The sequence below is a fragment of the Camelus ferus genome, chromosome 18, assembly GCF_009834535.1.
Source record: "Camelus ferus isolate YT-003-E chromosome 18, BCGSAC_Cfer_1.0, whole genome shotgun sequence".
Lineage (NCBI taxonomy): Eukaryota > Metazoa > Chordata > Mammalia > Artiodactyla > Camelidae > Camelus > Camelus ferus.
The window spans coordinates 8,036,424-8,312,619 of record NC_045713.1 but is presented as its reverse complement, the minus strand read 5'-3'; the positions used below and the strand labels follow the sequence as shown (position 1 = coordinate 8,312,619).

At 58.3% G+C, this 276,196-nt stretch overlaps 7 protein-coding genes and 1 long non-coding RNA gene across 37 annotated transcripts in view; 4 read left to right on the top strand and 4 right to left on the bottom strand.

Moving 5' to 3' along the window:
* LOC102521260 (arf-GAP with dual PH domain-containing protein 1) overlaps positions 1–18,366 on the top strand; it is a 79,540-nt gene extending 61,174 nt beyond the window's left edge. For all 7 annotated transcript variants that reach the window (XM_032459847.1, XM_032459849.1, XM_032459848.1 and 4 more), the window contains 7 exons: positions 1,486–1,598; positions 2,384–2,530; positions 15,282–15,365; positions 15,566–15,628; positions 16,150–16,221; positions 16,434–16,662; positions 16,743–18,366. In XM_032459847.1, the coding sequence (XP_032315738.1) occupies positions 1,486–1,598; positions 2,384–2,530; positions 15,282–15,365; positions 15,566–15,628; positions 16,150–16,221; positions 16,434–16,662; positions 16,743–16,771 (737 nt within the window). In that variant the 3' untranslated portion in view covers positions 16,772–18,366. The remainder of the gene's footprint in view (positions 1–1,485; positions 1,599–2,383; positions 2,531–15,281; positions 15,366–15,565; positions 15,629–16,149; positions 16,222–16,433; positions 16,663–16,742) is intronic.
* Positions 18,367–18,564: 198 nt separating this feature from the next.
* GET4 (guided entry of tail-anchored proteins factor 4) lies at positions 18,565–33,276 on the bottom strand. 5 transcript variants are annotated; one of them, XM_032459852.1, is made up of 9 exons: positions 33,017–33,276; positions 28,541–28,619; positions 28,226–28,307; positions 27,613–27,762; positions 25,167–25,398; positions 23,893–24,033; positions 23,705–23,780; positions 23,521–23,593; positions 18,565–19,307 (listed from the first exon to the last, which is right to left on the bottom strand). In XM_032459852.1, exons 1-9 carry the CDS (start codon positions 33,169–33,171, stop codon positions 19,222–19,224), a joined length of 1,074 nt encoding a protein of 357 aa, XP_032315743.1. In that variant the 5' UTR covers positions 33,172–33,276; the 3' UTR covers positions 18,565–19,221. The 5 variants fall into 5 exon arrangements, with proteins under 5 accessions (XP_032315743.1, XP_032315744.1, XP_032315746.1 ...); XM_032459853.1 differs by having other exon boundaries at positions 25,260–25,398; positions 33,017–33,263; XM_032459855.1 differs by lacking the exon at positions 33,017–33,276 and adding an exon at positions 31,577–32,884.
* A 662-nt stretch (positions 33,277–33,938) lies between these two features.
* Positions 33,939–76,028, bottom strand: SUN1 (Sad1 and UNC84 domain containing 1). The gene is made up of 25 exons (XM_032461043.1): positions 75,927–76,028; positions 71,462–71,629; positions 64,557–64,615; positions 64,035–64,131; positions 59,142–59,291; positions 57,535–57,701; positions 56,630–56,656; positions 56,338–56,523; positions 54,198–54,248; positions 53,010–53,192; positions 52,541–52,675; positions 51,056–51,154; positions 50,493–50,586; positions 49,949–50,007; positions 49,642–49,787; positions 48,553–48,783; positions 45,989–46,075; positions 44,787–44,830; positions 43,486–43,597; positions 42,103–42,357; positions 41,484–41,568; positions 39,873–39,988; positions 37,806–37,973; positions 36,030–36,122; positions 33,939–35,703 (listed from the first exon to the last, which is right to left on the bottom strand). Exons 4-25 carry the CDS (start codon positions 64,109–64,111, stop codon positions 35,590–35,592), a joined length of 2,679 nt encoding a protein of 892 aa, XP_032316934.1. The 5' UTR covers positions 64,112–64,131; positions 64,557–64,615; positions 71,462–71,629; positions 75,927–76,028; the 3' UTR covers positions 33,939–35,589.
* Positions 76,029–100,023: 23,995 nt separating this feature from the next.
* DNAAF5 (dynein axonemal assembly factor 5) lies at positions 100,024–125,105 on the bottom strand. Its single transcript, XM_032459828.1, is given in 14 exon segments — positions 100,024–100,980; positions 102,243–102,434; positions 106,226–106,382; positions 107,046–107,196; positions 109,576–109,723; positions 111,290–111,458; positions 112,709–112,852; positions 114,391–114,603; positions 115,267–115,499; positions 121,539–121,657; positions 122,028–122,053; positions 122,055–122,153; positions 123,529–123,713; positions 124,459–125,105. Coding segments are annotated over 14 exon segments (2,592 nt in total). The 5' UTR covers positions 125,078–125,105; the 3' UTR covers positions 100,024–100,843.
* A 122-nt stretch (positions 125,106–125,227) lies between these two features.
* PRKAR1B (protein kinase cAMP-dependent type I regulatory subunit beta) lies at positions 125,228–228,346 on the top strand. 14 transcript variants are annotated; one of them, XR_004312602.1, is made up of 14 exons: positions 125,229–125,645; positions 125,856–125,962; positions 130,180–135,650; positions 136,897–137,090; positions 151,699–151,869; positions 152,888–152,979; positions 183,041–183,102; positions 183,566–183,612; positions 191,393–191,551; positions 197,621–197,681; positions 201,171–201,292; positions 215,860–215,941; positions 216,237–216,514; positions 217,281–217,528. XR_004312602.1 is itself a non-coding variant. In XM_032459832.1 (14 exons), the coding sequence occupies exons 5-14, from the start codon at positions 136,914–136,916 to the stop codon at positions 216,407–216,409; spliced, it is 1,146 nt and encodes a 381-aa protein (XP_032315723.1). In that variant the 5' UTR covers positions 125,229–125,645; positions 125,856–125,962; positions 130,180–130,340; positions 132,458–132,568; positions 136,897–136,913; the 3' UTR covers positions 216,410–217,528. The 14 variants fall into 14 exon arrangements, 12 of the variants coding, with proteins under 12 accessions (XP_032315732.1, XP_032315731.1, XP_032315723.1 ...); XM_032459832.1 differs by having other exon boundaries at positions 130,180–130,340; positions 132,458–132,568; positions 216,237–217,528; XM_032459830.1 differs by having other exon boundaries at positions 130,180–130,340; positions 132,458–135,650; positions 216,237–217,528.
* On the top strand, positions 183,866–189,693 carry LOC116657491. Of its 2 annotated transcripts, none has more exons than XM_032459843.1 (5): positions 183,866–184,378; positions 184,487–184,728; positions 187,146–187,230; positions 187,741–187,863; positions 187,953–189,693. In XM_032459843.1, the coding sequence occupies exons 1-5, from the start codon at positions 184,176–184,178 to the stop codon at positions 188,179–188,181; spliced, it is 882 nt and encodes a 293-aa protein (XP_032315734.1). In that variant the 5' UTR covers positions 183,866–184,175; the 3' UTR covers positions 188,182–189,693. The 2 variants fall into 2 exon arrangements, with proteins under 2 accessions (XP_032315734.1, XP_032315733.1); XM_032459842.1 differs by having other exon boundaries at positions 187,950–189,693.
* A 2,504-nt stretch (positions 228,347–230,850) lies between the features above and the next one.
* Positions 230,851–234,500, bottom strand: LOC116657490. The gene is made up of 2 exons (XR_004312601.1): positions 231,244–234,500; positions 230,851–231,160 (listed from the first exon to the last, which is right to left on the bottom strand). It is a non-coding gene; the product is annotated as an uncharacterized LOC116657490 (long non-coding RNA).
* Positions 234,501–234,858: 358 nt separating this feature from the next.
* PDGFA (platelet derived growth factor subunit A) lies at positions 234,859–253,989 on the top strand. 6 transcript variants are annotated; one of them, XM_032459826.1, is made up of 8 exons: positions 234,859–235,002; positions 236,417–236,546; positions 238,023–238,119; positions 242,709–242,813; positions 244,369–244,556; positions 250,283–250,409; positions 250,938–251,006; positions 252,787–253,536. In XM_032459826.1, exons 2-7 carry the CDS (start codon positions 236,484–236,486, stop codon positions 250,991–250,993), a joined length of 636 nt encoding a protein of 211 aa, XP_032315717.1. In that variant the 5' UTR covers positions 234,859–235,002; positions 236,417–236,483; the 3' UTR covers positions 250,994–251,006; positions 252,787–253,536. The 6 variants fall into 6 exon arrangements, 5 of the variants coding, with proteins under 5 accessions (XP_032315717.1, XP_032315716.1, XP_032315714.1 ...); XM_032459825.1 differs by lacking the exon at positions 234,859–235,002 and adding an exon at positions 235,133–235,305 and having other exon boundaries at positions 252,787–253,989; XM_032459823.1 differs by lacking the exon at positions 234,859–235,002 and adding an exon at positions 235,312–235,506 and having other exon boundaries at positions 252,787–253,989.
* The last annotated feature ends 22,207 nt before the right edge of the window (positions 253,990–276,196 follow it).

Genomic DNA, 276,196 nt, shown 5'->3' with positions numbered 1-276,196 from the left:
CGGAGGCTGTCGCTCCAGCCTCCTGCAGGAAAGCTGCACGTTGGGTGGGGTCCAGAGAGGCCGGCCTGACCCAGAGGCAGGCGGACGTCCAGCTTTGCCCTGGGCCAGTGCCCATTTAGTCAGTCAACAACCATTGCAGGTAGGGGCCTCCCTGAGCCTGGGGACATGGTGGGAGCCCGTTCCCTGGTGCACAGGAGGCGCTGTGCCTGCTGGTGCTGTGCGCAGGGGCCCGGGGCATGTCCCTCCACAGGCTCAGGATGCAGGGAACCTCTGAGATGTGGGGGAGGGAAGGGAGAGGCCCATCTGCCACCATCCCCTAAGGATCCAGAGGCGCCAGCTGCCCCCTCCTCGACACCAGGACGCTGCCTTTTTATGGCCATGTGTCTCGAGAGCAGAGAAACAGCCCCTTGTCTCCATGGTGTTGGGCCGGGGCTGCCAGGGCAGCAGAGGGCTGGGCAGGGGTAGCTGCAGGCTTGAGGGTCAGGGCCTAGCAGGGTCGACCGAAGTACCCCAGCCACAGCCCTCAGGGGCTGGGCACAGGCTGCAGAACTGGCGCAGTGCAGGGCACCCCCCGCCGCAGGGACCAGCCCCAGTGGCACCCGCAGGGCTGTTAGCTGCACGAGCAGTGGGCACTGTCCCCAAGGAGAGCGCTGGGCGGTCTCCACGGAGCCCCGGGCCCTGCCCCTGTGGCCCCCAGAACATGCCCAAGGGAGGTGGGGCACCTGGGGGGCACAGCCCAGAGCATGGGGACAGCCCGGCAACGTGGTGTTGAGGGAGCTGGGCCCCAGAGCACATGCGGGGGGCCCTCTGGGTGAGAGGGGCACCGGGCTGGACGCGTCCACTGCCCTCCTTCCTCCTGCCGCAGGGACGGCCGCCCACGGCTCCAGGCGCAGGAGACTGGGCTGTCGCGGTCTGGAGGACCGCGCTCCAGAGGTCAGGGTGCAGCCGGGCTGGCTCCTCAGAGGCTCCGAGGGTCTCCCGGCCGCATCGCCCAGCCCCTGGGGCCCTCTCCACGTTCCCCAGCCCTGGGGGCTCCACAGTGTTTCTGTCGTCCCTTCTCCCTCTGCCCCCTCGTGAGGACCCTTGTGGTGACCTTGGGCCCCTGGACAGTCCACGGTGATCGTCCATCCCCCACCCCTGCAAAGCCCTGGCACCGCCGAAGGTTCTGTGGGCTCGGCGTTGGACACTGGTGGTCATGCAGGTGGTCACAGGGGTGTGTGCTGCCAGGGGCCTGGGGGCCTACACACTGAGAGCCACACTCACGTCCCTGTGTGGGGGCCACACCTGGGAGAGAAGAAAAGAGGGCTTGGGCGCCGCGCGGGGGCGTGGGCAGCAGCGGGTGGCCCAGTGCGGGGGCAGCCCAGGGTCCCCGGCCTCGGCTCAGACTCCCGCTCACATCGCCGGCCTCCTGCAACCTACGGGTCAGCAGGTCCCTGGGGACAGGAGCACCTGCCACACCTTCCATCTGACCATCTCTCCCTACAGGGTACCGAGAAGGCTTCCTCTGGAAGCGCGGCCGGGACAACGGGCAGTTTTTAAGCCGGAAGTTCGTGCTGACGGAACGAGAAGGAGCCCTGAAGTATTTCAACAGGAGTGACGTGAGCTGGGCTCAGGGCAAGGGTGGGTGCCCGTCCTAGGCTGGTGTTCAGGCCTCCCACCCAGGGAGACATCGTCCCCAGACAGCGGCACCGCGTGCTCCACAGCCCCCGTGCCGTCTCCAGAGCCACGCCCCCGCCCAGAACAGCCCACCCACCCCTTGGACACAGTCGCTCCCTGTGACGGTGGGAGATGCTGGGGGAGCAGGTGTGGCGAGCCCTTCCCTAGTGGTCACTCCAGGCCTGAGAGGGACAGAGGGGACTGGCTGAGGTTGGTGGTCACCCCACCCAGCAAGCACATGTCTGGGAGACCCTGGGCTCCCAGGCAGCGTGTGGGGGCCAGCAGGAGGGTCCCAGAGGCCCTGCAGCTGGCCGAGCCCCACTCCTACCCAGACCAGCCCAGGTCAGAAGGTGGCCTGTGACGCAGTAACCATGGCAGCTCCTGGCCCACAGGCTGGCTGCCCGGGCAGAGGCCCCTGCACGGTGGCCTCCCAGCCCCCAGCACAGGGACGCACAGAGGTGGGGCTGGCAGCGCGGGGGAGCAGGAAGAGGGAGGGCCTGGCACTGGGGGCAGACCAGACAGAGGGCAGAGGAGGGGTCTGCCCGCCCTCATGGTCCCCTGGGAGGGGATGCCGTCACCTTAGACTTACCGACCAGAGAGCCCAGGCCCAGAGCAGGTAGGTAACTTGCCCAGAGCCGCACAGGACCGCAGGTCTGCGGCCAGCATCCAGAGCCCACCCTGCCCTCTCCTTGCCTGCCCAGCTCCAAGGCCTGGCCTTGCTTCCCAGGCCAAGGAGCCCAAGGCCATCATGAAGATAGAGCATCTGAACGCCACCTTCCAGCCGGCCAAGATCGGCCACCCGCACGGCCTGCAGGTCACCTACCTGAAGGACAACAGTACCCGCAACATCTTCGTCTACCACGAGGACGGGAAGGTGGGTGTGCGGGCGGTGGGCGGGGCGGGGGCACGGGGCCACTGACACCCCTCCATGGCTGGAGGGGGGCCTCACGGAGAGCAGCGGGCGCAGCGTCCCCCGGCCGGCCTCTCTTCCAGGAGGAGCCCAGGCAGAGCCCCTCAGCCTGTCCTGAGGGCCCTCTGGAGACTCGGGTGTCGGTCCCTCCTCAGGTGCACGATTTGCAAACATCTTCCCCCAGTCTGCAGGTTGCCTTTTCAGTGAATAGTGCCTTTTGACGCATGAAATTTAAAAACGTTCGCCGAAGTCCAATCTGTTTCTTTTTCTTCTGTGTGTGCGCCACTGGTGTTGCACCAAAGAGCTCACGATCAGGTCCAACGCCGTGAGGCGCCTGCCCTGCTTCCGCACGAGAGCTCTGCTACTTCAGGACTCACGTTCAGGTCCCTGATCCTTCCCGAGCTGATTTTCACGTGTGCTGGGGGGGGGGGGCGTGCACTCTTCTGCACGTGGCCTTCCAGTCTTCCCAGCACCGTCTGTGCAAAAGACTGTCCTTTTCCATGAGTGATCTTGGCGCCCTCGTCAAAGGCCATCTGACTGAACACGAAGTTTACTTCCGGGCTCCCTGCTCTGTGCCACTGGCATGTACGTGCGTCTGTCTTTAGGCTGGGACCACGCTGCTTAGGCTCCTGGGGTTTGCGGTCAGAAGTGAATCCCTCGAGTTTTATTCTTCCTTTTCAGGGAGGTTCTGGCTGAGGTTCCGTATGAACTTTGTCAAACGCGCTTTCCGCTTGCGCCGAAGTGCTCGTGCTGCTTCCCTCCCTCCTGCTTGTGTGGGGTGGTGCGCTGTCAGGGTCCCACGTGCCGAGCCGCCCTCGCACCCCAGGGACGCGGCCGCTCGGCCATGGCGGAGAGCCCTTGCACGTGCGGCCGCGTCCGGTTTGCTGGAACGCCGCCGAGGGCCCTGCGCCACTGTCCGTAAGGCACCTGGCCCGCGGGCGTCTTGTCTTGCACTTTGTCTGGCTCTGATATCAGGGTTACTCTGGGCTCACAAGTGAGTTAGGAAGTGTTCCCTCCTCTTCAGTTTTTGGGAACCTTTGAGGACTGGTGCTGGTTTTCCTTTAAATGTTCGGTAGAACTCACCAGTGAAGCCTGGAGGCCCAGGCTTTGCTCTGTTGACTTTGGATGACTGGCCCAGCCTCCTTACCAGCCGCAGGTCTGCTCCGGCCGTCTGTGTGCTCATGGTCTGTCCTGGGGGTCACCCGGGCTCACCGGCCGCCCAGTCGGCTGCTGCGCCGTTGCTCACAGCCTCTCTTGCGGCCGCTCTGCTTCTGCGGGGCTGGCAGCAGTGCCCTCTCCGTCCTCTTCGACTTCAGCAGCGTGAGCCTCCTTCCCTAGTCCCCGTCACTCACGGGTTGTCAGTTCTCTTCGTCTTTGGAAGAAGGAGCTTTTGGTCACCTTCACCTTCTCCCTTGGCCTTTCCTTCTGTGTTTCGTCCACCTCTGCTCAGACCTTTTCTCCCCCTTCCCTCTAGCTTTGGGTTTACTTCTTCTTTTTCTAGTTACTCGAGCTGGCGAGTCAGGGCTGGTGATCTGACAGCTTTCCTGCACCTCAGAGTCAGCGCTGCGCTTCCCCAGGTTCTGCTTTCGCTGATCCCGCAAGTTTGGCAGGTTGTGTTTCCGTTTTCATGTGTCTCTGAATATTTTCTCATTTCCTTTGTGATTTCTTCTGTTCTGTTGGCTATTTGAGCCCCACGGTTTTGTGAACTTCCCAGTTTTCCTTGGCGATGGTTTCCAGCTTCATCCCGCTGTGACCAGGGAAGACGCTTCGTACGACGTCTGTCTTTTAAAACACTGAGCCCTTCCTTGTGGCCCAGCGTGTAGTCTGTGGGTGAAACGTCGCGCGCGCCCCCGGGAGGGCGCCCTGCTGTCGCTGTCGGGGGCGCGCTGCGCGTGTCGGCCAGGCCTCCTTGCCGCGCTGTGCTCGGTCCTCTGCTTCCGGGCTCGCCTTCTGTCTGGTTGTCCCGCCCGCCGCTGGGGGTGGGGCGCTGAGGTGTCCAGCTGTTGCTCTAGGACCGTCCGTTTTCTCCCAGTCAGTTCTGCCGGTTTTGCTTCATGTATTTGGACGGTCTGTCACCGGGTGTGTGAATATTCACTCATGGTTTATCTTCTTGCCGTGTTAAACCTTTATTAATACGTAACGTTCTTCCTCGTCTCCTGTAAGCCTGCTGAGCGCAAGTCTGTTCTGTCTGAAATTACTATAGCTAGTCTGCTTTTTTTTTTTTTTTTTTTTTTTTTTTACTGTTTGCACGTCTTTTCCCATCCTTTTGCCTTCACCCTGTTTGTGCCTGTGGACCTGAGTGAGTCTCCTGCGGACAGGGTCTAGTGGAGCGAGCGCTTTTATCCGCCCTGCCCGTCTCTCTTGGTTGGAGGGTTGAGGTCACTTGCGTCTATAATAACTGCTGACGAGGAGGGCGGACTCCTGTCCTCGCGCCGTCTGCGTCCTGTCCAGCCTGTAGGACGTTAGCGCTCAGCTCCTGCGTTCCCGCCTTCTTTTCTGTGTGTTTTTTTGGTAGTGAAGTGTTTCCGTTCTTTATCTCCTTCTGTGTATGTTCTGTCACTATTGTTGTGGTTACCATGGGGGCTGCATTTAACGTATTAAGTTACAACTTCCTAAACTGAACATATGGCAGATTTTAAGTACTATTTTTTTCAATAACATACAAAATTCTACGACTTTGCAGCCCCAGCCCCACTCCTTCCGGTGGCTGATGTCACAAAATTCATCTTCGTACAACACGTGCTCCAGAACACAGACTGCTGATTACTTTAAGTGCGCTGTCTCCTAAAGTGTGTAAAAAAACAGGGTCTGGCATCCCAGCCCCAAGTGACAATGACACTTTGACGGTAACTTTTTCTTTGAAAGTGTTAGTCTGGCAAATCACGCAGGTAACAAGAAGTAGCTAGAGCCATGGTTCCGATAGCACCCGCTTTCGTCACTGCCCGTGTACCGACTGCTGCTGAGATCCCGGCTTCTCCGCGGGGCTCCGAGGCGCTGTCTAGCGTCCGTTCGTGGCGCCTGCAGGACCCCCGGGAGCACTTCCTGCAGGACAGGCCCAGGTCATGAGCTCCCTCGGCTCCTGGAAGTCGAGGCGTGTCTCCACTGCCCTCTCACTTCTGAAGCGCAGTTTGGCGTGGATGCTGGATCTTTTGTTGACAGTTTTTTCCTTTGAGCACTTTGAAAGTATTGGCCGCCTGTCTTGTGCCTCCAAGGCTGCCTATGAGAAATCTGCTCATCCCCATTTGAGGGTCCCCGTGTATGACGAATCGTTCCTCTCTCGCTGCTTCCGAGGTTCTGTATCTTTGGAGAGCTTGGTCACATGTCTCAGACCGGGCCTCCTGCTTGCTCTATCCTACCTGTGTCTTTGTATGCATGCCTGTCCCCAGATCTGGAAAGTTTTCAACCATGTTTCTTCTTCTTTTTAAACGGAGGTGCAGGGGATGAACGCAGGACCCGGTGCGCACTCGGCCCGCCCTGCCGCGGAGCTGTGCCCCCCGCTCAGCCGTACTTCTCGGAACGTTCTTGCTGCCCCTTTCCCTGCCTTCCCCACTTCCGGGGCTCCCACAGTGCACATGCTGGTCGGCTTCATGGTGTCCCACGGGCCCCTGAGGCCCTGCTCCCTTCTCTTCGGTCTTTTCTCTGTTCCTCAGCCTTGGTAATTCGCATTTTCTTACCTTCAAGTTCACTGAGTCTTCCTCCTGCTCATACCCGCCTTTGAGTCGCTGTCGTGAAGTTTTCACTGATCATACCTCAGGTCCCAGAACTTCCCTTAGGGTTCTTTTTAGATTTTCTGTCTCTTTGCTGTTATCTCCACCTGTTCATGCCCTTTGTTGACTTCTTCCACATATACTTTTAGCTCTTCGAGCATCTTTAAGGCCGATGTTTTAAAGTCTTTATCAAGTGTATCTGCCATCACGTCTTTCCACAGGCGGATTCGGATGATTTATTTCCGGTCTTCCTGTGTGCCTTGTGATTTTTTTTTGAACACTGGACATCTGAACATGGTTACGTGGTAACTCTGGAACCAGATGTGCCCCCTCCCCCAGGGGTTGCCTTTGCTGCTGCTGTTGTTGTGTTGGCTTCCTCTTTTCTTTTTCTTTCTTCCTTCCTTTCTCCCTTTTTCTTCTTTCTTTCCCTTCATTCACTCACTCATTCACTCATTGCTGTTGACTGTGCTGAGGATCAACGTGAAATGGAAACTTACTTTCTGCTCACCTCTGTGCTGAGCCTCTCCCAGGTCGTGTGTGGTCACCTCCTAACTTCCTCTGCACATGCAGTTGTTTCTGAATGTCCTAGTCCTTAATGTCTGGCTCCCAGAGGGAAAAGCAAAAAGGAGGGAACGAGGGTGCTGGCCTCTTGAATCTCTGGGAAGCCCCTGAGCTGCAGCAATGCCCCCCACCCCGCTGAGCTGTGATCAGAGCACAGATCCCTGATGTGTGGCACACAGGGTCCTTTTGGCTCAGCCTGACTCCTGCAGAGTTTAAGTTGCTCCGGGAATGGCCGCACAGCTGCCTGTCCTGGGCGTGGGGCTGGAGGGGCTGGAGCTGCATCTGTGCTTGGAGCTGAAACTGACTGAAATAAACCACAATTTACTCTCCACATCTTCCCCTCCAAGTTGCAAGACTTCAACAGACTTCAGAATTCCAAGATGGTTACAGCTGGCAGATTCTGCCAGTGCCAGTGTTTCCCAGGCACGAGGCAGGTTCCTGGTGCTTCCTGCCCCACCACCTTCCCACAGTCCTCTTTTCAGCTTTTTTTTTTTAGGGGGGTTACTGTTGTTTTGGGGGGATAAACAAAGTTTATTCTAGGAAGAGCAACTCACTGAGAGAAACCCATTTAAACATTTACGTATATGTCCTGTTCAGTGTTTCTAAGGAGAGTTTAGAGCTACAGCTTTTTAAACTCACACTGTTGTCAAAGGAATAAGCCAGCCACAAAATAAGAACCAGCAGAATGCGGTAACCCAGTCATAAAGGGCAGTCAGAGGTGCTCACACGTATTTAAGGACTCAGTCATCTGAGTTGTAAGTCATAAGTAGTTCATCTGTGTCCTTTTTTAAAAGATTCCGCTTATAAGTGCTGTCATATGGTGTTTGTCTTTCTCTTTCTGGCTTCACTTCACTTAGAAGGACGATCTCCAGGTCCATCCATGTTGCTGCAAATGGCATTATTTTACTCTTTTCATGGCTGAGTAGTACTCCACTGTATAAATATACCACATCTTCTCTATCCAGTCGTCTGTTGATGGATATTTGGGCTGTTTCCACGTCTTGGCTACTGTAAATAGTGCTGCTGTGAACATTGGGGTGCAGGCGTCTTTTTGAATTATGTTTTTCTCAAGGTATATGCCCAGGAGTGGGCTTGCTGAATCATATAGTAAGGCTGCTTTTAGTTTCTTTGGGAACCTCCATACTGTCCTCACAGTGGCTGCACCAAACTGCATTCCCACCAGCAGTGCAGGAGGGCTCCCTGTTCTCCACGGCCTCCCCAGCATTTGTCATTTGTAGACTTTTGAATGCTGGCCATTCTGACTGGTGTGAGGTGGCATCTCATTGTGGCTTTGATTTGCATTTCTCTGACAATCAGTGATGTTGAGCATCTTTCCATGTGCTTGTTTGCCGTCTGTCTGCCTTCTTTGGAGAGACGTCTGTTTTGGTCTTCCGCCCATTTTTTGATTGGGTTGCTTGTTCTTTTGATATTAAGGTGTATGAGCTGTTTGTATATTTTGGAAATTAGTCCCTTGTTGGTCATGTCATTTGCAAATCTTTTCTCACATTCTGTAGGTTGTCTTTTTGTTTTGTTGATAGATCCTTAGCTGTGTGAAAGCCTCTAAGTTCAATAAGATCCCATTTGTTTACTTTTGCTTTTGTGTCCACGACTCCAGGAGCTGGTTCAAAAAATGCATTGCTGTGCTTTATGTCCAAGAGTGCGCTGCCTGTGTTTTCCTCCAGGGTTTTATACTCTCTGGTCTTAATTTAAGTCTTTAATCCATTTGGAGTTTGTATCTGCAGATGGTGTTGGAGGATGTTCTAATCTCAGTCTTCTACAGGTGGCCGTCCAGCTGTCCCCGCACCACTTCTTGAAGAGCCTGTCTTTCTCCATTGTGTGTTCCTGCCTCCTTTGTCATGGATTGCCCACAAGTGCATGGGTTTATCTCTGGACTCTATCCTGTTCCATTGATCTGTGTGTCTGTTTTTGTGCCAGTACCGTACTGTTTTGATGACTGCAGCTTTGTGGTAAAGTCTGAAGTCGGGAAGCGTGATTCCCCAGCTCCGTTCTTCGTTTCCAAGATTGTTTCGGCTGTTGGGGTCCTCCGTGCTCCCATGCGAATTCTGACACTTTTTGCGCCAGCTCTGCGAAGAACGCCGTTGGTGATTTGACTGGGAGCACGTTGAGTCTCTGCGTCGCCTTGGGCAGGGCGGCCACTTTAACAGCGCTGACTCTGCCAGTGCAGGAACACGGCATGCACGTTGCTCGCTTGTTTATGCATCTTCGGTTTCTGTCATCGAGCCTTGCGGTTTCAGAGCACAGGGCTTTTGCCGTTTCGGGTAGGTTTGCTCTCCGGTACTTTGTTCTTTTTGGCGGGATGATGAATGGTGGTGTTTCCTTAATTTCTTTTTCTTCTGTTTTGTTGTTAGTGTATAGAAATGCAGCCGGCTTCTGTATATCAATTTTGTGTCCTGCAGCTTTACCAAATTCATTGTTGAGCTCCAGTAGTTTTCTGGTCACTTCTTTAGGGTTTTCTATGCACAGTATCATGTCATCTGCAAAGAGTGACAGTTTCACTTCTTTGTTTCCCGTTTGGATTCCTTTGTTTCTGTTTCTCCTCTGACTGCTGCGGCCAGGACTTCCAGACTGTGTTGGATAGAAGTGGCAAGAGCGCCGCCCTCATCCTGCTCCTGACCTGAGCGGGAGGCCTTCAGTCTCTCCCCGCGAAGCAGGGCGTGCGCTGCGGGCCTGTCGCGTGTGGCCTTTCCTGTGTTGACGTATGTTCCCTCTGTGCCCAGTGTCTAGACAGGTTTTATCATAAATGGATGTCGAATTTTACCAAAAGCTTCTAATGCATCTGTTGAGATGATCATACGATTTTTAATCTTCAATTAATTAATGTGTGTATCACATTGATTAATTTGCGGATACTGAAAACTCCCTGCAACCCGGGAGAAACCCCACGTGATATTGGTGTGTGATCCTTGTAATGCACTGTTGGAGCCGAATTGCTAGTATTTTGTTGAGGATTTTTGCATCTATATTCGTAAGTGATATTGGCCTGTAATTTTCTTTTTTTGTGTTATCTTCGTCTCGTTTTGGTATCAGGTGATGGTGGCCTCAGAATGATTTTGGAAGTGTTCCTTCCTCTGCAGTTTTCGGAATAGTTGCAGGAGGGTAGGCGCTAACACCTCCCTGAGTGCTCGGTGGAGCGTGCCTGTGACGCCGTCGGGCCCTGGGCTTGACCGCTGGGGGCTCTAACTACTGATCCGCCCCGGTGCTGGCGGCTGGCCCTGTGCACGCTGTCTGCTGCTGCTTCATGGGGCAGGCCTGGCACGTTGTACCTTTCTAAGAAACCGTCCATTCCTTCCACGTTGTCCCTTTTGTTGGCGTGCAGTTGCTCGTAGTAGCCTCTTATGACCCCTTGTATTTCTTTGGTGTCGTAACTTCTTTTCGCTTCTGGTCTTGTTAATTTGGCCTCTCCCATTTTTTCTTGATGAGTCTGACTAAAGGTCTATCAGTTTCGTTTATCTTTTCAAAGAACCAGCTTTTAGTTTCATTGATCTTTTCTATTTTTTTTAATCTCTATTTTATTTATTTCTGCTCTAATCTTTATGATTTCTCTCCCGCTACTAACTTTGAGTTTTGTTTGTTCTTTCTCCAGCTGCTTTAGGTGTAAGGTTAGGTTGTTTACCTGAGATTTTCCTTTCCTGAGGTAGGCTTGTGTCGCTGTAAACTTCCCTCTGAGAACGGCTTCTGCTGTGTCCCAGAGGTCTGGGATCACTGTGCTTGCGTTTTCATTTGTCTCAAAGTACTTTCTGATTTCCTCAGTGATCCACTGGTTGCTTAGTCTCCACGTGTTTGCAGTTTTTGCAGTTTTTCTAGTAGTTGATTTCTGACCTTATAGTACTGTGGTCTGAAAAGATGCTCAGAACAATTTCAATTTTCTTAAATTTACCGAGGCTTGCTTTGTGGGCCAGCATGTGGTCTATTCCGGACAATGCTCTGTGCACACTTGAGAAGAAGGTGTGTTCTGTTGCTTCCGGACAGGATGCTCTACAGACATCATCAGTCAAGTCCGTCTGCTCTAGTGTTTCCTTACTGGCTTTCTGTCCGGGTGACCTGTCCATTGACGGAAGTGGGGTGCTAGGGTCCCCACTATTTTTGTTATTGTCAATTTCCCCTTTTATGTCTGTTAACAGTCGCCTTATGTATTGAGGTGCTCCTAGGTTGGGTGCATATTTATTTACACTTGTTACGCCTTCTTCTTGGATTGGCCCCTTGAGCATTATGTAGTGTCCTTCTTTGTCTCTTGTAACAGGCTTTATTTTAAAATCTACTTTGTCTGATGTAAGTATTGCTACTCCAGCTTTCTTCTCGTTTCTGTGTGCATGGAATATCATTTTCCATACCCTTATTTTCAGCCTGCAGGTGTCTCTAGCTGTGAGGTGGGTCTCGTAGACAGTGCATATATGGGTCTTGTTTTCATATCCATTCAGCCGGTCTGTGCCTTTTGGTTGGAGTGTTTAATCCATTTACATTTAAGGTAATTTTTGATATGTATGTTCTCATTGCCTTTTGCTAATTGTTTTGTAGTTTTTTTTTTTTTCTCTTTCTTCTTTTTGTTCTCTTTTCTTGCGGTTTGATGACTAGAGAAGGTCCTTTAACATTTGTTGTAAGGCTGGTTTGGTGGTGCTGAATTCTTTTAGCTTTTGCTTGTCTGTGAAGCTTTTGATCTCTCCGTCAGGTCTGAACGAGAGCCTTGCTGGACAGAGTGTTCTTGGTTGTAAGCTTCCCCCTCTCATCACTTTAAATATTTCGTGCCCCTCCCTTGTGGCCTGCAGAGTTTCTGCTGAAAAGTCAGCCGATAACCTCAATGGGAGTTCCCTAGTATGTCATTCGTTGCTTTTCTCTTGCTAATTTCAAAATTTTCTCCTTATCTTCCATTTTTGTCAATTTGATCACTGTGTGCCTCGGTGTGTTCCTCTTTGAGTCGATCCCGATTCCGTGTGGAACTCTGCACTTCCTGGACTTGGGTGACTGTTTCCTTCCCCAAGTTGGGGAAGTTTTCAGTTACTGTCTCTTCAAAAATTTTTCTCTCTCTCTTCTCTTTCTGGGACACCTGTAATGCAAATATTAGTGTGCTTCATGTTGTCCCAGAGTTCTCTTACACTATGCTCATTTCTTTTCATTCTTCTTTATTATGTTCTGCAGTGGTGATTTCCACTAATCTGTCTTCTAGCTCACTGATCCGTTCTTCCGCCTCATTTAATCTATTCTTGTTCCTTCTAGTGTGTTGTTCATTTCAGTGATTTTATTCTTCAGCTCTGGGTATTCTTTATGTTTTCCAACTGTTTGCTAAAAACTTCGCTCTGTGCATCTGTATTCCTCTTGAGTTCTCTGATCGTCATCACCATCATTACTTTAAACTCTTTCTCGGATAAATTGCCTATCTCCTAATCACTTATTTCTTCTTCTGGGATTTTGTCTTGTGCCTTGGCCTGGGAGATACTCCTCTGCTGCCTCATGTTGTCTGTCTTTCTATTTGTATCTTTAGGTAGGTTAGTTAACGTTTCTCGATCTTGGAGAGGTGGCCCTCTGGGAGACGTCCTGTGCGTCTCAGCAGTGCACTCCTCTCTTGTCACCCAAGGGTCAGGGTCCAGCCAGTCCCAGGATAGAGTGTGGCCTGTGTGTGTGGATTCTTTCCACAGGCTTTAGGATTGTTGTTCTCTTATTTCTGGCATCTGCCCCTGGTGGGTGAGACTGGACTAGAGGCTTAGGCAGGGTTCCTGGCAGGAAGAGCCAGGGTCTGCCCACTCTGTCCTGGACCTCTGGTGGATAGGACCATGTTATTCTGCTGATGGGTGGGGCTGTGTGTCCACCCTGTACGTTGTTTGGCCTGAGGGTTCCCCACAGGCTGTTGGCTTGGGCTGGGTCTTGATGCTAATGAGCCGGTCAAGATGTCAGCCTCCAGGAAAGCTCATGTAGATGAACACTCCTGGAATGTTTGCCACCAACTTTTATGTCCCCTGGGTGAGCCGCAGCCGTCCCCTACCTCCCCAGGAGACCCTCCAAAAGCAGCAGGTAGGCCCGGCTCAGGTTGCTACGGAATCACTGCCTGTGCCCTTGGACCTGGCGCACACAAGATTCTGTGTACGCTTCCCAAGAGAATGAAGTCTGTTTCCCCCAGTCCCATGGGGCTCCTGGAGCTAAGCCCCACTGGCCTACAAAACCAGATGTCCTGGGGTCTCCTCCTCCCAGTGCCGGAGCCCCGGGCTGGGGAGCCTGACATGGGGCTCAGAACTGTCACTCCTGTGGGAGGGCCTCTGCACCTTAATTATTCTTCAGCTTGTGGGTCGCCCACCTGGGGGTTATGGGACCCGGTTATATTGTGAGCACGCCCCTCCTGCCGTCCTGCTGTGGGTCCCTCTTTGTTTCCAGTTGAAGACGGATCTTTGCTAAGTTTCGGTCTCTTTTCAGTGGTTGTCTGCAGTCAGCTGTGGTTCTGTTGTAGTTGCAAGGGGATGCGAGCTCGTGGTCCTACAAGGGTTGGTGTTTCAACCAATTCTCCCGCTCAGAGCCCCTCCCACTTCCAGGGGAGCGCAGACTGTGCCTCCCTAAGCCCTGGGGGTCATCAGTACACACAGCGACATCTCAGCTTCCCTCTGTGACCTCAGGCTTAGCGGCCAGGATCGCAGCTCCCAGCACTCTGACTCTCCCCGTCTTGGGGGTAGGCCTTCCTGTAGCAACCATTCCCTTATGTGGAACGAACAGGTTTGGGAGGGGACCTGGCTCAACCATGTGAGCAGGGCTGCAGTTTTACCCAGAAGCCCCTACCCTCACTTTCCCTGAGGGGAGACTGAACTCAGGTAAGGCAGAGGGCAGGAGCTGGGAGCCCAGGGGCTCTGTGCATGTGCAGCAGATGCTGTCCTAGCCCGAGTCCCCAGCGGCCCTCCATCCCCCCTGCTCCATGCCAGGCCCTGCGCTAGCCACAGCTGAGCCTGTTGGACAGGGCTGTGCCTTGGTGGGCGAGTGTGGGGTGTGGCCAGCTGTGTGGAGTGCTGGGCTATGAGAACTAGGAACATCCCAAGGGGTGGACACATTCTGGGAGAAAGGAAGGAACGTGCAAAGGCCCTGTGGTGGGAAAAAAAACAGGTCATGTCTGAGACGCTGATGAGGAGGAGGGAAGCAGAAAAGGGAAGGGTCGGGGACAGCCGGGGATGGTCCTGCTCTGACCAGAGACGGTATGTCCTTCCAGCTGTGCAGTGGGCAGTGGGCAGTGGGGGGAGGGTGCCCTGCCTAACCGGACTTCCAGAGGATCCCTCCAGCCGCCTGGTTTCAGTGATTCAAGGTAGGGCCTGAGCAGTGCTAGCAACCAGGCAGGCAGGGACCCAAGGGGCTAGGTGCATTGGGCTGAGGTTCCTGGCAGGGATCAGGGTAGAGGTCCCAGCCTGATCTATGTGGGCCGGGGATCCTGTGGGTCACAGCGGGAGGACAGAGCAGGGGCGCTGCAGCCGGGCCTGCCTTGTGGTGGGCAGAGCCGGGGTCAGAGGAGGGACCGGGATGAAGGCAGGACTGGCTGAGGGTGGTGCCCACCGAGTGGCCCTGGGGATCAGGGAGGAGCAGTCTACCCAGTGCACAGCTGACCCCATGGAGGCTCTGGCCAGGTGCTGGGAGAGGCCCCAGCTTGGAAGGGCCTGAGAGTGGAGGCACTGGGGAGCCTGTGAGGGGAGGAGAGGTGTGTAGGGGTCACTGGGATGGAGATCCCGGCAGCCAGGAGAGGTGGGAACCCTGGGTGAGGATGGGGCCTTGCCAGCGGCAGAGGGTGGGTAGTTACAGGGGCTGTGGGAGTGGGCCGACCCCAGGTCAGGCACTGGGCCAGGAGGGAAGGGTGGGGGCGGGCAGCAACACATAGGGGCCGAGGGCAGCACCTGGGGCCGCTTCTGCCTCTGGCATTCAGCCCAACCCACTCCCGTCCCGTGTCCAGCCAGGAGCCTGGGTCTGCCCTCTGCCCTCCCTTCCCTCCCTGGGGGCAGGGGAGGTGGCGGCCTGGGTGGGTTTAAAACAGGCGAGCCTCCTTCTAGGCAAGACGTCAGGTCATAAAGATAGCCGAATGGCAGAAAAGCCTGGCCAGCGCCCAAAGCAGCATCAGGGTCTGGGGGCAGCTGCACAACAGCCCAAGGCCTGCTGGCCCCTGCCTGCCCAGAGATGGCTGTCTGTGGTGTGGCCTGCTCCCTGACTGCATGGGCATCGGCCAGGCTGGGACAAGGTCCACGGCATGGTGTCTGGCCAGGCTGGTGCCCCTGCAGTGGCGCCTTCCCTGACCTTCCAGGCTGCCCTGGGGGCCCTCCCTGAGCAGGCCTGAGCCCCACCTGCCTGTTTCCACAGCAGCCCGCAGCCAGCTGGGCACATGGTGGGGACAGGCCTGAGTGGGGCCAGGGAGCTGCGGGATGGGGTGAGTCTGGAGGGGCCTGTGGCCACCGCCCACACCCAGCCTCTGCCCCCAGGAGATTGTGGACTGGTTCAACGCGCTCCGGGCCGCACGCTTCCACTACTTGCAGGTGGCCTTCCCCGGGGCCAGCGATGCGGATGTGAGTGGCTGTGCTGCCTTCAACCTCGGGTGGGGGTGCACGGCGGGTGGTGGGCTGACCAAGGGCCCACGTGGACCCCCCGGAGATCCCTGCCAGTGACTGGCCTGTGGGCCCTGGAGACCACGGTGCCCCTGCTGTGTGCCTGAGTCGGGGGTGGCCAGGGAGGGGTGGCCTGGGGGCTGAGCCAGGTTCTGCCCTAGCTGGTGCCGAAGCTCTCCAGAAACTACCTTCAGGAAGGCTACATGGAGAAGACGGGGCCCAAGGTGAGTCTGAGCTGGAGCCCTGGGTGCCGAGGCCTCCCTCCAAGAGTCACGTCTTGGTCACCTGGGGCCGGGATGGGGGTCAACAGTGCCAGGTGAGGCCTCAACTTGCCCCCAAAATGTCCTGTAAGCGCAGAGGCTCCCCTGACCTGGGCCACCTCCCAGCCCTGCCTCCTGCCCTCCCCGCTCACAGCTCTCTGCACCCTCGGGCCAGAGCCAGCTCAGCCCAACCCTGCCGTGGAGGGGGGGGGGTGAAGGGGGACACAGGAGACTTGGATCCCAGGATGTAGGTGGCCCACAGCCTAGCCCAGACTCCGTAGGCACGTGGACAGGGCCCACGGAAGGAGCTGGGTGGGGGGGGGGCTGGGGGGGGGGGCAAGAGCATTGAGGCAGGAGGAGCAGTAGGTGCGAGGACCTTGTGTACAGCCGGCCCCCAGCAGGTATCAGCCAGTGAGGATGGGTGGGTGGACGAACTGGCGGCCTCGCCCTCCTGGTGGTGACCGCCCGGCACCCTCGCCCCACAGCAGACAGAAGGCTTCCGGAAGCGCTGGTTCACCATGGATGACCGGAGGCTCATGTACTTCAAAGACCCCCTGGTAAGGACGGCAGTGGTCTCAAATCTGCTGGGGCTGCGCAGGGCTGTCTGGCAGGGCCCCCCACAGGGTGGCTGTGCCCCCCCCCCCCGGGTTACCCACAGAACCGAGAAGAGCTGACTGGCCGACGTTTGCTGGACACACGCCGCGGGTGGCTGGCCACGCTGCTGAGGGAGGGGGCTGGTGCCCCCCACTCAGCCTGGTGCCCGCTGCAGGACGCCTTCGCCCGTGGGGAGGTCTTCATCGGCAGCAGGGAGAGTGGCTACACGGTGCTCGATGGGCTCCCGCCATCCACCCAGGGCCACCACTGGCCACACGGCATCACCATCGTCACGCCCGAGCGCAGGTTCCTGCTGGCCTGCGAGACGGAGTCAGAGCAGCGTGCGTGGATGGAGGCACTCCGGACGGTGGTGGACCGGCCCATGCTGCCCCAGGAGTACGCAGGTGAGGTGCGGGGCGGCCTGGGGCCTGAGCCTGACGACCTGCAGGGCCGGGCCCAGGCTGGACACCTGTCCCTTTTCCAGTGGAAGCCCACTTCAAACATAAACCCTAGCGAGAGATGGCCGAGGGAGCCCGAGGATGCGGACTCACTGGATGTGGCTGGTGAGGAGGCAGCAGCCGGTGAAGGAGCGAGCCCCTGGCGCGGCCAGGTGGGGCCTGAGCTTTCGCCACTAGGACCTGTTTCCCTGGAACCCCACTGCGGGCCGGCCCGGACTGACCTCTGACCCCATTCTGCTGCTGCCCCCCGATGTGACGCCCACTCCCTCCCTGCCCGCTGGCTCACTGTTCCTGAGGCCCCAGCCTGGCCCCCAGAGGCCCCTGCCCGCCTGAGCACCAGGAAGCCGGGCTGTGGGGACAGCGGGCCGGCCCGCATGCCCCCCCATCCTGCCCCGTGTCCCCGCCTCCCCCCCAACAAGTATTTATTGAGCACTTGCTGTGTCAGTCGTGGGGTCCTGGGGGCTAGAGTGGAGGACATGGGCCTCGTCCTCAAGAAGCCAACCAGCGTGTGCGTGTGGGTCCTGGAGCTGACCTGCTGGCCTGCCCTCAGTCCCGGAACCCTGGGGGGATGGAGGCCCTGTGTGCTGCTGGCTAGTGCTCACTGCCACCGAGCCTCTCCCGGGTGCCGTCCCTGAAGAACATACTTACGGGAGAAGTGGAGGACGTGCACAGGGTCCCATCACCCCAGGAAGCCAGAGGAGTTGGGGGAAACGGGATCACCTGCTGGGTTATCTGGGTGGTGTCCTGCCTGGCCAAGACAGCCCTCCAGGGGAGCCCTGGACCAGCTGTTGGACCAGGAGAGGGTCCCTGAGGCAGGACATCCCCCCTCCATGTCACATCCAGGAATAAAGTTGGGGCTCTGGGCCCACGGCCTCTGAGATGTGCTAGGAAAGGGCCTCCCCCCAACCCCGGAGTGGGGCACCTGAGGGCCTTGGGGAGGTGCCCTTCCTCCAAGCCCTCGTCTCCCTCCACATCCGAGCAGCACCCACAGCTCAGACCCATCACAAACCTGGAATCTGGGCAGGGGGTGGCGGGGCGCACAAGGTGCCTCTCCTTGCAGGGGCACCCCAGCCCACCCATCTCAGCCCTGCCCCTGCTAAGGCTGCCAGGGCAGGGGCCCCAAAATGGTTGGGCTGTGAGTGAGGACAGCCACAGGGTGCCCTGCACAGCCGTGGGGTCACCCAGGGCCCTGGTCCACCCCCTCAAAGACCCTGCCTGCCCCGGCAAGTGCATCCCCCCTGGGAGAGCCTTTCCTGCAGAACCCAGGTCCCCCATCCGCCCTCACTGACCCATCTTCCAGATGCGGCAACTAGAGCCTCAGAGACAGGGATCATCCTGGGACACGAGAGAAAACCGCAGGCCCCTAGCCTACCCGCTTGGGTGGGGCTGGGCGTCTGTGTGCGAACTTGAGGGGGTGTGTGTGTGTGTGTGTGTGTGTGTGTGCACACCCACGCGCTGTACCCAGAAAACCAACACCTTAACATTCCGGAAGGAAACAGAACAACGTGCACCGCCATCCGACCAGCGGGAGGACATCTCGACCAAGGCGGGGGCGGCGCAGGGACCAGGCGGTGCATCCACAGCTGCACACACAGCCCCTGGGCCCATCAGCAGGTCTGGGTTCCCCAGACACAGACACACACACAGACACACACAGACACACACAGACACACACACACACACACACACACTGCACAGTCTGCATCTAAAATCACAACGCCCTCCCAACACTGGCTCCCGGCCGCCCAGCAGGGCCACGCTGGGCAGACCTGGACACACTGGCGCGGTGCCCGTGGCTCAGACAGCCCGACCCTGGCGGCTCCCTCAGAAAGGACCAGCGCAGAGAAGCGCAGTATAAAGGATTTATTTAAACTCAACAATGAACACAAGCCTTCCTTTAAATCCCGTTTTTACAGTAAATAAAACCGCGCACTCCCTTCCCATGCATGATCACTGGGTATTAATCTACAACTCTCATTTTAATTGTGAAAAAATAAAGTGTTTCCCTTTTCGTAGTCAGTCATCCTGGGAGCGTCTGGCACAGCACAGGTGAGAAAGGACACCTCTGCCCGTTCCTGGACTGCTCGTTAGGTTAAAACTGCAAACGTCAGGTCAAGGGAATCGATCACCTGAAGGAAATAAATATTGCCTCCCGAAGGCGGACAGTTCGCAGCCTCCTGACCAGACGCCGTTTTGGGGTCTGGCCCCCGCGAGCTCCAGGGCCGGGGGCCAGGCCCCCTCGCCCCCCGCACGCTGTGTGCATCGGGGATGGGCTCTCCCAAAGCAGACCAGACACGGCTGGGAAGGTGGCGGCACGGCCAGGCCTGTGCTTTATTGGGGGTCATGTCAAGGTACACGGCGTCGGCCCAGCCAGCGCGCCCGGCCGGCCCCACGACCGCCGGGCAGCCCCGCGACCCCATGCTGGAGCCCGGCTGGGGCCCGGGTCCGGGACTTGGCTCGGAACCGCGCCCGCTGGGTCCAGGCACGTCCGCCAGGTCCACGGGGTCAGTCGAGCTCGATGGGGCTGCTGTCGTCCTGGCTGTCCTCGCCCTCCTGCTCCGAGGAGCCCATGAGGCTGCTCAGAAGGTTCCCTGGAAGGAGGCGCCGTGGGGTCACAGCTGTGCTGCACCAGCAGCCCCCGAACCCCAGTTTCCCATGGTGCCACGTTCAGGGCTGACCAGACGGCGGCAGTGGGCCCAGGACCCCCACCGCCAGCTTCCCTCCAACGGAAACGCTCAGGATGCCACTGGCGCCTTAGCAGGGAGAGACCCAGCTGCCTGTGGAGGGGACGCCGTGCAGCCACCAGGAGGTCCGGGGCTGTCAGGGAAGTGGCGCTGGGGGACCACGTTGCCCGGGGGCCGGGGGGTAGCCCACGCGCACGCTAGCTCTCCACGGGACACACCTCAGTCGGACGGGCCAAGGGTCAAAGGCGACCCAGCAGAGTTACCTGCTGTCCCCTGTGGGGACGCTCTTTTTCACTCACCTAACTTCAATCCAAAGAACAACTATTGTGCCAAGACAAAAATCCAAGTGCAAGGAGTGCCCCCAACCAAGGCACAAGGAGCAGTAAACGCAGCAGGCGGCGCCCTCCGGCGTGAAGCCTTCCCTGACGCGCAACTAGCACCAGCCCAATCCGCGCCTCGCGGCTCGGGAACCTCTCGAAGGGGCGGGGCGGTCAGGCCCGACGTGAACACGGTGACCTGACGCTTCAACCCGATTCTCAGACACACTGAAGCGTCACTGCAGTTCTGGGTGGACACACGGACAGACGCTGTAGAGGCGCGGACGTGAGGCCTTAGGACACGGGGTCGCTGGGGCAGGGGTCACGGAGCCAGAGCTCGGAGAAAGGGCGTGCCCCCAACACCGTCCGCTAGGGCTCCAGACACAGTTCACGGCGGCAGAGGCCGCCGTGCGCTCTGGGGAGAGAGCTCCGGGAGAGGCTGGGCCACGGGGGAACTCTGCGCAGACCACCCTTGATGGCAGACGAGGACACGCGCTCCCCCTCCCTCCCTGCCCCTGAGGGCCGCGGAGGCGGGCCACCCGGGCAGGGACGGGACGCACACGGAACACTGTGACCAAGCCCAGGGGACAGGCCCCACGGAGCCCGCGCTGCGCCACCCGCAGCAGCCCCAGAGCCCAGGACGAGAGGCGGCAGCACAGTGCATGTGGACGAGCGTCTGTGTGTCTGCAGAGCCCCCCCAGGAGGGAGTGAGGACACCAGGAGACAAAGCAGGGCTGTGAGACAGGCTTATCCACCCCCGATCAAGTGCAAAACTTAAGGATTACCAAGACCACCTCTAAGTGAAAGAGGGTCCTGGCCCTGCCCCCGCGGAGGGCCGCAGTTCACACACAACGCAAGGGGCGCTGGAGGCCCGAGGCTGCACCCTCGGACGGCAGGACCCGGGGCAGGGGGCCTGGCCCTGGAAGGCGGGGCCAGAGACCTGGCCCCCAGCACCTACCAGGTTAAAGCACAAAGGAACACACACTCTGAACAGGCCTACAGCGAGTGAGGGAACCAGACCGGTCACCAAAGTCCCCGGGCCGCGTGGCCTGGCTGCTGACGCAACGAAACCCGTCCTGCCCATCCTTCTCAGCCGTCCCCAAACTGAAGAGCAGGGGACACCTCCCGACTCACCCATGAGGTCAGTGTAGCCCTGACACCAAAGCCAGAGAAGAGACACTGCGAGGACTGGAAACCACACGCCAGTGCCCGTTACGGACACCGAGGCGAGAAGACTCCACACAACCCCAGCAGCCAGCTCGGCAGCACACGTTCACAGGATGAAGGAAAGCCCAGCCAGCGCCCACCTGATGCCGAAGACGCATCTGACAAAACCAAGCATCTTCCACAAAAGCGCCCGGCAAGAAAGACCAGAAGGCAACCCTCTTGCGCTGTGACGTGAGAGGAGCCGCACGTGAGCAGCCCAGGACACACCTCACGCTCGGAGGTGAGAGCCGGCGGCTTCTAGTCTGAGGTCGGGAGCGAGGCGAGGATGCTGCTCCCTCCGCTCCCGGCACCGTGGCGGCTGACCCTCGAACAGCACGGGTTTGAACCGCGTGGGGGTCAGCACCCTGAGCCCTGCCCTGTCCAAGGGCGGGCACCCTGGGGGGTCCAGGCAGAGAATTAGGCAAGAAAAAGACATCAAAGGACTCCAATTGGAAAGAAAGCAGCAAAAAATCGTCTTTTTGCAGATGGTATGATTTCCATGTAAAAACTCCTAAAGAGTCTGCAAAATAACTTAGAGACAGTTCCACTTACAACAGCATCAGAAGGAGTACTTGGTACTTGGCTCAGCCGAGGAGGTGGAAGACTTGGACAACGGACACTAGAAAACAACGCTGCAAGAAGTTAAAGACGTAAACAGATACAAACACAAACACACCCCACGTTTGTGGACGAAAAGACCTCATACTGTTAAAATGTCGATACTGCCCAAAATGATCTACAGGCTGAATGAATTCTCAAGCCCCCAAAACATTCCTTCACGGAAACAGAAACCCCCCAAACTTCATCTGCAATCTCAAGGGACTCAAGGAGCCAAAACAATCTTGAAAAAGAACAGAGGTGGAAGTCTCGCAATTTCTGACGTCAAAACTTCCTACAAAGCCACTGTCGTGCGGTCCTGGCGCAGCAACAGACAAGGACGGGGAGCAGCCACTCCCCTAGGCACAGACGGTCAAACATCTCTGACCGGGGCCCCCACCCACTCAACAGTGGTGCTGGGACCACTGGACACCACACACCTGAGAACGACGCCGGATCCCTACACAGGTAACATGCCAAGCAGGTCATTAAGGACCTGGACGGGGGGCCTAGAACGTGAAAACTCCTGAAGGAAGACAGAGGGCAAGAGCTTCGTGGTTTCTGGGAAAGGACACCGAAGCACAACTCGGACTCAGTGACTGCCTTAAGGTCTTGTGCATCGAAAGACCCTCAGAAAGTAGAAGGGCCTCGAGGGAGGGGAGGGAGGAGCCGGCTAAGGACCCCACAGCCCTGAGACGGCGGGTGCTCTGTCCAGTCCCACAGGACAGACACCAAGACTGAGCCCAGGCCACCGACTCCAGGGGATAAGGACGTGTCCCCGTGGTGGGCCCACAATAAACACACCACCTGGTGGGGACGCGACAATGGGGAGCCTCCGCCCCGGGGCAGGGGGCATTCATGCGCAAGGTCTGTACCTTCCTCTTAATGTTGCTGTGAACCTAACACTGCTTAAAAACAAAAATAAAGACTCAAAAAAAAAAAAAAAAAAAAAAAGGCAACCCACAGAGCAGGAGAAGACGTTTGCAAACCATGTATCTGATCAGGGATTAACATCCAGTACAGAGAACCTGTAATACCACCAACCTGATTCAAAGTCAGGCAGGCGACTTGGACAGACACACGCACACGTGGCCATGAGCCCATGAGAAGATGCCCCATGTGACTGGTCACCGGGGAGATCATCAAGTCAGGACCGGCAGGGCGGGGACAGCGCCTCACACTGGGTCAGAAACAGCCAACAGCCAGTGCCGGCAAGACTGTGGAGGAACCGCAGCCCTCAGGCCCCGTGGGCAGAGCGTGGACTGGAGCAGCCACGACGGGAAGACGGTGTGGCGGTTCCTCAGAAAACTAAACAGAACTACGGTGGCTCCAACAGTTCTGCCTCCGTGTGTCCCCTGAAGACAGAAAGCAAGGCCTTGAAGAGGTGACGTGTATACATCCACGTCCACAGCTGCCAGAGCGCAGGCGGCCCAGTGCCTTTCAACGGGGGGTGGACGACACAGTGTGGTCCACCCATGCACTGGAGTGGGATTCAGCCTGAGAAAGAAGGAATCGGACGCCTGCTACCGTGTGGCTGAACCCTGGTGTGAAACAAGCCAGACCCAAAAAGACAAAAACTGTGACTTCACTTATGTGAGGTCCCTGGAGGAGTCAGAGTCACAGACAGAAAGCAGACGGGGGTGTGGCAGGGGTCAGGGGATTCAGAGTCAGTTTAGTGGGGACAGACCCTCACTTTGGGAAGACGAGAAAGTTCTAGAGATCTTTTGCACAACAGCGCTGCAGTTAACACAACTGTGCTGTGCGCTGAAAAATGGTTACAATGGTAAATTGTATGTCAGGTGAATTTTAGCACAATTAAAAAAAAACCTGGTTTTGATCCTGTGGCCAATGGAGAGGGACCTCGGGGACAGATATTCATCCAGGACTAACAGGGCCCTCTGGCTCTGCTTGGGAGACCCTGCTGGGGAAGGGGCTGGAGCTGCAACCCGCCTGCTGGGCCCCGACCCGCTCCCAGCCGCCCCGCTGCCCTGGCCCCTTACCCAACAAGCCTCCGTAGGAAGACGTCTGCTTGGGGGGCACGCCAAAGAAGAGCTGTCCTATCCTGTCGAGGTACTGCGGGCAGAGCGGGCACGGGACACTGAGCCGGCCGCCTGCCCGCAAGGTCACCCCACCGCCCCTCCAGGGCGGCCTGGGGTCCCAGTGCCCAGCCCGCCAGCCCCTCACCTCGTTGTACATGGGGTCCCGCCGGAGAGACGGCTGATACTGCTCGCACAGCACCGTGAAGACTGTCAGCTTCCCCCTGAAACAGGACGGCCGGGCGGCTGGTCCCTCTCCAGACCAAGGAGAGCGAGTGGGACAGGAAACCACGCCCCCGGACCCGCACCCCACCCCCAACGCGCCCACGCACTCACCCATCTACGGCCAGCAGCAGGAACCAGATGAAGTTGAGCAGGGGCTGCACGAACGGAGGGCCGTTCTCGATGGACGGGTGTTTCTGTGTGTACGTCGTGAACACCACAGACGCGCTGCTTTTGTTTTTCAAACACAGAAACCTATAAATGAGAGCAGGGCTGTGAGTGGGAAGAAAGGGTCTCCGCACACATTGCCGCCCCACCAGTAGCCTGATGCCCTCTCCTAGGCCAGTGCCCATGTGGCCTTGCTCACTGAGGCCTCCAGCCAGGCCCTGTACGTGGACCCACGGCCCAGTGAGTGGGCACCTCGGGGTGTCCATGATTTTCAGGTGGGGAGAACCATGCTCAGGAAGGTGACGTGTACACGGTCAGCAGAGCCGTGATGCAGCGGGGTTCCCTGAAACCACACACCTGTCTGCACCTGCCCATGTGAGTACAGCAGGCCCGGGGCCAGGGCCACGAGGCCCGCCAGAGGACGTCCTCTCAGCCAGGGCCTCACTGCGGGGCGGGCCCTTGGGGAAGAGGGACGCACAGGAAAGGGCTGGGTGATCCTGCAGGCAGGGCCAAGTCCAGTCCCGAGGAAACACTGAGCCCAGAGACCAAAGGCAGGGTCAGCGAATCCTGGGTTTTAAAATGTTTCGTTTTCAAAGTCACAGATGTCAGCAACAAGTGACAGAGTTCAGAAGCCCTGACCTGCTGTAAACTCACAACACACACACACCGCTCCTGGCCCAGCACCTTGCCAGCAGATCAAGTGCTTCTCTGAGAGGAAATAAACACACTGATAAACACGCGCTGACTGTCTGCTAGGAGTCAGGCCCAAGGTCGCCTGAGTGGGCGCCCGGCCAGGGGAGCCCAACAGGGACCCTCACTTGCCACCTCTTCCAAAAAGATGAACTGGAAAGAAAACGGGGGTGGCAGCCTACCTAGAACTGGGGGGCGGGGAGCGGGCGGGACCACACCCCACATCGCCCTGCGGGTGCCTGGAACACCTGGGAAGACCAACAGCCTTGGACCTCCACCCCCGGTACCGCAGGAAGCTGACTACTTGAGTCCTGACACTCAAACCCCCTAAACAGGAGAGACCCTGGGGGAGACGGAAAACCCACGGCAACAGAACACTGATCTGTAACATAGAAAGTGCCTCCACTGCTCTGTGATTTCACAGGTCAGCCCAAGAGGTGAGGGGACTGTCTGCTGTGCCCAGAGATTGGCAGTGGGGTTGGGCTGGGTGACATGGGTGGGACCCCGGGTGACTTCGGAGTCTTCCTCACGTGCGGCTCAGCCCGGAGAGCGCCCGGCTCAGAGGCCATCCCCGGGCCCCAGGCGGCCACGCGAGCCAGGGCAGGACAGCAAAGGGCACGTACTGCAGGACGGCCTGGGCCACGAACATGTCCACCTCGCTGCGGAAGCCCCTGGAGGTGGCGTACTCCACCAGCATGTTGGCGCAGCCTTCTCCGTCGCTGGAGTGCAGGAAGTGGTACCGGGACTCACAGTAGTTCTGCTCTACAGAGGGAAAGGGGACCCGTGAGCGCCCACCCCCATCCCGCTGCTCCCAACCCTCCTCCTAGACACCCGGTGGGGGGGGGGCAGGTCCCTGGGTGCAGCTGAGCCCCTGCCAACGCTCACACGAGCTGAACCCTAAGAAACAGCCCTGAACAGGCCCAGTGACCCACACAAACAGTGCTGTCGGCCGAATTTGGAAGGTGCCTCCAAGCTCAGAGCAGCAGCCGGGACCAGCCCAAGACCCCGCCGCCCACTGACGCACCCCAGCCTGCTCCTCTTCTCCACTCTGACGGGCCCTACACTTCACCCAGCACTGTGCCAATTGCCTGCTCCTCCAGAGAGAGAGGTGCCCCTGGGCTGGGTCTGGTGATGCCGGTGCAGAGAAGGCTCCTGGTCCGGATGAAGGACTGCACGTCCCCTTGGGACCAGGACCAAAGTCCCCCGAGGCCTGAGAGCCCTGCCTTGGGTGGGCACATAGCTCTTCGACATCGCCACACTGGACCTCTGCCTCCACTGAGCCGCCAGCAGACGCTACACTGTCCCCAGTCCAAGTGGGGTCACCCAGCAGCTGATCAAGAAGGTGGCATGAGGCCCTGAGGCAGAACCTGCCTCCTGAGAGTGGGGCGTGTGCAGGGAGGAGGCCGCAGGACCGTGGGCAGCCAGGGAACCCGCCTCCGCTGATGTTCTTCTGTCCCAGGGTTTTCACTCTACACCGGCTCCTAAACTACAAGTGGGTCCTAAATGCCTGTTTTTAACGAGGTGACCAAACCCCCAACCTCCCCGTTTCTAGTAAACAACTTGGGCTGTGAACCTGGGCCCTGCCCAACATGCCAGCCCTCCTCGCCACCCAGCTCTCACCCAGCGTGACCCGACCCTCACTCCGGACATGCCCAGTGCCTACAGACGAGTCAGCCATCTCAGCTGGGGGTGCTGCTGGCCTCCAGCTGTGGGGCCCGGAGACACTGTTGGCTCCCCACAGCACAAGAGGGACCCCACTCTAGGGCAGGCCACCCCCAGGTCCTCAGATGTGCCAGCTCCTTCCAGGCCACCTCCTCACAGCTGCGCACAAGCCTCGCTGGCTGCACCACTCGCTCCCGGGCTGAGGCACCACCGTCCTGACCCCTGGTCCCACCTCTGCACGGGCACTCCTGCCAGCTGGGCAAGGTGGCCCTTCTTGCCCCTAGATCACGGCACCAGCCCGGCCCCACCCTAGGCCAGACCCTCAAACGCACCCTCACTGGGTGTCAGCTCCCAGCCCCGTGCACTGCCTTCAGGAAATGTGTTCTCTGCTTGGTTGGTTTGTTCCTTTTTCCTCCCTCCCTCCAACCCCCAAGAACGACCCTTTGGTTTCCAAGCATCCACATGACAGAGAAAGTCAGACAAGCAAGCAGGCCCCTACAGCCCTGGAGGCTCTTGCACGAGACCCCGTGGGCAGCGGGGCCCTGAGCCGCTGGGGCAGTTCTCCCGGGGGGGGGGGGGGCCCAGGACCCGGGGCCCCTGCACTCACACGGGCCCGCGGGCCCACCCTGTCACGGGGACAGGAGGGGAACGGCACCTGGCAGACGGCCCTCAGCGCAGCCTTCCACGTGCTCTGTGGGCCTCAAGCATGTTAACACGCCTGCATCTTCAACTTCAAATGTTTCACGTTCCACGTATGGGACCTTAACATCCCCGGCCCCGCGCGGCCTCTGGGCAGCTCTGCCGCGAACTCTGCTTCACAGCACTGGGCACCAGTCCCGCCAGCTCCGGTCCCCGGTCAGTCCCACGCAGCATCCCTCACAGGCCAGGCCAGAGTAATACCAGCACACTGGCCCCGCTGGCCGCCCGCCCCTGGACACGGCTGTTTGCTAACAGACCTCATTTACAAAGCCCGCCCACACTGGTGTCCAGAACGACAGACCTGCCGAAGTCCCACAGTGTGACTTGCCAGGCTGTGCCCACAGTCACCTTCCCTCCACCTGACCCCACCCCAGTGACGCCCAGTGAGGACAGAGCGCAGTGTCCACCTGCACAGTGGGCCCAGGCTCATAGGCCAACGGCATAGATGAGCCCCCAGGAGTGCAGAACTGCCAACGGCCGTGTTCTGGCCGCTCCCCACTGCCCCATGCCGCGGGCAGGACCCCACACCGCACGGATGGAGCAGGCCCCGCACAAGCTCACTTGCAAGACAAGTGCTAGGAGAAAGAGAACCCCAGCCCTCCGGCACAGGCCTACCTTTCCACAGGGTGAGGGCCAGCAGCTGGTGCAGCCGGGGGTGGCCCAGCTTCCCGGACCCCCCGCTGGACCACTTCAGGGCTCGCGACACGAACGCCACTCGCTCCGGGGAGTTGGGATCCATCAAACTAAACAGCTTCGCCAGACTTTCTGAAACCCACACAGAGACCTTACCTGAGGAAACCCATGACTACCTCAGTTTCCCACTGCACATCTTACGCAAATTAACTGTTTCACTTTGAAAGGAAGCTGAGAAGCAGCTGGCATGGTGGTGGCATCCCAGGGCCACCCCCAACTGACCTCACTGTAGCACCAGCCTCAAGGCTGAGCCCCTGTGGGGCGGCAGGCGAGGGGGTGGGCTGTGCTGGGAGCTGGCCCCAGCGGGCAGAGCCCTGGAGGGGGGGCCCTCCTCTGCCTCTCCATCCGGCAGCTCACAGGAAGGGCTCACCACTTGGGGCAGGCCGGGTCTCTGAGACCACGTGGCGGCCACCTTGCCTTGGCGGAGTGGACAGCACGGTGGCTCCTCTGTGTGTGGGGTGGGGGGCGGAGGGGAAGGGGGTCGCCATGCGGGAGCAGCTGCAAAACCACCTTGGGCACTGGACGAAGGGCTCACCCAGCAGCTCGTCAGCCACCTCGACTTCCGCCTTCTCCAGCGACTCTAAGACCAGCATGGACAAATCCGAGGCACTGTTTTGCTGTAAATGTAGAAAAGCACAGAGTCAGAAGCAAGGCTTTGGCCCGTTTTTGGAAAACACGGTGAAGCTGGGCAACTGCTCTGGTTCCAGGCAGAAACTGGGGACCAGCTGAAGCTAAGAAACCACTCTGAGTACCGAGGCCTTGTAGCCTTAAGACCCCGGCATGGGCCCACGCCCACCCGGCCCCTCCCCGGACGGCCCCACCGGGCCGGGCCCAGGCTGGGAAGACCCACCTGGCCGTGGCTGAAGAACAGCAGGGCTCCCGAGCACATGAGCTCTCGGGCCTCGGCGGGCTTGCTCTGCGACATGTACCTGCGACAGGGGAGGGGCAGTGCCGGTCAGGCCACACAGACGGCCTCCAGGACCAGGACGGCCTGCTGAGCACACCCACCAGCTGTACCAGTCAGACACCACAGGCCGAGCGTGTGAGCAGACAGGGACGTGCACGACGCCAGCCCCCGCGCACGCACACCTCCGGGTTTGGTTCTGAGGGCCGCCTTGCCCCCAGGGGTCTGTGCGGGCTCCGCACGGCAGTGCCCTGGCCTGGCTCTCTCTGCCTGGCCCCACTGCAGCACTGCGTCCCGTGACGGGGCATGGGGGGCCCTGTCTCTGCCCAAATGGTCCAGGTAGCACCTCCCTGGAGCAGGTCAGGGGTTTTCAGCAGAAAAGCCAGCCAGGAGCTGGGTGACAGACCGGGCCCCGGTGAAGGGGCAGGGAGCCCCCAGGGCAGCGCTGGTGTCCTGCCATGCCCCGGGCAGCCCTCTTACCTCCACCCTGCACCACTTCCCACCTTGAGCACGTTTCTCAGCGAGCACAGAGCAGCCAGAGGCCGGCCTGGTACCACACACACGACAAGACAGAAGGGATGGTCCGCCCACCACAAACCAGACGCTGAGGGAAGCAGTGCAAGGCGGGTGCGGCGGAGCCTTGGCATGGGCGGTGCTGGGACGCTGACCTCACTGGCTACACTTGTCTCTTGATGAGCAGGCAGGAAACAGAACCGGCCAGTCAGACCTGCACATCCTGGGCCTGACAAGTCAAGACATACACTTTGGAAAGCAGCCCCGTAGCCCCTCTGAGACACAAGGAACCTGGAGGCGGCCAGAAGGCAGGGTCTGGGTCATCTGTCCAGCGGGCCTGAAGGTCAGGCAGGAATAACCACAGAAAGGTCTTCTCTTCAAAAGACTTAGGGACCAGAGCCCCCAGGAGAACACAGCCCCCTTCCAGGCAGCACCCAGTGGAGTCCAGCTACTGACACGGGGGTGGGAGCAGAAGAAACCTGTACCCCAGAAAGAAACCTGCAGCAACCCAGGGAGCAGCAGCCCCGTGCACGGCCACCCGCAGCCCACGTCTCAGCCGGGTCCAGTCCTGCCAGGAGCTGCCCGCGGGTGCCCTGCAAAAACTAGTCCTCCCGCTGCCACCCACCCAGACACAGGACCCAAGTGACAGTCACTCCAGCAGGTCTCTGCTTATGACGGGACGGGGCCCTCCCTGGGCTCCTCTGTCTGAGGCCCAGCAAGAGGGAGCCACTGACAAGTCTGAGGAGGATAAAGGAGTCCCCAGAAGGCAGACAGACCTAGTTCGTGGGGAAACGTCTGCAGCACACGCCCCCGCAGCTCCTGCCTCAATGGACACGGGAGCCTGCGTTGGGGGCAGGGGGATGGCCCACAGTCTCCTAAGCTGAAACTGCCGGCCACGGATCAAGGACGCTGAAAACCACAAGACGGCGGAGAGCAGCACCAGAGACCTTCACTGCACCGCACAGCGCTGGGAGCGGGAAGGGGCTTGGTTTCTCGGAGCCCAAACAGGCAAGAGGTGCCTGCCAAGACCTTGGTGGCGCCCAGAGCAGCCAGAGCGCCCGCAGCCCTGGCCTCTGCTCGTTCAGGTCGGAGACCCCAGCCCACAGCAGACCCCCGGGGGTTCCACAGCTTTCCCACACAGCATTCATTGCATCTGCGCAATCATTCATTTTGCTCTTAAAAAAAAAAAAAAACCAGAACACAGAAATGAAAGCATTAACACTAACGATGAAAACGTGGGTGTCAAATGGAGCAACAGGCACGCGTCTCCCTAAGCCCTGCCCCACCCCAGGCCCTCCTACCACGTGTGAGAACACGTGTCTTAAGTCTCCCTCTTAAGAAAAACCTTCAATTTAAGAGGCAAAACGTCAGCAACCAACATAAGTCTCAGGAAGGCCCCTCTCCGTCAAATGGGTGGGGCAGAGGCCCCTGAGGGAAAGCAAAACAGCGATGGGCCATTGCACAGCAGGGCAGTCGCAGCAGCCTGGGAAGCCTCTGGGCCTGGAACCCGGCCCCCTCGTCCTGGTTGAGAGCTCTGAGCAGACACGCCAGCGCCCACTGCCACCCGGCCTTTCAGGAGACGCAGCCCGGCCTCCAGCTGACCCGCCAGACCAGCTGTGCGCCCCTCCTGTGCACACACCCATGAAAGTCCAGTCTCCTGGGCGGCCCGATTCCTTCCCCTCCTCCTTAGACTGCTGTGGGGAATAGCGAAAGGGGATTAAAACAGCACAAATCGGTGAATTTGCCCAACAGGTGAATCCAATAGGTGAAAAAACTGTGGTCCGCCCACACAATGGAACACCACTCAGCAATAAAAATGATACACACATGGGTGAACTTCCAAATACTCACGCTGAGGGAATTCCAACGATCAGGTAAAGAGAGCCTGCGCTATGCCTCACCACACACAAAATCGCACCTACTGTGACAGGTCAGTGTGTGCCTGGGGGTGAAGGGGGAAAGACTCACCCACAAAGGCAGACGAGAGCCTTAGGGCAGTGGATACCTTCAGTACCCTGACTGGTGATGATTTCTCCAGTGGATACACACATCAAAACTCATCGAATTGTACATTTTATGTAAACACTTAAAAACACACCTTCATCTACAAAAAGGTGTGACAAAGTTAGTACCACGCCGGAGGTGTTGACTTCTCAGGGAGCTGCGACCTGTGCAGGGCTCTGGACAGGGCTGCACTCGCAGTCTGAACGAGGCCGGGACCCTGGAGGGACAGCGACAACTCCAGGCCGTTTCAGGGAGGCCCCCAGAAGGCCACAACTGCTGGCGTGACAGTCCACCGTGATCCCCAAATGACCTGGGAAGAAGCCAAGGCTCAGAGAGGTTCAACCAGGTGCCCTGGGCCATGGAGCAGAGGAGGAAAGCAAGCCCAGGTCCGGGCCAGGCGGGTGGAGAGCCAGGGGTTCACCACTGCCCACATCACCACAAGTGCACCTGGGCGCAGGCACTCGCCTCTTTAAAGCTGATCCAGGATCGTGTTCGTGGTCCAGCATGACTGCAGAGCTGGCTCAGAGCAACCGACGCCCTGTTTATTTTGGGAAGCTCCAGTCTTGCTGATTAATCACTGGGGCAAATATTTATAAACAAATCCCCAAGATCAGCAAGTGCCAGGGCAAATCTTGAGCGCTGCAAAGCTCGGCATCGCACAGCTGACTGGCTAAGCTGCCGGGTGTAGGCTGCACGTTAGACTTTAGAAGCCCCCTGTGTCTTTCTTTGGCTTGTCGCTTGAAGAACAGTCAACCCACCGTACTGGGCCACGGAGTCCCAACACAGTCTGGGGCACAAGGCTATGTCTAAACCAAACTGTGACCAAACCAGAAAGTGCTGCCAGAGATCCCAGCTTGACTCAACTTGCTATTTAAAGAAGAATTTCAGATCTAGGCCTACATTGTGTAAGGCAGGCCTGACTGCTCTTAAATATCATAGCAAAGCATTTACTGTTTTGCAGCAGTTTAGAAAGAAAAAGCACTCCACAAAACAGATTAAATCCTCTAAAATCATCTTTAAATCCTAACAAACGGCCCAATTGTTTTCTGGCAGGAAACGTGAAGGTCGAAGGCATGTACCTAACCCACAGGAGCGCCCCGCACACGCAAAAAAAGCCTGCAACTACAGTAGAATCTGCACGGCAGCAGAAGCGTGGTGATAACCTGCAGCCCAAAAGAAAACTAACAGGCCGGGCGCTCTGAAAACCCCCAGAACCACGATAAAACACGGCTTTCTTTAACCCAGTGCATCAAGCGTCACTGCAAACCCGGAGGATCCCCGAGGGCCGCGCCCGCACCCGGCCACCGTGCGGGGCTCGCCGCATTTCGAGGGCTCGGCGGCCGCACGTGGCCAGCGGGCAGCGCAGCGACAACACAAACACCGGGTTTACAGAAACGGCGGGCGTAGTGACAAACACCGACGCGGTGAGCAGGCGACCACAGCGAGAGACCAGGTCCGCAGCCTCGCGGCCGATTCCGGACGCAGGGCCCTGAGGCTCGGGGCGGGGGCTTCAAACCCAAGGGCGCCGTGGCCGCGCCGGGAGGTGGCGGTCGGCCCGGGCAGGGAGCGGGGTCGCGAGCCGGAGCCTGGGGTCTCGGTCAGGGCTCTGGGTCGGGGTCCGGGGTTCTGCGCCCGGTGCTCGGGTCGGGACCAGGCCTAGAGTCTGGGTCAGGACTCAGGGCCCAGAGTAGTGGCCCGGGGGTGGGTCCTGGGCCGGGGTCTTCCTCCGTGCCGCAGCCCTCCCACGGCCGCCGGCCCCGACCGCCTCGGCGACGGGCAGCGGCGCGGACCAATGGGGGCGCGGGGAGGCGCGGCGCGGCCAATGGGAGGCAGCCAGGGGCGGGGCGCCGGGCTCGGCGGCCGGGCGGAAAGCCCTGGAAGGCGGCGGCCGCGGCGCGGCGGTACCTGAAGAAGAGGGTCCGGTACATCTGGTGCGCCTCGTAGTAGTCGCCCTTCTCGACGCTGGCGCGCAGCTTGCCCTCCACGCGCTGGACGCCGCCGCGATTGCGGGCGCCGTTCCGGGCGCTCTCCTGCTCGGCCATCGCCGCCGCCGCCGCCATCGGGCCGGCGCTCCGCGCAGGGCTGACGCTGTCGCAGGCGCGGTCGGCAGCGCCTCTCGGCTTCCGTCCCGGCGACCGCCCGATGCCCTCTACGGTGGCCCGCGAGGAGCCGCGCGTTGCCGGGGGCGGGGCTAGACACCCACGTGACCTCGGGGCGGGGCTGCGGAGGGCGACGGCCGGGCGGGGCCGAGAACGGCCACGTGACTGCGGGGCGGGGCGGGGCGGGGCTAGGGCCAGAATGGCGGCGGGGAGGCTGCCGCTCCGGTCCCGGGGCGCGCCCGGGTGGACGACTGCGACTGTCGCTGCGGCCGGGCCTGCGGTCGTTGAAACTAGGCTCTTCCGTAAAAGCCGTGCTTCCAGCCCTCAGCGGGCTCGCCGGCGGGAAGCCGGGGGCAGCTTCCCGGACTCCGGTGCTAGGGGCGGCGCTCGGCCCCGGCGTCCGGGACCGAACAGCCGCGGTCCGCGCGTAGGTGGTTCTTGCGAGAGCCGGCGAGACACGTCCGCGCGCGGGGGCGCGCACGAGGGGCGTCGGCTGGGACGCGCTTTGCTCCGGGTCTGGCGCGCGGACAAGGTCGGCGCCGGCGGGCGGCCGTGCGGCACGCGGCGGTGGGCGGGGGACGATCCCGACGCCGCCCTGGAATTTCTGGAAGAGGCGACCCCGGCCCCAGCCCGAGGGGACCTGCCTCCCGGAGACCCCGCGACTGGGCAGAGAGAAAGCAAGCTGAGGAAAAAATACACTGTTTATTACTCACTTGAAATGTCACATGTGCTTTTAAAAATTAAAACTCTTTATTTAAACATTTCAATAGCATCTTATCAACTTGGTGGCAGCAACAGAAGCACTACCAAAGACAAGTATTTTGAAAAGCGTTTACAAAAATACATCGCACAAAGTCCTAGCCTGCATCTTTAAAAATAAATTAATATTCAAAATATTTCCACCCCAACTCCCAAATTTAGTTTTTTATATAGGAAATTTTAATTTATATATTTATCCTGTAATATATGAAACATCTGTGTACATTTTACCCAACTTAACTGCATAGGCATGAGTTCCAAATCTAACAAGAGAAAAAATGCTACTTTATGTATTTCTGTATATTTGAGGACTGTTGTGCAATATACATAAAACTCCTCAGAAAACCAGTCAGCACCATCATTTTATCTTTTTCTGAAAATACATGTATGGTACACCAAAAAACTCTTAAACCAGTAAAACTTAAATAATTTTTAAGGTAAAACATCTGTAACACTTCAAGTGCCTTGCAGATATCTCATTTATAAAGTCTGCTCAGTAAAATATTCTAAGTATTAAATATTAATTATAACCAAAACATGTCTCACAGGAATTAAGAGAGTGGCCCACAGTAGCAGTAACCCGAGGCCTGCCCCACCCAGCGCCAGGACAAGGTGCTGCTGGAAAGATGTAATCGTCACACAGAGTGGTTTCATGAATTTGCCACACTGGACAATCTCCTTTGATAACGTTACACCAGTGGAATAAAAACATAAGCCTCTGAAAGATTTAGATCATGTTAGTGTTTGCTTTTCAGCAAAATTCAAAACAGAACCTGAAAACATCCAGGAGAGAGAATTTCTTGGTTCCTATTCATAGTGTGAAGTGAAAGCCGCAGGGGAAGTCGGCTGGGATGAGCCCAGGGGAGACCTGAGAATCTGTTCACACACTTGTTTGGATCCAGGCCAGCCCCCTTCCGAGCAGACCCCCTTCAGCCTGCAACAAGCAAGGCTCCAGGATTCCTGGCTGGTTAAGGCAGGCCAAGTCCTGACAGAAGAGCCTCCTCAGGAGGAGGAGCAGACTGAGCAGAAGCCCATAGGTTCTGTATTTCCCCACCTGGCGACTTAAAATAACTACTGGTGCTGAACTGGGGGCAATCTCACCCCAGAGAAAGGGGGCTCAGAGCTCTGAACTTTGGTGACCTTGTTCTTCCCTGAAAGAGACGTGCTGGGCTGAACAGATAAACACCATCTGCCCCAGGAGTCCTTGTAAAGGGCCAGTGAAAGGCCGGCCATCACAGCTTCAAGAACACTTCCAACCTCTTAACTTCTGCTTTGTTCCTGATGTCAAGCAAATACAAATATAAAGAGCTTTATGTTCACAAACAAATCCCCCACCCCCCAAAAGCAAGTGTCTTTGCGAACCATACATTCAAATAAATTTCCAGAGGTCACCTGCAATGACGGGCCCCCGCACGCCCGGCACGCAGCATGCAGTGTTTCCTGTGGACAGAAGAGGGAGCGGGGGGTCAGAGCAGTGATCACGTCCATGTCCGTGCCCTGCCAGCAGCCAGCAGCATTTAATGAAGGGTAACGCTGTCCTGCCGGCGCCGGCATCCACAGAGGGTCCCAGTGTTCCAGGCCGTCCCAGTATATACAGGTGTACGAGCGCGGGCATGCTCTTTACTTGATAGGTTCTCCATGGACTCTGAACCGATAAAGACACGTGTATTCAGGATGGCCCCAATTAGAAAAAATCCGAAGTTCCACTATCTGGAAAGCTCCTTCAGGTCTTTTCTGAAATCGAAGTGGGGAAAAAAATCATACTCACTTCACGTTAACACCCCCAAGCCCAATCACGTCCCAGCTGTGACATCCGACTCAAGTAGCCAAGCTGGAGGTGGAGGTTTTCAACATGAACTACATCATCTTTCATACACAGAACTCAGAAAGCTGAGGCTTCCTTACGTCTGACACTTTTATAAAAGCCCAATATACACTACAGAGACCCTTTCAGGAACAGAGAGGCCAGGAAGCGCAGACCAGGTCCTCGGAGGCTGGGCCTCAGGCACCGTGGGAAGTCCCGTTAGCCTCACCGCGTCCTGGCGGCGCGAGGTCCTTACCGGGGCGGGGAACGTCTGCAGGGACTCCCCGTCTTGGTCGTAGGTAAACTGCCCCAGGAGCTGCCCATCCTCTTGATACTCACTTTCTAACCCCTGAAACGAAAGCACACAGCCTCTAAGTACAGGGACACGCCCATGAGCCACCTGGGACCACGGACGTGGGGAAAGGGCCCCTCCGGTACAGCAGGGGCGCCGGGCATCCTGCCGAGGGCTCTGCGCAGACACAGCCCCAAGTGCACGAGGCGGGCGCCGCTGCTCCCAGGACACCAGAGGAACACCGAGGCTGAAAGAGGGCCCACGGGCAGGTGGCGGAGAAGTGACTGTCCTGACTGCGCAGATCTCATCACCCATGTGGCCCCCTGTGCCCTCCCGCTCCCAATTGGAGAACCAGGTCCCCGATGAGCAGGTCAGCAGCATACAGGGCCCAGAGAAGGTCAACTCACACAGACAGAGGGTAGAAGGAAGGGGCCAGGACCGGGGAGAGTCAGCGTTTAACGGGTCAGTCTCAGTCTAGGAAGATGGAAGGTCCTGGAGATGGTGGCAGTGACGGCCACAGCAGTGTAAACGTGCCTCGTGCCCTGAGCTGCGCACCTCAGCATGGTTAAGGTGGTGCATTCATGTCGTACGTCTTACCACAACAAACAAGTAACAGCAGGAAATACAGGTGCCACCTGAATGCCTCATGACGGGAAAGGGCTCTCCAGGCACACAGGTGCCTTGGGAGAAATGACAGGCTGTGAGCAGGTGTGAGCAAATGCACAGTGAAGCCTGACGCGAAGTGGGCCTGTAGCAGAATTACACCTGACTACTATCCTTGTGTTAAAAAGCTCAAATACTCATAAGGAAACTAAGATCCCAAAAGATAAAAGAATAGAAACAAAACTAGAACATACAAAAAAAGGAAACACGCATTTAGACACAAAGAAATGTGGAGTAAGATGAGATTTTTCATCCGTCCGTCAGCAGAGGTGTTAGAGAGGACGCAAAGGAACTACAAGAAGCTGCAGGTAGGGGTGCCAGTGGCACAGGGGTCAGTGGCCCTAAAAGTGCTCAGCCCTCTTGCTACCCTGGGGACAGCGACAGCACCTCAGCGCCGAGCCTCAGGACGGAGCTGAAGGTGTGAAGGCGCTGCACTTGTCCTGCAGAGTGGGGCCGAGGCGTCAGCAGCAGCAGGACCGGCCAAGTGCACAAGGGTCAGTGACACAGCAGTCCCTTCCGCTGCCGTGTGGGAGGAACGGGTGAAGGGGCCAAGTGTCCGGTGATGGACGGTGACCCCTCTACTGGACAGATGTCAGGACGACCTGTCTGCACACCTGATGTTGGTGAAGTTCATTACCAGGGAGAAATGTGCACGGCAAGCTCATTTTTTTAAGGCAGGAAATGAAGTTTTACGGACAGTGTTGGCCAAGTGCACTCCTCAGGGGAAATGCCACAGCATCAACGTGGCGTCCACGGGGCCGGGGTCCCGGTGTGCTCCCCTCCCTCACTTTCCGGTCCACTCGGCCTCACGCTGCATCAGAACTGCCCTCACAGCGATCAGACGCAAGAGGTGAGGCCGAGCCCTCCAGGCTGTCGGGCTGTGCTCGAAACCACACAGGTTTGTAAGTCACCTCCTGGGAAAGTCTCCACGGTCACCTGCTCCTCAGAGCGTTAAGGGCAGGGAGGCTGGGAGACGGCACAGGCCACACACGCACGTCACGGGCCCTCACGGGGTGCGTCTCGGGGAGCCTCCCAGAGCGGGCAGGGCTCCCCGCGGGCCGGGGACGAGGCACTCACGTAGACCGCAAAGTCCTTGGGGGCGCTGGTGATGTTGCCCGTGGGCGACAGGGTCTTCGGGATGTGCTCCAGGGTGAAGGCGGTCGGGCGGACCCGCATGGACAGCCTCACCACAAGGTACCCCTGGGAGCCTCGGAACGCCCAGCAGTTCCCTGGGTAGATGTCAGGCTGGGGGAAAGCAGACACGCACACTTAGCTGAACTCTTCACCACTCAAAACGCAGCAGTGATAGGAAAATTGGTTAATATTGAGAGAAAGACAGAAGAAATTCTGCTAGCAAGAAACCATCATAAGCAAACCAGAAGACAAAGTTGGGAAAGGCACCTGTGACTTAATCCCAAAGGGTACCCACTGTCCACAGGGCCAGGCGAACTGTCTGAGCATTGGCCAGGACCTTACAGAACAAGGTGCCACACACACCCCTCAAAGAAAAACAGCTCTGAGCGGTCCTCGGACACAGGGAAGATGCTCCACCTCGTGAAGCAACAAGGAAAACACAACTGGCAGAGACCCACCTGACTGACGGGAGCCCCGAACCTGGCGACACCTGCGGGCGCAGCCGTGGACACTCCCACACTCAACCCCCACCTTGGAGCCAGAGCCAGCAACACCCGGGAGAATGGCCTGTGCCCCTGCCCGGGACCCCGGCCCCCACCATGCTGGCAGAGCACACGGCACAGCAGGAGCTCCCCACCCCACCAGAATGTCCACCCGCAACAGAGGTACCATGATCCTGTGCCAGGGCCTGGTCAGATGGGCCGTGGGGCCGCTGTGAGGGACCGTAGCGTGACCCCAGTGCCAGCGGTGGGCGGGCAGGGATGTGCACAGAGCTGGGGGGCGCCCGGGCTCAGTCCTGGTGGTCCCCGCCCAGGAACCCACCTGCGGCCTCTGTGCAAAGGGCTCTGGCCCTATGGCCAAGCTCCCTCTGCCCGCAGAGCTTGCACGTGAGCCTCCCTTGTAGGGGGCCGGTCCTCCATCTGCCGCTCCTAGATTTTTCACAGACTCTGCTAGGAGCCCGTCTGTCACTCAGCCTATGATGGTTGGGGTCCTCGTTCCCAGCATCCCCCCCGTCAGGTGTCTGCGTGGCCCTGAGCAGGCCTGCCTCCCACGCTCCCACCCACACCCGCCCCACACCTAGAGTGCGGCCAACTCCTTCCTCATCTCCAGACCCAGTCTGCACAGCAGGGACATCCTGGGACGTGGGGACTCTCGGGATGTCTGACCTAGGTCACGGCGAGGGGCGCAACTGGCATAGCTGAGGCCACAGTGTGAAGGTGTTCCAGCAGCCGTGCTGACCCACCTGTGCTTCCAGACGCCAGGCCACGCAGTCTGCCCAGCGCTGACCATGGAGGGAGAGCCACGCAGTGCCCCCTGCGGACGCCTGCCTGGGCCGCCAAGGACAAGACAGGTACTGGGGCAGGGGCCGGACCAGAGGCCCTGGAGCGCCAGGCGCACCGACACTGACTGAAAGCTGCACCTAGTCACAGATCCTCTCGCCTGGGCTGGCGCTCGCCATGTGAGAGGCAGCGACCACGTGGACCTTCCACGTAAAAAGAGTGACCGCAATTTCTTCAAAACACGTCATTAGGAGAAGGCCGCGTTTTAGCACTGGGGTAAAATGAATGGATCTGAGCCCTGAAGTCCCCGTGCTCCTGCCCTCTGCGGTGGCCAGAGCAGCAGGGCCCGCTGGAGACACAGGGGCTCAGGCCCCGTCAACCCGGCGGGTAGGAGCTCGGCAAACACAGGTCACAAAGGGAGGGGTCTTCTTGCGACGCCACCCGTGCCCCTACCCTATTCTACTTCCTTAAAACCACAGCACACAACCAGGTCTCGAAGCCATGGCACGCCCTGCAGCCGACAGGGAGCACCCGCAGACAAGGCAGGGGAGGCCCCACACCAGACAGGACGCGTGGTCTCACTGGCGCTAAGCTCCAACACGAGGACTACCTGGCGGCGTCGAGCGGGTGCGGGCTGCTTCCCAGGCTGTCGAGCCCACACCTGGGAGGTGCGCCCTGGGTGTGTCTTGCTCCCCAGCTGGCTGAGGACACACGCCACCCGGCCGCTCACCTGGATCACGACGCGGGGGGACTGGGACAGGTACCAGAGCGGGATGCCGAACAGGCTGATGAGCGCCGTCCTGGTCTCGTACGTCTCCGAACAGCGAGTACTCAAGATGCTGCCGCCTGCAAGAGGCGGCGAGATCCGTTTCAGCACGGACGCCACCACAGCGGAAGCAGCGCCACTGCCCACCCCAGGGGTTCATCGGAAACACTCTGAAGGGTCTCAAGTTTCTAACCTGCCCAAAGGCCCTCCTACCCTAAGACCAACTCCATTCCTGGCTTCACCTTCCCCACGTTCCGCGTTACAGTCTGCAGCCGCCACCGCAGGACACGCTTTGCACTGACTGCAAACCGGAAACTCCGCCACGGGTTCCCCACCTGCTACTACACAGCAGTGACTCTGAACGAGCGTGGGTCACATCTTCAGCTAAGAACAAGGCACCCGCCAGGCACCAGCCACCAGCAGGTGGGCTTTCAGAGGCCGGCCCAACTGTCAGGGCAGCTCCCAGCTGCCGGGCGGGTGCAAGTGTCTGCTCACTGCCAGGCTCGGGGCTGCCGCTTCCAGTGACAGAAATGTCCAGAGTTGGACGGCAGGGACTGCTGTCCCGCGTGATGCACCGAAGCCCGCTGAGCTGTGCACTTTAAAGTGGTGACGTTTACGCCATGAGAACTATTAGGAAGTCCAGTTTGCCCTGCAACAGGGAGCAGGCGGACGGGACACTGGTGCCAAAGCAGCCCACAAGCCAGAAAACGGACACGGAAGCGAGTAACTCAGTGGGAACTCCTGAAAGCTCGTCCTAGGACGCGGCGGTCCCTCACTCTGGCCGTCCAGCACGGCCCCTGAGAACACCTACAAGACCCAGTCCCAGGCCCCAGGACGCTCCTGAGAATGGGGGAGGGGGCTGGCCAGGTGGGAACTTACAAAAAAGCAGCATGACTTTGGTCCAACTCATCAACAGGCCAGAACTTCTGAACCACTGAACTATCTTTAAAATAGTCTATTCTCGTTCTAAAAATGTTTCTCTTTAAATACAGTGACTCACTTTTTTAAACTTACAATGAAACTACAAGAGGCCAGAAAACTCTACTTTTTTGGATACTAAAAACCACAAGGGTATGTGTGACTTCAAGGTCTGACGGCCCCATTTCTGAATGGGAAAGTCAGTAGGTTTCAGTCGCCTGCTGCACCCTGTGTGGAGCAGTGGTTTTCAAACAGGTCTCTGGGACACAGGAAGAAAATCCTCAAAGCCGTGTCTACCCTCACTGCGCTCATTCTGCACAGCTGTCTCTCTCGTGCTGTTTTACGGAGCACGGACAGGACATGTCAAGAGAAGAGGAGAAGGCAGGGGTTATACCAGGAGGGCAAGAACTGGAGACGTGGAGAAGGTCAGAACTCAGAAGAACCCAAAAGCTACTGAAATGCCCCTAAATGGGGACTTCACTGACACGCGCCATCAGCCCCCCGGCTGGTGCGCTCAGCTTAGCCACCAGCCCTTTGAAACAGAACACGAGGGACTCACCGAGGAGAAAGCTCTCTCTCAGAAGTTTAGGAGTTCTAACAGGGTGGCTACCGCTGGGCCCCTCAGGTTGACTTCTCGCTGGCAGGGCCCGTACTTACCCCCAGACTCCAGGGCAAAGTCCACCATGCCGGTCTTGTCCTGGGAATACAGCTTCAAGGCGTTGTCCACGATGGCGCGTGCTTGCTGGGTGGAGGGAGTGCCCACGAGGACCGACGCCGCGGCGGCATCAGAAATAAGACTTACGCGTTAATCACAGAAACAGATGCCAGACGCTTCTCCTAAGAACTATGTCCCGCCAACTCGACCTGGGGCCTGATCGGCCAGACTCAGTCCCGCACTAGACTGTGGGTCCATCAGAAGGGGCGGGGACGCCCAGAGCCTTTCCACCCAGGCTCAGAAACAGGCACAGAGCCCTCCAAGCCTGAACTCCGCGAGCCAGAGAAGTGGACACGGCGGGCCGACAGTCAGAGAGTCACTCAGACTGTGTCATGGGGACTCTGTGTAAACTCCAGATGGTACGTGGCCACCCAGGCAGGAAAGATCCTTGGGACAAGAACAGTAGTGAAGCACAGAGTACTCCTGAGACAGACTGATGGCAGCAGCTGGCACGCGCATCCCTTGTGCCGCGCGAGGCGCCGCGCCCTTCCGCGAGGGCCAGCCCCCAGGAGCCCGCCCTCAGAGACCAGAACGCCACGGCCTCTCTTGTGACCCACTCACCGCTTCTGTTATTCCAGGAATGCCTGCCTCGTTCACAGCAGACACCACCGCCTCAGAAGTGGGCATCTGCTTCATCACGGAGACGTGGTGGGTGATGTTCCTCAGGATCTGCAGCTCTAACTCCCGCAGTAAAACCTGCAGGTCATCCTTGCTTACAAATCGAGAAGAAAACTTCTGGAGCAGCTGTTCAAGAGAGCCATCCTGCTGGTCACCCGAAAACAGGAGCCTGACCGTTTCTCGGACTTGGGCGTCCACCTAGGAAATCACGAGTGAGTGTGGCATGAATCTGCCGTCGAAGCAAAATCATCGTGACTCTTCACCCTGTCACCCTAGGTCCGCCGGGAGACTCAGCCCCTCAAAACCATGGCATAAATGGGACACAACTCCCTCCTCCGCGCAGACCTTGAGAGCCCTCACAGAAGCCGGAGCAGGTTCCCGAGGATGGGCAGAGAAGCCAGCGCCCTGTGTGCCCACAGGGCTGCAGGAAGAAGGGCCCTGGCCGCCAACACCCGAAAGGAGACGTTCCGCAGGCGGCATCATTACACACGATGACGTGTGTGACCACCACTCTGCCTCAGAGACCAGGATGGGGAGGAAAGGCCCTGGGTGTCCCATGGTGCCACTCCCGGGACCCCTGCGCCCACCTGCACTGGGGCTGCCGCCCCTGCATCAGCAGTCCCGAGTGTGGCTGCTCATTTTACAGACTGTGTATCTCTGTGACTCGTGACTATTCTGAGGTCTTCCCCCAAAGACTGCAGGCACCCCACTCCCCCACCGGCACTGGTGCAACTGTCATCACTTGAGGACCGAGGAACCGTCATTCATCTAACCTCAAACCTGACTGGGGAGATGTCCCCGCCCGCTCCACCCCGACAGCGCTGCCTCCTGGGAGCCCAGACCCCAAGGCGGGGCCACGTGCACCTTGCCACCTGCCTCTGACTTAGCACGTTTGCCATTCAAACACTGGCTTTTTCATTTCCATGCAGCTCTAACTGTCCAGGTCTCCTAGTCTGCATGAGGACACATGGGCTGGAAGCAGTGTCTGTGAGCTGGGTGTGAGACACAGCTGCAGCCAAGTCTGGTGGTGAGAAGGCACAGCTGCCCAGGGAGAGGCTCGCCTTGGCCGCTGGAGCGCGAAGGACCGACGCGCACTCGTGTCCACGTCCCACGTCACTGGAATGGGGGATGTCGAGGAGCTGGATTTTTAATTATTTTCTCTTAAGTGTTAAAAGACTTCAAACACAGTAAACTACAGCTTTTAAAGAAAGTTGAAGTTAACGTAAACGTAGGCCGTCAACCCGAGTGTTCCTTCTATTTTCTGTGATAAAACAAAATGTGAAACCTGAGGAAACGTACGTTCCACATACGGCGCCCACCTTCTCACAGCTGTTGCCTGTGCACTGCAGCCCGGCAGTCAGGTCCTGACTTCAGACGGCCCAGCTCCTGCTCCAGGTGCCGGACCAGGGCAAGGAGGCGCTGGGCCTCGTCCATCCCGCTGCGAAGGGGGAGACGGGTCAATTGCCGGCAGCAGCACATGCAGGACAAACCGCCCACGCTCCCAGGCAGGTCAGCTGAAACCCAGCAGCCTGCCCACGGTGGCAGGGAAGCGCCGCCATTTCAGGTCAGAACCTGGAGGTTCTCTCCCCCGTCAGTGTCCGCGTGCACACGCGCACACGCACCCCAGCCCAGGCAGGAGGCCCAGCACGCTCAGCGGTGCTGGGGGGGCACACCAAACTATTTAAGACTTAAAGCTTATGCCTAGCTCCTTAAATTTCTGAAAAAGACTTCAAAAGTGAGACAGTATTTATTGATAATCATTTTAAAGTTAAATATGAACTTTTCACGTTACTGGAAGAGAAACTAAACTAAAAATGTATGGCTTCAGGGTTTTAATCATTCTATGTTAATGTATGTATGTTATGAACCATCACAACATGTTTGTTTAGACGTAGGTACAGTCATTCAGAGGCCGACAGTCCATGTCTCAGGAGAGCTCACTCCAGGACACACATGGAGGGCCAGCCTCATGGATCAGAACACCTTTCTCCTGCACCGAAGGCTGTGCAGGGAAGTACCGAAGTTATCCCCGTCCTCGCAGAAGGACAGGTGGGGTCTAAGAGCCGCAGAAACACACGGGCCCAGCGACAGGAGGACGCGGCTTAGAGTACAGCCCCATCAATTACGGGAGCAACGGAGGGTGAGGGTGTCCTGTCCTGACGAAGGGGTGCAGAGGGCCCGGATGGTAAAGCCAAGGGCGTGAGAGGGACAGCCGCCCTGTGGCTCTGAAGTAAAGGAGGCTCCAAGCTGCCAGGGCAGTCCGGGGGAGCGGACACATGTGTGGAGGAGAGGGGACCTGGGTGTGAGGACCAAATGCCACCACCCTTAGGCCGCTGAGAGATGGGGCTGCGTCCACTGGAGAGGCTGCTGAGTGGGGCCCGCTCTACGCTGGGACATGAGCTCGTCCGGCCCTTGGACCCCTGTAGACCCGTCCAGGCAGCGAGTCTCTCCAGGCACAGCCAGGGTGACTGCATGGGGTGACGGCAACAAGCCCCCAGGCCCCCTCCACCCTCAGGTGCACCAGAGAGGGTCTCTGAGAGGTGAGCGTGCCTGCCCGCCACAGCCCGCCAAGCCAGGTGCACACGGCGGCCAAAAGGGGGACACGAATTCATCTGAATTTCCCCTACCTCACTGTCCTCAGAGTGGTCTCTTCTAACTCCTTCTGGATGGCCTAAAGGGTGGCAGAAACAGTCTGTTTAAACACACAAGTTACACACTAACTTTCCATGAAACCATACACTTGACACACAGATACATAAATGAAAACGCACACGCGTATCTGAGATTTTCTTCCCCCTTAACTCAAAGTCCAGACCTGCCTGCTGACTGGCGAGGGATGTCTATTTTTCAAAGCAAACTCTTAAAAGAAGTACACCACGTGCTCAGAGAGGTGCACAAATCACAGCGAGCGGCTTCGTGGGCTTCCGGTTAAGCTGCCCCCGGACCCAGCACGCAGGCTGAGGAGAGCGGCACCGCCACCTCTGGGAGTGTCTTCTAAACGCGGAAGGACGAGGGAAAGAAAAGGGCCCGTTTACGCGAGCAGCAGGACTTTCTAAGACAGCAGCTTGCAGTTGGGGTGGGTTAGCTGGTCCGCTCGTCAGGCTGAGCCTCGACGGCGCCCAGGGCAGCGGGGGCCCCGGGCAGGTCCAGGCAGGACACCTGCTTCCTCCTCGGCCCCCTCCCCTCCACAACCAGGAAACGTCTGGTCAGCAAATGGACTGCACCCGTGGACACCGCCAGCGTCAGCAATGCGGCAGCTGATCCTGAGCCCCCCGAGGGCTGCGTGTCTCCCCTGAGGCCAGCCAGCAGGCACGTCCCCACCGGCCCCGGCCCCGCCGCGACACCCAGAACCCACTCCGGCACCCACGGCCCACACCTGGGTGCCTCCCTCCACTGCCACCAACGCTGGACCTCAACAGCCCCTCCAACCAGAAAACCGGTCTGCCAGAAGGCTCACACCCCTCTGCCGACAAGGTCACAGTGGTGGAGACTGTGAGATATCCAAGAGACTTGGGGACCCCAGAATCTGGAGACCTGGCCTCCTGTTTTCAAAGCCTGGCCCGGCCCCACGCCTGGACTCAGGCCCCTCTTAAAAAGACAACGGAAACCAGTGGGCTGCAGAAACTCTAACGCTAAAGCTCTGGAGCGGGGCTGCCCAGGGAAAGGCCACCGGGGGGGGGGGGGTGTTTTCTTCAGCTTTACGAAGGACGGCGGCAAATACCTACAGAAGCACCCGAAGGCGAGTGGGGCCACGAAGACAGTGACTGGGCGACGACGACGGAGGAAACCACGTTGCTGGGGTTACAACTAAAAGGTGGAGAGTGGGTACCTCAGAGTTTTCTGTCAGTTCCCCGAGAACATCTTCCAAGCGGGAGATGCGCGATCCATGTTCTTGGTGAGCAGCCACGCATTCCATCTTGAAGAGGAAAACGAACGAATGGAAAAGAAAGTTAAGCAACACATCAAACCCAAACCCGGCCAATCAGGCAAGTCAGTTCCACACGGAGTGCCCAAAAGTGAGGGGCTGTCTGCTCACAAGTGGGCACAGCGTCCTGGAGGTGACGCCCGTGTCTTCACCTGAGAGCCCAAAGGCTGCGCTAAAACAAAACGCCCCAACAGCGCTCGTTACACGAGAGCGCAGACTCGGAAGCAGTGACGACGGGGGAGGCGCTGGCAGGAGAGGAGCCATCACCACCTGCTCGGCAAACACCCACCGGGCACCCCTGAAGCCGGGACCTGAAGGGCAGCGCGCTGACTCCGCCCCAGCACGCGCATCCAGAGGGGACTGCGTTTCCTCAACACAAGAGACTCTGAAAACTGTCCTCTGTCCAACAGTCCCACCCACTTCTTCAGCTGTCAGGGTGGGAGGGCGGCCCCTGGGCTACGCCAGTGTCAGGACAAACTGGCCCACATGAAGGCCACATGTGCCACTGAGCACGGGAGACATGGCTGGGGCAACAGAGAAACTAAATTTTATTTTGTTTTAATTAATTTAAATGTACACAGCCACATGCAGCTGGTGGCAAGTCCCTGAGACAAGGCAAATACGTGAGGCAGACACATGCCAGGATCCCGGGGGCGGCCAGCAGACGGCCAGTAACCAGGTGGTCAGGCTTCTTAATAAGAAGACCTGGGCTCCGCCCGGTGGGACAGACCACCGCCACTACCATGCCGCTCTCGGGGGCGCCGGGGACAGCGCGGGAAGAATGGGCGAGTCTGCACTAAGCAGATCCAACTAAGAACCTGACTTTAAAACGAGCCCGCGCTGCACGAAGTCTGGCTTGTAAACCGCTAGACAACTGACCCTCGTTTCCTCTGAACCAGAGTCTGGCTTCCTTCGTGAGGGCGGGCAGCTCAGCCATCACTGAAGGCGGCAGCTGTGCCGCGGTCACATCTACGAGGCTTTCCTTGTCCGTGGCAGCCCGGGCGGTGAGACGCGGACCGCTGCCCCGGCGGCGCTCACCCAGGCGCGGCATCCTGCCTACAGGGACACGCAGCCAGCGACCTGCCACCTGGAGGTTCCGGCTGTTCCGCCCTGACCTGGCATCTGTGGAGAGCACTGGCTTCAGCCCCTCTGCTGCCCTGCCTCACCTGCCAGCCACCCGCAGGGGCGGCCGGTCTTGCTCCGCCCCCGACCGCACAGCTGCCCACGGCCGCCAGGAACGTGCAGGCACCACCGCATGAACGCTCTACCTGAAATCACCTCAGTCTGACAACTAAGAAACTGAGAACAAGCAGCTGTGCAGGACTCGGTGCCAGAGGCCTGGGGTCCTGAGCGAGTGCTGCAGGGCGACCCGGGGTGCACGAAGCAGGCAGGGCCCACCCTGGGACCCTGGGTCCGGTCAGCATGTCGCAGGGGCCAAACCACGATCAACAGAACAGTCAATCAGCACACACTCATTTTTGCCCCTAACAGGTGAGAGAACACAGCAAATTAAATAAGCAGCAAGCAGCTCATCGGTGGCAAATGCTGGTACTGCCACAGGCAAATCAGGGGCGGGGGCCACGCTGGGCCAGGGCAGGAACCTGGGCAGGGAGCAGCCCCATGAGGGACATGCGCCCCAAGACCAGCTGGGGGGTCACCAGAGAAGCCTGGCTGTGGGGGGCCGCTGACAGAGCAGAGTCAGGCCCGCTCAGGAGCACAGCGGGGCCATGGCCGGCTGGAGGCTGACCGCGCAGCAGACGGATGCATCACCAGTGACCAGGGACCGAGGGTCACGCTGGGACTGAGGTGGGGACAGCTGGGTGGGCAGTAGGCTCTTTGCTGAGGTAAGAGACACCAGGGACAAGCCTCTGCTGAGACAAGGGACGAGACCCACTTTGAAGACTTCAGTCTGAAGTATCCACATTAAGTGACTTTGGAACGCAAGAAAACAGACATCAGTTTTGAGGAAAACAGGCTGACAACCCTTTCCTCGACAAACCAGGCCAACAGGACAGCCACACATAGGCTTGCAGTTCCGTAAGAGTGGCAGCTGCTCTTTAACTATTTCACACTCTCAAGATACTTTACATCACAGATCCGAACCTTTCAAATGAACGTTGGTAGGAAATCTAATCACTCCTGACACCCTTGGTAAAACTTCACCGCATTACGTATAATCCATTCACCAGTTAGAGTGCAGGCTAGAGACACTTCGTCTGTCTGGCTACAGCCGACCTCACTCCTGGCCGTCACCCTCCGTGCCTCTACCCGCCCCAGTCCTCCCGCCCTCCCGGCCCCTCGGTGCCCCCTCCACTGCCGGCGTCAGACGTGGCACCTCCTCTGGGGGCGTCCACAGCCCCACGGCTTCTGGCACTGCCTCCGTGCACCACACCACTTCTCACCGCAGTGTCCTCCCGTCCCTCGTGCCCCAAAGGAAAACAAAGCGCCTGAAAGCTGCCTGGCATTACCTTGGAGCCCGACAGTCCAGCCTCCTCTAAACGCCGCCCCACCACACTCTGAACCAGGGACAGGAGCCCTTCAGCACTGACGTCCATCTGGTCTACCCGCGCCTGCAGCTTCTGAAGCGAAGCTGTCAGTTCTCGAAGCTTCTGGTCATGGCTGTGACATTGTCCAGACACAGAGGCCGTCTGCCTTTCTGCTTCATTCACCCGATGCCAGTGGAAAGCCTCGTCACCAACCTGAACAGCAAGGAATTCCAAAGGCAATGCAAATGAGAAGTTAAATCTGGCTTCAAGTAACCGTAAGTACAGGGTTGGTCAAAACTACAAAACAGAGCATCACAGAAAAACGTCCACCACGACACACACACGCGCGAAGGGCAAGTACGTGAAAATGTTCATCAGCGGTCTTCCTTCTGTGGCAGACTAGGGGCATTTTTATTTTCTTCTTTGCACTTCCTATATTTTCCAAAGTAATGAAAACTATTACTTTTCAATTAAAACTAACTGGATAATGAGGTTGCTTAAAACACAAGCAGATTCGTTTCGCTGGGCTTTGCAGACGCGCGTCTGTCACAAACGGAAGGTCTCCGGCCGCCCCGCGCCGAGCAGGGCCGTTGGGGCCATTTTTCCAGCAGCGTCTGCTCGCTCCGTGCCCCTGGGTCACTTTCTGGTAACACTTGCAGGATCTCAAACCCTCCATCACCAGAAAGACTACGACTCGCTAAAGGCTCAGATGACGGTTAGCGCTTTTAAGCAGTAGGTATTTTTAATTAAGGTCTGTCCATTGTTTCTTAGACACAAAGCTATCGCCCCCTTGGCAGTGGAAGCCTACATGCTCTGCCCCAGGAAACCAGAGTCTGTGGGGCTCACTTTACTGGGGTGCTCTGAAGCTGGACCCACGACGCTGCTGTGCCTCTAGGCATTACCTGAACTATTTCAGAACATTTAAGGAGCTATTACACATGCTTATTCGACATTTTAAAATATTTTCTGAAACAAGGTGCCCGACTGAACTACCCTGTCCACAAGCAGCAGCAACTCACGCTGAAGAATTCAGGTTTGCAAAGCCAGGCCGAGAGCTCCCTAACTGATTACCTCCAGGGGCTGCTGCAGATGAGCAGTATCGGGTGTGAGCACGTGGCTGGGGCCGTCCACCCTCTGCGTCCGGTACACGTGTGTCCAGTTTAGCACAGGCAGGAGAGAAAGGAGGTCACCACGGCCCCGCAAGGAAATTCCTGCACCTTGAAAGAGAGGGGCGATAATGCGAGCACGCACGCACTGCTGTTCAAAAAACGTACATAAGTGCTCAGTTCTCTCGCTGGTTTACTAACATCTGTTTTACTAATATACGTGTGTGTGTACACAGCAACCATCTAAAGTAGCAAAGCCAAATTTTACCTACCTAGTAAGAGCAGCAGAGGAATGAGCAAGATTAAAAACTTGCAAATATTTCGAAGGCACCTAAGAAGAAAAAGAAAAATATTTAGCTGGGAAAAAGTAAACGGCAGGCTTCACCATCCTATCTCCAAATAATTTTATACCAAATGCCCCCTTCTCCATCCTAAATGGAATCCAGTCCGAGCAACACAGGCAGCGGCTCCTACGAGGTGTGTGCCTATCGGGGAACCTGCCCACAATGCGGTGACCCGGGCCCACGAGGCCCCTGCTGGTGGGAAGCACCTGGAGCGAGCAGGAGCCGAAGGTCAGGTAAAGTGCTGACCACACCCTCCCAGCTGGGTGATCCCGGACAAGTCACTTAACCTCTGCACACTTCTGTTTCCTTCAAGGATGACACCTGCCTCTCCTTTCTCACAGGAGGGGTTTGGAAAAGTAAGCAAGATGAAAGCACCTTGCAAAATGTAAAATGGTTAAATCAAACGATCCCTGCAGCTAGCACAAAACCAGCTCTGTAAGGCAGCAAGCTGACCCCGTGTCAGTCTCCTCACCTTGTAAGAAGAAACACATTCAGCCAAGAAACCAAAGTAACAAGCTGGTACCATCCGATCCCAAGCCACCAGAGTGCTTCCGAGGCCGCCTTCCCTGAAAGAGAAGACAGCGCGCAGTCTAAGGCAGTGTTCGTAGGACAACCAAGCTCCTGACGGGCTTTTCTGTGGAGGCTGAGCTACAGGCACAAGGAAACGGCTGAAAGATACTCTGAAAGTATACTAAGATGAAATCAGGGACGAGGAGTGTTAAGATGACGCTCAGCTGTCCCAGCAGGAATAGCTACACACGCACGCAAGGGACATACACGAGGCACCAAGCAGGATGCACGCCGATCAGGGCACAAGACGAGACAAAGGAGGAAGCACAGCCCGTGTGATCTCGAGCACGGTGCAGTCCAGCGTTAGCACATCGAAGTGATGAAGACTGAAACGCATTACAGCAAGGATCAAAGCACACAAACCAAAAATGAGAGTTTCACCTGGTGAGGTAAACGATACATTGCAAGTGCTTAACTGCCAAGACCTGCAGAGCGAGCGCTAACATGGAAAGCCCAAATAACCACCTGGAGCAACCACCGCCAACCAGAGCGCCGACAACACCGTCCTCGACACACACAAGCCCACAGCTTCAACCCCTTGCAGCGTCCGCACCAAGAAGTGGCCTGTGACAGAGAAGATGGGGGGGAACACGTTCACATGCCAGCCCCATGGCTACAACACGGGGCCCACCGCCTGCATTTGTTTCACCAAAATTCCCTCGTGTTGTAGTTGAGAGTCTCTTCTCGAGAAAAACAACAATAAACCATCTTAAGCCCAAGCACGAAGCTGAAACTAACTTACAAAAGCCCTGTCCTGGGTTTGAGTGGTTTTCACTCACTTCTGCCTGCATGTGCGTAAACGAAACACAGGCGTTTCTGACAGACCCACAGGGGTGGTGGCTGCAGGTTGTGTGGGGAAACGAGGCAGGAGTTTAGAGCAAATGGAATGTGGGGGGAGGGTGCTGCTCGGCCTAGACACAGGCTCAACACGCACGAGGTCCTGGGCTCAATCCCCAGTATCTCCTCTAAAAATAAATAAACCTGACTACCTCCCTCAACCCCCACCCACCAAAACAATCAGGCAAGTGGAATCCCACAGACATCAGCAACGAGCATGCCCCGGGCGAGACAACGATTACTCCAACACCAACACGGAAATCGTGCTGAAGGCTAAAACTCCCCGTGAGAGAGCATTCTGGAGCCATACCCGCAGCAGCACTGGCTGACAGAATAAAATACGACAAACTTAGACCCCAAGTCACACAGATGGTAAAGCAGAAACCTGCTCATGAAATCAATGTTTCACTTTTTCAAGAGTAACAGCTGAAACTTACACATGTATGTGAGCATTTGTGTATAATGAACTATAAACTAATTCCAACATGACTGATGTGCAAAGAAATTCGGTTTAAGGGCATGTTTTAAAAAAATCTGTTGTTTTGTGTTTGTTCATTAACAGTTAAGCAATTAATTTTGAAGTTCAGCTTAGGGGGAAAAATGCGTAAAAAGGCACCCCTTTCCCAAGAAGCTCACAGAAACAACTGGAAAACATCTCAGTTGGGGTGCGGCCCCTGCCGCAGGGCTCGGGGCAGGGGTCCCAGCCTCTCCTCAACCTTTCAGTTCACCTCACAGAAGTCACTCTCCCTACGTTTAATTTATAGTCAGTTCATTTATAGAGAAGCTTTTCAAAAGAGAGATTCTCCATGGTTTAAACCCAGGTTATTGTTTTCCTGTTTGCTTTTAATGGGCACTTGAGTTCCAAACACAAACAAGGAACAGGCGCGCTGGTGAGAACAGGCCGGACACAGAGCGGAGAAGCAGCGAGAACCCGCGCGGCCTTGGGGGGACAGGGCCCTGCAGCCACAGGAGCGACCTCTGCTCCATCACCGCCCGCTGGGCAGATGCGTGCCCACCCGTTCATCTGAACCGGGCAAAGCAGCGGCGGTCTGAAAGGACAAGGAAACTCAACCACAAAACCCCGGCCCAGACCCCGGCGGCAGCCATACTCACACAGCGACGCCCCGGGCACCCGCAGGCGGCCGTCCTCGCTGCGGCGCAGGCTCCCATGGGCTCTCCCGCCAGATCCTGGAACGACCTGCGACAGCGAGGAGGCATGAGGGCCATGGCGCGGGCGGTGGGCGGCGGCTCCAGGCCGGCCACGCGCTACCAGAGCACCTGCTCTGAACCATCACTGTTCTACATACCATTCAAACACATTTTTTGCTTTTAAAAGGTAGTAAGAATAAAAAAAGATGAGTGCATTAACTTTTTACTTAAAAAGCAACTTTAAAAATGTTTACACACTGACAGACTTTAGAAAACTCCAGAATTACACCCGGACAGAGACCCACAGAAAGCAGCAGAGAAAGGCCGTGAAGACGGAGCAGGGAGGTGGGCGCAGCGCCAAGCTGGGGAAAGAGTGTCTTCTCCACCCTGAGAGTGCTGTTTGGTGGAAAAAGAGGAAAAAAGTATTTAATACCTTTTGATTCATGGCTTTCTGACTCAGGATCTTTTGATTCATAACTTTTCAATTTGTAATTTTCTGATTCATAATTGAGCTTCATTAAAACCACTTGGAAAAGTTGAACTAAGAATGAAGAAAAAGATGACGAGGAGGACTTGGCCAGCCACAAAATCCTGTCCACGCAGAGAGAGGCACCGCCTAGCAAGAAACCGTGGACACAGTTATTTCTCCCCCAAAGCCCATACCTCCTCCCTGACAGGTCAGGCAGACAAATCACCCATTTCGGGCACCAACTTGCTGAGTGGTTCACACCACACCAGAGACACCAACTTGGGAAGAGCCGCGGTGACCAGCGGCAGCACGGCCTGAGGGGCAGAGCCGTCAACATTCTCTCTCGTGGGATTGTTCCAGAAAATACCCCATTTGCGATCACTTCACCCGACGCTATTTACACATACACAACATTCCGAGGCTGTCCAGCAGCCTCCCTCACCCAACCTGCGGCCCAGCAGTTCCGCCCCCTCCCCACCTTGGGGAAGGGCTATTGGCTGAGAGCCTTCATGAGGGCGTCCGCTCCCGCGTTTGCCCAGGGGACCAGGGACACAGAAACAGGAACAAGACCGCTGAGGGGGCAGCTAAACCACAGAGCACTTGTACCAGGAACACCTGGCAGCCCTCTGCCCTGACTCATCAGGGCCCGGGCTTTGGGGGAGACAGAGTGACCCCCGCACTTCCCCCTGTGACCCCGAAGTGCATATGCTGAGTCTACAAGCCACGGTTGCTAGAAGCTTTTGTTCTTCAACAAAAGTTCCTTTAAATGGCAGACAAAGAATCAGGCTTGTTTCTACAGCTGATTCCAGCAGGCGGGCTGGGGGGCTGTCTGCCTTCTCAGACGCAGCCCGGCCCGGCAAGCCTGGTCAGCCCGGTGAGGCAGAACAGGGCTCGAGGCTGGCGGGGACGGGGCGTCTCAGGCAGAACGGCTGGAAACACATCAATTAGAGCTTTTCTTACTCCAAATAGCCTGAGGAAAGAGTAGGTGTTCAGTGAAGGGGAGCTCTGCCCTGGGCAGCAGCCCCCGGGGTCAGGGCCAACCCTGTGCTCCCGCCCTCGCACCCCCGTGTCCTCCTCGGTGGTGTGAACCGTGCACAGAGGTTGGTAAAAGTAGAAAAAATTTAAGAAGAGGTAACACATGGTCTGTCTCACCGACAATCAAGACACCAAAACCCCATTTTTCACTCGTTATATCGGCAACGCCTTAAAAAAGGAGAAACAGAAAGGGTTAGTGGGAGCACACAGAGCAGAGGAGGACAGCCCCGGGCGGTCTGGGGAAGCCGAATGAAGAATCTCTTTCAACTGAAACTGTACATAATCTCTCGTTTCAGCAGTGGTAACTATTTATTTAGAAGCTGCTGGGTGGAAAGTTTATACACACATTTAACCGCTGACCGTGGCTTCCCCAGGAGAGCGTGCTCACAAGGCGCTCCTCCCTCAGGCGCCGCTGCCTCGGTCTCACAGCCGCCCCCCATCCGCCTCGGCGGCTCCCCGCGCCTGCCCATCCACACCTGCCCCACCAGGCAGCAGGCACGTAGTCCTTACTTCTCTGAAGACTGGGATCAATAAGCTAAACCCTGCTCTGTGCCCCCAAGACCACTGACAACTTTTCAAAGGAACGACCTATCTTTCCTGAGTCAGCTGACACCGTCTGGATCGGAAGCCTGGGTCCTCCTGCGCCATCAGCCTGGAGGCTGGGGGCAGTGAGGCACTGTCGTACGGGGGAGGGGTCCCCAACCTCACCGCTTCTCACCCAGACTCCAGTCCTCCTGGGAGAGCGGGGTCTGCTCTCGGCATCTGCTTTGTTGAGGACTGTTGGATGTCCCAAGGAAAACGCGTGGAAGCTTTTTAAACCCTCTTTGATGTGGACCAGAAAATCACATTTCGTCAAGAAGAATGCTCAACCTGAACCTCAAAGGTGCAGACTAGGCAGCCACACAGCCAGGGGGAGGCGAAGCTCATCCTGCACCCAGCCTGCCTTTCCCAGAGATCTGTGCAAGCACCAAACGTGTGCAGGGAAACACACCCAAAGAAATCTTGCTTTTAAAAGTGTACAAATAGCAGAACCTGAATGTCCAACTAGACACTGATTAAATAAATTTATATACAACCAAAACCGCAGTATTAGACAGGCAACTAATCTAATAGAAAGAATGAAGTTAATCTCAACTAACATATAAAAGGAAAAAAGCTGCAAAACCCTGCGCGCACCATGACAGCAGTTAAGGGAAGATGGGGACCAGCTCTGCATTTCCTAGGTCCACAAAATCGAGATTCAGCGGCATCTAAATGCCAACAGGACAGCACCCGTGACTTGCATGATACGACCCCCACCTCACTTGAGAGCAGGAGAGCCCACAGGGGACCATCAGGATTAGCTGCAGGTCCCTCTGGAAGGGAAACCAGACTGGACAGGGGACTTAACTTATCTGTGCTACTTAAAGGTTTTACAGTGAGAATGTAAGTACAAACAAAAGGAAAGAAAATGCGGGGTGGGAATTAGCCTTTGACTATGAAAAGCTCCACGTATTCTGAGTAAACACTTTTGTATAACAAAGTCACACAGTGCGACCCCATGGTGCGACAGAAAGCCCGGCGGCAGGTTACGGGAGAGTTTAATCTTCTTCCTCGCACATCTCGGTGATTTTCCAAAGTTCTCTGATAAATGTTTTACTCAAGTAATCAGAAATGTTTTTTAAAGGTAATAAATGAGTGCTGGCTCGACAGGTCACTATCACAATCTAAAAGAGCAGGGAAGTGATAATAAAAGCCCCGAGCAGATAAAAACACAACTTGTTTTCTCCTCGAAAACACTCCAGACCAATTTAAGGAAAGTGGGACAAATTTCCAGAACGACCAGCACAGCCACACTTTTCCCCAGAAGACACACCAACAGCCCCATGTGCCTGGCCCCGGCCCCCTCGCTGTCACAACAAAGGGCGGCTGGGCAGTGACCCCAGCACGCAGGGCCTGTGCAGCTCTGAGAAGGCACGGATGCCCCTGAAGGTGCGCGCAGCACAGCGGGTTCCTTTTCCCTGTGAGGTTCCTCCCCTCCCTCCGAATTTACACTCACACAATTCCAGACTCCTGGGCACCACCACGCAAAGTGCAAGTTGAAGGAGGGATAAAACTAATTTTTGGTGCATTTCTTAAACCTTTAAAGCATCACTTTGAGGTCAAGTTTATAGGAGAAACAGTGCAGACACTGAGGCCTGTAACACCAGGTATGTAAGAAGAAAAGGATACATGTGGACACACAATTTTTTCTAACGTCTATAAGAGTCCAACTTACGCTTCTGATTCCTGTCCCTCGAGTAAATCCTCGAGGATGGGCCGCGGGCCGCGGCGCAGGCAGTGAGCGAGGCCTGGCGCTCGGAGAGGAGGCTGCAGTCACTGCAGGTGTAGCCGTTGCTCCCGGCCGCCCCCGCCGGCCCTGCTGCCATGGCGCCATTTCCCTGAAGGAGAGCTTTACTCCCGCCTGAAGTTTTCAAAAAGCAGACGGACCTGATGATTACAATCTGCAGACACCTAACTGAAACTTCCACCTTGAAAATGCAGGGACGAAACAGGACCAAAATGATTACCTTTAAGATCTCCATCGTCGTCAAGACCTGAAAAACACACATACGTATTTTTGCTGTTCAGCTCAAATTATCAAAACAGAACAAAACACACACAGCCGTGAAGGTCACAGCGGCTAACAAAAATCAGCATCACGGCACCAGTCGAGGTTCATTTCCTACAAGGCCTGGAACAGAAATGTCTCCAGATACGTGCAGATACTTGCAGTTCCAGGTGAAAGCACGTCTCTGGAGAAAATACACACACGCGCATGCACGTGTGCGGAGAGCAGGCAGAAACCTCACCACCAGCTTCCCTCACTGCCTGGGAACTGCTCTTCCAGCGAGCGAAACAGAACATGAGTCCAATGCTCCCCAGACTCACACATAAAACTTCTGGAACTAATCTGGACCTTGGATCTCCCCCAGAAAGGCCAACGTGAACATCGAGTGGACACAGGCAAGCAGCTCTGCGTCCCCACCAACGCCTCGGCTCCCTGCGGCCACCACGTCAGCTGCGAGGACCGGGGCCACCCTGCCACTGCTGCAGTCAAGTCAGGCCACAAGCCACATCAATTCCTAGTGTCAATTTGTCTACACGGGATGCTTTCCAATAGGTCAAAAGTACCACATCTGCTTGCTGCTTAGAGACGCCTGAACCTGAGATCACGCCGGTGAACTTCCCAGCGACTTTGCGTCAACACCCCTCAGAGGCCACGCAGCCAGAAAACCAGGCCGCGCCGACCACCTGCCGTTCCACATCGCAACAGGGGACCGGCAGCTGGGAGCAGCTTCCCTGCTTCCTACCTGAGTCAGGAGGAAAGCCTCCCCCTCCAGGGACTTCTCCCCACAGTGAGGGCAGAGGGACAGCCCGGCCATGACCTCCCTTCTTCCCAGAACCACCCGAGAAGTTACTGAGAGCAACTCACCCCAGAAGTGGTCCACTTGGGTCTGCTCACGGATCAGGGACTCATCCAGCACGGGCGGCCGTACCCCGCTAGAGAAGCCCTGGCCAGTAGCCGAGGCCAGGGCCTTCCTGGAGGCGTGGTGTATGCTCAGCACCGGCTTGTTCGCACTCCGGCGCTGCCTTGCAGTCCTACAAGAAAGGAGTGAGAAGCAAGTTCACAGCCCGTCTCGCCAGCACAGTTGACTACATTTCACTGACACAAGCCTTTGCCTGAGAATAGCATGTCCTTTCTGCTGCAGTGAAGCGTCTATAAACCTAAATAAGGGATTGTTAGGCTGGGCTCCAGGAGCTCCTTCTAAAATTACATATTATACAGAGTAGTTTTCAGATACTTGGGTCCCAAGACCCCAAAACGGTTCAAACTTACAATAACTGGAAAATAAAAATGACCTAAATTTAAAAATTACGGTTTATAAATTTAGCCCCACCCATCCTTAAATGAGCGCGTGCACACACCCACCCCGCACTGTCTCAGCTGCTAGGGAAGGCGGACCTGCGACACGCACAACAAGGAGAGGCCTGCTCCTTTGTAACCTGACCCATTTATGCACCAAATCCACACAAACGATGATGACAGAGCCCTGGGAGACGGTCGCCTGAGACTCCCCGCACCGAGGCAGGCAGGACAGAAGGGCAGACAGAAGACCCGCCCTCCAGGGAGCAAGTAGTGGGCGAAAAGCAGGGAACAGAGACATGAAGCCCCAGGTGCCTCGCCCCAGGGGACAGAAAACCAGCCCGTGACAGCTGGGGGCCCCAGAGTGCGCCACTCAGCTGCTCGTCAGGAACCTTCGGAGCTGGATTGTCCAAGGCTGAGGTCAAAGAGCCTCACTCTCGAACGCAACCCTGCAGGTGATCACAGTGTGTGTGGTGCATGCGTGAACCGTGCCTGGGGAGGCACCGCTACCAATGCCAGCGCCCAGCCTGGCCTGAAGTCAGTGTCCCCACCTGTCTCACTGGCCACCATCCCGTTCCTGAGACCACAGCTCAGGCTGGAAACACATCATTCTTAGCTGTGACTTTTTATCTCTGAATGTCAGAGATCTTGCTCACTCTTGCTCCTTCCTGGGGACAAACAGGGGATGAGGACATGGAGACTTCAGAAATCAAGTGAACAGGACAGCCACAGATACAAGTTAACAGCTGAACCTCACGCATGCTCTGTCAGTTCACAAAGACTTAAACAAGCAGACGCAAAGCATTAACGGAGACCATCTGCAGCGAGATGTGAAGCGAGACTCCGTGCATCCACGCTGCTAGGGCAGCTCGGGGCCTGCCATGAGGATGAGCTGTGGACACTGGCCCTGTGTGTGCAGCTGTGTCCACGTGACAGGTGGCCGCGGCCCTCTGCAGTTTCCGTGAGCAGAGAACGTGGAAACTGTCAACACCAGATCCGCGCACGTCCCAACCCCGGTCTCCATCTTCATTCACAGCAAAGCTGTGACTTTCCATGTGACTGCGTGTGCACCTACATATCCTCAGGTTCCAGAGTGCCGCCCTGACCGGGCGGAGAGCCTGAGTGTTAGGTTCCCTATGCTGGAGTGTCAGTGGCAGGGACGGCAGCACGCTCACCTGGCCCCTTTGTCCGCGGCCAGGCTGTCCTCTGTGGCATGTGCTGTGGTGAGCAGGCGCAAACTGCGGCGTGACATTCTTGGAGAATCAAATACAGGATCCAATTTGTGCTCCATCTCGAAATCCAGAGCATCAGAAGAATAACTTGAACTAGAAGGAAAAAACCTTCAGAGATAAAACACTGCTTCCAGCCCACTTTTAAAACAAACTGAAGACATAATGAACAGAACATGCAATCTATTGTAATTTTTAAAAACAGCCATCACCACCGAAGCTTTCCTACAGACTAAAAGCAAGCTGGCCCCACCCACAATGACACTCTGGACACCGGCTCTGAGCACAGCACCTATGAAAGGGCTGCCCAGCATCCTGTCTAGAGCTGGCCCAGGGCTGCGTGAGGACTCACTCAACTCACAAGAATCCCCACCGACGCAGGCACCAGGTCAACATCATTAAAAGTCAGCCATTTACTTGCAGACATTGGCTGACACAGCAGTTCAGGAGACAGGGACCACCCGTGACCCTCAGTCCGCTCCCCAGCGAGCTGATGAATGACCCGACGGCAGGAGAAAAGGAAAAACAAGTGGGGGAACCACCACCACTGCTCTGCGCCCGCCTCGCCACAGAGCCAGAGACAAGCCGCCTGGCCGCCTCCATGCGGTTATCTTACCCTGAACACGCACCCCTCCGAGCTGTCAGCAAGCTCCCCTCATCAGGAAACAGCAGTCAGAACCCGTCTCGCAGCTCCAGGGGCAGGGGCCACCCACACAGCACCCCTCACTCAAGCCGTGAAGGACACCGCCCAGAGGTGCACCCCCTGCCCAGCGGGGGAGAGGGAGGGAGAGGCCACAGGCGCCGTGGGGAGGAGGTGGTGAGGGGGGATCGGGCGGCAGCCAGACTCCACCTGCGGTACGGGGTCAGGGGAGCGGCCATGGAGGGGCAGCCCGGGGCAGGAGGGGCCCCCGGGGCTCCTGGCGTCTCTGCAGGAGGTGGGGGTGTGTGGCGTGAGCCAGGAATATCTTAGGAAAGTGAGTGGGCTTAGGAACTTTTCTGCTTTTTATTTTACATTATAAAAATATTTTCAGTATCAAATTCATTATAAACTTATTAGATCTGACACTTAAAATGGTTAAATCAAACCAACAGTAAATTAATACAAATAGCTTCAAGCTGTCACACCCATCTGAAACATCACAAGTAACTTGAAGGAAAGTGTTCTTAACTTTAGAGGCTGGAGCAGGGGCCTCCGTGAATAAACAGTGAGGACACTGAGTTCAAGGCCAAGTGTGGACCAAGCCCCGCCCCACCTCCCTCCTAATCTGGGTTAGGGTTAGAGGACAGGCACTGACAAGCCCTGAACGTCCAGAGAGGACAGTGCAGTGCAGCTCTGCTGGCCGCTGTCCATGCCGAGCCGGGTGTGTCTCGGAGAGGCCATTGAGAAGACACGCTGGCCAGTGCCGGGAACACGTCAGCACCACCGCAGTGGAGACGGGGCCCTGGCTTCCCAACATGACTGGGATGCCTCCGCCACCAGAGGGTGTTCCCGTACCTGTCAGTCTGGTCAGAAGGGGCCCCGGGACACAGCCAATCTGCTGCTCTCCAGAGACGCCCACTCATGGGGCGGAGAGGCAAATGGGCCCATGTGTGCCGTGTGGGGCGAGGCCGTCAGAATACAAAGATCTAGACGCTCACAGGGACAGGGAGACCGCCAAGATGTGCTGTTAAATGGAAAAAGCAATACTCCAGCATCACCCTGTTCGTGTTAAAGAAAAGAAACTGTAAAATGAAGCCATGTCCGACACACACAGATGCATAAAAGCACAGGAGACACCAGGAAGGTTCTCTCCAAACCGGTGGCCATCATCTGCCCTGGGGCTGAAATGAGGAGGGCCACGGGCACCTGCACCCTGAGCTGCACAGTGCTCAGCGCCCAGGGGAGACCAGCAGCATCCACGGGGAGGGGCGCGGACCTGACTGTGCTCCTTCCAGTGTGACCAGAGCCTCTGTCTGCATCTCATGCAATTTTAATTGAAAGAGTGAAAAAAAAAACTGCCTCAGGTGAAAGCCAGAAAAAGACGTGGACGGCGGGCAGCAACAAGCCATTAAGCAGAGCCCGGGCGGCCAGTGCTGGGTCCGGGGACACACTCGAGGAGTTGCCCGGTCCCTGGGGGCAGGCGTGCGGGCAAGCAAGTCATGCACAGTGGCAGTCCTACGCGTCTGACCAAACCCCCATGGTTCAGAGCACCACTGATCTGAGCAGAGGCCCAGCCCCGGCCCTCTGACGTCCTGGCCGCCACCACCCGTCCTCCGGGACCTCTGGCCGCAGTCGTCCTGCCTCACCGGGATCCCTGCTCTGCTGACCGCCACAGCCTCCCCCGGCTGCCCTCCCCTGCCCCGCTGGCCTTCGGTCCCAGCGGCCGGGCGACATTCTCAGCGGAGGAGCCCGACTGCTCTTCCTGTGCGGCTCTGGACAGCAGCTCCTGGGGTGAGGTCACCTCCTCTGTGCCCAGCCCAGCACGCCTGGCTGCCTGGCAAAGTAGGTGACAGTCCCGTCCCAGACTCTCTACTCCTCGCTTCCGTCACCACCCCCACCCCTCAGGCCCTCGACACCTGGTATTCTAGCTAGTTGTTCTTAAAAATGTCATTCTCCTTCAGAGACTTGGTTCAAAACAGCCCACCGGTGTGGCAGACCAAGTGCCACAAACTGCTGAAGCCGCGGGAGAGGCAGAGGGGCTCTTCACGATTCTCCAAGCTTCCTCGCCATCTGACGCTGTCCACAGTGCAAAGACACTTCAGTGAGAGAAACGGAAGGACCGGGCTGCTCAAGGACCCGCTGCGTGTTTACTGGAATTGCTGAGAATGAAGACCAGGGCGGTCAACCAGGGCGCAGAGTGACCAGAAACGTGGGCGAGGGGCCCACCCAGGTAGCAGTGAGACCAGCGGCTCAAAGCAGGGAGTTCATTAGTAAGGGGAAGGTCTGGGGGGACAACGGAGGGAGGCGGACACACTCAGCTGGGCCAGGAGGCCCGAGGGCTGCAGGGAGAGGGCCACAGGGAAGCCCAGACTCCGGGACGACAAGGTTCCCCTGGAGCTGGACGCCAGAGAGAGGCCTCAAAGAAGAGGCAGGGTGTAGAGATGCAGGAGGACAGAGCAAGGGCAGGTCTGTCTCTGGACACTGCTGGGCAAGGCCTGCGGCTGAGAATGAAGGCACTGGTCTGCAGCCCAACACCCCACCTCTAGGCTTGGCCTCCTGCAGCTGGAACTCCGGGCTGCACACAGCCCTCGAGCTTCCTGCGTCTCCCTGGGCTCTGTGGGCCCCAGTGCCCCAGCCCCTGTGGGGCTTTCGTGATCCTATCAGGACACGCTGATGACCAGACCGGACCTGGCAGCCACATCTCATCTAAGCCTCTAAGTCTCATGGGCTCTCCTGGTACCTAGTCCCCAACCTCCCCTCTTCGTGCCTCGATCCAGCTGCCCGACCCAGAGTGTGAATGTCACCATGCCTCCTCCCTCACCCTCGCTTCCACAGGACTCCCAAATGACCCCCGGAATCCCTGCCCTGGTCGGGCCCACCGCGGCATACCTAAGTGCCGCCAACAATCCCTGAACAGCACCCGCCCCGTTCTCCACACCACAGCAGACACCTGAGCGCAGACCTGGGCACGCTACTCCTTGCTTAAAACCCTTCACTGGTTTCCCACTGCCCTCAACTACAGTCTGGCTTCCCAGCGCAGCCCCGACTTCCCGTCTCCCCACCCCAGCCTGCCCGCGCGCCTGTGGGGAGAGCTGCTGAAACTGACGCAGCTGCCTTCCCACCGAGAGGCCCAGACAGATGCAGCAAAACCTACATCTCGCATGGCTTGTAAAAGCTGAAAGTAAATTACCAAGAATTATCATTATTTTTTTTATGCTCCACAATACAGAATAAGGAATAGTTGTACTTGAGTTGGCCCACTCACTCTGTTCTAAACTACTACAGGGCTTTTTAACAAAAGCAGAGTGTGTTACTATGGAATGTGTGACACGGTCTAAAATTGTGAATAAAAATAGATCATCAAATGTGAGATTTGACCAACACTGTTAAAAAGTTTCTTTCTACCTAATTACCTCCCCACCAAAAAAACTTTCTTTCTTAAAATGCCTTTCAAATTTCTTTAGGTTTCAATTACGTTTTTACCCTTCAGAAGACAGGCCACTGATAAAGCAGGTACCAGCGTTTTCCCTGTGCTCTCTGAGCGTCTTGCCGGGAGCAAAGGTTTCCACCAGCCCGGCCGCGCTCTCCCCTGTGGGGCTGGCCCACGGCTTTGTAACGCTGAAGCTTCACGTCAGCCGCCCTGCTCGGGGACGAGGAAGGCAGAGAGCAAGTCGACCACTCCCGAGGCGCAAAGCCTTCGCGCCCGCCCCCCCCCCCCCCCCCGGGATATAAATGAGAGCAGGAGACGCAGCGCCGGGCCTGACAGCAGCGGCGTTCTTTACACCTTGGGCTTCCTCGAAACCCTGTTCACGCCGCCTCCGCTCAGAGGCAAGTCCTCTCCAGGTTACTTCTGCTAACTTTAAAATACTCCACCATTAACCTAAATCGCAAAACCCTAACACTAACCCTAACCACACGGATGTATTCTTGAGACCACAGCCACCTGGGTGGAGTCTAAAACAGTAATTCATTTGCAATGAATCACCACTGAGTCATCAGAAACGTACAGTTTTCAAAACCACCTCACAATTTCCACTGCCAGTTTAGCAGTTTTGTAAAGCCATAGCATTTGGTCAAGTTCACGGATATTTCCACTTTCAACCCAGAATAGTGGCTGCAAGCACCAGCAAGCTCCCACTAACTCGCGGCAGTCAGGAGCACACACAGGCAAGCCCGCGCTGACACGCACGCGTGCTCACCTGAGTGCATACGTGTAGCCGGTGTTCTCGGGCACACACTGCGGAGGGGCGTACGTGTGGAGCCGAGAGAAGTCCATGGTCACCGTCTCAGCTCATACTGCAGGAGGCGGGAAAGCAATGCAGGCGGTTAGAGGTGGAGCACACAACGTTGGGTCAGCCCAGCACACACCCTGCCTGCCTAAGATGTCAGTGCCAACACCTGCTCAGACACCACCAGGAGAGCGGTTGTTCGCTTTGTTCTGTTTTACTTTTTAAGCAAGGGAGATGAGTCTTCTCATGGTTCAGGTCTGGAACATGGCTTTTATACTTAGTGCCCTAAAGTGATAAATCTACAGAAGCAACAAGGGGAAATCCTCAGCAAGACTGACACAAAACTATGAAAACTGGGGCAGTTTCCAAAGAATACCGGAAGTACTCAGACCCCTTTTTAGAATGTAGTTTCAAATTCCTGAAGGCGCCACACGTTCTTATTCTCCTAAAGTAAGCTTTACTGTTTTTAAGGACGACAGAACTGACTCTTACCCCAGGCCCCAAGCACTCCCGCACCTTCCCAGACAGCGGCGCTTCTCAGAGTCAGGAAGCTGCAGGGGGAGTAACAGATAAGCTTAAGCACTGCATATACTTTTACTTTTCCCCAAAGGAAAACACAGATTATTTTTAAACTAAAAAGTTTTGAGCATATTGTTTTTCAGGTTGTCATCTAGACTTCTTTGGAATGACTCAAACTTTCCTCTGGCTAAAAATAGTCACACACACTCAGAAACAAAACAAAACAAAACAAAAGAAAAACAAAAAACCACACCCTCGTAGGAATGTGAATCATAGTCTGTTGTTGAGAAATCAAGGAAGATAAACGTAAAAATAAAGACTAACTTGGACAAAAAACATTTAGGTATAAACGACTTCTATAAACAAAGCCAAAAGTACGTAAGTTCACCCCATAGTCTTTGAAACAGTCCAAATATTCTTTTAAAAATTAGGTACCCACAGAAATAAAGACCACCATTCACAGATAAAAACTGTAGTGTGTGCCCACTAATTTCACAACCGCCAGCTCTTCTCAGAACCTGGCCCACAGCCCAGGGAGGAGTGCAAGTCATTCTCCTAATATACACTTAAACCTCTTTCTCCAGGTAAAATGATCTATTTAACCCATGTATCTGTCCAGTACCTGCTCACTCTGCCTACTCTAAGCAGGTCCACCGCGCAGACACTGAGGAACGGAGCCAGCCTGCGGTCTGCGCCCGCACAGGCACCCGGCGCCCAGCCACCTCCAGCTCAGCCAGGGCCCCCGGAGAGCCAGGGCCACGCCCTGGCAGCAGTGTAACAATGGCTCTGACTGCGCTGAGGCGTAGCCACGACTCACCAAGCAACCGTAACAGTATCAATGCCCCATTGCTGCCCTCAGCCTCAAGGGTGCAGAGCCAATTCTTGAAATTCCCTATTACCTACTGGCTAACAAGACCCAAACTTCCTGATTTCATTCCCAAAGTGAGCTTTCACTTTAATGTTTCATTACACCTGCGTTGCTGACCATTATTCAAACCCAGACTAAAGCTGTTCTAACTGCTGCTGATTTCTACCAACTTCTCTACAACCGGCATTCAGTTGGTCCTCAGTGAGCTCAGTATTTCTTGGATCGGTTTACAGTGTTATAAACAAGCGAGTGGCAGGTGCCAGAAAGCCAAGTCCTGCAGGGAGCAATGAATTCACACGTCGTGACTGGCCATGGAGACGCAGAGCACGCTGTGTGGGTGGGTGGGTGGGGGGGTGCAGCGCTACTGACAAGGCCACTGAAAGGGTCAGAGGTGTAGAGGGAGCCGTGAGGGCCCGTGAGGAACTGTGCCAGGACTCACAGCCTTTTTATTTTAAAGTTACATCAATATGTTCTCACACTTTACCTAAGAGAAAGAGACTGGTTAATTTCAAACGCATAACAAATGGTGTTTTCAAAAGCCATCAGAGGTGCAGGACCAGCGACACCCACACAGTCCGACCTGATGCCTCCCATCAAGGAGACACAGAGCCGGGCCATCCTACCCTGGTCGGGTCTAATGTAGGCCTTATGCCACAATTTAGAAAGAGATCTAACTCCTTGTTTCTGACATAAAAGAAGTGCAGCTACTGGCCATCCGTCCAACTTCCTATCAAGGCCAAGACCACAGCAGAGGGGCATGGAAAACCTACAGGCGACAGCACAGAGGCACAAGCTGAGTGACAGGCTCAGCAGCAGGTTTCTGGTTAAATGTGTTACGACAGGAGCTACAAACGGACTGCAGGGCCCAAACGCAGCACACCGAGAGCACCAGCCTGGGTGCGCACAGCTCAGCACCCGGGCCGCGCAGCCGCAGGGGAAAGGCGGGAGGGCGGCGGAGGGAGGCCCGGGGTCTCAGCCGAGCAGCTACTACAGCGAGGAGAGCAGTGATCACACACCCTCTTTTCTGCTCATTCTGACTGTGCTTCAGTGACCACGTGAGTGTCACGTCTGCTCTCCAGTCAAACACACCTGCGTATAAAGCTACACGCAGAATCCGGTCCCTGCTTAATCAGACCCCGGGCCCAGGGAAATGCCATTCTGGCCATGACTTGCTCCACAGCCCAGAAAATCCCTGTCCAAGCAGACCCCCCAAAGCAGCAGTGGCTGCAGAGGCCACGGCCAGCTCGATGCAGAAAGAGGGGTACCAGGGCCCCCGCAGGGGCGCACCCCACCAGCACTCACTTGGCCGTTTGTCTCCACACCAGCCTTCTCCTCAAACGATCCTGCTCTCTTTCTTTCTCCCTCAAAAGACCATGATATCAATTCAGAATAGTTTAAAATTAACCTTTAGTTCCTTTCATAAGTGTGAAAATTAGATAAAATTACAGGGTAAAATAAAATGAAATAACGTAAAAGAAAGTTAAGTGAAATGATGCACGTAGGCAGGGCCTGACGCATGACAAACACCCAGAAGCCAGCATTTATTATTTGAGGGAAAATCTTATACAGCCAATGATTTACATTTTTTTTAAGGAACAAACTTTTTTCCTTCTGACTTAACAATCTCTGAGATGGAAGATCCACTTGTCCCTGACCTAAATAAAAGACAAAGTCCGCTGGGAGCTCTGACTGCTCCACCTTGGAGCCGACAGGTTAGTAGGCCAGCTCCAGCCTCTCTCAGAAGCTGATCAGAGCACCGAACAGCAAAAGTGCAGTTTCAAGACAAGTTCTAAGTTCTACTGACAACCAACACAAGCACTTAGCACTTTCAACATGCTGCTCCATCTCCACTGACATCACTGCTAATTAAAGCCCACACGTAACTCTAGAGCCTCCTCCTTACCACACGGCCTGAAGCAGCCTCAGCCTGTGACTCAAGGGAGATCGGGTTCGCATTCATACTCTGAATAGCATGGAGAGAAAAAGTGAAAAATGGACTGAAGACGTTTTCAGTGGCATCAGAAAATCCTGGAAAGAATCTGTGTGTTTACAAAGAGATGCCCTGTCCAGGCCCCACTGTCCTCATTTCTCTAGTCCCTTCCAGGCCGCTCCTCTCCCCAGGTGTCACGACTGGTATGACCTCCTCACGGGCCCCACTCCTCCTGAGCACCCTGGACCACAGAAGGGGGAGGCTGCACAAAGGAGTGGGACTCACAGTGAGCCCCCAGGCCAGTCAGCCCAGCAGACAGGCATGAGGGGATCTGTGGTGCTCAAGAGAGTCTTCCCTTGTCTCCGGAAGAGTGCTTTTCAGGGTGGACAGCTTTTGATTTTGAGCTGCCCATCCTAACGGGGAAAAAGCCCTCACCTCAGGAGACGGCAGGCCAAGAGTGACAGCTTCAAGTGGAAGAGGAAGCTCTGCCTATCAACTACCCAAAGTGTCTCCCTGTCACCCGCTCTTACCAGTGGCTAAGAACGTGAGCCAGCGAGCATAGGCGAGAGGAGAGGTCTTCTGTTTAGGCTGCAAACTTTGGTTTCAAACCTAAGAGTGTAAATTCGTATCTTTACAGACATGCAGATCCCAGCAGGGTTTTAAAATCAGAGCTGAGGTTCTTCTTAAGTTACCCTTTGTTCTCCTCTGATACCCTTTACCTTGCCCCGTACACACTACATGTAATATTCCCATCACGCCCTAGAAACGAAGTCCAAAGCTCAGGTTTTGTTCTTGAATACTTTGGTCAAACACAGATTTTGGCTCCACCACCACATATAACTTGAATCTCAACTATTTAGAAAGTCTGTACTAATTCTGTGACGACCTAGAAAACACGCCTAGAAAGTATCAATGATGACAAGTCACAAAGGCTTGGAAACAGCTCGAAGCAAATGGCAAAACCACAGCAACAGCATAAAAGCGCTAACGGTTCTCAAGTAAAATCAGCACACGGGATCTTCTTAGGAAATGCTACCAGTGGTAAGGAAAAACCAGAAAAGGCAGACTTTGAGGTCGGCCAGTAGCATTGCTTCTCTCCACATAAACACAAGGTATCATGCAGGGGAAACCACTTTCATTAGACAAGCATAAGACAATTGGAATTTGCTCCAAAAGCACTGTGTTTACAAAGATAAGATAAGCAAGTTACAGACCCAGCTTTCTAGTAACCAGGGGAGTCACTGAAGACATGGGAGCCGGAGCCGGAACAGAAACGGCCGCACAGCTTCCCCACAGACGCCTCATCGGCCCCGTCCAAGTGGCACTCCACCCTGGAAGTGACCACAGAACCTGCAGCCCGTCTGCAGAAAGAACAGCAGTTCGAGGGGGCAGTGACAGGCAGCGCCCTCCTCCTGCTCTGGGCACAGCTCCAGACACGGCCATCTGCCACTGGTGCTGTCTCCATCTCCGAGGGGCGCTCTGGGCTGGCAACAGGCAGTCCCTCAAGCCCTCCCCCGCCCTGACACACATGCAGGCGAACCCCACCCTCACCACTCCTCTATCGCCCAGGGCTGGCTTCGCAAGGCCCTGCGCAATCAGGTGTTCCACCGTCACGTGTGCCGTGGAGAAGAGCCTGGAAACTAAAATCCAGAAGTGCACCGTAAAATGTAGTGCTTAATCTTAACATAACTACTCTGCTCAGACTTAATCCTATTAAAACTAGATAATGCAGAGACTTAAAAAAGTTATTTTTCTGAACAGATTAAAAAAAATCATAAATTGGGTTAGAAATGACTGTTTTCCAAAGATCACATTCAACGTAATTACTTCTACAACACAACAAACTGGAATCGGTATCACATATCTTTTCATTTTAAGGAAGCAAATCACTGTTAATTTACGAAAAGCTATGATTTACAATGATAATCTTTAAAAGTGATAATTATTTAAACAAGAGAATCAGAAACAAATGACTACAACCTAAAAATATTTGAAAGGGCTTTATAGAGTGCTACATGTATTATATATATACTTGAATATGTTTTTTAAATTTCTGGAAAAATACGACAGTAAACTTAATGGTAAATTACAAGAAGGGGACGCCTACTTTTCACTTACTCCCTTTGTTACTACTCAAAGCAGTTTTTAAAGAGTAAATCTAGCTCATAATTTAAACAGCCCAGCAATTATTATTTTCAAAACAAAATTGGTCTTCGTTTGTGAAGCAGCCTCGACCCTGGCTCCTCCACCACTTACTCTGCTGTAAGAACTGTGGCACCACTGCAGGGCACACGCGGTCCCACCCCAGGGCGCAGCTACAGGATTTCATCAGTTAAGACACCTAGCCTGCCCAGCGCCGCCTGGCACGAGGCGGAAACACTCAACAAGACCCAGCTGTCATCAGCAGCAACTCTGTCCGGACAGTTTCTAGCCACGATCCAATGAGTCTTTCCTCTCTTTGGAAATGATGCAACAGGAGGAGATGCAGGCTAGGAGGGTCTTTTTATTATTAGACATCATCAAGCACACTAGCTGAGCCTTAAGGCAAACGCCTCCTTCTGCGTGAAGGTGCCTTATTGCATGCTTCATCTCCCAGCGCTTCGGTCAGAGCCACGTTTCCCCTCCGTGATGTTAATCAGTGTTCCGAGGTCAGACCATGTACTGTCATGGTAAAGGGCCTTTCTTCGTAGAACACAGAAAGTATCAACGACATAGTTTTATCATTTGCTTCAAACCTAGAACACGCCGAATTTCCTTACAACCAGCGCTGTTAGAAGAACGCTACCTCCCCTGGCAAGAGCTCAGGTACCAAGCGGCCGGGCCGGCGGTGACTCCGGGCTCCCCCCGACACTGGAAGCGTCCGACACCTCAGGGCCACTCTGACAGGCACACGGTTCCTGTGCTCCTTCCTCGTCTCAGATGCCCTCCTGGTTTCTCAGTCCCCACTCCTTGGTCTCATTCCACCCCAATCACTCCCAGATAACCTCTCCCCTTCCTCAGGATACGGCTGAGATACCACCTCCACGAAGCTCTCCTGGATCCCCCAAACCCCCATATCCACGTTAGGTGCCAACTGTACTGCTCCCGGGCATTCACCACTTAACAGAAATGGTAATATTTATTGACTAATGAGCCTTCCTCTCCATCTAGACCATGAATTCTCTGAGGGCAGGAGCTACCCTGCCCTGCAGAACCAACAAGCGGCTTGCAGGTGCCCAGAGAAGTGGGAGAACCCACTGCTATCATGTTGTGTTGCCATTAAGCTGAAAACAGTCCTGAGCTGCCCTCGCCCTGATCTGCTCCGTGTCCGACCATACCATGGAAAACTGCGCCCCCTATGCCAGACAGATTCGGGAAGAGCAGGAAGGGTCACGGGCATCTGGTCTCCTCCCCTTCTCCTCATGGATCTGAAGCACTTCTGACGTTTCCTTACCTAATCAGAACAGTGTGGTCAGCTCTGTCTTATTTCCCACTATAGCTGGGAATGATAACTAGAAACAGCAGTCCCAGGACTTTATTTCTACTATGAACATAAACACTTAATCCACACCATTTCTCCACCACCCTTTTAAGGCTCTGCCCTCCCAGATGGGAAGCACCAGGCTAAAAGTGAGTGCTTCCCAGTACTGAAAAGGTTGTCTGTAGCATAAACAGTTAGGGAAGAAATCTTTAAATTGATCTTGTTTTCCATATTCTAGACATAGCTCCCACCTTCCAATAATACTGATTACAGATGAGACAAGTGAGCACAGCAACGAAGACCAAGGCCAAAAGGCAAAGCACCGCTTTGTCTTCAGGCCACACAGGCCCCTGGGAGAGCCCCTCAGGTTCCACCGGGAACCTCCCATCTACACCTGATTACTTTCAGGCTACTGAAGTCTGCGCTTTTATTCTGCGCAAGTGTCTAATACCATCTGTCACACAGTCCTTATTTCCTAAACTAAAATTGACAGCCAGTGACCGCACAAGACTAAATGAAAAACAAAGCATCCAACTAGCAGCCTGATTACAGATTAAAATTCAAACTGCAAAACCAACTAACGAATTACACAAATCACTTAACGAAGCAGAGTCACTTACAGTATGTGATTACAATAAACAGCACGTTACAAACAAGCAACGTCATGGTCTGCATTTTCCATCTGTCATCCTAAGTTTCTTGTGGCCCAAAGGAAGTAAACAGTTTCAAACGCAGCTCCACAGTCTCGTCTCCTACACGTGGGAACCCAACAGGGTCAGCTGTCCAAACTAGCAATGAGTCCAAATTTAAAAAAAAAGAGAAAGAAAACGATGGTTACCATCAACAAAACACTACCGCAACCCTCCTGCAGGCGGCACCGAGCCCCACACCCACTGAAACAGTCCCAGCGACACCACCTGTGCTGGTGCCACCCCTATCTTGTTCCCACCTGTCCTGCAAACCCCGGTGTGGGTGCTCGACTCTGACGTGTTCAGGACCACTCAGCCTGAATCAGCACTGGATGCCAAGAAATGCCCTGCGATCCCTGGGCTCTCACCTCACCGTGCAATATTCAGGTAAGGCCAGGTGTTGCAACGCTGCAAGATGGCTTCACCCTGTGTTACCACCTCTACCAGAAGTGCCCAGCATTCACTGAAAAGGATTAAAAAAAACAGTAGCAAGGAAGTCGGAAACTAGAAAGTAAGGTGGATGAATGAAAACTGACTTAGACTAGAAAAAGCCTAACCATAAGCTTGCATGAGGAATACTGAAATAGCCCAGTTTCCATTGTGGAATCCCCAAAAGCTTGTGATAGTGACACCTGTGTATTTGGAAGTGAGAGTGTATAATGGAACCAAAATACAGGATAAATCGAATGATCAAAGTCTCTTTAAGAAGCAGTTAGGCAAAACCATGTGATCATCTCAACTGGTAGCAGGAGAAAAACCTGTCAAAATCCATCACTTTCATGACAAAAACATTCAGCAAGCTAGGAATAGGAGAGAACTTCCACAACCTGACAAGGGGCATTTACTAAAACTCACAGCTAACACCACAGTCAACCTGTGAAAGACTGAACACCTTCCCTGAAGATCAGCAAGAAGACACGGACATCGCTTTCACCACTGCTATTTAAGGCCGCACTGGAACTCTAATCAGAGCCATTAGGACAAGAGGAAGAAACAGATGGCATCCAAACCTGGAAAAGAAGAAGTAAAACTACTTCTATTCACAAACATGATCCCATACATTAAGAAATCCTACAAAATTCCAAAAAATTATTAGAATAAACAAACTCCACAAAGTTGCAGTATATAAGATCAACACACAAAAATGAGTTGTATTTCTATTTAGTAGCAGTAAACAATCTAAAAATGCCACTAAGAAAACAATTCCTCGTATGACTGACTATTATGCTGTACACCCCAAACTGACACAACACTACAAACCAACTACACATCAATGAAAAACAAGGAAAAAAGGAGAACAATTCCTCTTACAATCGCATCAAAAAGAACAACAAACTGAGGACAAAGTTAACTAAGAAAGTACAAGACTGGTACACTGAAAACATTGCTGAAAGAAATTAAAGAAGACATAAATAAACGGGAAATCATCCCCGTTCACATGCTGGAAAATTTAATATTAACATGGCAATACTCCCCTACCCAAGCTGTAAATTTAATGCAATCTCTATCAAAATCCCGATGGCGTTTTTTTTTTTTTTTTTGCAAACAGAGTAAAGCTAACCCTTTTAATTCATATGGAAATGCAATGGATACCATACAGCCAAAAACAATCCTGAAAAAGAACAACTTCGGAGGACTCACACTTTCCAATTTCAAAACTTATTTACTACAGAATAAGGACAGACACACAAACCAGCAAGACAAAATTGAGAGTCCAGAGATAAACCCATACATTTAAGGTCAACTCATTTTCTGAAAGGACACCAAGACTAATCAATACAGAAAGAACAGTCTCTTCAACAAGTGGTGCTGGGATATCTGGACATCCACGTGCGGAAGGATCAAGTTAGACCCTTACCTCACACCACACAAAAAATTTACTCAAAATGGATTAAAGGCCTAAACCTAAGAGCTAAAGCTATAAAACCCTTAGATAAAACACAGAGGTAATCTTCATGACCCTGGATTTGACAGCTGTTTCTCAGATGACATCAAAAGCACAAGCAACAAAGGAGAATACCGATAAATCTGGCTTTGTCAAAATTAAACCTTTTGTGCATCAAAGGACACTATCACGGAGTGAAGAGCCAGCCCAAAGAATGAAAGAAGGTACATGCAAATCACATCTGATAAGGGTCTAGTGTTCAGAAAATACAAAACACTCTTACAGTGCAACAAAAAGACAAAAAACCCAATTAGAAAACGGGCAAAGGACTGGAATGGACACGTCTCCAAAGAAGATACTCAAATGGCCAAAAGACCATGAGAAGATGCTCAACATCACCAGTCATTTAAAAATGCAAATCAAAATCAACACAAGACACGGCCTCCCAGTCACTAGGATGGCCACAACAGCAAAACAGAAAGTAAGTGTTGGAGAGGGTGCGGAGAAACTGGAGCCCTTGCACACCACTGGTGGGAATGTAAAATGATGCAGCTACTGCGGAAAAAAGTTTGGTGGCTCCTCTATAAGTTAAATATAGAGTTACCACGTGACCCAGCAATTCCACTCCTGATTATACACTCCAACAATGAAAACAGATGCTCAAACAAGAATGTGTACACAGATATTCACAGCAGCAGTACTAATAATAGGCAAAAAATAGAAACCCTGATGTTGAATGGACAAGCAAATTGTGATATATTCATATAATAAATTATCCAGCCATAACACAGAATGGAAGTTCTGACACATGCCACAACATGGATGAACCTTAAATACATTATGCTCAGTGAAGAAGCCAAAAGAGGCCACATATTGTATGAATCCATTTACATATAAAATCCAGAAAAGGCAAATTCCTAGAAACAGAAAGCAGATTAGTGGCTGCCAGAGGCTGGGAGCAGTGGACTATGGGGGTGACTACTAACAAGTACCCGTTTCCATTTAAGGTGATAAAAAACCCTCTGCAACTGGATGGCAGCGACGGTTGTGCAGCACTGAGAAGAATGTACTTAAAGCCAACGACCTACACAGGTAAAAAACACAAATTCTATGTTGTGTGTTCCACCACAATAAAAAGAAGCACACGGCCACCGTGCATGGATGCCCTGCCTGCCCTCCCCCAAAGACTGGAGCATCAAACCAAGGGTTCTCAAGGGGAACAGGTGAGTTCCAGGATGCCTCCCTGAAAAGGGGGATAAGGGAGCTTTTCCTGACTGATTTGCGAAGGCCACATCCATACTCTTCTACCCAACTTCTCAAATGAGGCAGGAGACTGGAAAGCCCTTCTTTGGGAATCTAAAAGGCCCAATAAAAGGATCTAAGGACAATGACACTGAGTGTCCCTGTAGGAATCCCAGCCCGTCCTATCAGCCAACAGTGACAGCAGCCACGCAGGTGCACAGAACCTGCAAAGCACTGGGCAGGGCCCCACTCTCAGACAAACGCGTTCAACCAGAATCACCTGACGTCTCAGGAAAGGCAGGCTCAAGGGGGCAAAAAATGAGGCTATGGAGGGAGAATGCGATGATGCTACTGCATTTACGAAATAACATGTTACTAAGTTTCAGATGGAAAAAAAACCCCATCACCAAAAGCGCTCTGGGAAATTTAAAATATGACGGCCAAAAAGAAATGCTGAACAAGTGAGTTAGAAGAAAAGATTGAGAAAGCTCCTAGAAAGTCGAACAGAGAGACGAAGATGAAAGAACACAAAACCGGCCCAAGAGATCCAATGCTCAAAAGATAGTAATTCCAGAACACACAGAAAAAAAGAAAACTAAGAAAAGAGAAAATAAAAAGGTAGCTGTCAAAGAAAATAAACTGAGAAAATTCCCCAGAACCAACCCCCGAACCATCCGAGTTTACAGACTTGGAGCAGCTATGAAGTGCCCAACGAAAAGCACGCAAACGACCAGGCCCGCGCCCGCCTCGGAGCTCGGACGCGGGGCGAGGGGACAGGCTGCGCCGGGAGCCCGCGAGCGCTCGGGGCGGCAGGCCCGGCCGCGGCGTCGGCGGCCTCCACCCGCGAGGACGGCGGGGTCGGAGGGAGGCGCGCCGCCACCGTGACGTCTGCGGACCCAGCCCGCGACCCCCACCGCCGCCCGCGACCCCGGGCACGCGAGCCGCGCCCTCGCGGGCGGGACAGCGCCGTCCTGGGGCCGCGCGGCTGGGGGCGGGGGGCCGCGCCGGGGCCGCGGAGGGGGCGTCGGGCGCTGAAGAGGGGTGGGTGGGGCTGGGGGGGAGGAGGGCCCGCCGGCGCCGGAGCGGGGACGCCGGGCTGAGGAGGGGGAGCGGGGGCGGGGGGCCGGGGGCCGAGGAGCCGCCGCGACCGTTGGCGGCCCGGGAGGAGCCCGCGGCTCGGCCGGTCCCTGCCCCGCCGGCCGTGAGGGTCGCCCAGGCCCCGGCCCCGCCTCACCGCGACCCACGCCCCGACCCGCGGCAGGAGCTCACCTGCCTCGCGCCGCCGCCGCCGCCGCCACCGCTGCCCCAGGCCTCGGCCGCACCGCCCAGGCCCGAGAGACCGTGCCTCCGCCAGCCAATCGTGCACCGCGTCTGGGGCCGGGGGCGGGAGCAACGCGGACGTCCACCAATTCCGAGCGCGCCACTTGAAACTCCTCGGCCAATGCGAAGGCGGCCTACGTAGGGGCCCAGCCAATCGCGAACTGAGGCCGAGCCGCGGGGCGGGAGAAGTGGGCGTGACTCCGAGGCGGCGAGCGGCGGGAGGGGGCGGGGCAGGAGGGCGGGAAGGAAGGCCTGGGGTGGAGAGGACCCGCGTCTCGCCGAGGGTCCTCGTCTGGAGGAAGACCCCCCCCCCGACTCGCCGGCAGCAGCCAGGCCACCCCGCGCCGGTCCGGCCTCGTGGCCAACCTCCCGGTCTCCACCGTCCCTGCACCGCCCCTGTCCGCTCCCACCTTACCCCCGTACCTGTGCGGCCCGAGCGCCGCCCACGTCCCAGGTGTGCGCGCTGGGCCGCAGGTGCGCCCCTCCCGCGCATGGCAGAGCAGGCCCGGGCTCCCCCCGCGTCCGCTGTCGCCGGTCCTGCGGCCGCCCAGGAGCCTGCCGATTTCACCTGCGCCTTCCTGGCCCGCAGGCTCCTCCACCCACGAACCACACAGGTCACCACAGGCCGCTCTTGTGTGGGGTTTTGAAGTGTCTGAGCCCTGCCCTTTACTACCTTACCGAGTTTCATAACTGTCCTGGCCAGGTAGATAGAGAAGCTATTATTATCCTACTTTACAAAAGAGGAAACGGCTCCAACAGGTCAGAGGGCGGGTGCGGTCTGGGAGGAGGCAAAAGAGTCCAAATCGAGCCTTTTCTTACAACCTGTTCCTTCCAGCGTGACATGCTGCAGCGTCGGAAAAAGACTTCCACCGGTGCAAACAAGCAAACAAAGCAGTTGCAAGGGCCATTTTAATGAAAGCATGTTCATTAACGGCTACGGCAGGGGGCTAATGCAACGTTAGCTCGTTAGCTCGCTGTCTGTGTGGATGTGCAACCATCAGCTTTTCTTCGCTTTTACACTCACAGCCCGTGGGCCGTGTCGAGGTGAGCTTGAGGAAGTGTCATCCGTGGGATAAATTTTACAGACGTCACTTCATAAGCGGGGTGGGTGTTGGACCGGAGAAGTGGCAGAGAGAGGAGCGAAGGCTGTGTGTTTTCAGCGCTGCCTGGGCGCGTGGGGTGGATTGAGGGGAATGAGGATCCCCTAGAAGTACGTCTAGGATTAAGCCTAAACCTTCCTTGTCTACAGTAGCTACTGGCCACGTGTAACTATTGACCACTGGAAATGTGGTCGGCCCGAATTGAGATGCTGTGCATTATAAAATACACAGAATTTTGAAGACCAAGTATGAAAAAGAAGGTAAAATATCTCATTAATATTTTGAAATGTTGCTTGTGTGTTAATAAGTTGTAACATTTTGGATATGCTGGTTAAATAAAATATATTATGAAAGTAATTTCATCTGTTTCTTTCCACATTTGTAATGAAGCTACTAGACAGTGTCAGATTTCAGAAAGTGGACAGCGGTGCAGACGTTAGCAAACTCATGTGCCACAAGGCCACAGGACACAAGATTCCAGCGGGGCTCAGGGGACCCCCAGTAGGTGTCAGATAATGAAAGGGAGTCTACAAAATCCTGAGAGGCCTAACAGATAAAACCCCACCCACCCGGTTTTAGAGGAACAGCAGAGGGTGACAGGCAGTCTCGGGAAAGGCCTGGGAAAGCCTTTGAGAGCAGAAGCCCCTGTTTCCATGCCAAGACGTGGTGGTGCCCCGGCAAGGCCGTGGCCCCAGCCCTCTCAAACCACTTAAGCCCCACCTGCTCCCACCCCAGCTCGGGATTCCAACCACCACTTTGGCCCCCAGGCCTGGGAGTGGGAACCAGAGGATAGGGTTATAAATGTTCCTGGCAAAAACCCCCAGCACAACCGGCGCTTAGAACACTCACCAGAAAAGAGAAAACAGGCGTCCAGGATGCCCTGAGGGAAGGAGAAGCAGCTGACAGCAGGGCTGAGCGGCCACCCCACCTGCATGTCCAGCGCACTTCGTGGCGTGAGGAAACTCAGGCCCCCATCCTCTGTCTCCTCCACCTGCCACGTGGGGGAGTGCACGGGCCCAGCACAGACCCACTGGTGCCGGCTCAGGAGAGGCCCCCAAGTTCTTCGCTGGGGGGACCTACATCTGCCCTGACTGCCTTCCACCTAGTATGTGTTGGCGTCACCTGGATTCCACTGGTCTGTACTGGTCTGCACCAGTGGGTTGGTTTGAATGAATCCACCTGGCACCGTCGCTACTCAAGGCCCTTCAGCAGACACCAGAGACCTGGAGAGCACCTCGCCTGCTCCTCGGGAGGGGACCCGTCTGTGGGCCATGGCAGGGCCACGGGACCCCTCCCCCCCACCCCAGCTCCCCTCAAGCCGCCTCCTCTCTCCCTCTGGCTGCGGGCCTCCTACTCCACAGGGTCTTCCCCACTTGCCTGGCCCACCTGTGCCCCGTATTTCACCCCAGCGCGCTCACCTGGACAGCTTCCTGGGCGCTTGCTCCCAGTCTTTTCTTCTACTGGGCCCGCACTAATGTAACATGTCTATCGGATGCCTCCCATGTGCCAGGTACTTAGTAGGTGCTAGGAGCCACCACTGAAAATCAGACTCACTGCCCACCCAACACCCAAGTTCCTGTGGGAAGAGCCAGGCAGGGACAGACACGTGTGCTTGTGTGTGTCTGGTGTTTACAGCATGAGAATTCACTATTCAAGAAAGCAAAACAGGTGGAAATTCTGGTTTCTAGATGGGGAAAAAAAAAGTCTTCAAGTGACAGCTAGTCAGGGCGAGACGATCACAGTGTTGGGAACTTGACCCTGAAATCTGATGTCTTACAGGGTTAAATTATGAGAGGGACAGACATCTCCAAGGACAAGGCTAGTTCTCCCTGAGAAAGAAAACAGCCCTCATAGTGTCATGTATGTGCAGAGACCAGGGCATGAAACGTACTCAGGAGATGACAAATGTAGATAGTGTATGATTCCAAGTATGTACAGACACCTACACACACACACACACACACACACACACACACACACACACACACACACACACACGGCACAGAGAAATATTACCAGTGATTCTTCCCAAGTGGGGGCATCGTAGGTTGTTTTCCTTTTCTTATTTGACTTTGCATTTTGCACAAAATACTGAGAAATTTTTAGTTTAGAATCTTAAAGTATAGATAATGTTAAACTGTATTACTACAGTAATATGCATCTTGACTCCAGCATTCAAAATTAACTACTATTATTTTGTCATGTTTTCTCATTGAAATTTTATTTTTTAAAGAAAAATCCTTTCAGAGAAATAAAACTACATTCCAGATGAATGAAAACCTGAATGAAAGGAACACTATGATGTCTGAAGGAGACAGTGGAGGAGGCTCTCTATTTCCCGGGGGTGGATGAGGGGAGGGAGGATTTCTTAAAACGAACCTCAGAAGCCCAGACCTTATGTCGAAACACTGATGGATCTGATTAAGTTAATAGGAAAGATGCCTGTTCAACAGAAGTTACCACGAACAAGCCAGCAGACAGATGACAGGTCAGAAGACATCTGCCATCTTGGAAACAGACAAGGAGTTCCTGATTAGGGCAGACAAGAAACTCCTGCAAATCAATGAGAAAAAGACAGGAGCACAATAGGAAAATGGGCAAAGGAGGGGAACAGGCAACCCACAGAAAAAGAAGCCTGAATGTGGGACAAGAATGTAAGAAGTATATAAACACAAAACACACAAGCTCATTAGCAATCAGAGAAATGCGAATTCAAGTGCCTCCATGACACTTCGTCCCCATCAGATTGGCAACAGTAGGACAGTGGATGATGGCAAGTGCTGGCAGGAACACAGAGGACACAGGGACACTTGTGCCCCATGACCTCACAAACCTGCCCCCAAGCCCAATGTAGGTGGGCCTCCTCCAATCCGTTGAAGCCTGAATGGAATAAAACGTTGAGTAAGAAAGAATTCTCTCTTTGCCTGACTGCTTCCAGCTGGGACATCGATCTCCCCCGCCTGCGAACTCAGAGTCTGACCGGAGCCCCGCTAGCTCCCCTGGGTCTCCAGCTTGCTGGCTGCACATCTCGGATTCCTCAGCCTCTGTAATCGTGTGAATCAGTTGCTTATAATATATAGATATACAGTTATATAGATATACAGTTTACATGTATATATCGTGTTGGTTGTTAACCTGAAACAGTAAAACAGCCAGTTATTTTACCAGCAAAATGGGGTTATTTGAGAGCAGCAAAGCACCACAGTTTGGGACGTATAACCACGTCAAACTACGGGTAAGACCAGTAAAGCAAAGGGGAGGAGGCTCTTCCACAGAGGAGACGGGGTTTGGAGGTGCTGTTATGCACAAAGAATCCACTGGAGGAAACTGGGAGTTGAAGTGAAGAGGCTTTACGCTGGCCGAGTTGCGGCAGTCTCTCATTGGCTGAGCTGTTGCTGGGCGAGGAGAAAGCCTGTCTTCCTCCTGCTGTGTAGCAGAGTTGTATCACTTCCTGCCAGAGATGCAAGGTACTCCCTTCCCGTGGGGATCTGTACTGACACGGAGGGGTACACCTGTGAGAGCTCCCGGTTCTGGCCCGCTGACTCCATTTAAGCGAGGTTTCCCTTTATTGCCACAAAGTAAATGAGTAAACACACCCCAGCCGTGCTACACGTTTTGTAAGGACACTCACAACTAGACCAGACACGCAATAGGCTGCCTGTGGGGAAGGGGAGGGCAAGGAGCGGGAAATGCTACAGGACAGTACATCAACAAACCGAGGAGAAGTCGGCTCTGATCCGGTGCCAGCGAGAAGTACACTTTGTTTTTCTTTCTTGGTGTTCTATTTTTTGGAGTTTTTAAAATCTTTTTTTAGGGGGGCCCATTAGGTTTGTTTGTTTGGGAGGTACTGGGGATTGAACTTAGGAGCTCGTGCCTGCCAAGCAGGCACCCTACCACTGAGCTACACCCTCCCCCAAGAAGCACACTTAACTCCACCTCCTGTACACATTGGGGAGGAGAGGGGAGAGAGGAAGAAAACATCACACAGACAGATGACACACAAATAGGTGAAGGTAGATGCCAGACTGACAGATGATAGAGCTAAATCTCTCTCTTGCCTCCTCAGCCCGCAATGTCTGCTCCCAGCCAGGGAGCTGGTGGGCAGCTTTCCAGCCCCGCCTTATCCTCTTGCACATGAGCAGGGATCCAAGGATGCACAGTGTTACAGTCCCACGCAGCTCCGCTCCCAGCTTTTCCCCTCACATTAGCTTTTGAGATCCAGCCCCACAAGACAGATGAATCTATTTCATTGCTTGCATCGGCTAGGTCACGCTCGGTAATAAGAACAGACTAAGTCTGACGCAGCCATTCTCATTCTGACGGACTTTCAGACTCCCTCCTGGTTCCTGTCGTGGACAGCACCGCCGTAAACATCCGAGGATGTGTCTTCCGGGCAGCAGCTCCTGCAGAGCACCACCCAGAACTGGCATGTCTCCATCACAGAGACTGCACGTCACCAATTTCAGATAAACACAAATTATAATAAATCTTTGACTTAATGTTTTATATTGACATTATTTTATAATATATTTTAAATTTTCTCTCTTTTTAAAAAATGGAGGTACTAGGGATTGAACCCAGGACTTCATGCATGCTAAGCATGTGCTCTACCTCTGAGCTATAGCCTCCCCCCTAAAGTTTTCTTTTTAAAACATAATGAAATATTTATTATGTACACAAACAGTATACGTATATATCACATAGACCTCTGCATGGGTCATGTAGATACATTGGGCTAAATTTACTTACGTACCACATAAATGGGCCAAACTAATTTACTTACTTACGACTAAAATGCTGAAGAGTTCATGAAGAAGAACACAACAGATTTAAATCAAGGCAGAAAAGCAACATACTCAAACTTTCTCTACCATTTTCTCATGCTTTGGAACTAAAAATAGTTTTTCAAAATGAGTAACCTCATATCACTTTAAAAAAAAAAGCAAAGTGATTCCATTTGGCAGTGCCTCAATCCCATGGGCGTGGAGTAAAACGATGATGGAAAATTCCAAATTGGCTATTTTCCCAAAAAGGCTCAGTGGGAAGAGCGTGGACTGGAGGGGCAGACGGGCCTGGTCTCGCCCCCCGAGCCCGCCGGCCGCAGCTGCGCGACGCTGACCACGTCGCTCCCCGCGGGAAGCTCTGGGAGCCTGGCTCCGGCCCTGGGCGGCGGCCGCCCTCCCACAGCCGAGCGGGACCCCGTCCTCTGGGTGTTCCTGCCCACGTTGATCCTCTCACCTGTTCAGGGATCCGCAAACTCTGTAAAAGCGCCAGAGGATGGTGGTTTTAGACTTTGCAGGCCATGCGGTCGCAGCACAAGTGCAGCCACGGCTGTTCCCTGAGAGGAAGAGCGTGGCTGGGTCGCAATAAAACTTTATTCACACAAACAGCAGGCGGGCCAGGCTGGGGGCCAGGCACGCAGACCCTGCACTGGTTGCTTGGCGCTCGCTTGTCTCTGGTTTGGGGCTCTGACCACTCGCTCCACAGAGTGCCCGGTCTCTGTGTGGACGGTTCTTTGGGTGTAGACATTTCTCTCCAGGATGGTTTAGACACATGAATTGAGGGTTATGAGTTTCTTTCTAGAGTATTAGCTATCATAGCCTTGACACTGTTAAAACCTCGAATTCCATCTGTTGTTTAAACAGTCAGGTCTACTTTGGGGAAGGAGTCTGACCGACGGTCGAATGAGCTCTGCACCCAGAGCCCACTACCTGGGCTTCTCGCTTGAGAAAAGGGACAGTCAAGCACGAGGACCTGCCTCCTCAGTGTTGGCCTCATCCCCTCCCGCTAGAGGGCCTCCCTCAAAAGCACACGCTGACGGAGGAGAAGAGGGGCAGGCAGGGCTGGGCTGCATGCCTGGGTGGCCCCCAGAGCACAGCCTGGTCTGTGTCGCTCCGCCTGGGGACGCACAGCCGCTGGATGCAGGTGACACGCTGCCCCTCCCATCCTGGTGTCTGTCCCCAAGCCCTCTGTCTTGTCACCACTGCATCACAGTTGGGGACCCTGGCAGGAGGCCAGCAGCCTGGCTGGAGGGGACCTGGGGGCAGGTCCCCAGGTCAGGGCAGCATGCTCACTTCAAGGCCAGGGATGCAGACCCAGGGCAGAGGATGCCGTGTGGCTCCTGCACCTGGTGGCACCTCTTCCCTGTGAGCTCATGTGGCTGGATTGGCAGCAGGTTCTGCCTTTCAGCTGTAAACAGAACCAGACCCCTGAGAGAGAGGTGGCTGGGAAACCCGAGCCAGGCTTGTGCATCGAGACGAAGGCGCTAGCAAGACATCGGAAGGCAGGGCGGGTGGGGCCCAGCGGAGGAGAGTTATCCCGAGCCGCACCCCAACTTGACTTCTCCGCTCGCCGGTTCTCAGCCTTGATTGCTTCTGGTTCCTCCCTTTAAGGGTGAGGAGCCCCCATGGAGGAAAGTATCCTGCTGCTGTGGGGGTGCCCCCCTCGACCAGCCACGCTGCCTCCTGGGTCCTGAGTGGCTTCAGGGAGCGTGACTGCAGGGAGTTGTGAGGGACACGGCAGGGTGGCGACAACCCCTGCTCAGGCCAGCATGTCCACAGTCCAGAATCCAACCAACCACGTGGGGATGGGCTTCCCTGTCGGCGAGGCTCCATCTCTGTTTACTCCCCCTCCTCAACCCCGAAGCAGAAGCAGAGTCGGAAGCTGTGAGGGCTGCCAGATGGCTGAGTTGGCGGAGCTCAGACAGGCTCAGGGGAGGGTCCCTGGAGGAGTCAGAGTCACAGGGACAGAAAGTAGAGGGTGGGTGTCCGGGGCTGGGGGAGGGGAGTTAGGGTTCAGTGGGGATGAGCCTCAGTTTGGGAAGATGGAAAGTTCTGGAGACAGAGGGGTGACGGATGGGTGACGGCTGCACAACATGGCGAATGTACTTAAATCCCCTGAACTGGGCACTTTAAAAATTGTTAAAATGGCAAATTTTAGCACAGTTTTGTGGGCCACCTGGAAAGCAGCCCCAACCCCCCTTCCTTCCATGGATGAAACCTTCCCTCTGATGATAAAATCCACCTGCTTGGGGGCCTTAATCTGCTCTTAGGAAAAAGGGCAGCTTGAAGAGTGACCAGGAGCCTGGTGGGTGAGAAGGAAGGCCCCCTACTCCCTGTATGGGCGGGAGGAGCACGGATGCAGGTGCTGGGCCAAGGCCCCCAACATGGCGACAGTGACACCCAGGAGTCCAGGCCGGGGTCCACGCAACCAGAACCACAAGTGCAGATTCTGCTCCCCGGGGCCTCTCTTCCCTCTGCAGCCCCGCCCCCATTCCCACCCTTGTCCTTGACCCCTGGAGACCACTAACCTGCCCTCTGTTTCTAAAATTTTGTCATTTCAAAGTGTTGTAAAAGTGGAATCATACTGTATGTAACCTTTTGAGGCTGGTTTTTCAAACTCGGCAAACTTCCCTGGCGAATCGCCCAAGTTGCTGTGCATCAGTGTCTCCGTCATTTCCGATGTAAGGCTTTAAAGAGAGGCTGCAAGCACAGGAGGGCTGATCAAGTGGGTTGTGATGTCCGCCTTTCCGTCTGCGGTTCACTAGGGTCTCTAACCCCTCAGAGCCCCTGGCAATCCCTCTCTGAGCTTCGGGAGACCCTTCTCTCGCCCAGCGGAAAGCGGGACGCAGTCAAGTGCACAGTTCACGCTGACTCAGCTCTGTTCTTGGCAAGACGCCAACGCGCACTCCAGCCTCGGTCCACACAATGGTGACTTTCTGGCGGGATCGGGCCTTCAGACTTGTGAGAACTCGCTCCCTCTCCCCAGACGACCGTCCACCTGGGGCTGCATGTGCAGCACGTGGGCGGCCAGCTGTTTACACATCAGGTCCTTTGCATCTGTAAGTTTATCACGTAGGCTCCCGTGTCTCAGACGTCCGTTTTTCAACACTCCGAACATATGGAAGTCACCATGTGTCAAACCTGTCTTCCCCAGGGACGTGGTTTAAAAGCTCAGAGGTAACTGCGACTGGAGATCGAAGGTGGATTTCAAAGAAGTTAGAGTTTTAGTAAAGGAATGAGAAAGTCCTGTTAAGCTCTGCTGCCCTTTCCTGGTGACGTTCTTTTAGTTCTGAAGCAGGTTTATTCTGAGTTTTCTGGTTTTTACTCCTGTATCAGTTGCTGTCACAACCCACCTGGAAACCTAACAGCTCAGGTGCAGTCAGTTCACCCTCTTGTTGCTTCTTCGAAGATCCTCAGAAAGCACACACACCTGGATTTTTCAGGAATCTCCGTCTCCATTCTCAACCTCGAGGTAGCTCCGGGTTAGAGAAGGACGCTCCTCTCGTTCCCCACTTTGAACCACGAGGATTCACGGCAGCCCGGCATGTCACCACGCTTCTAGGGCTGGCGACGAGACCCCTGCAGGAAGCTTCGCAGAGGCTTTCTCCTCCCGTTCCTTTTATTTCTAATTCTTATTTTTTCTTAATTGAAGTGTAGTTGATTTACAATGTGTTTCAGGTGTACAGCAAAGCGATTCAGTGATGCATTTACATACTATATATTTTTTTCTTTTCACAATCTTTTCCATTACATGTTATTTCAAGAAACTGAGTATAGTTCCCTCTGCTCCACAGTAGTACCTTGTCTCCTTCCATTTCTAAAAAGTCAGAAATCTTAAGGAGTGAAAGGTGACCCAAACTTTCCCGGCGAAAACCCCAGTATCTCGGGTGAGCAGGGCTCACTGTGCTGGCAGGGTGTGTGCCGGGCTGGAGGACACTCAGCAGGTAAGATCTTTATCTTTGGTCACAAGAGAGAACCGGCTGCATCGAGTTTGCCAGAACTTACCTCTGCATCGACACCAAAGCCACAGGTGGATGAGCACAGTCATTTCCTCTTCAGACAAGGTCTCGACAATCTTTGTTTTATGTTTTCTGCAGTCTTATTAGAAGCTCCGCAGACATTGAGAAGATGATTAGAAACTCCTTTCTTCCACTCAAAGCAGCAAAGAGCTGCAGGAGCACTGCTCTGTGGCTGGGAGGGGGTGTCACCTTGGGAAACAGTCCACGTGCCATCGCGAGAGATCTGACGGCCGCCCCTACACTCTCTTATCAAAACCTGAGTTCTGGCCTTGAGTGAGCAAATGTCACTTTATTCAGCTGAGAAGGTGACGGAGGGACAGTGCGTCCCCGAGCTACCCAGTGACCGGGGTTTGCGACAGAACATCTGTGGCTTCTGGGAGACAAGAAGTTGTGGCTGGTTTAGAAGGACTTTCCTGGCACCTGCCATCACCCCCCCACCCCCTCCCCACGCCCGCCCTCACCCCCCCACCCCCTCCCCACGCCCACCCTCACCCCCAACCCCTCCCCATGCCCGCCCTCCCCCTCACCAACCCCTGCCCACGCCTGCCCTCCCCCCCTCCCCACACCTGCCCTCACCCCCTCACCCTGGTCCCCAGTTCTCTTATGCACGCTGTGCAGGACGCTGTTGGGGTTGCTAACCCCCCTCATCCAGATGTGTGTGTCCTTCCATGGCAAGTAGCATTCCTTCATCCTCCTCTTCCTGGACGTCTGGATCACTGTGGGGCTGGTATTGTCAACGTCCTCCTTTTCATGATTTGGACTCTTAGAAACAAGGTCACCATCTTCAGCAGGTGAAAAATTAAGCCCTGCCGTTCATGTATAACTGAAACATTGTGCTCTACACTGGAATTTGACACAACATTGTAAAATGACTATAACTCAATAAAAAAAGTTTAAAAAAAAAAAGAAAGAAAAATCAAGCCGTGCCATCTCCGCACAAAGCACAACAGAGAATCCACAGGTAAAGCTAAGAACGCGTCGTGCACATCTCGGCAGTGCAACAGCAGAGGACCCATTACTGAGGGCCAGGGATCGTGGTCTCGCCATCAGGGCAGGACTGTGGAAGCAGACGGTCCAGGCCCCAGCCGTCAGGCACTGAAAACTGCGGGCACACAGACGTGGTGTACTTTCCCAACTTCCACACCTGCCAGGACACCCGGCACTGTTCGCATCCCCTGTGGGTTTCCTGGGACTCGGGACTCGCAGAGGCGGAACCGGGCGGTCCCGAGTAAACCAGGATGGTGACAGTCCTGCTCATCGGCATGGAGATGTGCTGCGTGGGTGAAACAGGCATCAGATTTTGAAGACTTGGTGTGAAGAATATAATATATCTCAATTTCATACTGAAGTGAAATAACTTATATATAGTGGGTGAAATAAGATATATTGTCCACCTGAGTCTCCCCTGTTTCTTTCCAGTCTCTAATGTAGCCGTCAGAAACGCTCAGGTTCCACACGTGTTGGCTCCTGTTTCTGCCAGACCCGGTGTACAGACTTCAAGCTCCCAGAGACGGGGTGGGGTCTGCTTGGCCATCACCAAACCATCAGAAGGATTAGACTCTGGATTACTGGTTTGCATGGACACTCGCTCGTGTGAAAACGTTATGTACAGAAATATTTTTTTTAAAAAAACAAAGAGTTCAGGTCAGCTTGTGTCCCAACAAGTGCGGCTTATTTGTCAGCGAGAGGGCACCACCACCTCAGCCATCTGCTGGACCTCCAGCCCCTGGTCCCTGCAGAGAAACCTGCCGGGAGTGACTGACGACGGCTTGAGGCGAGAAGCCCCATAAAAAGACCGGCAGGACCCCCAGGCAGGGCCGCTGCTCTCCTGCCAGCACCGTCCGGCTCCCTGGCCCAGCAGCTCTATCTCACTTTTTGCCTCTGAAACTGCTTACTTCTAGGAAAGTGGAACTTACCCCTAAAATTCTATTGGTTCCCAGAGCTAACTTCTGATTGGTCCATTTGTAGTACTTCATTTGCATGGGGCTCACTCCTGATTGGTTATTTCTCTCCCTCCTGATTGGTCCATTTCTACAAAGCTTGTTCCTAATTAGTCAACTTTTGTGATACCTTATTTGCATATGATGTTGCGAAGTGTTAACTGGCAGCCTATAAAAGCCTGTGTAAGCCTACAGACGGAGTCCAGAGCTTGGAGTGTTAAGTCCTCTGTGTGTGCTCCTGTAATAAACCTGAGTTCTCCAGCCCTCCGAGTGCTGCTTGGTCTCTCGCCCGGATCCAGGCTGCTGTCACAACTGAGCTGCACACCGATCCGTAACACTGAGCTGTAACACACTTTTCTGCAACAGGCTCACTCACGCTGCTGGTAGCTGTGCACCAGCCTCTCCAGCCGTGTGACACAGAGACCTGCCACATGGGCCGTGTGACACAGAGAAACCTGTATGCTTGCTCAGTCCGCGAGCCCAGGGCCTGGCAGGGCCAGCTGCCAAGAGGTCAGCCCGGCCTCCGGCTGTGACCCGCGTGGCTGTCCCTCACTCCCTGTTCAAAGGACCTTGGTGATGTGAACTACCTCAGAGAGACTGGCTGTGTGTCCCTGACACAGAGGATTGACGGGTCGTTCTGGAGAGGCCTCAGTAAACGGCTGGTCCATGTGGCTAAGTGATGTTCCCATAGAGTGTGCAATGCTAACTCTTCTCGGCAGTCTCCAGAGCCCGGCGCCCCCCACAATGAGCCGCTCTTTCCGCAGTGGCCGAGCCGTCCAGCTGCCAGCAGCACCTGTGCAGTCCTCCCCTCCGGGAAGGTGCCCAGAGAGCTGTTAGCCCGAAGCTGGACCATCACGGTTGTTTGCTGTATGGTTTTGGTCTTAAACAAAAGGAACAGTAACAGTGGATGTTTCCCGAGCACTGTGTGGCCCAGGACAGCTGTTACTGAACAGAAGTCCGTGTGTCCAGCGCTCCATGAGGCCACAGAGAAGCGGCGGTGTGTGGAGCAGGGAAAGAGTTACTGCAGGGCTAGGCAAGGAGGACAGGTGGCTTGTGCTCAAAGGCCCGAGCTCCCCATGGTTTTTGGGGAGAAGTTTTGTAGGAAAATGTGGACTTAGGGCTGCTGGTGTGTGACTTCCTTCTGATTGGCTGGTGGGGAGGTAACCGGGCAGGGCTCCAGGAATCTGTGCTCAGCCTGAAGTCACCACCCTCCACCCGGGGTGAGGGCTCAGTTCCTGCAGAGGAACCAGGACCTGCCCCAGGCTGCACTGTTTCCTGACTGGTCCTCCCTGGTCTCTGCCTCCCTCCCTTCCCTGAACAGCAACTGTCTGAATCTGCCCTGGGAACTCGGGGAAGGCCAAGGAAGCTGCCTGATGTCTATTTCCCACCAATAAGAAACAGGGGCTGGGAAAGGATTTGTACCAGAGAGGACCCCACCAGGTCCTGCTCTTGTTTCACAGCCCCAGGCGACGAGGCTGCTGTGGTGGAGAGATGGCCGGTCCAAGCCAGCCCTGCAGGGAAGCACTGGTCTAACACCTGAAAACCCAGAACCAGGCTGGCTCCAAGTGACTCCACTGGCCGGGGGCTCGGCCACTGAGCAGACCGCCACACTTGTCACCCCATGTAGAAAATACAAGACAGTGTTTTAGAAAATCTCCAACCCCCACAGGTCTCTTCAGTCCCACCCACCTCTGAACGTCTGCTCCGGCACCTTCTCTGTCCACGTGTGCATCTCCTGGCTGTGGCCGCCGTACACGCTGTCCTGTCTGCTCCTCCGGCTCCACGCCCGTGGAGGTCCCCATCCCCACAGACAGAGCCAGGGCCTCGGTGTGGGAGAGGAGCTGAGCATGGCCAGTTCCTTCTCTTCTCGCCTGAGGCTGGGGGACGGGGTTGGGGGCAGGAGGAGGGGCATCAGCAGAGGAGAGAATTCTGCACGTGGGGAGGGAGGGGAGCATCCAGAATAGGCACGGGGGCCGGGAGGGGTCTGTCCTGAGGTCGCAGAGGCTCAGACCCGCAGGCTGGGCGTGGGCTGGCACTGCGGGATTACCTGGAGCTCAGGCTGAACAACTGCTCCCGCCTGCACCCAGGTCACAGAGGAGCTGGCAGCTGGCTCTGCCCCCTGGTCCAACAGCCGGCTCTCTCTTGTCCAAAGAAGTCAAGCAAACGGCGTGGGAGGGCTTCTAGAGCAGGTCTGGGATCTCCGAGAGGTTCCTTCCTTGGTCTGGCTCCTGGGAGGGTCTCCAACGGCCCCTCCCAGGAAACGCAGCCAGACACCTAGTCAACTCCCCCCTGGGGACAGGGTACTCCTGCCAACCTTTCTATGTGGGAGAGAGGCCTGCCAAGGGGACTGAACTACAGGGAAAATCCAGTGAGTTCTGACCACGTCAGGTGACACGAAAGATTCGACACAGGCAGGACTCCCACACGTTTCTGGTGGGAGTGCCAGATGGTACAACTACTTTGGGAAACGAGGCAGCCATTTACTGTGTAATTCAACATACAATGCCAGGTGATCCAGCGGGTCCACCCTTGGGTGTTTGCCCAGGCGAAATGGAAACCTGTCCACATGGAGACTTGTACACGAATGTTTGTAGCAGCATCATTCAAAACCGAACTGGAAACCCCAAATGTCCCGCAACTGATGCAATGAGAGAATAACTGTCATATATCCGTGCAATGGACTCCGACTCAGCAATAAGATGGAGCGAACAACTGAGACATGAAGAAACGCGGACAAGCACAGAAACACTGCTGCTGCACGGCAATCCAGAAATGGCGCTCTAACCAGAGCAGCACGAAGCAGGTCAGCGGCTGCCCAGGGCCCGGTGTGGAGTGGGGTTTGACTGGGGAGGGCGCCGGGAAGCGTCCGGGGCTAGGGGGAATGTTCTGCATCTTACACAGCTGTACATACTTGTCAAAACTCAGCAAAACACACACTAAAAATGGAATCATTTCATTGCACATAAATTAAATCTCCAAAAAGTCTGTTTAATGAAACAGAGACTTAAAAAGTAAAAGGTAGAAATAAAAAGGTCAATAGAAAACTTAGACAATATAGCCAAATAAGTCTCTCAGGACATAGAAAAGAGGACCCAACAAGAAAAGGAGGAGGAAGGAGAGAAGAAAACAGGTGAGAAACTGCAGGGCTGGCTGGGGATCTGTCCATGGTGCTCAACCTCACGGACACAGAAGGTTCAGAATCAAGGAAGAGAAAACAAAGTAAGTTTGTGAAAACAAAAAGATCGTATAAAATGGAAGGGCCCCTCAAGCACAGAGAAGGGTGAATGAAGAAAAAGATCCCCATCTAGACGTGTTACTGTGAAATTTCAGATTATGAGGAATAAAGAAAAGGTCTTAAAAGCATCTAGAGATACAACTTGTGATTCCTCCAGAATGGCCATCAAACTGCCCCAGCAATTTAATAACAGAGCTGTGCCTTCCACATTCTGAGGACAAATCCAGGATCTAGAAGGGCAGTGCCCAGCTACGAGGGCAAACCGAAGGCCTTCGTAGACACGCAAAGACATCGCTTCCCAAGGGTGTGCCTATCATGTCTTCGGCACACGCGGAGGGAAACCAGGAACGGAGTGTGGGACCAGTGGGCCGGGGCCGGGCTGGAGGGTGGTGGACAATGTCCGCTGGGCCAGACGGCAGCGGGCCAGGACAGCAAAGGGGCCAGGGCTCTGAAGCAGACAATTCCAGGGGGAAAAGCTGGCCTTCTGGGCTCCTACAATCTACAAGCAAATCAATCTACAAGCAAAGCATGACAAAGTCAGTATTTTCAACCCGTTCTAACGATCAAGAGCAACCTTGACCATGTTCAAGCACAAGTCTAGGTGACGTTGGCTGGGGGTGGTGGTGGGGGGGAGAGGCAGAGGACAGACGGGGTCCCTACTTTCCGCGGTGGGAAAGAACAGCGACGCCATCCGAAGCTGCTGGGACAGGACACAGAGGGTTAGGCACTGTGTACTGTTTCATGCTACACGGGCACACGAGGAAAACCTAAGAGTAACAGGATTATATTAAATGGAGGTGGGAGGAGACGTGGAGGCATAGGAGATACCCTCTCTACCCTCCTCACCGGATGTGGTCCTGAAGCTCTGACTTTTGCTATCTGTCCAAACCCCCCTCCACCCTCCCCTAGCTCACCCATCAGCAACCTGACCTGGCCTCCTCGCTGTTCCTCCAACTTGCCAAGTTTGTCTCTGCTCAGGGCATTTGTGCCCGCCAAGCCAATACAGACAGGCTGGGGCTGCTGAGATTCCACAAAGGGGTGTCCACCTGAGCCTGTCACTAGCCTGCTCCTTTCTGAGACTCAAGAGTCAGCCTCGTTGCTGAAGGTCCCCTGCTCAACCAGCCCGAGGGAGGTGAATTCACCCTAGCGCACTTGTATTTTGCAAAATAATGTAGGGGTTTCCTGCGTACTCTTTGGTTTCTCCTAATGATGCTATGAACATCAAAGCAGGAAATCACTTCTGGCGCAATACTGTCCTAGTGCATTTGGGTTGGTGTAATGAAACAACACAGGCTGGCGTCTAACAGACATCCGTTTCTCACAGTTCTGGAGGCTGGAAGTCCAAAACCAAGGCATCAGCGGATCTGGTGCCTGGGGAAAGCCCACTGCCTGGCTCACAGGTGGCCAAATTCTGTGTCCTCACTGTGGTGGACGGGACAAGCCAGCTCTCTGCAGTCTCTCTTACTAGGGCACTGATCCCATTCACGAGGGTTCCACCCACATGACCCAGTCACCTCCCAAGGCTCCCAACTCCAAATGCCATCACACTGGGGATTAGATTTCAACGTACGAATTTTGGGGGACACAAATGTTCAGCCTGTATCAAACACCAGTCAACTAAACTACAGACTTTATTCAGAGTTCATGTTTTCCCACTAATATCTTCTTCCTGGTGCTGGTCAGCCTAGAATCCCACATTGCATTCAGTTGTCACATCCCCTTAGACTCCTCCAAACTGGGACAGTGCCTCAGAATCTCCTTATCGTTCAGGAGCTTGGCATTTTTTAAGGACACTCCTCTGTTGTGTTGTAGGATGTCCTTGTTCGGGTTTGTCTGAGGTTGTCCAATGATTAGACTGAGGCTGTGCCTTTTTGGCAAGAGAACCACAGGAGTGACAATGAGTCTTTCTCATGGCATCGTGTCAGGGGCACACGCTGTTCTTACACCTTAACCACTTGGTCAAGGTGTTTGGGTCAAGTTCCTCCACTACACAGTCACTATTTGTCCCCTTGGAATTGATAAATATCTTGAGGGAGATACCAGAAGCAACAAAATAATCTGTCTCAAAACTCTTGCCCACTCATCTCAGAACCCATCAGCAGACCTTGTTTTCGACAATCATTGCTGTAGTGTTTGCCTGATGTTGATTTTCTGTTTCCCTCATTCCTATTAAACCTATTGGAATATTTCTGTAAGAGGGCTGCCCTTCTTTCCCCACTTATCTGTTTTCTCTGTATCACTATGAACTCATGGATATTTATGCTTTTCTCTAAGTCACAATACAATAGTATTTTTATTTTGTAAAGTTTGCTTTATTTATTTATTTTCAATTTTGGGGGGAAGGTAATTAGGTTTATTCATGTATTTTAATGGCGGTACTGGGGATTGAACACAGGACCTTGGGTGCATGCCAAGCACACACTCCACCACCAAGCTACACCCTCCCCTCTATAGTATTATTATTAATTTTGCTGCTCATACTGAGACAGGAAGGGGGCAAGGCACAGCCATCCAAGGAATGCCACAGCAATTAACATCAAAATGGTGAAAGATTCAACCCCCAGTAGGCCTTGAGGCTCAAGATGATGAGAGATTTAACTTCTAGCAGAGCTTGAGCTCCATTATGCGCCCATTGTAATATAGCAGCATGGTGAATAACATGCCCACAGGCGCCATGGCAGTCCCAAGGCTAGCCACAAAAGGTCAGAGTGGGAAAAGGCCAACTTCCTGGGAACCCCAGCCCCTTCCCCAGGCTAGTTACACTGGTCCTTTCATTTATTACCATATGAAGCCACTGAGCCCATAAAGACTGGCAACAGCTTGCCTCCCAGACGCCGCCCTCTCTCTCCCTTTGGAGATGGCCCACACTCTGTCTGTGGAGTGTGTACCTATTTTTACTATAATCTTAGCACCCAACCCCTATACCTTGTGGGTGGCCTTTCTCTTGCGCGTCAACGTATCTTTCTAAATAAATCTACCTTTACTCAGCCGTGGCTCGCTCTTGAATTCTTTCCTGGGCGAAGCCAAGGACCCACACTTGGCGGGGCACGTCCCAGGGGCTCAACCGAAACCTGGGACACGGCCCTCCTCATGCCCCACATCTGTTTTTCCTGCATCAATACTGTTTCAGCTTTGGCCATTAGGAGCTCCTTCAGGTTGGCTCCTGAGTCCCGTCTACACGCCTCATTGTTTTTTGGAGCAATTCCTTACTGTCTAGCAGCACAGAAAATTCCAGGCTCATCTCCTATTTCTCCCTGCCCTAGCCCTGGAACCAGCCACTTCTTTAAGACGCCCGTTTACACGCATTGGCTGGCCTGGGGCACTTTCTACAGCAGGCACGAGGGAAGGGAAGGAGGGCGCGGCGAGGAGGGGCACTCCCGCCCTCCTCTCCCACCCCTGGTCTCGGAGAAGGGTTCTCCCCGTTCCCCACTCCTCCCTGCAGGAAGGATGCTGCTTACAGCACGCAGGGTGGCCTCTTTGTGCCAGGCCTGCCGGGCGGTGTTGGGGTGCAGAGCCGGTACCGGGGTGCACGGCGGGCCTCAGGGCATCACCGGAGGAGGGGTGACTCGTCGCCAGCGGCAGGGGCTGCATTTTATGAGCACAGCTCCCCTCCCTCCCCACTCGCGGGCACCGGTCCCTCCCGTCTTCGGAGAGAGAAGGACGGAGGGAGGGGAGCCCAGCCAGGGGAAGGGGCGCTGGCTCCCGCGGCCCGGAGGCCTCCTTGCTCAGACACACGCTCAGCTATGACACGCGGGTTCCGCCCGGGTCGGTACTTGTCTCTGTTTCCATTCGGATGCAATCTGTTTTGCAAGTAAGAGAAGGCGCCGCTCAACGGGCTTAAGCAAAACAGGTGTCAGTGACTCCGCTGAAAAGACTGGATGGCCCGCGGGCCCACGTGACGACGGCTCTGGCTCCGTTTCTCGCCCGGAGAACAGCGACACTGTCGTGCGCGGACAGGCCACTCACGGCCGGAAGCGCGGCGGCTCGCGTCGGGGCGGGAGGGGGAGCCGCGGGCCGCGGCCACGTGACCCGAGCCCACCAGTCAGGCCCGCCAGGCGCGCACCGCCGCGGGCGCTTCTGCGCATGCCCGCCCCGACTGGCGCGACCCGGGCGCGCGGGCGGCTGGGAGGGCGGCTGGCCGGGCCGGCTCGGGCGTGGGCGCGCCTCGCTTTCGCGGCCGGGCGGACCGGGGGAGGCAGCCGGCAGCTCGGAGACGGGGAGGCCGCGCCAGGAGCGGTCCCCAACGAGGGCGCCCGCCGGGCCCGCGGACGCGGACGACAGGCGCGGCGCCAGCCGCTGGCCGCGCCGAGAGCCGCGCTTCCTGTTCGCGCGACGGCAGGCGGCGTCTGCCGTCCGGGGAGGCCGCGCGCCGGCCGTGCGGGCGGGAGCGGACGGAGCAGCCGCCTGCGGGGCGGGGCGGCCGGCGTCCGAGGAGCCGCGGCGCCGCGCCGCGGGGAGACGCGGGCCCCGCTCCGTGGTTTTGCCGTCAGTGCCGCCAGGCGCTCGGAGCGGTGTGTGCGTGAGGCGGCGCCCTGGTCCCAGCGCGTTAGTAACGCGGGCGGTTCAGGCCGGAGCGCGTCCACGCGCTGTGGTGCTGCCGCCGCGACCGAGGCCGCGTCGCAGGAGGAGCGAAGCCCCCGCAGGAGGGTCGTTCCGGCGGGTGGCGCAGAGCGGCGGCGCCGACGTGTGTGCTGTATCAGACCCAGCGCGACTGGCCCTGAGGTTGGACGTGCCGGCGTAAATGCCTGGGGACCCCGGGAGCCGGGGGCGGCGCCCGCCCGCTGCCCTCCCCCCGCCCCGCCCCGCCCCGGCTGCATCGCCGTGTTCACCCCTTGTCTTCACTCTCAGCCTCTGCCCAAACCGCCACTCACTCCTGAGCAGTGGAAGTAGGAAGGGAGTAACGTGGAGTCCTAGAGGGTAAAAGAGCCAGCAGCTGGGCCAGGAGGAGAGCGCCTCGGCTCCTGCGTAGGATCTTCGACTTCGGTTACCATCTGTTGCCAGCCGACAACGGGCGCTACTTTGCCTCTTCAAATTGCGCTTTCCAAGGCTAAGAAAACCCTGCGCAGACGCCTGAGGACAGACGAGAAGGTGTCTTGCCTTTCGGACGGGTTCCAGGCCTCGGTGTCCCAGCCAGCTCCTGAAGCCACCATTTGCTTACAGGAAAGAGGCTTTCACCCTGGGGGGGTGGGGTCAAGGTCAAGGGCGTGCTTAGGTCAAAGGAGAGAGGCTGAGTGGGTAATTTGTGAGTGGAGGCCACAGCCTGCCTTCTGAGATACTAATTAATTGTTGCCTGTACAGCACTGTCTGTGACCTCTAAAAATGCGTCTAAAATCAGGAATGATTCGAGTCTGGAAAATAGAAAACAAACCCATAGCCCCTCCGCCCCCCACCACCCTGAGTCGCATCCAGTCATTTATTCTCTTGTCTGACATCACGTAAGCAATGCCTGGGGGTCTGTCGCTGGCTGTTTAGAGAATCCTGGAATGTGGGGGCATATCAGGAAGAAAGATTTCTCTTTGGAGAAAATTTAATCTTCCAGTTTAGTCGTAAGGCGACTGGTAGTCGAGAGGCCAGCCTTCGGTGAGGCGACACCACTCTCCCTACTCTTGCCTGGAGGAGTCTTAGCTTTTGCCTTCCAAACTCCATCAGTGATTGTTTTTTTATGTTTTGATACTTTGAATTATGGAAAAGTTCACACAAAATTCATAGCAGGCCCCTAAATATCTGTGACTGATTCAGTGATGAAAAAAGAACCCGTGGAACAGCTTGCCTGTTCTAGAAGTGCACGTAGAAGGACTCGTATGGTATGCCCTCTGACTGTCTGGCCTCCTTCATTCAGCCTGGTGTCAGAGCCGCCCCCGCTGCAGTGCGGTGCCCTATTGTGTGTGTACTGCAGATTTGTCCATTCATAATTGCTGATGGACATGTGGGTTATGTCCAGTTTAGCACTGAATAAAGCTGCTGTGAACACTTGGATACGAGTCTCTGCATTGTCATTTCTCCACAAGACGACCTGTTGGTAAAACTTTTGCTCTGACACCCTGAGCATCCCTCCCTGGAACGGGGCTCCGGTTGCATAGAAGAAACAGGTGTGCTCACTTAGGTGCCAAGACCATCACCCCGTGTCAGTCGGGCTCCTGACTTGAGAATTAGTCTCAGCTGAGTTGTTACTGACCAGGTGGTATGTGCACAAGGAAGTCGGTTCAGAGGTACCAAAAGGCACAGCCTGACTTCCCACTCTGGCCCCTCAGTCACACAGGTCCCCCCCTCCAGAGGCCACCGCTCTGACCAGTTGCTTTTGTAATCTAGAAATATTTCATGCATACAAAAGCAAATAGGCCGCTCCCTCTGTCCTCCTTTGATACATGGTGCGTTCTGCACACAGTTCAGTGCTCCTTGTTGTCTCACCGTTGTTACCTTAATTTAGAGACCATTCCTTACCAGCACGTTTAGGGCCGTCCTTGGCTGTTGAAAGGGGGTGTTTCATCTTCCACCAGCCAACTACCCTACGACCTTGTATTTTCATTTACGGTTACGGAAAGGAGATTTTAAAAGGAAGTAAAACTTCTCTTTGAACCACAGCATGGGTAGGGGCAAATAGAGAAATTGTCTTTATGAAAATAACTTTGAGCTTCTTAAATTCAGGAAATGAAACCTTGGGTTGTGCAAAAATTTCCTAGATACCGCACTGAAATCACAATCCATAAAAGAACAAATTGAAAGACTTTTTCAAAGCTGAAAATCTTATTCAAAAGACATTGTTAAAAGAACGAACAGATAAGCACCAGCATGAGAAAAGATTTGCAAATTATATATATGATAAAGGACTTGTACCCAGAATATATGAAGATTTCTTAATATTCAGTTAGAAAACAGCCCCATTAAAAAGGTGGTCAAGAGAGTTTTAAGATATTTCACCAAATGAAGGTATACAGATGGCAAATAAGCACATGGAAAGACGCTCAATATCATTAGACATTAGGGAAATACAAATTGAAGTCATACTGAGATAGATTACCACCATGTGCCCAGTAGAATGGCCAAAACTAGAAAGACTGGTGTATCAAATGTTGGCAAAAATGGGAGGAATTGGAACATAAAATGGTACCACCATTTTGGCAGTTTTTAAAAAACATACGTCTACTGTAATGGCCATTCCACTCCCAGATACGTACCCAAGAGGGATGAAAACATACGTCCATACAAAGACTTGTGCGTGAATGTTCTAGGAAGCTTTGTAACAGCCATGAACCCAGGAACATCCAAATTGTGGTTATGTCCATACAGTGGCATAGGACCCACCAAGAGAGGGATGAACTACTGATGGGCACGGCCACGTGGATGAATCTCAATTTTGCTGACGGAAGGGAGAGAAGAAAAAGTACATATTGCATAAATTCATATATATGTAATTCAAAAAGTGCAAGCTACTGTGTAGTGACTAAAAGCAGGTCAGTGTTGCCTGAGCATGTGGTGGTGGAAGGGGCGCGGGGTGGGGAGCAGGAGGGTGGAACTGCAAAGGGGCAGGAGAGAACCTTGGGGTGTGATGGGGGCTTCTCTAACTTGACTGTGGCAGTTTCACAGATGTATACGTGTGTTGAAACTTACCAAATTGCCCACTTTTTAGTATCAGCAGTTAATTGTAGGTATAAACGCATACCTCAATAAAGCAGTTAAAAATAACAATGAATGGATGAAGCAGGGACTACAAACACGTATCGGATGGGACCTGGTGGTTTTGCCCCGAGCCTTCCACTGCAGAGCGCTGCAAACCTGCCCGTACGTGTCACAAAGCTCAGAGCAGTTTTATTCATAATAGTCTCAAACCACACAACCCAGGCGCCCATCAGCAGGTGAAGGGTAACAGAAGAGTATTTGTGGCAGAGACCGTGGTTCACGAAACTTAAATAGTTACTATCTGGCCCTAGAGATTGCTGACCCCTGAACTAATGAATAAAGAATCAACCTCAAAATCTTTATGCTGTCTGAGAAAAGCCGGACATGTAAGACCACATATCATCTGGTGCCATTTATGTGAAGTGTGTAGAACACACAAAACTTCAGAGGCAGAGCAGGTCAGTGGGCGCCTGGTTTCGGGCGATGGAAATGCTCCCTAAAGTCGTCAAAACTCACCCGACTGCAAAGCGTGGGTGAATTTTACAGTGTGTAAATTATACCTCGATGATGCTGTGAACTTCAGGGACTGCATTTTACACACCCCTCTTCCCCGCCACCTGGCACGTGGTGGTTAAACTCCAGAAATGTCTGCTGACCGGACTAACTGCAGAGCTCACAAGCATCTCAGAGACAAGTGGAGAGGGGCCTCCTGCTCCTCAGGCGTCCAGGCTGCTGGCCCTGCAGGGGCGGAGTTCTCGTCTTTCTCTGAACACACACACCTGTTAACCTTGCGCCGGGCGCGCCGACTCACCACGGTGCTGCCTCCGAGTGTTTCCCTTAACGATGGACAGAAACTCAAGGCCACCGTCGATGTGCCCACAGCAGGGCAGCTGCGGGGCTGCTGGGCTGGACGGAGCTGGGGCGGCACCGACCCACCTGCCTCGCACAACAGGCAAGGGGGAGAGTGGAGCAGGGCAGGAGGTGTTGAACACGTGTTGTGCTCCCAGCCGAGCTCTCTGCCACCTACTTTCGGTTCCTGTGACACTTGGTGGCGGGGCCTGGGCTGCGGTGACCTGGCCCGGGGTGCGGATTCAGTTCCCAGCCCGTCTCCAGGCCGGTCCCCTGCCCTCTCCCACCGTGAGCCCCTTGGGAGCCCGGCCACGCGCTGCCCTGACCCGTGGAGCTCCCGCCACCTGGCGTCCAGAGCGGGCACTGCAATGAGCTGTGGGAGCCCCTGGGTCCTGAGGCCTGAATTCTCCAGGCTGGGACCACTGGGACGATAAATCTAAGTGAAAATGAGTCATTCCTAAAGTCTCCATGAATTACCAGAACACACCATGACAGGCAAACAAAATAATTATAATAAATATTTTAATTACATTCTCAAATACCAAAGCATAAATGTTAATATTTGATTTTTGGAAAATACACATAGCATTTTCTTCCTTGTGTTAACACAAATATTTGGCTATGGAAATAATACTCACTTAAAATGAAACCTTTCAGGCACTTGGGTGTAGAAAGTTCAAGAGAATAAAATACAACTTTACTGCTGCTTACAAGAGAGCAACCAAAACTATGCCTGATTAAATGCCCTACTTTTAGAGTCAGCAACACTGACCTAAGAAAAAACACTGTGACCAAGTACATCCACGGAGCATCGCAAGTTCCAGTGTATCTTAAACGGGAAAGGCTTCACCGATAATAGTTCTTAAGATCTCAAGCTCTTTTCAGTCTGTTCACTGAGATACTAAGTTTTAGTAGACAGAACCCAAAGAAAGAACATTTCTTTTTAATCACTTTGGCTCTTTCCTTTTTAAGTAGTCAAGAACTTTCTTGGTGGGCATTTAAGCAAGAAAGAAGCAACGGTCCCTGAACCCAGTGGAGCACGCAGCCCGGGCTGCCCGTGTGAGTAGCTGACAGTCTGAAGTCAGCTGTCGATTTCTGGCAGACCTCTCAATGAATTGTATGAATTAGACGTAAAAATACAAAGCCACTCAGTGAAAATTATTTCAGAAACTGCTGGGTTTGAAGCACTGTCCCAGGAGACACTGGGTGCGCTGTGCAGGGAATCCCTCTTGCTGTCGCGCCTGAGTGTCCCCGGCCATTATTACGAGACTTGAAGGCCACACGTCCCGGTGCAGGTCAGGATGAGGGCTCCGTGCCGGGCTCGGTCACGGAGCGGGCGGCAGGGTCTGCAGGTGCTGCAGCAGCTGCTCACAGTAGGTCGGGGAGCGATGCTTGTGGAGCACCGCCTCCGTCTCTCGCACCAGGAGGTTGGGGAACAGGGCGCTGCCTGCTTTGAGGGCCTCTGGAAAACAGGAAGACAGCTTCACATGCCAGAAAGAAATAGTAAGCCAACCCTACCTTCACATCAAAGTCACAACAGCTGAGAACGGAGCAGAATGCAGGGCCGCGGAATCTGGGGGCACGCATCACGACGGGGGGCCGTTCTCCCAGACGACACCACGGTGCTTGACGTGTTCGCGCCCGCAGCAGTGTGTCCGACTAGCGCAGCAAGACTGACAGCTGCGAGACGGAAGACCCGTGGTGGTGGTGGGGGGCACCATCAGCCCTTGGGTACCCAGACGCCGCCTCCTCCACCAGGCGCAGAACACACCCTCTCCCACGCTCCCAAGGACAGTCACCACAGCAGACCCGGATCAGGGCCATAAAACACACTTTGCAAATTAAAAAAGGGAGAAATCACACAGATGACGATGGAATTAAACTGGAAATCAGTCGCAGAGACAACTGGAGAATCCCCAAATAGCTGAGGTTAAACAACACAGTTCTAAGCAGCACAAAGCTCAAAGAAAAAATCTCAAGAGAAACTAAAAAATATTTTGAACTACAAGAAAACGAAAACACGACCTCTCAAAATGCGTGGAATGCAGTGAAAAGCAGTGTTTACAGGAAACCCGCAGCACTGAATGCGAACACCAGAAAACCAACCATCCCATCTCCCCCCTAGGGAGTGAGAGGAAGAAGAGCAGACTCCTCTGAGCTGGATGCTAACAGACTTTGACACTGAGAACAAAACTGTCTGCATTAGGAAGTCGTGCGGGAGGGACACAGAGACTCACATGGAAGCAGTGTGACCACCTGCTGGCTTCACAGTCTACACCCAAGTCACCTTTAGGCGACTCCCACTGGTCCAGTCGGGGTGCGCCCTGGGAGACCACCGCGTTAAAATACTCACTTTTCCAAGGACACGCCCATGTGGCTGTTTATTTTTCCTACTTTGCCCAGACGCCCGACAGCTCAGAGCGACGCGGGCAGAGGCACGACCCCGGCTGCCCCATCAGCTCACGCACGAGGGCCGCGAAGACGCAGAGTGCCACGCTTCCAGTCGTTTTGTTTTGGAAAATACATCTTTCAAACACACACTGCTTATGGTAAAATGTAATGGTTTACTGATACTTTAAACAAATCAGTACGCACCCTAACATTTCCCCAGCTTCAGCTGCTGCTGCGGTAAGTAACCCACGAAGAGCACACGGGCCCAGCACGCGGACCCGAGGGAGCCGCCGGGGCCCGACTCGACCCGGGATGGGAGCCAGCGAGTCTTACCGAGGACTGCGTCCTGCACGGTGCTCTCGGGGTCGTCCAGGTACACCAGGAGCTCCCTGTACAGGTACTGGATGCTGCCCTGGTCGCAGCTCTTCCCGCCCTCCTTCCCGGCCCGCTCCAGCCAGGTCACCAAGGTGGAGGTGGCCGCCAGCCGCACTTCGGTGGAAACGTCATCCAGACGCTTGAGGAGTTCTGAAGGAGCGGGGCAGGAGTGTGAGACGGAGGCTCTCGAGCAGGTATCCCGTCCCTGCCAACCCTGGGGCCCTGGCCGCGCTGGACTCCGAGCAGAGGCGTGCTCGGCTGGCCGAGCGTCTCTGTGCCCGACTTCTGACCTGCAAGGTGGCCCTGGGGACCCCGGCTCCCAGATGCTCAGATTCAGAGCCCACCCACCACGGGGTCTGGGGATAGGGCCGCGAGTCTGGTCACAGGACGGCCACTGGCCAGCTCAGCTGTGTTTCTGCTGAGCCTCTGGGACCAGACGTTCTGCTGCTGAGAACAGAGGAATGGTCTTTTCTGAGGGGCAGAAACGCTCACTGTGAACGTGGAAGATTTTTATCAACATATCCTCTTTCCACAGAACTGATGAGCCATGCTGACCCAGGACTCGGTTGTCCCTCGGAGGCCCATCCAGGCTGAGCTGGCCCATCACTGTGGAGGGCGGCTCTGCTCCCAGCAAGGACGCCCCCACGGGGAGGGCTGTGCTGCACGGGACGCCCCGGCCCTGGCTCCCGGCACACATGCTCCTGAGGCCTGGGCCTTGGGCGGCAGGGGGCAGGGAGGTGAGTAGCCCCAGACAGGCGGACAGGCCAGGGCCGCGGCTCCCGGTTTGCGGGAGTGGGGAGCAGCGGGGTGGCGGCCATGATCCATGCTTTGCAGGTGCTGCTCCAGGAGCGGAAGGTCCGAGCTGACCCCGTGTCCCATGAGCCCGTGGTGCCGCCTTCCCAACAGCCCCTGGCACCTCACGTTTGCACACTTGGTAACTTGTGCGGTTTTTCAAGCCTTGTCACCATTTTTGTTGCACTTGGTGCTGTGAACTGTCTTTTCCGAGGGGCAGAAGCACTCACTGTGATCTCTGATGACACCACAGGAGCTTTTCGGGGTGCCACGACCTGCACCCTATAAGACGACAAACCACCTGTAAACGCTGTCCCAACGGCCCGGCCGGCCGCCCCGCCCCCTCTGTGGGCCCCCATTCCCCGACGACACCGAGATCAGGCCAAGTACCGCTCCCACCGCGGCCTCTCAGGGCTCAAGTGAAAGGCGTCACCGCACGTCTCACGCTTTAGATCAAAAGCTAGAAATAATCACGCCTGGTGACGAAGATGTGTCGAGAGCTGAGCTGGACTGAAAGCTGGCCTCTTCTGATTGCAAGGGGAAGTTCTTGAAGGAAATTACAGCGCTGCCCCATGAACACACGGACGGTAAGAAAGAGAAATGCCTATTGCTGAGGTGGAGACAGCTGGAGTCCGGACGGAGGATGAAACCGGCCACAGCCTTCCCTTCAGCTGACGCTCATCCAGAGCCTGGCCCCAGCTCCCCTCAGTTCTGAGGGCTGAGAGGCGAGGAGGCCGTGGACGGAGAGTCTGAAGCCGGCAGAGGTGGCTGGTTCACGAGGCTGGAGGAGGGAAGCCGAGGTCATGACGTCGGTGCAGGTGGGGCAGCAGGGTCCCCACGTGGTCCAGCTCAGATCATCCATGGGGGCGGCCACACTGAGCACCGGATTTTTAGGGTAGATGAAACAGACTTCTGTTGGAAGATGATGCCACCCAGGACGTTCACAGTCAGAGAGCAGACGCCAATGCCTGGTGTCATAGCTTCAAAGCACGGGCTGACCCGTTTGGGGCTCACGCAGCGGGCGGCTGCCGTCGAGGCTGGGGTGCTGTACCATCCGAACACCCTGGGCCCTTCAGAGCGATGCCAGCTCCACTCTGCCCACGCTCCGTGAATGGGACAGCAGGGTCTGCGTGACAGACACCTACTTAAACACGGTTTACTGAATGTTTTAAGCCCACTGTTGAGACATGCTCACTGACAGGGCCCCGGTGGGGACGGCTGACGTGCCTGGCGTCTCCCACCTGCGGACACAGTGTCTCTCTGCAGCCTGCGGGCCGAGGGGCCGTTCAGGCCTTCCTCCTGCACCTCATGAAGCTCCAGCACCACAGGCGCGATTCCTCTGATGGGTGCGGGCAGAGTCAGCTGCAAACTTCTAGGAAGTACTCACCATTCTGGACGCCATTAAGGACGTGCGTGATTCATGGGAAGAGGTCGGACTGTCACCACTAACGGGGGTTTGGAAGAAGGTGATTCCAGCCCTTTGATGACCTTGAGGGAGGAAGCGGAGGAAGGGACCGCAGACGTGGTGGAACAGCGAGAGCAGCAGAGGCAGGCGTGGAGCCTCAGGACAGCAGGTCACGGATGAGAAGTGTCCTAACGGACAAGCAAGGAGTGAGACGGAGTCCACTCCTGGCGAAGACGTGCTCGAGAAGGACGACAGAGGACTCAGAAAATCACACAGGTGTAGCTGACAGGGCAGCGGCAGGCTGAGAGCCGATTCCAGCCCTGCACAGAACTCCCCGTGGGCGCACAGCTGTCACGTGGCCCGTGTGCTGCAGAGAAACCCTTCGTGAGAGGAGGAGTCCATCGACGCGGCCCACTTCACGCTGTCTTGTGCTGAGAAACCGCCAGCCAGCCCCCCGCCCCAGGCAGACCTCCTCCAGCAAAGATTACACCTCGCTGGAGGCTCCAATGGTGTTACCCTCTTTTAGCAATAAAGCGTCTTCTCATTAAGGCAAATACACGGTTTTCTTAGACACAGGCTCCTGGATGCTGAACGGACGCCAGGGCAGGGTACACATCTCCCTGTGCCGGGGCCCGACTGGTCCGAGCGTCTGTCTGGGAGAACCCGCGGAGGCCCCGCCATGCTTCCCACGACGGGGACGCCCGACTCTTCAGTTCTAACTGGGGCAGAGGGGACGCCATCCTCAGGGTCTGCCCAGTGTCTGGACATTTGTCACCAGAGTCTCCCGGGGTGTCACGGTGTCCCAACAGTTCTCCAGACACGTCTGCAGAAGTCAGGGCTGGTGCCCAAAATAAAGCGGCCCTGTGGAGCCCCTCCATCAGGAAACAAGCCACCTCACACAGAGGACACGTGCTGGGGACAGTGGTCTCGTCACTGTGACGGCCGGCAACTGGCACTGGGGAGGGGGCTGTGGAGATGCCAGCAGGAACCAACACGCTTGCTGCCGTGACACTGAGAACGAGGCAGACCGGGGGCTGCAGGGGCGCCCCCGCTTGGCACCGCACCTCGTGGCTGCGGCGCTGGCGCCCTCCGTCCGCCCCCGCTCCCGGCCGCGCTCAGGGCTCTGGGTCGGCCTGCACGTCCTGGCGCCCCCGCTGCGCCCGGGCTCACACTTCAGGGGCTATTTTCACTTCCTGGAGCCCTTAAAGCTGCCTTTCAGAAACCAGTGAGCGCTGATAGCAGTGAAATACGCAGGTGAGGGTGAGACCCGTGCGGCTACTGCCCATCCCAAGGGGACGCCACCGCAGCCGCGCGCCGCCTGCCCGGAGCCTGCATGGTGGCCCTTCCCCCCCAGGGTCTCACTGGGCCCACCCGCCTCCCCGCCTGCACCTTTGACCCGCAAGCTGCCTTTGGGGCGTTGCTCTTCCCCAAACACACTGGGCCTGGGGCCACCCGCACCGCACGGGGGTGCGCTGGCCGGGTCCCTAGGTTCCCGGGCACGCGTGCTGCAGGCGCACCTGCCCCAGGGCGGGGTCCCTGCCAGCTCCAGGCCTGCGTCCCCAGCGCCCCGGCCCCAATTCTGCTCCACAAGACGCCCGGCTGTTTCTCATGCGACATGACCCATCCAGGGATGCCAACCTGCCACTGCCAGGTCTGCACTTGGTACCAACCTGACCAGTAGCATTTTCTATTTCTCCCATCACACAAACAGAAGCAGGTGATATGGAAACAAGAAAGGTCGTACCAGGATAAATCTTCATGAATTTGTCTGGATCGATCACATCATCAGAGGTTTTTAAAAATGCACTGATGATTCTGCATGAAGTTAACCGAGTCATCTGCGAGTCTTCTTCCAGGGCGGTTAGAATCTGAGGTGTCAGTGTTCCCCGCACTTCCTGCACCTGCAATCAGAAAGCACACGCGCTGCGGGTCACGGCTGCTGCCATCCTGGGGATACAACGGCCATTCGGCCCCTGTGCGTGCTCTGCCCGTGATGGAAGAGACTTGGTTTTGGTGCAAATACGGGGAGTCTGGAGTGCTGCTGGGAACCTTCTCCTTAAGAAGCAGACTTGAACGCTGATTTTAAAATCCAGACAATCTGCACAGAGGTCAGTGGATGCTGCTCGCCAGGTCGCAGTGAGGCACTGACCCTGCCCAGCTTGCTCCGTGCTAGGAGGACAGGGTGTGGTGTCCAGTGAGCCTGGGGGACGTCTTCACTTAGTAAGAGTCGTTTGGGTCCAGGAGGTGGACGCTGGGGGTGTTTAACCACGTGAGGAATGGGCGCAGAGGAAAACCAAAGCTGTGACTGCTCCGCCGTGGCCTCAGCCCTCGTCTAACTGGAGACACGGAGACAGACAATACCAAAAGCCTGCTGTCGGCCTCAAGTTAATAAACCCGTGACAAAGTTCTTTCCTCGTAAAGAGAGATAGTCACCCAAGAAAGTCTGTAGGACCCGTCACGGAGACAAAGGCTTTCCCGCTCTGGTGGCAGGGATGCTCCAGTCCCCCCGTCTGTCTGTCTGGGAGCATCTGTGTCCCTGACACAGGACCCGGGTGAACACCCACCTGCTTGTTGGACAGGATCCCGCTGCTGATAAGCGCCCAGAGGCAGGACACGGCCGCCGTGCGGATGGCTCCCGCCGTCCTGCCCGCGTGCCACTGGAGGTTGGGGATGAAGATGTCCTTGATCACGGTGTCAAGGTAGGCATGGAACTGTCTGGAGCAAAGGCAGGAGAGCACAGGTGAGGGCGCACGCAGACCCTCCAGGGAAGCCCTGCAGTTTGGGAAATGGGCCCAGCAGAGCGAAGAGGCCCAGCGGTGAAGACCGCAGAAGTGACATGCGGGACCCTGAGCAGGAGGGCCCCTGGCTTCCGGGGCGGGGGGCAGCTGGCGGGGCCCCTCTCCTGGGACCAGGGGACCAGAACCCCAGGGCCCAGGGGTGTATTCCAGCCCCCTCCTCACTTTGTGGCCAAGGGGCTTCACCTGTCATTCTCCCTGGATCCAAGAAAAGGGCCGGCAAGTCACCCCACGGGCAGTCACCTGGCAGAGACAGGCTGTGTGGTCCCTCAGACCACGTCCTGCCACTTCAGCAGAAGGCACGGTGGGGCCGCGACCACGGTCCCAGATGCAAGGGAGCAGCAGATGCAGATGCTCCACCAAAGACACTGGGGGCCTTCGTCTTGACTGTGACCAGCCCATTCAAGATGCCGTCAGGACAAATGCGGAGCAGAAAAAAATGGGAATCCCAGCCCTGAGCTGCCCACTGGCCTGGTGGCCCAGCCTGCAGAGCCGCGCTGGAGGCCTGGATTACCCCCGAGGAGGCCCTCACTTTCTGGCCCTCCCCGCCGCCCCCGGCACCCCCGGCTTGCTTCCAGCATCGGCAGAGCCTCCGGCTCTCACGACTCACACACTCAGGATCTCAGTGGGCAGAGCTGCTGCTTCCTGCACTGATTCACGAGGGGGCCCTCTGGGCGGCTCAGCCCACGGCCCAGCGGAGGCAGTCCTCACGACGTGGCCACGAGGCCAGAAGGCCCAGTGCTGGCCATGGGAGGGACAGGCGGGGGCTGCTAACTCCAGTTGGAACCTGTCCCTGCAGCACTGAGATGCCAGGACCAGTGAAGGCCCTGGGCGTCCAGAGAGCAAATCCCACTGCGCCGGAAGGAGGCACCCTGTCCATGGCTGGGCCTCGGGACGTGGGGGCACGTCAGGGCCACAGGCTCCTCCAAAACCACCTGCATCCGGGCTGCGCTCAGTGGTGACACCAGCAGCATTAAAATCCCGCAATTTTCCAACAGGACCCCTTACTCAGAGGAGCTGACACCCCTGGTTCTCAGGCAACTGTGGGAAACAGACTGGGAGGGGCTGGCGAGCACCCCGCAGTGCAGCCTCTAGGGGAGGAGCCGTTGGCGGTCGGGGGCTGCCCTGGGTGCACACGTCTGGGCACCCTGCTGAGGGAGCAGCCCTGCTTCTCCAGGGATGCGTGCTCCACCCGGAGGCGACCTCCAGCACCGGCCCACCCTCACACCGCGGCCCACCCCCTGCCCTCCGTCCAGACGTCTGGGGTGGGAGCCTGGTGACCCTGGTCAGGCCCGGTGTCTGCCCTCAGGCAGGACCCTCAGGCTGCGTGGGGACCTCAGTGCCATGCCCGTCCCCACAGTCAAGGCAGTGTTTCCTGAAGATCAAAACTGAGTTATTTTTCAAAATCTTTCCTGTCTGTAAAACAGCTAATATCTTCACTAAATAATCATAAGCTGAAGTTTTCTCTCCTGATACTGATTTCTTTCCATGAAAAGCCTTCAAGAGCAGTTTCTTTCGGGGACTTGGTCCAGGCATGGAGGCTGCTGCCCAGGGGTCAGCTGTCCTCAGGTAGACACAGCCAGGCAGGGGCTCTGAGGGTAACCGCCCGACCCGGGCTCTCTGCTTGGAGTCTGCCTGCTTGCGGGGTGGCTGCAGGCCCGCCGCAGTACCTCAAGGTCCCTTCCAACCCTGGAAGCTTCTGCTGAAGGCAGGAAATAAAACTTCCTGCAGCAGGACGGGCCAGCTAGACGCCCAAGGGCAGAGATCCGAGGAACATCCAGAGAAGAGAAGTCTGAATGATGACCCTTCATTTCCTGGGAAACTCCAGGATACGTGACAACAAGGCGGGACTTGTGGTAGATCTGCCCCTCTTGGGATGGGCCCCAGACAGCTCACAGCATCGCGCTGGCCGTGTCCCCTTCTGCGGGGACACTGAGCTGATTTAACAAGCAGGGCAGGACCTGCCGGACGGAGCTGTGCCTCCCCTCTCCTGCCGCAGAAGCCCCTCTGCAGAACAGGTTTCCTAAGTTCTAACCTCAACGGTCCTTCAATCAATTCAATCAACTCTCTGTTGGGCTTGAAGGCAGCTGACACATAAACCATTTAACAGGTAACATCTTCGTTCAGTGGGATTTTAACGACCACAGAGTGTGACTTTGATTCGTGTCTCTCCGTGCGGTGCCCCTGCTGCTGTGAGTGACTGTGGCCGCAGGACAGCAGGCCCCTAGCGCCCAGGGGCCTCCTTGGCCTGGCGCAGCGTGGGGGACGGCGCGGGGCTGTGGGGGCAGAGCTGACCTACCCTTGCGAGTCGACCGTCTCCCGGGCTTGCAGCAACACCCCTGTCAGAGTGGAGAAGAGTCTCAGGCGCATGGAGGGGTCTCTGGTCGGCTGGAGGCAGCTCCGGAGGACAGGGACCAGCTGGGGCAGCACCTCCCCAAGAGCAGGGCCTGCAAAACACACAGCAGCCTGGTTCCTGCCCGGCGGGAGGGCGGGAGGAGGGTGAGCTGGGCGCGGCGACACGCACACCCGCGGCCCCGGGAAGGATGCTCTCCGCACAGGATGGTGGCTGCTGCCTCTCTGGATGGGGACGTGACTGGCAAAGAAAAGTGACGAGAACGCTTTAGGCCCCCAGATCGCTCTAGCTGTTCAGTACGTAAACTTCCTTTTCCTTACAATTTTCCCGAATTCTTAACAAAACTAACGTCAAGCAATCTTTCGGCACACGTGAGCTGCTCGGTATTTGCCCCTGAAGTCAGCAGCCACCGTCCTCGTCCCAGCTGGTCCCTGGAGGAAGTGGTGGCCCCCAGAGCCTAGGGGGACCCAGATACGGCGACGCACCTTGGGGTCTGGAGCCTCGCCAGTCGCGACCGGGGTCTGGACCTGAGTCATGCAACGCCCTCCCCGTCGGGCCCTGTGCCGACACCGGACGTTGTGCTCCAGAACTGACCATGGTCCCGCTCACACCCTCCAGGGGATGGCAGTCTGCTCGTTCTGGGAGAAGTTAGAGCCCTATGTCCTTCCAGACGCATCGTCTCGATCTCTGGCATCAAAGCAGGACAAAGACGTGTGGCCAGAGGGCTGCCCGTCCACCTGAAGTCCTGCCGCTGCCAGGTGGTGTGGCCTGCGAGCGGGGGGCGCGGGCGCTTCCGTGCAGCGGGGCTCAGGGTTCCTGCCTCGCAGAGGAGCCGCGAGGACCCTGAGCTGACTCTGCAGGGCAGCTCCAGACGTTTGCTGCTGGCAACCGTCTGGAGTCTTCTGTCCAAACTTGGACACACAGATTTGCTGACACATGACAGAGAACAAGCGTGGATCCACCCCTCCAGGTCTCACAGCACCACGGCCACTGAGACGCACCCCAAAATGGTCCTGGGACCCCCACAACGCTGAGTAATGACTGTGTGACAGGAGTCATGTCCAGAGAGGGGGGAGGGGCAGAGAGTCTGCAGCTAACGAGGAATTAGGGTTTTTACTAAACGTAAGTGAAGAAAAAACTAACTTGCTCAACAAGTTTACAGTCACCTGGGAAGTGGTTTCAGGTAGCAAATCACTGTGTTTCTCTAGTGAAAACCTCAGTGATGTTTTGCAGTGTGGGCTGCGCCTCTGGGACGGGGCCCAGCACCGTCCACTCAGGAGAGGCCGGACGTGGGGGGCCGGGAGCAGCCCGTGACGGGCAGGCACACACCCAGTGCCAGGCTAACGCGGAGGAAGATGTGAAGGCAACAGGCTACAGGGGAGGCCATGAAACCTCTCACCTTCAAGATGTAACGTGGAAACGTGTGCCCGGCCAGACTTTACAGACCTCCGTCACACAGTCTCCAGTATACGTTTTTGGCATTTTTAAAATTAAGGTTTTGCTTCTTAAAACACCCATTCTCCCCAGGCACAAGTGACCACGAGTTACTTTAAAAACCAGGCCCTGGTCTGCGGCTTTCTGGTTGGTGCCAACCTCTGTCTGTGATGGGCCGGCCGCAGCCACCACACGACCAGCACTTGGACCCGATTCAGGGGCTCACCTGAGTGGATGACCACCACGTCGAACTGCAGAAGTTCCGTAGAGTGGATGGTCCAGGCCTGGTGCGAGCCGGCCAGCCACTCCAGAAGAGGGCCTGCGTGCTCGCGGAACAAGTCCAGGCTGCCGTCCATGCTCGCCACCGCCGCCAGCGTGGCCAGGGTCTCCTGCACCTGGGGAGGCAAGCCACAGGCTGGGATGACCAGATCTTGAGGCTGAGACCCCACTGGACACCTGTCCTCGTCACCTGAGGGAGACAGGGCCACTCAGGCCCACAGCAGACGACGCACACAGGGGGCAAGCAGGGGCGAGGGTCGCGGATGGGGGCGTGCCCTGTCCACGCCATCCCGTCTGTGCAGCAAGTCACCACATGGACAAGCGTGCACCCACAGCAGGTCTGCCCGGTTTCTGTAGCCCAGGGGAGTGGGGGCACTGCCTGCTCCTGCAGGGCAGAGGGCTGCATGCCTGCCAGGGCTCGGTCTGCGAGGAAGGGGACCAGGCGGTTTCAGGAAGCGAACAGTCTTAAACCATGTTCACCAAAGAGGAGCCTGTGCCTTACCCTGCCGAGGTCTCCACCCCGCCCAGCCCACCAGTGACAGCAGGTCTGCTTGGGGAGCACAGGGAGCAGGGAGGGGAGACCAGACGGTGCACCAGCGCCACCTTCCAGCCTTCCTCCTTGGGTTTAGAACAGGACGTGCCTGAGCTGCTCTGCAGTTCCCTCTGTAACGACAGATTCCTGTTTTTCTAATATTTCAGGCCCTATGGTGACAGCTGCCTGCTCAGACACGTGCCCTTTGGGAAGGGGGTTTTGAAAGTGAGAAATAAAATGTTGAGAGAGGCCCCAGTGAAGGGAGGGATGGAGGCGGGCAGCCTCCTTGACAGGGAGCAACAGGGCTCCAGTGGACCCGGTGACTCTGTGGGGTGGAGCACGGGGAGAACTGAGTTCTCGGCTTGGGAAGAAGTGTCCGGACACTGGGTCTCCGGACGGTCCCGCAGCCGCGGGGAGTCAGACGTCAGGCTTCGAGCCTGAACACGGCCAGCGAATGGCAAAGATCCTGTGAAGCTGGACGGCAGCTACACGGGGAGTCATGACGTCACCCTCGCCTGACCTCCACTGCAGGTGCGCATTTCTCGCCTCCTCAGATGCACAAGTGTCAGGCGAGCACGGCTCACCTCGGCGGCGGACTCCACGTCCCAGTGGCGTCTTCGCTCTGAGACACTAAGTAACTGGCAGTTGGAGAGAATCTAAAACCCACGTGCCCCCTAAGGCCACGTCGTGGAGGACTTGTCCTGAACATTCTGAATTCTTTCATCTTTGGTGTTGGGTAGGCCTGAGGCTTGGAATTCCGGCGCAGAGACTCATCACGGACGACGGCTACCTTTCCAGGTGCCCCCAGCAAAGCAGGAAGCGCCCCCACCTCACCTTGTCGCCGAGGCCCGTGGCCCCCCACAGCGCCAGGACAGTCACCAGCACCTCCATGAGCTGCAGGCTGGACCCCCGGCAGTCCTCCCTGCTGACGGCCACCACGGACTGCACGCAGAGCAGCAGGGACTCCCCGTAGAGGAGCTGGGAAGAGAGCGGGACGCTGTCAGCCACCTCCCATGCCCCCCTCTCCGGGCCCAGACGAGGCCTTGAGCACAAGGCCCACGGCCAGGGTACCCTCACGAGCAGACGCCAGGCCCGGGTCAGGCGCAGCACACAGAGGGCGTTCTTCCACACAGCAGGGAAAACAACTGGGACTGAGAGTCACGAAATTTACGGTAATTTTCCTGAATGCTTGATGATGTTTTAGTTACGTTTAAAGAAAAGTTTTTGTGTGTTGGCAACACGCACTGCAGAATTCACAAGTGGAAAGACAGGGTACCCTGGACCTGCTCGGAACACCCCCTCTGCCCCCACCCCGCCCGAAAGTCATAGGGAAGGAGTGAGGTGGGAGCCGTGAGAACCCGGGGCCGCGCTGCTGGAGGCTCCCCCTGCTCTTCCCTCTGCTCCGTGCACCTGAGTGTTCCTGAAACTCTCAGCTTTAATAAAAATAAGTAAAATTCTACAAGTCAGAAGATGTCTCCTGATCAACGTGAGGACAAGGTGACACCCTAGTTGGGTCGAGCCAACCTCTCTCTCGCCTCCTGGGCTCCGGCCTCGTCACCCACAGAACAGGGGTGACGGGGCCGGGGCCCAGGAAGGACTCCTCGTGCGCCTACGAACGTCCCCTAACCCGCTGCTCTACCATTTTTCACAAAGAACAGAATCGGTCGGGCAGGTCATGTTTGTGATTCACAGTGATTTACGGATAAGTGAGCACGTGAGTAACTGGAGGAAAGCACTTCAGCTTTTTCACCAAGGAGACCTGAGCCCTGAAGGATGGTGACTGTTTGTCTAGATGATGGACTGTTCTAAATTCTGAATCAGCGCTCAGATTCCATGGCTCACTCGCAAGTGGTACAAATCTCCAAAGTTTAAACAAAAAACTCACCGTGGATCACACCCTGGGCCCGGGGGGTGACTCTGGGTGTCCTGACTCCTGAGAGGCCGCGACTGGTGTTTTGCTCAAACCCTTCCTCCCCGCAGCTCAGTTCTTTCAGGCCTGGACTGGCGGACCTTTTGAGGACCGACTTTGGCTAACTTCTAAGTGCACATCTGTGGAGCTATCACATTCACGGGTGTCGCGGGGACGGCGGGAGAGGTGTACCTGCACCGCGTTCACTGGACGGACAGACGGGTGACAGGACTGCAGCTGCACTCAGGGCAGCGGGAGGGGCCCCTCAGAGCTGCCAACCGTGCTGCCCTCTCTGGGCCCGAGACCACCCAGAGCGCGCCGCCCTCCCCATGGCCGTGCTCTGGCGGCACGTGGCTCCCGGGTGCTCGCAACGCGGCCAGTGTGGCCGAGGACAGCACTCGCACCTTGTTTGATCCCAGTGCAAGCAGCCAGCACGCCTGACAGAGCAGAACCAGGCGGGAGGCACACAGGCCCCCAGACAAGAGACCATCCCTGGTGGGCCCGTGGGGACCACCATCGATGGTCACGTGCACATGGCACCTGGCAGAGACCTCGTCACCACGTCAGCAGGTTAACCCTCCCACCCACCCCCTCCCACACTGCTTACGTTTTCAGACCCTTGGCAGATGTGAGCCTGGGCCAGCTCCGCAGCGATGACCTTCACATGAGGCCGGAGGGCCTCCCTTGGGCAGCCTTGGATGACCGAAGCGAGGACCAGGAGGCCGGAGGGGGAGGGCGACTTTCTCAGTGTCGGCAAGATCAGCTTCAGAAACACCTCTGGGCTGACGAAGGTGCCGATCAGCTGCGCAGACCTCGTGCACTGTGGGAGAGGGCAGGAGACTGAGGGCCGCCAGTGCCCCGCCACGGCCCCAATGTGGCCCCTGAGCTCTCAGCACCGCCTGTCTGCCTCATGGGGCTTCACCGACCAGAAAGAGCCCTGCGCAAAGTCTCTTCTAAGTGGGTGCTCATGGTGCTGGTGAAAAATAGGTGTGTCCCTCACGACCGTCAGAACTTCAGTGAGAAGACGCTCAGGCCACCTGGCCTGTGGGACAGCTGTGTCCGAGTGTCTAGGGGCCGGGGAAAGCCTCGGAACCAGGTGGGGGGGGGGCCCGGCCGCTGGCCTGGACTCCCGTGGGCAGCCCTGCATGCCTGGCCATGTGTGGGTCTCGGAAGCTGTCGCTGCAGGGCTCACAGGGTGGAGGGCCCGTTTATGCTTGGATGCACTCGGCCCCACAAGAACACATGCAGAGCCAATCGCTCGCTCAGGCTTGGAGAGGCCATGATGGCAGTGGAGTTAGTAACCTCCAAGAGCCATTCCTCACGGGCACAGTCTGGGTGAGGCAGGAGCCCAGGGAGAGCCCAGAGGCCCCAGAACATCTGCACCTTATCGTGGGGCGACCCCACGTCTGCTCACATTTGTCCAGGTTCAGACTCAGGCCTGAGAGGGGACTCTAGCCCCTACGTTACAGGGACGGCCACTCACGCTGCTGACCACGGCCCGCTCCTCGTCAGCGCAGGCGTGCTGCAGGGTGCGCAGGACGGGCTCCAGGTGCTGGGTGACGTGGTCCTCCGCGTGGAGCAGCAGCACCACCAGCAGCTGCGCGGACTTCACCCGGGTCCCTGCCACCCAGTCGCCGATGTCGTGACAGATGGCAGGAAGGATCTTGGAGAGGTTTCTGAAGACGAGCTCGCGGCAGCCCAGCCCCGGGCGGCTCCCTGCGGATTAAAGGTGGAGAGTAAACCGTGAAACTAAGACAAAGTCTCAGCGATTCTATTCTATGGAAAGAACACGTTCCTCATTCAGGCATACGTACGTGCTTTACTTTCAGGTCTTAAAACTTCAAAACAACTCTTCAGGCAGAAACGAAGCCATGAAGTGTCACAACTGACTTAAAATTTTCCTACAGCAATCCTGGAGTGAGTGACACACCGTAACTACACGCTTGAAGTGCAGTTTGCTAAGTTCTGACGTGGGTGCACCTGCAGGCCATCTCCACAATCAGGGTAACATCCATCCATCACAGGTTTCCTGTGCTCCGTGCAAAGCCCCCCAGCCCCAGGCGGCCCCCGTCTGCTTCCTGTCACTACAGATGAGCCGCCTCTTCTAGACTTTCTGTGCAAGGGCTGCACAGAACACGCTCACTTCTGTCCAGCTTCTCCTGCAGCATCTGAGACCAGTGGGCTGGGACACTGATTCCTCTTCACCGCCGAGCGGTAGTCCACCGCGTGTACAGCCCAGTCTGCCTGGCTGTCCGCCTGCCAGCAGACACCCGAGTTGGGTCCAATGTGGGCTGTCAGGGACGAGGCTGTGTGGGCGCCGCCCTCGCCTCTCTGGGGCAAGCGCTGAGGAATGCCACGGCCGACCACACGGCAGGCGTGTAACCAACTATTTAAGAAACTGCAGTGCATTTCCCAAGGTGGCTGCACGGTTCCTCACCCACGCCAGCTATGCGTACCAGGTCGCTGGGCGCAGTCTCAAATGGAAACCTCTAGGGGGCGTGGTGGCACCTCCTTGGGCTGGAGCATGTTCTCATGTGCTTATCTGACACCTGTGTGTCCTCAGTGAGGTGTCTTTTCAAACCTTTCCTGCCCTGAACTAAAAAAACCATGTTTTTGTGTCACGGGGTCCTGAGAGTCTGCGTCTGGATACAGGTCTTCACACATGTAACGTGCCAACATCTCCGTCTGTGGCTGGTCGTGTCATCCTCTGAACGTCTCTCCAGCAGCAGCAGTTTTCGTTCTGATCGAAACCGCTGTATCAGCCGTCTCTCGTGGAGTGTTTAACCCAGGTCCACGAGCATCTGGGGTTACTTTTCGTGCGTCAGAGGAGGCTGGATCCAAGCCCCGCCTGCATGTCCAGAGATGCTAGCACTGCCGCTGAGACGTCCTCGCCTGCACTGCCTTTGCACCTGTCAAAACTCAGTGTCCACACGTGTGCGTGTTTCTGGACCCCATTCTGCCCCACTGGCCTGTCCGTCTGTCCTCATGCAGACTCCACGCCGTCCTGGTTACCGCGGTTTTGTGTCTTGAGACCAGGAAGTGCTTGCCCTTCAGCCCTGCTGTTCTTTTCTGGAGTCTGGGCGGCTCTGGGTCCTTTGCATTTCCTTGTGAATCTCAGGTAAGTTTCTCAATTTCTGCAGAAAAGCCTTCGAGGATTTTGATGACAAGACTTTGACCTTAAAAATTCAAAAGAACTCTAAACATTGACGTGAAACCATGATGTATCAGAGTTTAAAGGGTGGCTTAGAGACCCCATTCTGAATTTCTCTTCCTGTTACTTTTCTACTTTTATGGTATACGAGAGATTAAGTTCCAAAAGATTCAAGTTTTGTTGCCTATTTAAGTGAGAGTGCTGTAATTATGTAAAAATATAAACCCCAAAACAATAAATACCATTTTCTTCCTGACACATCTGCTGCGGAAAGTCTCTGAGGTGAGGGACACGTTAACAAAGACATCTGGGGAGGGTCTGCTCACAGGTGGACACACAGCCTGGGAGGTATTCTCAAAGAAATGCTGGCCTCACTGTGGAAGTGGTTCTGAAGCCACTTTCTGAACTTGACTGAGCAGACGAGTGGCGCTCTTCTTGCCCAGGGGCAGCATGCTGGCTCAGAAGCCATGTCGGGCCCGCTGTGTTTCTGTAAAGCAGGCCTCGCTCATGACCGTTGTCTGGGGCTGGGCCGCTGGGGCCTGCAAAGCCCTATTTACTGTCTGGCCTTTCCCAGAAGGTCCGCTTTCCCATGTGGCAGCACTAGACCCAGGAATGAGACATTCAGTTCCTCAATCCCGCTGACGCGTTTCAGGCCGGGAGGGGCGGCTCCGAGGGGCCAGGACCTCTCAGGCTTGAGGGTCCAAGTAGAGACCCTGCTCAGAGCCCAGGGGCGAGGGACTCTCGGCTCTTCTGTGGCTGGCGCAGGAGGGCCTCAGGGAGAACAGGGCCCTTTCTCCCCAGTGCAGACGCCGAGAGCCACAGTCATCAAGACAAACGGCAGGAGATGCCCTCTGGGCTTCCTCAGTTGTGGGAGCCCCTGAGTCCTGCCCTCTGCTCTGGACTAGACGTTCAGAACAGGAAGTCATCCTCTCCAAGGAGAAGGACCAGAACACTTAAAAGAACTAGGACAGAGTGGCACAGCTCAGAGCAGCTGGACACATGGCATAGCGACGGTCCTGACCCCGGCCCCACTGGCGTTCAGGCCCGCAGGGTGATGGTGGTGACATGCTCCTGTCACTGGGCATCCGCCTGCCACACGTGGAGCTCACTGAGCTCGGGGCAGCTGGTCTCCCGGTCCCGGCGGCTCAGCTGTGAGAGGCCACGAGAAGGTGGCCTCATGGCTCAGGCACCGACCAGGACTTGCAGGGACCAGGGGCAGGTCTCCGCCCTTTGCCCTGTTCCTGCGATAGCCCCTCACCGACCCGTGACACCATCCCACCTCAGCTCTGCTGCTCCCAACAACCCTGTTTGAATCCTGAGGTTGTCTCTCCACCCGGCCGAGTGAGGGGGGCCTGCACACCTGCGTGGGCACCAGTGAGCAAAGGTGTGGACACAGCGGGTCGGGAGCACGCGGAGCAGCAGCTGCCGCACAACTGGACTACGGTGGTTTAACCGTAGGCAGAAAGCAGCCCGCAGCAAGTCTGCCTGGTACCGTGTACTCGCAAAGTGGGGCTACAGCCCGGGGGTCCAGCACAGTTCTGGCTGTTTACAAAAGCAGACAGGGGACCAGGGGTACCTTGTCCAGAGGAGATGGAGACCCTGCAGCGTGGGGAGGGGGTGCAGGCACTGCTGGGAGGCCATGTCCCGCGTGACCGTGTTTCCACACGAGAAGAGTGCTGGGTTCAAGTGTGTCACTGGCTTAAGGACGACCACGGCCCCTCCCAGCCCCCCACACAGCCTGGTTTCAGAAGAAGAGCTGGTTCCAGGGCTGTTCCAGGAAACTTGTGCCACGTCTTAGGGCTGAGGACAAACTCCAGTGGGCGGGCTGTGTTTCCGGCCACGCGTGGGAAAGGAGGCCAGGCTCCGACTGGACTCTGGTCCAGGTGACTCAGCCACCGTCCTTACTCAGAGGCACTGCACTCCGGCAGATCTGGTGGGGTGAACTGTGCACCTTCTCAAACCTCGTTGGTTCATAGCTCAGGTTCAGCCACACGAGCTGACCGTCCAACCTTGCAGGTAAGAGAGGACACACCCACCATTGTCTGCTCACCTGCAACTCACTGGGCCGACCCTGTACCAGCGTACCTGTCTCAGGTGCAGGGATGTGTCTGTAGACAAGTCTGCCTTCTCAGAGCAGAAGGCGATGTGAGCAAACTTTCAACGCGGAAACAGCGCCAGGTGAGCTGGAGGCCAGGACCCAGAGGGAGGAGGGTGCTGTGGGGGGCTCTCGGGGGAAAGCAGGAGCTGAGGCCCCAGGACAAGTGGTGGGGGTAGGCCAACACCTGCCAGGACCACCAGGCAGGCACAAGGTGGGGACGTCAAGGGCGGCCCGGCCAAAGAAGCCATGGGACACAGATCTGACAACGCATTGCACCTGGATGTACAACGGATTCTCGACACTCCCCGATAAGAGGACAGCCAGCCAGTCTAAAACGGGGAGCAGAGATGTGAGCAGACATGTAACAAGGGACGTGGACCCACACAGAGGACGCGGGCGCCTGGTGGGGTCTGCGGACGGCAGCTGGAGCAGCGGTCACAGCACAGGACGAGGAGCCCGTCGGAACTCACACGGCTCTGCCTCTGAGGGGGAGCCTACTGGGGTGAGTCCCGTCACAATACAAGCAGCAGCTCATTTGAGCGCTGAGGGCGTCCTGGGGGGGGCGGCAGTGGGCCTGGGCCGGGACAGGAGGGGCCGGACGCCCCAGGGGGGTCAGCAATGGAGCCGGGACGCCCCGGGGGGGGGGTCAGCAATGGAGCCGGGACGCCCCGGGGGGGGGGTCAGCAATGGGGCCGGGATGCCCCGGGGGGGTCAGCAATGGGGCCGGGACGCCCCAGGGAGGGGCCAGCAATATGCCGGCAACAGCGAGGGTTGGGGCGAGACTGACAGGATCCGGCACGTGAATGGTGTGAAAAAGAGAATCTGAAAGCTTATAAAATTCAAATTTTAAAGAAGAAATAATTTCAAAGACAGATGCCAAAAATCTAATGAAACGCGGTGCTTATACCAGTAGCTCCGGTGGCAATTCAGTTCCACGTTTATCCTGCTCTACTTGAGGCGAAGCTCTGCAGGCCACCGCCTTCTCCAAGCCTTGATCATGCACCCACCTGCGTGGTCCTCAGCACACAGCGGGCCCTCACTCTGCCCTCCCCGCTGCCACGCGCGGGGTCTGTGTCCCTCAGTGCCCGTCTCCCAGGCCCTCCTCGCTCTCTGCAGGGTGACCTGTTCAGGATTACCCAACGTCTGCCTGGCCAGGACAGGCCCCCACGCGGCACAAGGATGGTCCTCTGTGCACGATCAGCATCCGAGGGGTTTCCCAGGGACCCCTCGGGTGAAGGGACAGGCAAGGGCGGAGAACAGGACTAGTTAGAGATACACCCTGGACCATATCCAAAGAGAATTACTGTCTCCTAATCGCCAATCGGATCCCAACTGAGATCTGTCACGTGTCAACACGGCCCACAGAAGCCCCAGGCCGGCTTCTCGTCTCCCCAGTGCAGAAGTGAGCCCTGAGCAGCAGAGGAGGGACAACACTCTCACGACGTGACAATCACCCTTCAGAGACCTCCGTCCCCCACGGGCAACGAGAGCGTACTTAACAAAAAAGTCATAAACAAGTATCTTCTCTAAGTTCTACACTTTTGGAAAGGTGCTGCGTACTCAAACTTTACTAAATCAGAAAAAACCCCACTAACAATTACTTTCTCTACTTTTTCCCCTTCACCGTCTGCTGTGGGAGAAGACACTACCAGAGGAGATATGGTCACAAAACAAAGGAAAAAAAAAGACACTGGCCTCACAGGTGACGGCGGGGAGGAGGTCCCTGCTGGCCCCAAACTAAATGGCACCAGGTGCAGACGAGGTGTGCGTGCCTGTCTCAAGCTGACCTTCACCCGGCACCCCCTCCAGGGCCACCATCTGAGCCTGACGTCACCCTGGTCAGGGCTGAGGGGCCAGGGGCACCTTTTCCACGTCTGTCCTCACCAGCAGGCACCTCCTCACCACCTCACTGTGACAAGATACCCGTGGACAGAGCGCAGCAATAAAGGCACCTGGCCGAGTGCAGCTGGAACACACTTCACTCCCACGACAGACTGTGTTTCCAGAACACGAGAGACCACAGGTGTGAGGGGCGGCGGCCCAGGTGGGCATCCCTGAAACTGCAGCTGGGAGAGGACTCAGGAGCTGGGGGGAACAGGTGTGCCCATGGGCACACGCGCACGTATGCACACACATGTGCTGGCGGTCTGGCAGGGAACCATGAGGAGGGGAGGCCGGGAGGTTATGCACAAGATCCTCTCCTGTACCTGTTTGTTCCTTTGGGTTAAGCTTACAGACAAAATTTTTTGTGAAACGACATGGCACCGCCCATTTCCAAAATTTCCACCACCATGACCAGCAGCCGAGTGTCCGCAGCTGAGTGGTTCATGCACCCAGGGAGGCCTGCAGCCTCTTCCCAGCAGAGCTGGCCCCAGGGGGAGAGGAGGAGGCTGGAGCACTGCTAGGGGCTGAGGACAGGCACCCGGCCCCTGCCCACGACTCTGAGGGCACCCTTTCCACAGTGCGGGCTCCAACCCCCCCACCAATGTCCTGACGCTGGACTCACCTGGTGAGGGGTGGTGGGCGGGGGGTGGGCCAGCAAAGTCCAGCTTGTCTTTGAGGTCCTCCTCGTTCTCTGTCTGCCACTGCAGGCCCACCTTCTCCCAGAGGTTGGCCGCCTCACGCCTGCAGCACAACAAAGACTCCATTAGGAGGCTCCCATGGAGGCGGGTGGAGCCCGGAGCAGCTGCTGAGTCTCTCCCGGAGAGAGCCTGCCAGCCGGGCCTCTGCACTGCCCGCCGCTCACCAGCAGTTCTAGAAGGGGCCGACTGCTGTGCGGGAGCCCAAGCAAAGCGCTGTCACCGGACCTCCCAGCACGTGGGAAGAGGGGTGGGGGTGGGGCTTCCCTAAGAGACCGAGCTGCTGTGGGTGGCAAGTCAGGGAAACACCTGGCAAGACACCCGGTGAACCAGAACGCACGCCACAGCGGGCCCAGCACCTGACACAGGGCGTGGGTCCGAGGAAGTGCGGCACCGCGGGCGGCCTCCCCACTTACGCGACTTCAGGTATCTCGTCGTCGAAAGCTGCTCAGCAGCAGCGGGATGAGCTTGTGGAAGAAGGAGTAGCGGTCCCGGAGGCGCAGCAGCCAATCCCCCACCACGCGGGTCACCGCCTGCCGCACCTGCGTGTACAGCAAGGGACCAGCCTTCACGCCGGGCAGAGGCGGCCCACGACGTCACCGGCGGGGCCCCACAGCCGGCTCAGGCGTGCCCCCAGCTCCATGTCCACATCTCAGCCTGGGGACGAAACATTAGGGTCTGGCTGTCTCCAGCCCACATCCTCTGGGCTCAGCTGGACCTTCTGCTAGCCTGAGCCAAATGCCCAGCAGGGCACCAACAATGGAGCAGGTGTGCTGGCCGAGCTCCAACATGCTGAGTCCAACATTCCAGGGCAGACCCCTGCCAATGCCTATGTGGTCACATCCTTGAAGCTTCACTGACTGGGTCAGTGTATTCTCCCAGCTACATAAATCACAGAACCCCATCATCTACATGAAACACAGAGACACAGCAACGCGCAGAGGGGGCCCTGACAGCCAGGGTGACCCCAGGACTACTGAGGGCACCAGCCTGTCTGTGGACAAAGTCTGGTCCGTCCACACTGTGGATATTACTCAGCCTTAAAAAGGAGCAAAGCACGGACTCCTGACACAGACAGATGGGCCTCGGAAACACGAGGCTGAGTGAGAGGCAGTCACGGCAGACCACACGTTGACTCCACTTCCGTGAACCTCGTCAAATCCAGAGACAAAGATCTGCAGTTATCAGAGGCTGCAGGGAGGGGAGGGTGGGGAGGTATCACTTAGTGGTTACCAAACTTCTGTTTGGGATGATAAAAAAAAAGCTTTGCATTGTGGTGATGGTTGTACAACATTGTGAATGTATTTAATACCACCTAACTTTAAAAATAACTAAAATGGCAAATGTTACACGTTTTGCCAAAAGTTTTAGAAATTAAAAATATACCAAAAACATTCAACACTGTACACAGGAAAAATGTACAGTATGTGAATTATAGCTCAAAAAGCTGTTCTAAAAAATAAAAACAAGAAGGCCCAGCATGCCTGTGGTAGGAGGCAGGGCAGTGCTGGAGAGCAGTTTCGGGGGTCACCAGACCGGGGCCCCAAAGGCAGAGGGAACAAACTACCCCAACACGCCCACCCCGGCTGGGTCCTCCTCCCAGGCCTGGTTGGCCAACCTCTGAGGCTTTTCAGCTGGACCGCCTTGTTGGAGCGGCATGTTGCAGATGCGCTGCACCCAGTTTGGATTTTCTTCCTAAGAGGAAACAGTCCTCTTTCACTTTCCTTGGGATTAGAAACAAGAAGGTATTAAGATGACTCAGCCCTCCCCTCATTTCTCAAAGACGTGAAACAGGACTGCTCTGTGCCTGGGAGGGAGGAAAGGCCACTGGTGTCACGGGTAGTATCTTTAAAACAAAAGTGAGAGTCACAAACAGCTCAGTGGCGTGCTTCCGGTGGAGAATGCCCTGCCCGCTACCTGGGGGACGTTGTCAAAGAGCCGCTGAGCAAAGTGAGGAAGCACATCATCCACTGACTTCCCGCTGCCAAACTGGACGACCGTGCCTGTGGCCTCGATGACGGCCACTCGCACCTTCCAGTGCTGGTGGGAGATGCTCTGCATCAGGGGACCGACCAAAGACTCCGACTGCATGTGGAAGTGGTCTGTGGGGCAGGGAGACCACCAGTTACCAGCGGAGCCCACGCGCCTCAACTGTGCCCAGCTTGGTTCAGCGAGCCAAGCACAGCTCTGCATGCTGGCGCTGGCACCGGCACTGGGAGAAGCGACCCAAACAGCACCTCCCTGACTCAGAGGCTGCAGGGACCAAAGGGAAAAGGCGAGGGCTTAACCCCATCTCAGCTGACAGGAGCTGTGAGGGGGCATCCCGGCCTGGAGACTCCTGCATGGCCCGGCGTCCAGGTCAGCCCGCAGCCAGACACCCAGCCCTACTGCTGGAAGCTGGACCTGCACCGCTTTAGTTTAAGCAGAGCCACCCCACTTGTAAGGTCCTCACGGAAAGTCGACCGGAGCGCCTGGTTCTGCAGTTCCGGACTCAGTTCTACCGCTGTTCCAGATCCTTAAGAACCGCTATTTCAATGACACTTTGGGCGAGTTCTTTCACCCCCTGGGTTTTCAGATCAAGACTGGCTCTTGGCTCACTACTGCCCAGTGCGATGGGGAGCCAACGGACAGGTCCCTCGCGTCGGAGCGGACAGGGCAGAAGGGACGGTGCTGAGACAGGGAGATGCTTCCAGCGTGAGACAGTCCTTCACTCAACAGTGAGCCCCCACTACGGGCAGGCACTGCGCTACGCGCTGGGAGACAGCGAACACGGTCCGAGGCGGGTGTGGGGAGGGGGCTCGGGGACTAGGGGACTAGGGACGGGAACCAGGAACGAGGAGCAGGCACCTGGCGTGGCGCGCGCCAGGGCGGCGGCGCAGTCGCAGCTCTCGCGGCGCACGGCGGCGAAGGGGTCGAGCAGCGTGCAGCGCAGTACGCGCACCGCGTCGTCCAGGTGGGGCGCGAGCGCGGAGCCGCCCAGGCGCACGGCCAGGCCGAGCAGCTCCACGAGCGCCAGGCGCAGCTCCTCGCAGGCCTCGGGCGGTGGGCGGCGCGCGGGCTCGGGGCCGGCCAGGCGCGCGGCGAGCGCGGGCAGCAGGCGCGGGAGGGCGTCGCGGGGCCGCGCGGCGCGCCGCAGGCCCAGGCCCAGCAGGTGCACGGCCAGTGCGCGGCAGCCCTCGGCCGGGTCGGCCAGGCAGCGCAGCAGGCGCGGCAGCAGCAGGCGCGCCCAGGGGCCCTGGAAGGCGGCGGCCGCGGCGGCGGGGTCGGCGTCGGGCGCCTCGGGCCGTGCCGCCTCCAGCGCGCGCTCTAGCGCCTCCAGCGCGCGCCGCCGGCCCAGCTTGCTGTCGGCCTCCAGCCCGGGCAGCAGGCGGCTCAGGGCGCGGCTCAGCTCCGCCGCCTCGGCCGTTTCGGCCGCCTCCGCCGGGCCCGGGGGCGCCGCGGCCTCCGCCGCCACCAGCGCCGCCATCTTCCTCGCGTTACCAGTCACTAGGGGAGACCGGCGCTTTTACGACGGCCACGGCGCGGATTACGGCGCGTCTTCCGGTCGGCTCCGCGCGCAACTTTATTAGCAGCTCGCGGGGCGGACAGGTCAGGGCGGAGGGGTTGGGGGCGGGGCCGGGGGACGCGAGCGGCGCGGAGGCGGGAGCGACAGGAGAGCGGCTGAGAGGACCCGAGGGGACTCGTGCGTCGCCCCGGGACGGACGGCTCGGCTCCACGCCCGCGCTCTGGGGGCTTCTCCGGAGCGCCGTCCTCCCGGGGGTCGGGGGCCGCGCTGCGGGGCGGACGCGCGCCTGGTGGCGCCGTGGTGATCCGTGGTGATCGTGTCCTTTCGTGTCTGCGGGGGCTCCCGGGGCCCTCGCGTCCCCTGCAGGCGTGGGCTGGGCCGGCTCCGTCGGGTGCGACGCCTCCCCCGGCCTCGGGTCTTGGCCTGGTGAGCCTGCAGTTACGATGGTCCTGAGGGACGAAGGCCAGGGAACCCGATCTTGACTAGGAAGGCTTCCTGGAGGTAGTGACGGCGCAGGTGAAAGGTGGAGGTAAGTGACAGTTCAGTAGGTTGCGGGGGGGGGGGGGCAGCATGGACAGGCCGGGTGGGAGGGTGGCGGCCACGTGTCCCCCACAGTTCGCGTGTGGCCGTCTTGTCCCCCAGACTTCGAGTGTGACGCTGCTTAGAGGCAGGTCGTGCAGGCTCAAGTGAGGGGGTCTTGGGTGGGCCCTGATCTATGTGACTGTGTCCTTGAGAACAGAGGCCTCGGAGACGGACCCGGCGCACCCGGAGAGCCCGGTGAGGTGAGGGCAGCGGCCTGAGGAGGAGCCGGCCTGCTGCCGCCCTGACAGACCGGCGTCCAGAATGGTGAGGAGATAAACTGCTGTCTTTAAGCCGCCCAGTTTATGGTGCGTTGTTTCGGCAGGGACAGGCACAAATTCGGGGAGGGGGGCTAACTGGGATCCAGGAGCTGAAGGAAGCATCTTGTGGCCAGAGCGCAGGGACCCAGGGGGTGCGGGGTCCTCTGGGGGGCAGACCACGCAGGGCCTTTACTGTGAAGCGGCGGGGGACACGGAAGGATTTGAGGTGGGAGAGTTTCACGTTCAACGTCAGGTTCGCGTTTTGAAAGACTGCTTTGGCTACTGAAGAGCAGAGCAGATAGACGTGAGACCGCTCAGAAGGCCGTGGCGGAGGTCAGGTGGGACGTGGTAAACCCCTCAGCGGGGATGGTGGGGCCTCGCTTGTCCCTCCTCTCCTCCAAGCACAGCTGAATACCCTCCGGGGAGTTCGGCAGACAGTGGGGACGGGCTCGAGCTGGGAAGAAGACAGGCTGGCCGGGGACCCCAGCACCGGAGGAGTGGTCACGGGCTGGGTCCCCGGCGCGTCTTTCTTGCTTGCAGGCTCCCAGCGTAGGTGCCCGAGGAGCAGCCAGGACTGCAAGCTGCTGCTGAGGGTGTCGCTCAGCTGCTTCTGGAATCCGTGGTCTCTGCCCAGCATCCGTCCTGTGTGGCCCGGTCCCCGCAGGGCCTTGCGCTGGCAGGAGCCTTCCCTCCAGGGCATGTCCCTAGGTGACAGCCCGCAGAATCAGCAGTACTCCTGAGTTGCTGGTGTGACTGCCCAGCACCCTCCTGACAGCCTCCCTCTCTCACGTCCAGGGCTGTCCCCAGTGTGCCCTTTCGATAAAACCCCCGAGAGGCTTACAGAGACCCCACTCCTTCTGGTCTGAACTGACCCATCCAGTGTTAGCCCAGGGACCCCAAAGCCCTCCCCTAGGGACCCTAGTTAAGCCGTGTGCCCCGGGCCTGTCGCTCCCTCTGCCTGCTCCCTGCTTGACCTCCTCCTTGACCTGTGAGTCAAGCTTTACTGTCCCGCTTCGTCCTGAGGCCTTTGTTGAACCATCAGACACCCTGGCTCTACCTGACAGCTGTTAATTTGGCAAAGGCACAGCACAGGCAAAACGCTGCAAGAGAAACCACCTCCCTCTGGCCATGGGACTGGGCTGGGACTGGGGGTGATAGAGACCTAGCAGGCAGCCCCGCCCCACCCCGCAGACTGCCCTCCGTGACGGCAGCGACGGCCCCGCAACCCGCCTGGCCCTGCTACACAGCTGTGGTGCTGGTGGCACTCCTGGACTCCTGCCTGCGGGGGGACAGAGCCCCAGGCCTGGCACGTGCTGCCTTGCCCCCACAGCAGTCTCAGGACACCGGGCAGCCTAGTGCCTTCCGACGCTGCGGGTGGTACCACCAAAGATGGAGCTGCAGCCGGGGCAGCACCAGGAGGGCGTTGCAAGGGCTGCGAAAATAAAACTGTCTCTGGGACCACCGGCCATGACTCGGCTGGAATCTACACACTAACCCTAGCAGAGCGACTTCCTGCTGAAATAGAAGATTTAAGAGAAATCAAGACTCTTCGAACTTAATAACCAGAGTGTCTAGGATACACTAAAAAGTCTCCTGTCACAGTGGGAAAACCATCCTATGAATGTGAAAGCAAATGAACTGACGTGAATGCCAAGATGAACAAGACTTGGGGTCATCTGATGAGGATTTTTAAAGCAGTCATAAAAATGCTTTTTAAAATTTGTATGAATTCTTTTGAGACAGGTGAAAATAGAAGATCTTAACAAAGAAATAGAAGCATTAAAAAGAGCCAAGTGAGAAAGAAAAATACTAAATGATTATCAGTTATATGTGAATCTTAAAAAAAAAACAACGAACTTATTTACAAAACTGAAACAGACTCACAGACACAGAAAACAAACCTATGGTTATGGGGGAGGGAAAGAGGGTGGGAAGGGATAAATGGGGAGTTTGTGATTTGCAGATACTAACATATAGAAATAGGTAAATAAGTTTATACTGTATAGCACAGGCAACTATATTCAATATCTTGTAGTAACTTACAGTGAAAGAGGATGTAAAAATGAATATATATATGTTCCTACGTGACTGAAGCATTGTGCTGCACACCAGAAATTGACACAACACTATAAACTGTACTACAATAGAAAAAAAGAACCAAGTGGAAATTACAGAATTGAAAAGTACGATGACCAAATTAATGTGTCCACTGCTGGGCACAGTGTGTCCGTCACTGGATGGACATGGTGACAGGAAAGAATCACGGAACTCGAAGGTAGAGCAATAAGATTTATGTGATCTAAGCAAGAGAGGGACGGTAAGTGGATGAGCCTCGGATCTGCAGGACAGTGATTGTTTCCACCAGAGTCTTAGAACAGGGAGAACGTGGGCTGAAAAAGTGTTTGAAGATGGATGAAAACTTCCCGAATTTGGTGAAAGACGAACCCACACATAAAAGGAGCAGAGGAAGTCCTAAGTGGTATAAGCCCTCTAGAAATTCACACGAAGACACATCATAATTTAACTTCTGAAAACTAAAGACAGAGAAAAACAAATGTAAAACAGCCCTAGAGAGGAACATTGGTGTGAAAGGTGGCAGATTTCTCGTATGAAATCACAGTGTCCGGAAGGAAGTGGCACGTTTCTCAAGTGTTGAAGGAAAAAAACTGTTCACTGAATCTTCCATCCGGTGAAACGATCCTTCAGGGCTGAATGCGGACACCGACGTTCTTGGACAAAGGCAGGCCAAGAGAACTGTTGCTGGTAGACTTACTCTGGAGGATGGACCAAAGGAAGCTCCAAACATGAAGAACCTTGTCGCTGAAGGCTGGGCCTTCCGGAAGTCACGAACGGGGGTGGGGGGTGAAAATGGAAGTAAACGTGACCACCTTTCACCTCACGAGCTTCCTGGATCGTACCTGTTGGTTGAAGTGGAAGTTGTAACACTGATGTGCTCAGTGCACGTGGAGGAAGTATTTACAACAGTTGTGTTTGAAGAGCGAGGGGGGTGAAGGGTGGTTTCTACCCTGTGCCGGACGTGGTAGAACATTGAAGCCAGTAGGCTGATGATCACACGTGTGTGTGGGAGTGTCTAGAGCAGCTGCAAAGAAAAGTAAGCAGTGACGTACTCGAGGCATCATGAAGTGGGACTCTAAAAGATTTGCGCGTTTCCCACAATATGGCACAGGAGAGGGAACGAACAGAAGTAATAAAACAGCAGACTTAAGCCCCAATGTGTCTGCAGTTACTTTAAATGTAAATGGCCTACACACACCAGTTAGAAGACAGAGGTTGGCAGAGGGAATTAAAGAGCCACAACCCAACCGCCCGTCGTCCACCGTGTGCTGAAACTCCCTCCACACACAGCGATGTGGGAAGACTGGAAGTGGAAGGGTGGGACGAGGTGTGTCCTGTAAACGTTCATTTTTAGAGAGAATAACCAATACCAGCCTGCTGAGGCCGCAGAGCAGGTGAAACTTCTAGGGGAAAAGGTCCACTGCGTAACAAAGGGGCCCGTCCACCGGGAAGACACGCCACATTTGCAGACATTGGTGACCCAGACGACAGGCCTTCACAGCACACACAGTGAAAGCTCCCGGAAGGGGGAGACCAACCCCCAATCATAGGTGAGGGCCTCGACCCTCACTCTCGATACGGACCTTCCACAAGGACGTAGGACAGCGGCGGCGGACAGGGTGAGTGGACACTCGCGGAACACCCCACGCAGCAAGAGCAGAATGCACGTTGTTCACAGGCGCCTGGGAAGAAGCCAGGGCAGGACGGATCCTGGGCCACAAAACAGCAATCGTAAAACAAGTGCCGTCACACAGCGCGTGCTCTCAGACAAAAATGGAGTCGAACTAAAAATCAGTGACACAGAGCCAGCAGGAGGGTCTTCAGATGCGGACACTGATTTCTCAGGTCTACTTGGAAGAAGAAGGGAAGGGACTGTTGGTGCGTGCAAGAGCTCGGGTGCGTCTCGGGCCCACGCTGAGCAAGTGGAGACGTCGTGAAAGGACGTGGTGCTCGGTTCCTCTTGCGTGACGTTCGTGAGGCAGTGTAATTCCAGGGACGGAGGGCACACTCGTGGTCTCCAGGGGCTTGGGGTGGGGCTGGGGGTGACTTTCCAGGCACCTGTTGTAGTGACGGTTCTTGAGTGTCCTCACATTGGTGGTGGCTCCAGGAACACTGAGGGGCACCCGCCCTCCTGTCCTCTTTCCCCAGACGCTCTTCCAGACCGAACAGAAATAAACAGGCAATAGAGCAGAAGGACCAATACGTGAAAGTACGTGAAAGATGCCTGCAAAAGGAGAAGAGTGAGCAACACGAAACAGGACAGGAGGGCACAGGAGAGCAAGGCGTGCGCGGTGGAGGCAGAAGCGCTGGTTAGCAGACGTCCCGGGAAGGGGTGTTTGAGGGGGGAGTGGGGACAGATTTTCCAGAGCTCAGATCGAAGGGCCCACGCAGGGCCAGAGAGGCACTCACGTTGACTTGCCGTGAAACTGAATGCCAAAGACAGGAATTCGTGAGACTGTCAGAGAAAAAGAATAGGTTGCCTTCAAACAAACAAGAGTCAAATTGGTATCAGGTATTTTTCTTCGAGTCCGCAAATACCTTTATTATTGCTTTCAGTTGACTGTTTAGGATGAAAAAAAAGCTGATTTTTTTCCTTCCAACAACAAAACATACAGACAAATCTGAACACAGTAAAAAAGAATAATAAAAGTAGAACAGAAAGTAGCCAAACAGTGAAATGAACACACGACAGAGAATGCCATTAAAACCTAGAGTCTGTCATTTTTAAAGGTGAATAAAATCGATGACTCCCCCGTCAAGACTGCAGGGGAAAAACTCAGAGGTGCAGATTCCAGCATGAGTATGAAAGGGGGCATCAGGGAGGGTTCTAGGCGCTTTTTAAAAGGTGCTATAGTAATGCAAACCACTTCAGGCCAAAGAGTTTATGAAGTAGAGGACGTTCTAGGAAAAGATAATTTACTAAAACTTCCACAAGATGAAGTAGAAAGTCAGGAGGGTCTACTAGCTATTGAAGAAGAATTTATAATTTAAAAGCTTCCCACAATAAAGGCTGTTAGCACAAACGACGTTCCCAGCAGACACTTCAGGACGCTTGCTTGGCAAGGAGGTAACTGCCGTCTGAAACGGGGGGCGGGGGTGTCTCCTCGCTCTCGTGAAGCCGGCACCGCAGCCGTGATCCCAGAAGGTGGCCAGGACATCCCAGAAAGGAACGCTGCGGACCACCCTCTTGCACTGAACCCAGGTGCGAGGTCCTAAACAAAACCGCAGATTAAATCTGCAAATGAGGCATTTTATGAAGGATGCTACGTTGTGACCAGACTGAGTTTATTCCAGGAGTGCAGGTTAGTTTTTTAACATTAGAGGTTCATATAATTGACCACATTTTGAAAAAAGGGGAAGACTCGTGATCATCTTGGTAGATGCAGATAAAGCATCTGATGAAATTCGACACCTGTTTATGATGAAAAAGCTTAGGAAAAATTAGGAATAGGAGGGAAATTCTGTAAGGCACGTCTCCAAATATTCCACGGCAAAAAAGCACATTAAGTGTGGTCGTTTCTAGAGCAGCCCGCGTTTCTCCCCACCTTTTCCCACTGAAGTTGAACCTGAGCTGGCCTGGAATTCGGCCATTAGATAGGGTCGGAAATGGTGCTGAGCCGCGTCCACGCCTGGTGTCGAAGGTCTGGCGAGCACCTCACCTGTCTGGATGGTTATTGCAAAAAACAGAAACTAACACAGGTTTGGGAGCACGTGGAGGAATTAGGACCCTGGTGCATCGCTGGTAGGATGCAAAGTCCTGTGGCCGTCGTGGAAACGGTGTGGTGGGTCCTCACGAGGTCTGCGGAGGGTCAGCACGTGGCCCAGCGGTTCCGCGTCCGAATGTGCTGCTGGAGGAAGGGGAAACGGGGCCGACGGGGTCTGCACACCCAGGCTTAGGGCAGTGGCCTCAACACAGCTGAAGGTGGGAGCAGCCCGGGCTCCTCGAAGGGTGAGTGGATAGACTCCTGTGTATACGTGGGATATATTTACACTCACGTATGTGTACGTGTGAGTGTGACTCAGCCGTAAACAGGAATGCAGTGCTGACACCTGCTACAAGCAGATGAACCTCAGAAACTCTATACAGAGTGGAAGACGCCAGACTGCAAAGGCCACACGTCTGATTCCACTTCTGTGAGGCACGTGATGTGGCCTCACACACGGTGGCCTGGGGCTGGGAATTCGAGTTGCCAGAGGCTGTTCTGATGCAGGAGTGGTCGGAGCCCGATGGGCAGGTTTGGGGCCCGTGGCTGGGAGAGAAAGGGATGGAAAAAGCGGACCATCTCTCCTTTCCCAGCCCGCTCCCCCACCTCGCTTGGGGGGGGTGCTTTTTCTCTACATCATGTTGGGGCTTTAGTTATTTCATAGTCCTGGACACTTAAAATGACTGAGATGGCACCGGGTTTGTACCTTAACGTGACTGCAGAGCTTTGAAATCTCTCCGTTTGAGCCCAGATGTGGTGGAGCTGTCCAAACGTGTCCGTGGGGGCAGAGAAGGAGCTTCCTCCACTGAATAAATTGTGACGAGTCGGCAGAGGTAAGGAAAAAGCGGCTCCGAGTCTCTTCCAGGAGTCCTCGTTCGGTGTCCCGGTTACGCATGCCTTTTAAACCAGCACAATAAACTGATTTCAGCGATACACCTGGTTGGCTCGTTCACGTCTCACCCGGCCGGCACTGGGGGCACGCGGCGCCCCGATGGGCCCGTCGTGGCTCAGGCACATGCAGCTCCTCCTCACGGAGCTGGTGGCTGGCTTTCTCTTCAAACTGTTTTTTGACTTACTGTTTTCCGCCTGGTACAGAGGCCACCGTTACCACGTGCAAGATCCCTGTAAACGTGTGGCTTTGGTTCTTTGTTCCGATCGCTCCATGTTTGTTGCTTCCTTTGCCAGATTCACGATGTCTTGATGCTTTTATCCTTGTGACGTGTTTTCGGATTTGGCCTTGCTCAGTATTGCGTGCTTCCTCCCGTCCCAGTGCCCCAGCCGCTGAGACACAGCAGGCTGGCTGGGTGGATGTGAACAGTCCACGTCTCAGTCTGGAGGCTGGACGTCCAAGATCAAGGCAGGTGTCCTGCCTGAGGAGGACCCGCATCCTAGCTCGTGGACGGCACCTCCTTGCAGTGTCCTCATGTGGAGGAGGGGCTAGGGGCTCTCTGGGTCTCTCCTAAAAGGGCACTAATCTCATCCCGGGGGCCCCACCCTCATGATCTCATCGCCCCAGAGCCCCTCCTCCTGACACCTTCACACTGGGGGTTAGGATTTAAGGTGCAAATCTGGGGGACGCAAATACTCAGCCTGTTCCTGGAGCTATCTCCTGACATTGGGCACCAGCGCAGGCGTGAGGTGGGCCTGTCTCCCTCGAGCCCTGAGCAGCAGTTATCAGTCTCTGCAGACGACGTACTGCAAGCTCGGGGACTTCCACTCACCAGTTATCTGAGTGTGGGTCAGGAGTCCAGGCGTGTCCGCTGAGCGGTGCCCTCCAGGCCAGGGCTGGGGCCTCCTCTGGGAGCCTCCTCTGGGGTCCTCTGCCTGGGGGCTGCCCACCACTCCCACAAAACCCCACCGGGAAGCAACGCTTAAATCAGATTTATTGACTTGTGTGGCAAAATCTGTGTGAGCTCTCACATCCAGGCCTAAAAGCTGCAGAGTAGAGAACGCTGTTCCTGTGCCTCCTCTGTCTCTCGGGGACCGGAGTTTCCTCGTCCCTCCCCTCCCCTCCCCGTCCTCTTCCCAGCTCCCACTCTCCCTCCCCCTGGGTCTCTGTCTTCCCATCCCCAGGGGGAGGAATTAGCTGACTCCCCGAGGAGTGGGCATGGCTGGAGGAACAATGATTAGTGCACTGCAAGCTCTGCTCCCAGCCCCCTGTCCTCTAGATCCTCATCTGTACGCTGGGGCTGAGAGTTACGTTCACCTTGATGTGAGGTTTGGTGGCTCCTCCAGGTAGGGTTCCTGGCTCAGAGTCCTCCCAGAGTGAGTCCTCCCTGAGTATCCAGCACTTACCCTCTGGCCCCTCTGCAGGTGGCCCCAGCCCCGCGCTCACACGAGGGGTCGGCCTGCAAGGCCAGGAGGTGGATGGCCAGCAGATGTTGGTCTGTCTCCTTGCCCTGCAGAGTGGACAACAGAGACACTGCCTGTGCCTGCCTGGGGCTCCCCGCAAAGCAAACAGCCTCTGCAGGTCACTCAGGAGCACTTGGGACAGGGCTGCAGTGTGCAGGGAGCCCCGGGCGGGGTGGCACCTGCAGAGGCCCAACCTCATCGGCAGGTAAGGGAGCCCCAGGGAGGGTTCCCCACGGAAGTCACGTCCAGGCTGAGTCTTTGCAGGTGAACTGGTGTTGGCAGAGCCAGGAATTTGGGGCGGGTGATGGTTGGAAAATAATGTGGCTTTGAAGTTGTTTTTTTCAAGACTTGACCACTCGGGCTTCAGGGGGAGCGTGGCCCCAGGGCTGGAGGGGAGTAGTAGCGTGGGGATGGGCCCCTTCCCCCTCCCCCTCCCTGTGGTTGGTGGGGCACGCAGACCAGCACGACTTGCTGGGACTTTCGAATGATGTGATCACCTTCCTAGGAAGATGTGGCTGTTTGGACACCTTGTGAGGCCAGATTTGTCCCTGTCCAGTGGGGTGGTGACCTCAGCCTAGCTGTGCCCCACCCGTGGTCCACACGGTTTCTGACCCTGCCCCAGGAGGGACGTCCCTGCGACCACCACAGATCATTTTTGGGGGCTGTCTGGGGGGACGGGGGGTCACGTACTTCAGGGCTGGTCCACATGGGTACTTCTTAGTCACAGAAACCACGGTGTAGCCAACACGGACATTTCCTAGTTAACACAGCTGGGAGGCCCAGGGGGCAGAGCTGAGCAATAGCCAAAGGTCTCAGTTGCTTGTGGGATGAGGTTTTGATTCTGTTGAGACTGGACTTCAATCCCCCAGAGCGACTTTCAGTGACTGGGGCAGGTGCCAGTGTACCTGAGATGTGGGCGGGGCCGGGCACACGCTGAGGGAGCGGGATGGGGAAGCAGAAGGGGGCTCTGAGTGTGGCCATCTGCCTGCATCTGTGACTTCCCCTTCAGCTGCCAGGAGGGAGCTGGCCAGCATCAGCCCTGCTGGGGAGCTTGCCCGGCAAGGCTGCCCCCACTGTGGTGTGCCTGTGTGGATGGGGGAGCAGGGACAGGGGAGCCTGGACAGCGGAGCAGAGGTCTTCCCCTTCAAGGCCTGGGGTCCCTCCCCCTCTCCTGGGATTCAGACCACTCTAGGTAAGGGGTGGCGACCCCCAGCTGCCTGAGATGCAGTTTCCTCCTCCACCCTGGCAGGATGAAGGCAACAGCGAATGAGGGCTTCCCTTTGCTGCAGGCCCGGCCTTGTGGGTTAGGACGTCACCAAGGGCCTCTGCTGGCCTCAGTGACCTCCTGGATGCCCATGGGTGGTGGCAAGAATTTAGGATGACCCTGTGATTTCCCCCTGGGGCATCTGGGTGAAGCTGGTGCCCTTAAACCAAGAAAAGGAAATCAGCTAACCTCTGCCGAGGGTGGCCTGGGCCCACCTACCACCCCTGCAGGCCCTGAGCTGAAGACAGACCCTGGAGGACAGGCTGGTGCCCTGCACGTGTGTACATGGGACATCCCAGGTGTGAGGGGGGGCTGGCCATCACCCTGAGGCCCCACAGGCTGCAACCAACGGGGGTGGGGGGACAATCGCAGGGTCCCCAGTGGAGGGAGTTTGGGGGTGGCAGTGGTGTCCTGACCAAGCTACACAGGGATCTGTGTGTCTGTCCAATGCGAGGCCTGTCAGCCCCAAAGCCCAGGGTGGAGGATTGGTGGGTGGGGGTGGGGAGAGGGTGGGGGGCAGTCAGGAGCAGGGGAGGGGGAGGGGAACGGGTACACAGCGGGTGAGGGGAGGCTGGGGGGAGGGGGACAGGTGGGTCCTGGGGAGACCGGAGGGGAGCCCGGGTGTGGGGGCGGGGAGGGGGCGGGGTGCGCCGGTGGGCGGGGGCGGCGCGGGGCGGGCGGAGGGCGGCGCCGCTGCAGTGCGGGGACCCGCTTGCTCGCCGTCCCGCGTCTCTGCGTCCCCGCGCACCGCCTCCGGCCTCCGGCACCGCGCATCCAGGTACGCGGGGCTGGGCTGGGGTGGGGTCTGCGCCGGCCCCCTCCGCATGCCTGTCCGGGGCTGGGTCTCCACCGGGAGGCCTCGGGGAATGTGGGCCCTTGGGGAGCCCCTGGCCGCTCGGCTGGATCCTTGCCCGAGGCGCCGCCGTGGTGCGGGGCGCAGAGGCCAGGGACGGGGAGGCCAGGGCTGGGGTCCCCGCGGCCGCGTGCGCCGCCGGGCGGGCCGGGTTCCGCGCCGGTTCCGGGCTGTGATTGTGACCTGGCCGGAGCGCGGGCGGGGAACGCGGGCCTGCCTTTGTCCCTGGGCTTGTCCTCCTGGGGGCCCCTCAGCCGCGCTCCGTTTGTTTTCCTGTCTCCCTTTTCCTGCGGAGCCTGCAAGGGCACCCCAACCCCATCTCCCATGCCATTCGGCTGGGGTGGGAGGTACAGACCCCCCCCCCCCGCCACTGTTTTCCTGAAAGAGGGTATGGATGCAAGTGAGGCCGCACAACCACCTGCTGGACCCTCAGGAGCCCCCCACCCCTCACTGCTGCTTCTCAACAGCGTGCAAAACCTGCCTGGTCCACCCCCGTCCCCGGGGGGTCTGTTAGCCGTTAGGCATCGCGGTGGTCGAGTTAACAGGTCATCTCGCTGACAAGAGCAGGGTAAAACGCCCGGGCCATGTGAGCACATCGCGTCAGTCCCTGGATCAGCCCGCACGGGTAAACCTTAGGTTGCGTGTAGGGCAGGTGTTCACTGAACCGCGAGCCTGATCCCTGTTCTCCCCAGGTGCAGTCCCGCTGACCATGGCCTCGCCATCGCCTTACCCGCTGGAGGAGGACGAGGCTCTGCGGGGCTGCGAGCTCTACGTCCAGAAGCACAGCGTCCAGCAGGTGCTCAGGGACTGCATCGTGCACCTCTGCGTCTCCAAGCCCGACCGCCCCATGAGGTTCCTCCGGGAACACTTTGAGAAGCTGGAGAAGGTCAGTGCAGGGAACCCGCCAACCCTTTCCGCCACGCTTTCTGCCACCGTCCTCACAGGGCCTGGAGTGCCTGCGGGAGTGTCCTTCCAAAGCGGTTTGCCGGAGCTGGGGGCTCTGTCCTCCCAGCCACAGAACCCCTTCTCCTCCCAGGTGGTCCAGGGCCTTCAGGGGGCTGGCGGAAGGCGGTGCAGATGTTTGTGAAAGGCTGACTGTGATTAGAACCTGTGGGGCTCACAGATGGTTTTCAGCTCGGGACGGAGGTGGCACTGGGTCTCGTAGATGTCCTTGGCACTGGGGTAAAACAGCTCTGGCAGAGTGTGATGTGGGATGTCTGGAGTCAGCCTGCACATCGTCTGCGTCTCTGGGACTCAGCAGAGGCTGGCCTGCCCCTCAAACGTGTGTGTGCACGGGTTGGGGTGGGACACATGCCTGATCTGCCCCTCTCTACTGAGGAGAGGGTCCCCGAGCTCACTCCTCCCAAATGACACCTGTCACCCCCTTCCTGGCTCATCGTGGGAAGCAAGCGGATGGTCCATGAAGCGGCAGGTTAGGACAGGAGCCCCTGTCAACCTGCCCTGCTGCCCCCTCCCTCCCTTGGGCTCTCGGCCCAGAACACTCTCTGGGGTCACCTGAGGTTCCTCCTCCTGGCCCTCGTATCACAGCATAACAGTCCCTGTCCGTCTGCCATGGGGACTGAATGGGAGCCCCGGGGGCCGGGTCTGTGTTTAAGCACCTCTCAGCCCATGCCCAGCCTCCCAGCAGTGTCTTACTTTTGACGGGGCCTCTTGTGGACACATAGCCCAACCCAAAGGAATGGATTTATTTCTCCCCTTTAAAACAATCCATGAAAAACATTTTATAGCAATACATGCCTTTCAAAGAAAATCTGAGAAGTTCAGGAGTGGAAAGAAGAGGTAAAAGTCGTCTGTGGTCCCTCCCCTGTGTGGACGTGGGGTCCATGGCCCCCCCCGCTGTGTGGACGTGGGATCTGAGGCCCCTCCCCTGTGTGGACGTGGGCTCTGCGGCCCCCCCGCTGTATGGACGTGGGATCCGCGGCCCCTCCCCTGTGTGGACGTGGGATCTGCGGCCCCCCTGCTGTATGGACGTGGGATCTGCGGCCCCCCCGCTGTATGGACGTGGGATCTGAGGCCCCCCCGCTGTATGGACGTGGGATCTGAGGCCCCTCCCCTGTGTGGACGTGGGCTCTGCGGCCCCCCTGCTGTATGGACATGGGATCTGCGGCCCCCCCGCTGTATGGACGTGGGATCTGAGGCCCCCCCGCTGTATGGACGTGGGATCTGAGGCCCCTCCCCTGTGTGGACGTGGGATCTGCGGCCCCCCTGCTGTATGAACGTGGGATCTGCGACCCCTTCCCTGTGTGGACTTGGGATCTGTGGTCCCTCCACTGTGTGGATTTCGAGCATAGGTGTAGCCATGTCACAGACATGCGCACTTACTGTTCTTCACTCACTTGTGTTAAGAAGATACAGCCATGTTTTCTCCACATTTCCCTGACGATTAGATGATTGAGTTATTTCCAGCTTTTTTTTAATGTTAAAAATAATGCCACACGAACGTATCTGTACTGAGATTTTTTCCACTTGTAGTACTGTTTGTTTAGTGCAGCTTTTCGGAGATGGACTGACGGGGGCTCCCCAGAGTGAAGCATCAATTCCCAGCCCCTTCAGCAGGGACTGGGGCTACTAGTGACCCACCTGAGCCCACTTTGGCTGTTTTAATTTTAAAAGCTGTTTTTGAATAGGTGGACCTGGCCATGTGGCCTTAATCTGTGTTTCTCTGGTTACTTTTGAGGTCCCCGTGAGGAGAGGAGCTCCAGTCCCCATTCCTGCACCGAGGCCGGGGGGAGGGGGATGGGATCGTTCCCTCACGTTTGAAGAGGGGGTGTCGTGCATCCTTACTTAACCTGGTTTGTTCACCAGTGACCCCAGCCTGGTGACCTGTCTCTCAGGGGGTGACCTATTGGCAGGACTGAGACAGGGAGCTCCTTAGGAGGCCAGAGGCGGGGTCCAGGCCAGACCTGAGCTGAGGCCACAGGGTGAGACTAGAGCAGAGGGTCTCATCTAGGGGTGTCTTGCCCCCAGGGGACGTTTGCAGTGGCTGCAGACACTTTGGGTTGTTACGCTTGGCAGGGACGGGGTGCTGCTGTCACCAGGGAGTGGAGATGGGGAGAGAGGAGCTGGGGGCTGCTGGCTTTGGTGGGGCTGTTCCAGGTCTTGCTGGTGGATTGGAGGTGGGGGGACGAGAGAAGTGTGGGGCATGACTCCTGGGGTTTGGTCTAAAGGGGGTGCCACCTGCCAAGAAGGGGACAGTAGGAAGAGAACGGTTGGATTGGGAAAGGTCAAAGTGATGCTTTGGACGTGTTTGAGCTGTCAGAGAGGCTGTGGGATTGGAGCCTGGGGGAGAGGCAGGGACAAGGGTGGAGGTGTAGGGAGATGAACTGGTCATACTTGCCTGGAGAAGCCTTGGTGACCTGCCTCTGACAGGTGAGGGCTGAGGTCTGGAAGAGGTGGGGTGACTCGTCCGCAGATGACCAGGGAGCCTAGGTTCCAGACTTGGTTCTAAACCGAGCATTTTCCTTTACTTAACTGTAAGGGGGTTGCGTGAATCCTTATTTTCTCGGTGACGGTCGCTGCGCTGCCACCAGAGTGTGCTTGGGCGGCTGTGACAAAGCACCCACGTTGGGGGCTTAACTGTCAAAGTCGCCTCTCGCGCAGCCTGGGGGCTGAGGTGTGAGACCCAGGTGCTGCCGGGCGGGCTCCCCCCAGAGGGCGTGCAGGGGTGTTCCCAGGCCTGGCCCCTCGATGCTGGGGCTCCGTCCATCGGGGTCACTGGCTGATGGACACGTCTCCCCACCTCTGCCTCCTTCACGTGGCTGCTCCCTCTTTTTATATAAAAGGGACATTGTGGGCTTTGGGTCCACCCTGATGTCCTCGCTTTAACTAATGACCTCTGTGAGACCCCATCCCCAAATACGGTCACATTCTGAGGTCTGAGAGTAGGACCACAGAGATCTATATGGGGACACAGCTCAGCCCCAGCAGCTGCCGTGGGCATGGGCGGTGGGGCGGTGGGAGGAAAGAGCCAGTCACACAGAGCGCGCGGGAGCAGGTCTGCTTTGTCCGACGGGCGCCGGCCGTGTCCAGCCCGAGCAGAGGGTGTGAGGGCTGGGCGCCCCTGCCCCCGATGCCAACCCAGCGGCGTCCAGGCGCGTCTGAGACCGGTTGAGTTCGTTTCTTTTTCCTGTCTTGATACCTACTGGCTTTGGGGTGATTTTGTGGATGCTCTGAAAGCGTACGCATGTGTTTACACGTGGCTGCTTCTACTGGGGAGGCTGTTCCCCGTGTTTGCAGTGGATCTGACATCCCCAAAATGTAAGGTGCCTTGAAGAGCCCTGATGCCCGTTCACTTCCCGCTGCCTCTGCTGGAAGCCTGGGGGTGCTCAGTCTTCCCCACTTGCTTCGGGAGTGGGGAGCAGGCGTCTGAGGCCTCCATCTGGCCCGGGTGTGACGCGGCGCCCGGCGCCCATGTGAGTGAGCCGGGGTCGGGGAAGTGGAGCTCTCCAGGCGGAGACTTCGGGGGGTGAGATAGTCCTCACAGCCGGCAGAACACAGACTCTGAGCTTCTCCCAGATCTGGGCTTCCGGAGGCCTGGCAATGACAAGGCATCGATCCTTCCAACAGTGAGCTGTGGATGGTGCCGGGGAGGCGCCTTTACAGAGTGCGCCGGTTACCCCGCACCTGCCGGGCAGTGCTGCGTTCTTCTGAGGATGTCCCCGCTCAGCGGGGCGCACTGACACACGGGCCTGGACGATCGTAGCCTACGTGCATTTTTGTTTGATCTTTTCTTAGTAGCATCTGTGTGTGTGTGTGTGTGGTCACGTGTACATGACAAGATTTACCATTTGGACCACGCTCAGCGTGTGTTTCAGGGGCTTCAGGGCACCGTGGTGCCTGCATCCTTCTCAGCTGCTGTCTCCTGGCATCTGGTGGCCTTACAGCGCTGCACGCGTGGATGGGTCACGGTTGTTACTTTCCTTCCCTGTTTCCTGTTCGGTAGCTTTTCAGTTTTTTATCCCTTTGTAAAACACCTTTATGCCAAAGAAATGAAAGAAAAAAATGAGTGTGTAAGCAGATGTGTCAGGAGAGGGCTCGGGGGCGCTGTCTGCGTAGCTTTACAGCTCCCAGTCTTGCTGCCGGTTTACTCTCGAAGGACCCAGTGAGCTTGCAGCCCCCCTAGTGTGAGGCCACTGCCCTGTCGCAGACCTGCGGGGACAGGGGTTCTGGGCTGATTTCGGGCTTGCTCCGTTGAGCTGTCCGGGCCACCCCCGTGTCTCACCGCTGTGTCCCTGCAGTTTGCTGGGGTCAGGCGGTGTGAGTCTGACAGCTTCGCCGCTTTTCAGAGTTGTCTCTTTTTCCTGGTTCTCTCCAGGTGTGTCTTACAGTGATGTGGGTTGTACTGACCAAAAGGTCCTCCTGGGGTCTTGATTGGGATTACACTGAATGTATAAATCAGTCTGGGGTGAAGAGACATCTTAATAATATTGAATCTTCCAAACCACAAGCACAGAACTTCTCTGCGTTTATTTAAGCCTTTAATTTCTTTCATGAGTGAAGGAAAAACTTTTGTTGCTTTCAGTATACAGACCCTTCACATATTTTGTTAGGTTTACTCCTATTTCATTTCTTATTCTATTTTAATGGTACTTTAAAAAAAATAACAGGCTTTACTTTTTAGAGCAGTTTGGGTTTTACGGGCACACGTCAGAGATGCTGTGGGTTTGGTTCCAGACCAACCCCAGTAAAGCGAGGACTGCAGTAAAGAGAGCCGTGCAAATTTTTGGTTTCCCAGTGCAGATAAAAGTTATGTTTACTCTATACTGTAGTCTGTTAAGTGTTCAGTAGCATTATGTCTAAGAAAACAAAATACAGACCTAAATTAAAAATACTTTAGTGCTGTGAAATAAGCCAGAAAAAGAAAAATACCATAGGAGATCACTCATATGTGGAATCTAAAAAAAAAAAGGTAAAAGAGGCACTATGAACTCATCTACAAGACAGAAACAGACCCACAGACACAGTAAACAATCTTATGGTCACCGGGGAAAAGAGGGTGGGGAAGGGATAAATTTGGGAGTTTGAGATTTGCAATTGTTCACCACTATATATAAAAATAGATAAAAACCAAATTTCTTCTGTAGAGCACAGGGAACTATATTCAATATCTTGTAATAACCCTTCAATGAAAAAGAATATGAATACGAATATATGCATGACTGGGACATGAGCTGTACCCCAGAAATCAGCACATTGTAACTGACTGTACTTCAATTAAAAAACATCGTGCTGAAAAATGATCCCCACCGTCTGAGCCTTCAGCGAGCTGCAGTCCTTTTGCAACAGTAGCACAAAGATCACTGACCACAGATCCCCATAACTATAATGAAAAATCTGAAGTATTGTGAGAATTACCAAAATGTGACAGAGGCACGAAGTGAGCAGATGCTGTTGGAAAAATGGTGCCGATCAACTCGCTTGGTCTGGTGTGGGCAGTGTCTGGATTCTGGCCGTTCCCATGGGTATGTGGCGGCCTCTCGGGGTTTTAATCTGCGTTTCCCTGGTGGCACACCACGGGCAGTTCCTGTCCTGGGCTTGTTTGCCACCAGAGTGTCTTCTGCGGTGAGGTGTGTGTCCTGATCCTTTGTCTGTTTTCCACTTGGAGTGTTTGGTTTCTTATGCTGGGTTTTAAGAGCCTTTTGTATATTATCAGATGTGTGTTTTGCAAGTATTTTCTCCCAGTCTGTGGCGGGTCTTTTCATTCACTTAACGTACTGTTTTTTAAATGTTAAAATTCGATCGTTCATTGCTAGACTATAGAACTATACTTGACTTTTATGTATTAACTTTGCAAAACACACATCTGATAAAGGACTTGTATGAAAAATGTACGAAAAGCTGTTAAAACTACAGCTTCACTGAGTCACTTACTAGAAGAGTTTTACAGGTTCTGTGGGATTTTCTACGCGTTCAGCTGTGTCGTGGAGTTTCGCGTCTTCCTCTCCGTCTGCACGTGCGTCTGGCGTGGTGCTGAGCAGGGCGACTGGGGAAAGGCCTCCTTGTCCTGTTCCTGGTCTTGGGGGAGCGTTCGTCTCTTCATTAAGTCGTCAGGTGTGGGTTCGCGTGGATTCCTCCATGGTGTTAAGGAAGTTTCCTTCTGTTTCTTATTTACTGAGTTTTTTTTCTCTTTTTAAGTCATGACTGAATGCTGAATTTTGTCAGATGCTCTTTGATTATGTTTTGAGTTTTGAGCTGACCTTGCCTTCCCTGGGAAGAGCCCTGTCAGTTTGTATTAGGGTGTCCTTCTGGAGTGAAAACAGAACACACCTGCTTGTGTCTTAGAAGAGCCAGAAAGGTTTATAACTATCGCCAGTAACAGAAAATACATTGGAAAAAGAGATTCACTGCCCACAGGGCTGCTTCAGACGCGCGGGTTCCCTTTTCCTTCCATTTTTTTGTGCATCACACTTCTCATATACTTGGGTTTTTAAAATTTTTAAATTTAAAGGATTTTTTAATTTTCAAGAAATTTTAAATTAAAATTTATTTTTATTTTTTATTTAGAATTTTTAAAAAATTTTATTTTTGTTTTTTAATTATTTATTTTTTTTAATTGAAGTGACATATACTAGTGAGTTCAGTGTGAGCTCACTTTTGTGTCCCGCCCCCCAAACACCGCGGACATGGCCGCAGGGGAAATGCTTCTGCAGACGAGGGGCGAAACCAGGGCGGCATCCCTGCAGCGGCTGCTGGCGGCCACCCTGCTCCCCCAGGGACCCAGCAGGGGTCTGCTCACTGGGGCTTAGCTGCGTCTGTCCGTCCGTCCGTCTGTCTGTCCAGGCCACGACTCCGTGAGAGGAATCTCAGACTCAGAGGGCCACTGTCCGTCCGTCTGCTGAAGCTTCTCCACAAAACGAGAGGCTGAGCACCGGGCGTTCCTTAAAGAAGGTTTAGGAGGAGGGCGCAGCTTCGTGGTGGAGCACGTGCTCAGCACGCACGAGGCCCCGGGTTCAACCCCCAACCTAGTTACCTGCCCTGCAAAACAAGGCAGAAATAAGTAGAGAACGATTAAAGCTTTCAGACACGACCGAGTATTACAAAGAAAGGTCGATTCCACAAAATTTTAGGAAATTAAGAAAATACAGAGAAGAATAAAGAAACCCAATGTCCCCTTGTGAGGCCTCTCCAGACGGCGGCCTCTGGCACCGGGGTTTCCTGGGAGGTGCTTTTCTGTGCTTGTTGCTGGTCTCCCTCTCCCTCCCCTACGTGTGCTAAAGTGTGTAAGCTACTGTCGATAACTTTTGAAACAATAAGCTACTTTTCAGAGAAGTTTTAGGTCTACAGAAAACTGAGCAGAAAGTACAGAGGTTTCCCGTGTCCACCCCCACCCCCATCTGTCCCGTTACGACCATCTTGTGTTAATCAGTGTGGCTCACGGGGACAGCTGGTAACCAGCATCGGTGCGTCACTGTTGTCCAGGGTCTGCAGCTCACCTGAGGGCTCACTCTGGGCGTGGCACAGTCTGGGGTCTGGACCAGTGCGGGACCTGTGCCCACCACTGCAGCGTCACCCAGGGTAGTTTTGCTGCCCCAAGGACGCCCCGTGCTCCGCCTCGTCCCCCACCCCAGCCCCGGCCACCACTGCCATCTTCACTGTCTCCCTAGTCTTGCCTTTTCCAGGCGGTCGTAGAGTTGGGATCACCGTGTGCGGCCTGTTCAGGCTGGCTGCTTTCACTCAGCCGTGTACGCGTGCGCGGCTCCGCCGCGTCTTTTCATGACTTGATGGCTCGTTTCCTTTCACTGCCGAATGGCTCCGTGGTCTGGAAGGACCACAGTTTGTTTAGCCGTCACCTCCTGAAGGACACCTTGGTTGCTTCCGGGTTTTGGCAATTGTGAATAAAGCTGCTGTAAATAAACACTTGTGTGCAGGTTTTTGTGTGGACATGAGCTTTCAAGTCTTGGATAAATGCCGGGGTGTAATCACTGGGCTGCATGTTAAGAGTCTGTTTAGGTTTGTGTGGAAGCACCACACCAGCTCCCAGAGTGGCTGCACTGGGTCGCATCCCCGCTGTGGCGGATGAGAGCCCCCGCGGCCCCGTGGCGTCGGTGTCGTCAGTGCCCACACGTGCGCCGTCCTGACACCTGTGTGGTGGCGTCTTACTTGTTCCATTGTGTTTCCCTGACGGCGTGTCCTGGGCTTCTTTGCCACCTGTGTGTCTCCCTTGGTGAGCTGTCTGTCCAGGCCGTTTGCCTGTTCTCCACTTGGGGTGTTTGTTTTCTCGTTGCTGGTTTTTAAGAGCTTTTTGTACATTTCCATGCAAGTCCTGCACCAGCTGTGTGTTTTGCAAATTTTTCTCCCAGTCTGTGACTTGTCTCTCCATTCTCTTAACTATTATATATAATTTTGAATCCTGCTCTTTTGGAGTTTTAAAGCAAACTTTGTATGCTTACTAAATCTGCTAATAGCAGATGTAACGGCGCAAAGCATTCTATCGTATAGATGGCTCTAAATGGATTTGAACAATTTCTCACCGTGGCCGGTCCGACCGCTCTAGTACAGGGATCTTTCTGATGCCTCTCCCTGTCTCCTTAGGATGTATCTTAAGAAGTAGAATTATGAGGCTCAGAAGTACCCATGGATGAATGATGCCAGTTCTCCAAAAACGTTTCATTCATTCACTCAACCTCAGTGTTTACGGAGTAGCTGCTGTCCGGGCGCTGTTCCAGGTGCTGACGGCGCGGTGCTAAGCGGGGAAGCACAGGGTTTTGCGGCTGTGCCATCCGGCACGTGTGGCGGCGGGGCTGTGACCTGGAGAGGATGTGGCGTCTGCCCTCGTGGCGTTACTGAGCTCAGTTTCCTTCTTTGGTCCCTGTCCCTTCAGGGCAGGACCAGGCCATCTGGGAGATCCTGGAAGGCATGTGTAAATCGGAATTCTAGAGTCAAGTACACAGTGGGACGTGCTATTTCAAGGGATCCCAGGATGAGTTTAAATCTTTTTCTCACTCAGAAACCGAATTCTTTGACTACAACTCAGTTGAGTTACAAATTATTAGTAGAGAGAGCCAGGGAGGAAGAGAAAGGCCAGCTTCTGCATGCACTTGGAAATCCATAGTGAGCTTCTGTGTGGTTCATCAGGTAAAGGAGGCTGTCGTAGTAAAAGTTATGAAACCCTCAGGGCTGAGTGACAATAAAAGCTTACATACCAAAGCAGGTGGGATGCAGCAGGTCCGGGGCCTGGAGGGACACTTACAGCTTCATGAGGAGACGAGACTAGAGGTTAGTGAGCTGTGTGTCTCCATTTCCTAGGTGCCACGGCGAGTCGTCAAAAAATCGGGCAGCTTAGAACAGCTATTGCCTCACAGTTCTGCAAACCAGAAGCCCGAGATCAAGGCTCTGGTGGGGGCGGTAGCTTCGGGGGCCCCGACGGCGGGTCTGCCCCAGGCCCCTGTCCAGCTTCCGGGGCCCTTCTTATAAGGACGCCTGTCGCGGGATCAGGGCCACCCTCATTATGGATGACCTCAGCCTCACCTGATTACGTCTGCGAAGAGCCTGTTTCCAAACGAAGCCGCACTCCAAGGTTCCGGGTGGACCTGAGTTTTGGTGGTCCCTTTGCAGCCTACTGCACTGTGCAGCCTGAGCATCAGCAATAGAGGAATAAAGGCAAGACAGAAAGAAGGAAGAATAATGGGGTAAAAGCAGATGTAATGAAGCAGAAGTGAAGATAACAGCAGACTGTCTGAAGAGATGGATGAAGCAGACAGGCATCTGCGGGGGCAGCCTTGTCAGGAAGAGACACGCAAACTGTGATTTGCCTCAGGTCGGGGGTGGGGAGTGGGGAGGAGGGTGGAGAGGGGTGAACTACAGCTGCCCACGTCCCCCGGTTCAGCTCTTCTCGTCTACGTGGATGCGGAAGGCGCCTCCTCCAGGAAGCCTTCCTTGACTCCTCCCTGAGGTTGGTCTAGAGCCTCGCTGCTGGCGCAGCCCTGTACCTGGTCCTTTAGTCATCTTGCTGTGACTCTCACCGTCTGTCTTCCCTGTTCGAGATCTCACAGTAACCTCCTTTCGTGACACAACTGTTTCTTTTTCTTTGCTGCATTTTTGGTATGAGGCCTGGTATACAGAAGGTGCTCAGTAAATGATCTCACCCTGCCTCTGACTGGCTGGGTGCCCTGTGGGCACGTCCTTCACCCTCTCTGGGCCTCGGTTTCCCCGCCTCACCGGTGGGGTGACTCCCTTGTCTGCCTTCCTCTCTGCAGCCTGGGGGAGGGCTTGGGGCTCCTGCGGGCCTGGCAACGTCGACCCCTCCCCTGGTCCTGGGTCCTCAGGTGCCTCGGCTCCCCTTGGACTGAGGTTTCACAGCAGACGGGGAGCAGCGCTCAGGGCGAGCGGGAGAGGCCGGCAGGGAGGGGACGCCTGCCCACGTCCGGCCACCGCCCTCAGGGGCGGCCTCTCCCGCTCGGTGTGTGAGGCCCTCGTGAGGAATCTAGCGGCTTGATGAGCTGCCCCCAGAAATCCCCTCGAGGGACAGAGCGGGGGTGTCCTCACCCCCGGGACGGAGTGGGAGCGGGGCAGGACCTCCAGTCTCCCAGGGTCCCAGGCGTTGGGGGGCCAGCTCAGTTCCAGAAAGCCTCCCTCGATCCCACCCCCTGAATGTCATCTGTGATGCTAAAGGAGGGAAAATGTGGTCGGAAGGTGACCACGACCATCAGTTCACAGCCCTGGGGGCTCTCGGCCCTGAGGGCAGGGCAGGGACCGTCCCCGGAGCTGCGTGACGCGATTCGGGGCAGATTCTGGCTGTGGAGCTTTCTGGAAAGGCCATTCCCACACTCTTGTTATGAAGATTCCTTGGCCTGGCTCGCCTGTTCTGACCCCGAGCCCCTGACCGCCCCGCAGCCCGGACAATTCATCAGCGTGAAAACAGGAGACAGGAAGGGGGGGGGCTCCGAGAATGAGAGATTTTCCTGGAATCTCTGGGGTGGGGGGAAGGGACGGTGTCCAGAAATAACGGTCTGGATGGTCCAGGCAGAGCCCGGGGGCTGTCCTCCTGCTGTGCCCGGGGGCCCTGGCTCCCGGCCCCCATGTCCTCTCAGCACCCCTCCGGTGGCCTCCGTGTTTCCCGCCTCACCTGACCCTTTGCTGCCACAGATGGAAAGTCCTCCCCGTGCTGGGATGGGGGGTGCTGTGCTGGGATGGGGGGTGCTCTCCAGTTCCCCGTGCTGGGACGGGGGGTGCTGTGCTGGGACGGGGGGTGCTGTGCTGGGACGGGGGGTGCTCTCCAGTTCCCCGTGCTGGGACGGGGGGTGCTGTGCTGGGACGGGGGGTGCTCTCCGGTTCCCTGTGCTGGGACAGGGGGTGCTCTCCGGTGCTGGAGAAGCAGGCCTGGCCCACGGCTTCCTTGAAGAGAAGTGGCTTCTGGTGGCCGCATGGCGAGCCTGGGGTCCTGACCGCACCGTGGACCCCAGCTAGTCTCTGTCTGTAGAACGAGCCTCTGCCGGGAGTGGCCCTGGAAGGTTGTCGTGTTTCCCAGGGCCCTGGGGCCAGGCACTGTGAGGCCGCATCCTGGCCGCATGCTGGTGTCACCAGGGCTGCTGCAGCTGCTTTGTTTGGTCACAATTCCTCAAGCTGCTGGCTCTCCCGAGGCCTGGCCTGCCATCCTGCGGGAAACCCTCTGCAACCCCACCCTCGCCTCCAGTCCCGTACCACAGGTGACTGAGACGGACGCCTGGAGCCCTGGCTCTGGAGGGGTCGTCCCTGCCCCTCGACCACCTCCGTGGGGCTCTCTGTGTCCTGGTCTCCGGACGTCGGCCTCGCGCTCTCACCCGTGGCTGCGCGGCTGAGTGCTGGTGTGCGGTCGTGAGAGTTCACAGACACGAGGACCGTCTTCCTGTCTTGACTACATCATTCACGTCTCTGTCCTCTGTCCACTCTTACATCAGCCAGTGCTGGTGGCACCGCCTCTTGTGATGAGGGGAAGGGGGTCACTGTCAGGTGGGCCGTGCTCCCCGGCAGCTGGTCATTTTGAAGCAACGAGACGTGAGCTCCAGCTGGTGTGAACAAAATGCTCTGGAGGCGTATAGAGGAAGGGGAGGTGATAGGAAGGCTTGTTGCTGGAGGTGGTGTTGAAGTGGGCCTTGAAGCATATGTAGGAGTTCACCAGGGGGTGCTGTCTAGGGGATGGGCAGTAAGGGGAGGAGAGCCCCTTGCTGCTTTCCAGTCTTTCCCTCAGTGAGAAAGCAGGTCCCCTGGGCGAGGTGCTGTTTTCCGCTCCTGGGCCGCAGACCGTGGAAGTGCCTGAGAATCAAGCCCTTCCCGATGGAGCCCAGGTCTCTTCAGGGTGAAGGAGGCAGAGGGCATCATTTCTGGGGTTGTCACTTATTTAGGTGGTTTTAGTGGTATTTCTGTCTACACAGCAGTAAACAAATGTTTCATTTTATCACGACATGACTGTTCCTTCCAGCATATTTGTGTTGCACCAACGTAGGACCAAGAAGAAAGCTGAAGGTGTTCCGCCCCAGCCCTCTCCTCAGCGCTTGTAAAGATGGTTCCTTTCAACTGTGTCCTCGCGGGCATGTCTCACGCCCTCCACCTCCTCCTTTCCTAATTATGTTTAAGTTCTAGCTGTAACGTCAAGTAAAACAAGAAGGAAAATATCTGTTTTCTGGGTTACTCCGATTTTCCAAGTAAAGGAGTGAAAATAAAAAGGTATTCATTCATTCATCTGATGAATCAGATCTGTTAACTGCTGTGTTACTAACTCCTTAGTTTGTAATTTCTTTGACTATTAGCTGTGTTCTTTGAGTCGCTGCTTTGTCAGACCTTAGCCTGTCTCACTGGTCAGCTTTCTTCTGCAGGATTCTGCCTCCCTCGTGCTGGCTGAACTTTTCACTTTGCATCGTCTGTATTGATAACATTTATACCTTTGCAGAAAAGCACCACTTCGTCTTTTACACGTTGTCTGTAGGTTCATAATAAGATCTGAATATTAATAATCAGGTATATTTGAAAGACGCCTTTACTGCACCTGCAGACATGGATAGTTGAGTGAGTGTGAAGGAGCAGGCTGACTGTGAGTCTCCCCTGGGACGCGGGACGCTGGGCTCCGGGCCCTCTGCTGTCTGGGTTTCTGGGGGGACGGCTGAGCTGTTCTGATTCCCAGGCCCTGGTGGGAGATGTGAGCAGCTGCAGAGCCGCAAACAGAGTGTCAGCTCGCCAGCGCGGCCGAGGCCGCAGGCCTGATCCGCTCACCCCACCAGGACACACGCTGCTTCTAACGTCGCACAGAATCGGCATGTACGTGTGTCCAGCTTTTGATGAGGGTCTTATCGCTGACCTGTTTTCTGAAAGGTTAGAAATCCTTTTATGAGGAAAAAGCAAACGTCAACAGTGGTGCTGAGACGATGCCAGGCAGAGAACGCGCGTAGAACGAACTCGGGCGTGAACGGCTGGCTTTGAGGAGGTGGTGGCTCCCTGCCTTTTTCCTGCAGGTTTTCTGTGGGAGATACCAGGTCCCCTCGGGGGCTTCTGTAAATGTCTTCTTCAGGAAGGACGAGCCTTCTGGGGGTGAGAGTTGCCCCCAGAGGTCACCTGCACTGTAGCTTGAATTAGGTGGCTTCACGGTTCTGTGAGGGCTCGCAGGGTGCCTGGGAGGCTTGAAACACTGGGGGGAGCTGCCTGGAGGGGCCGGACGGCGGCTCGAGGGGGTGGGGCAGCGCCTGGAGGGCCGGGGGCAAAGTCCTGGGAAGAGCACGGGGGACCGGGACACACATCCTCACGGCCTGCTTCTCCTGGGCGACTCCTGGGTCAACACCAGGTTGGGGGAGGAGACTGCCGGGGTTCGGGCTGTGTTCGGGGAAGGGGGCCCTTGGTGGATGAGGGGGAGGGGGGCCCGGTGCTGAGCGTGTGGGGACACAGGTGAGGGTCTGCCTGCTGAGTGGCCCAGCTCCTCCCTGTGAGCTCCCCGAGGTCACCCACTGGTCACGAGAGCGCTCTGGGGACCCGGGGGTCGGGCCTGGCGGACCTGCTGTCACTGCAGGCCCCTTTGCACTTTTTGGATTCCCCCCCTCTGTGTGTAGACGGTTTCTAAAAAGCTGTGATGACCAGAGAGGGAAGAACAGGAGAGGTTTATTTCCCTGGTACCCACCCACATCCGTGAGCAGAGCGGGCGCCCCCTGCCCTGGTGGGGGTAGCCCGGTGGGGCTGGTGGGGCCTCGGACACTTGCCTGGTAGACCTGTGGAATCTGGTACTGGGAAACGTTGCTTGCAATTGCGAGCATGCACGAGCCTGGAGCCAGGCTCTGTGGCCGCAGAGCTGTCGAGTTGAGGGGGGACGTGGAGCAGCCCTTGGTGTCCGGGGCGCAGGGCAGGGGTAGCACAGGGCAGCCCCGGAGGCGCTGAGGGCGGAGGCTGGGCAGGGGCCATGGCCGGGCGGGCTGGGTCCCTGCCTTCCCGGGAGCACCCCGGCCACGCGCCAGCGGCCCGGCCTCTGGGGTTCTCCCGTGATAGTGCCCTCTTCACCTGCTCCGTTGCCCCTACAGGAGGAAACCAGACAGCTTCTGGCTCAGCAGAAGTCGGCTTCCCAGTCAGACTTGCACGATGAGGAGGTCTCTCCATCGCTGCCAAACCCCGTGGTGAAGGCCCGCCACCGCCGTGGGGGCGTGAGCGCCGAGGTGTACACGGAGGAGGATGCCGTGTCCTACGTGAGGAAGGTGGGCCCGCCCAGCCCTCACCCGCGTCCAGTCCCAGGGCCATCCCGGTCCCTGCTGGCCTGGGCCCCGCACGGCCTGGCCTGAGGCTCTTTGGGGCCGCCACTCCCAGCAGGCTTGGGAAGGGGGCACCCAGGTTGTGGGTGTGGGCGGAGGACCTTGAGTCCCGCCTTCACCCTTGAGGCTGGACCCCACATTGGAGCCCGTCCAGTGGGAATTCTGCCCCGGCCTGGACATCGCCCTCCTCCGTCTGTGCCTCAGTGGACAGGTGCTGGGACTGTGTGCACCTGCCCCGGACCCGCCCTGGATGTGGGCCTGTCATTTCCATCCAATGCCTGTCTGCAGTCAGCTTTGCTTTTTTTTTTTTGTACTTTTTGTTTTTGATCTATTTTAAAAATTTTTTAAAATTATGGCAAAATATGCATAATGTGAACTTTACCATCCATGTTAGTCAGCTCAGGCTGCTGTGACCAAGGACTGGCGGCTTAAACAGCAGACTGTGATTGCCGTGTCTGGAGGCGGGGGGTCCGAGGGGAAGGTGCCGGGGGTGGGCTCCTGGTCAGGACCCTCCTCCTGGCCTCCAGTCCGGCGCGGAGGGGGCGGGGGGCCATCACCACCCGAGGGGCACAGCTAAGTGTCAAGTTAATTTTTATTTTTTTGTTTTCCAGTGTTTCAACAAGTATTTATTACCTTAAAAATAGCCAGTGAAACAAAGAAATCAACAGAAGACATAACGCCAGGGCCTGGAGGTCTTGTGAAGCCAAGACCCCGAATTTGAGATGACACTTAAGTCGCCTCTTGGGCCACTCTGTGTCCCTTGCCTTTTCTTTCCTTATTTTTTAAATTTCAAACAACTGGCGTGCCCCTCAGATTTGGACTGTCTGCCATCACCGGGAGTGACACCTGGAAGGCTGAGCAGCCGGTTTCGAGCCACGCCACCAGTTCTCAGGGTCGGCCCAGGCCTGGTGCTCTGCCGGCCCCGGGACGCCCCCAGGTCTGACCTCCCCTCGCCTCCCCACAGGTCATCCCCAAGGACTACAAGACCATGACGGCACTGGCCAAAGCCATCTCCAAGAACGTGCTGTTTGCTCACCTGGACGACAGCGAGAGAAGGTAGGCACGGGGGCGTCTCTGGTCGGGCGCTGAGGCATGGGGTGCCCGGCTCCAGGACGCACGTTGGTTTTGGAAGGGGTCTTCCTGGGGCTCACGAGGCAGGGCCGGTGTCCAGAAGTCGGGTGCTGCGCACCTGGGCTGCCTCCTCCCACGCGGGGCAGGATCTCAAGTACCTGCACGCCAACCCTGGCACAGAAGGACACCCGGGGGCCTTACGGGGGGGCCTGCTGTGCCCGCGCTGAAGCCACTGCCCCGTGGGGACATCCAGCTGCCTGTCCTCGGCCTGCGGGACCCGAGGGAGGGTGACGGCCAGCAGGGGCTCGCGGGGCCTCGGGAGGGGACACGGGGTGGGGGCGAAGCTTCCTCCCGGGAGGACCCGGGGGCTGTGAAGGGGCTGAGGTGTCGTGCTTGGGGATCGTGATCATGGAAATAACCGGAGACAATGGGAAGTTTTGATAGAATATGAAGCAAAACGTCCCCCCCTCAGCCAACTCCCAGGGAGCCGCCGGGCGTGCTTGGGGTTTATTTCACGCACCCGTCCTGGCCGCATTGTCACAAGCGGAAGGAGTCGCACCCTCCAGTCTGTCCCACTTGAGAGGTCGGGAGCGTCTCTGTTTGTCAGTGAAGACTTCCCGGTGGTCGTGGCACCCGTTTCCGTGGGGTTATGTGCCGTGGCCGCCTTCACGCGGGCTGTTTGCACCCTTCACGGTGAGCAGCGCTTTGGGGACACGAACCGTCCCTGTCTGCTTGTTGGGAGTGCGTGTCTGTTTCTTTAAGACAAACTCCTCCACGTGGATCAGACTAAATGGTGTTTAAAAAATTCTTTTCTCTTGCATTTTTGGCAAACTGTAATTCTCTGTTAGGTAACTGAGCACGTTGTGAGAACAGTCCATACGAGATCTCTGAACAACACAGAACTACGTGGAATGAAGGGAGAAGGCCCCTCTGCGTCCCCGCCCCCCAGGGGCCCCCGGCCGTGGTCTTGTGTCGGACCTGTGAGTGGCCCGGACTCCTGCCCAGAGAGAAAGGTTTGGGCTCAGGATTAAAAGCACTTCAGGTCCGCTCACAGGCTCGACAGGGGATGAGGGGAACATGGAGGTGTCCAGGCCCTGGAGGCCCCTGGGGCCCTGGGACTTAATCCTGGGAACCTGGGACTGTCAGCTTACGTGGCACGAAAGAACTTTGCCAACATGAAGAAGTTAAGGGTCTTGACGTGGGGGGTCATGTCGTGTAAGAGGGAGGCAGGGGCTTTGGACAGAGGAGAGCAGCCTCGTGGGCACAGAGCAGACGCCAGCCCAGGGCCACGGGCAGCCCCCAGAGGCTGGAGGAGGCATGAGGCCCCGGCCGCACCTCGGGTCCCACCTGCTGGTACCAACCCTGGGCTCCCACCTCCGAGACCGCGAGACGGGGTGTTTGTTGTCTCCTGCCCTCGGCCTGGAGGTGCCCACTGGCAGTTGTGTCCTCGGTGCTGAACAACCCGGGGACTCAAGTGTTGTATCTGCTGCCACGTGAACGTAAACGTCCATTTAGAATCTGTTTACATTAGAATATGGTTTTGAATGGGTGGTGCATCCACAGTTTCAAAATAGAGAAGGTGCTGGGGTCCAGAGCGGGAGGCCGGCTGTCTGGAGACCCTCAGGCTGCTGCTTGAACCTTTCTGCAGACAGACTCTCAGGTGGGGGGTTGCGGGTGCCCGGCTGGCGGCCACACAGACCACCGTCCACTCTTCAGTCAGTTTCAGGCCCTCAGGGAGGGGGCAGCTGACCGGGCCTGGGTCCAGCCGTGCCCTGCTCACTCGGCACTGGTGCCAGCCCGAGGGTGGAGGCGTCCCTCCGGTGGACCACATGCCGAGCGCACCTGGGCCCCTTGTTTGTCGCCCGCAGGCAGCGGTCACCGTGAGAGGCCGGGAGGGAGGCCTGGGGGTGTGGTGTGGGCGTCACCCCAAAGGTACTTTGCTTGGAAGGTGGATTTTGTTCCCGGGGCCCTGGTTTCGGGCCTGGTCTGTGTTCAGCTCGTCCAGAGCCAGATCCAAGTGTGAGAGCGGGTCCTTGCTTGTTGGTGGCTCCGGCGGCGGTGATGAGCCGGAGGAAACCTTGTTCCCACTCAGAGCAGCACAGTGAGCACGGCCCGGGCCCTTGGGACGTCCGCTGACCACGCCGGGTCGGCGGGGCTGGGTGGCGGTTCGGCCCGGGTCTGCTTGGGTGCCGGGGGCTGTGGTTGTTGGAATCCCTGATGTCCCTGTCTGCCTGGAGGTCACCAGGTGCCGCGCTGGCTGTCCTCCCCGACCTGACACACGGGAGGTGAGGACAGCGGGCTCAGCAGACCGCGCGCCCTGGGCTCGTTTCTCCGGTCAGCGGAGTTCCATTGACTAGACTCATCGGCGTTTCCTGGGTGCTGGGCAGAGTTGGGGAGACGGGGGCTCCTGCCCTCCAGGGCGCGCCTCGTCCGACAGGTAAACACAAAGACTTGAGGGTGTGCGCTGCGCGGTTGTCGGAGCGGCCTGCGCACTGTGAAGTGGGGTGACCGTGCACAGCAGGTGGGGAGCCGGCGGGGTGGTACCTCCAAGGGCGTGGCTGGAGCAGAGGCTTGGGCAGGACGGCCGTGGGTGACCCCGTGGGGCGGGCCTGGTGTGCACCTGTTGGGCTCGGGGCAGCAGGGTTACGGGGGCACAGAGACCCGTGATCTGAGTGGTTCTGGGTTCACGGAAGTGTCTTCGAGGTTCCAAGGTTCTGGCCTCACTAGAGCTCACACTTCCCGTCTGCCCAGTTCCTTCCTCTTGCTGTGGCCATGCCGGGAAGCAGACGGCGGGCCCCCAGGTTGCCCTCCCCAGAGGCCCAGGGCCTCGCGCATCTCAGGGTCTGGACCACATGAGCTGGCCAAGGTCTGCAGAGGGGCCGAGAAGCGGGCTCTGTGCCTCCGAGGCCCCGCTCGTCACTGCCTTAGTCACAGGTTGCTTCCCGGAGGGGCCTGGCCTGGTCCGGTCCCTGGAGGACGGTGGCCTAAGGAAGGGAGGCCACAAAACGGGATTTATGACACTGGGGAGCTGCAGGTTGACGGGCCCTCAGTCTCTCCCCACGGGAGCGTTTGTGGACAAATCTGAAAAATGACCTCCAGACCCGCCGCACCGCGTTCTCTGTCTCGTTTGTTCCTGTCGTGACAAATGCGTGTACCGTAAGGTTGGTCATTTCAGCCGTTATAAGTGCACAGTGGGGCACCGGGCACGCTCACAGTGCCGCCCAGCCAGCACACTCCTCGTTTCCGCGATGTTTCGTCACCCTGAACAGAAACACGGATGCTCAGCAGCGGCTCCCTGGCCCCACCCGGCCCCTGCTGTAATCTGTAGTCGCCTTTCTGCTTCTCCTGAGCGGCCTGTTGGAGGCATTTACAAGTCAGCGGACTCATGAGCTCGTGTCCTGCTGTGTCCAGCTTCTCTCGCGGAGCACCACGTCCTCGGGGTTCATCCAGGCAGTCGCAGGTGTCTCAGCCTCATTCCTTTTCCAAGGGTGAGTGATACTCTGGCGTGTGGATGGGCGACAGTTTGTTTATATGTTTACCAGCTGGCCGGCACATGGGTGGTTTCCACCTGTGGTCCCTGTGACCCGTGCTGCTGTGGACGTGGTGTCTGAGTGCTCGGGCGTGTCCCCGGGAGAGGAATCGCTGGGAGGAGTGGTGATTCCATGGGGAGCTTTTGAAGGAACTGCAGTCTCCGTTTCTCTTTTGGCCCCACTGGACATCAGCTGCCCTTCTCTGCACTGCCCAGAGGGCCCCCGGGGGCGGCTGTGTTTAAGACAAACTCCTCGCACCCATTCGTGACCCCTTCCGGCCCCCAAGCGCCAGCTGGTTTAGAAAGGTTTGGCTCAGCGCCATCCTGGCCTGAGCGCCAGCATGTCCAGGACACTGGGGTCCTGTGCCCTTGGCCCTCAGTTTCCAGAACCACATGGTTCCCTCTGCCTCTGACTTTTCTGCATCCAAGAGCCAGGTGGACAAGAAGTGGAGGAAGCAGATGGTTGGATTAAAATTCCTCTTTGCCAGGTTGGCTTGGAAAGAAAGCTTTCACATGGGATGTGTCTGTTCCAGATCTTTTGTTTTGCACAGAGGAAAACTCACTTTCCAGATTGAAGCTCCAACGGGCTCCTGTTTCTGGCCACAGTCTCTACAGAAACAGGCTGATGGTTCAGGAAATGGGTTCCAAAGGGCGTGGGCAGAGAGACACTGTCTCCCGACCTTCCACAGGATGCCTCCCTGTGGGCCATCCAGAGTCTGCTTTTCCAGCTGCTGGATGCTGGGCTGCACAGCGTTGTCTCCGCTTGGCTGTGGTCTGGCAAGTGCGCCCGCCTCGACGGAGGCTGCTCCCCAGCGCCTCCCCCTGGGGTAGAGCGCCAGGGTGTCCGTTTGCAGATGAATCCACCGTAGGGGGGCACCACCTGCTGCCCTGTGGCTCTTCCTGCTAAATTCAGGTTTGAGACAACCCCATGGTCATGGGCTGGGTGATTTTTTTTTTCATTTTTCTGTTTTATTATGTAGAATTATTACAGTTTGACTGCATGTATACATTATGTTGCATGTAAATACATACATAGGCTGGGTGTTTTGCTTTTGCTGGCTTATAATGGTATTTGCAGTCTGCGTGGAGGTGTTTGTGTGTCGGGAGGAGGTGAGGACTGTGTCCCAGTCCTTGGCTTTTGGGGAAGGTATTGCTTCCTGGCTGTGGGAGAGGCTTCCTCCTGGACGGGCGGCATTGCCAGTCGGGGTTTATTGCAGGCTTTCTGTGGGTCTGTGTGGGGGCTGTGGAGCCTCAGTTTCCCCCTCTGAGAATAAACAGGGTGCCCTTGGTGAGAGCCACACCACCTGCCGTGGCAGAGCCCGAGTTGCAGCACAAATCTCTGGGGCTCCAAAGTGCATGCTCTGCCCATACCAGGGACAGCAGTTCACACACACCTGCGTGGGAGAGGAAGGTGGGAGGGCGGGTAGTCCAGGCCATGTCGTGGTGTGTGGGGTCCTCTTTCCCTGGGGCCCTGGTTTGCTGGGCCTTGGGAGTGAGAGAGGGGACTGGGGGACTAGCATTGAACACATGTACACATGCACACAGGTGCACAGACACACACTCATGCTGCAGCATTTAAGGTGGAGACAGTTGCACGGTGTCATTTACAAGTTGTATAATGATGTTCTCTGGGCTTCAGTTTCCTCAAGTGTCAAATGAGGGTAATAAAACCTACACTGAGGCTATAGTGAAGATGGAATGAGAGAATGTTCATGGGCCATCATCACCACCACCATCACCACTACCATCACATCACCACCACCGTCACCATCACATCACGATCACCATCACATCATCACCATCATCACCACCACCATCATCATCACCATCACATCACCACCACCATCACCATCATCACCATCATCACCATCACATCATCACCACCATCACCGTCATCACCGTCATCACCACCACCATCATCACCACCATCACCATCATCACCATCACATCATCACCACCATCACCATCATCACCATCATCATCACCACCACCACCATCACCACCATCACCATCATCACCATCATCGCCATCATCACCATCACATCATCACCATCATCACCATCATCACCATCATCACCACCACCATCATCACCATCACATCACCACCATCACCACCATCACCATCATCACCATCATCACCACCACCACCATCATCATCACCATCATCACCATCGTCACCATCGTCACCACCACCATCATCATCACCATCACATCATCATCACCATCACCATCACCATCATCATGGTCATCATGATTATCATCATCTTTGTGGCCCTCTGACTTGGGGATGGTGCTAAGCTAGTCAGCTTCTCTCTGGATGAAGCTTTGCCCCTCTGAGACTGGCCTAACCATCCAGGTGGCGCCCATAGCCAGACCCCTCTGCCCCTCAGCACTGAGTCTGAGGAAGGGGCTGCGGTGGCCCTGAGACCACTCCACAGGGTCATTCTCTGTATCATCCTGGACCTGAGGCAGGTAATCAGGCTGCTCTGGCCTTGGGACACACAGGAAGGATCTGGAAGGCTGGCTGGTTGCCCTATCTCTGTGAACAAAGTTTTCCAGGCCCAGTGAGGGGAGGGCCCTTGCCCCTTGCTCCAGGCCATGCACCACATGTCCGAGCTGGCACTGGGAATGGGGTGTCCTCATGCCCTAGGTGGCCCCTTCAGGGCCCTTCTGAAGAGTTGAGTCCTGGTGAGGGTCCTGGAGGTGGTGGGTGCAGCCTTCTCACTTGGGTGCAGCTGTTGTGAGCAACGGCAGATCTGTTGTCCTTCCTGGGGACACAGAAGGTGGCCCTTGGGATGCTGTGGAGCCCTGAGATGTGCTGTGGGTCCCGCTGGTCCCCTGAGGGTGCACCCCAGGCCTATGGGGGGAGCCCTTGGGTTCAGTCAGATTCAATTAGGTTCCTTCCTGGTTCCCCTGACCAGGGTGCCTGGGACAGGGCATCCCCTGGGAGCCGGAAGTGTGATGGTTAGGAGGCCCTGTGTGTGTGCCTGTGGGGCAGGGTCCAGGCAGCAGCGCTATGTGTCCAGCCCTCGGCTGGAGCCCCCTTACTGGAGCCGCCAGATGGGCCGGCAGGCAAGGCATCTTCCTGGGCAGCCTTGCTGGCAGTGGGTCCTGCTCCCTGGACTCTGATAAGACAGGCCTCTGGCTGCACCCCTGGTGCACAGCTGTCTGTCTTCCCCCCACCCGGTGATCTCTGCGGCCTGTTTTTCCACCGATTGGCTCAGGCCCCCAGGTGATGGGAAAAACACGCTAGTCTGCTGAATTCACACATGGCCCGGGGGACCAACTCTGCTTCTCCAGCCTGGCTCCGTCTTTGGGGCTTATTGCTTCCCTTTAGGCAACACTGGAAAACAAAATTAGCATTTTGGGAAGTGCAGGGTCTCATCCAAGGAGATGCTTAATGGCTTGAACATGCAAAGAATTTGATTTTCTTTTTTACACAAAGCCAGGCTTGCTCCGGGCAGGGGAGACCTCCAGCCAGCACCTCGTGGGCCACGTGGCTGCAGCAGGGTTCGGAGGGCGTGCTCAGCTCTGGGGCTGAGAGCGGGTCTCTGGATCCTCCACCACACGGTGTGCTCTGGGCCAGCCCCGGACCTCAGGCCTCATCTGTATCGTGTTGTTAGAACAATGCTGGCATCGTCGTGGCCCCTGGACAGATGAGGCACAGAGAGGTTACGCAGGTTGCCCAAGAGGGTTAGGGTTAGGGTTAGGGTTATGTTGTGTCAGAGAATGTTTTGCCTGTGTTTTCTTCTTGGAGATTTATGGTGTCATGTCTTATATTTAAGTCTTTAAGCCATTTCGAGTTTATTTTTGTGTACAGTGTGAGGGAGTGTTCTAACTTCATTGATTTACATGGGGGAAAGCCACTATTCTTTTTTAAACAAAGTCCAAGAAGGAACCAGAAAGGTGCATGGTGTCTTCCCTGTGTGGACATTTTCCGATGCATCTTCCTGGCTGGGGTCTCATGTCAGCCCCACAGCCCTGCCTCTTCCTCTCAGACGTCCTCACTCTTGGGTCAGAGGGACTGGCTCCACGTTCTGGAAGATGTGACCCTCCTTACACTGATGTGGTATGTATGCTGTGTGTGGTGTGTGTGTTCATGGTGTGCCTGGTGTGTATGTGGTGTGTGCGTGCGTATGTGTGTGGTGTGTGTGGTGTGTATGTGGTATGTATGTGTGTGCTGTGTGGTGTGTGTGTGTTACATGTGCGTGGTGTGTGTGTGTGGCGTGTGTGTCTGATGTGTGTGTGTGTGATGTGTGTGTGTTCATGGTGTGTCTTGTGTGTATGTGGTGTGTGGTATGTGTATGTGGTGTGATGTGTGTGTTCGTGGTGTGTCTGTGTGGTGTTTATGTGGTGTGTGCTTCTTACTACAGAAAACGTTTTTTGTCCAGCGTCATGAAAAGCATTTTGGTGGTTCTTTACTAGGGTAAAAATGACCACACGATTCAGTTTTTTAGCGTCTGGCCGGGGCAGGGGGTCGTCAACTCGGACTGCAGCAAGGAGGGCAGCGTGTCGAGCCAGCTGAGGACGTCAGCTCCCAGCCAGGCTGGTGCATCCTCCTTCCCACCTCGCCCCACCCTGGACTATCTGGAACAAACCACGGCCCTCAGACACCCGTTTCTGCATGGTGTCCTTCCTGCCCTCACTGTCACCCCGCAGTCGATACCTGGGTTGGGGCAGTGTCTTTCTCTCCAGAAGGTGCCGGGTGGTGCTGCTGCCTGCCGTTCTGTGTGTGCGGCACGCCCTGCCCTCGGGTTCGCGTTCTTCCCGTGCTGGACCCCGGCTTCCGACGGGGTCCCCCTCGCGGCCTTCCCGGGCATGGAGCACTCGGGCGGCGAGAGGAGGTCCAGACTGGGACCCGCCAGCTGAGACAATCGCTGTTTTCTCTTGTTCCTCGGACAAGCCGGCCTGCCCTGCGCTGCGTCTTGTGGGGTGACAGCTGGTTCACGCCTGTCCTTCAGAAAGAGCAACAGTTGCTAAGAGTCAGGCAAACAAAGACGTGCCCTGACTCCCGGGAACAGCTGTGGGGAGGACACGCCACGTACTGTCAGCTGCTAAATCCCAATTTCCAGACCGTCTGAAGCAGAGTGCTTTAACCCTTTGGTGCCACGGGCGCTTCCCACCCTGCCCACCTGCCCCGTGACTTCTTAGGGTTCTTGCTTCCCGGCGGTGGACACAGGTCCCCTGACGTGACTGAGGCTGACCTGAGCCGTGGGGCCGGGAGGCGGGCGGTCACCCGTTTGTTCATCTGCAGCCTCGCCGCCGGTGAGACGGTGGGGGCACAGGCGCTGCTCTTCCCTCCGGGGAGGTGCTCTTGGTTGGCAGGAGGAGATGGATTCAAAAAGCCTTGTGCTGGTCAGAAGGGGTTCCTGGTCTCTCAAAGGCACGTGAACCGGTTTCCAGACGGGGTGGGAGGTCCCCGCTCCCGTCTGTGCGGGCCTTTTGTCCCAACGAGCAGCCCTGTGCTCCAGCTCGTGGAACCAAATGGACCTGGGGGGTAGGGCCCGTCAGCCCCTGGGTGAGGAGGGGACACCGGGGCTGGAGAGCCTGGCTGGGGCGAGCTCTCGTCTGCCCAGGGATGCCTCTGGACTCTGAATCACGACTGGCAGTTGGACACGTGCCCCTGGGATGGGCCAGGTGGCTCGTATCCTGCTGTAGGGCTGGAGATGCATCGTGAAATAGGCAGACTGCGCCCCCCCCCCCTTTACCGAGCTCCTTCTCGGAGGAAGACAAAGCCAGCAAGTAAACAGCTCAAGTTCACAAGTGCTCAGGGGTGACAAGGACCACTGGGAATGGGGCTGCCTGGGAGGCCTCGCTCAGAAGGAGGTTTGAGGACAAGCCGGAGGAACAGAAGAAGTGAATCGGGCTGGTGCTTGAGGAAAGAGCATTCATGCAGCAGGGGTGCAGATGCAAAGGCCCTGGGGTCGGGGGCATGCCTGGAATGTTCAAGAATCAGCAAAGAGGCCCCTGAGGCTGGAGCAGAGCCAGGCTTGAAAGGGACGCCCCAGCCACCAGTGGCACCATGGGAGGGGAGCTGCCCAGCATCCCGCCGGCTCGTGAAGGTGGTGAGTTGTGTCGTCTCTGTGTTCCCTGTGGTTTGTCACATAGTGACAGGTGGCACTGTAGTGTGGGTCAGTGAATCCTCACTGAGTGGGTTGGATGTTTTTATTGATTTTGTGTCCATTAGGGCTCCATCTGCACCGGCCCATGAGCACCTGACACACGTAATTTCATCTGTCCCTTGCGGTCACCCTGCAGGTGTGTCTCAGTCGCTGTCTGTTTTATAGGTAAGGAGACGGGAACTCGGGGGGAAGCAGCCTGCATGGACGTGGTCCCCGCTTGGCCAGGCTGGAGTCCAGCCGGCCCGCAGGGCTCTTCCTTGCTCCCCCCTGGGGAAAGCGGCCCCCTCTGTGGACCCCGGACTCGGCTGCTTGTGCGTCGGGTGGGTCCTGTGGGGAGGAGCCCCAAGAAGCTTTAAGAAGGTGGTAGGGGTTGAATGGCCCATGACCCTGGGGCCTCTAAGTTCTGGCCCAGAGAGGGGGTGACTTCAGAGGCTGTTTTAGGAAAAGGCCAAGGCCTCTGGCAGCGGAGGGTGGGGAGCACAGCTGGTCCTGGACGACCTGAGACTTGTGCTGGCCTTGCTGTTTGCTGGCCGCGTGACCTTGGCCAATGACGTCACCTCTGTGAACTTCGGGAATGTTCCCTCTGCCCTTGAAGGCAGGAGAGCCTGGTCCCCGGGCGGGAGCCTGCTCCCACTCAGCTGTCCATCCAGCAGGTGCTCCTGCTCTGTCCCAGGGCAGGAGAGGCGGGTGGGGGACGAGCATGTGGGAAATGCCCAGAGCCGGGGTGGGCGAGGGTCTCTGCTGGACAGAGCAGCCAGGGACGGCCTCTTGGAGGAGGGGCTGTTCCAACCCCGAAACTGAAAAATGTGTGCTGCAGAGAAGCAAGTTTCCGGCAGAGGAACAGTCTGAGTGCCGATAAGAGCCTAGGGGGTCGGAACTAACAAGGCCAGGAGGGCTGGCAGCTGGTCCTGCCCTCGCTGAGGGCCGTGGGCCTCCAGCAGACTTGCTGCGTAAACCTCCAGGGCCACCCAGACAGGGGCAGAGTGCCGAGTCTTGGCCTCTGGCTTCGAGCTCTGGGACTGACCTGCCAGGGATGGCCTCTGCAGCTGAGGTCGGCCTTCCTCGTCCTTCTCAAGCTCAACCCCCTCCCACTCTCGCCCTCGGGTCTTACCTGGGTGGACTGCCCCGAGGTGTGCAAGCCTCCGGCCACCGAACATCGGACTGCTTCCCATATGGCCCTACAAACCAGCACCAGTGTGAACACTCTGAGTGAGGTATCCGCACAACGGAAGTAATTTCTACTCTTTCGCTTTGGTAGCTTGATCAAAACTTAATGTCTCAGTTTCAGTCAACTGCGTGCCAAAAAAACCCCAAGAAAGTCAATCTCGAAGGGAAATTTTAATACTTAGAGTCTCATAGACATAAGGAAAAAATCCAAAAACTCACAGTATCTCCGACAGAGAAGCATGGGAGGGTGATCGATAAGATACCTTTAAGCATAAGTGTTTTCTCGCGTTAGTTTAAGTGGGCAAGCAGTGTGCATGTCCGTTCAGGGACAGAAGGAACAGCGCACAGATGTCAGCCAGAGGCTCCTTCCACCCCATCGGTCGTGTTTGAGAGATTCGCTGCGTGTCCAGTCACCGTGGAGAGCCTTGCTTCTCCAGAGGAGCAGGACCGGTGGGCGCAGACGTTCCGGGGGCGTTTCGTGTCGGGGCTGGCTCTCGTGGTCATGGGGACCAGGAAGTCCCACCACCCGCCATCTGCGAGCTGGACGCCCAGAGAGTTGAAGGCTCGAGGGCCAGGAGCCCTGATGTCCGAGGGAAGGGGAGGGTGGACGTCCGGCTCAGGCAGAGAGCAGGTGTCCCTTCCTCCGCATTTCTGTTCTTTTGGGCCCACGAGGGCCGGGACAGTGCCGCCCACGCCGGGGAGGGCTGCTTCCCCTCGGTCTCGCCCTGCCAGCCTCACCCGCAAGCCGCATGAGCCACTAAGTGGGCGTCCCTTGGCCTGGTCAAGATGACGCGTGACGCTAACTACCAGCCACGGGGTTTTATTTCATTGTCTGTTTAAAAGGTAACAGTAATTTCAGTGGTTAAAGTGTCAGCGTTTACAGAGGTCAGAAATGACTCCCTTTTGCACCTGTGTAGACGTACAATGAAACGCTTTGAATGCTTAAGGACCGAGCACGTGGCCTCACGAGAGGACCCTGCTCACGAGAGGACCGAGTCAGGGTTTGGGAACCTAGTTCACAGGCAGCAGGTCCGTGGGGTTCCCGAGCACGGAGGCTGCAGGTGGAGGACGGATGGGGAGGCCCAGAGGCAGCAGGGACCCAGGAGAGGCCAGGCTGGAGGGGGACAGCCTGGTGGCAGTGCCAGGTTGGGCCCCGGGTTTGGCTGACGGACTTGACGGGGCCAGGCTTGGGGTGACAGCAGCCTGGATGGTGGAGGTGGTGGCTGGAGAAGTGGGGTCTGGCCACAGGGCATCCTGCGGGGTGTCCAGGGAGGGCAGCAGGTGGGCGGAGGTGACCTTCGCCTCTAATCTCGCTTTCTCCCCCCATCCTGCGGCCCCCACCTCTGTGCCCCCTTGGTCTTGCCTCCTGGGGAAACTGGGCACCCTGTCCCCGTGCAGCCGCGAGCTCCACTGACAGATCTGCTGGGCTCGAGCCCCTTCCTGTGATGGCTGGGCTGGTGGCCAGTTTCCGCGTTTAAATCCTGGTTTTCATTGCGTTCGCTCGACGCGGCTCACTCCTGACTCCTTGTGTGAAGGCTCGGCTCCGCTGCGGGCAGGTTCCTCGTCGTGCGATTTCGTGTGACTGATCACGAGTTTGGCGGGTCCAGACTCAGAAGGGCCACTTCCAGGCCAGGCTTTCGCGGAAGACAAGGCTTAGCCGTTGGAGACGATGGTGGTTCTGAAAAAGCAGTGCGGGGGGTACGTGGCTTTGCTGTTTTGCACGTTTGTGATTTTGTCGCTGCTGCAACCCAGGGCATGGAGAGGAAGAGCCCGTGTCATCTGTGTGCCCCCTGCCGTCGCTCGCTGCTCATGAGTCTGAACGTTCCTGTCTTAGGACTTATGCCCCGACCATCCAGAAGCACTGAGACCGTTCCCTTGGAAAACCGGTGAGGCTGAGGCTCCTCAGAGCCCGGCTCGGCCGTCCAACGTGAACTTGGGCTCCCCTGTCCTGCTTCTGTCCTTTCCCAGATGCGTGTCTGTGGGCGGATGGCTTACCTGACCCAGGGTCCACCTACAGGGCGTCAGCAGCCGGAGGTGGGCGTTGAGAGTGGGATTTTTAGAGCTCCCTGGACAGTTGAGGGCTGCTTGGGATGGGGGCTGCCATCTCGTTTGTGCAGACCTGGTGGGGGCGGGCAGTGGCTGGCGGGGCTGCGGGGGAGGGGAGGCCGCCTCTGTGGACACCCTCGTGCGCGTCTGCATGGACACACGTTCTCGTTTCCCTTGGGTGGGCCCCTAGCGGAGGAATTTCTGGGTCGTATGCTAACTTCATGTCTGACTTTTTAGGAGACCACCGAACTGTTTTCCAAAGCGGCTGCACCGTGCACACTGCCCGCCGCGCTGCACCAGCGCCCGTGTCTCCGCGCCCGTGCTGGTGTTCCATGCCGTCTGTCCTCTGATTGCAGTCTCTGTGTGGGTGTGTGGGGGAATCTGGTGGTGTGGTGTTTGCATTTCCCTGATGACTGCTGAGATCGGATGTCTTTTCATGTGCTTCTTAGCCGTTTGTACAACTTCTTTGGCAAAATGTCTGTTCAGATCTTTTGCTCACTTTTTGAGTTCTGGTCTTTGTGCTGTTGAGTCTCAGGAGCTGTCTGTCTGTTCTGGATACGAGCCCCTTATCAGATGCGTGGACTGCAGGTGTCTTCTCCCAGTCTGTGGTTTGGGCTTTTCATTTTCTGAACGGTATCTTTTAAAATCCAGTTAATCAATTGTTTTGTTTCGTGAGTCATGCATTTGTTGTCATATCTAAGAAATCTGTGCCTAACCCACATCAATGAAGACTCTCTCATAAGTTTTCTTCTGAAAGTGTTTTACTGTTTTAGCTCTTCCACTTAGGTCTGTGATCCATTTTGAGTTACTTTTTGTGTGGTGTGAGGTGGGGGTCTAAGGTCATTTTTCTTATGTGGATTTCCAGCTGTCCCATCACCATTTGTGGGGAAGGCTGTGATTCCTGCAATGACCTGTCCTGGAACTTGGTCAAAACTCAATTGACCATAAATGTGGGGGTTTGTTCCTGGGCCCTCAGCTCCGCTCCGCTGGCCTGTGTGCCACCTCGTCACCCCGATGCTGTGGTCTCGATGACTGTGGCTCCGCAGTCAGCTGTGAAATCAGGCCGTGGAAGCCCTCTCCCACTTTGTTCTTCTCTTTCAGAACCGTCTGGGCTATTTTAGGCCCTTTGCATCTCCATATGAATTTCAGATAACTTTCTATTTAAAAAGTCTGCTTTGAGTTTATAGATCAGTTTGGTACAGAACCAGCATCTTGCCAGGATCGAGGCTTCTGAGTCCTGGACGAGCCGCCTCCCCGTTCACCGAGCTCGTTCGCTTCTCGGCGGTGCTCTGCCGTCTTCTGAGGGCATGTCTTGCACTTTCATTGGCAAATGGACCCTCCTGTGTCTCGTGCCTGGTGGTGCTCTTGTGGAGAAGACAGCACCCTCGCAGGGCGAGCCGGCTGTGGCCCAAGGACAGTGTGGTTGTGAGGGTCTCTGGGGGGCGGGCCGCAGGGAGGGAGGGGCGGGGCCCGGCGAGGAGGGAGCCGGTGTCCCCCACCAGGACAGCCCGTGGGGCCAAAGGGCCGGGCGGGGCACACAGGGCTCTGGGTTTGGGGCGTGGGCTCCAGCTCCTGAGGCCTCGGGGGACCGTCTGTCAGTCACGACCAAGTGTGTTACCTCCACTCTGGGAGCCGGGTGAGGTCTCTGCGCTGGCTTTTCATTGTGTGAGGCATGTTCACTGACTTCCGCAAGAGTCCTCTGGGACTAGTCGGGAACAGTTATTACGAGGCAGGCTCGGCGGGCACGAGGTGCCCCCGCCACCCCCTCCTCCGGGCAGGGCGCGGGAGCCACGGCAGAGCCGCCCTGAGCCGCGGGGGCGCGCGAGCCCGCCATGGGGGGTTCAGGTCGCCCGTGCGGGGCCAGCGCGCCTGGTGCTGGCGCTCCCTGTCCTGCTGGTTTGTCCTTTATCCTTTTAAAGGTGCGTTTCGGATTCGCAGTGGTCGGGAAGAACGGCACTCTCTCTTCTCCTCGGGTTCGAAGTGTGTCTGAAGCATTCCAGCCAAATGCGCTGTGAAACCGTCGCCTGGGCTGAGAGCGGAGGGGCTCCGAGTTTTGCCTGTTTCAAACCTTTGTGTAAATGGAGGCGTTCTGTTTGTATTTCTGTGTGTCTTACTTTTTGTTCAATATCGTGTTTTGAGATTTGTGAGTAGTGAAGAATGTAGCTGTAGTTCATTTTTTTTCTTGAGACAAAATTCACATAACATAAAATTCACCATTTTTAAAGCGAACGGTTCGGTGGCATCCAGTCCATTCAGCTCGCTGTGCAGCTGCCGCCTCTATCCGGTTCTGCAACGTGAGCTCCGCCCCGGAGGGAGACCCCGTGCCCTTCACGGTCACTCCCCACCCCACCCCACCCACTGGCCACAAATCTGCTTTTTGTCTCTGTGGTTTTGCCCTTTCTGCCCACTTCACACAAACGAGGTCATACACTATGTGCTCTTTGGTGTCTGGTTTCTGTCGTTTAACACGGTATTTCCGAGCCTCGCTGGTCTCCTAACACGTGTCAGAACTTCATTCCTCTTTGTGGTTGAATTGTGGTTTGTTGTATGGGTGGACCACCTTTTGTGTATCCATCATTGTCATAAAAACGCTCAGAAAAACAGGAATGGAGAGGAACTTCCTCAGTTAGATAAGGGAGGCCTGCAAAACCTATGGCTGACATCATTCTTGACAGCAAGAGACTAGAAGCTTCCCCACTAGGATCAGGAACAGGGCAAGGATGTCCCCTCTCACCACGGCTTCTCAGCTTCGTACTGGACGTCTCGCTGGGGCAATGAGACAAGAACAGGAATACAAGGTGTACAGCTTGGAGAGAAGAAACTCAACTGTCTCCGTTCGTTTCCATGGAGACGATCCCAAGGCATCTGCAGAAATTCCTAGAACTAATCTGTGAGTTCGATCAGATCAGTCTACAAGATTTACACACAAACATTGATCCCATTTCCATATAGTAACAATTAACACGTGTAAACAGATTAAAAGAGGACACCCCTGCAGTTACTCCAAGTAGAAGGAAAGGCTTCTGTATAAACTTACCCCGTACAGGATGCTTGAAATGGTAAAACATTGATGAGAGGAATCAAAGAAACCTCATAATGGAGAGCCTCGCGTGGTCACAGATCAGAAGCCTCAACGTAGCAAAGATGTCAGTTCTCCCCAGATTAGTTTTCAGGTTTAATGCGGTTGCTACCAGTGATCTCAGCAGGTTTTCTGGGTAGGTGTCCACAAGCTCATACCAAGATTTATGTGGAAAGATACAGGACCTAGAATGGCCAGGTCCACACTGGAAGGGACCGCTGGGGGGGGGTTGGGGGGGGGCTCGCTCTGCCTGAGTTAGCTGATTGCCGAGCTGCAGCGATCGAGATGCGACGCGTACTCAGCGGGACAGGACAGGGAATCTGGAAACAGACCCACACGGATGCGCCCAGCTGGCGTCTGACGGAAGTGTGAGAACTGCTCAGTGGAGGAAGGATAGTCTTTTCCAGCAGACGAGCCGGCGCAGTTGGAGCCATTGGCCAACAAACGAACCTCGGTCTCCATCACGTCTTACTGAAACGTCAACTCCAAGCGAGTCCCAGACGGTGTGAACTGTAGCACTTCTGGGGAAGCCCAGGAGAGAACCTCGGGGCCCGGGACTGGGCAGGAGCAGCGAGTCCTCAGGATCGGCCTGAGCCGAAGAGGGAGGATGGGTAACTCGGGCCCGTCCAGGTTTAAAGCACCTGCTCTTCGAAAGGCCCTGTGAAGAAGGAGAGAGACAGCCTGCAGGCCAGGGGGAGGCGTTCAGACCACGCACCTGAGCAAGGGCCAGTGTCTAGCACAGGAAGGCCTCTCGTGACACAGCAGCACACGAGCGAGCCGCTCAGTTAGAGGCCGAGGGGGGTGCGGAGGAGATGCCTGACTGGAGAGGACGCTCGGTGGAGGATGGGCACGTGAGGGGAGGTGCCCTCCTCGGCGGCAGGGAGGCCCAGGCAAAGCCCCGCGAGCTGTCCCACAGGGTGGCCGCGGTGAAACCCGGGGCCCCACTGGCGGCCCCGCCGGGGGCCGCAGAGGGACCGGCTCTCCCGCCCTCGCGGTTGCGAGTGTCTGTCGTCAGAGCCTGGAAAGCAGTCACAGTTCCTCAGGAAACTAGACGTGTGACTGCCGCGCGACCTCGCCATCGCACCCCAGGGCGTCTGTCCAGGGAAATGGGGAAGTGTGTTCACGCAGAAACCCGAACGTTCACTTAGCTCACAGCAGTTTTATCGGTAACAGCCCCAACCCGGGAGCACCCCGGGTGCCCTTCGATGGGCGCATGTGCCCCGGAAAGGTGTCAGCCCAAATGCGCGACACGCTGCACTCGGTAGGTCTCTGGGGGCCGCACCAGAGGAAGAGGGCCAGTCCCCAGAGGCTGCATGCCACGTGGCCCGTTTAAATGGCACTCTCCAAGTGGCAGCGCTACAGAGATGGAGGCAGGCTGGTGGTGACTGGGGGTCAGGGGCGGGGCCGGGGTGGCGGGGGCGGGGCCTGGGCCTGGAGCATCTGAGCAGGTGGAGACAGACGCCCTGGCCGTCTCCGTATTATTCCTTGCAGCTCGTGGCCATCAGCTGGGAGGTGCCGGCCACCTGGTGTCACTGTGCTCCAGCCGTTGGAGGAGGAGGGAGCTGACGGGGATAAGGGACCATTGTGGGGGGCGGTGGGGCCAGGGGTGGCAGCAGGACCCCCAGTCTGGGCGTCGGGCGAGCATTGTGCCGCGTGGGGCAGGAACGCAGTGGTCACAACCGTCGGTGCCTGCGCCCCGAGCTGGGCTCTGATGCTTCTACGGGTCTGTCAGCCACTCCATCTCACAGAGGAGGGGTGACCTGCCGGGCCCCTGCCTGAGGGAGCTGCTGCCCACCGAGCCCATCGGCCTCACTGAGCTGAGCCCTAGGAGGCTGAGGCTGCTGTCCCTTCTGTCCACCTGCTCACAGGCCCTCTTGCGGCCGTCCCAGGGGTGGGGGAGGGAGTGTTTCGCAGGACAGAGTCCCAGGGGGTCTTGGAAGCACGGATGCAGCCCCAGCCTCCCGGCTCCAGGCCTGCATTCCAGGGTCCTGGGGAGCTGGAGCGCAGGTGAGTGGCAAGTCCACGTCCACCACTGGTCAGGCCCTCAGGCCCTCAGGCCCTACGGCCCTGCGGCCCCCCTCGGGTCCCTGGGCATCAGCGGGTATCTGGCCCAGAGTCTCGGACACTCCAGGGCCTTCGGGGAAGCTGACCAGGTGAGCGGGGCCGCCGGCAGCGGGGACCCCAGCGTGGCGGCCTCTGCCCTGGGGAGTGGGCCTGGGTGGCCAGACCTCAGATTTCCCCAGGGAGGCTTAATGTCCAGGTTTTTGTGAAATCTAATTGTTTCTTGCCCTTTGACTTCATTTTTAAACTTTAATTTTGAAAATATTTCAGACAGAAGAGTTTCAAGAGCGTAAGCCTTTGCCCAGATTCGCCGCTGGCCCTCGTGCGCGCGCGTTTGCTTCAGGGCTCTGTGCCTGGCGTCTGCGTCTTCTGACTGGCGTGACGCAGACGGTCACTCTTCGTACCATTGCTTCGCTTGGGAGTAAGTGACCCCCTCACATCCCTCAGTGCCTCTCCTGAGAACAGCGACGTCCAGAGGGTGGTTGTCACATTGGGGCTTTTCAGGGACATGGCACTCGGAGCCGACCGGGACTCACAGTCTGCCCCGATTTCTGAAGTGCCCAGAGCCGTGGTCGGAGAGTTTGGTCTGAGGTTTGCTCACGATCGGAGCCGGTTGTTCATTTCTCTGGGAAAACCACTGCGTTACATCCCTGCCTCAAGAGTGGGCAAACAGCTCAAGCATTTTGAGGACACCAGGAGGCCCAGACCATGGTCCTGCCGTCTGACCCGCTGTCTCGGGCCCCGTCTGTGCCCTCGTCCTGGTCTGACCTTGGGCAGCCATGCAGGCCGGGCTGCGGCCACTACCCTGTTCCCTGCCTGAGCTGGTGCAGGAGCTGCTGGCTCTGCCGTCTTCTGTTGGGTTTGGAGCCCAGCTTGCTGGGGTCTGGCTGGGGAACCTCGGCCAGATACACGGTTCCTCTGAGTATTTGCTTCCAAATTTAAGCCTCTCAAGGGCCAAATGAGAAGTGAGAAAATACAGGTCCGATTTCCTAGAACGGTGCTGGGCCTGGAGGAGAAGGAAGTCCACACTCTTCAGGGAGCACTGCCCTGCCCACCACAGTCCCCTCCTGCCCTCCTTCCCTCCCTTCCCCCTCCTTCCCCTCCTCCCCTCCTCCCCCTCCCTCCCCTCCTCCCTCCTTCTTTTGTTCCCACCCCTCCCCTCCCCCTCCTCCCTCCCTCCGTCCCCCACCCCCCCAACACACAAACCCAGCTTCCTTTGGGCCGAGCCAGTCCTGGGGGTGAGATTCAGAGGCCGTTCTATGTTGGTGGAGGGCAACGTTATCCTGGGTGGGGGGAGGTGGGTGGTCCAGGAACAGAGCGGGGGAATGCGGAAGGCTCCCGGGGGAGTAGGTCCCGAAGGGGAGCAGGACTGAGTCGGCAGTGTGCCCGGTGCCTTTGGGGATAGCAGCCTGTGTGGCTGGGGCGAGGCCTTGTGAGGAGCCGAGTGCCACACGTCAGGGGTTGTGGGTGGGGTCTTTGAAAATAGAGGCAGAGACCAGAGGCCATCTGTTCTAAACACACCCACATTTATGGCCTTGAAGGTGGCCAGGGTGTGGGTAGAAATGGCCTGGCTTTGAATGGGGTGACTTGGCCACCTGGCGGGGAGGCAGAGCCTGGGGGCCCCGGCAGCAGGGAGCCTGCATCCGTGTATGTGCGTGTTTATCTGCGTGTGTGCCTTGGGGTGGCGGGCAGGGTCTCCTTTGGGATCTGCCTGTGGCTGTGCTCGGGGCTGGGACCCATCTGGTCCCTGGGCCCGACAGGTGTGGCCCATGAAACCCTCCTACCTGCCTTCCTGGCGTGCGAGGCACCAGCGAGCGTGTGGAGGGGTGGCCACTGTGCCTGCGGGGCAGGCAGGTCATGCCAGGCGTCCAGCCCCCGCACTGCCACGTGGAACCTCAACAGTCCAGAAGTGTGGACCCTCTGGGAATCGAGGCATCTTCGCCCGTGTCCTCCGTGAACTTGGGACCCCGGCCCCGCAGCTCAGAGCCCAGGGCACAGCCTGAGGGCGGGAGACGTTGTCCCAGAGCTGGTCTCTGCAGAGCAGGCAGGATCCCCAGGCCACCCCTGGAGGAGAGAGGGTCTTTCCAGGTGTGGTGCTCTGTGGGTGTCCGGCAGAGTGACTTGTTCAAAATGATGCTTTTCAATGAAGTAACAGGTAACAGGGTCCGTGCTGGCCTGATGGGGGTGTAAACAGGCCCCGTCCCTGCACCTGCCACTCCCAGGCCCTGCCAGCCGTGTGGGTGCGCGCACCCACGGAGCTTGGGAGCTCCGTCCTGTGCCTGGGGACGGGCCTCACCAAGGGCCGGCTTCACACGCAGTGGTTCTCTGGGCCGCCCGTGGTGCTGGGTGCTTTGGGCCAGTGGCGCCCCCTCTCTGGACCTCAGGCCAGGAGCGGCTCCACGAGACAAAGTCCAGTCTGCTGTCTGCGAGTGGCCACAGCTGTGTTCTGTGACCAGCAGGTGCTGTTGAAATTGAATCAGCCGTCACCGTCGTGAAACCCAGGAGGCGGCACGGAGACGGCTGGGTTTCCATCCTTTGAGCGCTGGGCTGTCCGCTGTCCTGGCCTCGTTCCACGCAGGCTGTGGGCCTCATGCCAGGCGGGGGTGTGCTCCTGGCCCCCCACCCCGACCTCTGGGCCTGTGGGCGGCTGAGTTCGTGAGTTTGCAAGCCTTCTCTGTCTCCACAGCCCCAAGGGCACCTCCAGCTCTGAGAGCCATGAGCCCCTTTGGTGGCACAACCCCCAGGTGCCTTTACCCCGGGGTGGCCGTGAGGGCCAGGAGGGGCGGCTGACTGCCCATGGGCCTGCCTTTTAAAAGCTATGTGTTTTCAATCAGGATAAAATTCCAGGGCCAGTTAAAAATAGTAACAATAGAAGCAATCAGAGGGCTCTGGGTTGGCCACGTTTCCTCCGTGTGCACGAGCCACAGGGCTCCTGCGCATCTGCAGAGACCATCACCATGTCCACAGACCTCAGGTGCGCGCTCACTGAGCACGGGCCCCCAGGGCACCTGGAGCATCTCCCCCGCGGGCAGTTTGCTGTTGGTCCTCCAGACCCCGCCCCTCTGACCGCTGGCTCCTCTCTGCTGCCCACCTGCAGTCACCAACATCACCCTCACGGCACCCAGCCCTGCCCCGTCCCAGCCTCGGCCGGGTCCCGGCCCGGGTGAGGGGCATGCGTCTGCTGCCCTCAGTACAGGCAGCACCGGGCCCTTTGAAGCAGCCCTGAGGGCCCCCCCAGCCCGGCCCCCCGTGCCCTGGATGCGGCGTTTCCAGGGGCCCTGCAGATACGCCGCTGCGTCTCCTGCCTACGCGCTGGCAGCGGGTCTGGCGGCTCTGACGGCACCGGCTGCCTGGCTCTTGGGATTGATCCCCGGGCTTGTTGGGTTTAAAATAAGCAAGATGCCTTTTATCCTAGAAAACCTTTCCTGCCCTGGGAAGCAGGGGTGAAAGAGGAGGCTGGGAAGGCCTCCAGGGTCCCGTGTTCTCCCCTCCTGACCTGGTCGTGGCCTGCGCGTGGTTGGGGGCATCTGAGGAGGGGCTCTGCTACGGACAGCTGTCACACCGGGGGCATGCCCGCACTGTGATGACAGCGTTCTGGGCGGCCTGGCGCTCCTGGGACACCGGGACTAGCACTGGTCCTGGGTGCACAGCAGCAACATCCACCCCTGCCCTTGGGGGCCAGCCTGGGCGGGGTGGGGGCATCACCCGCTCTGCAAACCCAGGCCTCTCCTTGGAGGATTTCCAGGAGGTGAGTACAGGGCTGTTCAGGTGGGGGGATGGGCAAGGATGCCCCATCTCCCAGCCAGGGAATCTGGGCCGCAAACCGGATGATGCTGCCCCCTCCCAGGCCGGCGGGAGAGGGGCCACACTGACCCAGGCCTGTACCGATGGGCCCCGTGGCGGCCGGCCGTCTCAGGACCCAGCGCCCTCCTGCACTGCTGCTCCTCCTCTGGCCTCCACCTGGCCGGCCTCTCCTCCTCCACCCTTGGAGGAAGATCCAGAACCCAGTGTGGAGACGCCCGCCTGTCCTCTGCTGACGGTGGGTGGGTGGGCTTTGCGGCCAGCAGTGCAGGGGCTTGTCCCCTTGGCCCAAGGCCTTGTCCCTGAGGCGCCGGTGCACAGGTGGCGATGAGGTTTCCAGCCCTGAGCTCAGGGATGGCATGGGATAGGGGTCAAGCCAGGAGCCTTCAGTGCCCAGCCTCTGTCTCTAGTGGACCATCCGCTGCTGCAGGCATCCTCCTGACTGTGGCCCAGGGCCGAGGAAGCCACGTCGCTCCTGACCACCGTCCACGAAGTGGCAGTGGCCCCTTCCGCAGTCTTTGCCAGGTGGCCCGGGGGGAAAGGATGTTCTCACTCTGGCTCTGACCTCTGCTGGTGCCCTGCGATGGAGTGAGCTGGGGAGAGGGTGGGCCCAGCACCCAGCCGCTGTGTGTTTGTTGCATGCGTGAGTGACAGCTGGAGCCCCACCTGCCTGGAGTTTCGAGCAGGGGCTGTGTGCACCTCGCCCCTCCCCACCCCCATCACCTCCTGCCAACTTATAAGTGAGTGCGGCCCAGCCGACGGTTGGAGCTTGACTCTCCCTGTGGCTGCGTGGTCTCCCCGGGTGGAGCGGGTGGGTGGGTGTGAGCTGGGGGTGGTGGAGCCCCCGCTGCACCCTGGTGCCCACCGAGGAGGGGTGGCCAGGAGGGTGCTGCGGTGGAGCCAGGCTTCTGCCCTGGGGGTGCTTCCGTGTACCTGAAAGGTCACGGCCAGACCCACGGTCACTGATTGTCTCCTGGGTTATCTCCTAGAAGCCTGTTGTGTTTTATGAGTAGAGCTGTACCAATTTTTAAAAAATTTTTTTAACATATAGAGAAATTACTACTTTAAAATTGAAAAAATTTTGAGGGTAATCTAATTTCTTTTTTAATTTTAAAAAATTTGGGGGGATTGGGTTTATTTATTTGTAATTAGGTTTATTTATTTGTTTATTTAATGGAGGTGCTGGGGATTGAACCCAGGACCTCGTGCATGCTAATGCTCTCCACCACTGAGCTACACCCTCCCCCGATCTGTATCCATTTTGAGCTAATTTTTGTAAAGATGTAAGTCCTTTGTCTGGACTCAGTTTTGCAGGTGGATGTCCAGTTGTTCCAGCATCCTTTGACGATGAGACGGTTTTGGTCCCGTTGTGTGGCCTTTGCCCCGCTGTGGAGAGTGGGTGACGGTGTTTGTGGGTCTGCCTCCGGGTTCCCTGTTCTCTCCCACTGATCGTCTGTTCCTGTGCCGAAGCCACACCGTCCTGGTTACCTAGCTTCATAGGAAGTCTGCAGGTCGGCGGTGTCGGTGCTCTGGTCTCCTGCAGTTCTCTGTTGGCTGCACTGGACCTTTGCTTCTCCACATGGACTTTGGAATCAGCTTGCTGGCATCCACAGGGTGGCTGCTGAGGCTGTCACTGGAACTGAGTTGACTCTGTAGGTGGAGTTGGGAAGAACTGACAGCCTGGCAGCACTGCGTCTCCTCCACAGGCGTGAAGTGTCTCTGCGTTTGTTCAGCTTTGTAATTTTGTTCATCAGAGTTCAGGAGTTTTCGTCGTTCAGATCTTGTGCATACTTAGTGAGGTTTTTTTGAGGAGGGCTACTGTAAGTGGTGTTATGTTTTTAACTGTGAATTTCACTCGCTTGTTGCTGGTGTCTGGGAAAGCGATTGGCTCGTATATGTTAGCCTTGTACCCTCAGCCTTGACGTGGCCACTTACTAATTCTGATAGGTTTTGTTTCTGCTGATTCTTTGGGATTTGTTTTTACAGTCATGTCACCTGCAAACAAAGACAGTTTTATTTCTTCCTTTCCTAGCTATGTACGTTTTCCTCCTTTTCTTGTCTTATTGCAGTAGCGAGGGCTTCTCCAGTGTGATGCTGAGGAGGAGTGGTGAAGGGATGTGTTTGGCTTGAATCCTGGTCTTAGGGGCAAGCGTCTAGTTTCTCACCACTGGGTGTGGTGAGAAGTGTAAGGGCTTCTAGCTGTTCTTTCCCAAGCTGAGGAAGTCCTCCTGTGTTCCTGTTTCTCTGAGAGTTTTGTCCACGGGTGTTGGATTTTGTCAGGTGCTTTCTTATGCATCTGATACGGCCACACGATTTTCCTTCGCTGGTCTTCTGATGCGACGCATTACACTGATCTCTGAATGCTGACCAGCCTCGCGTCCCTGAAATGAATTCCACTTGCTTCTAGTGTATAAATCTCTCACTACCATGTTGGGTTTGCTTTGCCTGAACTTGCTGCGGAATTTTACGTCCACATTCATGAGGTAGTGGTCTGTAATTTTCCTTTCTTGTATTATTTTTGGTCTGGTTTTGGTATCAGAGTAATTTTGGCCTCGTAGGAGGAGTTAGAAAGTGTTCCCTCTGCTTTTATTTCTGGAAGAGACTGTAGCGCATTAGTGTAGTTCCGAACTCAAGCGTTTGCTGGAATTCGCTTGGTGAGCCCACCTGCGGCTGCTGCTTCCGGTCTCAGCGGGTTGATAATTATCGATGCAGTTTCTGTAGGCGATCATGCTGCCTGCTTCTTCCTGTGTGTTTTGGCAGATTGTGTCTTTCAAAGAGCCGGCCCCTTCATCGGGGTCAGGTTTGTGGGGCAGCCTGTGGGCAGTGCCGCGGCGTCTGCAGCGATGCCTTCTTGTTCATTTCTGACACCAGGTGTTTGTGTCTTCTCCCTCCCAAGCTCTCTCTCACCTTTTGCTTTTGTTTTTTTGTTGTTGTTGTTGTTGTTGTTGTTTATAGGTTTTTATTGATTTCTTCGAAGAACCAGCTTTGGTTCCTTTGATTTGCTCTATTAATTTCCGACTTTAAATTCTGCTCTAATTGTTATTATTTCCTTTCTTTCGCTTCCTTTGGGTTTAATCTGCTCTCCTTTTCCTCGTTTCCTTAGGGGGAAGCTTAGCTTGTCAATTTTAGATCTCCCTCCTTTTGGAACGTGTGCTTTCACTGTGTGCCTCTGAGCACTGCTCTTGCTGCATCCCCACACCTTTTGATAAGTTGCGTTTTCATTTTCGTTTAGTTAAAAACAGTCTCAATTTCTCTTGCACCTCCTTCTTTTACCCATGTGCTGTTCAGACCTGTGTTGCTTAATCTGCAAATATTTTGAGGTTTTAAGTTATCTTTCTGTTATTGATTTCTGGTTTAGTTCCCTTGTGGTCTGAGGGCGGGCGCTGTGTGATTCATCGTATCAGTTTGCTCAGGTGTGCTCAGGTGTGCTGGGCTCAGCGGGACCGCTCCTGGGCTCACTGCCGCGCTCCCCGCGGGGTCCTGGGCGCTTGCGTGCTTCTCTCCAGCGCCAGGCGTCGCGGATGAGGAACCAGCCACGGACGAGGTGGTACCAGGTCCCCTGCGGCAGAGGCTCCAGGGATTTGTAAACAGCACGCTTGCAATGCTCCAGCGAGGAGCAGGCAGGCTCACGCCCCCAAGTAAACAGCTACGCCTGAGTTACTGCTGTTTAGAGAGAATTATTTGGAAACTTGCCGTCAATAGAGAAATGTAGCAAGCTTTTACCCAAACAGTGGAAAAGTCTAAACATGAACCAGGACACTGTCTGGGGTGCCGGCTCCTAGCAGACGGAAGCCCCTCTGTCACCCCGGCTGTGACAGGCAGCATAGAACAGAATGTCACCACGGTGCCCATTGCGCTGGAGTTTTCCCCGCGGATCCAGGCTGGTTCCCGGAACGTGAATAGCGCTGACCGTGAGCGCAGACCAGCAACAGAGAGACACGCTTCCAAGGCAAAGGCGGCGGGGCTTTGAGAACCATTTCTAAAGGGGAGGAACGGATGTCGGGTGCACTTGTGCTTCAGGGCATCGTTTGGAAGTCGGGAAACACGTTAGGATGCACTTGGACACGTTTGCTGCATTTAGTGGGGCCTCTTTGTTAACGTTTCCATCATTCATAGTTCCCTCCTGGTCCTTGTCAACACACGTGCACACACTGTGCACAATGCACACATGCACACACGTGCACACACGTGCACACATGCACAGACATGCACACGTGCACTCTGTGCAGACCTGTGGCTGGAGTGTCTGCTGTGTGATCACCAGCCTGGGGCATAAACACACATCCTGGCTCTGACATCCCACCACCGACATGCTTCTGAAAGTTTGACATTTTTCAAAATAAGACGTTTAAAGACGTAGAAACACAGAACTGTTGGAAGTGCTCATGCAGTCTGATTCCTTTATGACTGGAGGTGGTCCTGTGGTCATTGTCACAGCGCTTTTGCTTAGAATCACAAGAATTCCTCCCCTGTCCCCATATTCACAGAATGCAGAAATGCAGATGGTTGGAGTTGGGGGGGCAGGTTTTATGTGGGGCTGTGGTGCAGGGATCTCCCCCACCACACTGCGCCCCATCTTGGGAGGGGGTCAGGTGCTGGGGGCAGATGCAGCTCTGATTGGCTGTGGGCACCCTCCCTCCCTGTCCTCTGCACTGGGGTGGCCTTGGCTCTGAGAACTGGTCCGACCTGTTTGCCTCTGCAGGTTTCTGTGCAGGGGTGGGGCAGGGGGGTGTTTACCTCTCAGGCCACCTGCAGCAGCAGTTCTGCAGCATATTATAAATGTAAGCCAATAAAAGAATAAAAAAGCCATAACTGGATCAGGAGACTGGCCGAGATCAGGGGTGCAGAGTCTCCTTTGGCATCATTCCCGGGGATCCCAAGATGAGTCTGAGCGTCTTAGTGGGGCTGGGAGAAGGGGCTTGGAGCTGCTGTGTGCACAGGGTTTGGAACCAGCAGAAATAACCCTGGTAGCTCCCGACGGGGACTGTTCCAAGGGTATGGTCATCCTGGTTAACCTCCCACGGTGCTGAGTGCAGCCTGATCCTACGCCTGCTTCACAGGTGGGTTAAATCCTTGGAGAGTCAGCCCCTGGGTCCCTCCAGGCAAGTTTAGGGGTGGCACAGGGTCCCTGGGTTGCCATCAAAGGAGCATTTGTCACAGGGCTGACCCCTGCCCCTTGTGATGCAGCCCCACACATCCACCCCATGGGACAGTGAGCCCCCAGGGCAAGGGCTGCAGACGCAGAGGCTGGGCGTCAGGACTCAGGTGACGTGGGAATTGAGGCCAGCAGAGAGCCTGGGCCCCCAGCCGGGTGGAGAGTGGGCTGAGTTCCTGCTCTGTGACCCTGTGTGGGGTCCCATGTGGCTGGATTGTCCCCCTTTTTCCCCCCCAAAATCCAAAATTTGGGTATTTTTCACTCTCAATTTTTAAATGTTGGGAGGTAACTTTGAAAACAGTGCCAGTGTTGGTGCATGGAGGATCAGGTAAGCACTAAAAACACTACATGGTGACCAAGGATCTCTTCTCCCAAAGAGGCCCAGGTCCCGAAGGTTTTACGAGTGGATTCCACCAAACTTCAGCACACCGTCCGTCCTGACTTTAATGAGCTGCTCCAGAAAACAGAAAACAAGAGAAAGCCGCCATCTCCTTGCACGACCTTCATGTGGATTTGGGGGGGACACGCAGATCAGCCCGCAGCAAACCCACAGAGCGTGTGCCGTGGAGTGTGCCAGGGTGAGGCTGGGGTGATCAGTGGGTGTCGTTGGGAAAATTGTCTCACTCTCTGGGGAAGAACAAAGCAGATCCCCTTCCTCATGGACTGAGTCTGCACACAAGAGCTGTGCGAGCCCTCACTCCCAGGGTGGTGGTGTTTGGAGGTGGAGCCTTTGGGAAGTGCTGGGGTTTAGATCAAGTCACTAGGGTGGGGCCCCCACGATGGAATTAGTGCCCTGCTGAGAAGAGACCCCAGGGATTCTGCTCCCCGCCTGTCTGCCACGTGAACCGGGAATGGCTTGGCCGGCACCTTATCTCGGCCCCTGCCTCCCGCCTGTGAGAGGCGATTTGGAGAGCATCTTGTGGCTTGCTGGTGGGGAGCACTTTCTCACGTAAGACTGGGACAGCACAGCCATGAAAGCAGAAACGAGATTCCATTAAACAAGAGGTGTCTGCTTAACTCACGACGTCGTGGGAAAGTTAACCAGCAGGTTCCTGTCTGCGTGGATGCGTTTGCAGTATCTAAAGCCAGCAAGCAACCGACGTCCAAAATGCAGGAGGAGCTGCTGCAAACCCGCTAGAGAAAGATTCCAGCCCTGTATCGAGATGGGCCAAGGTAGGAACAGGAAGCTTCGTGAAGAGGGAGGACAGAGACGGAGGAGAGCAGCCCTCGTCCACAGCGGCAGCCCAAGCAGAGCCGAGATGCGCTCCTGAACAAAAGGACAAGACAGAAGGCTCTGAGCACGAGGCCGTTTGGGGGGAAACGCAAGGTCCACGCACACAGCGCAGGGCTCTGGGTTTTACGGGCAAGCAGACAATGAGCAGGAAGCACGTCCGACATCTTAGCACAGCAGCAGTGTGCAGGGAGGGAGGGGCAGTAAGTTACGGACAGGAGCAGGTCACACGCGTCCCGACTCAGGGCACAAGTCTGCACCTGAGGATTTTTTAAAATATTTCATTTATTTAATTTTGGTTTGTTTGGAGGGGAGGTTGTTAGATTTATTTATTTTTTGTTTATTTTTAATGGAGGCGCTGGGGATTGAACCCAGGACTTCGTGCATGCTAAGCACGTGCTCTGCCCTTGAGCGGTACCCTCCCCCCTGCACCTGAGGTTTAAGATGCTGGCGACCCACAAAACATGAAAGATGTCTGGGAGTCACGGACCCTCCCGGGGCCTTGTGTCACCGGGAGCCCAGGCCCTGGTGCATCCCAGGGTGGGGGGGCCGCCTCCGTTCTCGTCTTGCTTTGTTCTCGGAGACGCTTTGGTGCTCACCTGAGGTCGGGGCCGCCTGGCCCGCCTTGGCCGCTGGCTTGATCGTCTTGTTTCCAAGGTCGAATGAAACAAGTAACTTACCAGCAGGACGTGTTCTAAACATTTACTTGCAAGTCAAGAAGTAGGCTTGTTTTAAATGGCACTTGGGCAGTGGGGCTTAGATTTAAAATAAACAAAACCAAACCAACCATCAGCATCGCCGGAGCCAGCTGTGGCGAGCGCGCAAACCTCTTCTGCCGGGCTGAGAACAGCAAGCCCGAGGCGGGGCGGGGAGTCTCTGTCTGCGAGACTTCTTCCAGAAACATATCAAGCTGGTGTTTGACCCCAGGGTCAGACCTTACCTTGAATGTGAATTTGAAAACGTTGGTTCCACAGAGACAGTCGGAGAGCCTGGTGTGAAGGGAAAGTTCTAGGTTTGGAAGTGGACCCGTGTCTTCGGGAGGCTGCCTGATGGTGGCCAAGGTCCCCGTCTGAGCCGGGCTGTGGCCGCGGAACAGAGGACGCTGCTCAGACTGCGGTCTCGGGGCCAGGCCCACACACCTTGGGGCTGACTGCAGCGCTCGGGTCGGGGAGGCTGCTGGATTTTGCCTCATTTTTCTCACCCAGTCACAGGGCCCAGGGGAGCAGGCAGGGGGACTTCTCTCTTGGGGAGACGTGCTTGCATTTTGGGATAGAGACGCCGATCCCTGACCCCGCATCTGGTTGTGTCCCCAAGAGACAACCGTGGCCCTGGACCAACGTGCACCTTCCGCACGGGAGACGGGCGCCCCCGCCCAGCTCCACCCGACTCCCTCCCCTCCTGCTCGTAGGGCCCATTTCACACCCAGTCTCGGGAAACTAAGTGGCCATGCTGCCTGGTGGATGCGGCCTTGGCGGCCTCTCGGGTTGCGGATTAGAGGCTGGTGTCTTCTTGTTTCTGCGTCTGGCATCTCGACAGCCTTAGACAGTATGTGTCTCCCTGGGAAAATGCCGATACGGGTTGTCAGGACTGGTAGCCGCGTTCTCCTGGGCTGGATTTGCCGCCATGAGGAACGGCCTCCATGTGTCTTGTGTTCTGTGAGCAGACTCTGTACAGTGTGACCCCATTTTTGTAGAGCCCCAGGCGGCCACCTGCCCAGATGCAGAAGCGATCCGGAGGCTTTGAGTGAGGGGTGGGGGGCAACGAGGGTCTTTACTCCTCTTCTGGGCTGCCTCTCCCTGCTGGGCGGGCCTTGCTCTGCCGCCGCGGCTCCCGCACCCTGTGCTTTTTCTTCCAGCGACATATTTGATGCCATGTTCCCTGTCACCCACATTGCCGGGGAGACCGTCATACAGCAAGGTACGCCCCTCCTGCTCCGGAGCCGGAGCCGACCGGGCTGAGCTGGCCGGGCACTTGGAGGATGCATCATACAAGACTCAGGGTCCATCCTGGAGAAAAGTCACCAACGAGGCTTCAGAACAGCCAGTGTAACAAGCTAATGTGTCTTAACGTGTGTCTGCAACCCTCTTGTCATTAGAAAAACTGGTGAGCTGTGCCGAGTCCTGGGCGTGGATTTCAGAAGGGTGAGGTCAGGAGATGCTGTAGTGACCGTTGGCCTGGTGTAGTGACCATTCCACTGCGGGTGTCAGGGCACCGTGCCATGCACCTTCCACACGTGCAGCTCTTGTTTAAATATTGATGAGACCTAGCACTGCTTGGCATAAGTCTGGGAAGCAATGTTGAAAGATAGTTTATTACCAGAAAAACAAAGACACCGTGGTCCACAGCCGGCATCACATGTCCTGTTTTTCTCTTCTTGCAGGGGACGAAGGGGACAACTTCTATGTAATTGACCAAGGAGAGGTGGATGTAAGTATCTCTCCACCGTTTTTGGGAAACGGTGCCTGCCTCTACTAGAACACATGCTCAGGTCGAGAAAACGTCTTTCTGAGCGATGCGTTTCTAATTTCTCGATCCAGAAAAGTGGTAGAGTTAACGTGAAAGATGGCGTGAGCACACCCGAGCACAGTGCAAACCCACACGTGTGCTGGCCGGCGTCCGCGCGGCCGCAGCTCCACGGCTGTCCGCCTCCTGCTCCCGCTGACCGCGGCCCTGGGCCCCGGTGACCAGGTCCGCCCCCGATGGGCGCCCAGGACACGCGAGCTCGCTCTGCCCATGTCTACAGGCCCCGAGGCTCTGGCTTTACCATGGAGCCGGCTTCGTCCTCGGGACCCGAAGCCCCTGCCGCCCATCCCCGGGATGTTGTGTCTCCTGACGCCATTCAGCTGTCTCCCCGTCTCAGGAGTTGGGGACCCTCTTTCAGTTACCTGCCCACTTGGGTGGCTGCGTCGTCCCCTGGGGCCCCCGCGGCCGCCCTCAGACCTGGCCTGCGTGCACTGGCCTTCCTCAGACCCTCGTGTGGGCATCTCTGAATGCCCGGCCTTGGCCTGTGCTGCCACCACCGACCCGCTCCCCTGGGCGCGCCCCCAACCCCAGCTCCCGCCTCTCCTTTTGGCCTCTGCGAGCGTCACTTCCGTGGCTGGGGCAGCAGCAGGTGCTTCTCAGCCCGAGGTCTCTTCTGTGCCCGGGTTCCGCTCAGGCCACACCCCCGCGCCTGTTTCTGGGTTCCGCTCAGGCCACGCCCCCGCGCCTGTTTCTGGGTTCCGCTCAGGCCACGCCCTCTCGCCTGTTTCTGGGTTCCGCTCAGGCCACGCCCTCTCGCCTGTTTCTGGGTTCCGCTCAGGCCACGCCCCCGCGCCTGTTTCTGGGCGTCGGACTGGAAGGCCCTGAGGGCGGGGCTGGTTCTGTCCAGCGCTTTGGCGGCTGAGGTCACAGCGCACAGTCAAGACACGTCCAAGGGGCCCTACAGGCCACCGCATCCAGGCCGGCCCCCAACTCATCTCCAGGCCTGGGACGCTAGCACCAGGGACAGGGGAGGTACGGGGCATTTGATAGCCTCCACACCCTCCCCTCGCCTTCACCACGGTACGTGCCCTCCCTGCCATCCGGCGACGCGAACTCAGTGGGTCTGCCCAACGATGGCGCCAGGGCCTGGCCTCCGGTGCCCCGTGGCGGGGCGTCTTCTCACATACCTCCCCAGCAGCCCCTCTGCGTCCACCAGGGGCACCGCTTTCTGGGACCCGCGCAGGCGGCTCTCGATTTCTGGAGCTGATGGCACAGGAAGTGACTTACCGTGGGATCTCAGAGTGAGGGGCACACAGAGTCGAGGTTTCTCTCTGTCCTGAGCTCGGACCTGGATCCGGCCTGGGGGCAGGGTGGCTCCTGTCTCCCACCAGAGAAGGAAACTGAGGCAGGAGCTGACAGCCCCAGGGTGGCCACGTCCCTGAGGAAGTGGGTGGGGAGGCTTGGAAGGCAGGCGCCAGCCCACAGTCATCTCCTGCTAGCCTCACCTCAGGTTAAAAACACCGCCAGCCAAGGAAGCAGAGAAGGCAGTGAGGGTGCACTGTCCTCGGACCGGCCGCTCCTGAGCCCCTTGTTCAGAGGTGCCAGGGGCAGAGCCGGCCCGGGAGGTGTGGGGTCAGCCGGTTCTGGGCTCAGATCTGGGTCTCTCCTCCGGCACCCTGGTACCTCTGCTGTCACCACTTCCAACCTCTCCCTCCCTCCATCCCGCTTGTCTTCTTCCTCAGATGTCAGCGGCACACTTGCTGTGTGCCGGGCACTCACAGGGCCTGAGAATACACTTTTGGGGACACGACTGGCCCTTGGGGTCCATAGGCGCTGGGGAGGTGGCCGAGGAAACTCCCAGGGAGCTCCTGCTTCCTGGCTGCAGTCTCGAATTCAGACAGTTGGACCCCAGATGGGTCAAGTCCTCTGATGCCCGTCAAGGCCACCACCTCCATCAGTCTCATGAGATTTTCCAGTGGACGGCGGGCTGGGCGCGCGGGGCCTGTGGAGGGAGCTCCTGTGATGTGGGCGGCTGAGTGCAGGATAAACACGCAGGCCGGAGCTGTGTGGGTGAAGGCCACACTTAAAGGGATCGAGAGATTCTTGGTCAGGAGTCTGGAGTGAAAAATGGCAAGTTATGGGGACGCCTTATAATAACGACTGTGTCATCACTGCCCCGGGCAGAGGCTGCCGCTGCTCCGAGGCCTCGAGCTGCATTTTGTTTGCTCGTTTCTGACACGGCCTTTGAGGGAGGGACCTGTTGGCCTGGCCGTGCATGGGGCAGGGACTGTCAGGCGATTGTGAGGGACCAGTCTCATGAGGGGAGGACAGGAGACTGTGACCATTGCCCTGAAGTCCCCAGGACGCAGGCTCCCCTCAGAGGACCCTGCCCCGGGCTTTAAATGGGCGGGGTTTGGAGGTGGCCACCCTGAGTCTCCCCTTCTGCGGGCTGGACGCTGCCCTCTGACCAGTGGTGCCTTGAGGGGACAGCCAGGTGACCGGATGCCAAAAGCACCAACTTGTTTTAAATTACGGTTTTCCAGAGAGACTCAGGGTGCCAGCCGTGGTGTGTGCATCGCCAAGAGCTATAATCCATTTTTCTAAGTATAAAAATATCCCCCAATTTGTTTTATTCGTGGAACGTAGCATTTCCACTCACAAGGACGCCCAGCGGCCAGCTCGACGGGCTCAGGAGTGCAGCTTGTCCCCGGTCCTTCCAGATCTTCAGTGTTTTGGGACCCTCCTTGCCGGGGTCCCAGCCCCTATCTCAGGGGTCCCTCCTGTTTCACACGAGATGTCCTGGAGGGGGGCGTTTCCAGCCTCCAGAGGGGGCGTGGGCCCAGGGACTGGGCTCCCCAGGCCGTCTGTCCCCGCAGGGCACGGCCAGTTGGTCTGCTTGCCTGGTGTTCTGCTTTTTATTTTTTCATTAGTGAAGTGCACGTGACGTAAAAGCTACCACCCCAGCCACTTGGCGGGCTCGGCTCAGGGGCACCAAGCACATTCACACTGTCCGTCTCCAGAACTTTCTGTCTTCCCACCTGAGGCTGTCCCCATTAAATACTCACTCCCCCACCAGCCCCCGGCCCCCACCCTCTGCTTCCTGTCTCTGTGACTCTGACTCCGGGGCCCTCACAGAGGTGAGATCACACAGTGTCTGTTCTTCTGTGTCTGGCTTATGTCACTGAGCAACGTGTCCTCAAGGTCTAGCCACGCCGCGGCAGGTGCCAGAGCTTCCCTCCTTTTTCTAGCGGAATTGCATCCCACTGCGCGGATGCACCACATCTCACTGTCCGCTCACCCGTCACACACACCAGGCCGATGTGATCAGTGCTGCGGTGGACGTGGGTGTACAAGTACCGAGTCTGCTGGGTCTGGTCCTGCTCTCAGGACGCCCTCCGTTGACCGGTCACTCCCTGGGTGCGGGGCGGCTGTGGCCCCAAGCTGGCAGTGAAGCTTTCCCGCGGCATCTCACCCACGGGGTGTGTCTTGGTTCCCAGCCGAAGTCCTGGTGGCCCCACTGTGGCCAGAAGCTGCTCTGGAATCGGGGGGACAGGGCACCCGGAGCCCCACCACATGGCGGTGGTAACATGACCACGGGCAGTGTGACAGCTCAGGGAGGGCGCTGGGTCCTTGATGGGAGCATGAGGTCGCCCAGGGAGTGCACGGCACTCTGGACGTGGATCAGGAATCCTGCCTCCTGTGACCTTGGCGAGCGGTCATCTGAGGGAGGGAGGGAGGGAGGGAGGCGGCCCACGAGCTTGGAGGATGTGGGCTCCACAGAGGAAGCTGGCGGGAGCCCGCCATGCAGGAGTGGAAGCTGACCCGTGTGGCTGGTGCACATGGCTGGGGGACCACAGTCAGGGGCTGGGGGGGGGGGTCTGTGCTTTGGTTGCCCCTCAGGCAAAGCCAAACAAACTGACCCCCCCAGGTGTTTTGAGCTGAAGAGGATTGAGGCTCAGGACCGTGTTTACCTGGCGGGGAGGGTGGCCCGGGAGGCAGGGTCTCCAGCTGGGCAGGGAGAGGGCAGGGGGGCTTGGCCGGCTGCCCGGGGAGGGGCTGATGTACCTGGCTCTCCTGTTCTGCTTCCCCTAGTCTTTGTGGCCGGAGCCTGGGGCGGCAGAGGAGATGGGCCATTAGCTTTTTCTCACCACCTCTGGGACCAAGAACAACAGTGGAAAGCACGCCTGAGTTACCTCCTTGCCTGGCGGCTCTGGGGTGCGTGAGAACCGAAGGCGGGGGCGGCTGGGGGGATACACTGCTAAGGGGATACTCCGTGACTGATTTTGTCTCCACTTGCCCAGCAGAGAGGTTGAACTGAAGGCCCCTGGGAGTGGGGGCAGGCTGCGGAGCGGGGAGGCACCTGCATCTCCTGGTGGCGTCCCTGGCTGCCCGCCTGCCTGGGCTTTGGCGGCCATGGTCTGCGTCGGAAGCCCCCGTGCCGACAGAAATGCAGCACCACCACAAGGCCACTTCTGGGGCTCACGAACCAGCTCCTGTGCCTTCAGTCCCGTGATTGTGTCCACCTCCATCTGAAGCCTGGTCCCGCGTGGGTGTGGGTCAGAGTCACCTGCTGAGACACTGGTCGCTGAGCCCCACCCCCCGGGGTCTGATTCAGGAGGGCAGGGCAGGGGGCGTGAACTTGGATTCCTGCAGGTTCCTGGGGGATGCTGTGCCTGGTCCACACACCACCTGCTGAGTAACCTGGTCGAACACTGTGTCTCTGGGATGTCCCTTGCGCCCTCCCTGATCCCCTCTCGCGCCCGAGCTGGTCTCCGGCTGCACCAAAGGGAACGTTCCAGACGTGAGTCCCACGATGTTGGCCTTGCTGGAACCTTCTGTGGTTCTGAGAAGGCCATCTCCCCGTTTGGTCCTGCTGCATCCGGTTCCCTCCGAGGTCAGTCCCGCCTCAGGGCCTTTGCACGTCCTGTCCCTCTACCTCAAATTCTCTTTGCCCAGGCCCCTCAGAGCTGGACTCAGATTACCGTCTTGGAAAGTCATCTGTGAAATCTCGACTGTGGCCCTCATGGACACCCTGCCTCCCGCTCCCTCCAGGCCCAGGCGCCTTTCATGACGGTTGTTTGTGTGGTTATTGCTGACAGCTGGTGGAAAGTCCCTGTGAACAGGCACTCACCTGCCTTCTCCTGCTGCACTGACAGCTAGAACGTGTGGGGCACTGGGCCCTTGGCAGGCACGGGGGCTCTGCGTTCAGCCGGAGAAACCACGGCCAGCGGCGGGGGCGTCAGTGTAGCCCAGGGGGCCTCCCACCGTTTTTCTTTTAAAAGAAGAAAAAACAAAAAGCAAAACAAAGCAAGAAGTAGCCCCTTTGCGTGCCAGCTGGGGTGGGGCCCGGGGCCCGGCGGCCGTGGTGACAGAGGCCAGTGTCCCGAGAAGGATGGCCCTTTGTGCCCGGTGGGGCGGCTCTGGGCCCGACCTTGGCTCCACACAATGGTTTTCTCTGATGCCTCAGAGGGCAGCCTCGGAGCCTCGGCGAGGAAGGGGTCCTCCCCGCTGTGGGGTAGGCTCCTCCGGGCCCCCTTGGGCGTGCTCTGTGGCCGCCGCCGCCCGCCTGCTCTCTGGGGACGTACCCTGGGGATTCCCAGGGCTCTGCTGGGCTGCGTGCTCTGATCCCTGGGGTCCCTGTGCGCTCTGGGGGCGTGGTGGTGTCCCGCCCACCTGGTAGCCGTCAGAGGTGGGTGGCTTCCGTATTCCCCTAAGGGTCGGGGGGAGGCCGCAGCATGCCTCCCCAGACTCCCCACGTCAAGCATGGATCCCTGGGCCCGCATCACCGTGGTGACTCAGTGGGAGGGCAGTTTGGCATGACCCAGGAGAAACAGTGTTCAGCAAACCGTACAGACACCCCACGATGCAGCCAGTGCCACCCCTGGCATCACCTGTGAGAAGTGAGGGCACGTAATCCCACTTGCGAGGGTTCATGGCCGCGGTCTGCATCACAGCTGAAACTAGAACGCATCCGTCGCCCACTGGACTGTAGCTGCTACGTGGCCGTGAGAACAGATGAGCTAAACGGCACTCGGACGCTTAGCACAGAAGGATGGGCTGGGATTCCTTCCACTGCACTGTGGTCCTCTCCTGTCCCCTGGGAAAGGCACCTGCAGACGTTCGGCGCTGCAGCCTGAGTGGTGGGAAGCTCATTGCGCTGCACACCCGGACAGTGCAGGTCGACGTCTGTGAGCTACAGCAGTGCGGAGAGGTCTGCACAAAAGCACAGGCACGTGGAGGAGCACCGCCCGTGAGGGAGCCGGTGCCACCCGGTCGTGCCCGGTTGCCGGTTACCGTGACTGTTGGTGGGTCGTCACTGCCCCACCCTGGACTCTGCACCCCTTGGAGAAAACCAGAGGGGACTCTCCGGGGGGTTCTCTGCTGTCCCTGCACCCCTGAAACCGGGCTTGCCGGACTCTCCCAGGCATCCCTCCATGGCCGAGGCGGAGCCAGGCGGTGCCCCCCTGCCCCGTGGGAAGGGTGGGTATCGTCCTGACTCCTGAGGGCCTTGCCGAGTGGAAGCTGCATTTCTTCTCCCTGCACACCCTGCAGCCCGACTCCCTTCCAGGAACTTGAGCGCACAGTCGGGCCAGGTCGGGCAGCGGTGGAGGGTGGAGCCGTGCAGGCTCGCTGGGCTGGTAGGGGCTCTCGGGAACGGGCACACAGGCCCCAGGCCACTGGGCCAACTGCTGACTCCCCTCCCTCGACACCTGGGCCAGCGCTCCCCACCCTCTCCCCCACAACACGCCGTTGTCACCTGCCTGGCGTTTCCGCAGATTGGCAGCTCTGTGCCTCGGTTATGATGGAGATAATGAGTCATTGAATTCAGTAAGAATTGCTTCCATGATTCATGCAATCCATTCTTCCCCGATGGGCACCCTTTTTGCCAATGGGAACTATTCTTTAAGCTCATTGACACCCAAGGCAACACACAGCGCGTTGTGTTAACTTATAGTAACAGAACCTGCATAATGAACAATCCAGGCCATTCTTGCAGGATGCGGGCGTGCGCTCAATGCATAGCAGGGACACTGTGCAGGCGCCGCCCTCCCAGGCTGAAAGGGAATCTTGTCCGCGGCTCCACCAGCCCTCGGCGCCTGCACTCCCGTTGACTTGGTGCTGTGGGGGAGCGGCCCAGAGACTCAGGAAGCTCAGCTCCTTCCGGGCCGCGGGGCCTGCGGGTAGAGGTGGGAGAGGGTCCCAGGCTGCTCCCACGGAGCCCTGAGTGGCAGGGACGGAAGGGACCAGAGTGGGCAGCACCTGTGAGGGGGTGGGGGCCAGGCCATGGCGGCAGGGATGCCCTGAGGCAGTCACGTCCGGTTTACTTGGCGCAGTTAGGGAAACCCGGCCCGGACAGGCCAGCCAGCCTCCAGTGGCAGGGAATTGAGTCCGAGGCCGGCCTGGCAGGTGGCAGGACTCGCTGCCCCGTGAACCAGGAGCCGAGCTGTGCCTTCACCTCTGACCTGGCCGGTCTCATCGGCACCGACAGCGGAGGGCCTCTGCTCCGTGCTTGTCCAGGCCCAGCTCTGAACAGGGCTGGCCAGACCAAGTTCCACCCGTCAGCAAGGGGCAGGGGATGCGGGCAGGCCCCCCTCCCACCGAGGACACTGCAGGGGCTCTCAGTGCTGGTAGCCACATTGTGGCACCATGTTCTCCATAATGCTGTCCCTCTGTCCCCAGAGGTGTATGTGGATGCAGGGCAGGTGACCCCAGGCCCCTGTGACACTGTCCTCTATCCCCAAAGGTGTATGTGAACGGAGAGTGGGTGACCAGCATCAGTGAAGGTGGCAGCTTCGGGGAGCTTGCCCTGATCTACGGCACCCCCAGGGCAGCGACTGTGAAGGCCAAGACCGACCTCAAGGTCTGGGGCATCGACCGGGACAGCTACCGGCGCATCCTCATGGTGAGTGAGTGGCACCTGCGTGGGAGGCTTCACCAGGGCCAGGAGGGCAGCCGGTCTCGAATCTGACACCCACCCAGCATCCTGCAGGAACGCGGATTGTGTCCAGGTGGGGGTGATAACACAGGGGACGAGATGGTTGGCGAGTGTTGGAGGGGGTGGTTCTGGAAAGCCTCCCAAAAGGCAAGCAGACAGCTGGGGGAGCCCCTTTTGTTTTCCTTCCCATTTTCTTTACAATCGTCTGGAATGTGGTTGTGATGGCTGGAGCTCCAGGTGATATTCTGGACTATGAGGTGACTTTGAGGCTGATCTGCATTCACTAAGAACCATGAGGGGCTTGGCCTCTGGTGGCACAGTGGGTCCATGGTACTGGGCAGGCTGCTGGCCTCCAGACTTCCTTACGTGGGGACAATTTAAGTTTTCCCTTATACGCAGCCAGGTCAGGGTGGGGGCAGGTGCACACGCCTGTGCAGGCCCACTGTCCATGGGAGGCCCCTGAGGTGAGCTCATGTGTGGAGAAGGCCCTTCCCAGGCAGAGAAGGCAGGACCTTCCTATGCCCACTCAGTGTTTGTCCTGCACACGCATTGCCTGATTCATGGTGCTTGGGCCCATCAGGGAATGCCACAGACACATGCCTGCCGGGGGGCTGACGTGTTGGTGGAGGAGACAGTGGGGCAAACACATGCCTCGTGGCCACAGTTCCCAGAGAAGAGGCAAAGGAGGGGGCTGCTGTTCCACAGAAGGTCTGAGATCCTTTCCTTGAGACCCCTCCCATAATAAGTCTCCTCGGAGGGCCATCCAGGAGGACAGTGATCAGGACAGCAGGTGCAAAGGCCCTGGGGTGTGGGCTTGGTTGGCCTGCTTGTGGACGACAGGATCCCCTGGTGGGAGGGAGGTGGGGGCTGCATCCTGTGGTCCCATAGCCCCGCGGGCCTGGACTCAGACCCTGAGGGCTCCAGATCCCCTGCAGGAGAGTGGGCAGCAGGGGGGCCAGGGCTGCCCTGGACCCAGTGACGTCTGGGCTGGTGTAGGGGCCGACTGGGTGGGGTGGAGAATGTTGGATGCAGGGAGGCTCTGGACTGGCCACACGGGTCTGGGCGGGTTCCCTTGTGGCCCCAGGTCTACAGTGCCTTCCCTCCCAGGACAGGGCAGGGCCCCCTGTGGCTGAGTGCTCTATCCTCGGGGAAGTCACCTTTCTTGGGTGTCCATGCCTGCCCAGCTTTTCTGAGACGGTCAGGGGTCGTCCTGGAGAACCCGGGTCCAATGGGCTTGTTGCTGAGGGCAGCCCCAGGGTCTGGCGATGGTGTTTGCTCAGAGCCAGCTCCTGTGGGGCTGGGGTCCGAGGAGTCCCGACAGCCTGGAGGGGGGTGACCGAGGTGGACACGTTGCTGGGAGATCCAGAGCTGGATGGCAGTGCTGCTGCCACGTGCCCTCGGGGGCTTGGCTGTCTCTAGAGGGTCGGCCTGGGCGGTGCAGTTTCCAGGGAGGGGGCTGCGGTTTGGGATGCTCCGGGAGGCCTGCGGAAGCTCAGGGATGGTCTAGGAAAGGCCCTGTGAGCCCAGCCCAGCTGATCCTGGAAGGTGGGGCCTGCCCCGGGGCCCGTCTGAAGGGGAACGGTGGGGCTGTCTGGGCCCTCTGCAGTGCCGGGAGGGGTCAGTTCAGTCTTGGGGGCGCCTGTTTCTTGAGGGTCCTCATCCATGCACTCAGTGGGCATCGCTGGGTGCCCATGTGAGCAGACAAGTCCTCGTGCCATGGGTGCACTGGGGCCCTGCCCTGCGAGTTCTGGTGGAACACAGCCTGTTTTCTCTGGGAGAGAGACGGCTGTCTGGGGCGAGGAGGGACCCCAGGCACCCCCGTCGGTTCCCACCTCCTCTGGACACACCTGGTCCTGGGTGCATAAGCCGTTGTTCCTCCACCGCTGTCCACACCAAGTCCTTCTGGGCGGCGGGACTTCTGTGGCTGGAACCTCATATTCAGGGAAGTTCCCAAACCACCGAGGCAGCTGGCACTTCCTGTGTTTAATTCTGGATCCCCGCGTGCTAAGAATAGAGCCCCGTGTCTCGGGGAGAAAATGACAGTGCGGCCCACTCGGAAGGGAGTGTCTGCGGACTGTGTCCGGTTTTACATCAGCCCTGGGCTTGGGTGGGTTCGGATGCACTGTCACGCAGTGAGTGGCCTTGAGCTGGGACGTTCGTGGAAGACCCGGGATGGGGGTGCCGCTGGTGTCCCCAGGGAGGGGACCACCTCTGAATCCCAGGACGCCTGATCCTGGAGGCTCCGTACAACACCTGTCCCTTCTCCACTGCTCCGTGTGGTCCCGAGGGGTGGAGTGTGGCGAGGCCAGGCCACTGGCCAGCCTCTGAGCAAGCCCAGAGTTCGGCCCCCTCAGGTCCCCCAGGCAGGGCCAGTGCCCCCCAGACTTCTGCCTTTTAAGCTTCAGGACTCTTGTTCCCCTGAGTCTGATGTGAGGCCTCGAATGGGGACCAGTGAGTGTGGAACCCTACTGTAGAGGTTGGGCTGGGGTCTCCAGAACCCCACTTTCCTGGGGGAGCCCGAGAACCGGGTCCTGAGCCGCAGCGCTGAGACCCCACCCACGCTCCTGGGCCCCTGGCTCCCATCTGTGAAGCGCGACCCTCTTCTTGCCTTTGCCCCGGCCTCTGCCCAGGCGCACAGGGATGCCTTTGGGGTGGTGGGGGGCTTCGTTTCGTGGCTGCAGAGCTGGTGGGATTTAACTTGTAGAGGGAAAGGGTGCTTGGGACATCCCATCAGGAAGGAGGGTCTCTTCCCCTGACGGAGACTCCTCCTCAGGCCGCGGGCTCCCACCCTTCCTGGAGCTGCCACCCTGGGTGGCCCCGTGGACCCCCTGTGAGCCCTCTAATCAGGACTCAGGAAGCTTCCAGGAGCCAGAGGTGGTGCCGTCCTGGGGTGTGCGTGCTTTGGCTGGAGTCCTGCTGTCCGCCGGGACCCCGGTCCCCAGCCCTTCCTTGGGGCCGGTTCAGGCCATGCAGGTGGGATGGGGTGTCTGGACTTTCCAGACATTTTAGGTTCCAGGACAAAATGCTTCCTCTGAGACAGCGGGATGCTTGGCACCATGTGCCAGCAGACTGGGGCTGGGGAGGGGCTGTCTCCAGCTGTAAGGGGGCAGTTGGGTGGGGCTGGGGTGATGGCAGCCCTGTGGCGAGGTCCTGGTCTGAAGTGCAGTCTGCCCCGTCCCTGCTCCATCCATCCATCAGTCCAGATCAGGGGTGGGGCACCCGCTCTGCTCTCCCTGCGGGGAAGGGGCGGGGCCGTGGTGGAAGGGAAGCTGTGCGGTGTAGGCTGTGCTGGGGGGTTACATAGACAGCCTTTCTCTGCAGTCCCTGCTTCTCAAAGTCAGTCCAGAGGGACCCCATCACAGAGATGTGGAAACCAAGGGTACACGTGCCAGGGAGACGGGGTGGAGGGAGACGGGACCAGACCCCACCCCTCAGCTCCCCTGACCTCAGGCAGACACGGGAAGTGCGAGGAGGAGGAGGAGGAGGAACAGGGCGGCGAGGAGAGGGGGCACTGAGAACCAGGACAGGGAGGGGCCACATACAGCTGGATGGTCGGAGCCCCAAGGCCATGGTGTGTTTCCCCAAGCTCAGCCTGCACCCAGAGCCAGTGACCCACTGCACACATGACTCAGACCTCATCCAGACCCACGGATGGGAGCGTTCATCAGGAGGCAGATTCCAGGCCCTGCTGGCCCTTCACGCGTGGTGGCCTTGGGCAGGCCGCGTCCTTGTGACAGCCCCTCCAGGCACAAAGCCCACCTCGGGGTTGCCGGCAGACACGCTGCAGGGCCCCCCAAGTGTGGGTCCTCGTGGCCCCCAAGGTAAAGGGCCAGTCCCATGGACACCTGCACGGTGCGTGAACCCATGGAGGCTCCCAGCACAGCCTCGCCGGCCATCTCATCCCCAAAGGGACGCTCTGAAGGGGAGGCACCTCGGTCAGCCGCTGAGGCGAGTCTCCTGACCCGAGGGTCCCAGGCGGCCGCCCTCAGCTGTCATCCTCCGGCAGGAGATGGATGGGCCAGTTGTGGGGAGCTTTAAAGTCTAAGGTTCCCGGGCAAACATGCCTGCATTCCACCGGGGGGGGGGGCGTAGCTGCTGGCAGGTCAGTGGGAATATAAATCATCTCGCAAAAGAAATGCCTTTCTTGTGGCCGGCGGGGATCTGAGACAGCCGGGGCGCCGAGCTGAGCTGAGCACGCTGCCCCCATGGGCATCCACACCTGCCCCGTGGCGGACATTCAGCGCCGGAAAGAGCCTTGGGTTCTGCCCCGATCCCTGGACACTGCCTGCTCCCTGCCACCAGCCGGTCGTGCAGAACCCCGTCTGCACCATCCTGGACCAGTTATGAGGTGGTCTTGGACCCACTAGAGCACGGTCCAGCCCTGTGGGGGCTCTCTGTCGGATGGAGGGGGCTTGGGTGTCTCTGGGCTCCTATGGGGGTGGCAGGGCACCTCCTGGATTCTAAACTTGGGACTTTCAGCCTTTTGAGCGCTGGGCTGGCCCTGAGTCACTCGGAGTTGCTGGGGGCGCTGAGGCCTGGGGCCCCTCCCCACACCACCTCACTGATGTTTGCTCACCTTAGCTTCCCAGGATCCTGTGGGGCAGGGATTAAGATACTCCATCATCCATACGAGGAAACCGGGGTTCGGAGAGGAGGGTGCTGTCTCAGGTGTGTGCATACCAAGTGAGGGGTGGGGTTTGAACGCAGGGCTTCTGAATCCCTTCCAGGTTCAGGCCTCCTCCCTTGGCCCCCTCCGTGGGTCTGGATGAGGTCCCTAGCCCTGGGTGCAGGCTGAGCTTGGGGAAACGCACCATGGCCTTGGGGCTTCGACCGTCCAGCTGTGTGCGGCCCCTCCCTGTCCTGGTTCTCAGCGTCCCCCCGCTTCCTCCTCCTTGCTCGCTCTTCCCGCGTCTGCCGGGACTTGCAGGCTAGGGGCTGTCTTCCCCCAGACCCGGCCACTGGGCTCCAGGTGCCAGCCCCTTGGAGCAGCTCCCTAACCCTGTCTGCCCCCTGCCCCCATCCCTGGGTTCCCAGACTGGGCTCTGGTCGCTGGGAGGGTGTCTAAGAGATGCAGCCCCTCCCTGACCTGTGTTTTCATTGTCCTTCCCCTCCTCTGCCTGCCAGGGTGACTGGTCTAGGGTCCTGGGGAAACCTCGCCACTGGTAGATTTGTCTCCATCCTGTTCACATCTCTGATGTACTGGTGGTGCCTTCAATGATGAGACTGTTTGAATTTCACCAAACATTTCTGTTTTCTGATCATGCTGTGCTTAATAGTTCTCATCGGCGGGGCTGCCGTGTTCCGTTGTGCGGTTCGTACACTGTGCAAAGAGGCTGGGCAGAGGGGTGAGCGGCTGAAGTCCCGACAGCTTTGTACCTTTCAGACGGGACTGGCCACCTGGAGGTGGTGCTTGCTGGGACGTGTGCTTGATGCAGAGGTGCTGTTTTCAAATCCGCATTTCTGGTTCTAATTTCTAATTCACATGAAAGCCAACATGGGTCTGGTCACTGGTTTGTGTTACTCAGCGCGCATTTGATTGGGAAAAAGAAGTAATTAGTTGGCGGTTCTCACGGGCACCAGCTCCAGGCCCCCCTCCTCACGGCGCATGCTACGTTCTGCTGTCAGCACCAGTGTCTCTCCAGATGTGTGGGGTGCAGTGGGGGGACCGAGGGGCACCCCAGTCTCACCACCGCACCTGACCACCCTCTTCAGCACCTGGAAGCCCAGGGCAGGGCTCTGATTGGTTGAGTGCTCACCTGTGGACCAATCCCTGGCCCCAGCTGGATGAGGTGTGCTATTGCCAGCCAGGGAGTTAGGAAGGATGGAGCCCCTGGAGGGAGGGGGGTGGGGTCTGGGCATTGATGGGGCCGTAGCCTGCCCAGACCCTCGCTCACCTGAGAGACTTCCAGGACCTGGAATGTTCCGAGGGTCTCATTTTAGGAGCTCGGAATCATTTGGGGGAAGTTGGGGGTGTGGGAACGGCTCGGGCAGGAAGAGATTCTGAACCTTCTCTGTGTTTTCGTCTCTCCCAAACAGGGCAGCACACTGAGGAAGCGCAGGATGTACGAGGAATTCCTCAGCAAGGTCTCCATCCTGGGTGCGTGCCTGCCCCGCCGCCCCCACCGGCCCCTTCCCTGTGCGGCTGGAGGGTCAGAGTTCTCGGTGCTGCTCGCGTTTGGGACACACATGCACACACACACACAGGCTCACGCATGCGCAGGGTGCTCCCACACAGATACATGCATGAACACGTGTGTGCGCGCTGTTTGTCTGCCCCCCCGTCCGTCTGTCCATTGTGCTTGGTGTGTCCGTGTGTCCGCCGTCAGAGCCCATCTCTCCACCTCAGGGGTCGGCTGGGCTCGTGCGTGGGCCCGCCTGTGCTGCGTCTTTCCAGACCCGTTTGGGTTCTTCTCTGTGTGGGTTCTCGGGTCCCCCCGTCACATCCTGGAGGCTGCGTTTCCACTGACTTTCCGGAGCTCAACAAGGTTCTCTCCAACAGACGTTTTCAGTGTTTTGAAGTTGCTTTGATTCTCATGGCGGTTTCATGCTGCTTGGGACCAGCCTGGCCTCAGAGCTGCTGGAATGATGGAGAGGTTCTATGTCTGCGCCGAGCACGGGCGGATTTTCGTTTTATTTAATTTTAATCAGCTGGGCTGTGACCATGTGTATGATTGTGTGAGTCTGGCAGCTGCACACCACAGAAGGAGACCCGCTTTGGGAAGTGAGTGGCAATGATGCACTGAGGCTCTGGGAACTGCGAGAAATGACCATCCAGCAGGAGCTCCCCGGCAGCGGCCCCGGCCGGACTTCTGGGTGCAGCTGACGAGGGAGCCCGTGCTCCTTTCCCAAGAACCTCTGAGGAGGGAGAAAGAGGAAACAGGTGCAGCTCGGGGGGGTGAGGGTGTCCGCGCCCGGGGGCTGACGACGCTCGCGGATGAAGGCGCTCGCGGATGAAGGCGCGGGACTGTACCCGTGCTCCAGACCCCTGCCCATGTCGGGGAGCCTGGTGGGACCCTGGCTGCTTCCCGGCACAGAGCAGCCACTTCCCAGCTGAGCTCTCCCTGTCCACCTCTGCAGCCCGGGTGGTGGGACACGGGAGCGGCTCTCCGCTGGCCCCTCAAACTGCAGCTCAGAGGGGAGGGGCCCTCCCATCTACTTGAGCAGGTGGAGGGACCCTCCAGGGCCGCTGGGCAGGCCAGCCAGGATGAAATCCCAACAGAGAATGTAAGAGCACGGCTCAGTGAGACAGGAGAGCGGAGGCAGCAGAGCGGGTACGGAGGAAGTCAAACGGACGCTGGAGGAGCCAGGAAGGCAGATCAGGACCAAAACAAGGCTGTTGGTAACCTGGGGGGTAAATCAGGGATCGCAGGGGCAGGACCAATGCAGCAGACGCTCCAGACTCTGCATCTTTGCCTGTGAAGGAAACGCTGTAGAGACACGGCGTGGACGCTCATCTCAGCGATTTCTGCAATAACAAGACAGTGGGAACAGCCTGAAGTCTGTCGTCACAGGAAGGGATGTTTGCGTGGCGCAGGTTTATACTCCGATAAAGCACAGGACAAGGTCTCCAAACAGAAGTCGGCACAAACGGAAAGCGTGTCTCTGCACAGCGCTGGCAGCGCCACGGCGTGTTTACGAAGCCACGTCACAGTGACCGCGGGAGACCACCCACGGAGAGGAAGCTTGCCAGAGCCTTTAGGATAATAATAAAAAAAAATTCCACCGAACCCTTTATAGTCAGAGCCTGTGGGGAGGGAGAGAAATAGGCCTACAGGAAGGGGCCTCGACCTTAGCAGGAGTTCTGTCTCTAAAGAGTGGCTCTGAGCAGGCGTGACGGCGTGTTCCTGCAGTTTTGTTCAGGACAGATGTCGGCTATGGTGTTGATTCTACTTTTCTGATTATCTTTTCCCCAAATTACAAAAACACTGGACATGACTGTGTGGAGTCAGTGACGTGGAGGGGCACTGTGAGGGGCCTGGAAGGGAAGCGGGGTGCGGTCCTGGGCAGGACGGCTGCCCGGCACCTCCTGCCCAGGGAGGCAGTGGAGGCAGCACAGGGGGCTGGCCCGACCCAACTTCCAAAAGAAAAAGCAGACGGCGGGCCTCCAGGCAGGAGAGCGGGTCTCCCTGGAGGAGGGTCACAGCTGTGAGGCAGGACCCGAAGGTCCGCGTCCTCCCTGGACTCCTCGGCCGGATGACCGGGGGCAACTTTGGGATGCGCCCTACGTTCCTTCTGCACGGTTCCCACCACTTCCCCGGCAGGTGGAGGACCCTCGGGAAGGACGGCGTTGGGAGTGGGCCCCCCGGCCGGCCGGCCGGCTGCTTTTCCTCGCAGGGCTGACTGCCTGCACCCGGAGCCAGGGATGGGCTCTGATCGCAGTAAAAATGCCCCAAAGGCCCCTACTTGGTGTGGCTTAAGACCCCTGAGAAATTGGGGCCCATGCGCTGTCTGACATTCTCTCCCAATTCACGTGGCTGGGGAGGAAGCTGCGACTCTTGGGCCTGGAATGTCCCAGGTTTCTAGTGTGGCAGGAAACCCCGCAGATCCCAGCGAGGACACAAACCTCCTGGCCCCGACGTCGTAACCGCAGATGCCGGCCCTTGCCCTGGGAGGGACCAGCCAGCAGCCACACGTGTGCAGCCTGACTCCTCCCCACACAGACCGTCGTCCCCTCCGAGGCCACCTGCCTCGCTGTCACGAGGGGGCCATGCCAGCCTCCTGGGGTCTGGCTCACAGGGCAGCTCCTGTCCCCAGCGGCCCCTCTTCAGGAAGATGTGGACCAGCTGCTGGCAGGGGCTCCCCTCTCAGCAGCCGCCCCGGCCCTGGGGTGCAAAACATGTCTTTTCAATGCATGGCTCTGGCAGGAGTTTTCAAGCAGAGAAGTCCCCTCCCAACCTGGATCTAAAATAGTGCTTTGCTTTGTATTTTTAGCAGCTGACCCACATAAGGGCATCTGATGAGTATAGGACAGAAAAGTTTCTTTGGTCAAAAAGAAACAGCTAATCAGTTGGTCGTTAATTTCTTATAAAAGCAGGAGTGGACGCCCCGGGGAGGGGAAGCCTGAGAGAGGGTAGGGCGAGAACTTGCAGGCCTTAAACTAGCCGTTGGAAGTAAGCATTCTGACCTAAAGCAGTGGAAGGTGGTGGGTGGCTCAGGGTCACAACGTGAGTGCAGTGCCGTGCTCGCGGACCTGGGATGGGAGTCGCTCGGCCTCTGGGTTACTTCACCCCTTGGCAGCCCTCGTGCTTCATGGTCGTGACATACAGGCAGCTCTGCTCTTCTGAAGATGGCAGAAGCATCTTGTGCTGAGCTGACGCAGCGCAGCGCCTGGTGCCTGTAACTCACGACGAGTCCGGGACGTGGGTGGGGTCCGCTCTGGGTTCTGCATCCCGGCTGAGGGCGCGGCACGCACTGTGAGCGCCCTGGGCTCAGCTCACTTGTGAAAGTACCCGGGTGCCCCCTGCTTTCCGTTTTGTTCATCCCTGTGACATAGCAGAGCCTCACCCCACCCCCGGGCTGGCTGTTGGGTGTTTTCGGGGGCCGTCAGGGTGGGAGCCGGCCCCTGACCCCCCCGCCCCCGCTGCAGAGTCCCTGGAGAAGTGGGAGCGCCTGACTGTGGCCGACGCCCTGGAACCCGCGCAGTTTGAAGATGGAGAGAGGATTGTGGTCCAGGGGGAGCCTGGGGACGACTTCTTCATCATCACGGAGGTGAGTCCGGCGCGGGGGCCCAGGGGCCGCCCTGGGCCTGGGGCAGAGTCTCGTCCACATGCCCCGTCCCCTGGGGACCAGCCGTGCCCAAGCCCAGCTGGCTGTGCGGACACAGCCTTGCACCTACCCTATCCCCCATGTGTCCTAACCCTTGACGATTGAAGGATCTCCTCCTGGAAGTGGTATCGGCCCGGCCCTCAGCCCACACACGTGCAGACGGCACAGACTGCTCCAGGGTGTGCAGGTGGCGGCGGGGCCGGATACGGGGTGGGGGGGCGTCCTGAGTCCAAACCCGGTGGGAGGTGTGCTTAGCTCTTTGCAGCTTTGCAGGCGTCCTCACTGGGAGGGATGCGTGAATCTAGGGCACATGGGATCTCTCTGTGCTGTTTCTTACAACTGCATGCAAATCTGCGATGGTCTCGAATTAAACGTTTAAAGATCAGTGCCAGGTTCTTCCACCTGGACACGCATGAGTCACTGTTCCCGACCTCCAGCCCCCACCGCGGCCGGCGACAGCTGGCTCCAGGCCGTAATCCGTGACGGCCACGCTCAGCCTCTCACTGATGGGGGCGAGCAGCTGCGTGGCCGGCGCGTCACCCCCGGGGCTGCGCCTGGGCCGTGGTCCCCAGAGGCAGAGCTGCAGCAGCCCCGGAATGAATGAGTGGCCGCCCTGCCGTGGGAACCCTCCCCATTACACAGACCTGAAAGTATGTGAGCTTGGCCCATTTCCCACTCCCCTGGTCCTCTCGGCGGGAAGAATTTATGCCGCATGCTTGGTAGAGCACATGCTTCAGCTGCGTGTTCGCCATCGGAGGGAGGGCAGAGTCTGGTGCGGCTCAAATGGTCACCGCGGCTGAAATGCCCATTCAGGCTGTGGCCACGGCAGCCAAGAGGGTCACTGTGCCGTCCAGAGCACAGGGCCAGCCTTGGGGTTGATGTGGAGAAAGGAAATGACAAAGGCCCAACCCTGGTGACGTTCGGCCAGCGTCACCGGACGTGGAGCCACTTTCCTGGTTTAAGACAACAGGAGCAAATCCCAGGCTGCTGATGTCGGTGAGATGGGGCTCTCACCCACCTCTGAGCCGTGGTCCAGAAACAGATAAAGTCCCTCCCTGTGACCGCGGATTCCACAGTGACAGGGGGAGCTCCCGCGGGAGCTCCTCCCCAAAGAGGGTACCTGGAGTTCTCCCCGCTCCGCGCCTGCCCTTCTCGTGGGAAAGGTCTGGAAGGCATTGGAGTTGGCTGGAGAACCAGTGCAGGAGGGGAGACCGAGGGCCGGAGGGTGTGTGCGAGGCCCCGGGAAGGTCTTGACAGGGCCGGGCACAGAGCTTCACAGTGTGCGTTTGGGAACCGGGAACTTGGTCACATCCCGGCATTGAGCCTGGGCGGGAGAACCCTGGAGGTGGTGGCTGAGTGAGGGGCGGGGGTGCAGGCCGCGGCAGGGGTGGACTCTGCACCTGAGCCTCACGGGCGGGGGCTTCCTGCAGGAACCGCGTGGAGGGGTCCTCGGGCAGCATTCCTGTCCTTGGGTGGGTGACTCATCCAACAATAATGTTTCTTGAAAGAAAGCAAAAAAGCACAGACAGAAGAAATTGTGATTCTTGCCAGTGAGGTCTCTGCTCTGCCGACCTGAGAGGCAGAGAACGCAGCGGTTCAGCTCCTGGCCCGCCTGTGACTTTGAGAGGTCCCTGAACAAAGGCTCATGCCTGGTCCCCCCGGGAGAGAACGCTTGGAGTGACAGCCATGGCTTGACTCAACTTTTCCGGGGCTTTCCTTGCAGGACTTTGAGAGAACGTGGTCCCTTGAGGTCTGTGTCTTAGCCTTAGCTCCTCCTGCAAGTCTGCGGAGATAACCAGGACCTGGCCTGTGGTTTCTGGAAGACATTCCAGCAGGAGGTTACTCACAGTCTCCAAACGCCGCCAAGGCTGCCGCTGGACAAGGGGGTGGGGTTTGCACTGGCCTGCACGGTGTGGGTTTTTTCTTTAATAGAAAACATTTGAATTAAGGATATTTCACATAGAAGTCGGGATCTTTCTCTGTACATATCTGGGCCTGGCCTCAGCCGGCTGGTCCTGGGAGGTGGCTGCCCAGGGTGCGATGTGCTTCCCAGTTTACTCCAGTCCTCACCCAGCCCCCTTGCCTCGCCCACAGGCTCCACAGACTCGTGCAAACCCTTGAGTTTACAGCCTCGGTTTTAATGGTCTTGAAGTTGAGGGAGTGGGTAGCTCTGACCAACACAGACAATTGTCTGTTATTCTCTGGGGCCAAGGCCACCTCCCAGCCGTGTCCAAGGCCACGGTAGAAAATTGGTAAAACTGTGAAGGTAGGGTCAGCAGGAGTCCTCACAGAACTCAGGGATGACCAGTTATGTACAGTTGTGATAACGGAGCTGGTGTCTTGGAACTTCGGGCAAATCAGGTGCTGTGTGAGCCCCTCAGGGATCATGCGGCCTGCCCACACCTGCGAAGGGCCCCGCAGTGTCTTCTGGGGCCGACCTTCCCCCAAGGACACATGGAGAGCAAGTGGCCGATCTGAGAGGCAGCCGCACCTCTCACTCCCGCGTCCCGCTGGCTCCTGCACCCTTGCTCCGAGTGTTCTAGGCCTTCGCTGTGTGGGTGTGTGTGTGTGTGTCCAAGCATCTAGCACGTGTGTAGAGCTGTGTAAGTGGGGTGAGCGCTGCTTCCCGTGTTTCCTGCATGTGACGGGCAGGCTGGGCTCCGGGGCCAGGCGTCACTCTAGCTCACCCATTAAAGGCTGTTAGAGCCGTTTTCAGTCTCCGCCTTCCAGGGAGTACCTGGTGCCACGGCTTTGAGGTCTTGTGTTGTGAGCAGAGAATCTCGGACTCCACACCCCACCGTGGAGCCCCCAGGAGGAGGTGCTGGGTGGGGCGGGGTGGCACCTCTCCAGGGGCCCCGACGCTTCCTGCATAGAGCTTTCCTGGGGGCCTACAGAGAGCGACTGGGAGACGGAGACCACCGCTGCTTCTGTGGAGGGAGTTCGGCTGTGTGGCCGAGGGCCCACCCGCCGTGGGGTGGGGGCAGATTCACAGGCCCCAGAGTGTAACCCAACCCTCTCGGAAGGTACGCTTTTCACAACACTGTAAAATGTATTTGAAGTGGTCTCCTTGGCAACTTGGAGTTCTCCCCCTTTTCCACTGTGATCAGCCAAACTCGTAAGTCACAGTGGGGCCCTGGGGCTCACGGCATCACACGCTCAGAGACTCCTGCGACCGACCTGTTTCCCGAGTGGCCAGGAGCCATCACCGGCCACATCTGAAACAGACCCTGAGGCCATGGTGCAGGCGGGGCTGGGAGACCAGCGGGCACGTCAGATTGACCCTGGGAGTCAGCTGGGGGGCGTCAGCGTGGACGGTTAGGGGCCGGCGTGGGCTGTGGCTGTCCCACCGGTAGACACTCCGGGTGAGGAGTCTGGTACGAGGGCGGAACCCGCCCCACGCGTGGGGATGAAGTCCGCGGCGTCAGCCTCGACTCCTTGAGAGGACCCGGCGGAAGAGTCTGGCACAGTAACGGGTCTGATCTGAGCAGGTTCCTTCAGACAGGCCCCGAGGCCGCAGAGGCAGGGCCCCCTGCGCTGCGTGTGCAGGCCCAGGTGCGAGGACGCGGGCGGGGTGCGGCGGGCTGGGTGCTCCCTGGTCTCTCTCTCACAGCACACACGCAGAGGCCACGCGGTCCTGGGGACCAGGCCCCTGGCTCCCCCGCGTGTGGACTGGCCAAGTCCTGCACCTCCCAGGTGGGACCTGAAGTGAGTTGTTTCCCCAGCCGTGCAGGGGCCTCCTCATCTTTGGGGGGTGGGAGTGCGGGCGCCCCCGTCACCCCTACCACTCACCCCCACCCTGTGCTGGGCCTCTGTCCATCCTCTGCTGTCCTGGGTGGACGGGCGTGGGACAGAGCCCTGGGGCCACAGTGGCAGGGCCCCGGGAGCTGTTCCCCCCAGGTGTGGAGGGCCTGGTGGAGACCCCACCTGCACAGACATGAGAAATGGCTCCTGCAGACACTGAGGAGTCTGGAACACCTGCCAGCCTCTGGGGGCCTGACTGGGTGGGCAGAGCTGGGATCGTGTGAGCCCCAGGGATCTGTGCCAGGCCTCGGGGTGCAGGGGTGGTCTCTTCTCGTCTGCGGGTGCTTATGCTCACACAAGCTGTCTCAGAAGCTGTTAGGAGCTGCCAGCCCCTCGGACACCCAACCCCCACCCAAAGCTCTCGGAGCGTGCTCTCAGCCAACGAGAGCAGGCCTGCGGCTGTAAGCCTGGGGCCCAACAGACACAAGGACAGAAAGGACCTGAGGTCTTCCAGGGCCCGAGCCTCTCGTCCCTGGGGCCTCGACCTGCAGCAGCCCGTGGGGAGGAGGTGGGCTGGCCGTTCTTGGGAGTCTTCTGGTTACTGGAGGCCCAAAGCGCCCAGTAGCCCTAGGAGCTCCCGGTCACCAGCAGTGGGACCCGCAGGGGTTCCTGGCTGCGCCTGGCAGGACAGACCCCGGTGGGCCTCCCCCAGGGAGAGAGGGCGTGTGGGGCTGGTGGGGAGGGGACGGAGAGTCTCACTTCAGTCCCTGGACCTCCACTCCCTCCAGGAAGACGCTGGGAGGAGGGTGTTGGCGGGCCAGATCTGGGTCCCAGGTGCCCTCTGCTGCCACCCTCCCCACGTCCGAGTCCCTGACCCCGAGAACCTGCTTGGCCTGTGGGCCGCTGGACGGGAGCTGCTCCCTCCTGCGCGCTCCCACGTGGGAGGCTTTGCCATGGAAACTCAAGGTTGGCTCTGTCTCCTCTTTGCACGTTTTTGTGCATTTCATGAATGTCCACAGCGTCGAAGCAGCTGCACAGCAACTGATCTCCAAGCGGCTCTTTGGCCAGGGGCTTCCCGGCTCATCCTGGGCTGGCTGCTCCCTCTCACGTCTCAGCGGGGGTTCCGAGTTCACCGTCGTCTCGGGGACTTTCAGAGAGACCACCTCAGGCCTGGATGCATGGATCCCAGGGTCCTGGTCTTTTGGGGTCAGCCCACCCTACCGTGTGCCGGGCCAAGGGCTAGTGGGTGGCGGGGTGCAGCCCCGGGCGGTTTGCTGTGTTTGCTGAGGAGGGGTCTTCCGGCCCACTTGCCACAGACTCGCTCTGGGTCCCGGGTGGAAGAGGGGCCAGGCCGAAGCAGGAAGGCCAGGTGATGGTGGGTGGGCAGCTGTAGGTCGGGTACTGACATATGAGTAGAAGTTCTCCAGGTGGAGAAGGTGGGGAAGGGCACCAGGAGAAACATAGGGGCACGAGGCCGGGGTCCCCAGATCTGGTGGGAGGGGGCAGTGCCAACTTAGGGGAGCCAGACCACACACACCCTGCACTCTGGGCAGGGGGTTTGGACGTCCACTCTGTGCTGTCCAGATGACCAGCACCATCCTGCCCTGAGTCTCACAGCTCCTGAGGAGCCTCCCATGGGCCCGGGGTGTTTGCTCCTGTCTTGGGACCCTCCCGCCCTCTTCTGGCGCTCCGCCCACCAGGCTGCATCCTCCGCTGCTCAGCCGGGAGGGCCCTGCCGGGAGGGGCCCAAGGCCAGTCAGCCTGGTCTCCGTCTCCCCGCAGTTACTGTCGGGTGTCCATGTTGGTGCCAGTCCCTCCCTGTCGAGGGAGTCAGCAAAGGGCTCACTGGCCACAGTCAGTATCAAAGGACAGCAGTCTAAGGCCAGAAAGTGGCAGGAAGATACACTTTCCTTCTGAGCGGAAGCGGGGGAAGCACTTTCCCAGAAGCCGGGCTGGGCTGGGAGCCACGCTGCACCCATGTGCACCCGTCTGGGCGACTCGGACCTCTGTCCTGGCCGGGCCACAGCGGTGGGATCTCCTTGGAGGCCTTTCCACTGGAGAACTTACTTTTTAAGTGCAGTTTTAGGTTCGCAGCCCCCCCCCCATCATCACCCCCACCAGATGGGGCGTGTGTCACACTCGAACCTGCAGGGCACGTCAGTCTCCCGGAGTCCACAGTTCACATCAGGGTCCGCTCGGCGCCCTCGTTCTGTGGGTTGGACAGTGTGTGACTGTCAGTAGTAGCTGTGTCGCACGGAGCAGCTTCCCTGCTGTGGAAGCCGTCTCTGCTCCACCCGCTCAGCCCTGCCTCTCCTGGCCTCTGGCCTTCTGCTGCCGCCACAGTCTTGCCTTTTCCAGAAAGCTGTCTGGCTGGAACTTTTCCTCACTGGCTTCTTTCACTCAGTCGTATACGCACGTAAGCTTCCTCCGTGGCTTTTCGTGACCTGATAGCTCATTGCTTTGTACCGCTGAGTAATGTTCTGTCTGAATGGACCGCGCTGTTGCTTGTCCATTGCCTCCTGCCGGACACCTCGGCTGCTTCCAGGCTTTGACAATTATAAAGGAAGATGCTGTAAGCACCCTTGTGCAGGTTTTTGTGGGGATGTGAGCTTTCACCCTGACCTTTTGGGCAAATACCAGGGGGCACGATTGCTGGATCTCAGAGGGGTCCGAGTCCCCGCCTGGTGTCTGGATGGACCCCAGCTCCTGTCTGGCTCCACTCTGACCCCACCAGGGGCTCCCACACCCGAAATCTCCCAGGCCCTGTTCTGGGCAGCTCTGATGTCCACTGAGACAGTCAGAGGAGTCCAAGGGGTCCCAGCTCTGACCGTCTCCTTCCGCGTCACCATATGGCCTCGTCCTCTGGGGGCCTGTCCTCTTCGAGCCCCTGTTGTAGGCCCCAGGCCCAAGCCGGGTGGACCTCCACCCCAGCCCCTCTCAGCCACCCTTTGCGGGGCCGGGGGCAGCTCCCAGCCAAGCCCTGCAAGCGCTCCTGAGCTCGGAGGTACCCCATCCACACCCACCTGCAGGTGGGCACCCTGAGTCCCCCACGCAGGACCTCCCACCTTGCCTCCCGGCTCGATCGCACTGGCCCGTGACTCGGGCCTTCTCTGCCGTCCTCCCCAACGGCATATGTGGCATGTGCGGATTCCTGCCGGGCTGCTGCGGCCGGTGTCTAGGGCGGAGGCTGGGAGCGCAGGGCTTCTGCGCTGAGAGATGCACGCCCTTCTAAAAAGTGAAGTTTTTAAAATTGTGCAAGTGAAACGTTATTTGCTGGAATAAGACCAGGGACGCGGAGACATCTTCAGAAAGGCGTGGTTCCGCCCCTTCCCCCACCTCGGTTTGTGTGGATTCTGACAAGTGCCTTCTCCTCGAGGGCTTCCTCATTTCCTTAGTGCGAGAATCAGGATAAGGAGTTGGGGATGGGCCCCCCAGAAAGCACACGAGCCCCATCCTCCTCACACCCCTTGGCCCCCCGGAGGCCGGGGGGCCCCCAGGGCCTGCGTTTCCCATTCTCAGTCGTTCCCGGATCTTGTTTCCCCCGGTGTCTTCACACAAGGCGCGAGGCTTTCCCAGACGAGACAGATGTGGAACGCATTTGCTGGATTCCGAGGTCCTGCCTGGTCCCGAATGAGATTCCTGGCACCCTGGGAGGGAGAAGCAGCGTGCGGAGGCCGTTGCCGTGAGGAATGGGAAAGTCCGAACAGACGTGCCGTCCTGATGAGGCAGCGTGCGGGGTGCCAGGCCCCCGCCCGCTGAGGGTGGCTCCGTCCCCGCGTGCGCCCCTCCTCGCTCTGGGCCGGCGACTGGGCGGGCCTCGGGCTCTTGGGCCCAGCCCTCTTGAAGCGCCAGGGCTCATGGTGTCCCCGTAAGGGAGTGGTCCCCAGCACCCACATGTGGCCACATGTGTCCGTCTGGGTCACTGCCGGTGTCCGTCCACAGCTGTGGCACCCTGGCCCCAGTGGCCCCCTGGTGTCGGCTGCCAGGGTCCTGGGGGTAAGGCACCCAGTGTGGCCATCTTCCCAGGGAGCCGTCAGCCTTGTGACGAGCCCAGGCCCTGCAGGGAGGTGCACTGGGGTGACCGGGCGTCCTCCCTGGACAGCAGGGTGCTTGGAAGCCCACAGCGTGACCCCTGAGGGGCGCCTGCTGCTGAGCTGGTTCAGGGATGGGAGCAGGCCAGGCGGGACTCTGGTGGCCAGGGCCTTTGTGGAACAACCTGTTCTTTAAATTGCGGTAAGATGCACGTAGCACACGATCTACCGTTTCAACCATTTTAAGTGCGCAGTTCAGGGGCAGTGAGTGCATTCACCTTGTGCAGCCCGCACCACCATCCGTCTGCAGAGCTTTCTGTTGTCCCACCTGAGACTGGCCCTCCCCTGTCCCTGCTGACACACAGACCCTAGCAGGCGGAGGCCGCGGGGGCTGGAGCAGGTGGTGGGAGACCCCAGGCACGCCATGCATCTGGGACCACCCACGGCGAGTTGCTGAGAGCTTCTGAGTCAGCCCGGCAGGGGCTCCCCGGCCCTCGTCCTGCTGGAGGACAGTGTCTGCAGAGAGACCTGGGGGTGTCCTAGGGACGGGACCCAGGTGGGCCGTGTGGCCTGACCTCTCGGGGCAGCTGCCTGGAGGGCTGAGGGCTTGGTCGATGCGACAGGCGGTTGTGCCCCTCCTTCCAGGTCGGAGTCGTCAGGGGCTCTGGGGCTTTGGGTTAGGGGGACCCTTTGCAGGACAGAGCAGGTGTTTCTGACACAGCGAGCCTGGGTCTGGCTCAGGGAGCCCCCGTGTCTGCACTGTGGTTGCCAAGTGGAAGGACGCCACGCGCCTTGTTAACTGAGCGGTCACTGGCGGGGAGACGACGTTGAATGAAGAGGGCCCTGCACCCGCAGCATGGTCGGCGCCCGGGCAGGCTGGAGGTGGGCGGGGGCATCTGGGGGCCGCTAGCATGCCGCTGGTGCCAACTGGAGGACCTTCGGCTGGGGCACAGCTGGGGAGCAGGTGGTGGGCAGTGGAGCCTTCTGCTGGAAGCCGTCCTGACCATCCACACGGGTGGGCAGTGATGGGGAGGGGTGGGTGGGAGAGGCTGAGGCTTTGGCCTTAACACAGGTGGGAGGGACGAAGACCGTGGTGGTGAGGAGGGGGCGGAGGGCAGGGTCCAGGCTCGATGACCTGCGGTTGGGGCCGGTGAGGCGGGGGAGGTGTGGAGCCACCGCTCGGCGCTAAGGTCACTGGGGCTGTCAGCCTGCAGACGAGGTGCTGGGCTGTGTCTTGGGAGCGGAGGTGCCCCAAGAGGCCCCATTCAGATGCTTGGGGTTGAGCCCCAGAAACCGCTTTGTCTCCAGAGTGGACCCTCAACCCCCGGCAGAAGGAGCCTGAGCGCTGGCATCTTAGGGCTGGACCAGCAACGGCTTGTCCTCCCCACTCGGCACGCAGCTGAGCCTGGACGGCTGTGATGCCTCGGGCCTGCTCTCCCTGGCCCCCGAATCTGCAGATGGCAGGGAGGAACTGGGACACAGAAGGGCATTGGGAGCCGAGCCAGAGCCGCAGCTCAACCAGGTGAACAGGTGCAGCGCCTGCAACTTCCTGGACGCGCGTGCGGCCCTGTCCCTGGGCGGACGTGCCCATCACAGCCACGCTGGTGTCCTCGGACGGGCAGGGCTGGGCTGGGCTCCCGAGAGAGCAGAGACTTGGCCGGTCTGGAGAAGGAGGACCCCGACCCAGCAGGGCGTCCGGGGCCCCCGGCCTCTCCTTCCGGCCCCAGAGCCAGAACTCTCTTTCTTCCGCAGTGTTCCCTGCAAAGCTGCTGGTTTGTGCCTTTGCCAAGTCACCGACCGTGTGGACGGTGCGTTAAATGTTGCCTGGAGAGCTGACCTGGGGCCCCTTACCAACCCCACATGTTTGTGCTGCTGCTCTGGGGACAGTTTACGTGGCCGTGCTGGCAGCCAGGGTGCGGGGTCTTCACAGAGAGACCCCAAGCACCTAACAGACAGTCAAGAAGGTGCCCAGGACTTGGGGTTACGTGGATCCTTGTGCCCCAGGGAGCGGGAAATGGGTTTGGAGGGAAGGGAGCATCTGTGAGGACCGTGAACTAGTCCTCCCCGTGGAGAAAACAGTTTTGTTGCAACGATAGCTTCCTTAAAAACTTTTAAAAATTTGTGCATGAGCTCATTCATGCAGAAGGAACCACACAGCTACCTGGAGGTGTTCACAGGCACCGCCGGCTTAATCCTGCATGTGTGTATGGACACGGATGTGGATTCTGCACCTGGCAAACTACGTGTGCACATGAAGCATAACGGCCAAGCAGGCTGTCGTGGTTTTCCAGGTGTGTGGAGTTCCGTTAGGGGTGGCAGTGCCCGGTGAGCCTGGTGCCCTGCGGTGAGCCCTCTGTGTCTGCTGGTCACACTTACTCTCGTGTCCACTGCCCTGATGACCGCCTGCCAGCTCTGACCTGCATAGAAGTGCTTCGAGAGCCAGGAACTTTACCCTCACCTCACTCTGCGGGTGGACAGGCACTGCAGATGAGGAGCCTGGGACGTGGGCAGGGCCCGGCCTCCCCAAAACCATGGCCAGTGCGTTGCAGAGCTGTCCAGAGCACGGGGCTTCCCACCGTCCCACACCTGCCTCCTTCTGCTCTGTTTTTTTAGTTGCCTTTTAATTTAAGGGAAGTGATGCTGGTTTCCGTTTATGGCTCTGATCTTGCTTGTTTTACAATATAGATTTATTTAAATAAAATAACTGGTTTTCCTCTTTTCGACCTTGGTGTAAATGGCATGTAAGAATGTGTGCCCCCTGCACAACCGGCCGTGGGGTTGAAGTTCTCCCCTTCTGCCCTGACAGCACAGCGGCTGGGACGGCAGTGTCCGTCCCTCCTTGGTGGGACGGCGCCGGGCTGTGTTGACCGGGGCAGTGTGGGCACGTACACATGGGCTCTGACGGACGCCAGGCTCGTCCCCAGCGGCTGCAAGTCCTGGGTGGGGGTCCTGTTTCACTGGGCGCTGTCCTTGCCGAGCCCTGCCCGCTCTGGCCTGCACCCCTTGGGGCGGACCAGTGGCCACAGCTCTGATCTGACCCCGCCTGACCCCCTGCCAGGGTGTCATTTCTGGGGCGACCTGTGTCTTCTGCCCTTCTCCACTGCTGAGGTGTCCCAGCCCTGCAGCGGCGTCCAGCTCATGGGCAGGAGGAGTGGGTGACGGCCTGCCGGATGGATCAGAGGGAGGGTGTCATGTTCCTGGGGGGCACATGGCCCCAGCCCAGGAGGCGGCCCTGCAGCGAGGCCATCCTCCATGCTTCTCCGGGTGCTGGCCCCCATGGGCGGGGCTGTGTCTTCCTGCCTCTCGGGGCTCCATCGTCACCTGACCCGGCAGGGGGACTCCAGGCCCGCGGCCTGGGGTCAGCGCCGGGCTGGAGGGGCCGCTTGGTGGGGGAGTGGGCAGCCCAGAGGTCCTGCTTCGACGAGCATATTCACCTCAACCTCGACTGGTTTCCGTCTTACAGAAGTCACACTTGCCTGTTGTAGAAACCAAAACGTTGATTTGGGTTTCAATTTTGTGGAAAAATTAGAAAAACCAAAAGCGTGAAAGGAAAGCGGGTCTCATACTCCAGCCCTCAGCCCCCCCCCCCCCGGCAGTGCCATTTTCTCAGCCTCCTCCTGGGCCCATTCCTGTGTGGCCCGGTTTATTTTTAGAGTTGGGTTAGAATCGGTAAGTGACAAATTTGGGGACTATGGTCTTGAGTTCTGGCAAGGATGCTCTTCCAGCCCCCGGATTCCAGCTCTCAATCCCCTTAGGATGTCTGTGCTGCCTTCACGGCCGTCTGGGAACCGAGCTCAGAGCACGGCTGTTTCCAGGCCTGGGGACGGTTCGCCCCCCGGAAGACCGGCTGCCGCTTAATGGGAATGCTGGGCCTGCGGGTGGGAGGCCCCCACCGTCTGGTCCGTCAGCCGCTCCCCCCCACCGCCCTCAGGCCTGGCGGCCGTGCCCAGTCGGGTGGCAAGGCCGTCCCAGGGCAGGACTCCCTCAGTCCTGCGGTTACCCCCAGCACTCGGGGGTGGGGGTGACAGTGTCTCAGCCTCGGCTGCTGTAACAAAGAGCCCCCAAAACACTGCAGCGCGGGCACAGGGGTGGCCTGGGCTCATCACGGAAACCCCTGGTGCGTGGCTCTGCCCCTTGTGGCCTTTCCGTCTCATGGCCCCACGGCCCCTTGGCACCCGAGGCCGAGTGCCCCGGTTGAGGCTGGGCTGCCAGCACGCGGGAAGTGACCCCAGGACGTGGGAGGGCCGGGCCGGGGCTTGCCCAGTGTTCACCCTGGGTTCACCCTCGTGCCGTCCAGCCTGGAGGGCGGGTGTCAGGCCGGTCAGGCGCTCGCGCGTCCTCCGTGTCAACGTGCCAGTCACGGGTTGAAGAGGTGCGTCCGTCTCCGTGGAAGTAGGTTTCATGGCAGCCAACCTGCCGTCGACCGTAAGGCGGGCTGGCGTGTGTGTGACCAGGAGAGAGAGGCCAGTGACCACAGGAAACGCCCCTGGTGCCGGAGAAGACAGAGGGTGGGGAGGTGTCTGCCCAGGGCCCCGGTGGGCAGACAAGTGAGAAACAGACGTGGCCCACCTGCGCCTGTGCTTGCCCCTCCTGCCCGCTGAGCCCCAGCCCAGCCCCTCCCCCGAGTGAGCACACAGCAGTCGGCTAGACCCCCCCCCCCCAGCAGTGGGTGAGGCGAGCATGTGACCTGCCCTGGTCAGTGAGATGTGAGGAGAGGTTGCTGAGCGCGTCCAGATTTTCCTGCTGATGGCAAGGGGGAGGCATTTGGTGACTCCTGGAACCAGCCACTGTGCCACCACGAGGACCTGACCGAGGCCGCCAGAGCAGGAGGCGAGGACAAGCCTGGGTGCAGAGACGTCTCCGGGCCGCTGAGACAGCCGGCCCTGAAGCCTCCCGACAGCCTTCTGGCTCTTCGGGAGGGCGGTTGCCCTTGGGTGCTCTGAGACACCTCAGATTGGGTTTTCTGGGGTCTCGGGCTCAAAGTACCTCATCAGATGCTCGAAGCCTGGAGTTTCACTGAGTAAGAACCAGAGACTTCAGTTCCATCCCTGAGGTCCTGAAGAGAAAAATGATCCAAGTGTAAAATGGAAAATTGTCCAAGATGGGAATGAAAGCCACCTGAGTCATATGCGTAAAAAGTCAGGAAAGTGAACGATAGTTCGGTCAACGCAACGTTGTGTCAAGAAAACCACTGCCGCCCCCCCAGACCTGACTGCCCTCCGCTCCAGTTTTGTCTCCTGGTCTCCCGGCAGCGGCTCGAGGGAGTCCAGGTGACCAGCCCACGTCTCACTGCCGAATGACACCCCCCTCAGCCAGTGTCCCAATGTGGGCCGTGGGGCCCGGGAAGACCTGGCCTGGAGGACAGAGCGGGGACTGGCGTGGGGAGCGGCGGGGGCCGTTCTGGCTCGTGGGGCCCAGGACCCAGCTCCTCTCCGTGGGGTCAGTGAGGGACCACGTGTTCCGCCGGCCCTGCCCCTCTGCCTGGGTCTGTGGGCGCCCGGACCAGGGAGCGCTCCTGGCCGGCCGGGCGGGTGCGGACGGTCTATTGTTTACAGGCCCTGCTCCGTCCATCAGCCTGCCTCATGAACATCCCGGACGCTGCAGCCGAGTGTCTTGGTGGCCGGAGTGGGGGCCAGTGTGGGGGCCCCCGCGGGTGGCCAGAGAGTCCAGGCACGGTGGGCACAGGCAGGGTCTTCTGGCCGTCTCTCGCAGACCGGGTGGAGGGAGTTACTCATTAACGCGGGCACGGCCGGGCCAGCGCTCATGAGGCGAGTCTGGCCACCTCGCTTGGGCGAGTCCCCAAGCCCACCTGGGAACAAACGGCTTCTTCCTGCGGCCAGGGCAGTGGGTGTCGGCCGTCCAGGCCAGGGACGTTCCTGCACAGTGGGGGCCGGGCCCCAGGCCCTGTGGGTGCGGGGGCACCCCAGTGCTGAAGCACCCTGGTCCTCCGGGCCTCAGACGCCTTGCGCCCCACCCCCCGCAAGGGGAAGCCGTGGAGATGAAGGGGACCCGTCTGAGCGGCCCTTGAGACCCGCTGCTCGGAGACACGGTTAATGGACACTCGCAGCTAGTCCTCGTGCAGCTGAGGGGCGTGCAGGGAAGATTCCGGGTTCTGGACGGGACCTGCCCCCGGGGCCCCCCCAATGGCAGGTGAAGGGGCCGTGGGCTCTGAACGCACTGGTGCCGGGACGTGGCTGCCGTGGCCGCAGCCCCACCGCCGGGGGCCCCGCCAAGCGGCTCTGCCCACCCCCATGTTAATCATTGAGCCCCAGTGTCTGCAGGCACCCCCATCTGGGGGCTGGGGGGCCACGTCGCTTGATGGGTGCATGACCCCGAGACCGCGCTCTTCCCGCTTGGCGCTCTGTCCTTGAGACTTAAGCCAAGGTCGGCTCGGAGCAGCGCTGGCCTTGGCGGTGCCTCCCGGTTCTGCCAGCTCCCCACCTGCAGGCAGATGGTTCGGGGCAGGAGTGGGCTGCAGAGGATGGTGGTCTTGGGGTGCGGCTCCCAGACCCCATGCCTTTCTGTCCCTGAGGGGAAGACAGGGTGTTCACTTTGGAAGAGGGGGGCTGTGGGAGGGAGCCAGTGGGAGGGGGATCTGGGCAGGGACCCTCACAGGTGAGCCCTCACATGTGGCCCTTGCTGGGTAACACCCCCACACGGTGACCTTGGCGCCTCCCCCCTCCCCCCACTACCGCGACTCCAGCTGGCCGACCCTCACATGTCCCTTGGTGTCCACAGGGCACAGCCTCAGTCCTCCAGCGCCGGTCCCCACAGGAGGAGTATGTGGAGGTGGGGCGCCTCGGGCCCTCTGACTACTTTGGTGAGTGGGGTGGGGTCCGCTCCCTCCTGGGTTGGCGGCCGTCTCCCCGGGGCCCCCACAGGGGCCGTGGGAGGCCTGGCTGAGGTCCTGGGCGTGGGCTGACCGGGGTGGGCGGGCCCAGCTGTGTTTGAGTTTCAGGTGAACAGGGAGCGCCTGTTAGCCTGCGTATGTCCCGGGGCCCCTGGGCACGCGCGCTCAGAGGCGGCTGAGCGTCCCAGGGCCTGGCCTCGTCCCTCAGTCTGCAGCCTCCCCGACCTCCCCGAGGCCGGGCCCTGACGCTCTCCTCCGCCGCCAGGGGAGATCGCGCTGCTGCTGAACCGGGCCCGGGCGGCCACCGTGGTGGCGCGGGGGCCGCTGAAGTGTGTGAAGCTGGACCGGCCCCGCTTTGAGCGCGTGCTGGGCCCCTGCTCCGAGATCCTCAAGAGGAACATCCAGCGTTACAACAGCTTCATCTCCCTCACCGTCTGAGCCCGCTTGCCCACCTGCGCGCCCAGGGCGCTGCGCCTGGCTACCCTGCCCCCAACTCACTTCGGAATAAAGATCACCTTGCGCCCTGGAAGGCCAGGCCAGGAGGTGCAGCCACCCTCCCCCGTGCCCCCCTCCCCATCTGCCACGGGTTCGTCCTGGGGGACCCACCCTACTCCCCAGGTCCTCGGGAGACGCAGGGGTTGCCCACCCCCCCAGGGGCCGGCTGTGGGGTCCAGTTGGGCCAGGAACTGCTCAGTGCCTGGGCTTGGGGACATGAGGCCGCCTGTTCTGCAGCAGAGTGTGGGACCATGACGTCCCAGGGGGACCCCGCAGGCACCCTTGAGAAGCCTGGGTGAGAAGTTGAGTCTAGAAAGAGAGGGTCCAGGCCCCTCCCTCAAACACTTGCCCACCAGAGGGTCCTCCCAAGATGCCAGGGTTGGGGGAAGCCAGTCCCGGCCTCAGAGGGAGGTGGCTCCGGGCTCCCACGGAACGTTTCAGGGAGTGGGCTTGGTCCTCACCTTTCCTGGAGAGCTGGGAGCTCTGACCCCTACACCCGAGTCAGGACAGAGACGCCCAGGGAGGGAGGGAAAGCCCGTGAGAGTTCGGGACTTTCCGGGGTGCCGTGAGACCTGTTCTCTCCAAGTGGGGGTGTCCCCAGACAGCACTGCCGCCCCCTTCTTTGTACAGCGGCTTCTTGGAGGCCCTGGGAGGAAGTGGAGAGATTTGCTAAAACGTATCCTGGATAAAGTGGTCAGAACCAGGGCCCTGGGAGTCGCTTTTCAGCAGATACACCTCCCGCTGAACAGGGTGAGTCCAGCTGCCCTGGGCCCCACACAGCTATGTCGTCAACCGACTGAATGCCCCTTGACAGCATCTTCCGTCCCACCCTAACGTGAGCTGGAGAGGCCTGGGGTCAGTGCCTCGTGAGACTTCCGGGGACCTGACGTGCGAAGGAAATGGCGCCGCTAGCCTGCCCGTAGACATCCAGAGAGGCTGCCGGTTCGTGGTGCCCCTGGCCAGCCTGCCTTCACCCGTGGTGCTTCTGTGACTTGTCAGCCCCGCCCTGTTTATCACAATGCTCTGAACGCTGCATGTGCTATTAAACGTGCAATGAGCGAACTCGGGGTTTTGGTCTGAAATACTTACTAGCAGGTTTTCTCCTTTTGGTTTTACTGAGGTAAAATAGTCCACACATAAACTTGTGGTCCTGACCGTTTCTAAGTGCACCGCTCAGTGGTACCAGCCACATTCACGCTGTTGTGCACCCGTCACCCCCACACGCCCCCAGAACTTCCCATCACCTCAAACCGAGACTCTGTCCCCGGTAAACACGGGCTCCCCCTCCCCCAGCCCCCGGCCCCGCCCTCTGCTTCCTGTCTCTGTGACTGACTCCTCCAGGGGCTCACAGAAGTGTCTGTCCCTCTGTGTCTGTCTGGCTTATGTCACTGAGCACCGTGTCCTCGACGTCCGTCCATGCTGCAGCAGGCGTCAGAGTCTCCCTCCTTTTCACGGCTGAATCATAGTCCGGTGTGTGGATGGACCCCATTTTCTTTATCCGTCCACCCGTCGATGGACCCTTGGGTTGTAAGCCTCCCTCACGGCCCTGACTGTGACGAGTTCATGGTTCCCTCGGGGGCAGCAGGGCTGAGCGCTGGGAGGAAGGAAGCAGGACCTGGGCCCACCCCAGGCAGTGAGGGCAGGTTCTAAGCAGTGACTCGGGAGAGGGTGGCGAGGAGGAACACTTGTGGTCTGACCCTCGTGTCCAGACTTCGGGGACCAGGGCCAGAGAGAGGGTGCAGGGAGGGAGGCAGAGTCCAGGAGGAGAGAGGAAACCACGCCTCGGCTCAGGGTGGTGGACAGCCACGGCCAGGGAACGCGGCGCCTCTCGGAGCCGGGGAAGGCAGGAGCGTGCCTCCCAGGGCCTCCCGAGGGAGCCAGCCGCCTGGAGCGTTTCAGGGTCCAGCCCCAGGCTGTGGGGTAAGGTGATACCTTGAGCTGCTCTGAGTGGCTGGGTTTGGGGTGTTTTGTTACAGCAGCTCAGGACACTCACACAGACGCTGGGACTGGCACTGATCTCCGCCCACTTGAGCGCGGGCTTGCCCCCCACGCTGTGCGTCTTGGGACTTGGGGCTCCCCTCCCTGAGCTGGGGTGCAGTGACCGGGCAAGCACCCCTCCTCGGAGGGCAGGCTCTGGCCCCTCTGCCTGTGCGGCGAGGGCTCGGGGACCACGGTGGAACAAAGCCGGGGCGTGCTGCCCGCTGTGGGGGGCGTGGCCAGAGCAGCATCTTCCCCAGCTGGGCGCTGGGCCTGCTCCCTCTGGCGCCAGGCGGCACAGACCCGGTCTTGTGGGCTCGTGAAAGCGTGCTTGTGTCCTCCTGAGACTACAGGCCAGGGGATTGTTCTGCCCCATCGCGGTCCCCAGGGCGGTGCCAGGGGCGCCGTGCGGGAGGGGACACTGGGACTGGGTCCACGCAGACAGAGCTGGGCACTCGCTCCCCCCCGGCCTCAGTCCCTGGGAGGCTCACTCCTCTGGGGGCCTGATGTGGGCACCCCATCCCACCCGGGGCAGCTTCTGGGGAAAGGGGTCAGGGTGTGGCCAGCCGAGGGCAGGTGTGGTTCTTAGTCATTTATCTGTGGGTCCCAGGACCTCTTGGGGCTGGACACTAAGTTGGACCCAGTAAACGTTCGAATAATAAATAGAAGTGAGTAAGCTAGGGGTTGCAGGGGGGCTGTCTGGGGGATTCAGGCTCCAGATTCCACAGGCCGGAAGAAAAGAAACTTTGATCAAAGTCTCATACCTTCTACAAAAATGAACTCAAAGTGGCTCACAGACTTACTCGTAAACATAAAACCATAAAACTTTCAGGAAACAAACAGGAGAAAATCTTCAGGATCTTGGGCCAAGCGAGTTATTCCGAGACTTGACACCCAAAGCCATAAAAGGAAAATCGGATAAATTGGAATTCCTGAAATTAAAAACGCCTGCCCTGCTAAACAACCCGCGAGGAAGAGGAAAGGGGAGAAGGAGCCGTCAAACCACGCGCCCGCAGGGGACTGTGCCCAGAGCACGTGGAGCGCTCTCAGCAGCAGGCAAGTCACCAGCCTGGCCGGGACGCGGATGACCCTTCCCAAGGAAGGTGCACAGATGGCGGTGACCCCCAGGAAGGCGCTGACTCACAGGCACCGGGACACGAGACGAAGCCATGGTGAGCCGGCTCCACGCGGATCACAAAGGCTGAGACAGGACGTGGCAGCAACACCCAGTGCGGGCGGGGAGGCGGGGGTCGGGGTGGCTCACACGTGGCCCTGGGGGTGCGAAACGGTGCGGCCACTCTGGCTAGTGGTGGATTCTTTAAAAAAGCAAAAGCTGACACCAAACATGCAGCCACCATTGGACGCTGCTCCTGCAGCTTGGACGCTTGCCCTGGGGAAACGCAGCCTGGCTCCCACAGAAACCCACACAGGGGGCCTCACAGAGGGTTTGTCCACAGAACCAGAGGCACCCAAAGTCCTGCGGTGGGTGAGCTGCTGAGCACGCGGCCCCCACGCCCCTGAGATGCTCAGTGTGCAGCGGCTCCGACTGCTGGCGAGCGACCGCCGGGTGGATCTCCAGAGAGCTATGCGAGTGGAAACCCCACCCCCAAAGGTCACCCAGTGTGACTCCGTGTACATAACATCCTTGAGGTGACAAACGGAAACGGAGCAGGGCTCAGGTGGAGGTGGGGGAGCAGGAGGGCCCTGCCTTGAGGGGACGCCCTGCGTCTCGGTTGGACCAACACCCAGACCCCGGGAGCGTGGTCGAGGTCCCGCACCAGAGTTCTGGGAGACGTCATCCCGGGGTGGGGGACTGGGCACAGGGTGCTCCGAGCCCTCTGTGTCTTGCTGTTGAAAGGAAGGGAGAGGCTGGAAGCAGTATGGGAAATTGGGGCCGGTGGAGTGTGGGGGGAGACCCTGGAAGGAGTCTGGGTTCCACTAGAAGGCGCAGAGGACCTGCTGGAGATGTGGGGCCCCGGGCGAGTCTGCTTCATGCTGTGGAAGGTCTGTCGGTAGCGCAGGACTGAGGGCGGCAGGTGAAGTGAGCAGCCGGGACGACCCCATGGGTTTTACGGGACAGGCGGCATTCCTGGCACGGGACAGGCGGGAGCAGAGGGGATGCCCAGGGATCAGCCAGCCCTCACACCCAAGCAGCACCCCTCCCTGCCCCAGCCCCTGGACCCACACAGACCTCCGCCACTAGCTGCGTGGCCTCGGCGAGCCCCTGGACATCTCTGGACCCCACCCATCCCTCTCTGCAGTAGCCTAGGAATTCACCCCCAGTACAGCTGGAAGAACCCAGTGGGCCCGAAGCCCCTCGCTGACCCGGGGTGGGCTCAGGCGGGGCTCAGGTGGGGCTGAGGCCAGGGCTGGGCCAGGTGGATGGGGAGTGCTGAGGGATTCCAGAGAAAGTGAGGGGCTGCCCCAGGCGTGGTCCACATGCTCATTCATTCCCTCTGCGGGCTCTGTGCTCTGTTCACGGCCCTCTCCGGCGGTGGGCAGGCTTTCCCTGGCATCTGGAGCTCTGGCCAGAGGATCTGGAGGACAGAAGCCAGCAGATGCCCACTGGGGCCCCTGTCCAGCTCTGCCCACCACAGGCCTCGGGACCCTGTGCCTCTCCCAGGCACACTCCCTGTGCCCACCCCAGGCCTCTCCCCATCTGTAAGATGAGGGTAACAGCCCCAAAGTGTGGAGAAGTGAGGCCCCAGGCGTCCTGTGCGGTGTCCTGGCCCACACACCCTGCTGGGCGAGCCGGCCATCAGTGCCGACAGTGCCCTGGACGGCCCAGCCTCACCTCACCCGTCGGTGGCTGAATCAGCCTGGCGGTGGTGACTCGCTTTGAGGTCCGGTACTTCCCTCCCAGCCCCCGGCTGCCTGGCTGGGGCCTGGGGGAGGGGGCTCCTTGTGGGCAACCCTCGGGGTGGGGGCCAGTTGATGTGGGTGAGCAGGGGCCCTGCAGGCCACAGGGGCTCTGGTCCCTGAGACGCAGATCCAGACGGATCCCTGGGGTCTGCCCTGTCCGAATGCGGCTTGTCCCATGCCCTGCCGGGAAGCCTGTCCTCATGCTACCGACCGCGCTGACCTCTCTCCCCTCTCTGACCCCCCCGCCTCTCGCCTCCTGGGTGTGACCCAGTTAGGGCATCTGTGACTCACTTCTCTGCTCCAGCCCCACCCCCGGGCGGCTGAGCATCTCCCCTCTTCCAGGACTCATCTAGTCTGGCTCTAACTTGGGCTCCAAGTGCAGGAAGGCCATCTTAGGCTCTCAGTCTGGGCCCAGAGACCCAAGACCCATGACATGCTTGGGGGCCACCTAGGCCCTCAGAACCTCTTCATGGGCATTCTTAACAAAGGTAGATCTGGCATGAATACAGTGGATTCTTAGGTGTACATGCAGGCCATTTATTCAGCCACAGAGAAGGCCACTGAGTTTGTCTCTGCTGCTCCCAGCAGGGGGTCCACTCTGGACTGATGCAGGGTCTGCCTCTCGGCAGAGCCCCGTGGCATTCCGCCGTAGACATCCCTTCCAGGTCAGACTGTGAGCCCCCTCACCAACCTCATTGATCAAACGTTCCTTTTACTTTGGCAGTTGGTGGAATCACGCTGGTGCGTGTGTTTCAGGAACGTGCCGGACGAGGAACCAGGCAGCCCCTGACCTCCTGGGCCCTGGGGCGTCAGGGCTGGTGTCCGGTGTGCTGGGTACAGCACGGACTCAGAAGTACAACGACCTAATTTGCCCCCAGTCCTGGTCCTGTTTCATACAAGCTCTGTGCTGTCAGGCGAGTCCCTTCACCTGGGCCTTGGCCATCCCGTCCACAGAGGGGGACGAGTAACACTTGCCTCCTGGGATTAGCTGTGCCTGAGAGGTGGGGTCGTGAGAGTAACGCCCCTCAGCACGGAGCCTGGTGCGGAGGAAACCGGCAGCGATTGGAGCTGTTGCTACAGACTACCCAACCGCGTCTGGGTGCCGCCCAGGCCCTGGCGCCGCCCAGACAGGGGGCCACGGTGCCTTGCGTTCACATCCTCTGCCTCGAGCTGGGCCTGGCCGGCTCCTCTCCCTGACCGCCCTCCAGGGCAGCTGCGGGGCCCCTCCCGGGTGTGCCAGCTGGCACTGCACGCCGCCCCTTCCTCCTGCTCCTGGAGCTGAGGAGGGCCCCCAGTTTTGTGGCGGGGACAGATGTGTCCCCAGGACACACGACCTGCCCTTGGCGTGGTTCAGGACTGCTGTGTGACATCAGCCTGAGACCTGGAAGCACAGGGCAACCACCAGGCTTCTGCACGCGGAGGTTCAGGGCCGGGCGGGTGAGCCTGCCACTCCCGGCTCCCCGGTGTCGGGGCCCCGGCTGTGAAGACTTGAATGACGGAGGCCACTCAACACTGGGCCCTCCGTTCCCTCACACTGGACGAGTGCCGGGCCCTGGAGCAGCACCTGAGGCCCCTCCACGTGGCTGGGCTTCCGCACAGCTGGGGGGCCTCGGTGGTCAGACCCCCATGGGCGCTGAGGCTCTGGGGGCAAGTCCTCCGACAGGACCAGGCGCCACCTCTGGAACCTGGTGTCTCAAGTCACCCAGTGCCCCCTCCGCCGGCCCCCCGCCCTCAGGGAGGGGACAGAGAGCCCACCGCTTGAGGGGAGAAACATCAAAGAATCTGCAGTCTTGTAAAATCATCGCTCCCTCCCAGTTTCCAGGAACTCAGTCCTGACCTAGACAGGCTGTGGTCGGGGTCAGCCGAGCACACAGCGTTGTGCCTTGAATCTCTGCGTCGTCGGGGTGGAGACCCCTCCCACTGTCTTGGGGTTCTGCTGTGGAGGCAGGCCAGCTCCTCCAGGATGTGTCTACCCCGAGGCCTTGTCCTTGCTGCTCCCCCAGCCCTCGGAGCACAGCAGGCACGCAAACGTTTGTTGAATGAATGTGTGATGAACTCTAAACCCACACAGAAACCCTTTCAAGGATCAGAGTGCCTTGAACGGCTGACTCGGGAGCCCCAGGAGCCTTAGACAGGGTGGGACACTGAGAACCAGAGGCAGAGGTCATGGCAAGGATGCCGGAGCCCAGCCCCACTGCCCGCAACTCCTCCAAACTGCCCAAGTCAGAAGAAAACTTGTTATTTTGCTGTTAGTAGGATTATCATTGTTTCCAAACACGCTCCAGTAGACTTCACACGCTTCAGAAAGAAAAACCCAGGCGTCCATGGGAACCCCTGGGCTCCTGGTTCCTTTTTCTATAGACTAAATAAACCACGACAGGAAAACGCGACGAATTTATATCATCCCAGTGTAGATTCTCCAAATTGGCCAGTGTTCACGGAGCTCCCAGACAAGTGCTGTCCTGTGGTGCCGGGCCCATCTGAAGGGGGCGAGGGCGGCCAGGACGTCCCATGATTACTGGCCGGTGGAGGTGGACCGCTGGTGCCCCTTGCCTGAGACTGTGGCCACACCCCGCAGTTTGGGTTTTGGATGCTCTGGGACTGAGGCCCGACTGGGAGGTGATGCTGGGGAGTGGGCCCTGCCCTCACGAGCCCCATCCTGGGGGGCCAGCGAGACAGCAGCCCCAGGCAGTGAGCCCAGTGCTCGGTGAAGAAAACAGCTCCAGGTCACATCACCAGTACCCCGCCGTCCAACAGACTCTGCCTTCTCTGGCTGGTCCCTGGCCGCCCCCAGGACAGCTCCCCAGAAGCTGGAACACAGAACCCACTTGGGGAGCGGCGGGGGAGGGGTGTGGGGAGGCGGGCGGGCAGGGCAGGGCTGGGCTGCGCAGGACTAGCTGGACTCTGTCCTGCTCCCAGCACCTGTGGGCCACACCCGTCCAGCCCCTGTCAGGGTTGCAGCCGGGAGAGGGAGATGGTAGAAGTGGCCCGAGCCCAAGGCTGGAGGGGCCGCCAGGGGAGCGGGTGAGAGGGCAGAACGCTGCCCCAGGGGGTCCCCACCACAGGCAGAGTCGCCTCTTCCTGCATGGAGGCCACCAGGGAGGCCCAGTGCTTCCTGAAGCCGGAACCCAGTGAAGAGCGAGGACTTGAGGGGAGGGGAGGGAGGTCCTCCGCAGGGTTGATCCAGACCCTTGCCGCTGTGGGCCTCGGGGCGGGTTGGCCCTGCTCTGGGCCCTGGCTAAGGGGGCTGCTGAGAGGCACCTCTCCCCTTCAGGCCAGGAGGGTTTGGGGGAGGTTCTTGAGGAAAATCCTCCCCGGGCTGGGAAGGTGACTCCGCCCTCCCCGCCCAGCCTCGTGGGTGACAGCGGGTCCCGCAGATGCCCAGACCCTCTCCCAGGGGCCAGGCGGCTGTCTTGGCACAGCTGGGTTGGAGGTGATGGGTTGGCAGTGGGGGAGGGGGCAGAGGAGGAGGGGCTGGGGGGGTGGGGCAGGGAGGGGAGGGGGAAGGAGGAGAGGGAGCTGGAGGAGCAAGGGGAGGCAGCGGAGGGGGAGGGGGAGGCGGGGAATTGAAAGTGCATTCCAGACGGGTGACACACAAGCTCTGCAGCGAGGGGGGAGCAGGCCGAGCTGCCCTCCTCAGGAAGGTCCCTGGGATCCAGCTCCCCCGACAGGGAGATAAGACAGGGGCCGGGCTAGAAGGCAAACTCCTGGCCTGGGAAGCCCTGCTGCTGGCTGCTAGCCTTCAAGGCTCTGCCCCAGTGCCACCTCCTCCTTGAAGCCTTCTTGGATTCATCCTTGGATCCAGAGGAGTCCTTGGGGTGCCTGGGTTCGTTCTCCCATCAGACACCGGCTGGCTTGCAACCTGGGGCTCCTCTCCGGCCCTCACACCTGCTGAGCGGCCGGGCAGGGCCTGGCTGGGGTGCCCACTCTCACCGGCCGGCCTCGGGGGCCCCTCAGGATGCCCTGGCAGTGGTGTCCTCTGGGCCAGGCTGTGCTGTTCGGAGCACAAGGAGCACGGGGGGGTTTAGTGCCCGCACGACCAAGCTGGTTTCCCCTACACCCTTTGTCTCAGGCTGGAAGGCTGCCTCCTGCAGGTGGAGTGGCCGTCTGCCCACGGGTGGGTGGTGGGCAGGGCAGGTGTGTAGACTGCTCCCTCCTCAAACCCAGAGGTGGTGACGGGCGGCCAGGGTATCGGAGCTGGGTGGGCAGGTGTTTTGGGGGCAAACCTCCATGAAAGTGAGAAGCCAGCCCCCCCTTGGGGTGCCTGCAGCCCAGCGATGGGGCTCTGAGGCCCAGCTGGCTGTGAGAGGGGGCTGGGGAGATCCCCCTGCAGAATCGTCTGCGTGGACGGGGCCTGGCCACCCTTGAGGCGGAGTCTGCTCTCCAAGGTGGGGGGGAGGGGACAGAACGGGCCTGGACTCCAGAGTGTAAAAGGCCGCCGGGAGAGGAGCCGGCAAAGGTCAAGACGGGGCTTCCAGGGAGGGCCTGCCCTGGGAGAGCCGCTGGGTTACAGCAGCCCAGACCAGCTTGGCCTCTCCCAGGAGCACAAGGGAGGGGGGTGTGCCCAGCTTGTGCCAAGAGCTGTGGTCAGGCCAGCTGACCGATGCCTTAGCATCATGAGCCCCTATGACCATGACAGCAGTGTTGACACAGGAGTGGACACCTAACCCTTTCTGGATGAGGACAGTTCTGAGAAAGACCTTCCTCAGCCTCTAGAGAAGGCAGTGGGAGAAGGCTGTTGCCATGTTGCCATGTTTCCACCTGGCTGGGTGTGAATGGGGAAGCCCACGCTGGTTCTGGCAGCCATCTTGTCACCAGGAGGGACCAGCCGAAAGAAGCAGCACGGTGAAGGGGATTGTGGCCCCTTGATCAGGCCCCTCCTGAAGCACGACCCCTGGCTTCCCAGGAAGACACCTCACGGTGCAGCCCCTTGGGCTGACTTTCCGCTCCCTGAGCTGAACGCCCTGCTGCGGCTGCTGAGCCGCAAGCAGGCCGGGAAGCCTCTGGTCTGTGTGTTTGTCTGTCTCCACCTTTGAGGAGGTCAACCCCCTGCAGGCAGAAACCGTGTTGTTCGTGGCGGTGACTCCTGGGCTGGCAGGAGGCTCTTCTGTAGCACACGGCAGGTGCACTGTGAGTGTCTGCTGCGGATGAGTGCGTCTCAGGGCGCTGTCAGAGCTGGAGGGAGAGACGGACACTGTCGCTCACAAACACACCTGGAATTCCACACCAGCAGATCCAGGCTACACCAGCACTTGGGTTTGGGGTGCAGGGTGGTGTTATCTGGGATTTCTCTGGGTGGGGGGTGCGCCGTCAACTCGGCTGTGCTTAGGGCTCTGAGAGGCTGAGCTCAGTATGGTCCAGGGTAAACAGGAGCTGGTGGCAGGGGTGCGGAGGGACCCCGCGGGGCTGCCCACTGTCCCACAACCCAAAGGTGTGGCCACACTATGCCCAGGGCTCCTGTTGCAGGGCGTCAGGGCACAGGGGTGAGGGTGCTCTGTGCTGTTTACTGAGCACCTGCTGTATGCCAGGCATAGCGTCTACACAGACACCACCCTGTGCCTCCCCCTCTGGCACCAGCAACAGAACTCTAGCCGCGTTCGGCCACAGCCCAGCTCTGTGCTGACCGCTTCCTAGGCACGCCTCCTGGCCTGCTGGCCTCAGGGGAGCCGAATTCCGCCGCTCCACCGCTCCCCAGGGCCAGCCAGTGTGTGGAAGTCTCTTTTACAAGATAGTCTTTTGCCCCAGACCTCACCTGGTCCTGGAAGGCCTGGGTGGGAGGTCCAGCCTGCCCCTACCCGGAACCTGCCCCAGGGGTAACCGGTCCAGGCCAGTCCGGTCTCTCCCACAGATGCGAGCCCGCCAGGCCACGGGCACAGCCACAAGACGGCCCCCCCCTCAGACGCGTGCGCATCAGTATCTGCAACCCCCGCCACCCCGGCTCCCAGGGGCGTGGGGACACGGCTGGCTGATGGCCTGGCCCCTGGGGAGGAGGCCGCCGTGCTCTTGGGGGTCTTACAGCACTTCTGGTTTTCTTGCCACAACAGCCCTGGGACAGAAGCGTCATCACCCCTGGGAAGCTGAGGCCTGGAGCTGTGATATGATTTGCCGAAGGTCACAGGCTCAGCGGGCCCTGGGATGGCTCTGCAAGTGTGGCAGCGTGGGGGAGGGGGAGGGCTCCCTGGAGGTTCAGAGAGAACCCGAGGCCCAGAGAACCCTGCCCGCCCCCAGCCCAGAGCCACAGCTTCTGATGCCCAGACGTCTCTTTTCAAACAGAAGCGACTGAGTTTCTTAGACAAGGACCGTCAGCTCATCACAGACCCGGACACTGGGTGAGAAAGTTGCGGACAAGCAGCCCTCCCCCGCCCGCGGACGCCGAGGAGACCGCGGCGAGTGCTGGATGCATCACCGCGTCACGGGGGCTTCCACACGGCCAGAGACCGTCCTCACAGGTTCCACCCAGAGGGGAGGGGTCAGGAAAGCACGGTCTGGCCACACCAGGGGTTTAGGTTGTTCCCCACTTCTGCTGTTTCAGGTTGTGCTGCTCTGCGGCCTGCAGTCTGCGGCGGGTCTGCGTCCGGGTCACTGTCCTGGGCTAGGTACCTGGACGTGGGACGCCGGGGTCAGGGGCCACGGCCACTTTCACGGATCCCGATCCAAATTGCCGCCAGCTCTGACCGTCACCCTCTGGGAACTCCCGCGGGCCCTCCTCCCATGGCGTCCTCCCCTCACAGGACACGGCGCCTGGGGAGTCTGCTTTGTTCGCTGCTGCTGAAGTGCCTCTGAGCGTCTGTCCCCACGTGGGTCGCTATCGTGCACCACGGTTTTCTGGCGGGAGAACATGAGCAAAGACACAAGTAGATACCGTATTTTAGAGATTTGGCTAATTCACTTACTCTGTGCAGATAAAGGACACAGGGACACTAGAGACACAGCAGATAACCGAGGTCTCCCTGTGCTCAGGTTTTACCATTTTTACACGTTTTAAACATCCATACTGTCACATCTGACGGGCTTTTGTTTTGATTAAAAATGTGAACTACACAAATGTGGTTTGTCCTGTCTTCTAGAGCTCTGAGAGTTCTCTGCCTTCGCGGAGGTGGATCAACTGTGGGAAAGCGAGAAAGTCGGGGTTAGCATGTTTTCATAGCTTTTCTTTTGAAATATTTCAGTCTTACAGAAAAGTTGTAGGAATAGTACAGTGAACTGCTGGGTACCCTTCACCTCAGTTCAGTTTCCCCATCTGTGATCTACCACCCACCTGTTACCTGTCATCCATCTTTCCTGTTGATGGTCTGTCTACCTCTATATGTCTGTCTTCTGTCTTCGCAGATAAATATCTTCCATCTATGTATGTATGTATGTATGCATCTGTCATCCACCCACCCGTCCGTCCGTCCGTCCATCCACCCATCCATCCATCCACCCACACATCCGTCTATCCATCCACCCTCCCATCCACCCGTCCATCCACCCATCCATCCACCTATCATCTATTTCCCTAGCACTCACACTTCCCCCCACCCCAGCCACGTGTAAACCAGCTGCAGCTTCATCCCGGGGACTGCAGGGTCTCCCAAGGACACAGAAGCCCTCCTGCATCACCGTAACCTCATCACCACGCCCAGGAATTTTCCTTGGACACAGTGACCGAGCCCTTCTCCCGCGGTCCCAGAGCTGCCCGCTCCCAGACGGAGGAGCCGGCCCAGGGCCGCCGCTGCGCTGGCCGTGCTGCCTCTTCCATCACCTTCAGTCCAGGCGCCCCTCCCCACCCCCATGCTCTCTTTGTTTCACGACAGTGAAGGCTCAGGAGCAGGCCTTTGGTGGACTCTCTCAGCGCGGGTGTGTCCCCCTCGAGACTAGACCGAGACTGCAGGGCTCCAGCGAGAAGCTGCAGGTGAGGCGCGTCCCCTCCCGCCTCACTCCAGGACTCTCAGGGGAGCTTGTTCTGAAACCTTCGCTAAACAGCTTAACTTCTTAACCCACCGAGATGTGTGTGGTTGGGTCCAGGGTAAGTGAGGCCTCAATCCGGTTGTTTTCCTAAACTGTCCCAGTGCATTTACTCAACAGCCCTTTCCAGTCCTTCCAGTCCCTCCTCTAGGATGGCCCTTTCCGACCCTGTGTGCTCCAGCGTGCTTGTCACCAGTGCCACACCACTCTGATTACTGTAGCTCGAGAGGTTTCGTCTTCCTCCCCACAACCACGCTGCTGCTCTTCGTTCTAGAAGTTTCTGTGCACTCCTCAAGCACTTTTAGCCCCAGTCCCGCCTCTACAGGCCACTCTGGCTCCCTTCTTCCCCGGTGAGCTGAGGTCACCCCTGTGCTGACCCCATCAGCTCTGGTCTGACCTGTGATCCTGCTCTAGGGCTTGCTGGCCTCCCCAGCGTAGAAGCCTCCTTCTCTGGAGAACATGATGTTACTTTTCCTTCTGGAGGCTTGGAGAGCCAGCCTGGCATGTCCCCAGACAACCTCAGGAGCTCCACGCTCCAACCTCTGCCTGGGGGTGCGAGTCTCGTCAACACTCCGATGGCTAATGGGGACTGGAAGCCCCTCCCACCCCATCCACCACCCCTGAGAGGGGGAGGGCCAGCAGGCAGCCCCAGGCAAAGAGGTGTGGGTTGGCTCTGGGTTCAAATCAGCTGACCAGCTAGATGTGAATCCTTGGAATCCATGATGCAGAAACTTGGCCATGAGTCCTGAAGGCCCTGAGAGGCAAGGGAGGGGGAGAGGTGGACTGGCTGCTCTGGCCTGGCAGGCTGGCTGTCAGGGGGCTGCCGTCAAAGTTTCTATTTACGCCACTGTATGTAGCATCCCCGCCCCAAACCCTGCAGTGGCTTCCGTCCCCTTAGAACAAATCCTTCAGTTAGTCTTACAGACTCTGACATGCCCCACTGCCTGCCTCTCCCAGCCCCTGTCCTCCCAGAAGCCCCGCCTTCTCGCTCCTTGAACAAGCCAAGCTGGTTCCTGCCTCAGGGCCTTTGCATGTGCTGCTGTTGGTTCCCTCTGCCTAGAAAGCTCCGTCTAGATCTTCTCAGGATCTGCTCCTTTCCCAATAAACAGGCCTTCCTGACCTCCCCCGGTTCCTGAGCTGGAACAGTGTCACTGACTTGTCACTTGTTTATGGTCCCCTGGAGAGGCTGTGGGCCCCACGAGGGCACCGTTGCAGTGCTATGTCCCGGTGCTTTGCCCAGTGCCTGATGCAGAACTACCTGTTGCATGAGCGAGTGAGAATTTCCGAAGGCAGCCCTCTGAACTGGCTGTTACCAGAGGAGGAAGTTGAGGTTCCAAGATGCAGATGGAAGAGTTTGCTCCAGGCCACGCAGCAGATGAGGCAATGGGGGTGGGCGGCCGACCCCTCTGAGGCGTCCAGGCCTGTGCTGTGTTCTGAGCCCCCCAGCACTCACACCCATCTGGAGGGCTCTGCTGAGTAGATACCAAGTCCAGGTGTCTGGACCAGCATCGTCCAGGAGAAATGTTATTTAAGCCACATATGGAATTTACAATTTCCTAATAGCCACATTAAACAAAAGTAAAAACAAACAAGTGAAATTGATTGTCATCACAGTTTATTGAGCTCAATATATCAAATATTCTCATTTCAACAGATAATTAACATAAAATTATGAATGAGAAATTGCACACTCTTTACTTTCATACCAAGTCCTGTAGGCTGTGTGTGTTTTACACGTACAGCACATCATAACTCAGACCAGCTACGTCTCAAATGCCCAATGGCCATGTGTGGCTGGTAGCTCCTATACCGGACAGTCCAGGTCTGAAGCCCCCAGGTGCCTCTTCACATAGGTCTTCATTCACAAAATGGTTATGGACTTAAATGCTAGCAAACCTTCATTGCTGTCTGTGTATTTTAAAAAGAAAAATATTCACTAGGGAGTTAAAGAGGACACTGAGAAAGCCCTCCCGGGCTGCAGGCAGGCTTACCCTCTTCCTGGGGGGCCTGAACTGGAAAGGCCTGCTGGAGCCTGGGGCCTGGGGCCGCCCGAGATCATGACTTAATTAACGCCTGCATGCCGGCAGCTTTGATCTTCAAGCAGTGGTGCCCACTCAGCTGAGGCTGCTCCCAGATTAATTGCCCTGAAGCAAGAAAGCCTTGCCCAGAGATAAAGGGAATGTGGTGTTTCGTCATTACAAATTGTTCTGAAATCCACTCTGGCACCGGGCAGAGGCCTGGGTTTGGACGCCCAGCTGGCCCCCACCTGCAGGACCCAGAAGCAGGCAGCTGGGCAGCCGTGCCCTTGCCATGGGGCACCAGGTGCTGCAGGTGTGTGTGTACACGTACGTGTGTGTGCGTGTGCGTGTGCGTGCGCATGTGTGTGAGCTGCTGCCCTCCTGGGCGGGAGGCTCGGGGCCAGGGAACAGCCGTGCAGGGTAACGTTACTGGTCCCCATTTTCCAGATAAGAGAACAGACTCGGAGCAGTCTAGGGACAAACCACCCCACAAGGCCAAGGTCAAGGGCAGAGGGCAGCCAGGGCACCTCAGGTTGGGGGGTCAGGTGGGCGTGGGCTCTGGTCCCAGTGCCTTACTGCCAGGGCTCCTTCATCCCTGTCCAAGACCTTCAGGATAAAGGAGCCTGTGTGGCCGCTCTGGGGACTGATGCGTTCACACAGGGGAGCCGGTGGCAGCCGACTGCCTGGGGCTGTGCTCTGGGGCTGCGGGCAGGTGCCTGGCGTTCTGGTCTCTGTAAAATGGGACGTGGGACAGCTCTCTACTCCTAGGGGTCACTCAGGGCTGGAGGTGCCCAGTGCATGTGAGCCATGACTCTCCTGAAAAAATGACAGCAATAGTGGTACATGGACCTGTGCAGGCCCTGGGCCTGCCCTGCAGACAGCAGACGGGATGGGGTGAGGTGGGCTTTGGGGCGAAAGGCTGGCTGCACACAAGAGCTGGGCTAGGTGACAGGTCCTTAATCAAAGCTCCCTACCCCACCCCAGCCCTCCACCTTGCTCTGAGGAGTGGCCAAGGTCTTTCAGGAGCTCCTCCCTGGGTGGGTGGGTGGATGGGGGCGGCATGGGCGTTGCCAGAGGGAACCAGCGAGAGGCAGGCCCCCTGCCAGTCACCCCAGCTGCGTAGCGGCCCTTCTCCGCGCCTATTTGGAGCACCTGACTCACCTTAATTATGGGCCCTTAGGCACGTCGGGGCGTGCCGGGACGCCAGAGATAGCCCGGAAACACAGGCTCCGGGGGCGAGCGGACATCCCGGGCTGCCAGGTGCAGCTTCGCCTCCCACCAGCACCTCCCCACCCTGGAGGTCCCCGCAGCGCCCCCTTCTTCCGCCAGAGGCCCTCTGTCTGGCCTGTAAGCCCCGCAGCAGCCTCCCTGGCCTGAGGTGGGAATTGTCCGGGGGCGGCGGCGCGGAGCGGGGAGCCGGTCAGGGGTCCGCGACCGGCCTCCAGGCCTGGGCGGGGATGCCCCGCGGAGTCTGGAACGCCGCGCCCACGCGCTCGGCAAGGCCGCCCACGCCTCCAACTCTAATGTATATTTAGCCTCTTTATCAAATGTTTGCCGTGAACTGTGTGAACCGCCTAATAGCGGCTGGAAGTGAAATCCGATTCCCGGGCAGAAAGCAGCATTGTGACCAGGCCTGAGCGGCAAGGATCTCCGACGGGCGCGCTGGGCAGGTGCTGGGGCCCCGACGCGCCTGGCCTCGGTACTCACGGTCTCCTCTTCCTGCCTCCTCGCTCCCCCCACCCCCCACCCCAGCATCAGAAACCGCCTCCTCACTCAGCCCCTTCTCCAGAGAAGAGGACGCCTGGAGTCTGCAAGGGGGCGGGGTGTCGGGGAGAGGAGCCAGGGCCGGAGAGGGAGTCCCCGCGGGCGTGGGTTCCCATTCGAGTTGGTGACCTCTTGGTCACGTCAGTCCAAGGTCGTAGGAACAGCTTCTAGGGATCTATTTCTGCCAGTTTCTTTCCAGGATGTGGAGAGGGTGGGGCGTGCTGGGTTGGGGGTCTCAGTCCCACCGCAGGGCGGGCCTTGGTTCCGAAAGCACCTCTTGCCCCGAGTCTCCCCCAAAGGCGGTGTCAGGCGGCTGCACAAGTTTGTGCCACCCTCGCGCGGCCGCTGTTGTCGTGGTCGCTATGACGACGCCCCACGGTTTTATTTTTAATAGCGGCCAGCGATTAGAGGGATGCCTGCGCCCCCCCCCCCGCAGATCTCCAGTCCCGGCTAGGGGTGCGCCCAGGCCTCCCCGCTCCTCGCCTCGCTCTGGCCTGAGACTCCCACAGAAGACGTCCCCTTCCGCATCCCCAGATCTCTTCCATCCGTCCCAAACTCCAACTGGGAGCCCCTGAAGTGCCAAACTGGGAAGGGGCACAGAGGGAATCACTCATCGAGATTTGCTCTGAGGTGGCGGGACCTCCAGGAACCGGCTAGCCTTGTGCAGACGTTGGAGCAGGAGGGGCCCTTAACTGCACCCCCATACAAGGTGAACTTTCCCCCTTCATTCCCACATATACTATTAAACCGAGTCTTTAAACCCCAAATAAGTGTCCTCGGGTCCCTCCACCTCTCCGCCCGAGAAGAATCCGAGGCTCAACCAGACGTGAAGCTGTCAACTCCCGGGTCCAGTAGGCCACGGAGGGCTCGGCAGTGCACTTTTGGCTGCCTGCCGGAAACCGTCCAGTGGTCTCCCTCCGCAAAGCAGTGGAAGGTTCCACCTGGTAGGACAAGGCTCTCAAGTGTTTTTAAACGTTCCCCCAATTACCCTGGTTCTATCTCGTGCCTCCTTCATCCTGACCACCCGAGAGCCCGCTTGAAGACGGGTGGGTCGCTGGTGGGGCTACGGCGGGGAGGCAGGTGCCTTGAGGGGCTGGCTGCAGGTATGTGGAGGCATGCGGAAGGGAGCTTCTAGCCCCGGCCGCTGAGAATCGCAGAGGGGCTCGCCCCTCCCCCCAGTTATTTGGGGGAAGGCAAGTGCCCCTGAAGCGCCCACTGGACTCAGCCTTTGAAATGCCAGCGTCGGCCAAGCCCGGGATGAAAGACCGCCCGCGGGGTTGCGCCTTAACTGCCTTTGTCTGGCCGGAGTGCGGCCGCGGCGGGGGCAAGGGATTATCCGTAGGATGGGGACAAGCGGGTGGAGGGCTGGGTCGGGCGGAATTCTCTTTCCGCCGCCCACCCACTCGGGCGCTTCCTAGCCTCCAAGGGCCTCGCTGTCTAGCTTTGGGGTCGCACGGCCCGTCGCCCCTCTAGCACTGCTACCAGGATTCGTCGGCCCCCTCGAGGGACCCGCCGCAGGGGTCTGATCCCACCCGGTCTAGGCGAAAGGAACCTAACCAGCCCGGCGCACCGCCATTTGGTGCCGGGGGAGCCGTCCAGACGCGCTCAGGCCTCAGCCTCCCGCGCGTCGCTCCCCCGCATCGCGCTCTGTGCCGCGCCGCGGCCGGAGGTGGCGCTCTGTGCGCCCAGCGGATCCGGCGCGGGAGGCTCAGACTCCCCGGTTCCTCACGAGCAGCTACTTTCCCTTTCTTCCCTTCCACCCCCTCGAGTTCCCAGCTCAGGTCGTGGCCCGGCCTTCCACGAGGGAGTGGGGACTTGGAGGACTCGGGCTCCTAGGGCGGGGACGAGGCACGCTGCAGCCCCCCTCCTCCGACCTGGGCGCTCTCCCATCCCGGAATGTGGGTGGAGGTTCTTCATTCAGACGCCCCAGGCATTGGATTCTGGGCGGGGGCGCGTGGCAGCCGCCAGGTGAGTGCCCCAGACGCGCCCCTAAACCCGCCCCGCCTCTCACCAGAGACTCACTCCCCCTCCTTTTATGGAATGGGGGAGGCAGAGGCCCAGGATCCAAACCGTGGAAAGGGGCTGGAGCGCCTAGGCGAGGGGCGGGAGGCGGGGGCCGGCTTGCTTTTGCCCTTTTTGGCGTAGCAGCTCTGGGCGCTGCCCTCTGCTGCCGCTGGGGCCCGAGAGAGGCGAGCCGGCGACGGCGGCGCTTCTGCGGCGGCCTCCTCCCCTCCCCGTCCGGTGCTGCAGGATTGCAGCTGGCACTGGAGGGTGGGCAAGCTCGAGGGAGGGGCGCGCGGGGAGCCTCGGCGGGCGAGCGGAGCCCTGGTGGCTGTGCTCGGAACCGGGCGCGGGGCCTTGATGGATTTTACTGCCTGCGTGAGCGCGTGTGTGTGCTCACTGCGGCGGCGGCGGCGGCGGCGGCGGCGGCCGGGCCCTGCCCGGTCCGTGCAGCCCCCGCGCGCTTCCGAGGTGCGGGTCCCGGGCCCGGAATCCGGGGGAGGCGAGGGGGAGGGGGCGGGGGAGGGGCGCGGCGGCGGCGGCGCTATAACCCCCTCCCCGCGGCCGGCCGGCTCCACACGCGCGCCTTGCGGAGCCCGCACAACTCCGGCGAGCTGGGCCTGCCCGCTCCTCCTCCTCTCCTGCCGGCAGCGGCGGCTCCGGCTCGGCCCTGCGCCCGCCCTCAGGCCCGCGCGGCGAGGCCCGGGGCGGGCGGCGGCTGCCAGGCGGCGCGGCCGCAGGCGCTGCCCGGCTCGGGCCGGCGGAGGGCGGAGCGCAGCGCCGGAGCCGAGGGCGCGCCGCGGAGGGGCGCACGCAGGCCGCCGGGCCGCGCCGTGCTGGGCCGCGCCGTGCCCGGCCGGGCGGCGGCGGCGGCAAGAGGAGGCCGGAGGCGAGCTCGGGGCCCGCGGTGGGAGCGCAGGGCCGCCCGCAGCCCGCAGGGAGAGCGCGAGCCCGTGCCGGGCCTGGCCGGGCGTCCAGACAGGTGATGGGGTGGTGCGGCGACAGCGTCTCAAGCCTCGCTCCGGGGTCCCTTTCGGGGCTGATGCCCGCAAATATGCAGAATTACCGGCCGGGTCGCTCCTAAAGCCAGCGCCGGGGAGCGAGCGCGGCGGCGGCCAGCACCGGGAACGCACCAAGGAAGAGGCCCAGCCCCCGCCCTCCGCCCCTTCCGTCCCCACCCCCTACCCGGCGGCCCAGGAGGCTCCCGGCGCGGCGGGCGCGGCGAGCGCGCACTCCCTGCTCCTCCTCCTCCTTGCTGGCGCTGCCTGCCTCTCCGCACTCGCTGCTCGCGCCGGGCGCGCTCCGTCGGCTCCCTGCTCTCCGCGCCACCCTTCTCCGGGCCGCGCTCCCTGAGGGATGGTACTGAATTTCGCCGCCACAGGAGCCCGGCTGGAGCGCCCGCCCCGCGGCCTCGCCTCCCCGCCGAGCCGCCAGCGCCTCGGGACGCGATGAGGACCTGGGCTTGTCTGCTGCTCCTCGGCTGCGGATACCTCGCCAATACCCTGGCCGAGGTGGGTGCCACCCCCGCACCCGGTCCCCTCTCCAACTCACCCGGCGCACGCCCCCTGCAGCCGCCCACCGGCCGAGGCGCCCTGGGCTCCGGGGATCTGCAGAGCGCATTTTGATTTCTGCTAGGGTGGTCGATTTTTAATTTTCCCAACTGGGTTCTATTTTCTGCCATGCCTAAGTGTGTCTGGTGAGTTTCCAGCGTGTTGCGTCGCTCTGCCGTGGAAGGACAGAGTGGCGGCGGGGTCGACGAGTGGGGAGAAACTTCGGGGGGCGCGAGCTCCTCTCGGAGGAGGGAAACCCCGGGCTTTGCGGACAGTGCAGCATTGGGGTGCAGGGAGCGCGGAAGGGGGTGTGTATGTGAGAGCCGGAGGCGCCGGAGAAGGGAGAAGAGCCGCCGACAAGCAGGTAGGGGTGGCTGCTGCAGGAGTCCCGGCAGGCTGGGTGGGCAGCATGGAGCCGCAGCTCCCGGTTTTCCATCCCCACGCCCGGAGGGACGGCTAGCCCGGTGCAGTCCCACCCGACCGGGGCCTGCTTACAGGTGGCTGAGCGAGGCGAGCCGGGGCCGGGCCAGGCGCCCGCGCCCTCCCACCGCCTGCGTCCCCACCCCCCCAACCTCGAATTCCGAATCCCTGGGAGCTCTGCTGTGATGAATGACTTTCTACAGCCCCCTTCGTGGGAACTTAGTGCTTGAGACCCCCCCAGCGACCCCCGACTCCCTTTAAAAATCTGGAAGGAGTAGGGGGATACCGAGTGGTGGGGGTGGTCTGGGCAGGGACCATGAGCTGCGAGAGGCAGATATTTATTTAACTCTCACGTTCCCTGGCAGCCCCTCCCAGCCGCGGCTGGGTTTGGGGAGTCTTAGTCGGCGCTAGGGCCGCGGCTGGGCTGGAGTCCGGGGTGGGGCGAGTGTGTGTGTGTGTGTGTGTGTGTGTGTGTGTGTGTGCGTGCGCGCACACCCGCGTGTTTGCAGGAGGAGAGACCCTCTCCCCCGCAGGTTCGGCCTGGGATTCCGGGTGTGAAATTTAAGCCTCAGGCTAGATTAAAGTGTTAGGGCTGCCGTGACTTTCGTCGCCGATCCGTGACGCATTTCAACTTGATCTTTCTAGATGTCGATTTCACTACTAGATCAGAAAACTCCCCGGGCCCCTCGCTGCCCCTAGACCTTCTGTAACTGACACCCGGGGCGGGGGCGGAGGGGCCGGAGTGGGGGGCTTCTTTGGAAATTTAAGGGTGGGGAGGGCCTTCTTTTTGCAAAGGGCAGACACGGATAGGGACGGAGAATTTGGGGGTCTCACCCAGCCCCACCCCAGCCTCAGGCGCCAGGGCCGGGGCTGGGGGTCGTGCGGCCTGCATGCTAAGTGCCCGCGCGGACCGGGGCGGGGCCACCTCGGGCAGCGGATCCTACGCTCTGGGCGGCCGTGGGGTGCGAGCCGGCGAGGCGGGGGCCGCGGGCGCTGACCGTGTGGCTCTGCTTGCAGGAAGCCGAGATCCCCCGCGAGGTAATTGAGAGGCTGGCGCACAGTCAGATCCACAGCATCCGGGACCTCCAGCGACTCCTGGAGATAGACTCCGTAGGTAAATCGCGCCCCTTCCCTCGGCGCGTGGGGGCGGGCGGGCGGGCGGGCTGTGTGTGCTCCGCGCCGCCTCCCGCGTTCGGGCCGGGCCGGGCGCCGCGCAGGAGCGCACCGAAAGGTCAGAATCCAATCCCGGGCCATAAAAGCCCAGGCGGATGAGTCAGGAGTTTCTCTTCCAATCACACTTTCTCTCCCGGCGGCGGCCGAGGGCTGCTCACTCGCGCAGGGATTGTTTTTGCATTTAAGGAAAATGCCGAGTGTGTCACAGAAAGTTCAGCCGCACAGAGGCGCCGGCGCCCCGGCCAGGTGTGCAGCCCGGAGCCTGCCCTCGGGCCGGGAGGAGCCTGCTCAGGCCCTGGGCGCCGAGCCCTGGCCCAGTGCGCCCGGCGGGCAGACGCACAGGGGGAGTGGGTGCCCCCCAGCCCACTCCCAGCAGGGCCCCTTTGTCATTGCTGCGAACTTGCCCGGCTCCTGCCGCGGGGCTGGGCCTCTGTGGTTGTAGGAGGCCCGTGTCTTTCTGTTTTCACGAGCCAATAAAAAGGCGCGCCTTGGACACATCTGCTGTTCAGGGACTATTTTGGGGCTCACCCTCAGGCTCTGGAGCTGAGCCACTTTAGAGAACAGTTTATTCATAAAGTAGACTCTTGAAGCTCTTGCGTGTCTGTTGCAGAGGTGGACTGGGCCCAGGTGGGCAAAGATGCCAAGGGACCCAGGCTGCTGGGCTGGGAGCCGGTGGCCTTGGGTGGCAGCGCTTGGGTGCGGAGCAGAGGGAGCTCCTTCCTAGAAGGGGCGGGTTTCTGTGGTGGGAACCCCAGTGTGAGCTACCTCGGGAAATACTCACGTCACCAAACTTGCTCTTGAGTGGGTGGGAAGAGGTCCCAAGTGAACTTGTAGGTAGGGCACCTCAAGGCAGCAGGGGTTGGCTGGAAGAATTTTAAGGGAAATAAAGATTTTCCTCACAGCAAACGACTCTGAAAAAGGGGGGTGGCGGGGGAATTAAGTAAAATCACATGGTCTAGTCATTTGGAAATTTGTACCTAATTATGGCGGTGGAGAGGCCTGAACTATTTTCATTTCATGCCAAAACCATCTTCTAGCAAGGGAGATGGTTTCTGTAGTTTCTTGACCCAGGAAACCCTTTGGCTGATCCTTATCAGGAAGGGGCAGGATTTCACTTGGAGATCAGAGTTGGGCCGGGGTTCGGGGGGGGGGGGTTGATCTGGTTCCTTGATGTGTGACCCTGAGGAGGAGGGTCTGGCTTTGGTTAGCTGCGTTCTGCCACTCCCTGATGGGTCTGGGAAAGTGGGGAGACTGGCTCCCAGAGAGGTTCCAGGGCTCAGGCTCTTTTTTCAGGCTGGCAGGAGTAAGGCCTGGAAAAGGCTGGGCCCCCTGGCAAGGACTGGCTTTGGGCCGCCCCCGGGAAATGGGCCATTCACTTTCTGCCCCGACCATTCTTATTCTGGTCTCTGCAGCCCCGCCCCCCCCCACCCCCTCCATTAATGCTTTTAGCATTGCAGCTCTGGGATCATGCTGATAGCATTCCTGACCTGGGGGCTCTGGGTCCAGGGCCTCCTTGGGAGGGTCCAAACAGAAGCCCAAGTGCACTAGCTGGTTCTCTGGCTGGTTTCAAATTGCCCCCTTATAAAGAGCCCCTGGGATCTGTCTCCCTCCTGCCCCAGGGAGTGGACAGAGTCGATTGCCTGCCCTCCCCCCATACCTGTCAGATGTTTCGGAGTCTGAGGGTGGGACTCCTAGTGCCTGGGAACCTTTGGGGTGAGAGCGTTGCAGGGGCCCCAGGATCTCCCTGGCTCACTAGACTTGGCCCTGGGGGACCCTGAAGTGGGTCTCCTGCATCTCGGTCAGCTCTCCTCTCACAGGCGTGGATGCTGAGAACAGGGCTCCACCGTCTCTGGTCTGAGCTGGTTGCTTCTATGGCTTGTTTTGGGGTGTCTTTCCCCTAACTTCGGCTTCTGCCCAGAGTGGAGCTGAAACAGGTCTGGCTGCTCAGAGAGGTTGTGAGCAGCCGTGGGGTCGTTCCTTGGAGGATGAACTGCCCTCTGTGCCTTGAATGCCCCACTAGACCCAGTCAGAGGCCAGTCTGGGATCAGTGAGGAAGGGGTGGGTGCGGAGAGACCCCCTAGGCCTGGATGTCCTCACCCCTCAATGCTGTGTGCCCAGGAGGCAGGAGAGGGGCTCCTTTAGCAGACTGACTCCTCCCTGGAGTGGGCGGGGCATGTGGTTGGCAGGTGGGGTTCCGGACTCCTCCCAGTGGAAAGGCCTTGTTCCCATTTTACAGGTGAGGAGCGGAGCCTGGAACTCCTGCCCTGAGGCTGGCGGCCCTGAGGCGGTGGACTCCCGAGCCAGTGTCTGTGGGCTCCAAGTGTGTGTCAGGATGGGCCATGGGTTTTTCACATGTGGCTTTGGGTGGGGAGACCAGCCGTATGTGGAGTTGGGGGCCTGTTGGTCAGGTGTGCCGAGAGTCAGCCGTTCAGCAGAGCGGCGGTGGGAGCTGAGGAGGTCTGTTCTCGGAGTGGCCTGGACAGGCGCCTGTGGTCACTGAATAACCAGAACATAAATATCCCCAACCCGGCCACTGACGGCGCCTCTAGGACCGACGGCTAGAGGAGGGCTCCCCATCCTTCTGTGCCTGAAAGACAAAAGGGAAACCAGTCAATTAACTGTCCCGAGAGCGGTTTGGGGGCCTGGTCCTTGTGGGGCCTTCTCTTGGGAGTCCCCACTGCTGGCTTCTCCACCTGTGGATCAGATGGCCGCCTCCCCGTCCGCCGGGTCTGCGCTGCGTTTCCTGACCACCCGTCTCCACCGGGCAGTGGATGAGCCTGTCTGAGCTGCCTCTACTCTGTCTCTCACTGACAGCGAGTCCTGGTTCAGATTTCAGGACAGGTGATGAACTGGGAGGCTGTGTCTTCTCTGCTTACCCGGGCCTCATCCCTGGGCAGGAGGGCGGTCTGGGTCTGGACACAGCCCCCCGGGGTCCTTCCGCCTTCCGTTGGTCTTGCTGGCCTTTCCACCTCTCGGGCCTCTTGTTTCTTCCAAGTGAAGAGGCAGTGCCGACTGCGTGCACATCGCGATGAGGTCCTGGGGGAGCGGCTGCCGCCTGGCTGGAGGGAGGCATGGAGTTGTAGTCCATGCTGCTGCAGTTCCGTTTTCCTGTAGACACTCAGGATGGACCAGCTGCTCCTGGGTTTGGCGGTGGCAAGATGGCCACCACTAGGACGTGACTCATAATGTCACTTTTTCGTGAAAACATGCTTCTTGTAACAGTTGGTTGATGGGAAATTCTTATTGCATGAGTAGTTCTGTTCTGATCTTATTTTGGGTCTCAAAAAAAATTGGTGGCAGTGGAACACTGAGTCATTTTAAGGGAAGAGCTGGGCCCCCCTGGACCTCGGCATCCAGAAGGGCCATCCCCTGCGTCCCCACCGCCTTTGCAGTGTTGAGGTTTCGTGTGCAATGAGTGCAGTTCCCAGACCTGCGGGTGTGGACAGTCACCAAGGCCTTGGTGGGCTGGGCACAGAGGAGGGGGCCTCAGTCTGAGCTGGTGGCTGGGACACCGCTGGAGTTTCTTGGGGAGGGAGGTGGCAAGACAAGGGATCTTTGTGCAGCTGCTGGAGCTCCTGGCTGTTGGGGCACCTTCTCGGGCCCACTGCCCCTAGTTACCTACTGGGGAGATAGAGATGGAGGGGAGAAGTGGGAAGAGACCCCCCCAGCTGGGGGCCAGGGTGGGGATGCCAGGCCAGTTAGTCCAGCTGTAGGCACTGTCATGAGCTGGGTCAGGCCAGATGGCAGGTGGCAGGACTGTGTGTCCCTTCCAGCCCTTCTGGGGGGCCCTGGGGGCAGAGGGGGTGGGGATGTGTGTGTGAGGGGCTGGAGCCAGTCTGCCCAGTTCTGCGGCCCTCTGATATTTGGGTGGCAGAGCTCTTCCCCTCCTGAAGCTGCCTCCTGCACCAGCCACCAGGACTCCCGTCTCATGCTTCATGCTGCGCAGGAGGCTTCTCTTCTGCTCTCGGTTCTCGAAGCCTCTCCCTCGCAGGGGGCGGGGTTCAGGGACAAGTGGGGCCAGGATGCTCGGGCCGGGGTTGGTGTAGTGAGGGAGGGCGGAGGAGGGAGACCCTGCACTGGCAGTCACAACGGCAGGCCTTGCTGGTCCTTGGTCCAGCCTGCTGTCCTCGGTGCCCCGTTCAGCTGGGAGCAGCAGGCCTGCTGGCCCTGGTCTCACGGACGGGGAGGGCTGGCCTCAAGTGCTTCCTGACGTGGTCCAGGCCTCACCTGGGCTTCCCTGAGGAGGAGCCTCGGGGGAGAGCGGCTGCAGCCTTCCCCAGGGGTCAGGGGCTCCGCAGCCAGGGCTCCACGTCTGGACCTCGTGTAGGCTTCGCGGGAGCAGGTGGACGTTTTTGGCAGTTGTGCGTCTTCCATCCTTTGCACGTCTGGAACCCCCCTTGCCAGAGTGGAGGGACCCCATCTGTACTGGGGAGGGGGAGCGGGCTGGCCTTTGGGAGGTGCTGCTGTACGGGCCCCAGGGCTGTCGCAAGGTGTGGGCGGCTGGTCACCACCCCCTCTTCCCATCTGTAGGGGCCGAGGATCCCCTGGAGACCAGCCTGAGAGCCCACGGGGGCCGTGGCGCCAAGCATGCACCGGAGAAGCGGCCTGTGCCCATTCGGAGGAAAAGGAGCATCGGTGAGCCTGGCGCTGTGGGCGGGGTGGCGGGAGGGGCTGGGGGACCCGCCCCTCTCCTCCAACCGCGGCCTCAGGGTAGCAGGCCCTTCTCTCCTCCCGAAGACAAAGGCAGAGCCTGCTGGGGGGCCCCCGCCTCCCGCTCTCCCTGCCCTAGCCCGCTGCTCCTTGCTGCAGGCCTGGCCTGGGCCTTGAGTTTCCAGGAGAGGAGAACCATCATAAATTCCTTCAGTGCCCAGTCTTGTTGGGGCCTGCTCTGGAGGCAGCTTCCCTGGAAGACGGGTGGTGTTTAATTTCCAGTTTGAAATGTGGAGCACGGTGTGTTCCTGGCCACGCCACAGGGCAGGGGGTGCAGCCGTGGGGTGTCTCGTGGGCCCTCCCCGGGGCCCCCACTCCACTCGGGCCTGGCCCGCGGGGCCCCCGGCGCAGGTCTGGAGGACATTTTGGCTCTTGTCCCCTCCCGCAGAGCGTCCCCGGGTCTGCCTGGCTCCTTCAGGAGCGATAGGCTGGTGGGGTCTCCTGGGGCCTCAGGCTCAGCTCTGAGGGGAGATCTTGGCCCAGGGATGCAGTTAGGGGGTGTGACCCCCCCCGTCCCATGCCACCTGGGGGTCCCCCTGCTGATTCCCCAGGTGACCTTGGGCAAGTGACTCCCTCCTCATGAGCTTTATTCCTCTAAGAAGATGGCGTTTGTAGCCTCTACTTTTGGGCGTGCGTGCGTGCGTGCGTGCGTGTGTGTGTGTGTGTGTGTGTGTGTAAACGATCCTTGTTAAGGCCCGCGGGCCTCCCCAGGTGATGTTTTTCATGAACCTCTATTTTGCATCTCAAAGACCGGGCACTCCAGCGAGGCTTCAGGACCCTCTACTGAGGCTCATCCTGCTCCAGACAGGGGTCCTGCTCCAGACGGGCAGTGGGGGGGGGGGGGCGAGGGAGGTGGCCAATGTCCACGAGTAAACAAGGGCTGGACCAGAAGCCTCTTTCCCTGTCTCCACCCTCAGCCCCACCTGGCCGGGCTCCCTGGGTCCTTCCTGCCTGCTGGATGCTGGGCTGGGCCCTGGGAGTGGCACCCCTTCTCCCACTGGGGCGGCCAGACCCCAAAGGGGTGGTCTTGATCTGCTGGCTCGTCCCTGGAGGTCGTCCAGGCTGCGCCTACCCGCCGAGTCTCCCGGCAGGAGGGAGCCCTCAGAAAGCAGGGACGGCTGAGAAGCTGATGCTCCGCCACCCCATGTTCCCCCCAAACCCCAGGCACCCGGGCAAAGGCCAGTGGGGGAGGCTGCAGGGCTTGTGTGAGCCCCCGGTGTGTGGGTGGCTTTCCAGCCCTCTGCGCCCACCCTTCCCTGGGGTGTCCCCTCCGGGCCCTCAAGCCCCTGCTCGTCTTTGGGCTAGTCAGCTGAGCCCTGTTGGGATGAGGGTCTTTCTGCCTTTGCTGGGCCCTGGGGCTGCATGGCATTCACGTGGGAGGCAACAGCAGCCTGGTCGCCCCCGGGCAGGTTTTGGCTCCTTGGAGCTGCGGCTGCCCTGAGGGGTGATAGAGCCCTCACCGTGGCTCTTGCCTCTGCAGAGGAAGCCATCCCCGCAGTCTGCAAGACCAGGACGGTCATTTACGAGATACCTCGGAGCCAGGTGGACCCCACGTCTGCCAACTTCCTGATCTGGCCCCCGTGCGTGGAGGTGAAGCGCTGCACCGGCTGCTGCAACACCAGCAGCGTCAAGTGCCAGCCCTCCCGCGTCCACCACCGCAGCGTGAAGGTGAGCCCGCCCGCAGCCCCCCCGGGGGCCGCAGCGCGCCGTCGTGTGGAAGGCACTCCCACTTCCCTGATTGACACACCGAGGCCCGGGGGTAGTCGGGGCTTGGGTCCCGTCAGTCATTTCAGGGTGGCGTCTGCTTCTGCCCCCCCGCTACCCCACCCGCCTGGCTGGAAACAGCCATTTGGATCTCACAATGTGGCTGTTTGCCTCGCTAATGGGTCTTGCGTGGTGTCCAGCCACTTAGTTGGGAGCTGCCTGGCGTCTCCTCCAAGCCCCGGAGAGCTCCCGAGGGCACTTGAGTGGGGGTTGTGGTGCGTGGCCGGGGTCCCCCACTGGAGACAGGAGGGGAGTGCTGGTGGGGCTGGGCCAGTGGCTGGCTTCCCCTACAGCTCAGAACTCAGGCCGAGGGGCCAAGCTCGCTGCCTGCCTCGCCGGCCCTCCACCCCATCTGTAAATCTGGGAGGGTGCCCCGTTCCACTGGACGTGCGTGTTGAAGGAGCTCTGGCCAGAAGGGTCCTTCTAAGGTGCTGAGGTCCTGGGGACTGGGCCCACCATCCCAGAAAGGTGTGCTCTGCTTGGAGACCCGCAGGCCCCGTGGCTTGGTTTGGAGGTCTTTGCCGCCCACCTGTGGCCCCTGAGAGCCAGCATACAGCCGGAGTTTGCCAGGAAGCCCTCTCCAAGGAGCGGCTCGTCGTGACAACCTCTGAGGGCAGCACTGCGGGCATGTGGGGGGGGGGGGTCACCTCAGATGACACGTCTGGGGCTCCTCTGCTGAGTCCTCAGGTCACTGGGCAGCAGTGTGGGGGTCTGGCTTTTGGCCCCGTGGCTGGAAGCTTTTCTCGGCCTGGGTTTGTGCCCCTCAGGCCCCACTTGCCTCATCTGGGATGGGTCTGAAGCAGTGGGACTCGCTGTCTGGGGCTGTGAAACTCCCAAGGTGACAGTGACCTTGCTGCTTGGAGGCGAGTCTCTGCATCTCGGAAGGGCAGGGTTGGAGGGGAGGTTTTAGGGTGTCTCCTGGCTTCTGCGAAGGTGGCCGAGCCTGGAGAGTCCTGGGGGCTCCTGGTCTAGGGGAGGGGCTGCCCTCCTAGGAAACTGGCTCTGGGCGGTCATGGTCCCGGGTGACCCTGGGCGTGTAGATTTGACTGACACCTTCCACAGGGAGCGGCCCTGCCCCTGGCTCAGCTGAGCTTCCCGTGGCAGGTGGGTTTGTTTCTCCTGGAGTGAGGACTTCGGTTCTGGGGGTGCATTGGAACTTGTTCCTTCACTAGAAGTTATTTCATATCCCCTGCAGGTCCGGGGTCCGGGCCTGTTGGTGTCGGCTGCAGGCCCCCAAGCGAGGTGGGGGTTAAGGACCCTGGTGGTCGCTACGTGGGAAGTACTTTAGACCCGTGACTGGAGCTGGTTGACCTCGGGGACTCAGTCCTCTGCGTGCTTGGGCATTGAGCAAGCAAATTCCGCGGCCTGCGGCCCTGGGTTTTCGAGGTGGACACTCCCCTTGGGGCTGAGCTGCCCCTGGAGTGCTGATCTGGGGCGGGGCTCCCAGTGCCGGCACCGAGCCAGCCCTGCGCCCGGGCTGCCCCTGCTGCTGGGGGGCCCAGCTCTTCCTCGGTTAAAGGTGGAGACTGAGGCCTGACTCCCCTGGAGCCCCGAGAATCTGGGAGACTGCGGTCTGTCTCTCTTGAATATGGAGGGGCGCCCTAGAGTAGACTGTCCCGCATCGGGGCTTTGGGGGCTGTCCTTGGGGCCTCAAGACAGGATGGAGGTACAGGGGAGCTGGGATGGACTGGGACTCTGCCTGGAGGGCCCCACCTCTGGGGACCCTCGCTGTTCTCATTCTTGCTTCCCCGGGGTGTGAGGACCAGGGAGTGTCCAGTCCTGGGATGGGCGGTGATCCGCCTCGCCTCTGGTCCCCCCTGAGGAGGTGGGCGGGCATCCAGAGCTCCTCAGGGGTCCTGACAGCATGCTGGTGGTCTGCCTGGGCACAGGCCCCACCGGCTCGGGGCAGGTAAGGGAGCAGGGCTGGGGGCTTCCCTCCCCAGGGCTTCACCTGCCCAAGGGGTCAGTCCTGCTGTGGAAGCCGGGGCCCCGCCCCCGTCTCCCTCTTCAGGGAAGGCACCTCCTCCCGGCGCGCCCATCAGAAAGTTGGCGGGAAAACATCCGGCCCCAGACACTGGGGGTTCTGGGGGAGAGGAGACAAGGTCAGTGGGAACAGGAGGCCCATTGTGGAGGCCAGCCCGGCCCCAGCCTGGCCAGCAAGCGGCTCCTGCTCCCATCTGGGGCTGAGGGCGAGCAGGGAGGGGACCCCTAGGAACCCCAGACTGGGTGTGTGTGTGATGGGTGCTGGGGGCCGGCGTGAAGACGGCGTCCCTGGTCTCTCCTGGGTTTCTCATTTACCCTGCCGAGGCCCAGGATGTAAGCTGTCCAGCGTGCCGTTGGCTGGAGGCGGCCCCCGGTCCTGGTGTCAGGACGTGCTAGGGTCCACGCCCCCCCCCCCCCGCAGCCCCCCACTGCCGGGCAGGCCTCCAGCCTCTCACACGTCACAAGTTTGGGCTACTCTTGGTTTCAGGGCAGCATGCGGGCCAGGTCTCCAGATGCCGGGACCCAGCTCTGTGGCTGTGTCCAGGGTGGTTGGCTTCAGCTCTGCTTTGCTAGACCTCAGGCTTCTGGAAGGTGGGTATCCACCCAGGATACCCAAGATGGGCTTCTGCCCCTGTAATGGACTGGGTGGGGTGAGGTGAGCGGTCCCGGCCGTCAGCCATTGCTGTTTAGGGGTCCAGTTTGGGGGTTTGGGGAGAAAGCAGTAATTCTGGCAGCGTGAGTCTCAGGTCCAGGGCCCCCGAGTCCCTTCCCCCGTGGGCAGGGATGCCCGGTGCCTGCCCGAGGGGGTCGGGGAGGCCCGCGTCTAGGGAGCAGGACCCTGCCTCAGGGGCATTGCCTGTCAGCTTCGGGCCCGGGAGCCGGAGTCACTGTTCTCTGCGCTGCTGTGGCCTCTTAGCCAGACTGGGGAGAAGGGCTCCCTGCCACCTGCCTGTAAACCAGGCCGAGGTCTGTCTGCCGAGACTCACCCCGCAGGATGGGTCTCTGGCTCAGGACATCCCCTGGTTAAGGGGCAAGCTTAGAGTGGCCGCAGGCCCCTGGCCCAGGCCTCCTTCCAGCTGAAAGAAGCCTCGTCCGTGCCCCGCCTGGACACGGTCGGCACTTGTGCCCTCGCAGGCGGCTGTGAGTGCGCGTGCCGGGCACGTGGTGGTCAGTGGACGCCAGCGTTGACCCCGGGTGGAGCTCTGGATACCCTGGAGGGGTCACCTGCAGCATGGGGCTCCCGCAGCATAGCAGCCCAGCTGGAGAGGCTGGTGTGCGGCCGGAACTCTAGTCCCCCATCTGGGAGGGTGAGGTTGCATTCTGGGGTGGCGCTGCCCCAGGAGTGCGCGGGTGGGCTGTTCATGACACAGCAGACTCTGAAGCGGGGAATCTGAATGTCTGGTTTTTCAGGTGCAGCCCAGACTCCCGAGATAAACGACGGGGAAGGGTGGGGAGACTTGGGGCCCTGAGTATGGGTCTGGGGACGAGGCGATGGATCCCAAGGACGTACACGTCTTGATCTGTGGCCTTGGCTGGTGTGGAGGATGCTTCTGAGAAGTTAATATTCATGGCATGTGCTTGGGGGAAAAAATGTAGCCGTTTCCTGGCCAGACAGAGGTGGTGGATCCGCCTGGAATCCGTGCATACCCAGAAGCAGGTGCAATCATAAATCCCTGTTTGTTTTCCTTTGATAAGAAAAACAAGATTTTTCTCTGAAGAGGAAGTGGGTTCCCAGACCGGAGCGGCCAGTGTTGTATGCCCTTCACGAGGGGACAGCAGGGGCCACGCTGCTGGTGCGTCCACTTGTCCCGTGTCCTGTCTGCCGGGCTGTCTGGTGGAGAATGAGCCTGCCCCCCGCCCTGGAGCCCAGGGCCTGGTATCTGGAGAGGAAGCTGGGGAGGTGCTCACTGACCAAAGGGGCTGAGCCGTCCAGAGGGCTGGTCCGAGAACAGGACTGCTGCCCTGCGGGAGCCCAGCCCCTCGTACTGCCCGCCTGCCCTGCCTCCCTATGTTCCCCCATGGAGGGTCCAGGAGGCAGGGTGTGGCACTTGGACACTTGGGCACCCAGCGTGGGGAACCAGGTCTCTGTCCCCACTGCCTGAGCCACAGGGGAGGGGATAAGGCTGGTGAGGCCCTGCAGAGGCAAGAGGGGATGGGTCTCCCAGTTACTGCCTGGGCAGACTAGGGGCTCCTAATGCTGGTGGGGTGACTGGGGTGAAGCCGGGGTCCTCTGCCCTCTTGGGAGACCTGCTGAGGGGCACCCCACCCAGTGCCCTGAAGGGGAGGGTCGCTCTGGGACCCGCGTTCTGCCCAGGACCGAGGGGGTCTGGGGCTGGTTTCGGCACGAACAGGCTCTGTGTGAAGGTGTCGGCAGCAGGGCTGTCTGGAAGGTGACCTGGTCCCACGTTCCAGGGCTTCTGCACGTGAGACCTTGTTTGTTCCTCACTGTGACCCCTGGGTGGGTGTGGCCCATGTCCCCATTTTACATATAGGAGGGCGGAGGCCTCTGCCTGCTCCCCGCAGACGCCTCTCCCAGGTTCTCCTGTGGGGAGGGCAGGTGGGGGGCAGCAGACTCCCAGGCCTCCCCGAGTGGAATGGACTCCGTCCTGCAGCTCTCCTCCCAGGGCTGCTTAGGCAGCCTCCCAGGCCTGGCCCCCATTCTGGCCTGGCCCCCATCGCCCCCATGAGCCGTGTATACTTTCCATGGCCACCAGGCACCAGCACCTCTGCACGTTGGGGTAACAGTTCTGCGGCCGCGTGGCCACAAAGGTCTGGACAAGCCTTCGGGCCAGCTGACCTGTGGGGCGGGCGGCCCAGTCTCCAGGGTACAGGGCTGACCCCACTGCCTGTGGTGCTCTGGCTTCTGGCCTCTGGGCTCTCTGTAAAGGAGTTTGGAAGATGGTCCCCTTCCCATTACCCCTCCTGACTGTCACTGGGCTGGGGTCCCATTCACCCCGCCTGCTCTGGACCATGAGCCAGGCTTCCCGGTGCCTCCACATGCCCGAGGTGTAACCTGGTGGGCTCTGCCCCTTCCTGCCTCAGTCTCCCCAGGTGAACAGTGGAGGGGGTGGTCCCCCAGTGGATTGTTTCCGGGACCTTGGACCTGGGCGAGGCTGCAGGGCTGGGCCCAGCCCCAAGTCAGGTGGCTGTGGGGTCTTCATCTGGAGTCTGCATCGAGGCTCCCTGTGGGCCCTCGGGCCTTGGGTTGGTGGGCAGGAGGGAGTGTGGTGCCCTTACCGCCAAGTACACACACAGCAGCCCTGTTCCTCGGCTGCTATAGTCAAGTGCAGATTTGAGAATTTCTCCCGTTGCCCCAGATGCCCGTAAGACATGGTTGCAAACCCCTTCCCTCGCCCACCCCTCCTCAGAGCTTCCACCTTGAGTGCATCCTGCAGGCTGTCTCCCGGCATACTCAGGCCCTTTGCATTTAAGGTAAAATGGGACCAGACCACAAATGCTGGACTGAAGGTGGTGGTTATTTCCCAGTGCCCTCGCCTTTCCCACTGGGAGGAGGTCAGAGGTCAGAAGTTGAGCCTACACCTCCCTCCCGGCCCGGGTGGGACCCAGCACGTCCCCTGCTCCCAGCGACTCGTGACGTGTGCAAGGCGCGGCTGCGGTATTCACGGCGGGGCTGTTGTCTCGGGCAGGTGGCCAAGGTGGAATACGTCAGGAAGAAGCCAAAGTTAAAAGAGGTCCAGGTGCGGCTGGAGGAACACTTGGAGTGCACGTGCACGACCGCCAGCCCAACCCCGGGCCACCGAGAAGAGGAGGCGGGTACGCGGGGCTGTTGTCACTGTCTCTGCTCATGGAAAGGGCCCAGAGCCTGCTTCTGCAGCCATGTCCCGTGGGCTTGGTGGGTGGTGGGGTGGGGGGCTGCAGTGAGAGGCCTATTGGCCGTTTGCTAACCTGCCAAGTGGATTCTGCTCCCGTGGGCATCACTGCAGTGTGAGGGGGCGTGGCTGGGCCGGCTGTGCGGGTTAAGTCTGTCTCCCCGGTTGGGCGGCTAGTGGGTTACGTAGTGGAGATGTGGCTGAGGAAGGGCCCTGCCCTGGTGGATGCGGGCTGCTGGCCGCAGCGTTACTAGTCAGGGTCCTGGCCTCCCCCTCGGGTGGACTTTGCCCAGAGCGATGTGGCGTGGTGACCGCTGTATGGGGCCAGCTCGAGGGGACCAGGAAGTATCTCCAAGCCAGCGACGTCGAGCTGTTTTATAGAAAGACAAACACTCCAGGTATTTACTGCTTCAATTCCCACCTGACAGCCCTCCCTTGGGCCTGCTCACCCTCCCTGCCCTTCTGTCAACAGGAAGGCGTAGGGAGTCAGGTAAAAAACGGAAAAGAAAAAGGTTAAAACCCACCTAATGCGGCCAACCAGGTAGGAGCCGTCCACGGACGTGCCGCAGTCCCGGGTGGGGGCGTGATGACTGATCACTCGGCGAATCACCCCGGAGGCGAGGATGCGCCCTGATTGGCCCTGATCGACTGCGAGCTTCCGGTGTCTGGCTGGGCTGTGGGTCTCCGCTCTCCCATCCCCGGTTCCCCCACCCGCTGCGCAGGACGCCTGACTCATGGCTCCTCCCCCTCTGGGGCCCCTGCTCTGGCTTTGGTCCTTGTTGATTGGGGAGTCAAAGGCATCACATGAGTGGAGTGATTTGGGTTCCCTGAGCAGCAGTGGGGCAGCTCTGTTTATGAGCTGGGATCACCGTGAGCAGGTTGCCCACCCCATTTGACAGATGAAAAAACTGAGGCTTACAGGGGTTACAGAAGGATTGTTGGAGACTGAGGAGATACTTCAGGCTGAAAATGCTTTATAAATGTATAGGGCTATTGGCTGCTGTATTGGCTGCTGTATTGGAAATTATGTTTGGATTCTAGGAACACACTGGAAACAGGAGTTGAGAGAAGGTTGAGACAGGGAGACCAGAGCATGTATGGCTCTGAGTCTTGAAGTATCATCAGCGACCCTCTTCTTTCCAGGACTGGTGGTATCCATCCTCAGAGTTGCTTCATGGCCCAAAGTGGTTGTCAGAGCTCCAGAAATCACATTCCACTCCAGGCTGGAGGAAAGTGTAGGGTGGGGAGAAGGGTGGAAGGACCCAGTGACTTTTGCTTTGATCTCATTGGCCACTCCTCCACTGCAGGGAGGCCTGGGAAAGGTGGTCTTTCAGAGGGCCTTCCCAGAGGAAAGTGGATGTGGGCAACCAGCATCATGGAGGAGGTGGTTTTAAGCCTTCCTGGTCCTTTGTGTTGGCCTGTCTGGCTCCGGAGAGTCTGGTCCTTGCTTCCAAGCATGTGGGAACCCTGGCATCCAAAACCACTGGCTGTGAGAGGAATTCTCACAGACAGGTGTCTGGAGCCGGGCTCCAGCTGGGCAGTGTGTGACTGCCAGGTTGCGAGCCTCCAAGGCCCACAGGGCGGTTACATTCATGGATGGATCCTGAAGCAGCCTCCAAACGACTGCTCAGCCTTGGCTTTGGGTCCCGAGGGTGGGGTGCTGGGGCTGGTATTGTGCCTGCCTGTGCATCCAAGTCTGCAGCCATTGGGCTTGGCCTCCATGGGCCAGCTGATGTTGGAGACCTCTGCTGGCACTCGGGCTCTGGGCATGTGGTGGTTCAAGTACTGGGATGAGCCACAGACAGGTGATAAAGGGTAGGGGAGAGATGCTCTTCGCTGAGCTCAGTGTAGCTCTGCCTGGTCACAGGAACCCCTGTGTCTGGCTCATGGCATCCATCCTGTCAGGGTTGCCTCATGGCCCAAAGTGGTTGCCAGAGCTCCAGAAACCACATCAAGCTCTGTAGACTGGAAGAAAGAGGGAGGCGAGGAGAAAGGCATAAGAACCTTTCTGGGCCTCAGTTTTCCCCATCTGTACAGTGGGAGAATGGGGCTTGCTCTGAAGCCATGTTCTGTGCGATCCCAAGAGCCTAGTCCCAGTTCTGGTCAGGATGTTACAGAAAGCGTAATGAGGGATATTTGATTTGAAAATTTTAACAAAAGCTTTAAATCCTAAGACTTGCCATGGGGTATGTGTGTGTGCATGTGTGTGAGTGTGTGTGCTTGTGTGCACACACACATCTGATTGGCTTAAATGCTCCACGTGGTGGTGCGAGCACTCGTGGCCCCGCCTCTCAGCACCCGTCTCTCCCCTCTGCCTGCAGATGTGAGGTGAGGATACGCCAGCAGCCCTCTCCCGGGACACGGATGTACATGATGTGTTACATTCCTGAACCTGCCATGTACGGTGCTTATCGCCAGCGCGGTCTTTGTTCTCCTCCGTGAAAACTGTCTCCATGCACACCCTGGAGAACAAAGAGACAGTATACGTTGTTTATGTGACATCAAAGCAAGTATTGTAGCACTCGGTGAAACAATAAGAAGCTTCCTTGTCAAAAAAAAAAAGAGAGAGAGAGCGAGCGAGCAAACAAAACCACGAAACGCGACAAACAAAACTGACTCACAAAAATATCTAAACTGTTGCCGGATCGGAGGGACGCCCGTGGGATGGAAGTGACAGACGTCTCGGCAGACTGGATCTCTGTCCAGGTGGTCACAGGTGCTCTTGCCAAGGACACAGAGCCTGCTTCCCGAAGACTGCAGTCGGATGCCGACAGGCTCTGCGGGGACGCAGGAGCCGGGAGCATCTCGGGAGCCGCACCCCCTTGCTGTAGTGTTTCAGTCTATACAGAAACCTTCTGAGAGCCTTAAGTGGATTTTTTTTTACACCATAAAGTGATTATTAAGCTTTCCTTTCTACTCTTTGCCTAGCTTTTTTTTTTAATTATCTCTTGGATGACATTTACACCGATAACACCAGGCTGCTGTTAACAGTCAGGACAGTGGAACGGTATCTTTCCTAGCAGGATGCAAGCGAATGAGATGTATTAAAATAAACATGGTATGCCCACCTATGCATCATTTCCTGAATGTTTCTGGCTTTCCGTGTTTCTTCCTTGCCCCATTTAATTCGCTTCTTAACTTAAGCCCTTTCGAGACTGTGCGTGAGCCAATCACCATCCCCGAGTCTCCTGTCCCCAGAGTCCCCCCGTTTGCCGTGGCCTGGGCCTCGGAACGTGGCTTCCCACGTGGCTGCACGGGGGGCTCCCTGCTGCTGCCAGGGTTTGGACAGAACGTAAACTCTTTATTTTTGGTAAGATGTTACGCTTTACCTGTATTCAACAGAAACCGTGTGTGTGTGTGTTGTTTTTGTTTTTGTTTCTTTGTAAAGGTGAACTTTGTATTTTTGTCTAATATTACCAGTTTTATATACCTGAGAGACGCCGTGGGTTTTTTGTTTTTTTGTTTTTAACCAAAAGGAAAAAACCAAACCAATCCACCAACAAAATATATACGTGTGAAAAGCATTTGTAGCCATGTTTCTAGTTGTGAAGCCGAGTCCGGAACCCGTTTCCTGTCCCATGGCCCACAGCGCGGTTGCTGGAGCTCCCAGTTGGTAGCTGAGAGATTACAGATTACAGCCACCTGGGCCGGCCGGGGCCCCGGCCTGCACTTGGGATTCCAAAACTTCCTGGGAAGCGGCCAGGGGAGCCGTCCTGCTGGTGCATGTGGCCTCGGAGACGGAGCTTTTCACCCTCCAGAGCACCCAGGGGATGATGAAGAACTGAACCCACGTGGCGGGTTGACCGCAGTGTCCGTGCGCACCTGCGTCGCCCACTGCCTGCTGTCCTAGTCCTCGTCGCCTCAGGGCTCGCGTGACCGTCAAGATCCCCCCGTTGCATGGGGTTGTCTCCAGAGTGACGACGAGCATCCCTGTGTTCACCTGTTCATGGAAGATTTGGATAAAGGACTAACCAGCAGCATGTCTTCAGGATGTAGTTTTGGCTGCAGGCTGATGCCTGTCAAGGGCGTGGAGCAGGCATAGCGGTGGACGCAGTCGGTGTGTCCCCTGTCCCCTATGCCCCCCCCCCCGAGTGGAGTGGCCCCTGTTTGGGCTCTGTGCGAGGTGCCCGCTGCCCCAGGCCACTGTGCCCGGCGTGTGGGGGCTGCGCTGTACACAATGCTGTGCTGTGGACACGTGTCTGATGTCAGATGTATAAACGTGATAATGTACTTATGGTCCCTGAGATTCCCAGGACACTGCTCAGTTTTTCTTTCTTTGCGCAGAGCCGTCTGATAAACGGTCTGTCCATTAAAGTGATGGCGCAGAGAGGCCTGGTGTGCTCTTGGTGGGGAGGAAGGGGCACCACAAGGGGCTGGGGCCCCGGTGGGGATGCAGGAGGATGTCGGTGGCGGGGCTGAGCCTGGGCTTCCTCCTCTGGGTGCCGCTGAGGGAGGGGGTCCTGCACTGCTGCATGGAGCTGGTGCCGGAGTGGTGCCCGGCCGGGGGGGCGCTGAGCCCAGGCAGCAGGATGGAGTCCAGCGGGCAGGAAGGGCTGCGGTCCTGGGGGCCGGTCTGGTTGGGTTGTCTAGGCCACAGCTGCACTGCTTTCCCGCATTCCCGCTCCTACTGGGCCCTCCTGGCCCTACTGTAACCCTGGGTGCCCCTGGCGTGCCCCGAAGCTGGCCCTTTACAGCGGAGGCATGTACTGAGCCCATGAGCCAGGCCCATCGGGACTCTGACGTACGTGTCTGCGAACGGGCTGAGACGCCGAGTGCAGAGGAGGTGCCGGGACCTGGGCCCTGCCTCCTGTGCAGAGGCGTGCTGCACCAGCCCTGGCTTGTCCTCTTTCGTGTTTCTGGCCCACGCTGCAGGGGAATGAAGCCCTCAGGTGCAGGGCAAGGGTGGCACCTCCCCCATGGCCCTGCTGGAGCCTGCAGTCCCTTGGTCACACCTGTCCTGGCCCCGGCCAGTGGCCCCTCCAGGGGTCATGTGGTCTGGGTCCTTGGCGTCCAGGCGCCTCCATAGCTCCCTGTCTCATTCCAGGCCTGGCATCCCAGCCTGAGCAGCAGGCCGACCTGGCCGGAGGGTGGCTGTTCCCCGGTGGCCAGCCAGGTTCCGCGTGGGCTCTGTCTCTGGCCGCCGGCTGGAGCTGCCTTGGGACCCTAGCGGCACAGAGAGCGAGAGCTGACCGGGCTCGGACCACCCTGGCCCTGCCCCCAGTCTCGCACATGAACTCGAGGGCGTGGCGAGGCTTTTACCCGGATTGGGGTCCTCTGACTGTTCTGAGGGTGGAGACTGCGAGCTTCTGTTTTGAAACAGGGAGTTGTGCCCTTGGCGGGCCCTTGGGCCTCTCAGGGAGACCCTGAGCAGAAGAGCAGAGGATGGGCCACCGAGCCCTTCAGGAAAGGCTGTGTGAGGCCTGGCGTGTCGAGGGGCTGGTCTGTCGCTGGGCCTGGGTCTCCTGTGGAGGGTCATCCTGAGTGGTGCTGGGGCCTAGGCCGGGCCAGGCCCGGGATGAGGGCCTCCCGTGCTTCCAGTAACCAAGTGGTCCTCTCCGGAACGCCCTCTGTGAAGTGTGGCCAGGAAGGCTGCTGCAGGGACCCCAAGGGACAGCGAGTTGCTCACGGTCAGAGGAGGAAGCCTCAGCCCTGCCCGCCGCCGCCGCTGCCGCCCACCTGCTCCTTGAAGGGTACCTGGGGTCCTGACCTCCGACCTGTCACTGTTGCGGGTGTCGCTGGGCCCTTGTGTACACCAGCTGTTCCCGCTCCTCTGTTACTGAGGGCACGGCTGACACGTGTCCCACAGAACTGAGGGTCTCAGGCCAGCTCCCCGTTCCCAGGCGATGGCAGAAGGCCTCAGAGCTCTGGCGCCTGCCTGGCGCCCATCCGAGTTCCAGGACCCCAGAGGGGCCCCCCGTCAACCACGGAGGGGGTTGAGGTGGCCCCCTGGGCTGGGTGGGCTGAGCTCCCTTGTCCCATTTCTGTTGTGCAATGGAGCTCCACTGGGAACTAGACAGACAGTGGGCAGGACAGGTTCCCCAGGGATCGGCGTGCCCTGTGACGATGTGGCTACGAAGTACGGGGCTGGGTAGTGTGAGCCCTGGGCCCCAAAGCACAGCCTGGCGTGGGCTGGGAGGGACGTTGCTGGGCGCCCTCGCTGGGCTCTGCCCGGGGAAGCTTCAGAAAGCCCCTCAGCCGACTGCCCCGCCGTGCTCGTGCCGCACGGAGCTCTTCCTGTGGCGTCGGCGTCGGCGGCGGGCGGAAAGCCGGGACGCCTAGTGGGGCTGAGTGGCAGCTGGGGGTTGCCGTGGGCACAGGGGCAGGGCTGACCCTCCACCTGGGCCGGGCCAGGCTCCGTCACCTGCTCTTCCCAGCACGCCCACCCCCAGCCCCCTGCCCTCCGAACACAAGTGTCATCAGTCTTTTCCCACCCCCACCTCCTGCACTGCTTGGAATCCCTCAATGAAAGTGACCTTCAAAACTGGGACAGGCCTCGGTCCCCGCCTGGCCAGAGAAGTGGCCCCGGCCTCTCCTCTAGTGCTCTCTGCCAGCCTCACGACCCCAGCCCGGCCTCACCAGCTCGGTCCGTTCTGTTCTGTCGGGTACAAACTGCATGTGAGTCTCTGGGCCCAGGATGGGCAGGGCGGCCCAGGCGAAGGAGCCAGCGTTTCTGGGGCTCGATGTCACCCGTGTCCCGTGGGGCCCGCGGCCTGGAGCAGGGTGAACTCCCCAGGCCCTCCCAGGCTGGGGGGGGGGGCTACTTGTAAAGAGGTCCGTCTGCAGACCATTCCAGGCCCCTTGCTGGGGGCAGCTGAGGGTGGTGTGTGGGAACATGGACCACCCAGCGGGGGGAGTTGGGCATCTCACCATGGGGCCTTACAGGTCACTTCCCCATTCTTGGCTGGCCAGCTGTCCTGGTGGACGTGGTGAAGTAAGGGCTTGGCTCAGAGCAGACCCTCCAGAAGGAGTCACTGGGCCTCCAACACGGAGGAGGAACAAAGGAGGGGCTGGCCTTAGGCCAGGGAAGCAGGGGCTGAGGGCTGAAGCAAGACCCCAGGACCATCTGACTCTCAGCCCACCGTGCCACTCCACCACCCCTGGGGCTCTCCTCCCGGGAAGGGGCTGACTGTGAGAACTCACACATCCATCCTCACTGCGAGGTGAGGCATGATACAGGGCTTCCCCCGGGCAGAGCCCTCATGCGCAGTGCAGGGGAAGGGGGCCCTCTCTGCCCTTCCCAGCGTCCCCAGGGCTGAGCTCCCTCCAGACTGGGGCCGCCTGCCCTCCTCACGCCTGCCTCAGGTAGCAGTGTCTTCCTGGGTCTGTGCCCTCACCAGCCGGGGACCCTGGGAGGCAGGGCTGGGGTCTCTTTACTGGATCCCCAGCAGCCCCTAGGGGAAGGCCTGGCAGCCAAGGGGCTGTTTGCTCAGAGCGCAGCCCTCCTGCCTCCGGGGCCCTCCTGCCCCCGGGGCCCTGGATCTCAGGTTGTCCTGGCTGCTCTGAGAGAGGAGCCTCCTGGCCCCCCTCGGGTGGGGGCCAGAGCAGTGTGTAGGAGCTGGCCCGTCACCCTGCAGGGCCCTCCCATGGACGGCCCCACTGGAATCCACCCCTACTCCCTGCGGGGCACTGGGATGCAAAGCGTGTGGTTTCTGCAGAATAAAACAGCGACTGTTCCAACCAGGCCCTTCAGCTGCCAAAAAATGTGGAGTGTTCACTGTCTGGCCCCTGGCCTGCTGATGAGGGGGAGGGGGTGGCCTTCCTGGGAGGACTGCCCCACTGAGCACCAGACACCATCCGTGCACCCAGCCCCAGGCCCCTGCCAGGGTGAAGCCGCCCCCACCCCGCCCCTCTGGCCCCCGGCCCTCACTGGCACCTGTCTCTGCAAGGCCAGCCACCTCGGGGCTCCACCCGGTGCTGCCCTGCCCAGAGGCCCTTTGTGGCTCTGGTGTGCGGGGTGGATAGACAGACAGGAACTCTCCTTTCAGCCCCAGCCCCTGACCTGGGGACGCCTGCCCGTCTGGGGATGAGGAACCTGGAGCATACAGGGGGCAGGCCGCCAGGCCCCTGTCTGGTGGGCAGTCCTGCCCTCTTGGTGAGTCTAGGCTGGGGCGGCCATGCCCTCTGCAGAGTGTGGCGGCCCATCGTGGGGCCTGGTGGGGAGGTCGGCCCAGAGCCCATTCTAGCTCCTTCTGCTGCACCTCCAAGTGCAGCAGACACATGGGCTTGGCGGGTGTCACCCTGCTGCTCGGGAGCCATGCCGCCTTTCCTGGGTGCCTGGAGGGGTGGGCCTCTGTTGGGGCTGGCTTGGGGACAGGCCCTGGGGACCCCAGCCTTGCTGTCTAGCTGCCCCCACGGTCCTTCCCCGCCTGTCCTCAGCCCTGCAGGCCCTCGGGGGTCGGCAGTTATCTCCTGCTGCAGCCCCACCCCTGCCAGGCCCCAGGTGTCCTCGGACCCTCAGCCGCATTTCTGGAGAGAAAGAGGCTGCTGCAGACTTGCCAGGACCTGTGCTCCTGGAGAGGCGGCCGCCACCTGGAGCGGGAGGCCTGTGCCTTGTCAAGGTGGAACCTCAGCTCAGCCCCACAGGCACCCACAACCTTTGCTTGACCCCGGAGCCACGCCCCCTTCCTTGGCTGGTCCGGGGCCCCTGACCGGTCCCCAGCACAGCCGAGTGCACGCCGGGCAGGGCAGCTCCCTGAGGCCGCCTGGTGTCAGGGAGTGGGGTCAGTGACCTCACTCAGGGCCACGCTCTGGGCCTCAGTTTCCTCATCTGTTAGGTGGCAACACTGCTGTTAGACCGTAGTAGACCAGATGCCCCCAGATTCTGCGCACAAGATGACTTTAAGTGGTGCACTGATAAAAATTTATGACCATGTTTTCTTCTAAGACATTGCAAAACATTAAAACATTGTAGTTTCAGCTCTTACATGCAGGTCTTTGATCCATTTTGAGTGATTCTGGCGCATGGTGTGAGGTAGGAGCCAACCGTCATTCCTTTCCATGTGGACGTCCAGGTGTCCATCTGTCCAAAGACTTTCTCCCACTGAATTGTCTCCACACCTTGTTGAACATCTTTGACCACAGAAGTGAGGGAGTACTTCTGGACCCTCAGCTCTGTCCCGCTGACCTGTCTGTCTTTCTGTCCAGACCACCGTGCCATCACTGCCGCAGCAGTTTGCAGGAAGCCTGAGGTCGGGAAGGGTGAGTCCTCCAACGCTGCTCTTTTTTGTCAGCACTGCTCTGGCGATTTAGAGTCCGTCATCTTCCCATTTGAATTTTAGGGCCAGCTTGTCAAGTTCTGCAGGAAAAGCAGCGAGGGTTTTGGTGGGGATTGGGTTGAATCTGTAGGTCATTGTGGACATGTGCCACCTTATTATGTCTTCCAGTCGTGAGCACAGGGTGTCTTTCCATGTATCTAAAGTCTTCGATTTCTTCCAATCACACTGTTGTCACTTTCAGTGCACAACATTGCATTCTTTTCTGAAATCTGTTCCTAAGTGTTTCACTCTGTCTGGCTCTGTTGTCAGTGGGGTTGCTTTCTTCCCTCAATGTCTGGACTGTTGGTGGCGGGTGCATGCGGATCAGCTTGCACTGGTGTTTACGTGTTCACCCCTCGTCCAGCAGCCTCACTGCCTCGTTTGTAGCTCCAGGGTGTCTGCGTGCGTTTGGATTCCTTGGCGTTTTCTACGCGCAAGATCACGTCATCTTCAGACAGGAGTCGTTGACTGCTTTCCTCTTAATCTGAGTGTGTTTTGTTTCTTTTTCTTGTCTCGTCGCCCTGACAAGATCCTCCAAGGCCACGCCGAACGCACGTGAGAGAGAGGCCATCGCTGTCTTCCTCCTGGTCTTGGGGGGAGGCTCCCGTTGTTCAGCATCACCTGCGTGCTGGCCCCGTCCATCCAGGGGCGGAGGTTGCTTCTCTTTCTAGTTTGCTGAGGGTTTTTTATCAGGAAGGGGTGTTGCACTTTTCTGGGTGATGCTTTTTCTGCGTCACTGGAGATGATCACACGTTTTTTCCTTATCCTGTTAATGTAGTGTCTGTATGACACACAGTAATAGAGTTACATATGCATATTTACATGTATCTTATTGGATGATTTTGTGTATGTTGAACCAAACTTGTATTCCTGGAAGAAATCACGCGTATGATCATTATTTTCATGTGTTGCTGGATTTCATTTGCTGATATTTTGCTGAAGATTTTTGCATCTATATATAGTGGTCTGTGTTTTCTTCTTGTGCTGTCTTTGGTTTTGGTATCAACACACAAAAATAAAGAGTCTGTGGGAACGAGTCCCCTCCTCTTGTATTTTTTAGAAAACTTTGGAAGCATTGGTGTTAATTCTTTTTAAAATATTTGGTAGATTTCACCAGTGAGTCCATCTGGGCCTGGCCTTTTCTTTGTAGGAAGGTTTTTGATCACAGATTCAATCTCTTTTAATAATAAACCTTCATTTTTATTGGAATCAGTTCTTTCTGATTCAGTTTCAGTAGCTTGTGTGTTTCTGGGAATTTTTCCATTTCATCTAGGTTATCTGGTTTCTTGGCATACAACTGTTGAGAGTATTCCCTTACGATTCTTTTTATTGCTGTAAGGTTCCCTTTTTTCATTTCTGGTTTTAGTCATTTGAGTTTTCTCTCTCGTTCTCTTGGTCAGCGTAGCTGAAGGTTCATTCATTTTGTTGATCTTTTCAAAGAAGCAACATTCAGCTCTGTTAATATTCTTCATTGCTTCTCTAATCTCTGTTTCCCTTCTAATCTTGATTATTTCCTTCCTCTGCTTGTTTTGGATCGAGTTTGGTCTTATTCCAGTTTCTTAAAATGGAAGATTGAATTTTTGATTTGAGATCCTTCTTTTTTCCACAGCACCGGGGTCTGCAGTTATCAATTGCCCTCTACGCACCGCACTAGCTGCATTTCCAAAGTTTTGGTGTGTGTGTGTTCCTTTCCATTCGCCTCAGAGTATTTTCCAGTTTCCTTTGAATACTCCTTGTATGTGCCTCTGTTTTCTTTCTGCTCATGAGAAAGGCACCTCCCCAGGTCACTAAATAGTCTTCTGCTGGCTTCCTGGAGCCTGCCTGGCTGAGACCACCGTCCCCCCTGCTCCCTGCAGCTTCTGGCTGAGCTCCCAGGCACACAGTCTTTCTAGAAGCAGAAGCACACATTAAGTGTCCCTGTCGCATTCTATCGCCCCACCCCCAGCCGTGTGCGCGCAGCCAAGGTCCTCTTAGAGGGGCGGTGGGGGCTGCTCAGGCATGGAGAGGTGGGCCCTCCTGCAGAGGCAGGAGGTGCCAGTGGTGCATCCAGTGTTGGTGAGACGTTCCGGAATGGCCCCTGCACCGGGGAGGCCCACCTGGCCGCCCTGACGGTGGTGGTGTGTGTCCCAGCAGCCTGGCCTTCTTTCCTGGTTCTGCCTTCATCGAAGGGTGGGAATGAACAGGGTCACGATCCATCAGGCCACAGAGAGCCCCGGGCTGAGAGCAGGTCTGCGGAGGCTGGACGGGAGTGGCACAGGCCTGGCAGTGGTGTCCCGGACAAGGCCTCCCCTCCTGGGCCTCAGCTCGGCCCTCAGGGATTGTCCCTGTGTTTGCAGAATATTTGCCAGTTAAGGAGGGCTTCCTCAGGACCTCCCACCAGACATCTGAAGGGCCTCCCCAGCCAGGTTTTCTCATGGAGGGAGACCCTCCGGGATGGGGAAGTGGGAACAGGGACCACATGCTAGGGTCCAAACTGCAAAGACACCACCCACTAGAGCAGGCCCTCCCCCTCTTTCTGGGGAGCCTGTCAGTGCCTGGGCCTGAGCCACGTTCCTCAGGATGGCAGCTGCCCGGGGAGACCCAGGACCCAGAACTGCTCCCTCCCAGACCTCAGCTCTGGGATCACGGGGATGGTGCTGGGGCCCCGGGGACAGAGGGCTGTTTACCCAATACCGGTGTGGCGGGGGTGGGGGTGGGGGTTGGCAAACAGCCCTCGGCTGGCTCCGGGCCTGCCAGGGGGCCTGGGTGGCGTCCAGGGGCCCCCCAGCCTGCATACCTTCCTCCCCACCTCCTCAGCCACTGACCTGCGGTGACCCTGAACAAAGGAAATCCCTAAAGCTAACTTCCACGGCTGCGTGTGGGGACGGGTCAGGGGCGTCTCGGAAGCCACACCCTCTCCCTGATCCGGGCCCCTCAGGGGATGCGTGAGGCCGGTAAGCCAGCTGGGTCTAGGCCCAGAGAGGGAACCCACAAGTCTGAGGACACACAGCAGGGCCCCAGGCTCTTCCTGTGGCCGGGAGGCCTCTGGGAGCCAGCCATCTCCGGGGGCCCCAGACCTCCCCAGACAACACCTGTCACTTGGGTTCCAGCCCCGACAGGGGACAGTGGGGAGGTGGGCCCACTTTCCAAGGCGGCTGGGCTCCTGTCCAAATTCATAACAGCCTGAGAAACACCCTCTGGAAAAAAAGCAGCCCGAATCATCATCTCGTGTGTTTAAAAAATTCTGGCATTTTCCCCTCAAAATCTGTCCTAGTTATGCTTGAGCTCTCCTGACCCGAGAATACTTTTATTTATGACAGAAAATTCATCTCCATGGTAACGCCTTAGGAAGCTGCAGCCTCGAGATGATAGCTTCCCAAGCAATGAAGGCAATAAATGGATTTTTTCACAAAACAGCGACTCTGTCATGAACCGGCCAGTGGGCTGTCTGGGTGGGGGCTGGGTGGTGAGGGACCCCCCCCCCCCACCCCGAGCAAACAAGCCCAGGGCTGGCCAGGGGCCCGGATCTGGCTGGCGGGACCTCCCCCACACCAGGCACTGGACTCTCCCGGCCGCCTGCAAGGTAACGTCTCTGCCTCACCTTCCTTGCCTGAGAAATGGGCACAGGGAGCGGGAGAACCCTGGTCATCCCCGGGGCTCCCAGGTCAGCCTGAAGTCCGCAGCGACGGGGGGAGTGCCGATCAGTTCCAGTGGGGAGACAGTTCCTCCGGTCCAGCCCGGCCTGGGAGTCCCTTGTGGGAGCCTCAGGTGGACATCCAAGTGGAGCTGCTCCTCTGGTTCCATGGGTCTCTCATCCTCTGATTAATCCATCCTTCCCCTTCCACCCATGCATTTATTTTTCCATCCATCGCCTACCTACCCGCCCATCCATCCACCATCGTCCCACCCATCCATCCACCCGCCCATCCATCCACCATCGTCCCACCCATCCATCCACCCGCCCATCCATCCACCATCATCCCACCCATCCATCCACCATCGTCCCACCCATCCATCCACCCGCCCATCCATCCACCATCGTCCCATCCATCCATCCACCCGCCCATCCATCCACCATCGTCCCACCCATCCATCCACCCATCCATCCAACAAATACTTCTTCAGCACCTACCAGGGCCTGTCACTGTGCTGGACACTGCTGACTCTTTGCCTCCGTGGAGCTAACCATTGGGGGAAAGTCAGGCATTAATCACACAAACTTACACACAGTTGTAGACTGAAGTAAGGGCTGAGGGAACGTGGCTAGTGCCGGATGGATCCTGAGGCTCTGTTTTAATTCTCACAACCCTCCGTGGGCTTGGTGCCACCAACAGCCTCTGTTTTCCAGGAGGGGCAAGGGAGGCTCAGCTTCAGTGTGGGACTTGCCTCAAATGCTGTAAGTGAAGGAGTCAGAATTTGAACTTGAGCCAGATTGGGTTTTAACCTTCCGGGTCTCCACCCTTTCTGAGGCTAGGGGAGGCCTGGTGAGGGAGACCCCAGGATGAGCAGAAGAAGGGGGTCCAGGCGGATGGACCGGCGTGGGCAGCCCCTTCCCAGCCCAGGGACTGGCCAGGCCGAGTAGGGGTTGAGGAGGAGGTGAGGAGGGCTGCCCACCCTCCCTCAGCCCCTCCTCTTCCCCCCATCCGCAGACCACCTGTTGTCAAGCTCTGCTAACGAGCTGGCTTCAGGGGAGAAGGTGGAGAGACTGGGTGAGGTCAGCCTTCGGCTTCCAAACATTAAAACAAAAGTTAGACGAAGCCGTTCTTCAGAGGAGGCGCCGCTGTCTGGGGGCCAGACGCGCCCGGCCTGGGCCGCTTCTCAGAGCCGTTTGAAGCAATTAATTAGCGGGATCAGGAGCTGGCTTCCTGCCCGCCGGGCTGGCCCCACCTGGGCCTTCCTGCCTCCATGGGAGGCCGGGCCTCTGTCGGGTGTGAGTGGCCTCCTGGGCAGGGGGTGAGCCCTCGGCCTGGACGCGGCCCAGCTCCTGCAGCCCCGGGGACCTGTCCCCAGCTGGCTCTGGGACACGGGGCCTGACTGGCTCTCTGGGAGCTGTGGCTGCCTCTGGGGGCCTCCGGGGCTGAGGGCAGAAGGAAGGTACTTTCTTCCCAGGCTGTTTCTGTTCCTGGGCCCCCTCCAGGGAAGACAGTGGGGGAGGGGGCTGGGTGCCTGGCACCCCCTACCCTCTGAGCTCACTCGGCAGCGTCCGGGACTGGCCTGCAGCCAGGGGTCTGAGCAGAGAAGGCCTGGCCTGGGTTGGGGTGGGTTTCCCTGGAGGCTCGGAAGAACTTGTCTCCATGGGCATATGTGCGAGGAAGGTACGGCTGGAGGGTCAGGGGCTCCACAGGCTCCAGTCGGGAGGCCTGGACCCCCACCGCTGCCCCACCCCCTTCTGGGCCTGGGTTCCTCGTGGTCCTGGCTCCCAGGGCTCCAGGTCTGTCCCAACCCCACCAGGGTCCTCTGTCAGCACCCCCAAGCCATCTGGTGCCTCTCCCAGGCTATTCTTTGGATCATCTGGCCAAGAGCTCCCCCGAATCATTGCTTCCTGGGAACCTGGCCAGATTATCTGCACCCCTGCGTCCATCCACGTCCAGGGCTGGGGCCTGTTGGAATCACAGAGGCCACATCCTGGGGCCCCTGCTTTGAACATGGCCTCCGCTGCCCCCAGCCCTCGGCAGCCCTCTCACCTGGGCACCCGAAGGTGCTCCAGGAACAGTGGTGATGGAAGATTCCGGGAGGAGGGGGTTCCTTCCACCCAGCCTGGACCTCCCGCGTCCCTGTGTGGTCGCCTGGCCCCTGGACAGTGACCCCCCTGGAAAGTCTTTCAGAGCCAGGTCCAGATACACGGGAGCCGATCAAACAGCACCGGATGCCTCACCAAGGAAGATGGATGGGAAGCAAACGAGCAGAGAAATACGCTTAACTCCATTAGTCACCAGAACGGCAGATAAATACACTGACTGGACCAAATGCCTCCCTTCACCCCGCAACCTTGTAAAGCTCTCGGACGCCGGTCCTTCCCGCAGCCCTGAGGGTGATGCTCAGCTGGGAGGACCTGTGTGATCTGAAGGCCAGCCACGGCCTGGTGCCTCGGGAGAGAGGTCCAGACCCTGACCTCAGGTGAGCAAGAGGAGAACCGCCAGGCCCGTCTGGGTCAGAGTCAGTGCTGACCCGGGCTCAGCAAACTCACTCACAGACGAGGAGAGCGGGGAGCGGGGCAGGCGGAGGCCACCGAGCAGGCCGTCTCCTTGGGCCTGCTCCCTTGTCCTCTGCTCTGCTGCCACCGCCTCTCTCTGTCCCGGATGAGACACCCGGGGTGTCACTTCCTGCAGCCTTCACGTCCGACTCGGGGCTGCCTGCGCGGCTGCACCTCCTGAAGTCTTGACCGCCGTGGGGGAGTCTGTGGTCTCTGCCTATAAATCCTCACATCTCAGACTCACAGCCCCTCAGGTGAAACAGCCCCATTTTAGGAGGAAAACCCAATTTACTTCTGCACATGTTTGGGAGAACGGATTCCAAAGATATGAATAATTCATCTCCCCACTTGCTCGGCAACTCCGACATTTCGAGGTCAGGAGCAACGGCTGAATTAATTAATTTTGTGTTTTCCTGTGATAAAAACAACAGTGCTTCAGTCGTCCCCCTCCATCGTTAAGCCAAATGCTTAACCTAAGAGGACGGTTTGCTCAGCCCCAGGGAGGGTCAGCGCTCAGGCTAGCGGGGGGCGGGCGGGCGCCCCCGCCACGACCAGCCCCCCCAAGGGCAGCAGCGAGCCCCGTGGGCTGGACCAGACTCCACGGTTGCAGGTCCACCGCGTCCTCCTTCGTGCAGACCCCCAGTGGGTTGGCGTTTCTCTCCTGGAAGAACCACTGCAAGCCTCAAAGTGCTCCTTGCCTCCCTCTGAGGCTTCGGGTGGAGCCCTGAGCGCTTCTGCTGCTGTCCGTTCGTCGGGCCCGGGGAAAGAACCTCTGTGCGCGGTGGTTTGTCGCCGAGCCGTGTGGGGTCACGGGTGCGTTAGGAGCAGCCGAGCTCCTGCAGCGGACCAAGTGCCTGCCCCCAGGGCCAGCCCCGGGCTGGGCCACGGTGGCTGAGAAGGAGGGCGATGGTGTCGGGGCTCCTGGGCCTGGCCCCGCCTGGCCCCTGGCCCTCCCCTCCCCGTCCGCTGGCTGAGCGGAGGGGCCTCTGGGGTACTGAGGGAGGCACAGCCCCAGCCACTTGGAGCCTGGGTCCCTGAATGAGCACTGACAGGACATTGGGCTGGGCCTCACGAGAGTGAGAGTTCCCCAGGTCAGGCTGCCCTGTGCACGGCTCTGGAGAGGACCACTCGTCCTGCAGCTCCCCAGCAGACCCTGGGCCTGCCCTGGAAGGACCGAGCCCACGGCTTGAAGTCCAGATCCCGTGCTCTACTGAAAAGAGGGTTTCTTTAGAAAACTAGGTCTCCCCCCCCCACCCACTTATTACAGAAAGAGTAAATGGTCACTTTAGCATAAAGACAAAAGACAAACTTCCTATAATAATCTTGGCTATGGGACTTCAGAGAAGACTGCTGAGGATTTCTGAGAACATCTCCCTGGCTCTTAAAAAAGGGCACAAGTTGGTGTGTCTTTAGAGGTTGGTGGATAAGGATGTGATGTCTGGAGCTATGGCAGTCATCTTGCAACCATGGAAGCCAGTTCAGAGGACTGAGGCCACGGGAGGATGGCACAGCAGAGAGAAGGAGGGAACCCAAATCCTGTGACATCACATAATCTCGACGCACCAACCTGAACTTCCTGTCATGTGACACAATGTGTTTTAAAGCCATTTCCAGTTGGCCCTTCTGTACTTGCAGCCAAAGCATCCTCGCTGTCTGTGTTTGTGTATTAACCTTTCCTTTCTTAGCATTAAAATGGGGCCAAGGAATTGCTCCTTGGGCAGAGGTGAGTCTGGGAAAAGGCAGTTTTAGGGGAGGAAGTGACAGATCGAGGGGCCAGCTCTGAACTCCCAGGCCTGCTGGTGACCTTCAGATGGTGCCCCTCCTTGTCACCAAGGGACAGGGCAGGGTGGGCTCACGGCCGCCCTCCAGCTGCAGGCCCTGCTGCCCGAACTCCTCCCAGGCCCTCTGCCTGAGCTGTCGAGCCCCGTCAGCCTGAGGCCCACGGGGTCAGCTCTCTAGCCACCGGACTCTTTCCCACAGAACTCTGAGAAAGGACTGAGTAAGCAGAGCTATTTTTATGTCTTCAGTCATCGGAGTTGCTATCTTAATTTGTAAGACATAGTTTACGCTCCTTAGAAACCCAAGCCTGTCCAGGAGCCCCAGGGAGCTGCTGGTACAGAGTTTGCCACTGGCCTCTGCCTCTTCCTGCCGGCTGAGGCCGCCATGTGAGGAGGCCTAGCACCCGATCCAGGCGGCTGCCTTCCGGAAGCTTCCGGGGCAGCCAGCCGCCGCCTGCATCAGCTGCTTCCTATCCCATCGCCAGTGGCAGGAGCAGCCTGGGCCCCAGACTTGGGCGTGGTATTGTGTCTCCCGCCTACCGTGCTGGCGGAAGGCTCCAAGGAAGGGGCTCCCGGCTCTGCTGGACGTGCCCCCCGTGGGCTGTTAGCAAAGACAGCCCTCCTCTGATAGCCAGCCCTTGCCCAGTGCTGTCTTCGAGAAGCTGCCCCTCACCTTACCCGGCCCCCTGGTCAACCTGGGAAAGAGCCTCCCCTCCACCATCGTAGAGAAGGGAAAACGGGGCCCTGGCCGGTGAACGGTTGACCTGATCAGGGCCGTGGGCCCGGCTTATCTCCCTGCACCTGCACCTTTCCTGCAGGGGGTGGACAAGGTGACCTAGGCCCTCTGGAGATCTGGAATCAGACCCACGGGGCCCCTGTATCATTCATTCATTCATTCATTCATTCATTCAGCAAGTGTTGGCCAAGCGCCTGCCACTGGCCAGGCTCTGGGCGTGCAGGAGTGACAGGTCAGGCGCTGACCCCGGCTTACGACCTGGAGGAGGAGACAGGCAGTCAGCAGATGGACACTATCAAACAGCACAGATGGGAACAGGGCAGAGGGAGCTGCTGGGCCGTGGGGTGGGGGGCATGCTGGGTTGAGAAATGTCCCCCCCCCCCCGATTCACATCCACTTGTGATCTGTGACTGTGGACTTATCTGGAAATGAAGACTCTGCAGATGTCGTTAGTGAAGTCGAGGCCACATTGGAGTTGGGTGGCCCTGGATGCAGTGGCTACTGTCCATCTAAGAAGAGGGAAACGTGGACACACAGCCTGGGGGTGGGGCCACGGGATGGTGGTGGTGGCTGGGTGCCACGGCTATAAGACGAGGAACGTGGCATGTGCTGGTGCCCCAGCGGCTGCAGAGAGGCCTGGACCAGAGCCACCAGGAGGAGCAAGTCTGGACCCTCTGCTCTGGGCCCATCACTGCCCACGAGACCCTACCACCACAACGGACAAGCTCCCGCCCACGGATGGAGTCCAATGTGGCAGCCACTGGCCACGTGCCCACTGCCACTTGGAATGTGGCCTGTGTGACCAAGGGCCTGAAGGTCTGAAGTGTCGCTTTGAGTCACATCTAAATGTGAGGAGCCCCAGCGACCAGAGCTGTCATGTTGGGAGCAGCGAGTGAGGCTGCCCCATCCTGGGGAGAGTCCCTCAGGGAGACAGGCCTGTGGACGCCTTGCCTGTGCCCTGGGCTTTGCCATGGGCCATGTAGGGCTGGGGCACGTGGGCAGGGGCATCCTCCCAACTTCCCTTCTCCAGCCAGAGCTCCCAGGGCCGGCCTTCCTGACCGTGTCTCTCCCCAGAGCCAGGGAACGTCCAGCATGGGGGTGCCCCTGGGAGCTCTGCTGAAGCACCCTGCCTTTCCTGACTCCCAGTTTTCCTTTCTTCAGTTTGTAAGACCCCAGGGCTTTGCCGAAATCATCATCTCTGCTTTGCGAGCTGCCCCAGATCCCAACGTGCGGTCACTTCCCAGGATTAACGGAATTGCTTTAAATATAGACTCTACCAGCAGTCCTGATTGGGCAATAAAATGTTTTATTGGTGGTAGTCATTCTTCGGCCGGCTTCCAGCCAGGGTTACGCAAGCGAGAGTCAGGGGCTCTGGGAATGCGCGGTGCTGGCTCCAAGGGACCCTGGGTCATTACCTTAAAGGCAACACCTTTGGGTTCAGTGGGAAGAATGCGGAGCACCCAGATACGTGCAGATCATGCAGGGCTTTGACAACAGGCTCTCAGAGTGGTTTTCAGCTGGGCTTTCAGTGGACACAGCTCAGCACTGGGGATGGGGCCTTGGCTGGGGTTGGTGGGGCTGCTGGGACAGGAGCAGAGAGGCAGGAGCTCCGAAGACTCACATCAGAGTGAAGGGTCTGCCCCTTGCCTGGGGACCCGGATACCAGGACATTCACCCACATGTTAGTAATAAAGCAAATAGGCTCAGAGTGGGGTATTAATGGTGATGATGGTGTGGAAGTGGTGATGAAGGTGATGGAGAAGTTGGAGGTAGTGATGGAAGTGATGATGGAGGTGGAGGAATTGATGACAGAGTGGTGATGGTGAAGGTGGTGGTGATGGTGTTGATGGTGGTGATGATGGTGGTGATGGCGATGGTGGTGGTGATGGTGTTGGTGATGATGGTGATGGTGGTGGTGGTGGTGATGGTGGTGGTGATGATGGTGGTGATGGTGTTGATGGTGGTGATGGTGTTGATGGTGGTGGTGATGGTGGTGATGGTGGTGATGATGGTGGTGATGGTGGTGGTGGTGGTGGTGGTGGTGGTGATGGTGGTGGTGATTATGGTGGTGATTATGGTGGTGATGGTGATGGTATTGATGGTGATGCTGGTGATGGTGATGATGATGGTGACAATGGTGGAGGTGATGGAGTTGGTGGAGGTGGTGTTGGCAGCAGTGGTGGGACTGGTGGAAGTGCAGTAGTGATGGGGATGGAGAGGTGGTGGTCCAGAGGAAATAGAATAAGCTCTTTTGGGGTTGTTCCAGACTTCCTTTTTTTTTCAGTGTCAGTGAGATCCTGGGGGAACCTAACTGGTCTGGTGGGCTTAAAATCTTATTTCTCCAACATTACAAGGCTGGAAAGATCTGGGTTCAGATCTTGGTGTGTCTCCATATTTAGAGCCACCGTTAGGTCCCACTCCCACTTGGGCTGCAGAGACGGCCGCCTAGCTCTATAGGGAGGAGAGAAAACATATTCCTCCCAGATCTGCCTCTGCCTTCTGTCTCTATAAAAGGTTTACAGTCAACCAAAGGAAGGATCAGGGTGTAGGGGCTGACATCCCTCAAGCGTTAACCTGTCCTGCTACAGCACTTTGTTGAAATACAATCCACACACAGAGAAATCTATGAGTTGTGGGTACAGCTCTGACTTACATGCACATCCCTCTGGGCACCCACCTCCCACGTCGGGCTACATGTGTGCTCCCCGGGATCCAGAGCTAATTCCCACCCAAGGGGAAGCCTGCTCTGTCTCCTGTTACCATAGATTGCAATCCTCCCTGAACGTCACCGCGATGTGGGCTAGAATCCTACAAGGAACTCCTGGTTTGGGAGTCCATCACCACGTGCCCTTGAGGTCTGTCCAGTCCTGCCCTGTGTCGCGTGTGGTTCTGTTGTGCACCCAGTCTGCATGTCCATCGCATCGATGCACATTTGGGTTTGTCCGGGCTTTGGACCATCAGACATGGAACCGGCATGAGCGTCCTTGCCTAAGTCTTCTGTTCACAGGCATTGTCCCCCCTCCTCCAAGTCTGTGGCCGTGCAGGCTTCCGTGGGCCAGGTGGTGTGAGGACCACGGTCTCTGGCCGGCACACAGCGGGCTCTCAGCAGTGGTCTGCCGGTCTGATTTCTGTGTGCATACGTTCCATGGCCTCCAAAGCTCCCCTCTTGACGGCCCAGAGCATTTCCACAGTCAGAAAATGGCCAAGAATCCAGAATTCCGGGAGCAGAGCAGGCGCGCTGAGAGACGGGCGTGGAAACACGTGTTCACAGCCAGCAGCGCACAGCTGCTTCCTCTTGCGGCTTCCCCAGCCTCAGATGATTTGTTTTATTAGAGGCGAGTCGTATTTGCTACCGACCCACAGCCCTGGCGGCCCTGGGGAGGCAGACGCCAGACTGTGGACTGTGGTCCCCCTGGTCCTGCTGCACTTGTGTTGGATGTGGGCCCCGGGCCCGTGATGTGATGTGGTCAGTGGGCTCAGGGCTTTGGAAAGGGCAGACCTGCCTCGTCTCAACCCCCAGGGGCCTTTGTGTGGCCAGTGCCCAGACAGTCCTTGGAGGAGCCATGTCTGCCGCCCTCTGCACAACTGGGCCTCAGGGTGGTCTACTGACCCACTCTCAACCCAGGGCCAGTGAATCTGGGAGTAGCCGGATCAGGCAGGGCCAGACCCCCATCCCAGAGCCGGGTTCGGAGTGCTCTCGCCGCTGCCTGGGGTTCTTGACACATCCCGGGCTCCCATGCCCTCAGGACCAGCTGCTGCTGCACTCAGGGTGAGTGTGAGGTTGGGTGGCCTGGGTGTGACCAGCCTGCCCCCTTGTCTATATTCCATATGCACTTGGGTCCTCTCAACCTCGAGTCAAACCAGCTGCTAGTCACAGCAGCGAGCAGAGGGGAGGGGGCCCATCACAGAGACCAAGGTGGGTGGCCGGCCCCTGCCTGCCAGGGCCTGGGCAGTCACTCGGGATGCCCTCCCCGAGGACCCAGACCTTGGAAGGGCTCAGCTGGCGGGGCTGGAGGTCTGGTTGGGCTGCAGGTGTGCATGATGTTTTCGGAGGAGGATGTCTCCCCCACCCCCAGCCCACCAGCAACCTCACATTGAGGTTTTGAAGCCTCTGGGCACTTCCCAGGGCAGATGGGCGGCCAGGTGGGCTGTCTGGGTTGGGGGGGGGGGTCCCTTAAGTTAGTGTGATTTGCTCTGATCTTGGGGTCGAAATTTGGCCCAAGAACCTTATTTGAATATTTAAGTAAGAAGTGGGTTTTTTAAGTTTGCCTGAAGCGTCTGCATCCTGGTGGGAGTGGATGCTGGTCAGGAGGCTGGATTCTGATGCTCTGTTTTGGTTTGGCCTCTGCCCTGGGGCTGACCTCCTCCCCAGAGCTGAGGTCCCAGACCCTGCTCGGGGAAGTGGAACCACCTGCCTGCTGGCGGCCACGCCCTTGAGAGCCTCCTTCCCACCACGCGGCTGCTCTGCGCCTGGCTGTGTGGGAAACCGTGGAAAGAGGTTTTCTCAGGATCCTGGGTTTGGGGGGTGGGGAAGAGCCCCCATGACACATTAAACCCCCAAGTGGAAAGACTCATTGCACAGATACTGCACGGTGCTCCGCCGTTAAGTCACATGCTAGAACGCATCGTGGGGGCCGGCCTGTCTCCGTGCCGCCCTGGCTAAGCCTCTCAACGTTTTAGTAACGGCAGGCTGGCTGGGCCCTGGGCCCCAACATGGAAAGTCTTCCGGCTAGTCTGGGTTCACAGCCTGTGCTGGAGGGCACCCAGTCCTGCTGGCCAGTGAACGTATCCTTTATGTGCCCTGGGCCCCCCGTGGCCCCCTGGGTTCCCCTGGCTCCCCGCAGCAGGGCCACATGTGGGCTGAGTCCGCCTGGGCCCGGGCCAGGGCCGCAGGGCGCTCTCTGTCCCTCCCGAAGACCCGCCCCTCGCAGGCCAGCTGTGGCCTGGGCCCTCCCACCCTCTCTAGCATCTTAGCACATGTTTCTCACACCATCAGGACAGTGCTCCGTTTGGGTCAGGCTACGGGACAAGGCCACCGTGTGGCGGTCAGGGGCATCAAACCAAATTCCACAGATGCCCCACGAAGGGCAAAAGCACCCCTGTGTTAAAGACGTGGCCGTGGCTTTTCTGGGCCCAGCATGCAGACTCCATGGAGGCCGACCCAGGAGACACGCGGGTCCTCTGTGAGGCCCGGACAGGGTGTGGTCCCCGTGTAGGGGAGGCACAGGGGAGCTTTCCTAGGTTCCTGGGAGAGCGCACTTAGGACGCTGCAGTTGAGAGGTGGAGTTCTGGCCCAGGACAGGGGTCTGATTTGGGGGAGGACCCCCCCTCTGGGGTTTCTCATGGGCACCAAGCTCCCCAGACTCTGGGGAGCTCCCAGGCCCTGTGGTGCTGAGGGTGTGGGAAGCAGGGGCTCAGCTGGGCACCTGCTTCTGGGGACAAAGAGACATCAGTCTACCAGGGAAGGGTCCTTCCTGGCTGACCCAGGCCCTGGGAGGGGGCTGGGAGCTGGGGGCTGAGTGGGAGGGGTCTCTGGGGTGGGTGGAAACCACATGCAGTCGGCACCGTGGACAGAGTGGCTGTGGCCCCAGAGCTGTCCAGTGTCACTTATTAAGGGTAGCCCCAGACCCCAAACAAACCTAACACCCTCGGGATGCTGCAGGCTGCAGGGCTGTGGTTCACATAGCCAGAGACGTCAGGAGAGGGGCACTGGGGACCTGCTTCCCCGGGAGCCTCGCCCAGCGCCCCAGCAAAGCCCAAATCACGGATTGAACCCTCAACGCAAGGGAGACTGGGAAGCCCTTGCTTTGTCTCGGGGACCGTGCTCACGTTCTCTGAACTTTGGGAGGGGGTGCCTGCAGAGAAACAATTGTCCACTCTGCTGAGTTTCCAGAAGGACCCTGGCCAGCCTCTGCTGGGGTCCGCTCCGGTCTCTCTGCCGAGGGAGAGGGCGCTGGGTGTCGAGCGCCAGACCCTGGGACAGGGGGACGCCTCAGGTCTGGGCTCTGTCCCGGAATATCTTTCCCGCCTGCAGCCTTGGGGCCCCCCTCCACTGAGCCCACCCGCACAGAGTGGTTAGCAGGTAGGAGCTCACCCGTGGCGCGTAGCCCACGTCCTCCCTGCCTTAGTGGGGCTGCACCACCAGGAAGCACACAGTAGGCACTAGGTCTGTGCCACTGAGGTCAGGGGCACGCCTGGGGGACGCACAGCGTGGGTGGACCTCAGTCTCCCCACCAGGCTGACTCGGCGCCCCTCCAAGCATTCAGGGGGGCCGTTGGCAGGATGCGTGATTGAGGGCCAGGCCAGTTCCAAACTTGGAGCTGGCAGGACAAGGACTGTCCTGTCCCCCGCCAGGGTCAGCACAGGGCCAGGCAGCGGCAGAGGCCGGAGGTGGCTCAAGAAGGAAATGGTTGAAATTTGCAGCCAGGGCAGGAAATGGACAAATTGTCGAGGAGGAGTTGGAATGCCAGCTGGAATGCCGCCCCCTCAGTGCCCGCCCCTCCCCGGAGATCTGAGCCCGGAGCCAGGAAGTGCCTGGTGTCTTGGCCGGAGGAGCTCTTGCCCCCTGGGGGTGGGCGCCAGCCCCACACCACCTCCGGTTCCCAGCTACAGGCTTCCCCGGGGGAGAGGGGAGGCGCAGGATGGGGGAGGAGCTGGAGCTGGAACTGGGTCCTGCCTCTGCATCCCCGGGTGCTCCCTCTCAGCTTCCTTGTCTGGTGTGTCTGCCCCGCGACCTCCTCAGCTCCAGTGTGCTCTGGCACATGCCACACTTTCGCACGGTCTCCTTCACCTGGAATGCTCCTCGCCAGCGGAAAACTTCTATCCTGTCCTCAAAACCCAGCTTTGGCAGCCGTCCCTGGATCGAGCTGTCCCTGAAGCACCCACCCCACAGGTGCTGCGCCCCGCCCCTGCTCTCCTGCTGCTCTGCAGCCCAGACCCCTGCACTGGGGGCTGCCCACGCTCTCCTCTGCCCCTCCATGGGACAGAGCTCCAGCCCGCCACGGCACGGAGTGCAACACACAGTAAGCACCCAGTGTTTGCTGGGCTCCGAGACGCTGCACTTGTGGCTTCAGATGCCTGAGAGACGGCCTTGGAATCAAGAGTGGGTCTTCCCCTGCTCGGGACGCGGGGGTCTGTGTGGACTCAGCCGTCAGCCGACGCGGCCCCTGACCTTGGCGTCAGCCTCCTCTCGGCAGCACGGCGAGGTCAGACACTCAGCCTTGAAGTCGGCAGGCGAGTGTCTGCTCGGCTGCCCACGGGCTCTGTGCCCCAGCTCCTGGGGCCTTGGTCTTCCCCTCTGTCAAGTGGGCAGAGCGCACGCCCACCAGGGAGGGGTGGGGGGCCTAGGACGGAAGGCTGTCCCCCGAGCCTGGCACCAGCAGGCGCTCAGTCACGCGGACAGACCCAGGCACTCTTGACAGAGGAAGGAGGGGGCCTGACCGGGGCCCAGCAACAGTGATTTCCAGGCCTGGGGTGGCCACCCTGGCCGGATTCCTTTGCTCCAGCGGGGGAGGTAATTAGCATTCCAGCCCTGAGAGTGTCACCCCGCCCAGCAACCTCTCTGTGCCAGCCCCTCACCTCCTGGGGGAGCTGCTGAGTCGCGGGCGCAGGGCCTGCATGTGGTGGGGGTCTGGGGCAGGGATGTGGGGGTCTGGGGCAGGGATGTGGGGGTCCCTGGCCCCCCCATTTCTGGACTGGAGCTGGCCTCGCCCCTGGGGGGGTCTTCGGCTTAGGCTCCTGGTCCCTGAGGACCCCCCCAACCCCTGTCAAGCTCTGACCTGATGCCCCCAC

Excerpts from the sequence above, each read along its gene's own strand:
- SUN1 (XM_032461043.1), bottom strand. The coding sequence starts at position 64,111 with ATGGACTTCTCTCGGCTCCACACGTACGCCCCTCCGCAGTGTGTGCCC. Across the intron at positions 53,193-54,197 it reads TTTTGGTGTCTTGATTGTCG|GCGGTGCCTCTCTCTGCGTG; the intron begins GTGAGACAGACC and ends GTTTCTTGCTAG. Across the intron at positions 41,569-42,102 it reads TTCCTGGAATAACAGAAGCG|CAAGCACGCGCCATCGTGGA; the intron begins GTGAGTGGGTCA and ends CCCTCCACCCAG.
- PDGFA (XM_032459825.1), top strand. The coding sequence starts at position 236,484 with ATGAGGACCTGGGCTTGTCTGCTGCTCCTCGGCTGCGGATACCTCGCC. Across the intron at positions 244,557-250,282 it reads TCCACCACCGCAGCGTGAAG|GTGGCCAAGGTGGAATACGT; the intron begins GTGAGCCCGCCC and ends TGTCTCGGGCAG. Across the intron at positions 250,410-250,937 it reads CCACCGAGAAGAGGAGGCGG|GAAGGCGTAGGGAGTCAGGT; the intron begins GTACGCGGGGCT and ends TTCTGTCAACAG.
- LOC116657491 (XM_032459842.1), top strand. The coding sequence starts at position 184,176 with ATGCCCGGCCTTGGCCTGTGCTGCCACCACCGACCCGCTCCCCTGGGC. Across the intron at positions 184,379-184,486 it reads TGTTTCTGGGTTCCGCTCAG|GCCACGCCCCCGCGCCTGTT; the intron begins GCCACGCCCCCG and ends GGTTCCGCTCAG. Across the intron at positions 187,864-187,949 it reads CCTTGCCTGGCGGCTCTGGG|CAGAGAGGTTGAACTGAAGG; the intron begins GTGCGTGAGAAC and ends CCACTTGCCCAG.
- GET4 (XM_032459852.1), bottom strand. The coding sequence starts at position 33,171 with ATGGCGGCGGCGGCGGCGATGGCCGAGCAGGAGAGCGCCCGGAACGGC. Across the intron at positions 27,763-28,225 it reads GGTGGCTGACGAGCTGCTGG|AAAGTCTGGCGAAGCTGTTT; the intron begins GTGAGCCCTTCG and ends TGTGGGTTTCAG. Across the intron at positions 25,399-27,612 it reads GGCCCTCACCCTGTGGAAAG|AGCAGAACTACTGTGAGTCC; the intron begins GTAGGCCTGTGC and ends TTCCCTCTGTAG.
- PRKAR1B (XM_032459834.1), top strand. The coding sequence starts at position 136,914 with ATGGCCTCGCCATCGCCTTACCCGCTGGAGGAGGACGAGGCTCTGCGG. Across the intron at positions 137,091-151,698 it reads ACTTTGAGAAGCTGGAGAAG|GAGGAAACCAGACAGCTTCT; the intron begins GTCAGTGCAGGG and ends TTGCCCCTACAG. Across the intron at positions 191,552-197,620 it reads GCTACCGGCGCATCCTCATG|GGCAGCACACTGAGGAAGCG; the intron begins GTGAGTGAGTGG and ends TCTCCCAAACAG.